This window comes from Gopherus evgoodei, chromosome 6, assembly GCF_007399415.2.
Source record: "Gopherus evgoodei ecotype Sinaloan lineage chromosome 6, rGopEvg1_v1.p, whole genome shotgun sequence".
Lineage (NCBI taxonomy): Eukaryota > Metazoa > Chordata > Testudines > Testudinidae > Gopherus > Gopherus evgoodei.
In genome coordinates, this window is record NC_044327.1 from 3,134,217 (window position 1) to 3,422,574 (window position 288,358).

General features: G+C 43.7%; 1 protein-coding gene and 1 pseudogene across 9 annotated transcripts; one reads left to right on the top strand and one right to left on the bottom strand.

Moving 5' to 3' along the window:
• Positions 1-97,456: 97,456 nt before the first annotated feature.
• Positions 97,457-208,315, bottom strand: ZNF462 (zinc finger protein 462). Of its 9 annotated transcripts, XM_030567571.1 has the most exons (14): positions 193,085-193,159; positions 179,593-179,747; positions 158,788-159,039; positions 152,855-158,331; positions 151,034-151,198; positions 149,135-149,406; positions 146,087-146,205; positions 141,708-141,899; positions 121,759-122,026; positions 119,701-119,837; positions 113,453-113,676; positions 107,674-107,806; positions 101,528-101,642; positions 97,457-99,890 (listed from the first exon to the last, which is right to left on the bottom strand). In XM_030567571.1, exons 2-14 carry the CDS (start codon positions 179,615-179,617, stop codon positions 99,689-99,691), a joined length of 7,581 nt encoding a protein of 2,526 aa, XP_030423431.1. In that variant the 5' UTR covers positions 179,618-179,747; positions 193,085-193,159; the 3' UTR covers positions 97,457-99,688. The 9 variants fall into 9 exon arrangements, with proteins under 9 accessions (XP_030423431.1, XP_030423437.1, XP_030423434.1 ...); XM_030567577.1 differs by lacking the exons at positions 179,593-179,747; positions 193,085-193,159 and adding an exon at positions 207,874-208,315; XM_030567574.1 differs by lacking the exons at positions 179,593-179,747; positions 193,085-193,159 and adding an exon at positions 206,652-207,431.
• On the top strand, positions 187,450-190,885 carry LOC115653861 (annotated as a pseudogene).
• Positions 208,316-288,358: the final 80,043 nt, after the last annotated feature.

Genomic DNA, 288,358 nt, shown 5'->3' on the forward strand with positions numbered 1-288,358 from the left:
CATTCTTAAGTATTCTGCTGGGTCCAGGGCTGGAGCATCCATGAAGTCAGTGCAGTCCCTTGTCCAGCGACCAGCAGATCTGACTCCAAGTGCAGGCTGCGGGATTGAACTTGACACCCTTTCAAAGGATGGCACAGCAGCTGCATGCCTCCTACCCTTAAGGGGGCCGTGTTCACAATACTTCACGATGCTCCTATTGGCACACTCCCTACACCACTGCTGAAGTGTTCTCCTGCGGATTGTGGCTTAGAACAACCTGAAGGTTCCAGCAGCTTCATACACTTACCCTAAACATGCAGGTTTCCTTTCTTGGTGTCTTCTTCCTCAGTTACATTTTCCTTCCTCCAGTTTTGATTAAGTTGTGCATGTTTCCTTTAGTTGTTTTCTCAGTGAGAGTTATTGCATTAAAGGGGGTTCGCACATCACTGATGGTAAACTGATTCTACTTAGAGCAAGCATCCCCCTGCAACGCTTCTTTTCTCTGACTCATCATGATTGAACTCATCTGAAATGGTCACTGACGCCTCTGGCTAATGGCTCCGATGCCCTCAGTAGATCAGTGATTGAACAGTTGAGCATGTCAAATTGATGATGGTTTGAATGAGTCAAGCTGTAACCACAGTTTCTTTGAGCTTCCACTGAGACTGAGTAAACAGGTTGATTCTAAGATTTTCAGACCAAGAGACAGCAAGAGTCTGTTTATATTCCAGCAGGTGTCTAGGCAAGTTGTAAATGAAATGAACTCTGCTGATGACATTTTGATTCAGCAAGCGAGTTACCAGTCTTCAGTCTCTGTGCATGCTGTGCAGTTTGGAGATGGCAGAAGAGGAATGAATGAAATGGCCCACCAAATTCTGTATGACCACAATCATATTCCACATGGAGGGTTATTCTGCTTAGGCCTGGTTCAAAATCTGTTGATATCACCATATGCATCTGTGACGAAGTGGGAATGTTCTTCATGTGTTCTTTGAATACTGAGTGGGGAGTATTGACCTGGGAAGGTTGCAGGGGAGTTTTGCTGGGACTGGCTGCATTGGAGATGGGACACTTTCCTTGAGGGAGGATACCTGAGCACGTAACATGAGAACCCAGGAGGGGGATTGGAGGCCAGGAGACACCTTGTGCCCAGGAAACTGGACAAAGGCGGGGAGGAGCAGGGGGGAAGCTGAGTGAGATGGCTGGAGGGAGTTTCAGTTTGGAGCTGGCTGGGAAAAGGGAAGGTAGCCCAGATGAGGCTCCGGCCTCCCAACGGGGCTCTGGCCTCCCTGGCCTCCCAAGATGGACCTGACTGAGGGAGTCCTGTTTTGGACTGTGTTCCTGTCGCCTAAATAAACCTGTTTTACTGGCTGGCTGAGAGTCATGGTGAATCTCAGGAAGCCGGGGTGCAGGGCCTTGTCTCCCCCACACTCCGTGACAACATCCTTTTCTTGAAAAAATACTACACCATTCTACAGTGGCAGCCCAAAACACTGCAGTGCTACAGCTGTTAAGGTGCAGGGCCTGTTTCTTCTCTCATCCCATATTTGCTCTTTTTTGGCAATCTGCTTGTAGTGGCTTAGAGTGGTTCCTCCCTGTCCGCCTCGTTGCACCACCTAGTTGCTGATACCATGCTAATCCCCTGTCAATTGGCTAACTGTCAGCAAAGAGTCTAGGGCCCTTGGGACAGGGCAAGGCAATTGGCAGTCTTTACCCCAGCTTCCTGACTGGGGTAGACAGCAAACACAATCGGGCTCAAGCCCCCAGGTTGAGCTGGGCAGTGTATAGCCCAGCTTTCTGGCTGGAGCAGTCAGCAAACAAACACAGGCCATCCAGCCTAAGGTGAGGCTGGCAGCAGGGGGATCTGAACCAACCTTACTCCACTGGGCCCCAGCCCAGGACGCTAACAGTGACGAGTGTCCCATCATGCAACAGTGGGGATCCTACTGCAACACACTGACTGTGGTTTCAGCAGCACAACCGGACTAATGTCTGGTTTCCCGGGGCTACTTTCTACCCTCCCCTGTTTGTAGGGCTCTGTTGCTCATGGGTCCTCAATCTCCTCAGGGTACTCGGCAGCCGACAGTCCCAGCAGCTCCTCAGGGTAGTCGTCTAGCAGCAGTCCCAGCAGCTCCTCAGGGTAGTCATCTAGTTGCAGTCGCAGCAGCTCCTCGGGGTAGTCGTCTAGCGGCAGTCCCAGCAGCTCCTCGGGGTACTCAGCAGTCGACTGTCCCAGCAGCTCCTCGGGGTAGTCGTCTAGTGGCAGTCGCAGCTCCTCGGGGGGTAGTCGTCTAGCGGCAGTCCCAGCAGCTCCTCAGGGGGTAGTCGTCTAGCGGCAGTCCCAGCAGCTCCTCGGGGTACTCGGCAGTCGACTGTCCCAGCAGCTCCTCAGGGTAGTCGTCTAGCGGCAGTCCCAGCAGCTCCTCGGGGTACTCGGCAGTCGACTGTCCCAGCAGCTCCTCGGGGTAGTCATCTAGTGGCAGTCGCAGCAGCTCCTCGGGGTAGTCGTCTAGCGGCAGTCCCAGCAGCTCCTCGGGGTAGTCGTCTAGCGGCAGTCCCAGCAGCTCCTCGGGGTAGTCGTCTAGCGGCAGTCCCAGCAGCTCCTCGGGGTAGTCGTCTAGCGGCAGTCCCAGCAGCTCCTCGGGGTATTCAGTTGATGGCAGCCTCAGCATATTCCCTCCCTTAGGAGCCTCCTCCAGGGGCAGGAATTGGCACAGCTCGGTCCCTGGCCCAGGGCTCAGCAGCAAGGCAGAGTTGTCCGACTCCTTCCCTGGCTCTGGCTCAACTGAGCTGGGGCCCTGCCTCTTACACTTCCTGTTCCACCCCTCCACTTCCAGCATGAGAGGCAGGGCTGGCCTGGCTCCGCTCACCAGCGGGCAGGAAGTGGTTCCTTCTTGTCAGCTTCAGAGGGAGGCCACTCCACCTCACTGCACTGCCATTTTAACAAACGTGGTCAGAATGCACTAAAGTAGTGGTTTCAGTGTGTTTGCTGCTGAAAGTCTCACAATGCAGCATAACTGTTCCTGTGAACTCCTTGGACCAAACTCTGCTTTCAGTTCCACAGCTGCAACTCTGGAAAGTTGCACCTATCTAGCTGAGAACAAAATTTGGCCCCATATCTATCCAAGATGCCCCAGAATAGACTGTGTGGCATTGCTTTGCAATCACAGATCTATGGTAAATGAGTAGCATTTCATGGATTTTATCAGAATTATCACTTGCAGCAAAAATATATCATAAATCTCAGGGATTACACCAGTGGTCACCAACCAGTGGGTCGAAATCGACTAATTGATTCTGGAGCCTCTGACAGTCGATTGCCATCTCCAGCCATTAAAAGTCCAGCGGCACAGTGGGGTAAGGCAGGCTCCTTGCCTGCCCTGGCCCCACACCACTCCTGGAAGCGGCCAGCATGCCACGGAGGCCCCAGGGGATAGGGGCGCAGGGGTCTCCATGCATTGCTCCTACCTGCAAGCACCGCTCCCACAGCTCCCATTGGCCGGGAACAGGGAACTGCAGCCAATGGGAGCTGCAGGGGCAGTGCCTGCAGAGAGGGGCAGTGCGCGGAACGATGTGCTCCCCCAAGGCCAGCAGGGCTGTGACGGCCACTTCCAGGAGCGCCGTGGGGCCAGGGCAGGCAGAGAGCCTGCCTTAGCCCTGCTGTGCCATTGCCTGGGAGATGCCTGAGGTAAGTGCAGCCTAGTGGGACCCCAAATCCCCTCCTGTACCCCAACCCCCAGCCCTGAGCCCCTTCCTGAAGCCAGCACCCCCTACACCCTCCTGCACCCCCAAACCATCCTGAACCCCAAGCCCCTGCCCCAGCCCTGAGCCCCCTCCCAGAGCTAGCATCTGGTACCCCCCTCCAGTATCCCAACCAATTGCCCCAGCCCTGAGTCCCCTCCTGGGGCCAGCACCCCATACCCCCTCCTGCACCCTGAATCTTCTCCCACACCTCAACCCCCTGCCCCAGCCCTGAGCCCCCTCCTGGAGCCAGCACCCCATACCCCCTCCTGTACCCGAACACTGCCCCAGCCTGGAGCCCCCTCCTGCACCCAAATTCCCACCCAGAGCTTGCACCCCTCACTCCCACCCCCTGCATCATACTTAGCCCAGAGCTCCCTCCCACACTCCAAAACCCTTAGCCCCAGCCCAGAGCCCATACCCCCTCCAAACCCCAACTCCTGCCCCAGCCCGGTGAAAGTGAGTGAGCGTGGGGGAGAGTGAGTGATGGAGGGAGGAGGGATGGAGGGAGCATAGGCAGCAGGTTTGTATAATTTTTGGTGGTGCCCAAAATGGCGGTGCACCCCTGCTCCTGCCCTGTAAGCCGATATAAAATGAAGCTACAATCTCTCAGTGCCACAAGATTACAAGGGTCAATTAAAAGTGGAAAGTCAGAAGCAGCACTTGGCTGCTTCTATATACAGTATTATATTTTGTTGCACCTGTTGTGACGAAGTGGGAATGTTCTTAATATTTTCTCTGAATACTGTGTGGGTGCCTCAGTTTCCCCTGCAAGGTGCCAGCTGAAGGTGTTGGGGACAAAGAGATCAGGTGGCCTCCTTGTCCGGAAGAGACACAAAGGCCAGAGGAGGGAGTGTCAGTTTGGAGATGTCTGGGGAAATGGGGAGAGGCCAAGAAATTGAGTCTGGGCTCCCCATCCTCCAAGATGGACCTGACTGAGGGGTCCTGTTGTCTGTACCTACAAGCTCTGTTTTAGACTGTGTTCCTGTCATCTAATAAACCTTCTGTTTTACCGGCTGGCTGAGAGTCACGTCTGACTGCAGAGTTGGGGTGCAGGGACCTCTGGTTGCCCCAGGACCTGCCTGGGCAGACTCGCTGCGGAAAGCGCACGGTGTGGAAGGGCATGCTGAGTGCTCCGAGGTCAGACCCAGGAAGGCGTAAGCTTCTTGCCCTGGAGACAGTCTGCTCAGAGAGAGGAGGCTCCCCCAGAATCCTGACTGGCTTTGTGTGGAGTAGTTCCAGAACATCCCAGCATCCTCTTCCACACCATGCGCTTCCCGGAAGTCCACACAGGCACTGACACTCCATCCTCTGACCTTTGTCTCTTTTCTAGGCATTAGGAGGCCATCTGATCTCTTTGTTCTCCAACACTTTCAGTTGGCACCTTGCAGGAGAGCAGCTCAGGCCATCAGTTGCCCGGAGATAGGGTTTTGGTCATTCTATGTGCAGACAGCATCACACTGGCCCTCTGGGGCTCTACAACAATCACACCCCCTTATCTCACCATCTAGATCCTTGAGAAATGCATAGGGGAAACTGAGGCACTCATACAGTATTCAGAGAAAACATTAAGAACGTTCCCATTTGTAACACCTGTATACAACTAGTTATATACTTTAAAGGGTGTAAAATAATCAAGTATTGTGCTAAACACAATGATACTCCAAACTGACCACCATATTTAAATTGTGCGTTTTTCCCTTCAGGTGAGGGGTCTGGAGTGGGGCTGGGGATGAGAGGTTCACAATGCAGGAGGGTGCTCAGGGTTGGGGTGCTGGGAGCACAGGCTCTGGGCTGGGGCAGGGCCGGGGATAAGGAACTTGGGGTGCAGACAGGCTGCCCCAGGGCTAGGGCCAGAGAGGACTCCTCCCCACCACCCCCCACTGGCAGCAGGAAGCTCCAGGGGATGGACCCCTCCTCTCCCCCCCCGGTCACTGCATATGCTCCTAGGGCCCCTCTCAGATCCAGAAAGCCCACTCGCCTCCTCTATGGTGGGTACGGGGGGAGTTGCCATCACGTGTGGCCTGCCCTGCTGCTGCCCCTCACCATAGCCTCACTGGGGATGGGGCTGCCCCTTGCCCAGCATGGGGCAGGAGTGGGGACTGCAGGGTGGTGGCTGAGGGTGGGGGGCAGGGGGGTGTCACAAAATTCACACAAGCCCCAGCTGCTCAGGTCTAGGAAGTCCCCTTCCCACATCTCCCCTATGGTTGGTGGGTGCTGGGGGGCGGGGGACGGGACTGCCATCACGTGGCTTCCTTCCTCCCCTGCTGCAACCTGCTGCCCTTCACTCTAGCCTCACTGGGGATGGGAGATGAGGCTGCCCCTTGCCCAGCATGGGGCAGGAGTGGGGGCTGCGGGGGAGGGGGTGGATCACAGGGTCAGACCTCACCGAAGCCCCAGCAGTTGCTCAGGTGAGTGAGGTCCACTCCAGAGGTCCATCTCCTGGCCGGAAGTCCCCTTGGCGTCTCCTCCAGGTGGGTGTCGGGGATGGGAGAGAGGGCTCCCAAGCATGTGTGTGCCTCTTCCCCCCCACCCACTCCCTCTGAGGTGCTCCCACAATCTGCCAGCCGCTGCTCTCTATAGCCTTAGGCAGAAGCAGCGTCAGGCAGCCGGCAGCACAAGCAAGGGAGAGGCACGGGCTGTTTTCTTTCAGGTAGGGAAGCCCCGAGGCGGGGGCGGGGGGGCAGGGCGGGGCTGGGCCCGCTCCAGGCAGGGCCAGGGGAGAAACCCAGCTCCAAATGTTGCTGGAGCAAAGCCCCCAGCCTTGAATATTCCTGGTGCTCAGGCACCACGAGCCCATATAATCTGCCGCCCCTGGGAGAGAGAGGGGCAGGGCCGTGGGGAAGGCGGCTGGGTTGCACTTAAATTCAAAAAGTGATCTTGTGTGTATAAAAAGGTGGAGACCCCTGGATTACACTGTGAGCAAAGCACTTCTGAACACCTGACCACGAGTGCAAATCAGGGAGTTAGAAGCTCTAGCACTCTGATTCACACCTGCAGTTCAACTGAAGGGCACAAACTGCAACGGCACAAAGGGAGGCCAGGTTGATGGGCCAAACCCAAAGACTTATTATTATTTGTATTAAATTAGAACCTAGAGGCCCCATTAAATATGGGCCCAATTGTGCCAGGCACTGTACAAGCACACAGTGAGAGAAGGACTGCCCTGAAGCACTGACAACCTAAACAGACAATAGATGAGAGTGGAAACAGAGACACCGAGAGGTGAAGTGACTTGCCTGAAGTTTCACAGTAGGTCAGAGGTAGAGACAGGAACAGAACTGGATCTCCTACCCACTAGACAGTGCTTCCTCCAGTCAGACTCCTCTTTGAATTCCAGAGGAGCTCAGACATACATCATTCGGTCTGAGCGTACCCATATGATTTTCATTCCAGTTCAGATCCAATACTGGACATGACCTAGTTTCTGGTTTTGGTTTGGCTGCTGCTGCTGCAACCTTGTGAAAAGAGCTGTTGAAGGGAGTGAAAATCTGCTCTTGCAATGTTTTGATCAGAATTTGGAAGCTGTACTTTTCACATTTCATGTATTTTAAACACGTTCTTATTTCGGGCCCCGTGGCGGCCTGTCCTACTTGTCTGCACTAGGGATTTCGAAGGTATAAAGCTCATCCCTTCCTCGCGTACATGGGCTGCCTGGATCATGGGGTACAGTGCAGAGAGAGCGCAATCTCTTCAGGAACTGCATTGCATCCAGTGCACATGGGTGGAGCTGTGCCTCCACTGTTCCCAGTGCTCTGGGAACCTCAGTGGAGCCAGCTTGGAGGAGGAAGCACCTGCATCAAGGATAAGACAAACACTGGTCACTGGGGAACCAGCATGAGACTGTGACTCTGGGGATGTCCACTCTGCAATAAAAGACCCACAGTAGTGAGTCTCAGAGCCCAGGTCAGTTGACTTGGGCTCGCAGGGCTGGAGGTGTGGGGGTAAAAAATCTGTGTAGCCATTCCCCATAGGGCAGGACCCCGGACTCTGAAACTCAGCAAGGGGGGAGGGGCTGAAAGCCCAGCCTCCAGCCTGAGCCCAGACAGCCACACTGCTAGTTTTAGCCCCACAGTCCAAGTCAATTGACCAGGCTCTGAGAGTTGGTGCTGCAGGTTTTTCTTTACAGTGCAGACGTACCTTCTGAGTCAGGGTCTGCTTTCAGGCCTGTTTCTTTGGCAGCACAGCTACATGCTTCCCCTTACTCTGTGCTACTGGCAAAGCCACGGCTTGGTCCCTTCTCCATTTACTTTTCCTCCGACTGGCGTGTTGTACAAGTTAATGTCAATTACATTTCATTTTGATGTGCCATCACAGCCTGTGTCATAAACAGATTGTTAAGGGTTAATGTCTCTTCTACCTGTAAAGGGTTACAAGCAGCGAACAGGACACCTGACCAGAAGACCAATCAGAAGACAAGATACTTTTAAATTTGGGTGGAGGGAAGCTTTTGTGTGTGTTCTTTGTCCGTTGTGTGTTCTTCTCTCGGAGGGTCTGAGAGAGACCAGACATTACTACAGGCTCTCTAAGTTTCTTTTCTAATAGTAAGTAAAAACCAGGTGGTTTAGGTTTTTTGATTGTTTTACTCTATTTGCAGTTGTGGATCTGGCTGGTTAACTTTTATATGTGTAGTTGCTGGGAATATTTTGATTTGTATTGGTACTGGGGGAAAAGTCTCCTTCTGGTGTCTGTAAGCTATAGGACCCTGTAATATTTACATCTTGAAGTTACAGAGATAATTCTTTACTTTTTCCTTTCTTTTATTAAAAGGTTTCTTTTTAGAGAACCTGATTGATTTTTTTTCTTGTCTCCCTAGTTTTATTCCAGGGGATTTGAATAACTCACCAGGACGGGTGGGGGAGACGGGAGGGGGAGAGATAGAATCTCTCTCTGTTTTCCTTGAATCTGTTTTCCTCTTTGTGGAAGGGAAGGGAGATGCTTCTCTGTATGGTGATTTAGAGGTTGGATCAGTATCTCTCAGGATAGCCCAGGGAGGGAAATTCTGGGAGGGGGAAAGGTGGGGGAATGGTTTTTTTCTCCTGGTTTTAAGAACCCAAGGGATCTGGGTTCTTGGGGTCCCCAGGGAAGGTTGGGGAGGTCAGAGTGCCTCAAAACACTATATTTTTGGGTGGTGGCAGTGCTATCAGATCTAAGCTGGTAATTAAGCTTAGAGGATTCAGGTGCTAGTATCTCATTTTCTGAACTCTAAGGTTCAGATCTAAGTTACTGTCAATTACATTTCATTTTGATGTGCCATCACAGCCTGTTACAAAAGCAAGCCAACTCCTTACGGATAGAAATTCTAATTTACTCTTTCACTTGCTAGCACCAGTCACTTATGCAGATAGAACAGCACTCAGACCACTTCTCCCTACAGGAAGTTCAATAAACACTTCCCCTCTGCATTTGAAATTGTTCCCATAATTGCCTTCTCTGCCTGCTTCCTCCTTTGCTTTTATTCCATTCCCGCATTAAAGCTTACATTATACTTGAAAAATAAAAGGAAGACTTGAAAACTATGCCCTTTCCTAATAAATGATTTGCACCAAGATAATTGGCTAATCTCTCCATTATTAATCATTTAGGGCTACATTTTGACTTCAGGCACAGCCTTGAGCAAGGAATGGTGCATAAACCACACCTCCCCAAGAGACATGCTTCTGAGTCACACGTCCTCCCCTGCTTTCTCTTGCTCCTCATTTAGGCTCAGATCCTCAAAGGTATTAGACTCCTAACTTCCATTGAGATCTATGGTTAGGTGCCTAAATACCTTTGAGGATCTGGGCCTTACTGATCTATACCGTAGGAAATTCCTACCTCCGAAGCACTGGCCTACAAGTAGAAAGATTGGAGTCCAGGTTCCACTCAGTCTACCCCAGCCATTCTCAAACTGTGGGTTGTGACCCATTTTAATGGGGTCGCTAGGGCTGATGTTAGACTTGCCTGGACCTGGGTGGGACTGAAGCTGAAGTCCAAGTCCCCCACTGCCCAGGGCAGTGGGGCTCAGGCTTCAACTTCAGCCCTGGACAGTGGGCTTAGGTTACAGCTCCCTCCCCCGGGGATGAAGCCCTTGGGGTTTGGCTTTGGCCTCCCTGCCCAGGGCAATGGGGCTCAGGCTTCAGGCCCCCCTCCTGGAGTCGTATAGTAATTCTTGTTGTCAGAAGGAGGTCACAGTGCAATGAACTTTGAGAACTCTGATCTACCCCACCCACCCATCTCTTCCAGCAGCATCTTCCTACTTCCGAGGACCTGATGCAGTCTGCAGAGGGCTGTAAAGGGGGTTCTTATTCCCCGGCGCGGGCACACAACCCTAGTCATGAGCCAGCCCTAGGATTATGCAACCTGTTCCTTTTTCAAGTGACGACTGGTTCCCCTCTTCTCCCATCCACCTTCCTCCTTCCTCCTCAGTTTGCCTTATTTCCCTTTCCAGTGCAGGACACCCATTACATTGAGCCCAGGCAGGAGAGGAAGAGCTGCCTCTACAACAGCTGGGGCAGTGGGACAAACAGTGACAGGCAGCAACACTCAGGGCAATACTCATCAGGGAGCCTTCTCTTCCGACACCATGATTTTCAGCAGGGGGAAAATGCATTCTTCGGCACTGTCATGATGGCTGAACAGATCTGTGTCTTGATGCAATGTAATTGCCATTCATTCATTGCATGTGCTGGGCACCATCCAACCTTCATTAGAAAGGTTTTCCTCCACTGGAAATGCTCCAAGGAACATCAGACAATGCATGGTCTTGACCCTCTGTTGGAGAACATTGTACTGAATCTAAAGTCTGATGCAATTCCTAATGGGACAGATAAGGAGCTGCATCCATTTACACCAGTCTAGGGTCTGTCCCCACATCTCCACTTGTAGTCTGGTCTTTCAGCTACCACACCAACAGAGTCTAAATGATTCCTCTGAGCCACCTTAACAGGCACAAGGCTCATTCTGGCAGCTTGGGAGTCTGGGACAATTGCCATAGTTGAGTAGTGGGATAACTCCATGCTGGAAATAGCTACACTTGGAAGAGACTGCTTTTCTGTGAGCCAGCACACTGCCTATGTATGACCAGATCTAGTAACTGCTGGGAGAGCCATCTGCCAAGTAGATCCAAACACAGGGAAATGATTCAGCTTGTCTCATGAACTGGATCTTGTGATCTATCATGGGACCATATTCCTCATAACCACTTCATAGACCTTGGTGAGGGGTTGGCGCAACAGATCTTAACTTAACTGTACCTAGTTACATCCTTGCATCCTTATTTCCATCCCTCACCCCCCCCCCATCCCTTATTTCCTTTTTTATTAAACTGCATCTTTCTTGCTTCAGTAGAACTGCTCTGGCTTTCCATCGGTGCAGCAGATGTCAGACTCTGGCCTGCAGTGGGGAGTCTCCTTGCCAAAATATGTGTGCCTGATTTTCTTCTCACACAGGTGTAACTCCATCAGTGGAGCTACTCCTGATTTACACTGGTGTGAGTGAAAAATGGGGGCCAGGGTTTCAGTGGGGCAGCATGGTCTAGTGGCTGGGGCACTGTACTAGGGTTGGAAGATCTGGGTATTCTTCCCAGGTATGCCTCTGACCTGCTGTGTGACCTTGGGTGACTCACTTCACCTCTGTGTCTCCTTATCTGGTTTTAGACTGTAAGCTCTTCAGGGCAGGTGCTATCTCTAGCTATGTGTTTGTACAGCACCTAGCACAAAGGGGCACTGATTTTAAGCCTTTTGATGCTAGTGTAATACAAATACTAGTCATAATTTGGAGGTGCAAATATACAAATGGGATTTGGCTACAGTGTACAAGTTTGCTTCTGGACTTTCCATCCTTGCTATCATGATGCAAGTGTCGCTAGCTTGTCAGACTAGATCTTCATCCTCCTTCTGTACAAAACAGAACTGTTTGCTTCTGTCTCCTCACCTGCCCCAGCAGAACTGGGCACCGTTTATTGGCAAATGATTTTCCACTGGGCAGCCATTACTTACATTTAGAAACAGGATTAAAAGTAGCTTGGTATGTTACTGCAGGGCTGTGTTATCTTACTAACGATTTGACTACAAAAAAATCCTACTCAAGCCTACTTTTTTTAAAGCACACTCATTTTTATCACTCTCTGGTTTAGAGGGAAAAAAGAACATGAAAGTGATTTGGTTTGACTCTTTCTCTGCAATGTTTGTGAAAGCAGCCAAGATTCATTTGTGGTTTTGACAGGAGTATGTATTGACTAAAGGTCTTCAGTGTTGTAAGCTCATATTACTTAAGGAGGCAAATGGAGATCTGTCTATCTGCTATATTTACATGCAGCTGTTAGTGGTATCTTTAGGATTATATTCCTCATCTCAAATGAAGCAGTGACCACAACTGAGCTGACTAAGGGTTTTCATACTTGTTTAACACAGATGATATAAAGACTAGTGAGATAAATTCTTTGTTTCAGAGAGAAAAATGTGTAAAGCCAGAAGGAACCATTGTCATCATCCAATCTAATCTCCTGTAAAGCAGAGGGCACAGGATTTAGAATAATAGAATCATAGGACTGGAAGGAACCTCAAGAGGTCATCTAGTCCAGCCCCCTACACTCATGGCCACACTAAGTATTATCTAGACCAGGGATCAGCAGTGCTGTGCCAAGTCTTCATTTATTCACTCTGATTTAAGGTTTCACGCGCCAGTAATACATTTTAACGTTTTTAGAAGGTCTCTTTCTATAAGTCTATAACTAAACTATTGTTGTATGTATGGTAAATAAGATTTTTAAAATGTTTCAGAAGCTTATTTAAAATTAAATTGAAATGTGGAGCTCCCCAGACCGGTGGCCAGGACCTGGGCAGTGTGAGTGCCACTGAAAATCAGCTCGTGTGCTGCCTTTGGCACACTTGCCATAGGTTGCCTACCCCTGATCTAGGCCATCTCTGACAGGGGTTTGTCTAACCTGCTCTTAAAAACTCCAGTGATGGAGATTCCACAACCTCCCTGGGCAACTTGTTCCAGTGCTTAACCACCCTGACAGTTAGGAAGTTTTTCCTGTTGTCCAACCTCAACTTCCCTTGCTGCAATTTAAGCCCACTGCTTCTTGTCCTATCCTCAAAGGTTAAGAAGAACAATTTTTCTCCCTTCTCCTTGTAACAAACTTTTATACACTTGAAAACTGTTATAATGTACCCTCTCTGTCTTCTCTTTTCCAGACTAAACAAACACAATTTTTCAATCTTCCCTCACAGATCATGTTTTCTAGACCTTTCATCATTTTTGTTGCTCTTCTCTGGACTCCCTCCAATCTGTTCACATTTTTCTCGAAATGTGGTGCCCAGAACTGGACACAATACTCCAGTTGAGGCCTAACCAGCGCGGAGTACAGCAGAAGAATTACTTCTCATGTCTTGCTTACAACACTCCTGCTAATACATCCCAGAATGATGTTCGCTTTTTTTTTTTTTTTTTGCAACAGCATTACACTGTTGATTCATATTTAGCTCGTGGTCCACTATGACCCCCAGATCCCATTCTGCAGTACTCTTTCCTAGGCAGTCATTTCCCATTTTGTATGTGTGCAACTGATTGTTCCTTCCTAAGTGGAGTACTTTCCATTTGTCTTGATTGAATTTCATCCTGTTTACTTCAGACCATTTCTCCAGTTTGTCCAGATCATTTTGAATTTTTATCCTATCCTCCAAAGCACTTGCAACCCTTCCCACCTTGGTATTATCTGAAAACTTTATAAGTGTACTCTCTATGCCATTATCTAAATCACTGATGAAGATATTGAACAGGACTGGACTGCCCTGAATTAATTCTTGATTTGAACAAAAGCAGATTTTTTTTAGAAAAACATTGAATCTTGATTTTAAAATTGCTAGTGATGGAGAATCCACTATGCTTCTTGGTAAGTTGTTCCAATGGCTAATTACCCTCACTGATAAAGATGCAAACCTTATTTCTAGTCTGGATTTATCTGGCTTCAACTTTTGCCCACTGGATTTTGTTATATATTTTTGTAAAAAGCGACAGAGTCCCGTGGCACCTTTAGGACTAACAGACATATTGGAGCATGAGCTTTCGTGGGTGAATACCCACTTCGTCAGATGCATGCAATGGAAACATCCAGAGGCAGGTATAAATATGCAGGCAAGAATCAGTCTAGAGATAACGAGGTTAGTTAAATCATGGAGGAAAAGGCCCTCTTCTAGCAGTTGAGGTATGAACATCAAGGGAGGTGTTACATACTTATGTTTGCTAGCCTGGGGTGGAGAGTACGCAATCAAAGTTATACTTACTTACAAAGTTATACTTACTTATAGACTACGATACAGTCACCCTGTAACCTTCTCTTTATGAAGCGCAGCAGATTGTATTCAGAAAGGCAGATTGCTGAACAGATGTACTCCATTCAAATTTCATTTGTGACAAGACCGATCATAGTGGTATAACAGGGGTTAGAGGAAGTTAAGGGCTCCTCGGTCTTCAGTTCAGTTTCTATCTCCACCACAGACTTTCAGTGTGATTTTGAATACAGGAACAATAGAACTAGGGGTGCTAACACCTCCTTGTTTGAGCTAATAATAGCAACCAAATGCATGGCTTCCATCCTGTACAGGGTTTTAGCATCCCACTATAAAAATTGTTCCAGCACTCTGCTTGGGCAAGTCATATAAGTGCATGGTGCCTCAGTTCCCCATCTGCAAAATGGGAATAATAATTCTTCCTTCTTCCACCCTTTGTTTTGTTTATCTAGCCTGTACCTCTTAGGGTTTTACTACACACATGTACCATGCCTAGCAAAATGGGGCCCTGGTCTTGGTGGAGACTGCAGATGTGTCTGTAGTATGAACACTAATAACTCTTTTGCATTATTCACTGAAATCTGGTTCTAAATCTCCTGGCCTGATGACAGTGGGGGAGTCCTTCCCCATCACATCTGCTGCTTGTACACTGCATCACGATACTTCAATTCCATTAGGAGAAGACGTGCCATATTATTACAAGCTGTCAAAGCAGTAGCTTTGAAGTCAGTTTGAATAAGAGGCCTCAACACAGCATCAAAGTAGGTAGTGAGAACTTAAAGAGAAAATTTGTTAAAAAGAGAATAAAAGATGGGGTTTTTAGGTTGTCATTTTTTTCCACAAGGAGAAACCTATTCTGTTAGCTATCACATTTTCCACTGTGTCTGGCTGTATATAATAAGGGCAAAACCTTCCCTTCAATTAAACAAACTAGGTTAGTGAATAATAGATATAGAAAAATACAGGAACAATACCTTTTAGATGAATTTGGCACTCCAATGCAGTAGACTGTTGCACCAATATAGCTGCTTTTGTTCTTTGTAAATAGAATTGGAGCAGCTAGTTTTTGTCTTCCTTTCTTTGTGGTGCATATTTTTGTCTGTGTTTAAAAAAAAGAAAAGAAAAAATAAAGGCACTGGTCAGGCACATGACTCGGATTTCTCTGTTGTGGTATCACTTTGCACTGAAGTAACTAATGTTTTGCTTTGGGGGGTAGGGGAAGAATCACTCTAAAGCAACTCAGGCACCCAAAATACTTGGGAAAATACTGCATGAGAAGAATGTATTCTGAATGTGCTTTGCAGGTTGATACTGAAACATGGGTAAGAATGTCTTTCTAAGTTTGTCCACACTAAAGGTTGGTCCACACTACGGAGGGGAAATCGATCTTAGATACGCAACTTCAGCTACATGAATAACGTAGCTGAAGTCGAATATCTAAGATCGGGTTACTCACCCGTCCACACCGCGCGGGATCGATGTTCGCGGCTCTGTCGATTCCGGAACTCCGTTGGGGTTGATGGAGTTCCAGAATCGATATAAACGCGCTCGGGGATCGATATATCGCGTCTAGATGAGACGCGATATATCGATCCCCGAACAATCGATTTTAACCCGCCGATACTGGACATAACTTAAGATTCAGATGCAGAGGTTTCCTGAGGTGCAGGACCTTGTCTGGGTTAGGATAGAACTAGACAATATGTTCTAATGCGGTTGGAAACTCTGTGTTGAACACATGCTAAGGCTAGAGAAAGCCTAGGTTTTAACTCCACCGGTTTAGCAGGAATTAAAATTCATGCAGACAAGCCTTTTGTCTCCAGAACACCTCGATGTGTTCAGGTGCGATGGTCCAGAGCACCCCCTTGGCCATTCTGGTTCTACAGCAATCTGTGGTTTTACATGGCCCAGCTCTGCAGCCAGTTCGCTATTCAGTCCATTCCCCTTCCGAGTAAACAGAAAAGTACAAAAATAGGAAACTTGAACTAATGAGCCTCAAGCCCATCTCCTGACACTTATCTGGAACCTTTGGGAGAGGAAGGGAAGCGTAGGCCTGCCCTCTCCTCTGGGTTCCCTGTTTTAGGCAAATAAGGACTGTTTCTTCAATCTGTCTGCCGCTTCCCTGAATTGCTCCTACCTCCACCAGGTCTCTGGACTCTGCTACCTCTGTCTGGATCTGAGAGTCCTCAGTGCTTCTCCTTAGCTAGCTAGGAAGGAGTTTTCTCATAGACTGATCCCAGTCCTTCTCTGCAGTAGCTGGGCTGTATTGTAACCCAGCCCTCTGAGTCTCTCCCCTTTGGAGCAGTCAGTACCTCCCTCCTTCAAGCAGGATCTTCCCCTCAACCCTGCTCCTGGACCTAAGGTTTGTGTCTCTGGCCTCTTGCTTTGGAATAATACACTACATGGCATTTGCCAGCTCCCATCAGCTGAACACCCTCTCAAACTAACTTTCCAATCTAGAGAGCTCAGAAGTCCAGTCTTCACCTATCAGCATCTACACTTACTGTGAGGGAGGTGGCAGCTTTCATGCTGGCTCCTTTCTTCAATTCATCCCCTGATTGATTGGGGAAGAGGGGAGCCTTGCCCTGCCCACTCTGCCAGGCTCCTGGTCCCAGGCCTTACTTATTTCCCATCCTTATTTATTTCTGGTGATGCTTCCTGTCTATTCCTACCCCTCCTTTGTTTCTTGTATCTCTGTACAGGACCTTTCAAAATTTCTAAAGGGCCAGGCCAGGTGGCAAGGTAGGCTGGCTAATAGGAACTACTGCCCTTAAGGGCAGGCCATCACATCACAGTCCACTCTTGCAATTTCATGAGTCGCATGATATTTAGTGTTTTCTTTAAAGCCCTAGCTCCTGGAGCCATGTGACTATTTGAGAATTTCAGCATGAACCTTAAAGGCTCAAAAGCAGAAGGCAAATAAAAAAGAATCCCAAAGTTCATATATTTTTCAAACAAAACATGATTTTTAAGACAGCCACATGATTTTTGAACACTTGGGATTGGCAATACTGATACGCTGCTTTGTCTACACTGGATTTTTCAAATGTGTTAGTTAACACATGCTAACAGCAAACCTTCATGTATTAGGGCTTGGCTACACTGGAGAGTTGCAGCGCTGGTGGTGGGTTTACAGTGCTGCAACTTAGTAACTGTCCACACCTGCAAGGCACATCCAGCGCTGCAACTCCCTGGCTGCAGCGCTGGCTGTACACCTGGTCTGCTTGGGGTATAACGATTGCAGCACTGGTGCTGCAGCGCTGCTCGTCAAGTGTGGCCACCAAAAGCGCTGTTATTGGCCTCCAGGGTATTCGGAGGTATCCCAGAATACCTGTTCAGCCACTCTGCTCATCAGTTCACACTCTACTGCCCTGGCCTCAGGTGACCCACCCTTTAAATGCCCTGGGAATTTTAAAAATCCCCTTCCTGTTTGCTCAGCCAGGTGTGGAGTGCAATCAATCAGTGACCATGCCTCCACACCCCAAACGAGCCCCAGCATGGAGCAATGGCAAGTTGATGGACCTCATCAGTGTTTTTGGTGAGGAAGCTGTGCAGTCACAGCTGCACTCCAGCCATAGGAATTACGATACCTATGGGCAGATATCAAAGGCCGTGCTGGAAAGGGGCCATGACCGGGACGCGGTGCGGTGCAGGGTTAAAGTAAAGGAGCTGCACAGTGCCTATTGCAAAGCCCATGAGGGAAACCGCCACTCAGGTGCTGCCCCCATGACCTGCCGTTTTTACAAGGAGCTGGATGCGATACTTAGGGGTGACTCCACTGCCAATCCGAAGACCACGATGGACAGTTCAGAGCAGGGAGAGGAGAAGGAGGTGTGGGGGGGAGGAAACCGAGAGTAAGGGTACTGGGGTGGGGGGCGACACCCTGGAGTCCCAGGAGGCATGCAGCCAGGAGCTCTTCTCAAGCCAGGAGGAAGCTAGCCAGTCGCAGCAGCTGGAACTTGTTGGTGAAGAAGAAGTGGAGGAGCGGGTTCCCGGTAAGCAGCTTTTATTTTCAGGGTGGAAATGTTTCAGGAGAGGAGGGGGGGTTATGGCTGCCTGCATGCATGCCTAGATGTGGAATAGCCCATTGATGTGGTCTATCATGTCACGGTAATCGGCCTCGGTAATCTCTTCAGAAGTTTCTGCCAGAGCGTGTGCAATGCGCTTGCACAAGTTTATCGGGAGAGCCACTGTGGTCCTTGTCCCAGTCAGGCTAATGCATCCACGCCGCTGTGCTGCGAGGAGTGGGGGGACCATTGCTGCACATAGGCAAGCTGCATAGGGACCAGGACGTAATCTGCATTGCTGTAGAAGACCCTCCCGCTCTTCCCAGGCGACCCGCAGCAGTGAGATATCTTCCAGGATTAACTCCTGTGGGAAATGTAGGGAGACTGTTCAGTGCAGGTCCCCCCCGCAGCTCTCTGCTTTCCCCAATGCACAGAAACCCTAGTGCAGCCCTGAACCAATCAGTTCCCCTTCCCAGGTGAGCCGCGGCAGCAAGATAGCTTCCAGGATTAATTAACTCCTGCACTCATTCCCCCTTACTCACCATGTCTTCGCTGCTGTGACCTCTCTGTGCTGTGTTTGGTATGTGGAAAGTATGCTACAGTGAGACTCTGTGATTATACACAATGCTGCCTCTCTATTAAATGTTTCAATTTTTGTCTTTTTTCTAATGACAGTGTCCTTGACTAGTACTACTAATCGACTGGCCCTATCAGAGACTGCTGCAAAGCTACAAAACCTGAGGAGAAAGCCAAGAAAAAGCAAAGAAGATTTGGTGAAAGCAGTTATGAATCAGTCTGCCAGAGAGAGTAAGAGGCTGCAGGACTGGAGAGAAAAAATGCAGCAGTGGAGGGAAGGAGAAAGCAGGAGAAAGGCAGTGGCTAAGAAGAAAAGCACGAAGCAGCTGATAAGCCTCCTGGCGCGCCAAACGGACTGTATGCAGTCACTCATAGCCATGCAGGCAGAGCACTACCGTGCTGCCCCCACCCCACGTCCCAAAGCTCTCTCCCTTGTGCCCCAATGTCAGCTCAAAACCCCCTTCTCCAGCATCCAGGTTCTTACCACCACCAGCTGCCCCCAACACCTGTACGTTCACCTACCAGCCCTGAGAACTACAACCCTTACCCTCTGCACTCAACCCCCATCACCATGCAGCATTTTCATCCTGAAGTGCAGCAGTCATTGCACAGCACTCCAGGTAGGACATATTCAAACCTCTGACTGTACAGTTCACCACCCTTTTACTTACTTTCTTTTCAATAAATGATTTCTTGGCTTTTAAAACAGTTTTTATTATTGCAGAAAGTGAAAGATACCGTACCCCAAGGAAAAACAGGCACTGCAAATCATTGTAACCACTGCACTTCACTCCCGTGCAGGGCACCAAACATTACTGTTGGCTTTCAGCCTCAAATTCCTCCCTCAAGGCATCCCTAATTTTTGTAGCCCTGTGCTGGGCCTCTCTAGTAGCCCTGCTCTCTGGCTGTGCAAATTCAGCCTCCAGGCGTTGAACCTCAGAGGTCCATTCCTGACTGAATGTTTCACCCTTCTCTTCACAAATATTATGGAGGGTACAGCACGCGGATATAACCGTGGGGATGCTGCTTTCTCCCAAGTCTAGCTTCCCATACAGAGATCACCAGCGCCCCTTTAAACAGCCAAAAGCACACTCCACAGTCATTCGGCACCGGCTCAGCCTGTAGTTGAACCGGTCCTTGCTCCTGTCAAGCTTTCCTGTATATGGTTTCATGAGCCAAGGCATTAACGGGTAAGTGGGGTCTCCAAGGATCACAATGGGCATTTCAACGTCCCCTACTGTGATCTTCCGGTCTGGGAAAAAAGTCCCGGCCTGCAGCTTCCTGAACAGGCCACTGTTCCGAAAGATGCATGCATCATGCACCTTTCCAGGCCAGCCTATATAAATGTCAATGAAATGCCCACGGTGATCCACAAGCGCTCGGAGAACCATAGAGAAATACCCCTTCCAATTAATGTACTCGGATGCCAGGTGGGGTGGTGCCAGAATAGGAATATGCTTCCCATCTATCGACCCTCCACAGTTAGGGAAACCCATTTCTGCAAAGCCATCCAGAATGTCCTGCACGTTCCTCAGAGTCACGGTTCTTCTTAGCAGGATGCAATTAATGGCCCTGCAAACTTGCATCAACACGATTCCAACGGTGGACTTTCCCACTCCAAACTGGTTCCCGACCGATCGGTAGCTCTCTGGACTTGCCAGCTTCCAGACTGCAATAGCTACCCGCTTCTCCACTGGCAGGGTAGCTCTCAATCTTGTGTCCTTGCGCTGCAGGGTAGGGGTGAGCTCCTCACACAGTCCCATGAAAGTGGCTTTTCTCATCTGAAAGTTCTGCAGCCACTGCTCGTCATCCCAGATTTCCATGACGATGTGATCCCACCACTCAGTGCTTGTTTCCCGAGCCCAAAAGCAGCGTTCCACAGTGCTGAGCATTTCCGTTACTGCCACAAGCAATTTAGTGTCACAAGTGTCAGGCGACTCGATAGCATCGTCGGACTCCTCACTGTCACTTTGGAGCTGAAGGAATAGCTCAACTGCCAAATGTGATGTGCTGACGACACTCATCAGCAAAGTTCTCAGCAGCTCTGGCTCCATTTCCTACAGAAATCGCGCTGCACAGAGACTCACAATGGCGCCAAACTGCTGGGATGTGAAGCGATGCACCACGGGGCTTTGGGACAGGAAGAGGAATGACCCGCTCTCTTCCGTCCCCTTCCCACAACCCACGACGCCAAAATGGGACGAGGTGCTCTGTGGGATAGCTGCCCACAATGCACCACTCCCAACAGCGCTGCAAATGCTGCAATTGTGGCCACACTGCAGCGCTGGTAGCTGTCAGTGTGGCCACACTGCAGCCCTGTCCCTACACAGCTGTACGAACACAGCTGTAACTCCCAGCACTGTACAGCTGTAAGTGTAGCCATGGCCTAAACCTAGATGGGACCAAAGTACTAGAACTCTGGCTCTGTGGAGCAGCTGCTATTAGTAGGTGAAGACTGCGGATGGTTAGTTCGAAGGACACAGCAATGCAGAGCTCTGAATGACAATCAGAGCACAATAGCTAGGAGTAGACTGGGCTGAGGGCTGTTAGGTAAATGTAAAACTAATAATCAAGGAACTGATTTGTTTAATACAGACAAAACAATTTTCCATTGGAAAATGCCATTTCAACAAAACTATAAAATCATATAGATTTAAATGAAATTTGAATGTTAAAATACCGGAAAAAACACTGCAACATTTGGGAACCAAAAGTGTTGTGTTTTTTTAACCAGTTTCAAAATTTAATTTATTATAAATTAAGAAAAAAATTAAAATAAAAAGGGCCAAATTTAAAATGAAACATTTCACTTGGCTCAGAATTTTTTTTGACTTTTCATCTTTATTCAGGTTGAAGTTTTTTTTTTAATCTCAAATCTTTTTGTAGGATGGAAAATCTCAATCTAAATGGAGAAAATAATACTGTCTTTCCCAATTCTCTAGTTAATGCTTGCGGATCCTTTCTTAAGACTCATGCCTGCAGGCCCTGCAAGGAGTGAGACAATAGTAATAATTATTGTTTGCATATCAACCATTTAAAAAAGTTAACCTTACTTATGCCACCAAGATGTGCACATGCCTATGCTAAGTATTTTATCTTACTGCTGTTACCCTCATCCTTCCTCACTCTGTCCCCTTCCTGTTGTTTGCTCCTCTCAACTTAGCACATTATATCTACCGTTAGATAGTGAACTCTTTCGTGTGGGGACTGTCTTTCTTTTTTTTTTCCTGAAAAGTGGCTAGCACACTCTTAGGGCATGTCTACACTTATCAGGGACTGATGCTGCGGCGATCGATGCATCAGGGGTTGATTTAGTGGGTCTAGTGAAGACCCACTAAATGGACTGCAGATCACTCTCCTGTCAACATCGGTACTCCACCGAACAAGAAGAGTAAGGGAAGTTGATGGGAGAGTATCTCTCGTAGACCCAGCAAGGTGTAGACACTATAGTAAATCTACCTAAGCTATGTTATTCACATAGCTGGAGTTGAATAACTTACATCTACTTACCCCAGTAGTGGAGACAAGGCCTTAGACTGCACAAAAATAACAAATCATAATAACTAATTGAAAAATCACTCAAGGATTAAAAGCTATCACATAGTGCTAAGTACTACATATGTTAGCACCTCACATTCTCATGTATTTCCCCTCACAAAACCCCTGTGCTGCATTTATAGCTATTATTCCCATTTTACAGCTGGGCACAGAGAGGCTAAGTGACTTACCCAAGGTCACACAGGAAGTCTGTGGCAGAGCAGAGACTTGAACTCAGGTCACCCAAGGCTAGTGCACAAACCACTAGGCTATCCTTCCTCTTTATTTTCAAATTGGGCCTGATTCTTTTTTACTGTCAGGCCCCTTTTCATTGCTACTATTAATCAAACTACTAATGAAGCCCTCACTCAACAGCAATGCTAGAGATAGTCAACATTTGTTTGATTAGAAGTTTTTTGGGAAAATATAGGTTTTCATCCAAAACTAAATTTTTCACAAACAATTTTTTTTGATGAAAATACATGCAGTTCCATTAAACCTGAAAACTGAAAGGCTGTCAATCAGTTTTTAAATTCAAAACTTTTTGGCTTTCAGTTGCCAAACCTGAAAGTTTTAAGTCTAAGCCTGATAATTTTCAGGTTTCAGTTCCCCAAAATTGAAAAAGTTTGGGTTTTGTGTTTTCAGTTTTTCTATGAAAACCTGCAATTTTTTTGTGGGGGGTTAGGAGAGGGAGGGGTCTGTCTTTTTGATATATATGTTTCTAGTGTCACCATATAGTGTGTATAGGCACTGATATCTGATAACAACCTCTTAAGCACTCTGACAATATAAATAAGTAATAATTATAATATAATGGTCTAGTTATCATTGGTCTTAAAAATGCGACTGAGTTCAGCAAAATGTATGCACATTAAAGATAATACACACATACTATGGAGTACAAAATGCTGCATGTGATTGCAGTCAGACACCTTAATGAGGTTAAAATAGTTGATCAGTTTCAAAGCAGAAGGATGGATAGAGTTACATGGTGGATTAAACAGGTAATCAGAAGTGAGAATAGAAAAGCAGCATTTTGGGTAAATTGCCCCTCCCTGTCCTAAGAACTCTTTTGTTGTTCCAGTGGAAATCATGCATGCAGAGCAAAACATGGAGAGTACTATCAGTGTCTGTACGGAATGGCTGTTCATCTGAGAACACTTCTGGATTCAATTTTACATGAATATAAATGAGAGCAGAATTTTGTCAAAAAATGTAGTCTCAGTGGATCCCCAAAGTGTTCTGTAGGTGGCAGCAGCTGCCTCCAGAAAGAGAGTGACTCAGATAGAGGTCTAGCAACTCCAACCCTTCCTTCACCAGCAGTTTTGCAGGACTCTTTTTCTTAATATGGAAATATACCTCTCTTATAGAGCTGGAAGGGACCTTAAAAGGTCATCCAGCCTAGTCCCCTGCCTTCACAGCAGGACCAAGTACTGTCCCTGACAGATTTTTGCCCCAGATCCCTAAACGGCCCTTTCAAGGATTAAACTCACCACTCTGGGTTTAGCAGATCAATGCTCAAACCACTGAGCTATCCCTCCCCCAGGATCAAAGGTGAAAACCTCTTCTGATTTGAAGGCAAGGAACTGATATCTTGTCCTTAATGTCAGAATAAAGAAAGCTGTCCAAGCAGCAATTAAAAGCCCCCAAACCTGTAAAAGGGAGACTGAGTGAGATAAGAAAATAAAATCAGGGTTTTCTTCTTTGGTGTGAATTTCAGACAGACAGACAGAGACAGATATGTATGGAATCTGCAGCAAAGGAGAGTGCTCCACAGTTTCACAAAAGCAATAACAACATATTCCAGTGTGTGTGATTGTACTTAGAGGCACAAAAGGGGTGTGATAATTTCAGAACATCCACATACTCTTCTATGTGTTGTTGTGTTGTGTACTTAAATACACACGCACACACAATGCCTATTCTTTGCCACAGTGCAGACTACAGGTGAGGGGAGAGGGAAGTGTGAATTACAGAGGGCACCAAAGTGTCCCGAGATTCCGTTAATGTGAGCTAGATACTGAGATTATGTTAATGTGAACTAGCAACCTTTTACTTCATGCCAGCAGCGTCCACGTGGGACAGTTAGCTTGCAACACTTTGGTGTGCTCTGCAATTTACACACCCCCAGTCCTCACTGTGGTACAATGCAAACAAGCCCTTAGTGTGAAATTCTGTCCCTGGTGAAGTCGAGGAGTTTTGCCATTGTTTTCAATGGGGCCAAGGTTTCAGCTTAGGCACAAGTCTTATTTATAGTAAGGCCTCTGCACATTGCCAAAGGGATATAAAGAGCTGTTAATGTAAATGAGAACCAGGCCCATTGGTATTTAGGTCAATGGAGCTACACCGGTTTACACCAGCTGAAGATCTGCTTCTTTATATATATGCATGAGCACACTAGTCAGTGTTCCCAACTCCTGTGAGTTTATTGCAAGTCTCACAACGTTCAGTTGTCTTTCTTAAAGCCCCAGCTCCTGGAAGCGTGTGATTGTGAGAATTTCATCTTTCATTTAAAAATGTAAGCTTTTAGCTCTCCTGGTTACAGAGAAAAGCTTGAAAATGTGAATCCAGAAGACAAATAAAAACCTACCATCTAGTATTTTTATATATATCATTATTCTCAAACCAATCTCATGATTTTGCGGGGTCCTGGCTCCTGGCTTTTGAACAGCTGGAGGTGCCAATGCTGGCATTAAATAAGTCAGGATTTAATAGAATGAAACAAATAGATTGAATAGAATGAAATGAAAACGATGTAATAGAAATGAAATGATGGTTGCTGCAGTACTTTCAGTGTACATGAGAATGCAGAGCTCTGCTTTTCTTTTACCTATGGGGCTCCATCAAAACAGGCTTCTTCAAAGCTATTTTTGTTCTTGCTCACCTGATCAGAGATGCAGTCTTGCATTTCAATGTAGACCTTACATTGTCAGCTGCACTCAATCGGAAGCGAAAGGCCTGCATTTTAATATGGACCAGCTGAATGTTAACTGTATTACTCTGATCTATCCAAGGGAAAAGTAAGCTTCTTCTCATTCGTGTTTCTAAAAAGACTCCGTATGAATGAAACATTAGAAGGGTCCCAGCCATAGTTTGTGCACATTGTATTCAATGGAGCTGAAGCAACTGAAGGCAGCTGAGAATCAGGCCCAGTATATTTCAAAACTGAAAGAAAGTAGGGAGGGTACTTGCTCCAATGGACACGTCCAGCACTGCTTTTTACTCTCCAGCAGAAGTTGGCAGTTACTCATTAAGTGCCTGCTCCTGAGTAATGGGTTTGGGGAAGGCAACATGATAATGTCAGGTATAGTATTTTTTCCCCCTTCCTGTATTTCCGCTTACCTTTCTGTTATGGTACAGACCAAGAGCTTAGTCTGCGCAGGACTTTGATATAAATCAACCATATATCTCTGATAGAAGAGTGACACAAAACTTCTAAAGGAAAATGTTTGCTAGACATATGGCTACATCTGAACACAGAACAGTTTATTTATAATCTTGGAGAAAATTGTGACTGTTGTACTCTTTTGAACACCACAGTTACAGGGGAATCTTTCCCTGCGCACCAGTGCTGGTTACTATAAAGTCAAAAGCAAAATAAATTATGTGCACAAACTTACATACACTTCCCAAGGGCCCTTCTCTGGGCAAATTTACCCTTCTCAGTCTCTGTGGAATGGTTGCCATACCTTCCATTGGATGTGCCCACTCCTTGAAGTCTGGGAATCAAGTGACAGCCCCACAGTCGCCTTCAAACTCCCTTTGAGTCTGCAATTTGCCCAGCCGACAGCAGTTCTAGTCTTCTTCCTCACAGGATCTCCTGCACCCCAGCCGGGGACCCTAACCATTGGATGGTAACGTCACTCTTGCTCTGTCTCTGTGGCCTAATCATTCTTTATTGATGTATCCAGAGTGGAACAGCATCAGTGGCAGAGACTGAGCGAGCCCCTGATGTCAGAATATCCCATAGTGCCCAGTGGTGAGACCACGACCCTGTTCAAACCCTTTCTCCTCCACTGGCCAAGGAGGGAAATGAACCTGGTTCTCCCCAATCCCAGGTGAGTGCGTCAACTGCTGGGCTAAAAGTTATAATGTGGGTACTACCAGAGGTATTGACTTTGGGATTTCCCCAGAGGGGCTGGACCCCCATTCTGCCCCAGGTCTGCCCCCACTCCTTCCCTCTCTTCCTGTCCCCTCGCCCCACCTCTCTCCCTTGTTCTGTCCCCTCCCCCAGCTCTGTGGTGGTGGAGCTCTTCACTCGTGCAGACCTTATTGCTGGGTTGTGCTGCACCATTCTCATACTTACCTGCATCACTTGGACCCAGTTCTTGCCCAGGCATCTCTTCTATTGATGTTCATGGGAGCTATGCTTGGATAAGAGCCATGGGTATAGGTTAGGATTATGTATATATTAAAGTTCAGTGCAAGCTGATACTGTATCTTTGTGTTTTCAAATACACTCTTGCTTGTTGCTATTCCTCTGTTTCAGGTATTGTATTACCGATTACTATTTGATCCTTAATAAAAAAAAATTAGTAATCAGAATTGAAAACACAATATTAGCCAAAATGTTTTCAAAGACAAACAGCGCATGGGTTCCACCCTTAACAACATGGGTGGAGGGAGAGTCCTTCACTTTGGGTGACGGAAATAAAGAAGAAGGGTTTGACCTCTTCTGCTGCTCTGACCTAGCTATCCTCTTATAGGTGTTCTGCATATCAGATTTTCCTCCACTGTTATTTCTACTGTTACCATAGTCATAGCAACAGTCCTGATTAACTCAGTAGCCTATTAGCAAAACAAGATCAACCATAATCAGAGCAGCATTGAGCATCTCTCCTCTGCATTTTCACAAATGGCATAATCACATTTCATTTCTTCCCTCTGGCATACTTGGGAGATAATTGCTATCATGTAGCTAACCTTTGCTGATTTTTCTGGGTGGAAATGCCAGTGGTTTAAAAACACAGCTAATCACTGCATGGTGTCATTAGCATTTGGGGGGGAGGGGAGGAATTAACCAGGTGTCTATCAGGACTTCAAAAAGTTTGGAGTCTGAGGGAGCAAATTTAGAAGTAGTGCTATCGAGGGCAGGCATCATCTCATACTCTGTGCTTGTTCAGCACAATGAGACCCTGATCGCAGTTTGGGCCTCTGTCCCCAAATGTAATACAAATAATAAGTCAACCCCAAGAGCATTAGGCGAGGATCTGTGACTATTCCTGGAGCACATTCAAAACAGGATCAAAGATGTACCAATCTTCATATATTAAAGGGACTAAATTCTTCCCCGTGGTGTAATGACCTCAGAATTACACCAGGGAATGTGGACTGCAGAGAGTTGCTAAACAAGAGATTCATACTGCTCCTTCCAGCCATTGGCCCATTAAACCTCAGTCTATATCATGGGGCTGACAGACTGCCAGAAATGTTCCAACCCCTCATAGTTTTTGGTGCTAATGAAGCTGCCAAAATGAAGATGGCCCAATTCAGCATGCAGTCGGTGTGTTGTAAACTCACGACACACAGGAGCTCTTTGGGTGGGTTGATCACTTAGGGTCACATTCTCAAACTTCACCCCAACCATTTTTATGCCCAGATGGAAGAAAAAGAATATTTGCCCATTTGTTGCCTCCCTGATTTGACTCACAATTATTAGGGATAATACTGTGTAGGGGGATGAGGAAACTTTGTGAGTCTTTTCCCTTCATTTTTAAAATTCCCCACAGACTTTAGTGAATCCTTCCAAATGGACATTTTCCAGACTGCTAGCTGAGTGAACGCTTGGGAAAGGAATATGTGACTATATTATAGCTATAGTCCTCAAAGGGTTAAACTTGTCCAGATGCATGTGCTTGGCAGGCTGCTTTTCTAGAAGCAAACTGTCTCACCAAGGAGCTTTTCCCAAGCTTTTACAGCCCCCTCTTCATTCCCCCCCAAAAAAGAGACTGGACAGGGAGGGTGGGAAAAATGATGAGGCTGCTAGGCTATTACTGAGGCGCCAGATGCATCTTTCCAGATCGGTAATGTAACGCCGCCCATACATTATAGACAGGAATTGGTGAATTCAGCACTGCCATCCCCCAAGCATTCAAAAATCAGGACTCAAGGCCTCTGAAAAAAATCACAAGGCTGGCTTAAAATTCATGAGATTTTAATTTGTTTCCTGCTTTCTGAAGCCCTGATTCTCAGAAGAATTTAGGCACCTAATTTCCAGAGTATCAAAGATATTTTGGTGAGAGTTTAGTGTGCCCTTGTAGCGCTTTTTCAAGCTTTTCTCTTCAACCAATGAGAGCTAGAAACTAAATAACTAAAATAACATATGGGTTCCAGTGTGGGATGGTAGTTTAAAAAAAGGGGTATGTGGTTGGAAGGGGTTTTCTTTCTGTATTGAAGCAGGTTCTCTCAGACTATTTGGGTGGCCTATTCCATGATGCGATCTACTTCTCTGTTGGAGTGTCCTTGTTTGGTGAAGGAGGTTTTGAGTGTGTTAATGTGTGTGTATATTTCAGACCATCAGCTGTCTAACCACAGACAGTGATCAAACCGGCAGACAAAGGGAGCACCATCATAGTCCTCAACTGTGAGGACTACATGAACGAGGCCAACTGACAACTCCCTGACACCACCTACTATACAGAACTCAAAGAAGACCCTGCACCACAATTTACCAGTGAACTAAGGATATCATCAAATCTTTCCCTGGGCAACTCCAACAGAAACTCCACAAACTTATCCCCCACAAACCCATCCCAGGGACTTTCTACCTGCTTCCCAAGATACACAGACAAGGGAACCCAGGCAGACCCATCATATCTGGCCACTGCACTCTTATTGAAGGAATATTGTGACTCATAGAACCACCCTCAAACCACTCACTACACAAAAGACCAGCTTCCTCCAGGATACAACCGACTTCCTCCACAACATTAACAACCTCCGTTAGAACATCCTTGCCACCATGGATTTCACTTCCTATACACCAACACCCCTCACAATGACAGCATAGCTGCCTGAGTCAAATATTTACAAGACAATGGACAACTCTCAGATACCCACTCCAATCATCATCCAACTCATCCATTTCATCTTCTCCCATAACAATTTTACATTAAAAAACCAACACTTTGTCTAAACCATGGGAACAGCAATGGGTACTAGGATGGCTCCCCAATACGCCAACCTCTTCATGGGCCACCTTGAAGATGAAGTTCTGGACAAATGCACCATGAAAACAATGATGTACCTGAGATACATCAGTGATATTTTCATCCTCTGGACAGATCACTCCTATATAGATTTCCACCACAACTTCAGCCACCACCACTCATCTATTAAACTCTCCCTGGAACACTCCCACAACAGCATCAACTTCCTAGACACCCAATCAGCTTCAACAATGGAACCTCTCAAACAATTATATGCAAGAAACCAAGGGATCACCACACTTACCTTCCTAGATCCAGAAACCACCCCAAACACGTAAAGACAGCTCTTACCTACAGCCAGGCACTCAGATACCACAGAATATGCCATGATGACAAAGTCCAGGTGCAACACTCTGTACCTTGGGGGAACACTGCACCCCCATGTTCATCCTTATAATATGACTGTGTGGTATCCAATGCAAAGTTTGTCACTTCGGGTGTCTTCAGAAGGCTCATGATGCATTGAGCATTGTTGTAGTAATGTTATAGGTTGTAATTTCATGTATATAGTTATGAGTCTGAAAATGTGTCCTCATTAGGGTGACCAGATGTCCCGATTTTATAGGGACAATCCCGATTTTTGGGTCTTTTTCTTATATAGGCTCCTATTAACCCCCAACTCCTGTCCCGATTTTTCACACTTGCTGTCTGGTCACCCTAGTCCTCATGGCTTAAAAGAAGCCCAGGCAAAACTCTCCAGGAGCAGAGGAGCAGTTCACACCTCATCAGGACATGTATGGGACAAACTCAGCCCACCTTCACGGGAACAAAGGACGCTGGCCTAGGTAGCAACAAAGGATCTGTTGGACTCTCCAGTGAGTCACCCCCTTTCCTTTGGGCAGTTTGGGACTGCAATGAGGTAATGCTCACCTGACTCTGAAGGTGGGGGGCAAATCCAAGAGGGAAGAAAGAACATGATAAAAGGCAGAGACATTTGCCATGCTCTTCCACCTCCATCTACAAACACAACCACCAAGCCACTGAGGCGTTGATCAAAGATGAGAGCCTGGCTAAAGGGCAACCAGCCAGCCTGTGGTGAGAAGCATCGAAGTTTGTAAGGGCATGGAAAGCGTTAAGATCAGCTTAGAATGTGTTTTCCTTTTATTTCATTTGACCAGTTCTGACTTGCTGTGCTTTGACTTATAATCACTTAATATCTATCTTTTGTAGCTAATAAATTTGTTTGTTTATTCTACCTAAAGCAGTGCATTTGGTCTGAAGTGTGTCAAAGACCCCCATTAGGATAACAAGCCTGCTACATATACATTTCTTTGTTAAATTGACGAACTCATATAAGCTTGCAGCATCCAGCAGGCATAACGGGACACTGCAAGCCGGAGGTTCCTAGAGTTGTGTCTGGGACCGGAGGTATTGGCTAGTGTCATTCAGTTGTACAATCCAAGCAGCAGCTGGCCAAAAGTGCTCACTCACATAGCTGGAAGCAGCTTACATGCTAGAGGCTGTGCATGACCAGCCCAGGAATGGGGTTCTCACAGAGGAGCAGGGTCAGGTTGGATCCCAGAGTTGAGGATTGGAGTGACCTAGCAGATCACCGGTCCAGATAACACCAGGGAAATGCCATACAAGGATACACCCTGACCACATTCACAAAACCACTTTCACCAAACAAGGACACTCCACTAGAGAAATAGATAGGATCATGGAATGGGCCACCCTTAGAAAGCCTGCTTCAATACAGAAAGAAAACCCCCTTCAGCTGCACACCCCTCATTGCCACCTACCATCCCACACTGGAACCGATATGGGGTATCATCAGAGAACTAAAATCCATACTTGACGGGGACCCCATCCTGAAAGAAATTTTTCCTGAACCCCCTCTTCTGGCCTGCAAACAACCCCCCAGCCTCTCCAAATTCACCATCAGAAGCAGCTCCCCACCGAGCAGGACACATCAACTCAAAGCAGCACCAGAGCCTGCCAGAACAACAGATGCAAAACCTGCAGACATAATTCCACCACTACAATGATCAACACCCCACAACACACCTTTCAAGATCCATGGGTCCTACACATGCCTATCACAACAGATGGTTTACCTCATCCAGTGCACTAAATGCCCCAATAGCACCTAGGTCAGTGAAACCAGACAATCACTTTGCTCTTGGATGACCTTACACAGGAAAATGATAAAAGACACCCTAACACCTGTGAGTGAACACTTCTCACAAAGCTATCACTCAATAGCTTATATTTAGCTGTACCTTTCCCAGACCTGAGGAAGAGCTCTGTGTAAGCTGAACAGCTCATCTCTCTCTCACCAACAGAAGTTGGTCCAGTAAAAAATATTTTCTCACCCATCTTGTCTCTCTAATATCCTGGGATCAAAATGGTTATACCAACACGGCATTAGCATTGGTGTAAGGCTGCCTGGCCAAACTGCATATGCTCTAAAAATCAAGAGGATTACTTGGCATACCCTGAATGCTACTCCATATTCATAGAATATCAGGGATGGGAGGGACCTCAGGAGGTCATCTAGGCCAACTCTCTGCCACAAAGGCTGCCCTCATCTTGAATAGTACCTTTGGGCACTACTGCAATACAAATATTTAATAAAATAATAACAACAACAATAACAGTAAACTATTTGCGTGGCTTGTGTGTTTCTTTTGTATTTGTATTTGTAGTGATGAATAGACCTCTAGTGGTAACAGTAAATATATACTTTCATTTATAAATAACTTACTTGGTTAGGGAAAATGACGTAAATAGTAGTTTTTAAAAAGTAAAGGTAAGAAACAATCTGGATAATTAAATACTAAACCACTAATTTGTAAAGAATGTCATAGCTCTTAACCATATTAGTTGTCCATGTTGGTCTTTGCTGTCAGTACTAAAATTAATAATAGTGTTAAGTGACTATTTTAAAAACTGTGAAAAGATGGTCATTGCTATCAATCGCTGTAGTTGTAATTGGTGTGTTTTCTGATTCAGATTTTCTGTACAACTGAGTTTTGAGTAACTTCTGTAGTCTAAGTTGAACTTCAAACCATGCTTGTCTTTGATATATCAGAGATAGATAGCCAAAATGCAATGGGAGATCAGTTCTGATTCAAGCCACACTTAGAACCTCATCTGTGTACTGTCTTCAGGAACCAGTAGGCAACCCAGGATTCAACATGCTTTTACACAGCTGAAGGAATGGATCATTGCCCCTTTCTCAAATCTGGTAGCTGGAAATTGGCAAAAGATTAAGACCAAGATAAACTTTTACTTTCCACTAGCTCACTCAGGTCATCCCAGGGACCTGCTCACCAGTGTAAGGGGCTCACAGTCTGGCCCTTAGGACTTGCAAATCTATAGCACCCCAGCGTGCAGCACTGTAAGGTCCCATCCAGACAGTACTCCAGCACAGTGGAGTTCTGCACCATGTGTTGACACACTGTTGTTTGATGTGGCAGTATGCCCACGTGTATTATGGAACTTTTCATGCACGGTAGCATGGCAGCCTGGTGCACTGTAGACTCACACCCTGGCTTGCAATGCAGTAAGGTCCCATGTAGACAAGTCCTGTGTTAGTTTAATTGAATCATCCTTAGAAAACATGATGGGGCTGATCTCTTTTACTGCACTGGTGGTTTAAGGCTCCTTTACACTGACTTTAAGGCCCTTTCATGCTGCCAGAGCAGGGTAAAGGGGCCTTAGTGTAAGTGAGACTCAGGCCACACAGGTTTAGCTCATAGGCAAACTCAGGCCACGTCTAAATCACAGACGTCTGCTGGCACAGCTGTGCTTGCCAGGGGTGTGATTTATGACTCACAGAAGTCCCTCATGCAGATGCAGTTTCACTGGCCAAATTCAGTGCTTTTACCAGTATAGCTTGTTTTGTTCAGAAGAATACATGGAATGAGCTATACCTGCAAAAGGATAACTTTGCCAGCATAGCTGCATTCACACAAGGAGCACTTTGTCTGTATACTATACAGCTATTCAAGCACTCCTAGATAGACCTGGCCTCTAACAGTGCTGGGAACCCAAAGAGCAGTTAAAGCCATTCTCAAAAACTCAGACCCCATGAGGGTCACCTGTCCCTAGCAGTCTGTTGGACGTCTAGAGTCTGTCCAATGGACTATTTTGTCACAAAGCCTTTGAATGTCAGGGCTTTATATTTATATGCATGACTTCTCCATCCACAGAAACAGAAGAAGGCCATCAACCCCAATATGCTTGCACTTTTCTGACTGATGTTTCTTGCTTCAGCTAACCCCTCAACTTCCTTCCTAGTCCAGAAACAAATCTAGATCGCTCTCAAACTCACTGGTGACCTTTGGTGACTTATTTAGGCCTAGCATCCATTTCCTAGGATTTTCTCACAAATTTATAGGGTTTTTTACGTGCCAGCACAGCATAAAGGGGGCCTTGGGATAAATGAGAAGCTGGCCCATAAGAGTCTTTATTGGCTTATTAGACTGGACCATGTGGTGTTCTTTACTCCTGTTAGATCAAGTTTTACAGAAAACTCACCAATCTAGCTATCTTAGGTACGTATCTGATCCCTCTTACCACCGTATCTGAGAACCTTGCAATCTTCTACATAGCTATTCCTGTGAGGAAAGGAGGTATTATTATCCCCATTTTACAGATCAGGACTGAGACACAGAGAGGCTAAATGACTTGCCCAAGGTCACACAGGAAGTCTGTGGTGCAGTAGGTAATTGAACCTAGGTGGCTAGAGGCTAAGACTAATGTCCTAACTAGTAGATAATCTTTCCTCTCTACCAACCAACAATGCAGAAGTTGAACTGATTTAGTGGGCTGCAGTATAAATGCCATTTTGCTCTAGTTTCTTAAGGGACAAGTGCAAGCGTCTTCAGTTATTCAGCCCACCAAAAGGACACTCAGTAGAATGCTTAACTGATTGCACATTCTCAATCTGCCAGTTTATGCCTATGCATCTTGCTTTCAAATGACTGGAACTTTGGCACTGGTACATCTATCCACTCTGGGTAGCTGGATCCTTCTGGCATACTACTCAGTGCTGAAATAGGGAAAGTATCCATTTCTCTTGGTGTTCTGGCTGCAGACTCAAAGCCCACAGTTTCGGTTGATGCTGTCAGGGTTATCTTTGGAACAAGAAGAAAGCTAGAGATTCCTCCCACCTCCTCTTTTCAGATGAGAATAAACCCAGATGGGTTAACTTTAACCTGAGCCCTTAACCTTTCCTTGTAATGTTGTGGAAGCTGCTATCTTTGTTGCCCTATCCCACACCCTCTCCCAGGTTTGCTGTTTCTGGTGGCACAGTTATCAGTACAATGAAAGTCAAAAAATATTTTATAAAATAAGAGTGCCACCTCTTTGGGCTTGCATTCCTTTAGCCTGGGATTTCCTCTTCCTGCACCCTATTCTGGCCCCTTTTCACGACTCATGCCACACCAAGAGGGTGGAAACTGGCTGTGGCTACCCAGCGAAGAATTTCTCTGAGGTGGGGAGCTCTCAAGGGGCATAGAACTGGCTTCTATGCCACCAGTCTCTGCCCCTTCAGTATAGGGCGGTGCCAGATGAAAGAGAGGCTGTGTCCACAGTAGGGTGGACTATCACTACACTCTGCCAATTCTCAGCTGATGTATAGTAGGGACTATAATCATCTGGCATAATTTAGAGCATGCCCTAGGCTGCTCAAACTTATGTCAGGGCTGGATGACTTAGTTTCAGAATGAGAGGCCCTTACCTTTCTCATCAGTCAAGCTCTCAATGCAGGAGAGAATCAGGCCTATATTATCTTATTTACCTGCTGTGCTAATGAGCATGTCTATCTTTTTCTCACAGTAACTTCCATAATCAATAATCTGTCAAGGATGGTCTAACAGCGGTTCTCAACCTTTCCAGACAACTGTACCCATTTCAGGAATCTGATTTGTCTTGCATACCCCCAAGTTTCACCTCACTTAAAAACTACTTGCTTACCAAATCAGACATAAAAATACAGAAGTGTCCCAGCACACTGCTATGGAAAAATGGCTGACTCTCATTTTTATCCCATCATTATAAAGCGATCAATTGGAATGTAAATATTGTACTTGCATTTCAGTGTGATTCTTGAGCCTGCTTTTCACTTGTGAGCCCGAGGCGACAGGGCTGAAGCCCGTAACTTAGCTTTGCGGGGCCCACTGTGTCATGGGGCCCTGGGAGTTGCCCTCTTTGACACCCCTTAATGTCAGCCTGCACTTGCAATCCCCTAACCTGTCCTGTGACCCCCTTCCAGGGGCTACAGTCCCCAGATTGAGAAACGCTGAGCTAGATGAGTTGAGTTACTCTGGAAGACCTCTGCCCACCCCAGCTTGAGAATCACTGCTCTAGATAATACTGCAGGGGACTGGACCTCTCGAGGTCCCTTCCCATCCTACCCTCCACTTGTGGCACTTCTTGGCTCTTTGAGCTCAGATTAATTTTTTTAGACCTATGTAGAAAGCGTTAGCCGTCTAGTGGCTAGTGATGACTTAACCTGTCCAATCCTTTTGAATGCAGTTGCTTGGTCCTTGTTTATGGTCTCCAGATATACTCTATTGTCCAAACTCTGTAATCTTGAAGAAACGCTCGGTCTCCCTTCCCTGCCGACTGTATATGGTTATCTGCTAGTGGATTACTGGAAATAATAGTATATTCAGGCTTCCCTCGAGATAACGTTCACTCTTTGGCCTCAAGGGAGCCATATTATGTGCATGATTGTGCTAGCCAAAGAACTGCGACACTCTGAACGTTGCTGCTTGTGGGATCTGGTTTGCTAACTGCGTCATTATCCTCAGCGGTATTAGAGTAGCTCATAGAGGCCCCAGTTGAGAACTGAGCTAGGCACTGTACAGACACATAGTGCAAGACAGATCTTCTCTGGAAGAGTTTGCCATCTAAGCAGGGAGACGGGCAAAGGAAGGGGAGGGGGAATTTAAGCTGAGAGCGACTGACTTGCACAAGGTCACACAGGGAGTCATAGCTGGAAATTGAACCTAGTCGCCTGCATGTACAGGGCCTTAATTCTAAACCCACTCTTCTTCTTACCAAGATTATTAATAAAATACCAGATCAGTCCAATGAAACAAGAACAGGAATTTTCTTGTGTCAATCAGGGCCGGCTTCAGGGGTTTTGCCGCCCCAAGCAGCCAAAAAAACAAAAAAAAGCCGTGATCGCGATCTGCGGCAATTCAGCGGGAGGTCCTTCGCTCTGAGCGGGAGTGAGGGACTCTCCGCCAAATTGCTGCTGAATACCTGAAAGTGCCGCCCCGCTTTTGGAGTGGCTGTCCCAAGCACCTGCTTGATAAGCTGGTGCCTGGAGCTGGCCCTGATGTCAATGCATTTCTCCAGATAGATATTTTATAGCTATTTTTTATTTTTATTTCTGGAATAGGGCCTTAGCAAAATATAACTTCAGTGCATAAAATTAAAGACACTAATTCTGAGCTCACTTACATTCATGTGAATCAGGAATACTAAAGTTGTTGAAATCAAGGGAGTTACACTGTGCGAGGGCCAACTCCGATTGGTAATTAATAGGTTTGTGATAAATAAACGGGGGTGGGGGGAGATAGCTTCCTTTGATGGACACCCAGCCAGCCAGTTATCTGTAAAATCCCTCTTGGTAGCTGTTCTTTACTTGCTTTACCTGTAAAGGGTTAAAAAGTCCCCCAGGTAAAGAAAAAAAAGTGGGCACCTGACCAAAAGAGCCAATGGGAAGGTAGAACTTTTTAAAATTGGGAAAGAAACTTTTCCTTTGTCTGTTGTTCTCTGGGCTGGAGGGACAGAGAAGCCATGCTATAAGCAGCTAAGCTTGGTCTGATCATAAATCATCAGATCATGCCTAGAACTACGTATCTGAACTCCAAATGTGTAAGTAGATCAGAATGTTTAGCTAGATGTGATCAGGGTTATTTCTTTTATTTCTTATTGGCTTGTGGATTGAACAAAAGCCTACGTTCCAGATGTATTTTCTTTCTTTGTGTTTTTAATAAAATTTACCTTTTTTAAGAACAGGATTGGATTTTTGGTGTCCTAAGAGGGTTGTGCATATTGTTTGATGAGCTCTTAGCCACAGCTAATTTCCTTTCTTTCTTTCTCATCTCTTCCCCGGAGGGGTGGAGGGTGAAAGGACTTGAGGGTACCCCACAGGGAGGAATTCCCAAGTACTTCTTCCTGGGCCCAGGGTTTTTTTTTGCATTTGGGTGGTGGCAGCATTTACCAAGCCAAGGTCAGAGAATAGCTGTAATCTTGGGAGTTTAAAAAAAGCCCGGAGTGGCCAGTATTAATTTTTAAAATCCTTGCGGTCCCCACTTCTGCACTCGAAGTAACAGAGTGGGGATTCAGCCTTGACAGTGTTGAAGTATTGAAATCTTTTGATCTTCGGAAAAGATATCTATTGGGAAATGCCAATTTCAATGAAACTGACATTTTTTGTGAAATCATATTGATTTCAACAACATTGCATTTAGAGAGAAAAAAATCAATTTTTTAAAAAAATGTCAGAATGTCCCATTTTGACATTTTGAGAATAAAGTTTCAATTTTTCATTTTGAAATAACTTTTTATTTTGAACATTTTAATGTTTCTTAAGACAAAAAGAAAGGGTCAAAATCAAATGAAACTTTTACATTTCTCCAAACATTTTCAATTGACCCGCAAATGATTTTTTTTTTTTTACAAAACATTTCAAATTTTTGGTTTTCATCTGGATTTGGGACAAATTTTGTTTTCCAAAATCTCAATTTTTTTTGCAGAATGGAAAATACCTTTTTCGGACCAATTCTACTAGTAGTATGCCCACCCTAGAAATAGTTATTCTACAGCAGTCAAACCGCAGTGGCAGGAAGGTTTGGGTAAGCTTACACTGTCGGCCTTGCTTTACACATGAGGTTTTCTTTGACTAGGTCGAACGACATGTTAACGATGTATGCTCCCTTCTGGCCTTAAAGATCTATGACCGTATTAGCTAACACATTCTAAAACTAAAGCGTAGACTTTAACACATGCTAGTGAAGTTCAGTGCTAGGCTCCACTCAGGTTTTAACTCAACCAGCTTAGTATGTGCTGCTAACATACAATGGGTGAGATTTTCAAATTTGCCTATGTGATTTACAAGCACCAGTCTCATTGGAAGTCAATGGGCATTAGGTGTCTAACCTGCTTGGACACTTTTGTAAATCCCACTAGGAGCCAGATCCCCAAAGGTATTTAGGTGCCTACCTCCCATTGATTTCAGTGTGTAAAACACCTTTGATGTCAATAGGAGTTAGGTCCTTACATACCTTTGAGGATCTGGGCTCTGGAGGACCTATTCACAACTGGATAGGTGCCTAAATATCTTGTAAATCTGGCCCTCTGTGCCTCAATTCCCTAGGTGTAAAGAGGGGATAACAATCATTCCTTTCTCCTACCTTTCGTCGGTTTTGGATGTCTAGCTATCTATATACCATGGCATAAGGTAAGATCTTTGGGTCAGGGACTGTCTCTCACTATAAGGTGTTTGTACAGCACCTGGCATAATGGGGCCCCAATCTGAGTTAAGGCCTCAAGATGCTGCAGTAATACTAATAAAAATAAAGAGACCAGCATAATCTTGGAAGAAAATGCCCCTTTTGACATCTATTTGCCGATACAAGATAGCAGCAGCCTGCTATGTTAATAAGCAATTGAATACAATGTTTATGCCGTATTAATAATTTAAAAATCACCAATGGGAATCTGGCCTTGCATAAGCGAAGGCATGTGTGCCAATTAATATAGTAGTGAGGGATCATCTTGGCCACAAGATATAATTTGAAGAGAAATTTATCCAGAAAGCATTTGAATTATTAATAAGGGGAGGTGGAAGGAGGAATAAAGCACCCATCCTTTCAAACAGCACAAATTAGAACATCAAAGAAGATTAGGATTGGAGGGGACCTCAGGAGGTTATCTAGTCCAATCCCCTGCTCCAAGCAGGACCAACCCTAACTAAATCATCCCTAACTAAATCAGGGCTTTATCAAGCCAGGCCTTAAAACCTCCAAGAATGGAGATTCCACCACCTCCCTAGGGAACCCATTCCAGTGCTTCACCACCCTCCTAGTGAAATAGTGTTTCCTGATAGCCAACCTAGACCTTCCCCACTGCAACTTGAGACCATTACTCCTTGTTCTGTCATCTGCTACCACTGAGAACAGCCAAACTCCATCCTCTTTTGAACCCCCCTTCAGGTAGTTGAAGGCTGCTATCAAATCCCCCCTCACTCTTCTCTTCTCCAGACTAAATAACCCCAGTTTCCTCAGCCTCTTGTCATGCCATATGCCCCAGTCTCCTAATCATTTTTGTTTCCCTCCGATGGACTATCTCCAATTTGTCCGCATCCTTTCTGTAGTGGGGGGACCAAAATTGGACAAAAACGTATCCTCACCAGTGCCAAATAGAGGAGAATAAACACTTCCCTTGATCTGCTGGCAATGCTCCTACTAATGCAGCCCAATATGCCATTAGGCTTCTTGGCAACAAGGGCACACTGCTGACTCATATCCAGCTTCTTGTCCACTGTAATCCCTAGGTCTGCAGAACTGCAGCTTAGCTAGTTGGTTCCCGGCCTGTAGCAGTGCACTTGTCCTTGTTGAACCTCATCAGATTTCTTTTGGCCCAATCCTCCAACTTGTCTAGGTCACTCTGGACCCTATCCCTACCCTCTAGCATATCTACCTCTCCCGCCATCTTAGTGTCATCTGCAAACCTGCTGAGGGTGCAATCCATCCCATCATCCAGATCATTAATGAAGATGTTGAACAAAACCATCTCCAGGACTGTCCCCTGGGGCACTCCGCTTGATACCGGCTGCCAGCTAGATATGGAGCCATTGATCACTAGCCGTTGAGCCCGACGTTCTAGTCAGCTTTCTATCCACCTTATAGTCCATTCATCCAATCCATACTTCTTTAACTTGCTGGAAAGAATACTGTGGGAGATCATATCAAAAGCTTTGCTAAAGTCAAGGTATATCATGTTACATTCTGATTGACTGAACAATTTAATGTGTATTTTTAATTGAGTTTTATCACAGAGAGAAAATGAGCTAATCATACACTTTCCAACCTCATTTTCACCGTTATATGGCCAGATGATGTCACCACCAAACTGATCATCAAACAATCCTCCATTTGTCACCTGAAGTGCTGCAGTCACATGGCAGGTCTTTATACCATTCTGCTCGGCACTGGTGAAGTCTCAGCTGGAGTACAGTGTCCAGTTCTGGGTTCCACACGTTAGGAAAGACATGGATGAATTGGAGAGATTCCAAGAAAAATGATGGTTTAGAAAACCTGACTGATGAGGAAAGGTTAAAAAAAATGGGCACATTTAGCCTTGAGAAAAGAAGATTGAGATGAGACATGATAACAGTCCTCAGATATGTTGAGGGCTGTTATAAAGAGGACAGTGATCAATTGTTCTCCGTGTACACCAAAGGTCGGACAAGAAGCAATGGACCTAATCTGCAGCAAGGGAGATTTAGGTTAGATATTATGAAAAACTTTCTAACTATAAGGATAGTGAAGCTCTGGAATAGGCTTCCAAGGGAGGTTGTGGAATACCCGTCACTGGAGTTTTTTAAGCACATGATGGGCACACTTAGTGCTGCCTCAGTACCAGGGGCCGGACTAGATGAGCTCTTGAGGTCCATTCCAGCCCTGCATTTCCATGATAGACTCAGTTTCTCCTTCTGTAAAATGGAGATAATAGCCCTTCCCTACCTCACAGGGATTTTTAAAGATAAATGCATCAAGGATTGTGAGATGCACAGAAACTAACTAATGGCGAAGTGTAAGAGTCCTAGTTAGATAGTCTTATAGTGCAAAGATATTTCAACCAATTTGCTCAAGGACTGAAAATATCCTGGTAGTCTGGAATGGCGGATTACAGGTGACTGCAGTATTGATGCTTTGGGATGGATTTGGGCTGTGACAACTCTAGAGATGGTACCAGCCTGCACAACAACAATGGTGCTGAAGCTTCCTGTCCCTGACTCAGACTAGCATCCCCACTTGGGATAGTACTTAAACACATGGTGAACTTCAGTGGAACATTAGTGATTTTTCCTGTCATTCTGAAGATGTATTTTCTTCAGTCGGGTACCCAAAATATTGCAACAATGTTCATTTTATAGGAAGCTACTTCTGGCTCTGTATAAGGTTCCCTGAAATTTCAGCCTAATAACTAAGCATTTGTTGAGAAAGAACAGACAAGTGCACAGCAACTGAGCAAATTTAAACCTTGTTAAATTCACAATATGTGGGCGAAAGTAATTCAAAATTAACAGGGATTTTTTCCAGATACAGATTATTCTTTAGAAAGGAATCTATACCTAGAGAAGCTGAAATTTCCAAAGCCACTTAAGGCAAAACTTCCTTAGGCAGCTTTGCACAGCTGGGCTAGAATTTTTACATTCCTGGGCCAAATCCTTAGCTCATTCTCAGCTGATAAGGCTGCTCTAAACCAGAGGTTCTCAAGCTGGGAAGCACGGCCCTTGCGGGGGGAGGGGAGTGCAGAATGTATTCGTGGGGAGCATGAGAAACTTTAGGAGAGAAAAATCTTACTGTGCACATTGAGAGCTGCAGAGTGATGACTGCTGGCTGAATGCCCAGCTTTGAAGGCAGTGCTGCCACCAGCATCAGTGAAGTAAGGGTAGGAATGCCATACCATGCCAACCTTAGTTCTGCGCTGCTGCTGGCAGCGGCGCTGCTTTCAGAGCTGAGTGTCCAACCAGCAGCCTCTGCTCTCTGCTCTGCCTTCACAGCTGGGAGGCCAAAGAGTGGCAGCAGCTGGCCAGGTGCCCAAAGGGGAGGAGCATAAACTAATATAAACACAAAGAAAGGGCGCAGTCAAATAAGATTGAGAACCACTGCTCTAAACCATCTGTCTTCTTCCTCCATCCTGGGCCTAATCAGAGGCTTAAATATCCATCATGTGATTTAAATGCTTGATCCAATGTCCATTGACATCAAAGGAAGTTTTACCATTGACTTCAGGGAGTATTGGGTCAAGTCTTAGAACAGCCTAAGGACTGCTCTAAATTACACTCTGACCCTGCCCTTAGGAGGTTTTGAGCTGCATCTTCCTGCCCACACACTGTGGGGGAGTGGGTAGCAAAGAGCTAGCTATACTGGCCTAATGTCACCAGTGGAATTCACTTACCCAAGGTCAATTCCTGGCTGCATCTTTAGTGCAAGTTCCAGCCACTTTGTGCTGCCCTAGTGCCAGGGCCGATGAAGCCCATCGGGTGACCTAGGGCATTAACATTTGTGGGGCAGTGACCACGGCGGCCGGATCTTCGGCTGCCTCAGCCCTCAGCAGTATTTCGGGGGCAGGACCTTCCACCTCCTAGGGGACCAAAAAAGCTGGTGGCACTCCTGCTTAGTGCCAAAGATCTGCCCCCGAGTGTTTCCCAGCAGTGACTATTCACTTCAATGGGAGCACGCTCAGGCTCAAATAAAAAATGACTCTTAAACAAATGCCACCCACCTGCCTCAATGGGTGGTGAACTTGCCGGAGCCAGCTGTGAAGGGGGACAGTCCCAGCAGCTATGGAGGCAGATACTTGCTGAGGGACACCAGTTGTTCCTCCCTTACTGGGGAGTCTCTGGCACCTGTTGGGGGCAGAGATATTGACTGGCTAGTATTCCTCAGTTCCCAGGATTCAACCTGGCATAGGGTCCATGTGGAGCCTCTTTCAGCACCATTCCAGCAGCCCCACTTGCCCACTTGAATTACAAATAGGAACATGGCCTGACAGATAGTGCCAGTCTAGCCAACTGCCCATCTGGGGGGCAGGGAGGAATTTTTTCTCCCAGGGGCAAATTAGCAGAGCACCAGGGAGTTTTCTGCCTTCCTCCCAGCACCTTCAAGGCACACTCAGTTAAGTAGACATGTGCTTAGTACCTAACTGAGGTATTTGGTGGAGTTGCTAATTTGTTGCATCTGTTTCCAGTGTGATTAAACAGATAATAGGAAGAGTTCCTAGAGGTAAAAGACCTGAGATCTTGGTGATATGTTTTGGGTTCATAGAATAGAGTCAGTTCTTGTGATCCTTGCGAGCCAGTCCCCATCCTTCTGTACTCTTTGTTCCCCTCATGGGGAGAAGGGTGCCAAGACCCTGAGAGAGCTGAGTCCCATGGGGCAGGCTGAGGACACTCTGTCGTTAGATGTTCGGCTGCCTGTGCGCATTGTCCCTGTGTGCTGCCCCAGCTCTGCGCAGACAGAAAGCACAGCAGACTGCAAGCAAACCACCCAATGACCACAAGATCCATTGAGGTACGAAGACACCAGGCCAAGTTTATTGTAGATATAGCCCAGTACTAGCACTTGGCAGACTCTACGAGGATACTAAGACATGTACACCCATGACAATGGACACAGCTCAGTGTATGGCAGAATTTTCCATTCCCCTGTTGACTGGACAAAGATACTTCCTCTGAGATACATCTTTATACCCTGATACAAACATGTTACATACTGCCTCTGACATAGTTAGTTACTGTCCCCTGACGTGGCTACTTATCACCTATCACCTTGTACATGTTGGTTGGATTAAAACATCTCTATCACATAACGTCATCAAGACCTTATCTTGTAAGAGGGGTCAGCGTGTTCCTGTTACCCTTGGGGAATGTTTTTGTACCATCCTTGATATCGGGATGTTCTGGTACCATTTGATATCAAAGTGTTTGCGTGAGTGCTCTGTGCTTAGCACTTCTTAGGAATGTGTATTTCTGCAATAACAGCCCTGTTCTTACCAGAGTCTGTGAGCAGGGCCTGCCCCATACCAGGCCTCTGAAACAAGGACTTATGTCTCAGGCTCTCTTCCCACTGCAGACCTTACTCCAAGTTATAGGTTATATGATAAGGAGCCCTGTTGCACTGGAACCATTTAAATGCCTGGTATAGAAGAGTTTGAGTAAGCGGGCAGGTAGCACTCCCTCCCCTTTGCTAAATTTTAATAAAAGTTGTGGCCTAACTCTTAATTCCACATGTGTCTCTCCTCATTGCATTGCTGTGTCCACATGAGCATGGACTATATATTCATTATTTGCTTGATTCTGTAGATCTGCAGTTTTCTAGGGGATAATTATTATGACATCAGAAGGGACTTGTCTCTTCGTAAAATGCAGTATGTAGATCATACAGTCAACAGCCAAAAAGCTCGTGATCAATGGAACTAAAAGATCAAAGGCAAGCATATTTATCATTACTTATATAGTATGTTCTACCATTACAGCCAGGTATAATGTAGGATTATTGCTTACAACAAAATCTAAACTTGGATAAACTAGTTCAAGGTCTGAAAAAGTTGGTAGGTTTCTTATACAAGAAAGCATCAGTGAAAAGAATCGGTAATAAATAGGTGCTTTGGGCATTATCATCTTTTCTCTTTTTATTCGAGCCCTTCAACCTCTAGTTGTTGCAATAAGAAGGAATCCAGGAATCAAAGGAATTCAGAAGAGCAGCAGGGAGCATAAAGCACTGTGTCATGCAGATGAAATACTTATTAAAGGATAATCCTGAGCAGTCTAGGCAATCTTTGGTGAACAGTACAGGAAATTTTGGACCACTATCAAGCTAAACAAAATCAAGTTAAGTGCTGTCACTTTTACAGCTTTGGTTCTGTATGATGCCAGATGAGTTGCAATTCCCTAGCTCTAAGAGAATGACATTCCTGGTTATGTTGCTCAATAAGGGAGTGATTCCCATTGACTTCAGGTTCTACATCAGCCTTGAACCCAAACCTAAGCATGTGTATATGAACCTGATCTAGCTCTGAACTCAGCTGCTTTGTCTCTCTGCTAGAAAAATGTATGAATTAGCCATAAATTATCCACGTCTAAAATTGCCATTATACCATTCACTGTGTGCATTAAAAATGAGATGTCTTTGCTTTTAGGAATAATATCCTTCTGCCAATCATATAATCCATATCCCACTGAATAATTATCCTGGTGTAATAAAAGTCTCTCTGCAATAATTTTCAGATAAGGATTATTATATAACTGTTTTTTTAAATTCACCTACCTTTAGCTCTTCCCTCCCTTCCTCCTCCCCCACCCCGCCCCCACCCATTTTGTTGCCTGGGGTTAATGAATCTAACTCACCTTTTGTTCATGTTTTTTGTGTGTGGACTTCACATAATTGCAAACAGTGCAACCAAAACCAGGAAAGCAAGGTTTTATTTAAGAACATAAGAACGGCCGTACTGGGTCAGACCAAAGGTCCATCCAGCCCAGTATCCTGTCTACTAACAGTGGCCAATGCCAGGTGGCCCAGAGGGAGTGAACCTAACAGGCAATGATCAAGTGATCTCTCTCCTGCCATCCATCTCCATCCTCTGACAAATAGAGGCTAGGGACACCATTCCTTACCCATCCTGGCTAATAGCCATTAATGGACTTAACCTCCATGAATTTATCCAGTTCTCTTTTAAATGCTGTTATAGTCCTAGCCTTCACAACCTCCTCAGGCAAGGAGTTCCACAAGTTGACTGTGCGCTGTGTGAAGAAGAATTTCCTTTTATTTGTTTTAAACCTGCTGCCTATTAATTTCATTTGGTGACCCCTAGTTCTTGTAGTATGGGAATAAGTAAATAACTTTTCCTTATCTACTTTTTCCACATCACTCATTATTTTATATACCTCTATCATATGCCCCCTTAGTCTCTTTTCCAAGCTGAAAAGTCCTAGCCTCTTTAATCACTCCTTATATGGGACCTGTTCCAAACCCCTAATCATTTTAGTTGCCCTTCTCTGAACTTTTTCTAGTGCCAGTATATCTTTTTTGCGATGAGGACACCACATCTGTACACAGTATTCAAAATGTGGGCATACCATCGATCTATTTAAGAGCAATAATATATTCTCTGTCTTATTCTCTATTCTTTTTTTAATGATTCCTAACATCCTGTTTGCTTTTTTGACTGCCTCTGTGCACTGCGTGGACATCTTCAGAGAACTATCCACGATGATGCCAAGATCTTTTTCCTGATTTGTAGTAGTTAAATTAGTCCCCATCATATTGTATGTATAGTTGGGGTTATTTTTTCCAATGTGCATTACTTTACATTTATCCACATTAAATTTCATTTGCCATTTTGTTGCCCAATCACTTAGTTTTGTGAGATCTTTTTGAAGTTCTTCACAATCTGCTTTGGTCTTAACTATCTTGAGCAGTTGAGTATCATCTGCAAACTTTGCCACCTCACTCTTTACCCCTTTCTCCAGATCATTTATGAATAAGTTGAATAGGATTGGTTCTAGGACTGACCCTTGGGGAACACCACTAATTACTCCTCTCCATTCTGAGCAGGGCTGGCTCTAGCAATTTCTCCGCCCCAAGCACGGCGGCACGCTGCTGGGGGTGCTCTGCCGCTTGCCGGTCCTGCGGCTTAGGTGGACCTCCTGCAGGCGTCTCTGTGGAGGGTCCGCTGGTCCCACGGCTCCAGTGGACCTCCCGCAGGCATGCCTATGGATGCTCCACCGGAGCCGCGGGATCAGTGGACCCTCTGCAGGGACACCTGCGGGAGGTCCACTGGAGCTGTCTGCCACCCTCCCAGCAACCAGCAGAGCACCCCCCGCGGCATGCCGCCCCAAGCACGCGCTTGGCGAGCTGTGGCCTGGAGCCGGCCCTGATTCTGAGAATTTACCATTAATTCCTACCCTTGTTTCCTGTCTTTTAACTAGTTCTCAATCCATGAAAGGACCTTCCCTCTTATCCCATGACAGCTTAATTTACGTAAGAGCCTTTGGTGAGGGACCTTGTCAAAGGCTTTCTGGAAATCTAAGTACACTATGTCCACTGGATCCCCCTTGTCCACATGTTTGTTGACCAGTTCAAAAAATTCTAATAGATTAGTAAGACACGATTTCCCTTTACAGAAACCATATTGACTTTTGCCCAACAATTTATGTTCTTCTAGGTGTCTGACAATTTTATTCTTTACTACTGTTTCGACTAATTTGCCCGGTACCGACGTTAGACTTACCAGTCTGTAATTGCCGGGATCACCTCTAGAGCCCTTTTTAAATATTGGCGTGACATTAGCTATCTTCCTGTCATTGGGTACTGAAGCTGTTTTAAAGGACAGGTTACAAACCCTAGTTAATAGTTCCGCTATTTCACATTTGAGTTCTTTCAGAACTCTTGGTGAATGCCATCTGGTCCCAGCGATTTGTTAATGTTAAGTTTATCAATTAATTCCAAAACCTCCTCTAGTGACACTTCAGTCTGTGACAGTTCCTCAGATTTGTCACCTACAAAACATTTAAACTAAACTAAATACTGGAAATGTAAGCTACAAATTGTGGCTGGGAATTGGCAGGACAGAAAATTACTGGCAATGGAATAGAAATAAAGGAGCTCTAATATGTAGGCTGTGAAACTGTCCTAAAGTCTGTGTCCTCATGTGAAATGGGCCTTTGGACAGAGGTTTGCACAGTGTTGCATTTCTAAAGACACGGACCTAAATTTTCAAAAGCGTCTAGTAGATAAGATTGGCAGAAGAGGGGATTTTTGCCTCCCTGGTTTTTGTTTTGTAATTCAAAATTTTGTCAAATTTTGAAATTTTCAAAATTAAAAACAAACAAACAAACAAAAACGCCTGGCTCACAGATTGTGGAAAAACAGTGAAAAATTCCACAAATTTTCCAAAAAGCATTTATATTCAACACTGATTTGAAATTTAAACCAAGCAATGGTAAAATTTTCAAAAGCAACTTCAGCATGTAAGAGCCCAGGGCCTTGCCTACATTTGCTCCAACATGTAGGGTACACATAGCTATATGTGGCAGTGAAAGGCAGTTTGCCTCCACAGTCACTGAGGTGGAAACTTTCGCACAGGGAAGGCAGTAGGGAAAGACTCCAGCAGCAGGGAGGCAGCAGGACTTAGCAATGTGAACATGGGAGGCATTGCTTGGGCATGTGGAGAGCAGTGGAGAGTATATACCCTCGGGTTCAGGTGAGTTTCTCACCGACCCATCTGTGGGCCAGTGCCAGTCTCTGAAATCTCCCTGACACAGTTAGGAAGGTAGCAAGCCAGTCCAGGGTATCAGAACGGTTGAGAAACACTGGTGTAGGGCACTATACTCCCCTATGCATTGCCTCTCTGCCTACACTGCCATTTATACCCGCGCTAGCTGGGCATGCAGTGTCTGCACACCACCACCAGTGTAGACAGACCCCAAAGCTCAATGGAATTTAGGAGCCCAAGTTCTTGAGTCACTTTGAAAATACGATTAAAGCTAAGTCACTCAAGTGTTTTTGAAAATGCTACCTCTAGTATCTAGGGATTCTGGGTATCCGGCTTGCCCAGCTCCCACTCTGCCCTCCTCTTCGTTCCCTCCCACCACTCAGTGCCATCTGTCCCAGCATCTCCCTGCAGGGCACAGTCGCTGCAGCTGGTAAAGCCATGCCAAGGGACCAGCCTCTCACCAGAGTCCTCCTGCTCACTTGGCCCCCCTTGCTACATCTTATCACCTGCCTATCTGGCTGACCCTCCCTTCTTTCTCACCTGCCTATCCCACTCCTCTGCACGATATCTCTCACTCTCCTTCTCAGGAAAACTTTCAATTACCCTCACCACCACAAACACGCATATGCTCCAACATCACCCTTGATTTGAGTAATGTCAGGAGCACAGGGTTTAACATATTGCTTAGGTAGGATTTTCTCTTCCACTGCAGACTTTTTATGCTACTGCACCAGGGAGAAACAAGTTGAAATATTCCATTAAAAAATATATTATTTTGAGTCCATTAAAACATTTTGTTTCAATAAAATCAAAATGTTTATTTCAATTTTGACATTTTTAATTACTGTAATGTAATTTTTTGTATATTTTTATTTTAAAATTAGGGTTTAATAATTACTTTCAAAGTATAAAAGAAATTTTGTTTTTGAAAAATGTAATTTCAAAATGAAAATTCTAAATACTCCCAACCTTATTGAACCATTCTGTTTCCATTTTTAAAAAATGAAATGTCATTAAAATCAACAATTTGGGAACATGTCAATTTCAGTGAATCAGTATTTTCTAACGAAAAACTGTCCTGTTGGAAATTTTCCAAGCAGCTCTGAGAATCAGTGAAATAATATCAGAATTGGTGAGGAATTAATCAACACCAATTACTCTTAAACCAAAACCAATGTCCACACATGGGAGCGGGGCAGGGGGAATGAAAAGGGGGGTGAGGGAGCACCAATTTAACTAAACCACTTTGTAAAATGATTAAATCAGAACAATTTTCTCATGTAGACTAGATCTTAGATAATCCTTCGCCCATGCCACCTCCCACCCCACACCCTGTTGTCTATGCTGGACAGGGAGCTGTTTCTATCCCTTGAGCACCCTGGAGTCCTGGAGCCACAAAGATGCCATAAAACCACCTTTGCTTCTACCCTGGGCTGAAAGTTTTGTACACGTATATTCCTCAAGGAGCCAAAGTAGTAACTCTCATTGCTATTCTTTTTTTTTGCCCACTGAACAATCCTCACTTCCCTGCCCTCCTATTGCTTTCAGTCTCAAAATGTCTGTCCCCTACTCCCGGCTGTCATGGTGTGGGCCTGATAGTTCTGATGACCCTGCACAGTGGTGAAAAAACTTGCCTCTCAGCTCCTGGGAAAGCGGCCTGAGAACTACTTGGTGGTTTGAAAGCTGATGGATAGTATCCCTATGCTGGATCATTTCCTGTGTGCCCAGAGTTAGATACAAGATCACATTCGCTAATTTAGATAAGAATGGACTTCCAAAGTGGGAAGCAAGATAAGTGGATCCAGAAAGGAGCAAAGGCAGAAAAGAGGGAAGAATATAAGTCAGTCTGAAGGGGAACAATACCATGAAAGATCAAATTTAGAAAAGAAAAAATGCAGTGGTCGGGAACCCACTGCAGTATGAGGTTTGCCTCACAAACGTCATTAGCTTTCATGTACCTCAAACAAACAAACAAAAAGGATTGGAGAGAAGAATTAAATTGTTGGATGAGGGGACGGAAGATTGAGGCCTGATGCAAAACCTATTGTAGTTAATGGAAAGAATACCAGTGAGTTCAGCCAGCTGTGACGCAAGCCCCTAAAAACACTATCTGGGGTAATTAGATGTTAGGAACATTTATCATCAGTTCTTAGGAATATCATGGCTCAGAACCTCAGCAACCGGCAAGGAACAGAGAGCACAGCTCAGGATGGGGCATGAAAGGTGCTCTCCTGGCGCCAGGCCAGCTCTATGACGGTGGACGTAATTTAGGATTACAGCTAGTTGGAATTTTTACAACAACAACAAAAAAAGTTTTTTTGTTTTTTTTTTACCAAAATGAACAGTTTCTACTTAGATTAGAAATTAACATGGTATGCTGCAAACGACTGGTGAATCAACCCATCCGGTCAGGCGTGATAATTCTGAAAGAGTGATGAAGGAGGAGACCCTAAGGGAGGAGCTAATAACGCATAAGCCAAACCTGAGCATAAAAGGTTGCACACAGGAGGAAGGGGTGGTGGAGGCACTCTGGAAAATGAAAAAGGAGAAAACACTTGGCCTAGATGAAGTACCAGTGGATGCACTGCCTTGCCATCATTACAAAGAGAAGGCATCAAGTATTTTACAAGTCTAGTCAATGATATTCTTAAGAAAGAGAAAATGCCAGATGAATGGCATGAAATCTTTGCGATGCCTATTTTTAAACATAAAGGAGATATTAACTTTGTGCTAATTAATGCCCCAACTAAGCCTATGTCACATGCTATGAAAGTGTGGGAGAAGATTATTGAAAAGTATTGGCATGGAACAGTTGACATTTGGAAGGGTTGGAATGGATTTATGCAGGAGAGGCGTACAATTGATGCCATATTTGCAGTGCAAATTCTCTGAAGAAGTTCAGAGACAAGAGACGGCAACTGGACATGATCTCCGTCATCTTGGAGAAGGTGTACAATTATGTACCAAGAGAATTAGTTTGGTGATGTTTGTGACAGAGAAGCGAACTGGACAGATAAAATGGAGTGATGAGGTAGTCAAAACCAAATGGGACTACAGCAGAGAATTTCCAGAAAACGTTGGCCTGCATTGGTGTCAGGGTTAAGCTCTTTGTTTGTGGTTACCTTGAATGTGGTAAGTGAGAATATTCAAAGGGAGCTGCCTTGGAATATGCTGTTCACTGATGACTTCTGATACATGTGGAAGATTGTGAGCCCCTGCAAATCAACTCTGAACAGCAGCAGCAGAGCTTTGAGTAGGCTGGCCTTAGAATGAACATTGCTAAAACGTAGGCTATGATAACTGAGGGAGGATATTACAGGCAGAGAGCTTAAAAGAGAGACAGAATGTAAATCAATAGGATCGATGATTGCTGACAATGGTGCCCTCCCGAATGATGCTGGCATTTTACCAAATTTACTTGGTGCAAATGGTAGGAGCTGACCCCAATTCTCTGATAAAAAGATACCAATAAAAGTTACAAGGCACAGTGTATAAAACTGTAATTTGAGCCATCCTAATGTATGGAACAGACACTTGGCCAGCAACAAGAAATCAGACTCTCCACCGTGGAATGAAGATACTGTGTTTGTCAACTATTTGGACACTTTAGCTAGGCAATAAACAGAGGTTGTGAGGTACCTAATGCAGGTTGCCCCAACTGAAGACAAGCTGAGGAGATTAGACTTCGTTGGTATGGACATGTCTGGTGGACATCTGAGAGTTATATTGGTAGGATGGCTCTTGCAATGATCATGGATGGAAGATGAACAAAGGGGAGGCCAAAGACTTGGTATATGGCCTGGATATCAGCAGAACTTGGAGAGCAGTTTGCACAACGGCCAGACCTACAGTCATGAGTTTTGGCAGAAGGCTATTGAAGTTGCTGACCCTGAACAAGGAAGTGGAAAGAAAGAGAGAAAGAAAAAAAGAAAATTTGTTTTGGTCAAAATTTTCTGTGTCCTTTTTCACTGAAAAACTGGTAACCAAAACTCAAACATTGATCAGTAAAATGTTTGGGTTTTGGTTAAAAAAAACAAAAACTTTTGGTTTGGGTTTTCATTAAAAAAATAAAGAAAATTGAAGGAAATCTTGAAAAAAAAAAAAGCAGAAAAATTTCAAATTTTCCCATGATGATAATTGACAATTTTCAGAAAGAGCTACATAAACCACAATTTGTTAAGATGCCCAGATCAATAAAAGTCATAATTAGAGCTGGACAAAAGTTTTTGACTAAAAATTTTTGGCAAAAAATACAGATTCAGCAATACCAGAATATTTTGCAAATTCATGTTGATTTCACTGACCTGATGTTATTTTTTTCAACTTTTCATTTCACCAAACATTTGGAGAATTTTTGGTTTGGGTCCTTTAAAAAAAAAAAAACTTTTTAAAATTGCAAGTGACCTGAAACTTCCATGCTCTGGTGGTGATACTTCTTAAGTAGGAATTCAAAAGCTTTCCTGTTCCTCCTGCCATGGTTTAACAGTATCAATGTATTTATTTGCACTGTGGTAATGCCTACATGCCTGAGTCATGGCTCAGAACCCCCATGTGCTAAGTGCTGGACAAATATAGAAGTTCATTGACTAGACCCAGCCGACGAGCTCCTGGTTTGTGATTACGTAGCTGATTAGCATTAACGCACTCCTTGCAATTCTGGCTCTTTTGTACCTCAGTCAGATTTCCCTGCAAGTCTCGTTTTATTCTAAACTTACACAAGCCAACGCTGGTTAATCCCTCTTCAAATATCATAGTCCCAAAATATCTGGAATCATTTTAAACTTTGATCTCCGTAACATCCAGCAAACCAGAACTGCACAGCATTTTCTAAACGTGATCTTACTTGCTGGATAGTAGCATCATTTATATGCTCCTCACTTTTAGAATTACATCTCAAGACTGTGTTTGCTTTTCAACTGCTGCCAAATATTGTCCAGATGGTCTTAATGTCACACCACTATAGGCCTTTTATTTTCTGGACTATACTAAGCTTCCTTGTAGGCTATCATCTCTAGGATTATTTCTGGTCCCTTACCTCATTTCCTATTCCTTCTGCTGCATTAGTCATTTGTCAGCCCAGGAAACCTCGTCTATTTACCCACCTCATTTCAGAATGGAAGAGAGCAGAAGAGAATTAAATTTTCCTACAGCACCTTTCATACCCAGGCTATCCCAAAGTGTTCTACCAAGTAATTAGATACATACTGCCAACTGCGGTCACTGTGCGGGCAAACAGAGCAGCCATTATGTGCTCAACAATACTGAATGCACCTCTTACAACATGCTTTACAGAGAGGAAGAATTTTAGCCAGGACACTGGGGTTATCACACGCTGCCCGATTTGATAAGGCCTCTATAACTTGCATCTGGACAACACCCAGGATTAGTAGAAAGGACCCTGACTTCCTGTCTCATCTGAAGGAACTCATTCCTAACAATGCAGCCATTCCCTAGTACTGCTCTGCAGCATCAGGGTTAAGTATGGGCCCAAGTTTGCTTTAACTCACACCAGCTGGCTGCGGTAGCCGAGGGATCTTACGGCATTTGAGTATCAGCAGAGGGAGGGGCAGAGTGCACTGGGTACATAGGGTGGGAGAGAGCTGGTGTAGAAGCTGACTATGCTGCTTTATGCCAGCTGAGAGTGCCCCTATACCAGGGGAGTCTCTGTTGGTCACCTAGGACCAGATATTGCCACTTTGATCTGCCTGAGAGGCCCAAGGTGGCCACAAGAAGGCGGGAGGGGGGAATCGAGTCCTTGTCTTAGTCCCCCAGCTGAAACTAGGGAAGATAATAATCAGCTCACCATGCATTCGATGACTGCAGAATTCACCTCTTGACAACTACTTGTGCTCTAAGCACTCACCTGTCATTTGCAAACATAGATTTCTGACCTTACGGCAGCCAGGCAACTGCAAACCTGTGAACTGAATACAAGCTGACTAAATGTTGCTTCCTGAATACACAGAAAGCCCAAAAGAATTGCTCTCAGCTGTGTGACCTGCCTCCTTCATCTCAGTTAAGGCATTGTGGAATTTGCCATTTTATTGCATTTTGTTTTCTATCCCCCTGCCCTGCTGGGACCTTTCTGCAGCTGACTCTTGCTCAGCTGTCTTTGGAAAGGGACTTAGTTGGGTTATATTGCATGGTTCCCTGGCCTGTTCTAAGGCCAGGCAGCAGGGTGGCTGTGAGCTGAGGCTGGAGTCCAGTTAATAGCCAGCGAATGCAGGGAAGCTGAAGTTTTTTTGCTGCAGGATGGCCACCTTAAGGTCTGCTATAGTGTGGCCAGGGAGGTTGAAGTGCTCTCCTACAGGTTTTTGTATATACCACACTATAGCAGATCTTAAGGTGGCCATCCTGCAGCAAAAAAACTTCAGGACCAGACTTCAAAGAGAAACTGCTGAGCTTCAGTTCATCTGCAAATTTGACACCATCAGCTCAGGATTGAACAAAGACTGTGAATGGCTAGCCAACTACAGAACCAGTTTCTCCTCTCTTGGTTTTCACCCTCAGCTGCTAAAATAGGCCTCATCCTCCCTGATTGAACTGACCTCGTTATCTCTAGCTTGCTTGCTAGCATATATATACCTGCCCCTGGAAATTTCCACTACATGTATCTGAGGAAGTGGGTACTCACCCTCGAAAGCTCATGCTCCAAAACGTCTGTTAGTCTATAAGGTGCCACAGGATTCTTTGCTGCTTTTACAGATCCAGACTAACACGGCTACTCCTCTGATACTTGAATGTATTTTGAGTCATAGCTGTGTTTGCATGGTAGTGGAGTAGATAGGGAAGAAGGGAATTTCACGGTGACAGAATAAATTCATGTTGCCATGGAATGTAGAGTGTTTGCCACAGAATTTCGCCAAGGAGGACACAGGACCTTGATAAAGATAATACTTCTCTCCTGACCTTTGCCTGCCCTTTTACTTACACTCCAAGCTCTTTAGATCAGGGACTGTCTGTCATTATGTGTTTGTACAGGGCCTAGCACGCTGTGGCCCTGAATTCAGCTGGGGCTTCAAGCACTTCTGTAACATAAATTAAAATAACACTAACAAATCCAGTTCCCTCTCTGACAAGTGATTTACAGCACAACACAAGCAATTCAGTGAACTGAGCAGCCATGCTTTTCCTATGGATCCAACCTGCATTTTTCTGTTTGCAATTGCTGAAACTGCATGTGCAATGAGTATTTGTATGCATAACCAGGTATGCTAACCCAAGTGAACATACAACTGCCTGATTTAAAACAGTCAGCTGTGATTAATGCACTTGCAAAGTAGTCACACACCCAGACACAGATGTTGAGTTTTAAACGCATGAAAATCATATTTGATTTTTTTCCCAATCTTGTTGCTTATCAATGTTCTTGTAAAAGATCTGTCATTTCCTAGAGCCTCCATAGTTCCTTTTCCCATCCTCAGTGAACTCACTCAGCAAAGTTTTCCTGTCTTTTACTACTTCCTTCCAAGTTCTGAGATACAATTTTCCAACCCTGGTACTTTCATAACTTCCCGTAGTTTTTGCATTGCCTTAGCTGCTCAGATGCAACAATAAATCCTTTCAAACTTCTGCTCCCCTCCCCCCTCCATCCCCAGGAAAATGCAGGTCATTCTCTAGGATGCTTCCATCAGCTTCTTTCATGACTACTGTGGCAAAGATATAATTTAAGTTTTGGAGAATAGCAACCTCATCTGCAGCCAGCTTTCCACTCCTGTCCTTCACAAGTGGAATCAGAAGGCTCATTCACTGACCAATGGCAAACAAAGGTTTTGAGTTGATTGGCTATCCTTGACGTCATCTAAACAGTGAATGAATTGAACAGGTGGCTGATACGTCTTGCTTGTTTAAGTAGGTGTTCTCAGCACAGTTGTTGATGAATGTCAAAGCTTTTAACTCCTTGTCACCCAGATCTGGGTTACTCCCCAAATAATCATCATTCACCTGAACAGGGCCACCGAGAGGATTCAGGGGGCCTGAGGTCTTCGGCAGCGGGGGCCCCCTACTTGAGCGGTAATTCAGCGGCTGGGGGATCTTTCCGCTCCAGGACCCACCGCCAAAGTGCCCCGAAGACCCGCAGCGGGGGCTCCCTGCCGCTGAATTACTGCTGAAGACCTGGCACTTTGGCGGCGGGTCCCGTTTCGGCTGTAATTTGACAGAAGGACCGGGGCAGAAGGACCCCCCCACTGCCGAAGACCCAGAGCAGAAGAAGCTCCGGAGGCCCAGGCCCCGTGAGAGTTTTCTGGGGCCCTCGGAGCAAGTGAATGACCCTGCTCCAGGGCCCCCGAAAAACTCTCGTGGGGTCCCCTGTGGGGCCTGGGCACTCCCCGCCACCCCCGGGCAGCCCTGCACCTGAAGCACCTGGCACATAAAATTATGTGCAGGTTTGAAGATCAGCATCTGAATTTATTACTGTCATTTTCTGGGGTGCAATCCAGACCAGTGAGTGGGGTTGTGCCACCACCTGCCCTGTAACCCCGGGTGCCATAAATGCCCAGCTGCTGTGGTTCTCGCCCTGAGTGTCTGTGTCCTATGTGTTGCTGGATCAGCAACTCTGACTTCAGCAACCTGTCTAAAGCACAACAGCCCCACCCTTAACGGGGGTAAATACACCCTTCCCTTTAAGCATAGTACTGAGTTGGTTTATAGTAAAAATAAAACAGGTTTATTAACTAAAGGACATAGGTTAAGTGATGCCAGGTAAAAGAAACAAAAGCGGAGATGGTTACAAGCAAGTAAAAGTAAAAACATGCATCTAAAAGTCTTATTTTAATCTAGCAAGGTACAGGCTTTGTTCAAGATGTTTTCTCTCTTATTTCAGCCGGGCTGACTTTCCCTCAGTCAGGATCTTCCCCAGAAGTACAAGATGCTGGCTTCCCTTGTCATCCTAGGTGAAACATCTTTGCCTAAGCAGGTTTTTCACCTATATTCAGTTCCTAGAGACTTCAAACCCTCCTTGGCTGAAGGACCCATCTTTCTCAGCCTCCAAAAGTTCTGGCCCCTTGTGTCTGCCTAGTGATGAATAACTTAGAGGTTCTCTACTCCTCCCTTTATAGTCCAGTAAACCTTTGAAAAACATCTCTCTCAGTCCATTGACCTTGCTTCAAGAGGCAGGAACGCTTCCTAGGGGGTGCCATCTCCATCCCCGGTCAAGACTGTTAAGTGGTCATCTTTCCCTACTTGCTCTCCTTATGATTTTGTGTACCTTGCATTTAAATACTTCTTCATTTTCTCCGCCTGATAACAACACTGATCAGACAAGAAAATACACAGAGACCTGAAGAAAAACTTGGTGTAAGCTTGAAAGTTTGTCTCTCTCACCAATTAAAGATATTACTTCACCAATCTTGTCTCTCTAATATCCTGGGACCAGCATGGCTACACCAACACTGCATAAAGCAAATGCACAGTCCACAGTGATCTTGACATGCTGACTCCCAAACTAGCTTGTGACCTTTGATGGTTCTGTTTACTGCATGTGTAAATTGTAATCCCACTTGTCACTGGTCAACCCTACTTCAGATGTGTTCAAGACCTGGCCAGACCAGGGTTCTACTTCGTTCAAATACAGATTTTAAAACATATCAGAGACCATCCATACCTCCACATACTGTGTGAATACATAAATTTCCCAATGATATTAATCTCCAGTGTCATTAGTTTTTCCAATGACATATTGCATGAAACCTTTCAGATACAGATCATGACACCAATGAGTAGGGGTACATTAGGGTCAAGCCAGCTGAAACCCAATGCTAGATACCAAGGAGCTCCCTGCCCTTGCGATGCTGTTAGGGTCCCAAATTACCACCCAATAATTCCAGAGCATTGTAGCAAGGTGAGATAAAAGGAGAGATAAATAGCTTTGTTTTCAGGTCAGAGCAATAAAAACAGTGTGAAGTGATGTTCTAGGTCTCTGGCCCTAAATACATTATTATATTAAATATCTATTAGGCTATAGTCTGAGCTGGTGTGAACTGGTGTGTCACCATAGAGGTCAATGGAGCTGCACTGATTAATATCAGCAGAGGATATGACTCATTCTCTTAGTTAACTCAGAGCCTGATTCCGTTCTCCCACCTCTTGATCTGTTAAGCAGGCCCTTACTCTATAAGAAGCCTCAGGAAGGGTACATGTGGATTTGGTTGGTTCTTGTGGATCACCATCAGAATTGTTCACTGAGCTCTCATCACCAACACTTGTACAAATCCACTAAAGGTTGATGGAGTTGTACAGGTGACGGGGTGGGCATCATCTCAAGACATGGTGGTGCATAGGTGTAACTGCAAATCAGATTTGGCCTTTATTTCTGCTGCTAATGAATGAGAAGGAATGAACCAGCTTGGTCTCAGATCTGGGGCTGAGTTCCTGGAGCTGACAGATGGGCAGTGGGTGGGGAGAAAGCTTCGTACTTGTAAAATGGTCAAATTTGATCAAACACTAGCTGAGAAACTATAAACATGCAGCTTCACGATGCCCTTTCTCAGGCACTCCTCAGAGCCATACTTTAAAGGACAAGACCATGCATCAGTAGGACACATTGTTTTGTCCAGAGTATTATTGTAGTGCATGTTTCTTGCTGGAATACTATCCAGGATTCAGAACACAGTGCGAGTGCTGCCTTTGTCCAACAGCATGTTGAATACCTTGGTATCAAGTATTACGCAATCTCAAAAGGCAACACTCAAACACAGTCAGGATTTGCGGCCTACAGTATGACAGTCCTACTTCCCATGCAAGCACTCAGCAGTATTACACAAGCGTCAGCTAAGCAGAATTTGGTGCAATTTTGCTTGTGCAACTGTGTATGAGATTGGATCCTAAAACAACTCCTGTCTTACATTTTCAAATACTTGGAGCCATGGCTCATATAATATCTCAAATGTATGTGATACTTACAGAATTCACTTCTCCACAATGATGTTAGAGACACTCAGAGCTAGATCCAACTAGTTATATACATCATGTTCTGATCACCTTACAAGACACTGAAAAGATTGGAGGCATGAGTCGTTTTGCTACTGGACCAATGATTGAAATTTCTAAGTGTTTAAGAGGCAGAATGTCAGGGTTGAAAATCTGCCTATCTGGCCTTGCAGATCTGCATGGCCATTTATTCTACAAAGCAATAAAGGGTATCCTGAGTCTTTGGGCCAGACCTTCAGTTGATGTAAATTGATGTAGATCCATCAAAGCCAATGGTGCTATGGTGATTTATGCCAGCTGAGGATTTGACCCTTAGCTTCCTGGGGAAGTTCCAAGGGCTTGAAAACGCTTTGGACGCTCATTCCAAGCCATCATGAGGATCATCCTCTATTTGTGGGAGATACTGGGAGGTGAAAGGGACCTTCACCCACCATCAGTCCTCTAAACAAGTCAGTAGGATCCCTTCACACAAACCTGTTCCTTCCGGACCCCAGGATTCCAAAACAATAGATTGTTGTTGTTTTCCTTTGAAACTTTTTCCTGTTTGTGTTGTTTTTTTTCCAGCATTAAAAGTGTGAACATATTGACTGTCATATTTTAGAGATGAGACTTCTCGATGTTTCAGACAAGTGACCATGTCTCTGACAAACTGAAACACTAGCAGAAGCAGGAAGTTGCAGGAGGAAATGCAGAGCAGGAAGTGGTTTCCAACAAATGGTATCTGATCTCAACAAAGCTCTCACGCAGCAAACCACAGAACACACCCCAGCCCCACCAGGTGTCACTGGTCTGTAGGGAACGCAATGCCTCCAACTGTGGCTCCAAGAGAGAGACAGATGGACAAGCTGGTGCACACTATGGGCAAGGATGCACCCTCAAATTTGCTCAGACTCTTGAGATGCCCATGATGAGTGTCAGGAAGCTGCAGTGCCTGAATATTTGAGGCGCCTGTGCTCCAAGGGTATGTAACCTCTGGGTGTCCTCCTCAAAAACTGGCATGTAAGAAATTGAGCTTAGCAAGGTCTTGCCAAAATACTGATGTGATCTTCTCTGCCTTTGCTTTTTCTGCAGTCCTTAGAGCATCTCTTTCAATTGCCTTTTACCTGGCTCCAGCTGTGGTAACAGGATCTTGTCAACTGGCTGCCTGCCATGTTTCCAAGACCTGGAGAAAGCTGTCAAAAAACGGCAGTCTCCCACGCCTTCCAGCTAAATTCTCCTGATCTCAGTGGAGATGGAATTCAGCCCCAAAGCTCTCTTCATCTGATATTCCACGGAGGCGAGAGAGGATTACCTCAATCCAGCCTTTTACATTGGTCTTTATTAGCATGCAAGGTCCCCCCCCCCGCATTAGCTTTATAGTAATTTGAGAATGTGGACTCCTACCTCCAGGTGTCGATTTCACTTTAATTAAAATTCCAGGTCTGCGAGGTGTCAGATGTCCTGTTCAGAGAGAAAAGGGGATTTGCAATGAAAATGTGCACCACCAAGAGTTCAAAATAAGAGCAACACTAGCTCTGAAAAAGGAGAGAAGTTCATTACCACAGCACAGGTTAGTGCTGTACCTTAATCAAAGCTAATTAAACCTTAAAGAGCTCCCTAATTTGAAGGGAAGTTTATTTTGTGCAGCAATCTGGGGATGTCTGAGGTTTGCAGAGGGGATGAGGGGGTGGAGGTTGGATTAGATTGTCAGCTTCTTGGGCCACAGATGGTCTTTTAATTCAGGGGGCTGCTGAGCCATGGCTAGGGCTCCTAGGTACTATGGGAATATAAATAAATAGTAATAAATATAAACAATCAATCAGTGCCAAGGTGTACAAATGACTCCCCTCCTCTCCTCTTGAGCATGGGGACTTGATTGCGACACTCCGATTCCCAGACTGCTCCTGGGGCCATGTAATGCCATGCTGCCCCGGCTCAGGGTTTGACGCAAAGCCTCCATCGAACCCCCAGTGGATACACATTAATGTCCTTGAGAAAGAAATACCCCACATACAGCCAAAGCCGTACGCACTCCATACCCACAATACCTTGGGCCACACAAAGGAAAGAAAATGAGTGCTTTGAGTGGGTTATGGTGCACAGTTATGCTAAGCAGCCTCTAACCGGCTCCAACAGGAATACAGATCTATTTATTAGGGCTGTCAAGCAATTAAAAAAATTAATTTTGATTAATTGCATGATTAAAAAAATTAAATTTTTTGGATGTTTTCTACATTTTCAAATATATTGACTTCAGTTACAACATAGACTACAAAGTGTACACTTCTCACTTTATATTTATTTTGTATTACAAATATTTCCACTAGAAAAATACTATTTCTTTTGTTTTTTTAAAATTCTCCCATTATAAGTACTGTAGTGCAATCTCTTTATCATGAAAGTTGAACTTACAAATGTAGAATTGTGTACAAAAAACCTGCATTGAAAATAAAACAATGTAAAACTTTAAAGCCTACAAGTCCACTCAGTCCTACTTCTTGTTCAGCCAATTGCTCAGACAAATAAGTTTGTTTACATTTGCAGGAGATAATGCTGCCTGCTTCTTGTTTACAATGTCACCTAAAAGTGAGAATAGGCATTTGCATGGCACTGGTATAGCCGGCATCACAAGATATTACGTGCCAGATGCACTAACGATTCATATGTCTCTTGATGCTTCAACCACCATTCCAGGGGACATGTGTCCATGCTGCTAACAGCTTCTGCTTGTTAATGATTCAAAACAGTGCAGAGCAACGCATGTTCATTTTCATCATCTGAGTCAGATGCCACCAGCAGAAGGTTGATTTTCTTTTTTGGTGGTTCGGGTTCTGTTGTTTCTGCATCAGAGTGTTGCTCTTTTAAGACATCTGAAAGCATGCTTCATGTGTCTTCCCTCTCAGATTTTGGAAGGCACTTCAGATTCTTAAACTTTGGGTCGAGTGCTGTATCTATCCTTAGAAATCTTGCATTAGTACCATCTTTGTGTTTTGTCAAATCTGCAGTGAAAGTGTTCTTAAAATGAACATGTGCTGGGTCATCATCTGAGACTACTATGACGGTAAAACAGAGCAGGGGACGTACAATTCTCCCCCAAAGAGTTCAGTCACAAATTTAATTAATGCATTATTTTTTTAACGAGCATCTGGAATGGGGACCGATGCATGAAGGGGCATGCGAATGTGTAGCATATCAGGCATGTAAATACCTTGCAATGCCAGCTACAAAAGTGCCATGCGAACACCTGTTCTCACTTTCAGGTGACATTGTAAATAGGAAGTGGGCAGCATTATCACCTGTAAATGTAAACAAACTTGTTTGTCTTAGCAGTTGGCTGAACAAGAAGTAGGACTGAGTGGACTCAGAGGCTCTAAAGTTTTACATTGTTTTGTTTTTGAATTCAGTTATGTAACAAAAAAAATCTACATTTATACGTTGCAATTTCATGATAAAGAGATTACATTACATACTTGTGAGGTGAATTGAAAAATTTTATTTCTTTTGTTTATCATTTTTACAGTGCAAATATTTGTAATAAAAAATAAATATAAAGTGAGCACTGTACACTTTGTATTCTGTGTTGTAACTGAAGTCAATATATTTGAAAATGTAGAAAAACATCAAAAAAAATTAATAAATTTCTATTGTTCAACAGTGCAATTAAAACTGCAATTAATCACGATTAATTTTTTTTAGTTAGGCACATGAGTTAACTGTGATTAATCAACAGTCCTACTATTTATTGCTGTTTCTTTCCATGATTACTTTAGGTTTCAACTAGCAAGAAGTTAGAGGGCTATTAATACAATACTGTGACTATTCCTTTAATGTTTCGTTTTATTCTTTCCTGTGTGTCCACTGTAATATTGGCCCATGTTAAGTTTTGAATCAAGGGCCAGAATATCCCCTCAGTTACAGCCACACTGGTCTGTTGACATCACCGAGGTAGCACAGGCTTATCTGTGGATAGAATTAGGGCTGGATGAATGGACAATAAGGTGGATAGTGGCTCCACATCTAGTTGCAGCCAGTGTCAAGCGGAATGCCCCAATATCTACATTAATGATCTGGAGGATGGCGTGGACTGCACCCTCAGCAGGTTTGCAGATGACACTAAACTGGGAGGAGTTGAAAATATGCTGGATGGTAGGGATAGGATACAGAGGGACCTAGACAAATTAGAAGATTGGGCCAAAGGAAATCTGATGAGGTTCAACAAGGACAAGTGCAGAGCCCTGCACTTAGGATGGAAGAATCCCACGCACTGCTACAGACTAGGGACCGAGTGGCTAAGCAGCAGTTCTGCAGAAAGGGACCTAGGGGTTACAATGGACGAGAAGCTGGATATGAGTCGACAGCGTGCTCTTGTTGCTAAGAAGGCTAATGGCATTTTGGGCTGTATAAGTAGGGGCATTGGCAACAGATCAAGGGACGTGATCATTCCCCTCTATTTGACATTGGTGAGGCCTCATCTGGAGTACTGTGTCCAGTTTTGGGCCCCCCACTACAAGAAGGATGTGGAAAATTTGGAAAGAGTCTAGCCGAGGGCAACAAAAATTATTAGGGGGCTGGAGCACATGACTTAGGAGGAGAAGCTGAGGGAACTGGGATTGTTTACTCTGCAGAAGAGAAGAATGAGGGGGGATTTGATATCTGCTTTCAACCAACTAAAATAGGATGGATCTACACTGGTCTCAGTGGTACCAGATGACAGAACAAGGAGTAACAGTCTCAAGTTGCAGTGGAAGCGGTCTAGGTTGGATATTACAAAAAACTTTTTCACTAGGAGCGTGGTGAAGCACTGGAATGGGTTACCTAGGGAGGTGGTGGAATCTCCTTCCGTAGAGGTTTTTAAGGTCAGGCTTAACAAAGCCCAGGCTGGGATGATTTAGTTGGGGATTGGTCCTGCTTTGAGCAGGGAGTTGGACTAGATGACCTCCTGAGGTCCCTTCCAACCCTGATATTCTATGATTCTATTCTATGATTCTGTGATTCTAGATATTAGGAACTGTCTAACTAGAAAGGTAGTTAAGGCCTAGAACAGACTTTCAAGGGAGTTTGTGGAATCCCCATCACTGGAGGTTTTTAAGAACAGATTGGAGAAACCCCTGTCAGGGATGGTCTAGGGGTTTACTTAATCCTGCCTCAGTGCAGTGGGCTGGACTGGATGATTTCTCGAAGTCACTTCCAGTCCTACATTTCTATTATCTCAAAACCTTGCCTCACATCTTAAATCTAGTGCGTAAGACACCTTCACCAGCACTCCATTTACCATATATGTGTCACCTTCCAAACATCAGCCAGAGCTGAGCAAAAAAATTATTTGCCCAATTTTACCATTTTATATTAATTAATAGTTGCAAACATTTGCAACTTTCTCAAGTATATTCACTATTTGGAATTATTCACCAAATACTTTGAACCAAGAATTCTTTGCCTGTAGCTTATTGGTACAGCAGTTCTTTGCAAGCATTCCATATTTGAAATTCAAAATTTGACACCCCTTAGTAATAGGGTACATTCTGTTCCTTGACTGGAGGGGCGTCACTCTTTGCACCAAGTTTCTGTTGCAAATGTGGGTATTTGCAATATTCATAACTTGTTTTCTGTGAATAGCATGTAACACTTTCTTAAACTGTATTATTTTAGCATGCATTCCTAGAGAAGGGAAGTGAACACGCTTGAATTCTCTCTTATACTTTTATACCGCAACCCATCACCATAGTGCAAACTTCCAGAAAGAGCCCCAGAGAACGTAAGTAATGTGCACAACACACATTCTCAGAAATCTGCCAAGGGCAGGCCTTGAATTAACCATACACATATGATCCTCAGGTTCAATATCCACAACATATTGAGTTACTCAGTTATTCTGTCAGTAAACCAGAATTCAAACAAATATTTGCAGATTTCCGCCCCCACCATATTCTCAGCTGTAGTGACAACATTCATGTGAAATATTGTCATTTCATGTTAATTTTATTGTAGCAATGACCAGAAATCAAACGTCTTATAGGACTTAGTTTTACAATCTCTTCATAAAAGATCAATGGAAGCCTATGTTAAAAAATGTTTTGAAAGTAATACAAAACAAAGGATCAGATTTTCAGTTGCTTTTGATTGACATGAAAAGAAAAACAATAGCCCTATTCCATTTACATCAGATGGGTATCTAGTCTCAACTTATAGGACTGATTTTCAGCTCTGTTCCACCAGTATTTTGTTAATAAAACTCTATCATATTAATTAAATCAATGTAAAAGTGATGTAACTGAGGTAGATGGCGTGGATCTATTCTACTGTCAGAATATGGTCAATATAATAAAGCTTTCAAGTTGAGCTGTGAAGAAATCAGCATTTCTATTTCACTGGAAACTCCATGGTTTTGAAATCCACTTTCATTCCAAATCAGAACAAAACGGAGAAATTCAGAATTTTCCACAAAATGAAAAAATTCCAAAATATTTTGGTTTGGGTCAATAGAAACATCTTGTTTAGATAAAATCAGAACTTTTATTTAGAATAAAAGATGAAATCAAAAATAAAATAAAAGTTGAAACACAAAAAAAGTTATTTTGAAATGAAAATATTGAAATGATTAATTTTGATTTTACTTAAATTAATCATTTGATTTTTTAGTGAAACTGACACCCCTGCAGAACTTTTAAATTTTGTTGAATCAACATTTTCAACAGAAAAATAGTCCATTGGAAAATTTTCAGCCAATAATACTTTTGGAGACAGTGCCAATACAAGTAATACCACCTCAGTGTGATGGGGTGGGACCCACCATGCCAGCGCCTCCTACTGGTTGTCTTGCAGATCAGATCCACAGGTCAATACGCTGAGTCCTGATGGTCTCTCACCTGCTGTCATCTCTGTTCCTGGACCCGTGTTTCTCCAAGGACCGTGGTGTCCTCTTCAGGGCTTGCTCCCCTCTTCCCGGTAACAGTATCGCAGTCCAACAGTCAAGCCATTTCCTCAGTGAAGAGAGGGAGTGAGGGTGGGACCTGGGCCGACCCACTGCTCCAGGTCCAGGCCCAGGGACCCTGTAGGTGGCAGCCACATGCTGCGTCCCTCCAACCTCTCAATCGATTTCTCAGGGCCACGTCCCCACAGCCTCAGTACTTTCTTCTCCCTGGCCTCAGGGCCTCAGTATGCCAGCCTTGGCAGTCAGCCAGGAGCTTGCTCTCACTCCCCTGATCCTGCCCAGCGCTGCTCTGTCCAGCGTTCTTCCTCCTGCAAGGCACCCAGTCCTCCCTCCTCAAGCTCCAAGGAGCAACTCAACCTGCTCTGTCCTGCAGATCTTCTTATATGGGCTTGCCTGGCCCTGATTGACTGCTCCTCGCAGCCACTCTCCTTTTGGCTGCTTGTTGCACAGCCTCCCTGGGGCTCCATTAACTCCTTACAGACCAGTGTGGGGCGGACACCCCATCACACTCAGCAACATTAAAACAAAGTTTAGTTTGAGGTATAAACTTATACGATTTTCAGATCAAGTTGTCTCACTTATTATATACCATAGGGCAAAATCTTTATTTCGCTTGTAATTTTTGTTAAGTGAATGAACATCATTACAAATTATTACAATGTTTACTTTGGCCAAATTAATTGCGTCTTGCTATTTGCTCTACCTCCCATATGGCATACTGGGTAATGTTAATTACTTGCAAGTGTCAATTTTAGAGATTTTAATAGCAACCAAAATAAATTCTCAGGATTTAACAACAATAGTACCTACAACCACCACCTCACCCTCCAAAAAAACCCAAAAACTTTGTTTTCAAATGGTCACTTTCAGGTAACCTGAAAATTTATGGCATAATTTTTGCAAAATTTAAAAGCTAAAAGATCATTTCCACTATGAAACAAGGATTTGGATGGCTCCTTTAGACAGACTTTACTGTATTTAGTGCATCATGTGATGAGAGGCTACTAGTGAAGAACTACCCAAAGTAGTGATGTGCCATTTGGTCCAGTATTGTTAGTCCATGGAAAATGGCTCTTTACCAGATGGTCCATCTCCCCCATCTTAGCACCTCATCCCATTAATGAATTTACCTTCAAACCCCAGAGGGAAGGAGGTTGATTGAACCTCAATTTATAGGTGAGGAACCAAAGCACAGCCAAAATAAGTGACTTACACAAAGGCAGACAGGAACCATGTAGCAGAACCAGGCATCCAACATCATTCTGCTTAACCTTAATGCAGTACCGAAACCACAAGGCCACCTGTCCTCGCAGTTACAGGCTGTTAGCTCTGCTGTGTTGGCACCAATGAGGGACAAGCACAAACGCCAAAGGGAAAACATGCCCTGAAGACATAAATAGGTACCAATGTTTGAGCTGCACTGGTGGCATCAGAGATATTCGTCTTTTGGGGAAAATCTAGACAGTTTGATGCTGTGTGACCAGGGCCACCCGTGGGTGGGGGGGCAAGTGGGGCAATTTGCCCCGGGCCCCGCAGGGGCCCCCACAAGAGTTTTTCGGGGCCCCTGGAGAGGGGTCCTTCACTTGCTCTAGGGGCCCTGGAAAACTCTAGAGGGGCGTGGGCCCCCAGAGCTTCTTCAGCTCCGGGTCTTAGGTGGCGGGGGTCCTTCAGCCCTACTGCCAAAGTGGGACCTGCCACTGAAGTGCTGGGTCTTCAGCAGTAATTTGGTGGCGGGGGGGCCGCCGCTGTGGGTCTTTGGGGAACTTTGGTGGTGGGTTCTGGAGCAGAAGGACCCCCCACTGCCGAATTACTGCCTGAATCCTCTGGGCGGCCCTGTGTGAGACACATCCATTAAAATTATATTTTTTAAAAGACGGTTACTCACCTTTGTAACTGTTGTTCTTCGAGATGTGTTGCTCATATCCATTCCAGTTAGGTGTACGCGCCGCGCGTGCACATTCGTCGGAAAACTTTTACCCTAGCAACTCAGTGGGCCGGCAGGGCGCCCCCTAGAGTGGCGCCACCATGGCGCTCCATATATACTCCTGCCGGCCCACCCGCTCCTCAGTTCCTTCTTGCCGGCTACTCCGACAGTGGGGAAGGAGGGCGGGTGCGGAATGGATATGAGCAACACATCTCGAAGAACAACAGTTACAAAGGTGAGTAACCGTCTTTTCTTCTTCGAGTGATTGCTCATATCCATTCCAGTTAGGTGAATCCCAAGCCTTACAAAGGCGGTGGGGTCGGAGTGAAATGTGGCAGAATAAAACTGCCGAGCCAGAGGCTACAGCCTCTCTTGAACCAGGGCATACTGCGAAGCAAAGGTAAGGACCAAGGACCAATGGAGCTTCGCGACCGGTATCGTGGGTAGAAACACGAGCCAGCAAGGCGGCAGATGAAGCCTGAGCCCTGGTAGAATGCACGGTGATGTGGCTTGGGGAAATATGAGCCAAATCATAACAAGTGGGGATGTCCGCCATCACCCAAGATGAGATCCTCTGAGAGGAAAACAAGCAAGCCCTCCCTTTGGCCCGCTACCGGGGCAGAGCTGGGGCACCTTAGGAAATGATTCTGTCAGCACAACATAATGCGAGCACTCCACAGATGTCCAAGGAGTGCAACGGTTATGCCCATTGCGTTGAGCTGTGGGTAACATGAAAGGCCAAAACACCTTAGGGAGGAAAGCCGGGTGTGGTCATAACTGCACCTTGTCTTTGTGGAACCTTCGTAAGAGCTCTGATCTCAGAGACCCGTCTGGCCAAGACTAGGTTGAGGCCCCAGGGCGGGGCTGGGCGGCGCACCCGAGGGTGCAAGCGCTCCAAGCCCTTGAGGGACCTCGAACCCATAGTGGGACACTGAACGTCCATCTTAGCCTGCTGGAAGGTAGGGATGGCTGCTGAGAGTATCCTCAGCGATGATACCGCCAGATCCTGCCGCTGAAGGCCAGAGGCAGGCCAAATAGAGGGGATCGAGACCTCAGCAGGAGCAAGATCGAGCGTACTGCAGCTGTAAAGGAAACGCTTCCACCTGGCTCGGTACGTTGACCAGGCGGAAGGCTGCCTGTCACCCCGACTCAGGTACGTGAGGCGAAGAGGCTGCAGGTCCAAGTGACGAAGCCTGTCATTGCCCTGAGTGATGAGGTCTGGGCTGACAGGCCGAGCAACGTGGTATGCCAGTGGGTAACGAACCAGTGGGAACAGCGGGAAGGCATAATGCAGTTGGCCGTTCCACGGCATCAGGAATGCGTCCAAGATCGATTCCGAGGAGAGACCTTGGAAGGAGCAGAACACCTGGCATTTCCTGCACTCGCGGTGAGCGAACAGGTCTGTGTGAGGAACCATTTCCACTTCCGGAAAGCGGGACGCCTCACATGGGGCAGAGTGATGACTCGTAAGACAGGAAAGACCTGCTGAGTCAAAGAGATAAGACGTTCCGAACGCCTGGGAGAAAGGACGTCGCCAGCTCCATCGAGTGGGCCATGCAAAAGACCCGGAAATGGATGGCCTCCTGACAAAAAAAAAAAGGGGGAAGGACTATGTCCCCCCTGAATGCTTATGAAGCACCTGGCCATTGTGTTGGCTGTAAACACCGAGATACAACGGCCTCGCAGCTGCCGCTGGAACCCCTGGCATGCCAGGCGGACTACTCTCATTTTTGGGGCATTAATGAGGAATGCCAGCTCCCTAGAAGACCGAAGGCCTTAAGCTCGGAGGTGACCATGAGCACTCGAGCAGAGAGATGATGCGTCCGCCGTCAGGGGCAGTGAGGGCTGGGGCGGATGAAACCGCATCCTGTCCACACCAAGGAGGGAGTTAGCCACCACTCTAGGGAGCCTAAGGCGTTCGAGGGAACGGTGACTACCATGACCATTGGCTCCCTGTCCAAGCGGTACGCCGAGGTGGGCCGGACTTGGAGAGGACGGAGGCGGAGCTTGGCGCTTTTGGTTACAAACTTGCGGGCAACCATGGACCCAGGAGACTGAGACAAGAACGAGCTGAGGTCGTTGGGAAAGCCTTCAGACCTCAGATGATTGATGCCATCGCCTAAAACCGCAGTTGCGATAAGCAGGCTCCGGCTAGGTAGGAGACCAAGATAGCCCCTAGGAAGCCCAACCTCTGCGTGGGAACCAGAGCGGATTGCTCTATAGTAATCATCAGGCCTTGATCTGAATAAGACCGTGACGATGCCCACGGGCTGAGTGGTTTGTGTGTCAGAGTCTCCTCGGATAAGCGAATCGTCCCAATACGGAAAAACGCATATCCGACATAGCTACGGTAGGCGGCGACTATGGCCGTAAACCGGGAGTATTCACCGCTGGCTATAAAGCGGAGGCATCTCCCATGTGGAGGGAAGATGGCATTGCGAAAGTACGCGTCCTTCCTATCCAGGGCGGCATAGTAGCCCCCCAGAGGCAAGGATGGAATAATGGTTCCCAGGGATACCATGCAGAACTTCAACCTTATCCCAAACCGGTTGAGTCCATGCAGGACCAGGGAGGTCTGAGACCTGTGGTCGAGTGGGGGACTAGGGCATAACGGGAGTAAAACCCCTAGCCCCTTTCGTCCGCTGAAGGGGGACAGGGCTGGAGCAATTTAAAGGTGGTACCTATGCTCCATCGTGCGCAGGACCCAGCGATCTAAAAGTAACTGGGGCCATGCCAGGAGAAAGCGGGATCAGGATCCCGTCCTGCGACTGGTACACCGCCTTCCGGCGAACCTTGGAAGGTCCGTCTTTGGTCCCAGTGGTAATTGCGAGGGACCTTGACTTTGGCTTTTTAGGGGGCCTGACGTTTGTCTGCGACCACCTTGGCCTTGCCGTTTTCCAGAGTTCTGCCTCTGGCTAGGCACAGAGTATGGCGGCTGGGGCCATAAAGGCCTGCGTTTGGTCGCAGGCGTATACATGCTGAGACGCATTAGGACCCTATTGTCCAGCAGGCTTCGCAGTCTGGGGCTGTCTCTGCCGCGAAGATGCCTTTACCAACAAAGGGTAAATTCTTTCCCCCGTCCTCCAAGACGGCAGCGAACTCTAGGTGGGAGGTTCGAGGGAGAAACTCCTCCACCCAGGTGCTATAATTATCGCAGCTAAGCAAGGCTTGTTGCTTTGCTACCCAGAGGTGCAGGGCCCCTGCAGAGTACACCTTGCATTCGCCAAGGCTCTTTCTGCTTCGGGGCTGGCGCCCGCTGGCCATGATATCAGGATCGTGGTCCTGAGCATAAGATCCGCGCATATGGGGTGACACGGATGCGTGTCCGGACGGCCATGGAGGTACTAAAAGAGGGCACGGGCCGAGTCTCTGACTCACTCGGACCTTGCCCAACTCGGCACCGGGGACCGGCGTCAGGAGGCGTATCGGTACCTGAAACGAGATCCAGACCCGCAACCAGAACGGTGTCGGGAGGTGGACCGAGATCTCGAGGCTCGGAGAAGAGCTACAGGAGTCAAGGTCCCTGCCCCGGTGCCAGATGTCGGAACGGTGCCGATAGCGGGTCGGCGAACGGGATACCGACCGGTGCAGTGAGTGTGACCAGTACCGAGGAAAACAGTACCGGAACTGCCAGTGGTGTCCGGCGTGCCGACAGGACTTGGAGCGTCTGCGGGACCGTGATCATGGACGGTGCCGCTCTGCTGTACTGACAGGGGACAGTCCCTTGAAGAGACTGTATTACCCGTACCGGCGGTGCCCAGGTCAGGCAGCACTGACTCCGTCATGGCACTGAGAGCCCTCGCCGTTGGTAACATCTCCGGCGCGCAGGGAACAGCAGGCTCAACCACAGTGCGTACTGGGGAGCTGTCAGGCACCGGATTCGACGGCCCTCGTGGGGCCGGGATCCATGGTACCGAGGTCATCAGAGCTTCGGTAGGTGCCGGTGCCGGGAGAACCGAGTTAGATAAGCCGTCTGGCTGGGGTGCCGTCAGCACTGAAGCAGCGGGAGTAATACGCTCAACCACGGCGCGTGCCGGGGAGCCGTCGGGCACCGGATTCGATAGCCCTTGTGGGACTGGAATCGACGGTGCCGATGGAAGCAGCCGGAACAGGAGCTCAACCACGGCGCGTGCCTGGGAGCCGTCAGGCACCGGATTCTATGGCCCTTGCGGGACCGGGATCGACGGTGCCGACGTCATCGGTGCCGCAGCAGGTGTCGGTGCCGGGCGATCCGACTTAGACTATCCCTCTGGCCGCGGTGCCGTTGGCACGGAAGCAGCCGGAGGATTAGCTCGACCACGGCGCGTGCCGGGGAGCCGTCCGGCACCGGATACTACGGCCCTTGCGGGACCGGGATCGACGGTGCCGACGTCATCGGTGCCGCAGCAGGTGTCGGTGCCGGGCGATCCGACGTAGACGAGCTCTCTGGCTGCGGTGCCGTTGGCACGGAAGCAGCCGGAGCAATACGCTCAACCACGGCGCGTGCCGGGGAGCCGTCAGGCACCGGATTCTACGGCCCGTGTGGGACCGGGATCGACGGTGCCGACGCCATCGGTGCCGCAGCAGGTGTCGGTGCCGGGCGATCCGACGGAGACGAGCCCTCTGGCTGCGGTGCCGTTGGCACGGAAGCAGCCGGAGCAATACGCTCAACCACGGCGCGTGCCGGGGAGCCGTCAGGCACCGGATTCTACGGCCCGTGTGGGACCGGGATCGACGGTGCCGACGCCATCGGTGCCGCAGCAGGTGTCGGTGCCGGGCGATCCGACGTAGACGAGCCCTCTGGCTGCGGTGCCGCTGGCACGGAAGCAGCAGGAGCAATACGCTCAACCACGGCGCGTGCCGGGGAGCCGTCAGGCACCGGATTCCACGGCCCTTGTGGGACCGGGATCGACGGTGACGACGTCATCGGTGCCGTAGCAGGCGTCAGCGCCGGGCGATCCGACTAGACGAGCTCTCTGGCTGCGGTGCCGCTGGCACGGAAGCAGCAGGAGCAAGACGCTCAACCACGGCGTGTGCCGGGGAGCCGTCAGGCACCGGATTCTACGGCCCTTATGGGACCGGGATCAACGGTGACGACGTCATCGGTGCCGTAGTAGGTGTCAGCGCCGGGCGATCCGACTAGACGAGCTCTCTGGCTGCGGTGCCGCTGGCACGGAAGCAGCAGGAGCAATACGCTCAACCACGGCGCGTGCCGGGGAGCCGTCAGGCACCGGATTCTACGGCCCTCGTGGGACCGGGATCGACGGTGCCGACGTCGTCGGTGCCGGGCGAGCCATCTTAGACGAGCTGTCTAGCTGTGGTGCAGCTGGCACAGAAGCAGCAGGAGCAGTAAGCTCTACCACGGCGCGAGCCGGGGAGCTGCCAGGCACCGGATTCCCTGGTCCTGGGGGACTGGAATCGACGGAGCCGAAGTCATCGGTGCCTCTGCAGGCCGGATAACGCAACTGAGGCGAGCTCTCTGGCTGCGATGCAGGTGGCACGGAAGTAGCGGGAGCAGGGGGCTCAACCACGGCGCGTGCCGGGGAGCCGCCAGGCACCAGCAGGAATCGTAGACTCTCTCGACCTCGGAAGAAGGGAACGGTGCCGAGTCGACATCGGTGCCGGCGACGGTCGGTGCCGAAAGGCCTTGGTGGTACTGGCGGGGTCCGGTGCCGAGGAGGCGCTTCTGCCCGCCGCTTGAACATCGCTCCGCGCCCAAGGTGGAGGGGCAAGTGAAAGTCCCGCACCTTTTTGTTCTCGGCTTAAAAGCCTTGCAAATGGGGCACTTATCTGTCAAGTGTGATTCTCTGAGGCACTTCAAACAGGAGTCATGTAGATCTCTCTTCGGCCGCGGCTTCTGGCAAGCCGGGCCCCTTTTGAAAACCCGGTGAGCCATGCATGGCTCCGGCACTGGGCTCATGGAAGGGGCTACTTCCTGAACCCCGCTAACTAAACTAACCATGTTAGCAAAGAAAACACGTATAACCATACAAATATATATATAAAAGTGTTATAACTGCATAATTATATACGAGAAAACGAGTAGCTAGGGAAGTGGAGGTCAGCTAAGCCGCGCTCCACTGTTCCAACGACCGACACGGGCGGTAAGAAGGAACTGAGGAGCGGGTGGGCCGGCAGGAGTATATATGGAGCGCCATGGTGGCGCCACTCTAGGGGGCGCCCTGCCGGCCCACTGAGTTGCTAGGGTAAAAGTTTTCCGACGAATGTGCACGCGCGGCGCGTACACCTAACTGGAATGGATATGAGCAATCACTCGAAGAAGAACCAAAGTTCTTAGGGGTCTGACCCAGATTTATGAGGTTTTGTTTTTTAATAAAATGAAGCTATTCATAGTTTGGTCTCATGGGCTCTGCTATGAATCACGAACGCCTGTTCAACAGGGGAATGAAACTGGCAGAATCCCACCTGCCCCATCTGAAGTGGATTATGTAAAACCCCAGTCATCGTTCTGTCAAAAATAATAAATCTATCCTGATAATACAGAGAACAAGCTAATACATTAACCTGCTCTCAACTCTTTAAAATTAGCTCCAGAAAAGTGTCTGTTGGCTTTTTCACACTGTGAGCAAGTTACATGCCTGGCTTATCCATCGTGCCCCATAAAAGGGAGACAATACAGGGAGAACAGGCTTTCTTTTTACTTCTGCGAGATGAGGGTGCTTATTGCTCGTTCGTAAAGGCCTATTGATCCCTTCGGTGCCTGTGCTAGTAGTATGGCTAGACATGATGGTGCAGCAGCAATTTTAGTAAGTAGAGGGCTCGATGGAGGAACATCCTTGCGTCCCACACAACCCACCTTTGCAGTCAGTAAGAACTTCTCTCCCCAGCCTCAGGCCAAAGCCCACTAAAGTCAATAAGAGTCTTTCCATGGACTTCAGTGGGCTTTGGATCAACCACCTAAGTCTGGGGACCAGATTCTTAGCAGGTGTTATGCAACTCCACTGAATTTTGAGAATCTGGCCCTGTAAGTAGAATCCACTTTCTATAGTACTTCAGTTGTTCCAGGTGGCTTCCTAAGTGCAAACTGGATTGGCCCAATTTCTGCTGAAATTTTCAAAACTGCCTACAGGATTTAGATGCCCAAATCCCATTCAACTTAATGTGTCCATGTCTCCGAGGCAGCCCTGAAAATGAAACGGTGGTTCTTCACGATGTGATGTAGACATGTATTCCATGGAGGTGTGTGCATGTCCAGCACATCAGAGATGGAGACTTTTTCCTAGCAGTACACAGAGGGGCTGTGCATGTGCCTTGTGACTGTGGCATCTCCCCTAGCTATGTAAGGCAGCGCTGGCCCGTCCTTGAAGATTTCAGCTATGCTGTGTCTGTTTGATAGGATGAAGTATACCAGCTTGTAGTAATTTAATTAGTTACTATTTCTAAAGTGTTTTGAACATGAAAAGCATTTGTGTTAGTGGCTCTTTGTGCATCCCTGCCTGTGCTAAGAGATTTCTAGCTCCCTTGTCTCCTGCATCCCCCACCAAGCCAGTGTTTTATATAAACCTGGAGTGTAAATGCTACACTGACATCTGTAAGACAATGTGTCAAATACATATCATTTAAATATTTATTTCATGTGAAGTTAGAACATTTTGCACTTTCCTCCACAACTCTTTCAAAAGCAGTTCCTTTCTCCTCTCTGGAAGAGTGCCCATTGTTCATTTGATGCTAAAGATAGGTCTTCCCTGTTTTCTTTTAAGGCAACAATTGAGAGGGAAAAAAGTTGAGCTTTATTATGCTGCCTTGTCACAAGGATACAAAAGGAATGATGTGAAACAAAAATTTCTTTCTCTTCAGTGTGCTTTATCTCTCCGGCATACAGTTTTCAAGCCATATTCTTCCTTCACTTACGCCTTGTGTACTGGTGGATTTCAGATATTGCTGTCACTTAAATGGCAGACATTATGCATCCTTCAGTATCAGTTACTTAGGAAGCAGTAATCTGTTTTCTATTGCCCCCCAAATTCTCTATATTTCTCAACAGATGGGGATGAGCGTGGTTTATAGCATATGCCTGTTTATCTATCATACCTACCTGTCTGGCCCCTATTACTATATTATCTGAGCATCTCACATAGAATCATAGATGATTAGGGTTGGAAAAGACCTCAGGAGCTCATCTAGTCCAACCCCCTGCTCAGAGCAGGACCAATCCCCAACTAAATCATCCCAGCCAGGGCTTTGTCAAGTCAGACCTTAAAAACCTCTAAGGAAGGAGATTCCACCGCCTCCCCTAGGTAACCCATTCCAGGGCTTCACCACCCTCCTAGTGAAAAAGTTTTTCCTAATATCCAACCTAAACCTCCCCCACTGCAACTTGAGACCATTGTTCTTTGTTCTGTCATCTGGTACCACTGAGAACAGTCTAGATCCATCCTCTTTGGAACCTCCATTCAGGTAGTTGCAAGCAGCTATCAAATCCCCCCCTCACTCTTCTCTTCTGCAGACTAAATAACCCCAGTTCCTTCAGCCTTTCCTTGTAAGTCATGTGTCCCAACCCCCAATCATTTTCGTTGCCCTCCGATGGACTGCCTCCAATTTGTCCACATCCTTTCTGGGGAGGGGAGGGCCAAAACTGGACACAGTACTCTGGGTGTGGCCTCACCAGTGCTGAATAGAGGGGAATAATCACTTCCCTTGATCTGCTGGCAATGATCCTACTAATGCAGCCCAATATGCCATTGACCTTCTCGGCAACAAGGGCACATTGCTGACTCATATCCAGCTTCTCATCCACTGTAATCCCCAGGTTCTTTTCTGAAGAACTGCTGCTTAGCCAGTCAGTCCCCAGCCTGCAGCGGTGCATAGGATTCTTTCATCCTAAGTGCAGGACTCTGCACTTTTCCTTGTTGATCCTCACCATATTTCTTTTGGCCCAGTCCTCCAATTTGTCTAGGTCACTGTGGATCCTATCCCTACCCTCCAGCATATCTACCACTCCCCCCCAGCTTAGAGTCATCTGCGAATTTGCTGAGGGTGCAATCCCTCCCATCATTAAGGTCATTAATAACAATGTTGAATAAAACCGGCCGCAAGACTGACCCCTGGGGCACTCCGCTTGATACCGGCTGCCAACTAGACATGGAGCCATTGATCACTGCCCACTGAGCCCCACAATCTAGCCAGCTTTCTAGCACCTTATAGTCCATTCATCCAGCCCATACTACTTTAACTTGCTGGCAAGAATACTGTGGGAGACCATATCAAAAGCTTTGCTAAAGTCAAGGAAGAAAACATGCACTGCTTTCCCCTCATCTGCAGAGCCTGTTATCTCATCATAGAAGGCAATCAGGTTGGTCAGGCATGACTTTAATGTATTTATCCTTACAACACCCTGTGAGGCAGAGCCATGCTATTATCCCCATTTTACAGATGGGGAACTTAGGTACTGAGAGACAAAGGGAGGTCCATGCCGCTATCGGAGCTGTGATTGCATCTTACATAGACACATCTGCCTAGCTTTAATCTACTAGCATGGCTAAAAGTAGCAGTGAAGACAAGGCAGTGCAGACCATGGCCTGGGTTGAGAGCACTAGTACACATGTGCCGTTGCATCTTCACTGCTATTTTTTTTAGCCATGCTAGCTAAATTCAAGCTAACATGGGTTTACCTATCTGAGCTGCAATCACAACTCTGATTGCAATGCAGACATCTAAGAGACTGCCCCAAAGCCCTGTCAACTACCTGAAGGGGGACTCTAAAGAGGATGTATCTAGACTGTTCTCAGTGGCACCAGATGACAGAACAAGGAGTAATGGTCTCAAGTTGCGGTGGGGGAGGTTTAGGTTGGATATTAGAAAAAAATGTTTTCACTAGGACAGTGGTGAAGCACTGGAATGGGTTACCGAGGGAGGTGGTGGTATCTCCTTCCTTACAGGTTTTTAAGGCCTGGCTTGACAAAGCCCTGGCTGGGATAATTTAGTTGGGGCTGATCCTGCTTTGAGCAGGGGGCTGGACTAGATACCTCCTGAGGTCCCTTCCAACCCTGATATTCTATGATAATCACACAGGAAGTCTGTGACAGAGCAAGGACTTGAACACAGGTCTTGCAAGTAGTAGGTTAATGTCCTTAACCACTAGGCCATCCTCCAGGGAGACTCAGCAGATGTGAGTGTGTGTACCCTGAAAAGGAGAATAAAGGGATAGAAGCTAACCAAATGCCTTTTCTGTGTGAGTACACAATATAAACCTGAAGATACACAGACATCTGTGGCCAGTGGGAACCCTAGAAAACAATTTAGACACACACCCTGCATTGATGTTTGGTAAATTGGAATCCCAGCAAAAAACATGGCCTCTTCCACCAAGCTAGAGTCAGTGTGGGCTAAAATGTCGAATATGGCACCAATCTCAATAACCTGATGACAAGTTTGGTATGAAAGGCCAGATCAAAGTCCATTGAAGTCAGTGGAAAGACTCCCATTCACTTCAATGAGCATTGCATCAGACAGTCCATCCCTACTCAGCAAAGCACTTAAATATGTGCTTAACAGGAAGCACAAGGTCTATGCATCTGACGAAGTGGGTATTCACCCATGAAAGCTTATGCTCCAATACGTCTGTTAGTCTATAAGGTGCCACAGGACTCTTTGTCACTTTTTACAGATCTAGACTAACACGGCTACCCCTCTGATACTTGACACAAGATCAAAGTGGTTCCATTGACAGTCGTGCTCTGTGTGTTTAAAGTTAGGCATGTACTTAAATGTGCAGAAGCAGCAAAGAATCCTGTGGCACCTTATAGACTAACAGACGTTTTGGAGCATGAGCTTTCGTGGGTGAATACCCACTTCCTCAGATGCATGTAATGGAAATATCCAGGGGCAGGTATATATATGTGTGCTAGCAAGCAAGCTAGAGATAACGAGGTCAGTTCAATCAGGGAGGATGAGGCCCTGTTCTAGCAGTTGAGGTGTGAAAACCAAGAGAGGAGAAACTGGTTCTGTAATTGGCAAGCCATTCACAGTCTTTGTTCAATCCTGAGCTGATGGTGTCAAATTTGCAGATGAACTGAAGCTCAGCAGTTTCTCTTTGAAGTCTGGTCCTGAAGTTTTTTTGCTGCAGGATGGCCACCTTAAGGTCTGCTATAGTGTGGCCAGGGAGGTTGAAGTGCTCTCCTACAGGTTTTTGTATATTGCCATTCCTAATGTCTGATTTGTGTCCATTTATCCTTTTCCGTAGAGACTGTCCAGTTTGGCCGATGTACATAGCAGAGGGGCATTGCTGGCATATGATGGCGTATATTACATTGGTAGATGTGCAGGTGAATGAACCAGTGATGGTGTGGCTGATCTGGTTAGGTCACCTGCACATCTACCAATGTAATATACGCCATCATATGCCAGCAATGCCCCTCTGCTATGTACATCGGCCAAACTGGACAGTCTCTACGGAAAAGGATAAATGGACACAAATCAGACATTAGGAATGGCAATATACAAAAACCTGTAGGAGAGCACTTCAACCTCCCTGGCCACATTATAGCAGACCTTAAGGTGGCCATCCTGCAGCAAAAAAACTTCAGGACCAGACTTCAAAGAGAAACTGCTGAGCTTCAGTTCATCTGCAAATTTGACACCATCAGCTCAGGATTGAACAAAGACTGTGAATGGCTTGCCAATTACAGAACCAGTTTCTCCTCTCTTGGTTTTCACACCTCAACTGCTAGAACAGGGCCTCATCCTCCCTGATTGAACTGACCTCGTTATCTCTAGCTTGCTTGCTAGCACACATATATATACCTGCCCCTGGATATTTCCATTACATGCATCTGAGGAAGTGGGTATTCACCCACGAAAGCTCATGCTCCAAAACGTCTGTTAGTCTATAAGGTGCCACAGGATTCTTTGCTGCTTTTACAGATCCAGACTAACACGGCTACCCTCTGATACTTAAATGTGCAGTTGGACTGAGGCCAAAAATGATGGATTTTTGTTTTCAATGGGAACTGTATCAAAAATGAAGCATTTTTAATACATGATCTGATGCAGTTCCTTTTAGGTCACTAGGTGGAATGCATCTGAATTGTGAAGTAATTATAAAGTAGAAATTTCTAGTTAGGAGGGCAAAAATAAGGCTCAGACTTTGCAAAAAACTTAAACACATGCTTAATTTTATGCACATGAATAAAATTAAGAACATACATAAGTGTTTGGAGGATCAGCACCTAAGTCCATATTAAACACATTTCAGTAAACAATTAGAATGAACCTACCTCCATTTTGTTATTACAGCAAATCAGACTCCACAGCAAATATAACTATATTCTACATCCAAGCATTTCAGTTGGTCAGGGAAAGGAAATAGGTAATAAATAGACTCAGCTTTTCATTGCTATAGGAGTCTTGGAATTTGAGTATCCAAAGAAAAGTGTTTGATTGAAAACTCATATCGTATTCCTCCTTTTCCTGAAGTGAAATGTTCTAGGCCTTCTCCATCTTCCTTCTTCTCAGCTGCTTCTGTTTTAGTGCAAGGCCCTGGTCTTGCAAACACTCTCTGCATGCAGCTAGTCCCACTGCAGGATTGCTTAAGCCTTTAACCTTTCACCCCATGTCAGGTTCCCATTTTTCCCCTGTGCAAATTAGTCTTGTGCCCACAGCTCAAAAGCATTGGCAGCAACCTCTCAGTGTCCTCTAGATTAACAAAGCAGAGATTTCCCACAGCTGGTTAGGTGGGAAAGGAAAGCCAACACATATTTTCTATTGTTATCCTTATCGCTCGGAACTTTTACCAGAGATTGTGGTTGAGTCTGAATACTGGATAGAAAGGAGAAGGTTTACATTGCCTCAGCTGTTTTCTGAAACTATCATTTACATTACAGTGGGGCATAGAAGTGCAGTCAAGAGTGGGACCCCATCATGCTAGATGCTGCAGGTCAGCCACAGAACCCAGGTCTCCTGCTGCCCAGCCCAGTGCTCTATCCACTAGGTCCCATGGCCTCTTCCTTAGTCCCTTCCAGTTTGTTTTCTAATGATACATCCCAATAATCTCTTTGCTCAACTAGCTACGGCCAGGCATGCTACGGTATCATGTGTTGCTAATAAGAAGAGCCTCCCTATGTGCTGAGGTAGAGTCCCAGTGGCCAACCGCTCTGCACACAATCTGCGGGGAAAAGGTATGCCGTACTCCAGGAGAATCCCAGAGCTGAAAACGATTTGCTTTCCTATACCTCTGTGGAATACTGCCAGGAAATTGCTAACACAGTAAATTGTCTCAAATATGCACTTACTAAAGCCTTTAAAGCGCAATTACTGTATGTTAAATGAACACCAATCAACTGTAAAAAGAGCAGTTACGTGGGTTTAATAGGTATATAAAGGAGAAAATCTCACCATCCTGCAATTAATTCTAAATCACATAAAAAGTGTAACTTGTACACTTATTGCTTATTAATCCATAAAACCATGTACGACATGTTAAAACATTTCATTAGCATTTAAATAGCAGGCGGAAAGTTAAACATCAAATTATTGCCAAAATACTTGTTGATCTCTTTAATCAGCATGTTAACGGACCTCTAGCATGAGGTGCAAAGGTCCTCACAGCCAACAGGTGCCCTGTATTACTGGTTAATGTGAGTCCTGTCCCAGATGCTTTTCATCAGAGATTATAACAGTATATTGTTCAATGTAACTCTCTCTCAAGAAGCACTGCAGTCACAACAGTGGAAATGTCCCAGCCAGGCATCGGGGGAGGGGGGCAGGGCTTAATGTGGGCCAGAAAGGACAAAACCACACATAGGCTAGATCCTCATCTGATGCAAACTGGTGCAGTGCCCTTGAAGTCAGCGCTGGTTTGCACTAGCTGAGGATCTGGACCATGAAGATTTGGCAATGGGAAGTGCCAGTGTGGAGAAGTTAGTCAACTTCCCAGAGGCTGGGACTGGCCAAGGGGTTGGAGCACTCGGAATTACCCTGCTCAGATCATTCCCTCTGAACATCTGGAACTGGCCACCATTGGAAGGGAGGATACTGAGCTAGCTAGACCACTCATGACCTAGTATGGCCGTTCTTATGTTCTTAATACGTTATTACCAGACTGGATAGAAAATGCACCCAGATGTTGGACAGGGCATTGGTTAACTTCAATTCAATGGCAAGCTGACTAGTGAAGATAATGTAGAAAGAAAAGTCTTGGCATCATTGAACCTATAAAGCAAATATTTTGTTTCCTTACCAAAAGTTTAGAGAGAAATGAGACACAAGACTTAAAGAAAAAAATTCAGATCAGAGAAACAATGTTTTTACCCCTAGGCCTGCACCGGTTTTGCAACTATCTGGGATAATATGAATATTTTTGTTTTGATAAAGGGAGAAAGGCTTGTCTAGTGGTTAAATCACTCAGCTGGGAGGTGGCGTATCTAGGTTTATTTCCCTGCTCTGCCACTGACTTCTTACATGAGCTTGGATAAGTCACTAAATCTCCCCTTTTCCTCAATTGCCCATCATGCAGTGGGGATAAGAAACCTTCCTCTCTTCTACACGTGGGCTTGTCTGTGTGCAGTCTGTGTGGCCTTTAGATTGTAAGCTCTTTGCACGTGGGGGGGGGTTCTATTACTATGTGTATGTACAGAACCCAGCACAATGCGGACCCAATCTCAAGGTGCTAAGGTAATACAAATAAAATATTAACCATTTCCTCACCTTTGGACCTGATTTATAAACTTTTCATGATCAAAATGTGATGAAAAGGATAAAATGACGTACTTACTAGCTTTTGCTGAAATCGTAGCTGAAGAATCCCCCAAAGGGGTAGATATTAAAAGGGGAGGATTGACATCACCAAGGCAGTTACCAGGGTCTTCCATTTACATTAAGGCCCTTAGAGAGCGGGCAGGGGGTAGATAATATTTATAAGCATTTGGAAGCTGCTTTACACTGCCAGAGTGGTGTAAATGAGGATCAAATGCTAAGAATTTTGACTCAGAATCTTCCTCTCCAACAAGGAGGGGCCAACCTCTGGCTCCAGAGCCACACGCAGCGCTTCAGAAGTTACTATGCAGATCCTTGTACAGGCACCAATTCTGAGGCTGGAGCTACAGGCGCCAACTTTCCAATGTGCCGGGGGGCACCGGGGGGTGCTCACTGCTCAACCCTGGCTGTGCCCCAGACCCTGCCCCTACTCCACCCCTTCCCGCTTCCTCCCCTGAGCCTGTCGTGCCCTCTCTCCTTCTTTCCCCTCCCCCTGCCTCCTGCAAGCCGTGAAACAGGTGATCGGGGGCTGCGGGGAGGGAGAGGGAAGGTGCTGATCGGCAGGGCTGGGAGGAGTGGGAGGCGCTGGGAGCAGAGGAGGGGAGCTGATGGGGGGCTGCTGATGTATTACTGTGGCTCTTTGGTAATGTACACTGGTAAATTCTGGCTCCCTCTCATGCTCAGATTGGCCACCCCTGCTCTACAAGATCTTCAGGAAAACACAGAACATGAATATTACAGAGTTCAGTAAGATTTTCTAAGGCTTGTGGGAAGTTAGTCTATAGTGCCATTTCTTCTGGCATAGCTGTTTTCTCTAAAAACCAGAGCCTGTCCTTGGATGCAAACTGTGCTAGCTAAAACTGTGCCTGAAACCGGTTACTGAGCATCACTGAAGCAAGCAAGATTCTTCACCATTTGTAGACAGCTAAAGATGTCTGGAAAGCTTTCTAAGGATGAAAGCAGTTCAACAACGGAACAGCTGCATTGAGAGGTCATTGTGAGGCACCATCAATTTAAATGTTCAATTCAGAGATGGATTCGAGCCACAAAGTTTTGTTCAAGATTAAAACTTTTCCAAAATTCAGAGATGTTCAGCACTGAGGTTTTGGTTTAACGTGCAACAGGTCCACTGGTCCATGTTCAGATCCAGACTTCTCCAGAATGTACAGAGTGTCTGGATCTGGGGTTTCTGGTTCAGACTATTTCCATTTCAAAGACATCAGGGCACTCAGACTGGAATACCACGGGGAATCAGTTACACTAGTTGAAATGGGTTGGATATGATGGCTCTTCTGCTGCGATTGCTAAGATTGCCTAGAATTCTTCTTCGAGTGATTGCTCATGTGTATTCCACAATAGGTGTGCGTGCTTGCCATGTGCACCGGTGGCGGAAGCGTTTCCTCTAGCAGTACTCATAGGGGGGGAGCACCTCTAGCAACTCCTGGAGCAGTGCCTCCATAGCGCGGTATAAGGGCAGCTGCATGCTCCCCCAACCCTCAGTTCCTTCTTGCCACCAGTGAAACTGCTTCAGAACTGCTGTGCTCCAGCGTGTCTGCAGCTTTCCTCTAGAACTCTTGTTCGTTCAGTGTAGTAGGTGAAGAAGTTAGATTAGTTTAGTTTAATGCTCCCGGGGCGGGTCATGCCCTGTGCTTTAAGTCGTGCGACACTTGTAGGCGGCCAATGCCAGTGAGTGATCCGCACACTGACTGTTTACGCTGTCTTGGGGAAACCCCTCTCAGTGATCACTGCAAGATTTGCAGGTCTTTCAAGCCTCGGACCAAGAGAGAAAGGAACATTCGTCTCCAGGTTATTCTGATAGAGTCAGCATTGACCCCCAACTCTGGTGCGCTGCTCCGAGTTGGCACTGGGTACCGCGATGTCAGTGCACAGCAACCCTTTGGTGCTATCTACCAGTTGACACCACTCTCCATCCGCGGGGCACACCAAGAAGGCTAAGAAGAGGCCTTCTCCAAAGCGGCACCAGAGCAAGACTGGGGGCGAGGCTAGACCCACGTTGGCCAGTCCTTGGTCCCCACTGGCCTCCAGGCCTCCAACTCAGGTTGAGCGGAGTAGCCTGGCTCATTCAGAGCAGGCTTCACCAGATGTCTGGATGCCCTCCACGCCAGAGGCCTTGGAAGCAGCCCGGGACGTTATGTCCCTGCCGGTACCAGGGGCACCACCAATGCTGGCTTCCCAGTCCAGAGGCAAGCCACCCCTGGGATCTCAGTAGTCGCCCCCCGCTCAGTAGCATTCACGGTCAAAGGAATTTTTCAGACGCCATTCACCGCTCAGTGGCTGCCCTGTGCATAGTCCACACCGGTCACCATCGACCACCTGCCAGTTGTCTGACTGGGTTCTGACTGACAGGGGCTCCAGGCACCACTCCGCCTTGAGAAGCAGGCCCCGTCAAGACCAAGACAGACAGCACCGAAAGTCCTTGTCTCTGAGGGGCTACCGGAGCCAGTTGCGGCACAGACGTCGACGCTGTTCCCATTTGTTGTTTTGCTCCAGACCAAGATCCCACCATGGCACCACTCCCTCAGCCCAGGGCGTCAATTACCAGCACCTCGCCATTGTGGATCTGCACGCCGGAGCCAATCGTGGAGCAGCTGCTACCAGAGGTACCGTTCCTCATGTTGGGATCACGGTCTCATGGTTGGCACCATTCCCGACACCATCGCTCCTCCCAGTCCAAGGACAGTGATGGATAGTATGTCAGCCCGGCCTCCCTTTGTAACCGTCAATCAATGGGACAGGCCAGTCAGGCCAAACAGCCTGCTCTGCCGGTGCCACAGCAGGTGCAGTGGCACTGGGCTCCTTGGCCAGCACTGTGGTACCAATGGACCCCATGGACCCTGACGCAGCCCCCCATGAGGGCTCGCTCGGTGGCCGGAGCTTCAGAATGGCCGTCGGCCTCTTTCCCAGCCTCTTAGGAAGGAGTCTGTGAGATGTGCATCTTCAGTTCTATGCCCAGAGGGTGACCAGGTGGTGGAACCCCCAGTACCAGTGGGTACACAGAGCACTGCATCTGCACTCTCCCCCTCCCCTGATGAGGCGATTACAGCCCCTCCTTCCCTGTCTCCCTCTGTCCCACAGGAGGACTCTGAAGCCCACCAGGATCTATTGAAAAGGGTGGCATCAAGCCTCAACCTTCAGGCTGAGGAGGTGGGACCAGGCAGGGTGGCCCTTCCGCTCCATGAAGGGGATGCAAAAATTTCAAATGCTGTATGACAAACCCTGGCTTCCTTGCCCCCATCTCTAAGAGGGCTGAACAGAAGTACTTTTTGCCTGCCAAGGGGCATGAATACCTATACACCTATCCTGCCCCCAACTCCCTGGTGGTTGAGTCGGTCAGCCACAGGAAGTGGTAGGGCCAACCGCCCCTACTCTGAAAAATAAAGACTCAAGGAGGCTGGACTTATTTGGGAGAAATGTTTATTTGTCCTGGAGTTTCCAGTTAAGGGGGGCAAACCATCAGGCTCTCCTGAGCTGGTATGAGTTCAATTTGGGGGCTCTTTACCCAAATTCGAGGAGTGATCACCTCCCTACAATGGTGGTCCTCCCCAGGGAACATGCTCCATGGGGTCCTGTTCAGGGGCAGGTCCCCGTTGGTGGAGCTGGTATCCAACACTTCGAACAGGGTGAGGAGACCATGTGGAGGACCTCCACGCGCCAAGCCTACTTGGCAAAGTGATCTTGATTTTCCTGATGGGCAGACAAGCGGGCGTTTCCTCTGTGGCTGCCCCGATCCAGCTCATTTTAAACTATCTCCTTCACCTTAGAGCCTGGGCCTGGCGCCCTCGTCGGTCAAGGTGCACTTGGCAGCCATATTGGCCTTCCACCCGCCAGTGCAGGGGCACACGGTGTTCTCCCATGCTCTGACTGGCTGATTCCTTAAGGGATTGGATTGCCTCTTCCCGTATGTTAGGCCCCCCAGTCCTGCAATGGGACCTGAATTTGGTGTTGGCCTGGTTGATGGGTCCCCGCGTTGAGCCATTAGCTACGTGCTCCTGGTCGCACCTCTTGTGGAAGGTAGCCTTCTTGGTGGCAATCATGTTGGCTAGGCAGGTCTCAGAACTCAGGGCCCTGACCTCCAAGCCCCCACATGGAGTTCCATAAGGATAAGGTCCGTCTCTGCCCACATCCTTCTTTCCTCCCAGAAGGTGGTCTCCACCTACCGCATGGGTCAGGACATTTTCCTGCCAGTCCTCTGCCCCAAGCCCCAGGCGTCCAGTGAGGAGTGCTGCCTCCACATGCTGGATGTGAGACAGGCTCTGGCCTTTTACTTGGAGCAGACTAAACCATTCAGGAAGTATTCACAGCTGTTCATCGCCTCAGCCAAACACATGAGAGGTCGGCCAATCTCCACTCAGCGGCTCTCCAAATGGATCACTTCGTGTACCTGTACCTGTTACGACCTGGCAGGAATCCCTCCACCACCAATTGTAAAGGCACTCAACTAGGGCGCAGGCCTCATCGGCTGCCTTTTTAGCCCATGTCCCCATCCAGGACATTTGTAGGCCTGCCACATGGTCTTCAGTTCCCACATTCACCTCGCACTATGCAATTGTCTCCCAGACCAGGGAGCACGCCGGGTTTGGCAGGGCTGCGCTCCATCCCGACAGTTGGGAACTCTTGCCCACCTCCAAAAGATACAGCTTGGAATCACCTTCTGTGGAATGCACATGAGCAATCACTTGAAGAAGAAAAGACAGTTACCTTTTCCATAACTGGTGTTCTTCAAGACATGTTGCTCATGCCCTTCTCCCCCTCTGTTGGAGTTGTCTGACAAGAATGAACTGAGGGTGGGGGGAGCGTGCAGCGCCCCTTATACTGTGCCATGGAGGTGCCACACCAGGGGTCACTGGGGCGCTCCCCGCCATGGGTACTGCTCGAGGAAAAACGTCCAGCACCAGTGCACGTGGCGAGCACGCACACCTATTGTGGAATAGACATGAGCAACACATCTCGAAGAACACGTTACGGAAAAGGTGACTGATTTTTCTGAGCAGGAGACTAGGATGGAGAACGGATTGTTTTTAAGCAGCCATTGAGCAGACAGTCTGATCTGGTGAAGAAAGCACTGGACTGAACTGGGAATCAGGACTGCATTCTACCACTGCTTCACAGGGCCTTGGGCAAGTCAACCACCTCAAGCCTCATTTTTCCCATCTGAAAAAGGTAATAATACTTACCTCACTTTGTAAAGTGGTTTGATATCAGCAGATTAAAAGCATTGTATCAGAGCTAAGAATCACTATCATTTACAGGAAACCACAGTGACCTACAATAATGTTTAAAAAATGAACATGGCCCATGACCCAGTGTGTTTGGTTATTTCATGAGGCTAGCACCAAGAAAGAAAACACTCCCACAAATGTATGTTCAATAGCAATGACCTCAGACATCTGGAAAATGTAAACATCCTGGCTGGATCCCAATACGTTAGTTATCATGCTAACAAGACAAACCACCTGCATATGCACAAGACCATACCATGAAATGCATTTCCTTGTTATTTGCAGAGAGCACAGCAAATTCAATCCGTAAACTCGAGCTAAGTGAGAAATCACCTGGATGCTGACTCACTGGTATGGCATCCCTACTATTTCACTTATCATCTTGCTAATACCCTGATTGGAACTGAACTCTTTAACATTTAATACAATCATTTTAATTGGAGAAACTTCGAGGCTCATTTTGCCTGGCATCCTTTGCATGAGAATCAAAATCACCATCTCTTTTCCAGAACAAATTAAACTGCCTGGTCACAGAGCATTTGCCATTGCTGATGATGCCAGACATAATCCTGTTACTCCTCCACGTCTATGCATGTCATAGCAGTGTTTCCCTCCCAAGAGCCACACTAGTGAGTGAGTAATTTTCTTATCCTTTGGGACACGTTCAAGCACCAAACTGATAACATTGGCTGAGCATCAATGATCTCCATGGCAGGAGGCAGCGGGATTCCTGCTCTCTGGACTGCGAGACAGGGCTGGAGTCACCGAGTGGTTACTCTGGCCTGTCTGGGAGCAAGAGGAAGATCTAGAAGTTTCTATAGCTCCAGCCAGGTTGCTAGGCACTGGCTTATCTCTGTGCCCCCAAATAGTCCCACTGATTTCAGTAAATTGGCCTGTGTTCCTTGCACTACTCCTCTCTTCTGTGTGAAGACAATGGCGATTTTCCAGCTCTCACTATATATGCCAGCCCATACTTACCATGGTCCCAAACCACCACTACTTCACTATGAGCACCCACAGTTATTTTGCTCTGCAGTAGCACCAACGGGTGCAGGACCTGAGCATGAGCAGAGTAACAATCCAAAGCTCCAAGCAGGCAAAGGGGGGGAAGAAGGCAAGTGATGCTCATTTCAGATATGGGGACCTGAGGTATAGAGGCCCAGATCCTCAAAGATATTTCAGCACCTAACCCCCAGTAATTCTGATTAAGTGACTAAATACCTTTGAGGTTCTGGGCCACAGAGACTAAGGGCCAGATTTTTAAAAATATTTAGCCACCTAAGGATGCAGATAAGCACCTATTAGGATTATCAAAAGCAGCTTGGTGCCTAAACCCCGTTGAAATCAGTCAGAAGCAGGTATCCAGGCACTTTGGAAAAATCCTGGGAAGTGCTGACTGCACTGTAGGTGCCTAAATCCCTTTGAAAATCTGGCCCTAAGCAACTGTCCAAAGTCACACACAGTGCCTTGCAGAGCCAGAATTGAACCCCACTCTCCTGAGTCTCAGGGTAATGGCTTGATCCTGAGCCCATCCTTCCTTTTCAGATGACTGGGCTTTGCAAGTTGTAATGGGTGAGCCCCCTATGCAAAGTCCTCCCCCCCACACAGAACCACACCCAGCTGTGCAGCCCCCCCCCCCCCCCCACAATAGCTGCTGAGTAAGTGGTAGGATTTATCTTCTATTGAGTTGGGGTATTTTTTTTAAATGACGAACCTCACATATTTACCCTGCTGTCAGTGCCATTGATATGACAGGCTTTTGCAGAATCTGACTTGCAAATGGAAAGGATACTCTCAAAATTATCATCTGCACCTATAAATGGGCACACTTCATTTTGCAAATGTGAATTTGTGAAGTGTGGTAGTGCAGAGCAGTTATTTCTGTATTTCCCCTTTCCATGAGCCCTCTAGTCCTTGCTCTCCTGCAGAATCTCTCTCTGCACAGCCCAGGGATGACATCAACTTGATATAAATTAGGTGGGAGCACAGTGTTTTCCTGTCAGTTTTCCAGTTCAATGACACAGAAATAAATCTGAGTTACAGCACAAATTCCTCTAGAAAGAAGTCCTAATTGCTAAGCACATATGTTAAACGGCTTAAGAAACAACGGAAATGTAATCCGTTGATAAGAATGTGATTATACTTTTGCTGATATGGGGAAATTAATGGAATAGTCTCTGATATGCACATCTGAGCAACTCTTTACCTCTACTTCAGGGTGTAGGAATAGAGATCTGTTGATTCATAACTATGGGAGCAGGCCCACAGGAAGACAAATTTTAATCTCATTCACCTAAAATTTTCCTTGGCTGCAGCTGGGTCAAAGCAGCACAGACCCTGGTTTATCCCGGATCTCTGGAGCAGAGAGGCAGGACCAGTGACCAGTCAGAAAGAAGAATCTTTCTTCCTCCAGGGAATCTTTTTCACTTGCCAGGTTGATTTGCTCTGCTCTGTAATAAATCCAATTACTCCATCTTCCTACCTTGGTGGAAAACGCACCTCCCCCTATCCAGCCAGGAATCAAATTCCTCTTAGGTCGGTGTCTGCGCAATCTTGACTCAGTCGCAGAAAACAAATTTGTAGGTAAATGGGCCTGGGTCTGCTATGCACAGACTCTAGACGTGAAATCCTGGCCCCACTGGCAAAACTCCCATTGACTTCAGTGGGCCGGGATTTTATCACCAGTTAAGAGCAGTAGACTAGAAGGCACCTAAGGAGGGACACAAAGATGTGGCCTACTGGAGAGGCCTCAGGGTATGGGTGAGAGAAACAGTAAAGGGGGACTTTTTCCCTCAGCTCCTGAGAGACACTTCCTCACAGACAGGGTTACAACCGACAGCTGCACATTTAGACCTACACTTTCTGAAACGACTAGTGCTTTTGGCTGCTCAATTTGGGACACTTTCAGGAGGCTGATTTTCCAAGGGCTGATGCTCGGCCCCTTCTGCTCAAAACTCTCCATGGACATTTTAGAAAAGGGAGTGCCCAGGGTGCCCGATGGTCACTGCCATCCCTGGCTTGGCCAGCCAAGAGGTCTCAGCACTGGGGAGTGCCAGAATCTTGTCCCCTGCAGGGCAGGTGATCCTGCCTGTCTGTTCCAGAGGGCCATGGCAGGCCCCCTCACATTCACTTTTGGGGTATTCTCAACATTTCCACTAACTGCTTTTTGTGCTGCAAACATTTATTTGGGAAGAGATGTGAGCTGCCAGCTGCAGGAAGACACCCTTGAAGTTGTAGCAGGGTGTATCTCCAAAGCGCTCAGAGACGGCCCCTCTTTGCACATGTAGTGGCCTTTTCAGGCTATATATTTACTACTGTGAAACTCAATCCCTCCTAATTTTGCATGAGACTTAAAAATAACAGGTACCTGGTTTCTAACATCTCAGATATCTCTAGAGATTCTAGAGAGCGTTAAAGCAGAAGGAAACACTCCCAAAGTGATATACCAAGGACCCAAATATTTTATGGACCTTCTCTTCTAGTGATTTACAGTCCTCAGCTAGAAACAATGAGCCAACTTGCCACCAGTGCAAGTCTGCAGTGCTATTCAGTGGGTTTGTTCTGGAATTACTCCAGCGTAACAGAGCACAGTTTGGTCCAGTAACTCAACCTGGTTTCTTTCAGCTGCAGAGAAAAGTAAAAATTTCAGTCTACCATTTTCACTCCAGCAACACTGATTTCTGAGGCATGCCTGGTAAACAAGGTTCTTGGTTAGATACCAGTGGGAGGGCAAGAGCTCAGCAGCAGACACATTTCGCTCCCATTTGGAAGGCAGTCCTGTGGTTGGCTAGGCTAAACTCAGCTCTTCATTAACAGAAGTGAACACTCAGTGGAGAATCTGTGAATCAAGAGGAGGCGTACTGGCTTTTATACCAACTATTCAAAAATCCAAATAACTGGAGAAGCAGAGGTGATAAAGTGTCTCCTTTTTCATTCCAACAGCTGACTTTCTCTTCTCCTGAGCACCCCAACTGAAAAGAAATTACTCTGAGTTCTCCATGGACTGTTATGTACCTTCGTATTATCCCAGACCCAATATATGGACAGTTGTGATGGGGTGTCCACCCCCAAAAGGCCTAAATGGGTAAATTAGACCAATTAACCTTGGGATGCACCTGGAAGGAACCCAGGGAATGCCAGGGCCTAATTGCTGCTATGGTCCAGCTAGGGGAGGAGCTGGATGGGATCTATGAAGAAAGGAAGTTGACAGGCTGCAGGAAGGAAACCTGCAGTCATACACCCTGTGACCAGAGTCCCAGGGGAGCCAACCAAGGTCACTCAGTTAGGGTGAACTGCAAAGAATGGGGCAGACAATCCCCAAAGCTTAGATTTACCAAACCAGCACAAAACAGCTTCTATAGTAACCCAGCCTCAGGCCTCCACCCAGACACTCACGTCAAATATGTGGATTACTGAAAATCTTATTCCTCATATAAAAAAAGTTATGTCAATCCCAAAGAATCTGACACATTACCTCCTCGATTAATGAATTTTTCAGATCTTACCCAAATACATATACACAGCAATTCTTAATAACTAAAGTTGATTAAAAAAGAAAAGAGAGAATATTGATTAAAAGATCAATATACATAGACATGAGTACCATCCTTGAGATTAGATTCATAGTAGAGATGCTGAGCTTTGTAGTTGCAAAGAGTTCTTTTAGAATTGGTTCATAGGTTATAGTCCAATGTTCATATTCAGGGTCATTCCAAATTAGGACTGGAGATCTCAATCTTGGGCTACACGAAGCATCAAGCAGATCTGAGATAAAAAGGATCGGGACCCAAGGCATCTTTATACAGTTCGGAGACCTTAGGTGAACATCAGGCAATCACAGATACTTTGAAGTAGACCTATTTCCTAAGCATCACCGGTAATTAGCTCCATGGATTTACATAAGGGAATTTATCTATTAAGCAGTTTATCACAAACTTTAAAGAGACATATAGACAATGACATTATTGAACCCAAGATTCATCTAAATGTTAATACTCCCTTTTAATCTCTGAATCAATAGCTATAGTGATAGACAGGGACTGCCAGTTTACATGGCTAACATTTAACAAGATATAAGAACACCCATACAATTAGTATCACCTCTAATTTCTAACAGTATAGGTTTGCATTTCAAAGTTCTAGCCTATCTACCATGGAATGGCCCTAATTACCATTCACATACTTTTCTACCATCTCTCTAAAGATTGGCTTTGGGTTATTTAGCCTGCAAGCTGCTTAACCCTTTCTAGTTATGTGTCACACTTTGTATAAGATTCATTGCAATTATATAATAGTGGCAGCAACAATGATTTGCATGGTCATACTCTAATCAGAAAACATCACACACCCGTTTACAAGGGGCAAGAGCAGGAAGCTGTAAGGACAGGATAGGAAGCAATCCAGGGAAGGAGCAGTGAGGGCTGGGGGAGTAAAAGCCCAGAGCTGCTGTGCTGAGGGTCCTTGGCTTGGAACCCAGTGTAGAGGATGGGCCCAGGCTCCCCTACCAACTACTGCTGGAATGACACACTAGGGAGAGCCCAGTTGGGGACAGCTGGAAGCAGTCTAGAAGCAGACTTCTATCTTCTGGGGTATCATCGAACCTTAATCTGACTTAGCCGGAGGTCTGAGCCATAAAGAGGAAAGCCAGGCACATGAAAGGCCACAGTGAATGAGTGAGTGGAACGATGGACTAAGAAATCACAGGGAGGGGCATCAGAGAAAGTGGAAGAGATAATTTCCCAGATGGGCCACGAGAAGGCGCTGCAGAGGAGTGAGCTGAGAAGATCTCTATCACAGCACTTATGTTTTATGAACACTACAGGAAAGACACAATGCAACTAAGTTATAGGAGGATTTTTCCTTTTAGGGGAACAAAATAGCAAAATATTTCGAAAAGGCAAAAAAAGACGAGAACGATATTTTTCTGTCAAGTTTTATCATTGAGGCCAAGAATTTGGGGAGATTTGACTAGGCAAGAATAATCTGAATAGTTAATGGTAAGAAAAGACGTGTGTATTGCAAGGAATCAGAAACCTCATGCTTCAGGGCTTCAGTCAAACTATTATGGAGTAGGATGATACTTTCATGGGGGACAGGTTATCCCACATGTGCCCACTGCAGGGTTTCTTGCATCTGGCGACTGGTGCTTGCCTCTCTTGGGACAAAATGATACCTGGGCTAGATGGACTATGAGTCTGATCCAGCCTGGCAATTCCCATGTACTTCAGGAGCAAAAGAGTTCTAAAATGAAAAATAAATGTCATAATCAATGACGCTATGAAAAACTCCCTTGCATCCTGTTATTTTTTTATCCAAATTTTACATAACTTGGGCCTGGATTCCTCTGTCTATAACAAGTGCGAACACCAGCTAAGCAAAAACAAACAACGTTAGCAAAACTTCAAATTTCAATTGATTTGAGGCAAGTTGTTGAAACATATATGGCGTGGGGGAGGGGAGAGAAGATTGTGTGGTTCACGACAAACCTAATCAAGAGGTTTTGTCCAAGATGAAATCAAGTGATTCAGTTCACTATCCTCTACAATCCTGTCACAACAAATTCATTCTCATTGAAGCTAATTTGCAGATTTAAAACTATTCAGTGCTACCCATCTGTTAATGAAGCAAATAAACCTGCAGAGAAAATGTTCATGTTTAAAATTTGTTCAGATTATACGAAGAGAACGTCATGAGGCTGGATGTGCATTCTGTGTTGGCAAGAATACATCTGAATGGAGGCATGCTTCAAAGAAGTCATTGGACTTAATGCAAGGGTAACTGGGTGATAGTCTGTAATATACAGGATGTCAGGCTAGATGATCTCATGGTCCCTTATAAATCTATGAATTAGCTGGCATGGCCTCACAGTAATTCACACTCTGCTCGAGCCGTGCCAGATTCTGATTTTTGTATTTCAGTCTCTTATGCTTTGTTTCCACAAGGAAAGTAACAATCTCATATCTCCATCTCAGAAGCACAAACTAATCAAGAGTGAGATGTGCCCTGAACCACCATCTAAATCCAAAACCCAGGTTAATTCAAATAAGTGTACTTCCTTCCTTTCCTCCCAGGACAGCTACCTTGGATTCTTCTGCTAAATCCCACTTCCACTTTTCAGAAGATCCGCCTGCTTGAGTGTAGTTTGGGAAGAGAAAGGTGAAAAAGCATCAAAAGATCAACCTTAAGAGCAGTGATACTCAGAGCTCAGTGGTTCAGGAGCCAAATTAGTGATCAACATTCCCCAGAGCCAGTCCTGTGAATTCATTGTTTCATTTATTACAGTACTATATATTCACATTTAAACAGTATAACGGGGAAATAAAATTCTCACAGCAAAATGACTGACCAAGTATTATTACTTTATCAACTACAAATGGTTAATAACATAGTAAAAGCCTCCTGATGATTAATAGCTTAGATTAGTTAATAATTAAATCACTCAGTGTTTTAATATCGTGCTGCAAAGAGCCGCAGGAGACACACCAAAGAGCGACATGCAACTCACGCGCCTAGCTCTGAGTATCTGCCCTAGAGCATTGTGGCCTGTTGACCAGAGCACCATGCAAGCTAACAAACACCCAACGTGTAATGATGCTTGTTACAATGGGCGTAGCCAGCAATAACCGTGACACAAAAACTTATGAGTTTGCAGAGAACCAGGATTTTATTAATGCTTTGTCTCTCATTGGGCCAGGGACTTTCCCTTGACACAACAGGCCTTACCTGAACCTCCTGAAGTTCCTTATTCTGACATGCCCTCCCTCAGCCACTGTCAGTTAGCTTGATGCACACAACTGGCAGAGAGAATAGCTCTTCCTCTTTCTCACCAGAAAGTGAAATGGCATCAGCCCACAAGTGTTCAGTAAAAGTATTTCTGTGGCTGGGCCAACAGAGTTCAGTTTGTATTTAAATCTCCCCAAATGACCACGTAGTATTCCTACCAGTTGTGGGATCCAGATGTTCAGTTTTCCATGCCCAGGCTGAATGACGTGCTCCTGTGGCTTTGGTTTTCCTTAGATAAGGTTGCATAAATGAGACAGTGAGTGAGGGAGCCTAAATGTATTGGGCCAGGTGACCATCTCCCTTCACATTGGTGTACATGTAACTCACTAGGATTTACAACGGTACAAGTCCAGTGAAAGCAGCGCATGGAGGGGATGCGGATTGTAATTGTTAGCACAAAAAGAACAAAATCAAAGCAGTCAATTGGCGGTAAGTTAACATAAAGGCACAAATGCTTACACAGATCTCCTGAGAAGGCAGAAAGGGAACTAGTCCTTGAGAACACAGCATGAGCGAACAGAAGACCAGCACAAAACACATGAGTTCTCAGAGGCTGACTGCTCTCCAGAAAACCACTGAATTGCCCCCAAGTTAAGAAAGATGGACCTTGAATGTTCTGTCTGTACTTCGTTTCCTAAACTGCGCTTTAATTCAATGCAGGCACTTGACCCAGTTGAACTCGGAGACACACTGCTCCCCAGTGCAAACACAGAACTCAGAGCAGAAGCTCAAGGGGTCAGATTTTTCTCTCATTTCCAGCAGTATGAATCGGGGGTCATGCCACTGAAGTCAATGGAGTTCACTATTGAAACTTACTGGGAGCTTTATACCAGTGTAATACAAGACTAGAATTTGTCCCACAGTCTCTTACTACATTAGCAATGTAAATGCTGTTAGTACTAAACAATTACTTTTACAAAATCAGGTTAGCTCTGGGATGGAATAGATAAGAGTTTACAGAATATTGTAAATCAATAATATATATAAATAAAGTGATGAGAGGTTTCCAAAAAGCAACTAGAAAGACAGTAACAGAAACCCTTAGACATACTGTTTTGTTTTCTGTAGTTCAAGGGAATATGTATTTCAGCCCCCAAATTATTTTGATCTTGGTAGTATAAATGCCTAAAGAGAAAGGTACATATAATGAGATTTGACCATCACTTTTGGTGCTATTTACCACGCAGGCAATCAGCCCAATTCTGCTCCCAATGAATCAAAGGAACTTCTGGCATTATAGAAGGAGCAAGATAAGCCTGAAAAATGAACACTTGCCATGTATTTCCAATGCATTGAAATATCTGTGGTTGCCGAGGAAAAGATTCCGTATCGGTTCTCTGTCACAAACACAAAGTCCTTTCTAGATTCTCAGCAGCAATACAAGAGTAAAAATGCCAGCCACAGTTTGCTGAAATCATATTTGCCCAAGGTAAAGTGCAAAATCAATTAAGCATCAGAGAGATCCTTAGATGTGGAAAGGGACAAATACTACAGTAATGGGGGCCATTAAAAGTACTTACGATAGAACTATACACACACACACACTTTTAAAAAGTCTTTATTCATTTTCATTGCCTTAAAAAGAAAAACCAGAAACCCCCCAAACCCATCAGTGCAACAATCCTCCGCCTCCCCCATCAGTAAGCAGTAATTTAAAATCAGGAAATACTGAGTACTGGAGGCGATGGGTTAGCATTTTGCTATTTATTTCCGTCTGTCAAACTCTGAAAAAGTCCTCTGTATAAATTAAACAATGAAAAAAAATGTTATTTTCAATTCTATGTCATCATTACAGTTAACAGAATTCATAATAATGCATCTAAAATGTGGTGTCCACAATAGATCAGGTATACATTGGGGGGGGGGGGGAGAGAAAGAAATATATGACATTCTAGGCTTGTTAAAAGGATAATGGTCCCATATTTTTATTAACAGGTTAGTAAAACAAAATCCAATGGATTATAATATTTACATGTTATTTGAAAAATAAAGTAGTGATAAAAGCATGTCACAATCATTTATTTCATTTTTTTTTCTTTTTTGTTTTTGGTAACCATTACAAACACCCAATCCAGGTATGGAACTGTTTAAATACATTTGAAATGAGGCCAATTAAAAAACAAATACAGACACAAAATGTGTATTTATACTTGTCCCTCTGCTATGTTTTCCACATGATGCTCCCTCCCACCTCCAAAGAAACCCCCAGAAGGTGAATCCTTAAAAGCAAAACCACCATGCTTTTCAAGTAGCACTTATTCCACAATGCAACATTTTTGCCATCAATTTTATGTGAAGCTCTGTGGGATGCCGTCTTCTAACCAGCTTCCTGTTTTTTCCCCTCCCTCCCAATACATCCCACCAAAAACAAAAAAACAAACAAAGAGACACATGCATTTCTAAAACTAGGTTTCAGTCAAGTACTTTCTACTTTTTGGAAAGAAACTCTTTTTTGTTCACGGTCAGAACATACCATGGGCCTGGATTCTGCACTCCTTACTCAGGCTAAACTCCCATAGACTTCAGTGGGTGTTTCACCAACGGGGAAAAAGAATGCAGGATCCTTCCCCGTGGGTGAAGATTCCTATTTATTCTATGCTGCTCCCCTCATGCTAAGGAGGAGGGAAAAATAGCAACTCCCGTCTTGACTCGAGTTAGATTCAAGCTCCACGTAGTATGTAACTATTTCACCTCCCCTTGCAAAAACATGTGTTATCAGAGACCCCTCCCACCTCCCCACTGCACAAAAACAAAAAACCACACACCACAAACAAAAAGGCAGCCAATATTAATGAAAAGTTACTGGCATGAGACTGATCAATGTTAATTTGACAAGCAACAGAACGGTTATGAGGACCTAAGTGGCTGGTCCGCAAGCTGCATAGCTGTGCCGTAAGTTTGGTTCTTTAGTTTCAATTTTTAAAAAAAGTTAAACTTCTTTGTTATTTCCATATGTTTAAAAAAAAATTTGTTCGCAAGAACAAGTCTCCTTCCCCCCCCCCCATTGAAAAAGAAATCATTTTACATGAGAAACTGAATTGTGCTGTATTTGTAACACCTCAGGCAGATAGAAAACAAACATGTGGCAAACAAAACCGCACAATCAGTCACATGAATCTATCAAACCCTAAAATTATAGTTGAATACTAACGAACAGCTTACCTGGAATAAAGGATGACAATTCACAAACAGTTATCTAGGAATTAAAGTCTCTCTCTCTTTTTTTTTTGTATTTTTTTTTACTAAAATAATTAAAAAATCACAGTATTTTAAGAAATAAAACCCACACTGGGATTTTAAGCACAATTTGTTTTCCTTTCTTTAAAACTTCTTTTTTTTCTTCCTCCATTCACCATCTCAGCCAACAGTCTCTACATTTAACCACAACGACAACAGGTAGTACTGACAAATGCAGAGATTTCCCTTGGTTAATTTTGAGGTACTAAGAAACAGGTGACTGTTTTATGCAAAGCAGTTTTTTTTTTTTAATCCTTTCTTTTCTTTTCTAAAGCAGTTGCATTCAGTCTGGAAAAGTGTAATGTATTAAAACTAGAAAAACGCACTGAAATTTGTGCGTCAGAAAGTTGTCCCCCCTTCTTCGACGCTAACGATGCTTCCGTTCTCAAAATCCAAGTCTCCATTGCAAAGCACATTGTGTAATGTAGGAACCTGGGAAGTTGCTTCGTTAGTCCAAGATGAATGTAACTTCCCATTGTCAAAATCCAGAAGAAAAGATGCAGTGATGTAATGGAGCCACTTATTCCATCATTTAAATAACTTTAATATACACACACTCACACAGGTACCAGTGCTTTGAAAATAGATCATTCAGTCCTAAAAGCAGCTTTGTTTCATCCTTCAGCCCACCCCCCACCCCTTTCATCACTGTTCAAGTAGGTTAATTAAAATCACACCAAATGCTTATTCGTTTTTGGCCTCTGTGTTCTCTTGGAGAGATTTATCGGCAGCCACACCAAGGACTGCAGTTTCATTCTTGTGGGAAAAGTCCACCATTTCCTCACTGCTTTCCTTTTCTTCTGCTGAGGGTACCTTGACATTTTCCTCCGTGTTCTCCTTTGGCTGCTCATCCTCACTGATCCCTCGCTTACTTTCATTCAGGGCCCTGGAAATTCGAGCAACAGAAAGTGGAGAAATTTACGATCAGACCCACTGAAAACAAAGCCCTCCTTTACTTACTGCAGCAGGGAAAAACAACTCACTTCTCCTCTAACGACATTCAGAGAGAATACAACTAGTCAAACCTCCAACATCTAATGTGATATGTACGCTTGCAACAGGACAAGTGACAGAATGAAACACAAATTTCTGTGTATTCACGGAGTTCAACATTTGGTACTTATTCATTATGGGCTGCTGAACATAAGGGGCACGAACAATTCCAAACTTGATGTTTGACCTTTTCATCAGAGGTCACTGAAAGGTCATCTCCCTTCCCCTTTTTCCTTGTACTCATTATTTGTATTAGAATTGGTCCCTAAGTGTGCTAGGTATGTGAGTGTGAAGACAGTCCTTCCCTGAAGATTGAACAATCTAAAAAGGCTAATGGCTTTTCAACCATTGAAGTGCCTTATGAGCTGCAGTCTTTAAACTCGGTACACTCATCATTACGGTTATAATGCCCCACTGCGCTAGGTGCTGTCAAACACAGGGTAAGCACTTTAGGGCAGACACTCTGACTATCTAAATAGACAAGATAAAGGGTAAGAAAACTGAAGTTTGTTATCCCCAAAAGTAGGGTTACCATACGTCTAGGCAGATTTTTCAAATAACAGGCAAAAGGATTTTTACAGAGCAGTCACTGCAGCTCAGAAATAGCCCCAACTGGTCCATTTCCCTGCAGCCACAGCTGCTGGATCCCATCCACCCCAGGCCCTCAACCCTGGAGCAAGGGGTCCCTCAAGGAGGCGCTGACTGATGGCTGTCACTGCATCCTGGGCTTGCACCAGCCACCCTGCCTCCATGACAGGGAGCGACACTGCCTCTCACCTCCTGTGAGTATCCCTGCGAGCATCCCTCAAATACCCTACTAGTACACACACCCCAAGTATCCCTTCCAGCACCCCCAGATACCCCGGTACACACACACACAATGCTGGCCTATGAGCTTGAAAATGGCAACAGTCGTATCCAGCTTCATTAGGTCAATGAAGTGATGTTCAGATCAGGCTGACTTTTAGCATTGGATTCTGAGGTCTGGTTTAAGGCCAATCTGGTCCCATGATTCAAGTTTGGATTAGATGGCTCTGTATTCCTGGAGCTGTTCACATACAATTCTGAACCAAATGGATTAAGTTTCTGAAGATGCGCTGTGCTTGAGAGACTTCTGCCATCTTGGGCCACATCGCGAAGAGAGGTTCCTTCCAGTCTGGAATCTGATCCAGGCCTGGAGTCACAAGGAAACACACTCACTTCTGGGGTTTGAATCCAGCCACCCCAACCCCCCAATCAAGAGAGTTAGACTGAGGTTTGGTTCTGACCCATTTTGAGTACCACAGCCACCTTGGAATTATGGGTTCACTAGATACGTAAATGTTAAGCCCAGAAGGGACCATTATGATCGTCTAGTTCAACCTTCATATATCACAGACCACAGAATTTCACACAATGACTCCTATGGTGACTTGTTAGAATTATCTGTTCACCTCTCTGTGTTTGCCTTTACTAGGCTTGGGGTGGGGAAGAACAAAAATCTACTGTTGCCTTCAGCTGTGCTGAAAAGTAGTCTGTAAACAAACTTACATGCCATGTCTCAGCACGTGCCGTTCCCACTCAGAGCCCTCTGTAAATGACCTCCCACAAAACTCACATGGAAAACGCTTCTCAGGAGCGCCACTGTCAGAGAACATCATGGAATCTGGGAAAGAGTAAAAGAAATGTCATTCAGAGTCAACAATGTTATGGCCAGAATGGACAATTATGATAAGCTAATGCGGTCTCCTCCACTATCCTTCTGAAAGGGGGTGTGTGTGTGTGGAGGGGAATCTTTTCGAAAAATCTGGATCAAACTCTCAGCACACACTTCGCAGCTCAAGATTCCTGCTCCCCATCTTCAAAACATCTCTGCAAACTGATGTGATGAAGTTTGCCACTCACAGGTACATCCCCTTTCTCCATATTTCAGTGGCTAGAGAACATGTGTACCTCCCTCAGAGTTCAAAATCAATGTTATGAGGGAAGCTTAATGTAGAAACAGCTTGTAAGAAAGCAAATAAATACAAGTCTAAATACATTTTCAGTCACAAAGCAAATTTTGGGCTATGTAGTCTCATTACAGTAGGCATCTGAACCCCATGTACGAGTCCCTCATGCCCATGTATATCTCATGTGTAAAGCAGTACCTGATACAATTCTAACTCACGAGAGCTTATGCCCAGATAAATTTGTTAGTCTCTAAGATGCCACAAGGACTCCTCAGTTTTTTTGCTGATACAGACTAACACGACTACCCCTGAAACCTGTTAACTGGATAGGTGTTTCCTCCCATCCTAGTCTTTTACACAAAATGCCACTGCCCTGATCTGCAGAAGCAACAAACACCTACAACTTCACCTGAAGTCGGGGAGGCTGCAGATACTCAGCACTTCTGAAACCAAGCCCTTCATGAATGGAGCCATCTTTAACAAAAGATGAAACCTTCACTCACAAATTAAGATCACCACACAAGCCATTAAAAATAATTGCATGGACTATCTCGGTTCATTCTTTTCACTGGAAATGAGACAGCACCATCTGCTCAGAGCATTAATTCCTTAGCAGGGATTATCTTGAGCAAGAAATCAACAGAATGCCTTTCTGACTCCTCCCCAACTACATAATGAAAGAAAAGGGATTTTGCTTCATTCCGTTTTAATCTCTGCTTGTCTGGTTTCTTCACTTTAAAATTGAGTCCATTTAAATTCAAGCTATGACTCAAAATTACCCACACACTCTCACTCCTATTCTCTGTGTGCGTGTTTTGTACAGATGTGTGTTGCAGCGAGTTTGTAACCTTCATTAGTTGTTTACATTATAGAGGGAATGTTCCTTTACTCAGCTTTTATCCTTTTCCCCTTGAAGGAGAACTGGCTTCAGATTTCACAGGATGCAGCACTTCATTATATGACTAAGTTCCTTGGGGCCAGATCCTCAGCTGATGTGAATCAGCATGGAGTCAATGGTACCAGGCCAGTTTACACCAGCTGAAGCTCTGGCCCCTAAGCTTGGTCATACACACTTAAGTGTGTGGGGTAAATTTATAAACACCACTATCAAACCTCATCTCTGCACCAGGATTAGTCTACCACCAACTGAGGGTAAGAAGTTTTGGAGGCAATAGCTGCTCTTCTGTGCAAGAATGTACCTAGAGTACAGTAGTCAATGGGAAATTTATTCTGGGTCTGTGCAGAGGAGGTGCAGACAAATGCATTTTGTTCAAATGCACGAGGGGGGATTTAGACTTGTAATTTCCATTAACATTAATGAGCGTTAGCCTAGGAACTCCTCAATCCTTTCCGAACAGATCATGTTCTCCTCTTCCCACTCCCCATGACTTTCTGGTCAGTTTGGCTTTAAGGTCTCTGAATGTGGATGGCTCCCTGAATTACAAATCAAGCTGAAAGCAGCAAGATCACCTCAGATCTACCAAGCTGGGTATATGCCATGGTCCCAAAGGAAAAAGGATGTTTTGTACACACGAGACACCTGACTGCCTTTGACGGCGTGTTATTTTGTGGGCATACACTGCTTCTTTGCTACTGCATGAATCATTTCATGATCTGAGTTCTAAGATTAAAGGACAGAAGTTCACAGGGGCAGACTGTGCGTCTAGGACACTGCTTGTAGCAAGGGGCGTACAGTCACTGCTCTGTCCCAGAAGCATCCCAGGAAAGGAACACCAGCCCTCCTCTCTCCCTCCCATTGCTTCGAGGGGGAGGGGTTAATTTTCTGCTTTCCTAAGCCAAGTTATTCTTTTCCCCCTGCCCCGCACACAACAGCTTATCTGTGCTGAGATGTTGCACTTGGGCTCCATTCATTCCTTGCCACCCTTCACCCATCTTCTCCAGGGAGCAATATGTGGTTGAACAGCTTTGCTTATTCCTGCCTGCGTGGTTTCTGTGGTTCCAGTAGTCCACATAAGGATGTGACAGGGATTCTTACTCCCCCATGCTGACTTGTAGGCCAAGTCACTACCTAGCCCATGGCGAGTCACTGACCTCACTGGGGCTGTGGTGTATTGAAAACTGGGATAAAACAACAGACTGTCACTTCAAATTTTAGCAGATTTTCCTGGTCCTCCTTGCAGGCTAGGGGGGCTTTATAGGGAAGCATGAGATTTGGGCCTAAAGCAGTCAGTCTACAGACAGCCAGGCTACAGTAATGGTATTGGCAGGTAGTGATCAATCTATTGGGGATTGATTTATCGCATCTAGTGTAGACGCGATAAAATCGATCCCCAATCGCTCCGCCATCGACTCTGGAACTCCACCACGGCAAGAGGCAGAAGCGGTCGACTCGCCACCCTCCTCACGGCCAGGTATATCGACCTAAGATACGCCGACTTCAGCTACGCTATTGGCGTGGCTGAAGTTGTGTATCTTAGGTCGACTCCTCCCCAGTGTAGGCCTAGCCTAAGATGGTGAGAGTTGTACCTCTTTATTTTAGGGAGCAGCCTGTTTTCTCTCTCTCTGTTTTTGAGTTCTTATGTGTAACTGTCCTGAATTCTAAGAAATAAAAGTAGTGTTATAAGACAAACTTCCAGCAAGAACACTTACGGTTTTTTCTAACTTCTTTCTGTGTGTGTTTTGAACATAATAGGGAGCAAAATTTCATCCATGATACTTATAGTTGAAAGAGGCCTCTTATCTAAAGTCCAGTCCCTGGCACAAGATGTAGAGTAAAAATTTCAAAAATGCCCTAGTGACATAGGAGACTAAGTCTCATTGAAAGTCAATGGAACTTGGACTTTTAAAGTGCCTAATGTTATTTTGAAAATGGGACAAAGGCACTTTTGAAAATTTTACCCACAATGTCTCTAACAGATGATGTATGTACCATGTCAGGTATTACATGGATACTACTGCAGCTGATACTAGCTAAAAGGGAGAGAAGAGAGGTCATTTCCTACAGAGGAATGAGTGGAGAATGGGAGGTAAATAAAATCCTCAAAAAAGTATGATTTTTGGACCCATTGTTTGATCAAACATGGATTATTTTTCGCCACTCACAGATGCAGAGACCCAGCTGCACGTGAAAAAAATATACGTAAACTGCTGAAATGCTCCAATGGTATAACCACTGTCTTTGGGAAATGTAGATATTTCTACTGTCCCTGATGATTAAAACCCCAATCCAGAAAGTTCAAATCTTGTATTTGCATAACAAAAAACATCCAGAGATTTAAGTATCCTGACAACAAGTTAAAATAAATGTTCTACTGTGCTGGTCTACATAAGAAGTTAATAGGTCTGCTGAAGCTGCAAGTCACGGTCCTCTAGCTAAAGCAGTATAGGCTGATACTTTCAGCACTGCAGCTCCTAGGTTCAAAACCCACTGTTGAGCTGACAGGACTAATTATATTGACACTAACTTACACTTTTACCTGGGATGCTGCACCTTTACAGATGCCATACTTCTGAGTATTTGTGAAAAAGACATCCCTTCTGCTGATTTTTTTAATTTCTCTAGGGCCACCAACAAAGTTCTCATGGAAATTTTTTTTGATAAGAGCTATGTAGTTTCTTATCCAACACTCCTCCCCCTCATTCAGGGCCATCCGTAGGGAGGTGCGGGGTCCAGGCCTGAAGTAATGTCACTTCTGGGACCAACCGCACTGGAAGTGGGTAGGGGAGGTGGTGCCTCCACAAACAGCCGGCCTGGCATGCCCACACTCTGCCCCCCAGGGCCCCGCTTCGGCATCGCCGCTGGACCACGCCGACTGCCTTCTTGGGGATGGGGAGGCTGCGGCAGCACCGTGCGCTTGCTCTCCCTCGGGTGGAAGGGGCGGGGCTGGGGTAGTCTCCTCTGACCAGCAGTTCACTCGCTGCCCATGAGGGGCCAGCTAATTGCGCTAGCCCATGGGTCCCCCTCAAGCGTGGGGCCCAGAGCAGTTGCCCGATTTGCTGTCCCCTAGGGATGGCTCTGCCCCCACTGAAAAAAAGCTCTGGATGAGTTATAGCTGAGCACAAGAAACTGTTAAGAAGCAATGTCCTAACTACTGATTGTGCCATGACACTGAAATAGCTAACACGTTGAGATTTCAGTGGAATGAAAGACATAACCTAAACCCAAATTCTGTTTTATACACTGCCTGTGAGACAACAGCAATACGTTTAAAAAACTTCAAGGAGATGGGTATTTTCCCTTCTGAAATTGTTTTTGAATGCAATTTTGAATTCTTTTTAAGTTCACAAAAAAAAGTTTACAACATTCCTTTAGCTGGATGTGTAGAGAAACTGGTAACCTGCCAGTCAGTAGCATGATGGGACGTGGGAGCTGGACGGCACAGGAAACTGGTAATGGGATTCGCCTTTGAGTGTCATTAGTTCAAAATGAACCCTGGCTAGCGGTGGCCACCGTACTATGTCTGGTTGATAGAATTTCGCAGTATAGGGTAGGTTCTGAGAATACAGAGAGTACTTCAGTTCCTGGGGCTATCGGTCTGGAAATTACATAAGCACTAAATCAACTTAGCAATATTAAAGGAAAAAGCCCAGTATTATGGATAGAAGATTTCTCTTTCCTATTCCTTCCCTACTAATTTTACCAGGATCAGCAGCTGCAGAAAAGAATAATGCCATTCTCCTTCTGATAAGCACTTTATGAACAGAGTGTGCTACTAAGTAAAACACACTAGGACTGCACAGAAGAGCTGGCCAGAAAATGGAAAATCACTTCCCAAGAAAAATTTCATATTTTTGAAAACAATAGTTGTCCCAAACCAGGATGAAGCATCAAAACAGTGAGAATTTTCAGAGGAAGGGTTGAGAACAATTCCGTTTTGGGAGAACTGATATGGATTTTTCTACCTGCCTGCCAAGAAGGCTCTTGCGAATTTCATTTGTGGAACTGATAAGAGCCTTCTAACTTGCTTGTCCAAGAGGCAGAGACCTGGGACATTTGTCTTCTCCTCCAGCCCAAGGAGCTGGAAAAGCAGGGAGTTGGGGTACTCAAGACTCCAGACTCCAAGCTGGGGCAGAGAGAGAAGAGGCTGAGTGTGTACGGCCTTGGCACCCCTTCTGGGAAAGGTTTTGTCAATTTCACTGGCAGAAAATATGAAAAATCTCAGTTTCAGGTTGCCTAGCTCTAACTGCGCAGTCCTTGTAATCTGAAATTGACAGATGATTCGGGCCCTGATTCAGCCACGCACTTAACCAAGTGCCCAGCTTTAAGCAAATGAATTGTCTGATTGCAACTAATGGGAGTACTCACATCCTAAAGGTTAGACGCATCCTTAAGTATGTTGCTTAACAGGTAATGTGCTTCCAAGATGGAGCACTTTGTTATTCTTGCTTCACAGCTGCCAGCCAGCCTGAACCTAAAAAGGGGAGTCACGCATAAAGGAGGGGGAGGACGAAAAGCTAAAGAAGAGTAAAACAACAGAACCACGATGGCCCAAAACACATTTCTCCACTAACTCTGATATCACACAGGATTAACCCGGAACAGCAAGGTTGCATATGGGTTACCGACAAACAGATTTGATAGCCCTCTGGACTACCATGCCACAAAACAATGTACTGACAGGTACAAAAGACCGCAGTTGCCTAGATGTGATCTGCTTTTTCTCAACATGCATCCTGTCCATGGTTCCTGAAAAATCTGTTGTTGAGTCAATGGCTCCTCTTGTTCTATGGGGCTGTCAGAGACATTCCTATGCCCAACCTGGGAGAAAAGGAAGCAACATTGACCTCTCTCTTCAGTCTTGGGGCTCATCTCCTCTTCCTTTTCCTCCTCATCGCTGCTGGAGCTCTCGGTTTTCCCTTTCATTTGTTCCAGCTGATCCAAGTTAACCCGCCCAACCAGCTCAAAATTACGACTCACCTTAAAAGAAACAATATAAATATTAATTAATATTCATGTCTATTAAAAAAAACCCCACATCTCTATTTGCAGAGTAATGACCGATGAGTAAAATTTGCCAGAGGCCATTTTTACCACCACTCTGTTAAGTTCATACCCATTCCCTTGAAACACAATTAGACACTCCTCTAATTGTTTCACTTATGTTTCTTTATACAGCATTTCTCCATGCTTCACCTTGCAACCCTCTTGTCAGCTGAGGAATCTCCCTTGTTTTTCTCCTATGTGCAGGTTTTCAACTTTATTAATAATAATAATAATACAGGCACCACTATTAACCCCTAAGCATTCTATAGTCATCATCATTGCAGGGGATTACTAATCTTATGTGGTATATTAATATAGCACCACGCTAGTGCAGCGGAATCGTTTGGGAATGATTCATTCAGTTTAATGCATGGAGAGATGGGTCCTTGAACTATACATGTCTGCTGTACGAGTGAGCACATTTTCACTCATTAATAACAGATTAATTTTCATTACAAAGGGTTGCTAAGTGCTTCACAAACTGATTTACAAACTGTAAAGGGAACATTTCACCCAGCAGTCAAGTTCAGCTAACTCTTAGGTGAAATGCGCCAGCTATTTAACAGCTCACAGCAATACTACATAACAGCTTAGGATGGGAAGTGAAGAACGCATGTATCTGACTGAAACAGTGGACAAAGGTTTACAACAGAGGCGCAGAATACAATTACCCAAGATGAAATGCGACCAGGACACTGGGGTTAATAGTTTTTCTGTGAACAGTGCCCTGGGATTTTTAATGACCACTAGTGATCATGACTTTGGATTCAGATTGATCTGAAATGACAGCACCTCCAGTCGCACCAGCATTATGCCAAGGCTCTGATCCAGCACTGACACATTTCCTGCAGCACCTTGGATGAAGTAACAGCTTGACATGACTGTTTTCTGGGAGGAGATTTGGAATGAATTTAAAGCGCAAGCCACTTGACATCTGAGAAACTTTTACGAAGTGAAGCGCTTTCCCATAGGGAAATGACAACAATCACAATAGCATGACAGTAGCACCTGCAACTAATAAAAGTTTTTTTTCTCCTGCTGATAATAGTCCACCTTAATCAATTAGTCTCGTTAGAGTTGGTATGGCAACACCCATTTTTTCATGTTCTCTGTTTATATATACACATCTTCCTACTGTATTTTCCACTCCATGCATCCGATGAAGTGGGTTTTAGCCCACAAAAGCTTATGCCCAAATCAATGTATTAGTTTCTAAGGTGCCACAAGTACTCCTGTTCTTTTTACCTACAACTAAGGAGCAATGCTAAATACAAGTACTGTGCACAAAATAGTCTGAAATAACTAATTTTTAAAAAGTGTGAGAGAGCATGAACAAGGTAACTGCTGTGTTAGTTAGGCTAAGACAAGAATATGCCTCTGGAAAGAGCCAGGACAGGGGTAAAATCTTCTCATAATGAAGCATTCCATCAAAAGGCATGAGGAATAGTGAATTCTGGCCCAGCACCCAGGCTGTGGTCAGTGGGGGAAATGGGAGAGCTAAAAATTGTCTTTTGCAGACGAGTAGAAAGATTCTAAAGCAGCAGTACAGAGAAAAGGAGAACATAAGAACATAAGAATGGCTGTATCGGGTCAGACCAAGGTCTGTTTAGCCCAGTATCTGTCTACCGACAGTAGCCAATGCCAGGTGCCCCAGAGGGAGTGAACCTAACAGGCAACGATCAAGTGATCTCTCTCCTGCCATCCATCTCCATCCTCTGATGAACAGAGGCTAGGGACACCATTCTTTACCCTTCCTGGCTAATAGCCATTTATGGACTTAGCCACCATGAATTTATCCAGATCCCTTTTAAACATTGTTATAGTCCCAGCCTTCACAACCTCCTCATGTAAGGAGTTCCACAAGTTGACTGTGCGCTGTGTGAAGAAGAATGTCCTTTTATTTGTTTTAAACCTGCTACCTATTAATTTCATTTGGTGACCCCTAGTTCTTGTATTATGGGAATAAGTAAACAACTTTTCCTTATCCACTTTCTCCACATTACTCATGATTTTATATATCTTTATCATACCCCTCCCTTAGTCTCCTCTTTTCCAAGCTGAAGAGGTCTAGCCTCTTTAATCTTTCCTCATATGGGACCCTCTCCAAACCCCTAATCATTTTAGCTGCCCTTTTCTGAACCTTTTCTAGTGCTAGAATATCTTTTTTGAGGTGAGGAGACCACATCTGTACACAGTATTCAAGATGTGGGCATACCATGGATTTATATAAGGGCAATAATATATTCTCAGTCTTATTCTCTATCCCCTTTTTAATGATTCCTAACATCCTGTTTGCTTTTTGACCGCCGCTGCACGCTGCATGGACATCTTCAGAGAACTATCCACGATGATGCCAAGATCTTTTTCCTGATTTGTAGTAGTTAAATTAGCCCCCATCCTATTGTATGTATAGTTGGGGTTATTTTTTCCAATGTCCATTACTTTACATTTATCCACATTAAATTTCATTTGCAATTTTGTTGCCCAATCACTTAGTTTTGTGAGATCTTTTTGAAGTTCTTCACAATCTGCTTTGGTCTTATCTTGAGTAGTTTAGTATTATCTGCAAACTTGGCTACCTCACTGTTTACTCCTTTCTCCAGATCATTTATGAATAAATTGAATAGAATTGGTCCTAGGAATGACCCTTGGGGAACACCACTAGTTACCCCTCTCCATTCTGAGAATTTACCATTAATTCCTACCTTTTGTTCCCTGTCTTTTAACCAGTTCTCAATCCATGAAAGGACCTTCCCTCTTATCCCATGACAGCTTAATTTACATAAGAGCCTTTAATGAGGGACCTTGTCAAAGGCTTTCTGGAAATCTAAGTACACTATGTCCACTGGATCCCCCTTGTCCACATGGTTGTTGACCCCTCCAAAGAACTCTAATAGATCAGTAAGATACAATTTCCCTTTACAGAAACCATGTTGACTATTGCTCAACAGTTTATGTTTTTCTATGTGTCTGAAAATTTTATTCTTAACTATTGTTTCGACTAATTTGCCTGGTACTGACGTCAGACTTACCAGTCTGTAATTGCCGGGATCACCTCTAGAGCCCTTTTTAAATATTGGCGTTACATTAGCTAACTTCCAATCATTGGGTACCGAAGCCAATTTAAAGGACAGGTTACAAACCTTAGTTAATAGTTCCGCAACTTCACATTTGAGTTCTTTCAGAACTCTTGGGTGTATGACATCTTGTCCCGGTGACTTGTTAATGTTGATTTTATCAATTAATTCCAAAACCTCCTCTAGTGACACTTCAATCTGTGACAGTTCCTCAGATTTGTCACCTACAAAAGCCGGCTCAGGTTTGGAAATCTCCCTAACATCCTCAGCCATGAAGACTGAAGCAAAGAATCCATTTAGTTTCTCCACAACGACTTTATCGTCTTTAAGCTCCTTTTGTATCTCGACTGCCAAGGGGCCCCACTGGTTGTTTAGCAGGCTTCCTGCTTCCGATGCACTTAAAAAACATTTTGTTATTACCTTTGGAGTTTTTGGCTAGTCGTTCTTCAAACTCCTCTTTGGCTTTTCTTATTACACTCTTGCACTTAAGCTGGCAGTGTTTGTGCTCCATTCTATTTGCCTCACTAGGATTTGACTTCCACTTTTTAAAGGAAGTCTTTTTATCTCTCACTGCTTCTTTTACATGGTTATTAAGCCACGGTGGTTCTTTTTTAGTTCTTTTACCGTGTTTCTTAATTTAGGGTATACATTGAAGTCGGACCTCTATTATGGTGTCTTTAAAAAGGGCCCAAGCAACTTGCAGGGATTTCACTTTAGTCACTGTACCTTTTAACTTTTGTTTAACTAACCCCCTCATTTTTGCATAGTTCCCTCTTTTGAAATTAAATGCCACAGTGTTGGGCTGTTGAGGTGCTCTTCCCCCCACAGGGATGTTGAATGCTATTGTATTATGGTCACTATTTTCCAAGCGGTCCTGCTATAGTTACCTCTTGGACCAGCTCCTGAGCTCTACTCAGGATTAAATGTAGATTTGCCTCTCCCCTTGTGGGTTCCCATACCAGCTGCTCCATGAAGCAGTCATTTAAAGTACCGAGAAATTTTATCTCTGCATTTCGTCCTGAAGTGAAATGTTCCCAGTCAATATGGGGATAATTGAAATCCCCCACTATTATTGGCTTCTTAATTTTGATAGCCTCTCTAATTTCCCTTAGCATTTCATCATCACTATTACTGTCCTGGTCAGGTGGTCGATAATAGATCCCTAATGTTATATTTTTATAAGAGCATGAAATTGCTATCCATAGCGATTCTATTGAACATGTGGATTCGCTTAAGATTTTTACTTCATTTGAATCTACATTTTCTTTCACATATAGTGCCACTCCTCCCCCTGCACGACCTGTTCTGTCCTTCCGATATATTTTGCACTCCGGAATGATTGTGTCCCATTGATTGCTCTCAGTCCACCAGGTTTCTGCGATGCCTATTATATCAATATCCTCCTTTATCACAAGGCACTCTAGTTCACCCATCTTATTATTTAGACTTCTAGCATTTGTGTACAAGCACTTTAAAAACTTGTCCCTGTTTATTTGTCTGCCCTTTTCTGATGTGCCAGATTCTTTTTTATGTGACTGTTTATCATTTGATCCGGCCCTTACATTATCCTCTTCCGTCCTCTGTTCCTGACTATCAGAGAAGCATGCCAATTGTTAATAAGCTGACATACGGAAAGTAAACACGCTGCAGTTCACAGAGCTAGTTTTTAAAATGCTGTGGAATAACTTTTAGGTCAAAACAGATTCTGCTGACACTTTTGACGCTCATTGTCAATAACATTTTTGGTTTGTTTAGCAAAAGTACTGGGAGTAAATTTCCAGCATGAGGACTTAGCTGCTTAGCCCCTGTTAACAGGAGTTAAATGATTATCTCCCTATAAACTCTGACAAAAAATATGTATTCCTAAAATTCTGAGCTGAAGCAATGCAAAGCCTCTATCCTGGAGAGGATCATCCCTCACAAGAACATCTTGAGTTAGAATTATAGGGTCTGATCCAAAACCAACTGATATTACTGAACATATACTTAACGACTTCAATGGTTCGGGGTCACACACACAGTCAGGTAATTCTAAAAATTAATATGGCCAAAACACCCTTAACTTAGCATGATGTATACATGATGTATTTTTTATTTATCTTTTCCTTAAGTGTAAACCAAAATGTATTACACGGTTATTAAAATATGTACTATGTGCCATGTTGTTGATGTTATTTATTGCCAGAGCAATTTCAACTTTTGAAATCTCCCAACTTTTATGGGACTGGATCATACTGCCTTAACTGTTGCTTCATAACTATTAAAAAAAGGTAAATTCTCCACCTACACATTCAGGTATCTGAATGGCTCAGGAGGGGCATTCAAAATTCAGGAAAAAGCCCAGCAAACAAACAAGATTTTGGAAAATAGGAATTTCACAAAAAAATTATTCCATACTGGGGTCATTTCCAAATCTTGAATCACTTACCTTCACTAAAAGTCAAGTCAACTAACCACTTGCAATGTGTACAGAGTCCCAAAGAAAATCCTGCTAAGAACTTACTTTATGCTCATCTCGAAGATGAGCGTCCAGCTCCTCCGTGTGTTTGGTCTCATAGTAGCACAGTTGGCATTTGTAAGGTTTCAGTTCATTGTGCTTCTCTATGTGCTGCTGTAAGCTTTCATCACTGGAGCAGGTGAAGGTACACTTATCACAGCGGAAAACTACTCCCTGCAAGTATTTTGACAGTTTGGATCGGCAGACTTCAATGGGAACAACTCGCTCTTCTGTTGAGATAAATGTGATGAGAAGAGCATTTTCATTTTTAAAAAGTCAGCACTGTATCAACAGCTTTCCCCCTCTTTCCCCCCCAAGAAACAAGATTTGCTATGTACGTATACAATCCATTTACCAGCAAATAGTTTGAAACATTTTCTTGAGGGTGGGATAAGATGGCAGGGGAGCTAAACTGGACAGACCAAAGAAATGCAGCTACATTCCCTCCACAAAGGTAGGGTCAATCCTCTTCAAGACGGTGAATGCAGAGGTCATCCTCAAAACTATCACTAATTAGGTGGGAGAAAAGGAAGGAAGAGAGGAAGCGGTGTAGCCAGGAGTCAGGGCTGCAGAGTCTGGGAATTGGTGGGTAGGATACAGTTGACTGGATGGTGAGTCTTTCTGATGATGGCTGAGCTCAGCATAGCAAGGGGAGGTTTAGACTGGATATCAGGAAAAACTTTTTCACTAGGCAGGTGATGAAGCACTGGAATGGGTTACCTAGGGAGGTGGTGGAATCTCTTTCCTTAGAGGTTTTTAAGGTCAGGCCTGACAAAGCCCTGGCTGGGGTGATTTAGTTGGGGATTAGCCCTGCTTTGAGCAGAGGGTTGGACTAGATGACCTCCTGAGGTCCCTTCCAACCCTGATATTCTATGATTCTGTAAGAGCCTTTAAATATTACTGTAGTACTCTAGTCACAGACCAGGACTCCACTGTGATAAATGCTGTACAGATTAGCTTTTAAATACTGTGACTGTAAGACTAGGGATTAACGCCCATTTTCATTTCCCACCCATGTGCTCAATTCTACCAATTCAGTTTTTCATGCCAACCTGCACAATGTGTTAATTTCAGGTTTCAGTTTAAATATATAGTGAAAAATTATTCTACTGAATTATATTATTACTCACACACAGACAGGTGTATATATTGTATGTAACACACAATCACACTCATATAACAGCGTGACCAACAAGAAGTTTTCCATGTTTCCACTGAGCTAGAATCCTGCAATTTGGTTCCTTCATCCACTATGGGCCACTGAGTATTGTGCGCACACCAGGGCAAATCCCCCATTCAATAGGTGTTCATTACTTAACTGACCTTTTGAACTAGGGCACAGGAATTTAAGACTGTTATTCCTTAAGGACTGCAGGTTAAGAGGCAGTTCAATGTTTCTAACATAGCAAATCACTAATAATTTATTTTAAAGAAGTAGGCCCGATTCTCAGCTGATATAAACTGGTGCAGCTCCTTGAATTTCAACGGAGCTCTGCCATACAAGAGGTAGATCCGGACTAATGTATCAGTTTCTTTGTTAAGTGGAAACGTGGGGTCTCTTGCCTCTCATTGGAGAAACTAAAGTAATCCTGGTTTCTAGTAATTTATTGTACTCACAGAATTCCTAGACATCCCCTCCCTCCCTCAAACACACACACACATACAGGAATGATATGCATATAATAAATGCATTTATCATGCATCTCTGACTATTTCATATGCACCCTTTGCCAATTAATCTATTTTTCAAATATTTAAATATTCCCAACACCTCAGCTCCTTCAATCATCGGTTTATTAAACCAATAAATAAATAAAAATACTAAATAAATAAATAAATAAAATTCAAAATATTTCCTTCTCCTCACACCACTCCAAAAAGTGGAATTTCCCCCAAAGCTATTTGTGCTAAAGGTTCAGAACAAGTAAAATTTGCTCCTGTACTGGTGACAGTTGTTCCCTCTGTACAAATGTCAACTCATGGCTCTTCTAGGGAAGAAAAAACCCAGTGGTGGTGGTGGAGAGGCTACAAGAGAACAGGATTTAAAGTTGTGACATCTGGGGACACAGGAAAGCTATTTTAGAAGGCTCTCTCTGAGTTCTGTGCATTTGGACTTGTGGAACCAAGGCATCTGGCTTTAAAGCTGCTTTCAGCACTGGAAAAATATCAGAGCCTTTCATCATATGCTGAATAGGAAAGCACATCAGAGAATGGCCCGTAAAATGTAACTGCATCGTCTGGACTAAATTAAAGGCTAATGGCTGATCTGGGCACAGATCTGGAGTTCCCCAGTTCCAGTTACAGAACTTCCAAGGGCTCTCCAAATCGGACTGCCATGAAGCCCAAGAGTGACTCAAAAGTCTCCTCCCCACTGTATGCCTGCAATGCAGGCTCTTGTCCTATAAATTCCCTCCCCCTTCAGACTAGGAAAGGGCACAGAATCACCGCTCCTCTGTGCCCATAAAAGGGAAGTTAAACCACACTGATGATGTGTAACTGATTGAGCTGAGTAGGTGACACATGGCAGAAGGCTCTCAGAGGCAGACTAACAACATCCTGCGCCCATAACTTTTAATGGGAAACATACTCCTTGCTTAAAGTTCTCTAACAAACCATTCCATGCTCTAGCTGATAATGGCTTGAACCCAATGAATGGTCAACTTTGATCACCACCCATTAACTGTGGTTAAAGAGAGGGTGATGTGCTATCAAGTGTCAGCCACATCCTGTGAAATCAGGGACCTCTCATTCTGATTGGGGCCTCTGGATATCATCTCAACAGAAACAGTATTTACAGTGTGTTTTCATCCCTCAGTGCCACGTGACAAAGACCCGAACGTCATAGTGAGAACTGGCCGGTACAAGGTTGGACACTTGTAACTAGCTATCCGAGGGAGAAAGGGCACCAATCAACATAATGGATCAGATCCTCAGCTGGTGTAAATTAGCAAAGCTCCACTGTTTTTATGCACAGCACCCATTACTCACCCTCATGCCCCTGCAAAATTAGTGCCTGGACAGACAGCCTGACACCAAGGCCTTCTTTCCATCTCCGGAATGGCTTCAGAACAGACTGCAGCAGGGAAGCCACCCCATGCCTCACTTCTGTCCAGCTCTTACGATGCAAAGGTATTTCAGTGCCCATGTACATTAACCCCTCGACTGCTCTACCGAGGCCGCCATAATTAGTGTCATACATGATCTGGTCCCATGTTCATCAGGAAGAAGGGCTTGGATGGATGGTTCGGGTATTGACCTGGCTGTCCTATAGAGTTTGAGTGCTATGTGTATGAAAGAACCGCTCTTCGTAGGCCCTTAAAAGCGGACATCATCTAACTCTTCCCAGGCCCAATTCTCACTGACACTAAGGCCTCTTTACGCTGCCTGAATGGTGTAATAGGGCCTTTTTGTAGGATTCACTGCAACAATGTACATAAAGACTATTTACAATGAAGCTTTGCCTAAGGAGATGGTGGCCTGGAGAGGGTAGAAGAACTTAATTAAGTTTGGATGCTTTTTTTCCTTTTTTGGAAGGGTCTTTCAGTAGTGTTCAGTTCATTTATTTGGTCTGTGTCTTCAGGTTTTTATTTTGTATGTCTAGAGATCTACAACAGGAGCACTGGATAAATTGGATAAAATTAAAAGACAAACATATGTCTCTTTTCACAGGGCCAGATTAGAACTGAGATGAAAGATGCTCTATCTTATAGAGCCTGTTGGAAAATAGAAACAGAAGTGCAGCTCGGCAAGGAGCGTAAATGTGCTAAAGCGCACACACGGTCCCATCTAGCAAATGGTCTGGTCTCGATTATTTGCAGCCACTAGTAACTCTTAGGGGACTGTTCTGGCACCTGGGCAGAGAGATGCTTCACAGTTGCCACTCAGGCAGCTCTGTTCTACCTGAAGACTCACCAAGACAGGGGTTCACGGCTGCTCTGTGTGGCTGCAGCATTGCAACGTCGCTGCAGTGGTGCAAAGGAACTGACCCACAGTTTCACAGAATAGTTAATTGCCTGCTACCTTGGGGTGTTGTGAGGATCAGCTCGTTAATGTCTGCACAGTGCTTTGAACATGTAAAGTGCTAACAAAGATTTTTGAACATTTGCAGTTTTCCTCAAAAATCTTGCATTAGTGCAAGTTTTCCAACCAGGTCTAGGGCACTGCAACTCATTCTCTTATCTACGCTTGTTAATTCACACTTTAAAAGTTGTGCCTAATCACACAGTCCAGATACAAACACAAGACAGAGAACAACCTCACTAGGGCGCCTATGTGTGGTAACACAAGTAATGACAACAACAACTCACACAAATTATAAAACAACTCGCACAAACTATACCTAATGAACCATTCTGAGCCAATCAATAGCTCGACGATAAACACATTCCTCACTGATGCCTCTAACAGCCCAAATACACCTAACCCACCTCCTCAAAAGCCATAGAAGACAGATCCTGCAGATCAACAGACCTGGGCTGTCTAGTGCATAACACCTTTGGAGGATGAGCTCAGCACCGAGAGCCACTGCCTCCCTGAGCTGGCTCTATCACAGGGGTGGGCAAACTTTTTGGCCTGACAGCCACATCGGGGTTGCACAACTGTATGGAGGGCTGGGTAGGGAAGGCTGTGCCTCCCCAAACAGCTCAGCCCACGCACCTTGACTGCCCCCCTCAAAACCCCCAACCCATCCAACCTCCCTGCTCCTTGTCCCCAGACCACCCCCTTCCGGGATGATTGCCCCCTATCCAATCCCTCTGCTCCCTGTCCCAACTGCCCCAACCTCTATCCACACACCCGCCCTGTGCTCCTCGTCCCCTGACCACCCCCTCCCAAGATCTCCCACCCCAACTGCCCCCCAGGATCCTACCCCCTTATCCACCCTCCCCACTCCCTGTTGCCTAACTGCCCTCCCAACCCATATCCACACACACACCTCGACAAGCCTCCCCGCGCCCTCTCAGGATTCCCACTTCCAACCCTCCCTGTTCCCCATCCCCTGATCATCTCCCCGACTGTCCCCCCAGAACCTCCACCCCATCCAACCACCCTCTCCTCCCTGACTGCTCTCCAGGACCCCCCCGCTCCCCGCCCCTTTACCAGCAGCAGGAGCTCGCAGCCGTGAAACCTGGCCAGAACCAGCTGCACTCCCCACACTGCCCAGTGGGAGCGGTGGGCCAGAGCACGGGGTCAGCATAGCTGTGGGGGAGGGGGAACAGCGAGGGAGGTGCCGGGGACTAGGCTTTCCAGCAGGGAGCTGAGGGACCAGGCAGGATGGTCCCACGGGCCATAGTTTGCTCATGTCTGCTCTATCACATGCTTTTTAATCTTTCCAGATGCCCCTTCAATACAGTCTTTCCAACAGCCGGAAGTACTTATCAACTCAATCTACTTCATTGTTTGGAGCCTTTCTAAACCTCAAGCAGCCCAGAATATAGAGAAGTGCATGGTGTGACAGGGCTGCTACACGAGAAGAATCTCCTCCAGGAAAAGATGGCATTTGAAACCCATATTTGCTCAGCATCAGTGTCGTACTGCGAGATTCTGCTTGACCCGCGAGTAGGCAGGGTGCCATCTCAACCCATGGGTTTGGATTTAGGCAGCCAACAGACCATCTATAAGCATCAAATGTGATAACTTCCAGCAGGAATCCCAGCCCAGAGTGTCCAAACAGCTGTCTCTTCTGAACTTTCAAGCCTCTGGTTAATAGAGTAGCATAATCTCTAAATCAGCTCTTAATTGTTTTTAAAAGTTTTGGCCATTTTTGCTCCTAAGAATAGTTGATGCAGGTGTGGTGAAGAGATATTTTAAGTCCTAATGGGATCTTCTAGGGTGTCCAGGGTAGAGGACTGTGCAGATGGAATAGCTCCATCATTTAGCAATGTACACAGAACAGAGATTTTTAGATAATGGGCTCATTAGAAATACATATATATGGTGAACACGTTTCTGGGTCAGCAGGGTGCTATCCTCCCCCCCAGAGTGATAGGAGAAGCATAACACACGCTAACCAGATGTCAAATGATTGTAAACATTTCTGGTGGAAATTCTAAACAGCAATTTCAAATCTGCCCTCTATTCACTTTGGTCTAATTCTTTGTACTTCATAGAAAAGAAAAAAAATGCATCACTAAAAATATGTGCAAAGGCTTCTGGGCTACTCAACACTTTAATGCTCACTTCATTTCATGGGCCTGAAATAAACAGGTATTCAAGGTTTTCTTTGTCAGACACAAATACTACAAGGGATGTCTTACCTCTGTGCAGGACTATGTGGTCAATCATGTTACGTTTGTATTTGGTGTGGTACAGGCAAAGAGGACAGCGAAGGTCTTTGGGTCCTTCCTCAGGAACTGCTGAATGCCCGGCTTCCACATGCATAGTAAAAGCAGATCTATAAAGTAAGGAAAAGCAGAAGAGATAAAATTCAGTATTTCATAGGTCTACACACTTCAAGTATCACAGCTCTATCACTGAAATGTTAAAGTGCTACAGATGGACTTACTCCTGTCTGTGTAAAGCCACATGATACTTCAGCAGGATTCCTCATACGAGTAACACATGTGCGTATGTATTTGCAGGATTTACTCTTACATAGCCATCACGTACTCTGACAAAATATTCTATTACAGTGGTTGCACTGATCACGGGGCTACAGTTAATGCAGCGAAAAAATTTCCATTCCATATGCTCAAAAGAGGTCTTTGGGCTGAAAACTTCCATGCCTGGGCTCTGCCAGAGGCAAAAACATGTTTGGAAAATTTGAGCAAAATTCCTTGAACTGTTCTGGCATCACAAGCCTAAAGATAAATGTCACTCTGACAGCAGAAACATTCTCGCCACCTTTCTTTTGTGGGCTTAACTCAAAACCAGCTGAAACACTATGCTCCAGATTTGCTATATAAATAGACTTTAGTTAGCAATAAGTGCTTTGCAGCATGTTATACTACTAGCTGCCCATGTAGAAGACAGATACACTGCACACTCATACCTAAGAAGTTAACTATGTCCTATGCGGCTACAAGGCCAGCTGTGGAGGAGGGGTTAGTAAACTTGAGTGGTTCAATAATTTTGGATTAAGAAGTGGTGGAGCCTGTAAATGCAGCAAGCTGCTTAACTCTTCACTAAGGAATTTACAGTCCCTGTTGGCTTGATATAAGGACCTTTGGACTATAAGGTGGATAGAAAGCTGGCTAGATCACTGGGCTCAGTGGGTAGTGATCAATGGCTCATGTCTAGTTGGCAGCTGGTATCAAGCAGAGTGCCCTAGGGCCAGTCCTGGGGCCAGTTTTGTTCGATATCTTCATTAATGATCTGGAGGATGGCGCGGACTGCACCTTCAACAACTTTGCAGATGACACTAAACAGGGAGGAGTGGTAAATAAGCTAGAGGGTAGGGACAGGATACAGAGGGACCTAGACAAATTAGAGGATTGGGCCAAAAGAAACCTGATGAGGTTCAACAAGGACAAGTGCAGAGTTCTGCACTTAGGACAGAAGAATCCCATGCACTGCTACAGACTGTGGACCGACTGGCTAGAAAGACTGCATTAAGGAACGCAAACCTCCATGTCACAAGAGTCAACATATTTAATTATATGTTGATTTAAAGCAGTATTGTTTTGTCCAGTGTTATTGGTTGGAGAAAGGAGTAATAATAATAATAATAATAAATGATGAACAACAGCCTAAAACCCTGGAACTGGAAATACATGGAAATAACTGAGTTTTTATTTTGGGGTGTTTAACCGATTTCATGAAATATTCAAATATACCGTCACACACTTTTGGGTATGTGTTTCACTTCTGCCATCTGAACTAGATGGAGAAAAAGGGAGGAGGAGATTATAAAGTTATATGATAAAGACTCCTTTAGACAATCAGTGGGAACTCTACTACTTCACTACAATATCTGCCTTTCTCACATCTCATGCTGGCTTCTAATGCCCTTCAAAAACACACACAGGAGTTTTCGGATGGGACATAAACCCTCATGCTTCAAGGCATAAACCAACTTCTAACCACAGATGATCAGGAAGAATCATTCTCTGTGGACACACTATTCTGTAACAACTTACTGCAGGGATTTCTTGCACCTTCCCTCTTCAGCAGGTAGTAGTGAATGCTGTCAGAGACAGGAAATTGGATTAGATTAACCCTGGTGTGATCTGGAAAGGCAGGTCTCATGTATTTCTCCCTAATCAACCATTGTTATGTTTCTCTCCAGCTCCAGTCAACCATCTTAGGAACCAGAGTGCTCATTTTTTTAAAGTGTTAGAAGTGATTTCAGTTTATCTGTTTCGTACCATACTTACTTAAAGCCTGTATAAAAGGAACAATCTTTGCACTTGAAGAGCTTCTTCCCTCCATGTTTGTCACGGTAGTGACGCCGAATGCTCTGAATGTAACCCGAGGAGAATTCACAAAATTCACAGTTAAGGATGGCTTCAGTTTTCTGTTCGGCTCCTGCAGCAGCCCCAGAAAGTGGGATGGGGCTAATATTGTTGTTGTTCCTGGCCAGAGCTGCTGACTGATAGTGGTTCAGCTGTTGCTGAACGTCAGGAGGTTCTGAATATGAAGAATCTGGGGAGAAAGTGAAGGGGAAGTTATATCAGTTGGTCAGAGAATCTGAGGTTTTAAGGACCTGATCCAAGTCCTGTTTACTTTGATTGGAGTTAGATCAAGCCCTAAATCATGAAAATCTTAAACATTTCTTTCGGAAGTGGTGTGGAGGGAAGAATGGTAATTGTTCATCTCTATAATCTCAAATCTAGTTTATATTTTACAATTAAAGGCAGTTGATTGAAATCATTATTTTTAATTATCAAGTGAGAGGCTTCAAAATGGGGCAGTACAAAAAGGAGACTAGTGTCAAGAAATCTGTAAACTGTGAAATAGAGGCAGGTTAATATACTGTGAGCATTCATCTATATTTGATGTCAAGTATCAGAGGGGTAGCCGTGTTAGTCTGGATCTGTAAAAGCAGCAAAGAGTCCTGTGGTAATATCCCACTACATGCATCCGACGAAGTGGGTATTCACCCACGAAAGCTCATGCTCCAATACGTCTGTTAGTCTATAAGGTGCCACAGGATTCTTTGCTGCTTTGATATTTGATGCAAATATTAAATTAAGTTTCCATCAACGCAGGAGGTGGTTTGTACAGTTTGTAGTCCCTCTTGGGACTATGGATAATGGAAAATCTAAAGCAGATTTTCAGCTGGTGTGAACTGGTGCATTCCCATTGAGTTATGCTAATTTACACCAGCTGAGGATCTAGCCCCGATGTTTAAGAGTAACCTATTTTTTTAAAAGCATTTACACTCATTTCCTCTAAAATTAATGGAATAAATGGAGAAATCTCTTAGCAAAGCTAGCTAAAACAAAGTGTTTCAGTATGGAGCATTCACTATAATATCTAACTAGTCACATCCTAAAATTTGAAATGATTTTAATTTTAAAATATAAAAATCAGATATATTCTCCAGTGGCTAATGTTTAAAAGTGAGACAATATTAAAAAGGGCATTTCATCCTAAATCCCACTAAAGAGATTTCCCCATCAGGTGTCTTTGAAAGATATTTTTGAAGTTTGGCTACAGTGACAAAACCATCGACATCATACAGACAAGTCTCAAGGAGTCCAAGAGAATTTTAAATGCCATTAAAATATCATGACAGAGAAATGAGATTGGTGGGGCATGGGGGAGAAGGAGAAGAGGACAGAAAAATCTCAGAACACAAACTGAAAACCAGTATTCCTTCCTCTCAACATAAAAAAAAAAGGTCTTGAACCTTTCCCAATACACTGTTTTGAATGTGGAGGTTTGGAATTCAGCAGCTTTGTCCTATATAACCGACAGCTGCCCATGAATGGCACGAATGAAGGCAGATGAATACAGCACAGATGAATTTCAGCGTAACTTTCCTGAAAAGAAAACAAAAGGCTCTTTTCTTAAGCTTTTCAAAAAAAAGAAAAGAAAAGAAAGAAAGAAAGAAAGAAAGAAAGAAAGAAAGAAAGAAAGAAGAGGGACTACAAACTGTACAAACCACCTCCTGCGTTGATGGAAACTTAATTTTCCAAAGTATAATTCCCTGAGGCAGGATATGTAGGAATTCTCCAACACCCCTACTCAATGGAACTTAATACCATCCATTCTAACCAATTAGTAAAGACAAACAAAAGGCAAACAGCACAGCATAGCACTCACTGTGGGGACTTCTCCCCACCTGTCTTCAAAAGAGTACAACACTCGCTTGCTTTCTCCCTGCCAAAAAGGGGAATATACAGGCTTTAGAAATGATCAACAAAACAAGGCAAAAAACAAAACAGGGAGAAGAGTTAAATAATGTCTCACGCCTCCCTTGGTTTATCACCAGGTGTAGAGTGAGGACAAAGGACTAGACATAAAAGATCCTGGTAAAATGCATTAAGTGCTCTCCTACGTTCTTCTATCCAAGTCTCATGAACCCAGACCTGATCAGAAAGCTGCATTTAGCATCTGTGCATTCATTCTTTCTGTAGCAAGTTTGTTTACCATTTCATTAGTGGTTTACAGTGTCCCACCCCTCCAAATCTTAAGGTTTGTTTTCCTTTTGTTCGAAACAGTCCCCTATTCCCTCCACGTTAGCACAGGCCTAGCAAGCTCAGAGCTGAAGCAGCCTTCTCTAAAAGCCATTATTCCCTTAGAGGGAGAGCTGGCAATGTGCTCCTCTGCATTGTTTTTGGCCAGTAAATCATAAGAGTTCATCGTATACTTTCTTTCAAAGGGGGAATGCGACTAACGTCTGGGTTATTTGACCCAACCGTTCTAACGTCCCAGCTAGACATAGCCTCCCATACAAGGACCTGGTATCCTAATAATTTTGATGTCACAGCAGGCAGTTGTGTGCGCGCCATTCAGGCCTCCTGTAAATCACTGAACAAAACCTTGTTGATCCATTACTTAGCAACAAGGAGACTGACAATTTCCATCACATCTTCAGCATTCTGGGCCAGACCCTAAGCAGAAATAAACAGGTGCATCTTCATCCACTCCAATGGAACTGGGCGTATTTATAGCAGCTGAGAATCTGGCCCTCATTTTCACCCATCAATGTTTTGAATATTATCCACTGGTAAAAATGTGGCTAATCTTTTAACTAGAAGTGGGTTTTTTGGAAGATCCATTATACTTTATTTTATTTCACATATTTTCCTTCTCCCTAGATCTGCCGCATATTACTCCAGCTGTCTCATTTAAAAAACAAACAAACAAAAGAAAGATAGGAAGCCTTAAACTCTGGTATTTACATATTTATGTGGAATCTGCTCTGTGAAACCTGCAGAAGTAAAGAGGCACTCTTATAAACCAACAGGGGGAAAAAGGTGAACCAAAGATCAACTTTCCTATCATGGGAAATACTAGAAAGGAACATAATGTGCATTTACATTTGAATTTTCTTCATTCAACTTGGATTTGTGTTCATTTCTTTTCTATTTCTGGTTTACAGCTCTTCTGATGAAAATATTCTACACTTGATCAGCACTTCAATATTTATAGAAAATAAGTTATCCACACACCGCTGGAGTTTGTGATTATATGCTCATGTTTAAACGTTAACATTTATGCCTACAGCTCTGCATGGATATTTCACTCCTCTTCCTTTGCCAGTATGCTTTAATTCTCTCAGATTCCTTAAGCAGTGCAAGATTTAGCTCCCCCTGCAGGAAAACAACTAGGATTAACGTGTATATGTGGCTTCTGTTGATTTCTGAAAAGCAGTTTGCCAGACTATGTAATATTCTAGTTCAAAGGTGGAATATTTACAGACACGATTCTAGTAAGAACGCTTAGGGCCCAGTCCAAAAGGCCACTGAATGGAACGGAGTCTTTCCATTGACTTCAATGAGCTCTAGACCACTGGTTTTCAACCTTTTCATTTGTGTACCCCTACAAAATGCTGAATGGAGGTGCAGACCCCCTTTGGAAATCTTAGACATAGTCTGGGGTCCATGGACCTCAGGTTGAAACGACTGTTCTATGGTAATGACAACCTTTTGTAAACCCCTTAGAGACAGTCTGGACACCCCCACGGGTCCATGGACCACATGTTGAAGACCACTGCTCTGGACTAAGCCCTTAGTACCTGATCTAAAGCCCACTGAAGTTAATGGAAAGCCTCATAATTGACTTCAGTGGGCTCTGGATCAAGCCTTTAGTGCATAGTACAGCAAGCACTGTCTGTAGGTAAAAGCCAAGTTAGGGGTGAAAAAAAGGTGGTGTAGTGCAATAATGACTGGGTAGGTTCTTTATTCAGAGCAAAAGAATGGTAATTCAGTGCAAAGGAGAAGGGGTAGTATAGCCCCAACTCAGCAAAACATTGATGTGTGTGAGTAATAAAGTCCATCCCTGGTCAGCAATGTATTTAAGCACTTGTTTTGTTTAACTCCCATGGAATTGGGGGGAATCTAGAAGCACCCGGAGTTACATTTGGGGGCAAGGATTGTCTCTCTCTAGATGTCTGTACAGCACCTAGCACAACAGGGTCCCAACATGATTGAGGCCTCCAAGCACTACCACAATATTAATGTTAAATAATAATGAGGCAAGAGAAAAAGACCTGGATATAAGGAAAATAGGCAGGTGGTTCTATTAACTAATGACTAGGGCCCTACCAAATTCACGGCCATGAAAAACGCATCACAGGCCGTGAAATCTGGTCTTGCGTGTGCTTTTACCCTATACTATACAGATTTCATGGGGGAGACCACCGTTTCTCAAATTGGGGGTCCAAATAGGAGGTTTTTGGGGGAGGGAGAGGTCACAAAGGTATTTGGGGTGGGGGGTTGCAGAATTGGTGGGCAGACGGAGAGCAGCAGCTGTTGGCCAGGTGCCCAGCTCTGAAGGCAGGGCCCTGCCAGCCACAGCACAGAAGCAAGGGTGGTTTACCATGCAATACATACCAGTTTACCATGCAATACATACCATGCCATCCTTACTTCTTTGTCGCTGCCTTCACAGCTGGGCAGCCAGAGAGCAGCGGCTGCTGACTGAGGGCCCAGCACTGCAGACAGCAGCGTAGAAGGGTGGCAATGCCATACCAGGCCATCCTTACTGCTGCAATGCTGCTGGTGGCAGTTCAGAGCTGGGCTCCCATCCAGCAGCTGCTCTCCAGGTGCTCAGCTTTGAAGGCAGCGCTGTCGGCAGCTGCGCAGAAGTAAGGGTAGCAGTACCGCGACCCCCATTTCTTCACAATTCCTATTTGGGTCAGGACCCCTATAATTTCAACACTGTGAAATTTCAGATTTAAATAGCTGAAATCATGAAACTGACTTTTAAAAAATCTTTGGCCATGAAATTGACCAAAATGGACCGTGAATTTAGTAGGACCCCACTAATGATGCAAATTACACGCCAGCCTTTTGTTGCATCCAGAGGAGAAGTTGGGTTGGACGAACTCCCAAAAGGCATTTGCAATCTCAGCCCAGAGTAGACAGAGGGTCTTGCAATCCAGGTTTGAAGAAAATAAAGAAAAAGGATACCTCAAGTTTGCATTAAAGCCCAGCAAGAAAAAGAAAGCCATTCAGCAGCCAGGGAGCAGTTAGAAAGTGATATTAAATACAGAAAGCCAAGAGAGAGGCCCTAGAAGATTCATAAAAGGAAAAACAACCAGGAACGAGGGCTGAACATGTAATAAGAAAAACTAGCACATTTTTAAAAAACAATTCCAAAACATGAGAATGGCTAACATGACAAAGAAAACATGGGACACTTCTGTACACACATCTCAGAACCTGCACCAAAATGGGACTGGCAAGCAATAAATCAACCAGGGCAAAATAGTCAAATATTCAAACAAACACCAAAGAGATTTGCTTTTAACAATGATTTTTACACAAAGGATATACAAGACATACTATCCCACTTCAAAAGTTTGAGATAAAATATAGAATGTTCAGACATAAAAGAAGAGCAGCAGTAGCCACCTCAATTAAGGAAGAATTGGAGAAACTGAGACAACAAACCTTGTCTCATAGGAAGAACAATGGGTACAACTGTGACTTGAAATGTAACCTGTAAGATTTTCCAATAGGCCAACTGCATAGACAGCGCCATAAGACTAGCAGATAACTCAGCTCCTGCCTATATTATAAGAGGGGGTATTCAAAAGTGCTCTCCATTGACCTAATTCTGTTCTCAGTGAAATCAATGGAAGGGAGCAGTTAGGTCAGCACAGATTGCTTCTGAAAATCCCATCTATAAGTAAACAATGTGCTCGTAATACATGGTGAAGTGATCATCTGAGCTGGTTATATGCAGCACAAGTTGGAGGGTGGGATGGAGAAGAGTTGCTGTGAGGATATTCAACACAGCCATGTGTTAATTATATTTGTGCGTCGATGCCTACCACGTTTCCTAACCATTGGAGGATAAAATTTTCAAAAGCACCTAAGTCACTTTGGAGCTTAAATCTCATTGGCTTTAAGTGGAACTTAGGCACTTTCAAAAAGCTGACTCAAAGTGTCCGGAGTATATGTAATCAGATCATTTCAGCAACACTTTGGCCAGTGCATACTGGATGCCCTATTAAAGAGGCCTATGAAAGGAAGGAGTAAGATTGTCCATTCTAGTTAGGAGATCCTAGCAACACAGAAAAACAATAGTGTTGTGACTGGTTACTACTTTTTACATTGGAAAGAGCAACACATGGTTGGCTCATGGTACCATACGTGGTGTGTACAGCCATATACAATGGCATTAACTGTTTACAGAGTTTGTTAAAAATTATGGTATCAGGAGTCTATGGGGAAACACCTGGACTTCCATAACTCAAGAGAATGAGAAAACTCCTTTGTATTAACATAACATATTAACAATAAATATAATATGTAAGGTACAACAGGATTTCTTTATTCCAAAAGAAATTAAGCAAATGTGAAATAAGCAAGTGGAAGAGATGCAATAGAGAAAACAACAGGTTCATACATATACTATGGAATTGTGGAAAAACTAGAGAAATACTAGGAAAAAATATAAAAAAGTGCAGTAAATACTAGATAAGAATGAAAATTCCCACGTTTCCATAGCCAGTTTTGGGCAAATTAATATGTGTGCGCCAACATGCATAAAAATGTTTTTTTTATTTAATAAAAGGAAAAAATAGAATATTTTTGAGGAAGGAAAAATAAATTTAATTTTTCATCCCAGGATATTATTATTTACTTGAAAATCCAAGAAAATCAAGTTGAAATATCATCCAGAAGTCTAACATACAAAATCTGTCAATCGACACAAACACATCAGAGCAAACACCAGTTCAGGCTAAGAGATACAAATGCAAAATGTTTAAGTATCAGGCACAGAGAAGCAGTAGGAAGATCACACAATTAAACTAAAAATAAAATACAAATGAGTGCCCCAGTCTTTCAGACACTGAAGTCAGTGGGCTACACGTCTAACATTAAACATTAAAAATATGTTTCAATGCTTCCAGAATCTGAGCTCAAGATGGAGAATAGAATATTGCATAAGAGATGCAATAGACTGAGTACATGAGGAAGAAGACTACTCCAGCCTCTAAGTGATAGCAAGAGATAGATTAATGACCAAAGAGAGAAGGATAAAAATAAAGACATTATTTCCTTGTAAAATTCATACCAGAACAGAAACTACAAAGTCACTGATCATCTTCTTGTGGGGGGTTGAGGAATGAAATAAAATAAGAAATCGGCAGTTGGAGAAGCTCTTATACAGCTCCAGAGTTTTGAACAAAGGACGTGTTGGGACACTTCAACATGTATTTAAAAGTCTCTTTGGGCAAAAATGGGATGATGGACTAGATCAAGAAGCAAATGGGATACCATGGAAAGATCCAAGACAATACAGAACAGGAACAGCAACTTCAGCATTGGGGACATATTGGAGAGCCTATAACGAGGAAACCCTAGAATGTTATTCACAAAGGGAAGACTGCAATAAGGAACAGTCAGATTTTTTTTAAGGAAGAAAAAATACAAGCAAATGGTTTCTTCTCTAAGGAAGAAACCAAGTTAAGATGCGATAGCAGACACTGAGCAAGTACAAGTACGTTAAGATGGGATTTTGAAAAGAGTCTTTGTAATTTCAAAATATGAATCCCACTGAAACTCAAGCAGACTCCAAGTATCAGCTTAGGCAGCGGCGAGAGGATATTCTACTCATGTAGCAGCAACAGCATGAGAAGTGGGAAGGTGAGGAAGCGGAGTTCCACAGGGATCACTAAGATGACACACGTTTGTTCACCTGATGCCACACATCACTGACCTGAAGCAGGAATATGTGGGAGAGTGAAACACTCTGAAGATGGAACATAGTGGGGGAGGAAGAGGGTGAGAAGACTGAGGATTCAGCACAGACTTGAAGCATGGCTGCTTGTGGAAAATACTGAGAGTGCAAGGAAATGTGACGGGACCAGGTTTTTTGGGCTTACTTCTCATTTACACAAAGGGGCCCCTTTACACTGATAGAACAACAGTGAAGTGGTCCTGGTGTAAATGACAATCAGGCCCTCAACATTTAGGCACTGCCAAGAAATAACCAGGAGAAAGATCTGAGGGGATGAAACCAAAAACCTGCCACAAACTGCTTTATGCAGCAGAGAAAAACAACTGACATTTGAGGATGCGTTTAAAAATAAATAAATAACTAAATAAAAGGGAAAGCTGAACATGCACTGGAGGAAGTTACTCCAGCACTGTGTATCAAGACCACATTTGGAACGGTTTGATCTGTTTAGGACATTTTTTTAACATTAGATGTAGAGAAGGTACAACAGAGGGCAACCAGCAAGATACACAGACTGTAGGATCTTAGTTGTTCAAATAAAAAGGCTGGAGAGACTATATCCATGCTCCATTGTAACTTTTAATCTCCTTCTTTCTTTTGAGTTATAGACACACACGTAATTCTGAACACAACAAAGAGGGGACAGATGTTGCACAATTCCTTGTGCTAGTGTCAAAATCACTTAGAAAGGACATGCACTTAATCTAAGGAGAGGAAAAATAACAAAAGAAATTTAGAAGGTGAAACTCAGAAGGTAAAATTATTTAACACAGCGAGGGACCCATACTGCTCCCCATTGAAGTCTATGGGGGTTCTCCAATTGATTTTTCACTAGGCACAGGATCAGGTATACAGTAGTAATAATATACTATATAAACAATTACAAGGAAAAGCAATGGGAACTATATACATTTCAGAAGAGAGAAAAGTAATTGGAGGAAGAAGATGTACCATATTATTTTTATCTGCAGGGAGGGGACCAACCAAAGAGCTTCCTGTCCCCTCCTATTCTAAAGTTTCCTTTACTGCCAGGAATTTCTATTAACATTGGCACTCAAGGCCTCTATTTATCCACAGAGTAGGTAAAACATGGCCAGCAGCACTATCTGCATCCCTATGCTGCTCTACGAAAGTGCTGCTTTGGAATGATCAATTCTAGGTAGGAAAGGACACTGCTCTCTGTGTACCCATTCAGTTTAGGGCCATTAATTCTGTTTCTTCTTTATCCCCCGTCTCTCCCAAGCTGCTTTCTTGGTTTTATTTTTAGCTTATTATCCTTCAACTTTACTTCAAAAAATAGTTTATTACTATTTTATGCCAAGCACATTTCCATTCTTTAAAACTCAGGTTATTCCAATCGTTTTTCTGCAACATGCTCCCTACTTCATATTTGTCAGGCCAGAGAGGAATTCTAGCATAGAATGGGTTTTCTTCATTGTGATTTTCCTCATTATATAGGACTGATGCATGCTGAATAACTTTACATATTTGAATTACCAGCTTGAGAGTGTGGCATCTCTGTTTAGTCAGAGACTGATGTTTAAAGTATGAGCACTGCAGTAGGCTGGGAGTATGCTGCCACCTGGATGTACTAGCTTAACAGTTCAATACATAGGTCAGGTTTCAACCATGTGTTTACACAGTTTGTTATTCAAGTGATAAAAATTCCAGTCTAAACATGTGGGAGGACTTAGAAATAAACAAAAATTTTTTGTATTTCAAATGTCAGATCTCAATACACACACTATCTTCAAAGATTTTAAAATAAAAGTTGTCCATTTAGTTCTAATCTCTTGACCAATTGCATTCATGGTGCAGCTCCAGTGTGGCAAATGAAATTATACAAGGGATGAATTGTGACACTTAGGACTAGATGGAGAAAGCAAAGCAGAGAGGTTAGACACTAGGTAGATCTAGTGAGATATAGATTTAACCATTCAACAACTGGGCGTGATCAATAATAGTTAGTTTCTTAATTTATGTAAATTTCCATCTACCATTCATTCCTCATTCCAAGTGTAAAGGGCTGAGTGTGTCTTATGAACTTGTAATCATCTCAGACTTATTTTAGTCTGCTTTGCAATTCCCTTCTTGTTTAATAAACATGATCATTCAGGGGAGGGATAGCTCAGTGGTTTGAGCATTAGCCTGCTTAAACCCAGGGCTGTGAGTTCAATCCTTGAGGGAGCCATTTAGGGCAAAAACCTGTCTGGGGATTAGTCCTGCTTTGAGCCAGGGGTTGGACTACGTGAGGTCCCTTCCAACCCTGATATTCTAGATCACCAAACACAAAGTATTTAAATGTTTCTTCATTATTCTGGATCTGTGTGCATGTTTATGTGTGTGTATCTATATATATATACAAACTGCAGTAACTGAACTGCATTTCTACGTTTAAGCCCTGTGCTTCAAGGCTTAACATAGTGTCTAACTATTGGGTATTAGAAAGAAACTTCCCCCAAGAGCAGGTTATAAATAAATGGAGATATCCTATCTCCTAGAACTGGAAGGGACTTTGAAAGGTCATTGAGTCCACCCCCTGCCTTCACTAGCAGGACCAAGCACTGATTTTTGGCCCAGATCCCTAAGTGGCCCCCTCAAGGATTGAACTCACAATTCTGAGTTTAGCAGGTCAACACTTAAACCACTGAGCTATCCCTCCCTTATTCCTTAACTGCTCGTTACATGGTTTCTTGCACCTTCCTCTGGATTAGATAGCCACCCAGTCCAATCCAGTCTGGCAACTCCTGTTTCCATGACTAAACTTGCTCTGGAGAATATCAAGATTAATAGTGGACACCGGGGCAAGGTGTGAAGGATCATGGGTCTTGAATTTAGGCCCACAAGTCCCCAAGCAGCACCTAGACCATGACTGCCACCCGAAAGCTCTCCAGAACCAGCATGGGAGGGGACTGGTAGAACTCTGCCCACAAAGCTCCTGATTGGAGCCAATGTCCAGCTCCACCAACTGGCCTAGTGTCCAGCCACACTGATTGGCCTGATGTCCAGCCCCTCCAATTGGCCTGGGTGCAATTCTAAAACTAGAAAGAGGAACAGGAAGTTGTCTGAGCAATCTTAATCAAGCCACTTTGGTGAATATTTTCAAACACGAGTGCCACACTTTGGTGCTAAAATCTCACTGACACTTGAAGAATCAAGCTACATATTCAGATGCCTAATTAAGTATGTAGGTGCCAAAACTTTAGGCACCCAGGTGCAAAAATGTTGATATGAACCTCTGTGCATCTATGTCCTCACACATCAAATGGACATAAAGCTGACGGTCCTTTACAAAGCTCTTTGAGATCTTTTGATGAAAGGTGCTAGAGCAGTGCAAAGCAGCAGTAATGAAGGGCCTTAACTAAGGTGGCCAGGTGTCTGCTTTTCGACTGGACTTTCCAGTCAAAAAGGGGACCTGACAGTGTCTGGTCAGATCTACTGACCAGACACCAAAAGTCTGGTTAATGCAGGCAGAGAAGGCGTGGATGCACCCGGTCATAACCCATGCCAGCCCCTACTCAGCCAGGCCGCCGCCCACTTGCATCGGGCAGCTACAGCTCCATGCCCCAGCTCCACAGTTGAGTCCCTCTCAACCTGAGCGAAGGGGGAGAGAAACAGGGGAAGGAGGATTGGGCCAAAAGAAACCTGATGAGGTTCAACAAGGACAAGTGCAGAGTTCTGCACTTAGGACAGAAGAAACCCATGCACTGCTACAGATTAGGGTCCGAATGGCTAGGAAGCAGTTTTGCAGAAAAGGACCTAGGGGTTACAGTGGACGAGAAGCTGGATGTGAGTCAACAGTGTACCCTTGTTGCCAAGAAGGCTAACGGTATTTTGGGCTGTATAAGTAGGGGCATTGCCAACAGATCGAGGGATGTGATCATTCCCCTCTATTTGACATTGGTGAGGCCTCATCTGGAGTACTGTGTCCAGTTTTGGGCCCCCCACTACAAGAAGGATGTAGAAAAATTGGAAAGAGTCCAGCAGAGGGCAACAAAAATGAGTAGGGGGCTGGAACACATGACTTATGAAGAGAGGCTGAGGGAATTGGGATTGTTCAGTCTGCAAAAGAGAAGAGTGAGGGGGGATTTGATAGCTGCTTTCAACTACCTGAAAGGGAGTTCCAAAGAGGATGGATCTAGACTGTTCTCAGTGGTAGCAGATGACAGAATGAGGAGTAATGGTCTCAAGTTGCAGAGGGGGAGGTTTAGGTTGGATATTAGGAAAAACCTTTTCACTAGGAGGGGGTGAAGCACTGGAATGGGTTACCTAGGGAGATGGTGGAATCTCCTTCCTTAGAGGTTTTTAAGATGAGGTTTGACAAAGCCCTGGCTGGGATGATTTAATTGGGGTTGGTCCTGCTTTGAGCGGGGGGTTGGACTAGAAGACCTCCTGAGGTCCCTTCCAACCCTGATATTCTATGATTCTAAGAAGAGGGGAAAAGCAGTGAGCAACTGGGGATGGAGAGGGAAGAGGCACAAATGGGGTTGGGGGCTTGGGAGAAGAGGTGGGGCCTCGGAAGGGAAGAGACGGGGCCTCAGGAGGTTCTGGCACTCCTGCTGAAGTGTCCGGTTTTTAAATATTACAAAGTTGGCACCCTAGTCTGAACACAGGGAGATGACATACTGGAGCCACTCCCTCCCGTGCGACCTCAGGCAATCAAATAGAAACAAAGTTTTGCACTAATCGGAATTCTAGCACTGGCATCACTTGTGGGCCATCATCAAACACAGGAAGGACTGAGAGAGTGTGGCAGCTCCTCAGAGCAAATGCTCATTAACTTCAATGGTAGCAAAGTTAGACTAATGTCAAATGATTTTGAAAACTGCACCTTTGCTATTTTCAGGCTGGTTTGTTTGGTTTTTTTAAGTAATAGTAGAAGTCAAGTGTTTTATTTTTAAGCAATCACTGTCATTCTCCATACATTTTGACTACTTTTTTCCCTTCAGCTTGTCTCTCTCTCTCTCTCTCTCTCTGAAAGGTGATTAAGATGTGTCGCTCCTGTGTACTTTACAAATATGTATAATACTGTCAAAATGCACTTGCTGGCTTAAAGTGAACCACAGAGCATTAGTTTAAAAATAATTAAAAAAACAAAACAAACAAACCAAAAAACCCTCAACCAATGTTACTGGGGAAATAGCAGCAAAGAATCCTGTGGCACCTTATAGACTAACAGACGTTTTGGAGCATGAGCTTTCGTGGGCGAATACCCACTTCCTATTGGGGAAATAGCTTCCGATGACCACCTCAGGCTTGCAAATACAATTTTACATGTCACCACTCTGAAAAAAAAATCATTTAAGTCTCCAGGCTAACTTCCTTTCAGAATCATAATGCAATACATCAGCCACACATTTTTTCATTCCAGTTTTGGGTTGGGTATACAAAATAAGAATGCATAAAGGAGTTTTACACTGCAGAGGTCTGTCCATCTTAATCAAGCCACTAAACCATTATCTTCTGTGGTTTCTGACTTTGTGGAAAACATTTGATGTAAGACCAGAGCTTTGCAAGAAACCATTAAGAAAAGAAATATTTTTATTTATTTCAGCCTTCAAAGTTTTTGCTTTGTTGTTTTAAGTCTATCTGGACATCTTTAAGTTGTAATAACGCAAAGACAAAAAGAAAAGAAAAATCATAAGCAATTCTCCATTTTAGGAGTTTCTCTACTCTAAACAAATGCGAAGTGTTTTGTTTTAAAAAGGATACATTTTAGGAGAGTAGTAATCAAACCCAAAGTGGTTGTTTAGATGAAAAAAAGTCCAACACTAAACCAGCAAAACTAAGGACTTGAGCAAAGAATTATGCATATGCTTAACTTCATGCACTGTAAGTACTTTCCTAGCGTTCAATATGCCCACTGCGTGTCTGTAAAGTTAAGGACATGCTTAAGTCCTTTCTTTAACTGGGACCTAAGTTAGCAATAACTGAGTCTTTTACTGTGCAAGGGCAGTAACTGTTCTGACTTGCACTTTCATTGAAATCAGCACAAATATACACAAAATAACCCTAAGAGTTCAGTACCAAATGTGCAGATATACCTATCAAATGTGACTGTGCATGTGCACATGGAGACATCTACTTGTTTTAATAGCATGTTCATCACACCATGTTATCTGATCACCAAAGACATTCTGTGCAGTTGCACATCCAACTCGCCTTGCAATTTAAGCAATTATGCCTTAAGCTTTGTTTGAACTTGCACTTTTGTCCTCACTGGTTCTGTGCCTTCCCAATCAAACGGAAGCCAAATAAAGGACTGCCAACTTCAAAGGGTTTCTTTCAAAAACCGTGAGGCCCATGCAGCAAAAAGGATACTTCCATGTTCCCACAGCAACAATATTCCTATGAAACGTACTCTGATATCAGTCTTCTGAAACTTAACAACGTAATAGACTACAAGTATGGAATCCTTATATAAAAAAAGACTGTGTGACATCCAAAAAACACTAGCTGCCACTAGCAAGACAAACAAATAAAATTAGAGAAATAACTGAAGTGAAAATTAAACAACTGGCCTTAGAAGTGATAGATTTAGAGACCTCTGGATAGGAGGCTATTAAAACACTTTGAAGGAGGACAACACTGCACCTAAGACAAAAGGTGAGCTAGAAACTAAGGCCTACACAAAAAATCAAGGGGCAGCTGAAGTCTCTGAGTATGCTGAAGGATCTGCCCGGACAAGTTGTAGTTGTTTTTTGTGGGAAAAGTGGATCACTAGCTATGTGCAACTCAATGGATCTGTTCCTGTCTTGCTGGTCTTCTGAGAACCCCTCTCCTCACCCAGGCTTCTTGTGTTGTTCTGCTGCCACATCAGCTCCCTCTAATAAATATTTGGAAGGCCGTTTGAGCCCAAGGGGATTTCAGCCGTCAAAGAGCATGAGATAGGTATTTTTCCTGACTATGCAGCATCACTTCTGAAAAGGGGATGGGAAGGGGAAAAAAAAATGGATTTGCACCTTTCAGACAACAGCTTAAAAGAGGGGACTCAGTTGAGCAGTTCTGTGCCCAGCCAGGCTCCAGCGAATCAAGACAGACACGTCTTTATATTTCAGTCTCCAGATGAGGCAATGACCTTTATCAAAGGGAAAATAACAAAGTTCAAGAAGAGCTTGAATACATGGGACTGGGTGCTTTGGACAATGATGGAGCTCAGATACTGCTACTTAGTGAATTTAATTATCATTACATCTGCTTTTTATTTTTGACACTGAGGTGTCGGGTCTGTTTTGAGTTGCTGCTAAAAAAAAAAAAAAAAAGTGAACACACTGATGCATACCATAAGGTGAAACTCAAAAAAGCTTCTGTTTTGAACATTACTCACTCTGTATGTGTTCTGTAATGTGTGCCTGTATTTATGATGGGCAAATATTTTTCTTGGCATGCATGGAGGGAAGGGGATGGCCACTGAGTCGCAGGAGCATGCATAAAGTGCATTGTATTGCTTCCAAAGGGTATCTCCAGTTTCTGCCAACCTTACTTACATAGAGTAGTATCTTTCTCTGCAGTCCCATGAAAACCCAATCAGGCTATTCAAAAAAATAAGTATCACTCAAAGTGAGCATGGGTGAGCAACCATGATGACTTTGCTTTTAAGTACAACGTGCATGAAATAATAATAAAAATGCCAACCCATTTATTAAGCTGTTGGGTATTTTTTTTAAATATTTTAAATGTTATAGGACCCACTCAAGTATTTCTCTGTCTCTCTCCTTTTTAAAATGAAGTAACATTGCCTTCAACTTCCAAAGATATTTGTTTAGGACTGAAACTTGCATGGAAGACACAGCCCGATTTACAGGTCTCAGAAGCTTCCCTTGGGGAGAATGAAGGCATCTAGGATTTTGACACTCAGTCCTGCAAACACTTAAGCCCCAGCCTCGTGTAACTACTTACAGGCAAACTGAAAGATTTATGCTTCCTCCCATCTGTAAAAGGGATGGAGCAGGGTATAGTACTGCCTTGGAAAGTCCAATCAGGCTTTCCCTAGTTTTGCTGGAGGATCTCAGCGCATGTGTAGTAAGATCTCTCACCCTGAAAGAAGGGGTAATTAATCTATAACTCAGGCCCTGCCTACAGTAAGGAAATTTGCACTTGTTATAGGTACACCAGTGTAACTTCTGCATATTACTGGATTAAGCTGCACAGATGTAAAGCCCCACTTTGCACCAGAGTGGTGCGTCTACATGACGAGTTTGTGCAGCTGTAACAAACTAGTATGGGTTACTAGAGACAGAGCCAAAGATGTCCTTTCTCCAAACTGCTCCTTAGACTTGGAAGTGAAAGAAAGGTTCGAAGAAACCCACCAAACACAAAAAAAAACGGTTTGACAAAACACAAAAACAAAAAACAAAAACTTTCAAATGCTTAGTTTCGAGTCTCCTTATTCTTGTGATGTCATGATTTTACAAGCATGCCAGTCACTATCCGCTCCTCAAGGCAAGACAGGTGCTGACTTTCTAATTCAAAACAACCAGAAGGAAAGGTGTAAAGCAGCGTAGCTCCACTGACGCTCAGTAGCGTCACAGCTGTGGATTTGGCCCTTTATCTGGATTATTATTGTTTAAAACAGCAACATAATACAGTGATTACACTACACACAAGACTGCACTTTAATGTACAATATTTTCACGGCCTTTCATTTTTGTTTGTTGAAAGAATTTGGTGCTTCCTGTCCAATTTTTTTTTTAAATATTAACATTAGACAGACATGCCTAGTCAGGTCAATGTGTGTATTCAGAGATGTCACTGATATGTTGGGGGTAGTGTAAAGATGCTCACTAACGTGGTAAAACCCTGTTAAATTGAGAGCTCTGATGGTCATTCTGCTGTATAATGTTTCTCTAGACAAAAGCTCAGCATTGCAATGAGTATTGTTTGGTCTCTGATATTTACATGGCAAGCTGTTAAAACTTCCTAATAAATAAATAGTTTGGGGGGTGGGGGAATTCTGTGCTTACAGAATGTACCGATTCCTATTTAAGGAGCCCCTGATATCATGGTGACAGTCACCTTCTACACCAGAAACACTGTGCACATGTAGAAGTCCCCCTTCCACAACCCAGGTATGGTACAAATAGGATCAGCTTCCCATGTCGTCTCATTAATAAGACTCAATCCTGACCTGCAAGGCCTACAGCTCTAGGAATTGAGAGGGCAGTTATGGCTCTATGCCTGTTTAGGTCTTAGCCTCACCACCAACACAGTTCATCTGTTCATTTCACCACAGACCTCCAAACCACTGTTCACTGCTGACCTGGACCAGTTTATACCATCACTGGAACTTCTTTTTACTGATGACACAGCCAACAAGGACCGGATCACCGAGAGTGACCTAGAAGTCTACTCTCACTCAAACTTCCCAGCTCCAGGACATACACTGTAAAGCTGTGCTCATTGCTCCCAAGAAAAAGCTAAAATAAATGAGTCATACAGATTTAAATTCCTTCCTGCCTTGGAATGCATGGACCAGCTTAAATGTGTTTCTTTGGACCTTTAAGAGTGGTGTTTTGGGAAACAGCTTCTGCCTGAACTGGAAGCAAAATTTCTACTGGGCGCTCGTCACAGAACCATTTTATTCCAGCAAGGCTGTGTCAAATGTGCATTTCGCTATTTTGGTTGTGCATCCCTCCTACCCCTCCCCTTCTTTAATTTACTCTTTCAGGCTCCACATTTTCCATTCCCACGTCTCTTTCAAGCCATTCTGCTCTAGTTCTGTTCCATTCATTTCAATGCATGTGCTGAGTAACTGGGCCTGATTTATATGCTTTCAATTGTTCTTTCTTGCCATATAGCTACTGATTCATGAAACAAGTCCAAATTCGTTTGATACAGTATCCATGTTTGCGATGTACCCTCACTCTGATCCAATTTTGAGTCATCAGCAAATTAACTAGATTATAGCCAGCCCAGGGGAAGGTTATTTATATATGTTAGAACAGTGGAGGTCCAACTACTGTGTATTGTGCGAACCGCACTTAATACTTCCCCCAGTGGGGCATAATAGCGTCTTTCACATGGACTGCCTGCTTTCCATTATTCTGACCAATCATTTATCTATTCCACGTCTCACCTGCAGCTTACAGGTCTGAGTTACATGGAACTCTATTCAGCCACTTCTAAAAATCCAAAACGAACCATATCAAAAGCATAGTGATCATTAATTTGGTCTGTAACCAACTCTGCAATGTCAGGAAAATTACTTAAAGCATGTTATTCCTTTCCCAAGCGATGCTGAGAATGTTCATATGATTATTACTTCACCCGTGCTCTTCTAATTGGCTGCTGGTGGCTTTTATTATTTTCAAAGCCATTTAACTATTAACGTAGTTTAAAGGCAATCAAGCTATTTGGGACAAATTGTGTCTTGGTCTCTGGTCACAATACAAATCTGGACTGTTTAACAGAGACGTCCTATGATAATGACTGAGTTTCAGCATACCTTAAAATTTTTAAACCAGAACCCTTTAACTAAGATGTACTCCTCTTTAAAAATAAAAATACTACAATACTGAAAACATAACAGGCTACACAGGATAATTTTAATTCATGCCTTGCTCCTGTAATCATGACTTGGAGCTCTGAGTGTGAGCAACAGAAAGCAAATGCATCATCCTTCCAAAGCCCATAACATTGTCTCTATGCATCTCTTAATATGTTCATCATTAGCAGAACCTTGCTAATTCACATTAAAGATTGGTAGAGCCATTGATAATGACTGAGTTTTGAAATCTGAAGAGTCAGAGAAATACCTTTTAAAAACACAATAATGCACACCAGAGATACTTTACTCACTGGACTAGTCAGTATTAGCAAAAATGATATCAGTAGCAGCTCGGTCAGTATTCCCTGCCCAGTTCCAGACACCATCCTGTGACAAGAAGGGATCTGAACAGGGCTGGTCAAAACTGTCACTGAAAAGGTGTTTTTGAAAAAAGAAAAACAGCCTTTTTGGAACATGTTTGTGCTGTTCACATCTTTACAAGTTTTCTTTGAAAAATTTAGTTTCTATTTTAGTCTTTTGGGGTTTCTGCCTCTGGGTTTAGTCCTCTTTCATTCTTCCCCATTCCCCCTTAGAAATGAAACTCTTGGTTTCAACAAAACAAACCCAAATAGTCAGACCATTCTCTGGAATATTCAGAACAATATTACATTCCTTCCTTTCTAACTCTTCCATGGAAAATCTGATCTGAGGAAATCCCAGACAACCTTTGAAGATCACCAGAGAGCCTGGACTTCTGCCCAGCTCCTTGTGCATCTTTTTTCCTTGTCAATATGGCTCACTTGGGAACCACAGTAGTTTCTTGCCCAAGTACCAACTCGCTTGCCAGTCTGTGGAGCTTGACCTGCAGCTGCATTATTTCCCTGTAAGCTTGCTAGGGTCTGTGTCATATATAGCATCCATACTTCAATTCTGCATCTGCTCTATTCAACCACACTGACCAAAATTCAAAGAGCCCTGAGCAGCATGCTGCTTTTACAATGGGCTTAAGGGAGGCAGGAGGGTGGGAAAAAATGTCTCTTCTACTTCACTCACCATCTTTACCCACCATCCTGATACAGCCAATATTTTGGACTTCTTTTCTACACACCCTGTAGCTTTTAAGGGGAGATTTTCAGAGGCACAGATAGGGAGTTAGATATCCTGTCCCCACTGATTCTCAGTGGGAGTTGAGAATCTAATTGTGGCTTTAAAGATCTCCCCCATAAAACTTTGCTAAGAAGTGAAGACACCCTGACATACCCTGAGTATCCGTTACAGGCTGGATAAGTTAGAGGAGCATGAATTAGTGAGGTTCTTCTGTAGATCACATATTTCAAATAAATTTATTCTTAGTTTAGAAGCAACTTCAGATTTTCCTTTACCAAGTGACCATAGAAACTGCCTTTGGGGCAGGCGGTGGGTGGGTAAACAGCACTTTAGACAGTTAGGTTCTTGCTCTGAGGCACCTCTTACCATTAGAGTCCTCCACTTCTTCAGCAGGAGTGTGGTTCTTGGAGGCGTGTTGGGCGAGTGAGGCTACAAGGCTGACAATGCGGGGTCTTGGTAGTGTCAGTGCTTTCCCATGCACTTTCAAGGAGTGCTCTTTCAGCTGGCTGATTGTCATGGTGGAAAATGAGCAGGAGGAGCATTTGTAGGCATGTTCACCTGGGTGAGCGAAATACAGGCAAGTCATCAGCTCACAAAAGAAATAATGGGGCCCCATCCTTCTCCTACTGAACTCAATGGCAAAACTCCCATTGACTCATCTGGTGCAAGACTGGTTCCAAAGAAAACCAGCTATTCAGTTTTCCTGTTGGAACAGTCAGTACTGGAGTCTATGGATAGTGACACCTGCCATATGACAAAGATATTGCCCTTTTGAAACCCTGGCCCCCTTGGCACATGACTAGAGGCCAGCAAATAAAGGCCAGCCTCTCATCAGCACTCCCGTGCATCACAACTTTGTTGCATGGTGTTGGAAGAAAAAACAATCTTTGGCGAAATGGAGCTGATTCAGCTTCAGGGATTCAAAGATAGTAGGAAGAGGTGGGTACAGGACTTTCAGATTTTCTTGGAAGCAAGAGGCCTTTCACAGTAATTGGAGAGGGTGGAATCCTCCATACTGCTACATGTAGCAGGTCCAGAAGCATTACTGAAGGAACATGTAGGGCATTACAAGATGCTAGCCAAAATCCTTCAAAATCTTCAAGAATACAGCGATCCAGGCAATTTGGATAAGGTACATTTTCCTTACATGAAACCGGCTGCCAGGCAAGATCATTGGTCATCACGTAACAAAGCTAAGTCACATGAATTATTTGTGGTATAAGTGATAACCAGATCAAGGTAAGGTTATTACAAGAAATGGACATGACAATACTAGGAAAAGTGGATATTTGCAAGGCTAACAAAAACTGTGTTATGGAAAGCATTAAGAAGAAATGAAAGAACAGAAGTGCTTGTAATTCTAAATACATTCCAAGCCATAAAGACGGAATACAAGGATAAACAAATTGCAGAGACCAGATTTGTTTGCAGTAAGTGCAGAAGCAATTGGAACACAAAGCAAAGTAGTCCAACACAAGGGTTGTGGTGTTACATATGCAAGTATGGCTCTTATCTGGAAGGGAGAACAAAGTACCACACCGAGTAAGCATGGGTTACAAACAAACCAGAAAAAAACAAAACAAAAATAAGTGTAAAATATTTATGAATATTAGCTGGAGGACAAAGCTTTGATAATGAAGATGCAGAACCAATTCTTTTGAGTTGGGGATCTCTTCATAAATTTAGAAAATAAGATTTGTGAACAGATTGGGTTTGTGACATGGAAATAAACAAAAAAAGAGAATCTGAAAATATATACTGGAGCTCAGTTCAACATAATCCCAGTAAGCATACATGGAAAGGTGGTGACCACCCAGTGCTAAAATTAAACAATAACAACAACAACTAAGCTTCTTTAGTGTAAGACACAAGTAAGGCCACCTGGCAAGCCCACACTGGTGTATCTGGAGAAGGACAGACCACTCAGAGTACGAAGTAGTGGAACAAGAATGCTGATTAATAAAAGGTGTAAAGCACATTTACAGACAATATGGAAATGCAATTCTTCCAGAATATGATTGGTTACTTAGTGAGACAGGATGCATTAAGGATATAATGTATCCCATGGACATAGATACCAGCATGCTGTCCAAAATACAGTGAGCAAGAAGGATGAGCTTCATGATATGGTAAAATTAGATGTTATTGAATGAATACAGGCACCGACTGACTTTATTAACATTAAAGACATCATAATGAACTCAAACAAGTTAAGTACCGTTATGGATCAGAAGATTTGAATAAGGTTTCAAACATAAGCACTACTCTATGAGAACAGCTGAGGTGGTTGTATCTACGACTTCAAAATGCAAGAATACTTTCAGTTTTGGATGCAAGGCAAGACTTTTGGTAGGTCTGACAATAGAAAAACTACAAAGATCTATCTTCAACTCCCCATTTTGCAGATATATATATTTAAATGATATCCCTTTGGGACTGTCTCAGATCCTGAGATGTACCAAAGCATCATGATCCAGATTATTTAGAATGTGGATTGGGTGGAAGTAATGGTTTAACAATCTGCTGATCTGGGGTGAAGACAACACCACAATGACAGGCACCACATAACATTCCATAACATGCCAAAAGAAAGAACATTACATTGAACAGGAACAAATACCAGATAGGAGTGAATGTAAAGTACGTACTCTGTGACAAACAGAGTTTGACTAGAGCCAGAAAGATGGAGGCAACTAACTGTACAAATGGAAAGACCCAGAATAAGGAGCAGGCTAACGTATCTAAGCAAATTCACTTCTAAATTTGTTCAGATTAGCACAGGTCTGATCACGGAGAGAAAAAGCTTTGGGAATTAAAAAAAGAAAAGTTGTCATGGAAGCGCTGAAACTGGAATATTTTGTGATTAGGAAGAGTCTAAGATCTAGGTTGATTCAAACGCACATGGGTTGGGGGGTAGCCTTCCCAGAAGGTGATTACTTATGTTTCCAGAGGACTGAACAAACACGACAGAGCTATGTTTAGATTGAAAAAAAAATGCTAGCAATTATTCGGTTTCATGAATGTCTATTTGGTAGACACTGATTGAGGCAGAAACAGATCATGAAACTTTGGAAACTTTATTACACAACCATTACACAAAGCAGCACCTACACTCCAGAAAGTGACCACGAAATTCCAAAAGTACCTGCATAATGTGAGATACAGGCCCTGTAGGGAGTTTCTCAGAGCAGACATGGTTTCAAGATCACCTATATATAGCAAAATCAAGAATCTACAGAAAAAGGAGTTTGGAGGAAATATGGCTCACTTGCAAATTTTTAAACAAAATTTTGACAAGCTCAAACAAGAAATACAAAATAGCCCAACCGTACAACAGCTTGAGAGATTGATTCTAAATGGACGGTCAACAAAAAGCACCCAGGCACCCCTACACATGAAAACTTATTGGGACTATACAAACTGAAGTAGCTGCTTAAAATGGGATTCTGTACAAATGACACCATCCCGTAATACCACACAGCGTGAGGTCAGAAACGTTAAACTAATTCACAGTGCCTAGCCGTATACTGAGAGATGTAAGAACAGGGCCTGACATGAATGCTGTCGTTGAAGATAAGGTACACAAGTGTGAAATCTGTAATCAATACAGGAAACAGAATGCAGAGCAGCAGCAAAACTATAGGCGACTCCTGACTGCCCTTCATCCCAGGTTAATTTTGATCTATTTGAATTTAACAGGAAAGATTAACTTCTTGTTAGTGGACTACAACCAACTGTATTTTATTAATTGTGCCACTGCAGAACAGGCAGAAGGAACGGCTATGAGACCAAGATGTGACCATGCGATCCGCAATCCCTGGAGGTTCAGAGATGTAGTTACTGACAGATGTCTAACACGGTTGCGTTTTAGTAATAAGCTAGATTACTGTGTGGTGGTTTGTTTTGGTTGACAGTCTACTTATCTGCATTTCATTTGATTTGCCCTTTTTTTTTTTTTTTTTTTTAATTAAAAGGAAGCTGTAATAGTAGCCAAAGGAGTAAGTAGATATTGACCCCAGTCCTGTGAGAACCTTTTTAATGCAGAAATATGTCACATGGCTGAGGCCAGGAAATCAAGATCAGTCTCTGAATGATCTTGTGTCTCCTTTAGATCTTTGTATACCTTTAGACAGTCATCGGTGTAATATTTTGCTGTGATCGTTTTCCTCCCCTGTATCACTTTCCCAATTCTCAATTATCACAAGTGTGTTGGTTGAGTGTTCATTCTATACAATAGGTCAAAAGTCTATAAAATACTTCACGCCTCAACTTGTGTAAGTCAGCATAAGCTCCATTTCCATGAATGGAGCTATGCCAGTCTAAACCAGCTGAGGATCTGGCTCCAAGTTCAGTTTGCACATTGAAGCCAACACATGACAGTCCAAAATGCAAATCCCAGTTCATTTCAGGAGTCATTTAAAATATAAACAGATCAGAACAGCAGATCATCAACATGTGAGTATCAGATCTGTCTGGCTACCATTACTAGAAGCTGAATGACTGAGCACACTTTTAGAAACAAAAGTGTGGGATTTTCAGTCATGCTCGGTGTTGGCCTAATTCTGCTCCCTCTGAAGTCAATGTTAAGACTCTCACTAAATTCAATGGGAGCAGAGAATTTAATGCTGAACCACCTTTGAAAATCCCACCCAAAATGGAAAGTTTTACTGGTAACAGTGGCACTGACCAACAAAGAGTAAGACATTTGTTATAGCTGCTGCATTATAAAATTGACACAGACTTACCAGCATGAGCTTTGAGTATATGAGTTTTCAGACGGCTATTATAGGAGGACTTGAATGGGCAGAGTTTGCAACGGAATGGTTTATGGTGTCCGTGGTGAGTCTGCATATGGCGATCCAAACTTGGCAAGGGAGAGGCAGAAAAAGGAAACACAAAATATTAAATAACTTCAGCTATATTTCATACACCAGGCTGAAAACCTAATGGGCCAGATTCTGCTACCCTTCTTCATGCTGGGTACCACCTTAATCTAACAAGGCAACTTGCAAAGCAAGGTAGTATCTAGCGTGAGGAAGGGTGGGAGAACTGAGCCCAATGTTATACAGAATGCAAGCCACTTAAAACAGCATAACTGGGGAAAATCTGGTGTTAATCAATCTTATCCAGAGTTTAACAGGATAGGTGAAAAGTTTGCCCCATTTCCCCCTCCAATCAGCAAGTTTTGAAATTTTTCAACCTGCTCTACTGAGGAAGCCTTCTTCTGGCAAAGAGAATAGAAACTGGCTAGTCTGTTCTGGAGAAGATGCCAGCAGGCTGTGCAGGAGCCAACTCAGGAACAAAAAAAAGATGGTTTTAGAGAGAGATTTGGGAGACAGTGCATGGACCCCAAGAAGAAAGGATGGGTAGCAGGGAACATCTATGCTAGGATCTTCTTTGTGAGAAGTCAAAGCAAGAGATGGGGGCAAGAAACCCTTTCAGATTCCAGACTCTTTCTAATCAATCTTTTTATCACAGCTCAACCTATAACTACATTTGATTTAGAAGAATGAAGCACTAGGTGAACATCTTAACCTTTGAATCAGAACCCTGCAGTTTGGAAGCTTCTCTAAACCAGCTGATCTTCCTGAGTCCACAAATCCCAAGAAAGCAAGCGACAACATTAGGCTAGGCTAGACATATCCCAACAACAGCCTCTTCTCCTGGTATGTTAAAACTTTTGACTCTTGTCCTAGTTTCAGCCTGCATGTGTAAGAGGTGCATGGCAACAGAATTATAGAATGGGGAAAATAGTCTTTAGCCTCAGAAGTGCTTTCGTTTTATTTTCAAATGTGCTTGTATTTCACTTCAACAGGCAAATTCATACTAAACAGCAAATCTTCACACACCATGCAGGGGTTCCTGCTGCATTTTTCGTCCTGTACTGCCACAAAAAGAGCCTGATCTATGACAATTCCTGCCCACCGGTGCACAAGCTGCACTCTTAGTCCATTCAAATTAACACTGGATAGTAACAAAATGTACAGTGTGTCTTTATTTACAGGAGCACTTCATAGCAAAATAATTTTATTGTAAATTCAATAAGGAGATATAATTACTGCCATTCCAGTGAAATTAACAAATCTGCTCAATGAATAAAATATGCTGAGCATCCGTTTGTGTCAATACTTCATATAACAAAACCCCATCTTAAATACCTGACAAGGAAATAAACTGGCTTAACAATTAAAAGAGATTGCCCATCCAAAGACGTAGAATATATATACTAGTGCATACAGGACCACATACAATTAAACTCAAAACATTGGTCCAACCTCCGAGATTCTTTTCCAATCAGTTTTTCTTTAGGGTTTTTTTTTTTTTTTTAGACTTGCACTACGGATTTTCTCTCTCCCAATTACCTATTTTACCCAAGTTAAAGAGATGACGTAGATTGTCACACAATATCTGATTGCACCTATTTCTATGGTAACCACAAATTCACTGAACTCCATCTTGATCCTCCCTATTTAATCCCAGCACCTTCTTCACGCAGAGCCAGTATAACACTTGCCAGCGAAGAGTGCAGGCAACCTCAGTGTTAGAGCTGTGTTGCATTGTGTGTGGCGGGGGTGGGGGGATTATTTTAGAACAGAGAGCAGTGGTTCTCACTACACTTTTAAAGTGGCACAATCTGTATTCCACCAATGCAGTTCTGTCAGGGCCTGCCAGTTCAGTATGGGAATGCCTCTGCCCAGAGCCAGCCCCCTGTGCCCAATACACACTCCCTGGGGGATGCCCTGTCCTTTTACTCGCCGAGCCTGTAAAACATTATGGTTATAACCTGGCTTGGGGTGCTGGTGGAAGTGTCACCTGTCTAGAACACAAGATTTGTTTTCTGTATCCTGCTCTCTCCCTAGGTATGGATTTGGTTGCAGAGCAGACACACTTAAGCCTGACTTATGATGCTGTGGATGATGCCACGAATGTTTAAGAAAGAACAGAGCATGGATTTTCCCTCCTTCGTTGGATGAGTAGGTGTCTCCTTGGAGGATAGATGAAGCATGCATGTGTTCTCAAGCCAGTCCATAGGGGTTTGGTGAGGGGGAGGGGGAATTCTACAAAATACATTTCTTTGTGGCAGACCTTCAAGAAGTAAGTTTAAAAAGCCAATTAAGAAGCTGCCTCTCTCCCCAGTCTAAGAAAACCTTTACCACATACTTTGTGAGAAGTTTGCTTATTTCTGCTAACACCTAATTTGTTGCATCAGAAAATGGAGTATGTTGTGGAACTCACTCAGAGAAGAGCCCTATACTCTCGTGGATAATGTTTTCATAGAACAATTTACATACCACAATAAGTTCAGCTTTTGAGAACTGCTCAGTATTAAAGAGACTACATCTCTCGAAATCAATCCAACAAAACTCCACCACCAAAAAAAAAAAAAAAAAAAAAGGACACTGGTATCTGAAAACTATTGCTTCAGGTAACACCTAGGTTCCTTATTTATGAATATTTCCCTCTTTTCTTTCCTGTTTATTTCATGAATTTGACACCACTGTGAAGGGTCAATTTCATTGTTTCCTCTGTGTAGGAAGTTTGCCGCTTTTGTTTGTGTGTGTTCTTCCCCCACAGAAAAAAGGAGACTGAAAATTTTTTTTTAAAAATATGAAAAGAATCAGAGATACTGGTAAGGGGACTTAGAAGAATGTGAATACCTGAAAACTAGCAAAAAGAGGGGAAAAGCAGTTAAACGGTAAAAGTGTCCAGATTTCAAGTGTACAGTGCCCCCTTTAATGTCAGCACACATGAAAGCAGTATCACTGGTCTGTACTTCTATTGCAAAAACTTACTTGTGCCTGAACGCAGAGACAAACGAGCAATACTGGCAGCTGTACTTGTCTTCACGGGTAAACATGGCCAGAGCCAAATGACTTCTCTCATGAGATCGCAGACCCTGCATAGACATCAAAACCCGGTCACACTGGCTGCAGTGGTAGCCCCCAGGCCTGGTTTCATCTTCCAAGGATGCTCCAGATTCAGCTTCAGTAAATTCCACCATGCCATGGTCTTTTGCTCCCTCAAAACCCTCCAAAGTTGTGTTTGAAGAATCTTCCGCCTCCTGCTAAAAAACACATACCCCCCCAAAGCCATCAATTCTCTCTCCCTTCTGCCTTGGGTCTTCCCCGTGTGTTAACTTTACCTTAAGATTCCCTTTTCAGAATCTCTCCTGGAATCCCACTACATCCATGTTCTAAAGATATCCCTGCACCGTTCCCATGTCATCAATGGCTTTCTTCAGGAAAAGGTCCCATACTCTCAAATCTATTCTAAAAAAAGACTAACTCTCACAACTGGCCCTAAGTAATATTGTCAATGTCAGCATAAAAGCCATGGAAATGGAGTAGAAACTGAGCTAACAACCATCTAAGCCCTGGAGGTGGAGTCCCCAAAACAGCTTAAAGACACATAGGAGGGTGGTATGTAGGAAACTTGCATTGTCCTGGCCTCTGGACTAACCCAGACCTTCCCTTCCAAGGACTGTTGAGCAAACACTTTCCACCAGCACTAAATTCACAAGAGAAAAACAACAGGCACTCTAAGAAAACACTACTCCTCTTCAAAAACCGTTACCTGTTTCTTGTTCCCCTCCCTTATTATTATTCATCATGGCACATATTTTGTTGTGATCAACAGCTTAAAATTGGTAGAGAGTGTGGCACCACATTTATTTGACCTTGGTTTTCAGCTTTCTTACTCAACTACTTAAGTAATTTCCTTTTGCTCAAAAAGATGGCAGTGATCCTGTAGGCTACTCTTGGAAAGGATAGTTGGGTAGGAGAAAAGGAACAATCTCTTTTGTAGCATCACGTAAGCAAATGGGGAGGACAGTGAAAGGACAACAAAATAATAAAAGCCCTTTTAGATAGAGCACTTCAGACCTTTCTGGATTTAGTTGCCCTATAGTAGTATGCAGCAGGGGTTATGAAACAGGGGATTGTGGGGCCAGCTCTGCTACTCAACCCACTCTGAATTCTCACTGCAGCAAAAGGAATGTGTTCACAGATCCTGATGCATGACTGCATGCACACACCCCAGTTGATATCCTGAAGAACATGCTGTGAGGAAGTAACCTCTAGTCCTCCCCTGCACAACAAATTTCCTAGAAGCAAAAGTCCATTTGCACATGAAGAACAAAGTGCATTTACAATCAGCCTCTTTAGTTGGGCCAATGGCTCAGATAAATGACTAGTTAGCCATCTGAATGGCTGTTTATGGATACAAATACCCAGTTTGCTTGTCATTGTAACTATGCATGCAAGCATGTAACACACAATTTCATGTACATTTGTGTGTACACACTTCAGGTTTCCTCTTCTGAAAATTTTGCCTTCAGAGGCAAAGACAGTAGAAAAGTAGCCCAGAATAGCTGGACAAGAGCATCCTGCTCAGAGGCCTACGCTTTCTACCACGGACAAGGCAAATTCCTTTATGCAAGATAAAGGGGATATACTCAGTGGCAAAAAATAGTCTTCATGTCCCAAATCAAAGGTAGAAGAAAGTTGTAACTAACATCTGAAAAATTTAGCATTAAAATAATCCAGAGACAACAAAGAAGACTGTCCATTCGATTTGGTTGATGACTAGGAAAATCAGTACCTAATCAAAATTGAATTTAATGAGAGAGTCTGCACATTTTTGATCAGGCCTTAATCTCAAACAAACACATAGCCAGTTCTTATAATTCTCACCTTTACGGTAGCTGTCACAGAAGAGACATTCCCATACTGAACATGCTTGCGAAGGTGATTACAGATGGCTCGAAGGGTGGGATGAACTTCCACGCAAAATTTACATTTGTATCCAACAACTTTCCTCTCCTTAAATTTTGATACATCTTCCAAGTGACCGAATGTCTGTTGGAACACATCAGTATAATCAACATATACATTGTAATTTGCTTCCAGAACTAACTTAACCAAAAGAGTGAGAGAGATTACAAATGTACCCTGCAACAGCATGGATTTTAAAATAAAAAACAATTAGGCAAGCCATTTTTGTTTTTCCAAATAGAAAAGAAAAAGCCCACTCCCTTGGTACTTTAAGAACAGAGGTACAGATTTTGCAAAGCCGCCTAAACGACTTAGCCTTGTTGCCAAGAAGGCTAACGGCATTTTGGGCTGTATAAGTAGGGGCATTGCCAGCAGATGGAGGGATGTGATCATTCCCCTCTAGTCGACATTGGTGAGGCCTCATCTGGAGTACTGTGTCCAGTTTTGGACCCCAAACTACAAGAAGGATGTTGGAAAATTGGAAAGTGTCCAGCGGAGGGCAACAAAAATGATTAGGAGGCTCGGCACATGACTTATGAGGAGAGGCTGAGGGAACTGGGACTATTTAGTCTGCAGAAGAGAAGAGTGAGGGGGGATTTGATAGCAGCCTTCAGCTACCTGAAGGGGGGTTCCAAAGAGGATGGATCTAGACTGTTCTCAACGGTAGCAGATGACAGAACAAGAAGTAATGGTCTCAAGTTGCAGTGGGGGAGGTTTAGGTTGGATATTAGGAAAAACTTTTTCACTAGGAGGGTGGTGAAGCACTGGAATGGGTTACCTAGGGAGGTGGTGGAATCTCCATCCTTAGAGGTTTTTAAGGTCAGGCTTGACAAAGCCCTGGCTGGGATGATTTAGTTGGGGATTGGTCCTGCTTTGAGCAGGAGGTTGGACTAGATACCTCCTGAGGTCCCATCCGACCTTGATATTGTATGATTGTATGATACATACACATCCATTAACATAGATGGATAATATGTGTTTAAATCCCTTAGGCTGCTTTGCAAAATCTCCTCTTGAGTTTTCAATAACCCCTCGTTAATGCCTTTAAAATATGCAGGTAAAACATTTGCATAGTATGAACTCTGAATTTCTGCCTAGTGACAGAGTATTATTAATTTTTAATTACAAGGACAAGTTATGCCACTGAGTGACTTCGATATAAACTATGAATCACTCCTTCGCAATGGTAAATAGTTACTTCAGATTTACACCAGTGAACAGAACAACATTTGGTCCAAAGTTCATATGGGGTCTGATCCAAAGCCTGAAGTCACTAGATAGACGCTCATTGATATTAATAGGCTTTGGTTGAGGCTCCTTGTCAGCTATATTACCCCCATCATGCTGACATCGAGCCTTATTGAGCAAGCTATTCCTGACAAGGAAATTGGTGTTATTACAAGGGATGATGACTGGAGGGGGCGGGGGGGATTGGAAAAGAGACAGAGGCCAGGGGCCTTCTAATAGAAAGTCACATTATTAAGTGCCAGATAAGGAGGCTACTCACAAGAAGAGAGGAGGAAACAGAAATCCCCTAGGAAGCTCTAGAAAGGGATACAGAAGTGGGCGGGGGGGGGGGAATGTAATCGAGCTAGAACATTTCATTGATTTACAGAACTCATCGGCACACTAAGTCACTTGCTTGCCTGTAGCTGTTTGGCTGCCAAAGAGCATGCATGTGTACACTAATAATAAGCTGCCTGGGAGGGGGGTGTTGAGAGAACACACACACTCTCTTACCCTCTCTTGTTTGAAATCTGCAAAAGCACCATCTGCATATTTCTGCTTGCTCAAAAGCTGTTTCCTCCTCTCTTGACGTTTGGCACGCTTCTGGAATTCCTCATTGTGACTGTTTAAGTGTGAGGTCAGTTCTGCCGTGCTATGCAGTTTACTATCACAGTGCTTGCACTGGTAGGCAGAGCTCTGAGAGCGGGTGCCACATCCCAGTATGGTAAAGTCTCTCTTCAAATCCTTGCTGTGGTGGTCAGTATAATGCATACACAGCAGTTCGGCCGTGCTGAAGGATAGTTTGAAACATTTTATGCACCTGAAAGGCAGCCACTCAATTTCCTGAGCCTCATTCTCCACCTCAGCCTTTTCAAAATCATTTCTCTCCTCTCCTAGAGTCTGCTTTTCATGCTCGTCAGCATACACAGCTGTAAAGTAGCCCCCCAGCTTGCTCGCATGCTGCTTCTTAGGGAAAACGCCAGGGTGACGCTTCATGTAGTGGGACACGATGCCTTTTTTGCTAAAGGACTGGAAGGAACAAAGTGAGCACTTTTTCTTTTCCACTGCCCTCCTCAACTCCTCACTCAATTGAGGAGAGGTGTCTTTGGGAGGCGACGGAATGATCACTTTGCTGGGCTTGTCACTTACCGTCCTGGAGGCTGCCAGGCAATGAGTGTAATAAGCGTCAATGTCATGCCGTTTCTGGTAGTGTGCTGCAAGCCCTTTGCGGATGGGGTTTGTGTAGGAACACAAAGCGCATTTGAAGAGGTTGTTTTTGCCTTCGGGCTGCGCCCGGACATTGTTGTGTTTGATGCGGTAGTGCCTGGCTATCCCCTTCCGGGTGGAGCAGAAATATTTGCACAGCTGGCAGCGGAACACCGTGTGAGACACAAGATGAGAGCTGGAGAAATGAGAAGCTGGCACAGTAACTTCTCCGATGTCCTCAGCAGCAATTTCCGGAGAAGCCTTTATTTCGGGGGTACCCCCCGGCTCCATGGACACAGACACCTTCGACGGTGACTGCGCAAACACATCAAATTCAGGTTGGTTGTGGTATTTTTCATAATGAATTTTAAGCTTTTCCAAAGTGCCATGGGTATAAGGGCATAATTTGCATCTGTAAGCACCATACCCTTGCTTGAAAATCCTACTCGTTTCTTCCACATCATTCTGGGCCATGTCATTAGACTGCTCCACGTCATGCACAAAATCCTCAGCGGTGACCTTTATTGACGGATGCCGTTTCTGGTAGTGTGTAAGGACACCATGGATCCGCGTATTAATGTATGGGCAATGCCTGCATTTGTACACGGCTCCTGGGTTAATGTCTATGTCCTGTGCGAAATCTGCAGCTTTAACTTTCATGCCAGGATGTTTTTTGCCATAATGCGTCAGGAGCCCGTGCAAGTTATTGTATTCAGACTGGCACACCGTGCACTGATATGGCGTGGAGGATATTGCAGGGTTTGCAGAGGCCAGCTGGATATTTTTTTCCTGGGGAAGGCTGGAATCTTCTGCACAATCGACATCCTGTTCCATCTGTGATGTGGTTATCTGGTCTTCAGAATTAACTCTAGTCCCGACTTCATCGGACTGGGTCCCAGCTTTCTCAGCAGCATCTTTCTCCTTGATGATATCCAGCAACACAGATTCATCCCCATTCATGGCCCAAGGATGAAAAGCCTGATAGTGATTTGTAATATCCCAAATGGAAGATGCTTCAAAAATGCAGTCTCTGCATTTATAGGTTTTTGCCTCTGATGGCATCACTAGGGCTGGAGGGGAAGGATCTGGACCTGCCCAGAGTTTAGTGGCCATGTATGTATAATCAACATAATGCTCAGGATGTCTCCTTTGGTAATGCACGAGCAAACCGCTAGGCTCTGTATGTGAATAAATACACCATTCACAGTGATAACCAGCTTCTATTAAGCCATCCAAAAATGCCCATCGTAAAATGGATGTAACTGTGGCCTTCAGACTTGGATGGTCTTTCTTAATATGCTTCCTCAGTGCATAAAAATAAGGTGATGTGTAGGAACACTGACGGCATTTGAGAGCTCTTAGTTTAGCCTTGTCCCGCTCTGCATTGGAAGCGGGCGCAGGCATGCTGCTGGACAATTTTTTCTGGCCACGATCGCAAAGGCTCCTAATTGTGGCCGTGTGCTGTCTGATCACATCTGCATTGGCTTTGAAGTCACGATGCTTCTTTTGATAATGAATGAGCACGCCTTTAACGGTCCGATTTCCATAATCACAATGCTGACAGAAGAACATTTCATTCTCAAGGGGAGCCACAGAGCTCTCAGAGCTGCCCCTGTTCAGCTGCATAGACGCTGGTGGCCTCTGAATGCCAGGTGGCATTTCACCACCCCTCATCATTGCTGCTGTGGGGGGCGTCTGTCTAATGTATTTCGCAGTGACCTTTATTTCTGGATGCCTTTTCTGATAGTGGACGAGCACGCCTACCACTGAGCGGTTGCTATATGAACAGTGCTTGCAGTAGTAGAGTTCAGTGGTGAGGTCTGGTGGTGGTGGAGGGGGAGGTGGTGGCTGCGAAGCCATGTTGGACAGTTTTGGGGAGATGGGAGTTCCCAGCTCAAAGGACAGTTGAGCCAAGGCAGAACCCCTTTCGACAGACACCACCCGCATGGTCTTCTGAATCCTGAAATATGAAGCCTTTTCTTCAGGGTGTTTTTTCTGATAATGCACCAGAACAGAATGCATGTTAGGGCTCGCAAACGAACACACATCACAGTCATACACCACAACGCTATTAACTGAAGGCTCTTTCTGATTTTCACATTCTGGACTAAAACTCTTTGAAGCATTTTTGTTAAATGTAGCAGGCATGCCAGCCCCGCGGGCCACTGGGGTGGAAGTTGCCATGGTCTTCGGAGCAGAATTCAAGATCTCTCTCAGTGTTTGCGACTCTGCATTTAACCCTTCTTGCTGCTCAACTACATAGCTTGAAAATATCATTGCATTGTTAATTTTAACAGTTGGGTGCATTCTTTGGTAGTGTGGCATCAAGCTTCTAACATTCGGGCTAGTGTAAGAGCAAAAGCGGCAGCGGTAGATCAGATCAGAATGATCAAAGTTGAGTACATTCATAGCTTCAGGATGATGCTCACCATAATGCTGTTGCAGGTCTTCAAAGTTGGTATAGTCAATGTAACATTCAAGGCATCTGTACACAGCACTGTGATCGTTAGGGTCTAAGATATACCTAAAGCTGAACTTAATGTAAGGGTGCATCCGTTGGTAGTGGGTGCTAACACTCCTGGCAGATTTGTTACTAAAGTCACAGTGTTTGCAATAATAAAGCCGTCCGGAATCATTAAACTCTGCATTTTCACTGTTTTGATCAGATCCATACATACTCGACTGGCTGCCCAAAAGAGATGCATTAGGCCCTTGATGATCCTTCATGTTGACAGAAGAGCAGTAATAATCTTCCTCATCTTCAGATAAAGTTAGCTCAATTTCTGCCCCATTGGTGGAATTATAATCATGCGGCATGTTCCTGAAATTAGTCTCCTTCTGAGAATCATTAGTATCTCTTCCCCACATTTGCTGGGGTGCATAGGAACTAGACACCTCCATCAATGGCTCTGTTTGTTCTTCTTCCTTGTCCAATTCTACTTCTATCTCCACTTCATTGTCTTCCTCCTCCTCTTCGTCATCCTCTACATTAATCACTGCATCTTCTTGCTGCTTGTTTTGGTTGATTTTGCTCTGTAAGTTGCTAGCTATTTCATCAATTCTAGTTCGCTTCTTCACGGGTGATAGATCTAGGGGAAAGTCATTTGTCAGTTTTCGAGAGGCCTTAGCTACAAAGTTATTTTTAGATGATAACCCAAGAATTGAGGTCTGGCTTTTCTTCACAGTGCTGGAGGCAACATGGGCATCCACCTCACCCTCTTGTGGAGCATTGGATGACGGTCCCTCATATTTTGGCAAGTTATCACAAAAAGAATGCTTGTGTTGTTGATGAACTCGGAGACCTTTCAAAGTAGTTGTGGAGTAGTTGCACAGCGTGCATTTATAAGGGTGCTGCGAGTGGGGTTGAGGGGACTGCTGCTGTTGCTGCTGCACAGATTCCATCATTCCGCCTGACTTCCTGCCATTTATATTTCCACTCTCATAAGACATTGTGCTTTCGTTCAGAGAGGAGGCTATGCTTTCACTCTGGGAATTCACAGCATCCCAATCTGATGTTGTACCTGTATGACACTGTTTATGAGCTCCAAGTTTTAATGAACTCTTACAAGTGAAAGGACATTCATCGCACTTGTATACAGCCGTCTTCCCAGACAAGTGGATGTTCTCAATATGGCGGGAGATGCTTCGGCGGTGCATAGTGAGGAAAGGGCAAAAAGGACACTGGAACCTGTTCATGTATCTTCTAAAGGGTATCCCCTTTGTTTCCAATAATTTGTTACCATCAGATCCCATCAGCTGCTCTGCAGACATTCCTGAGGTCTGGTGATCCATGGAGTTCAAGCCGTTCTCACTGTCTATTTCATTTAGCTCTTCATCAGAGCTAGAGTCATTTAGCATACTATTAGTTTCCAGGTCAGCAGAAGAATTTGTCATGTCAGCTATTCCATAGCGGGATCTGTCAGACAAATTAACCATACCAGAGTTATGAGGTGACTTAGGCTTCATTTGAGGATAAGACACAGAAGAAAACTTTGAAGATGTAGAAGAATTGGGTCTGATAAGGGAGTTACTCATAGAACCTCTGAAGTTTGAGATATTGGCATTCGGCATCTCACGTCCTGTAGCATTCATAGAGATATAGTTGGAGTTTGGGGCGGAGTTTGGTGCACTCTTGTTCTGCACATCAGGCAACCCGGTTCCATCCTGTTGCTGTCTCAGGCTTGACAGTATTTTTACCATGCTGCGATGCTTCTTCATCATGTGGTCACACCAGCGTTCCCTTCGAGGAGTCTGATAGCTACACCATTCGCAGCAAAAATTGCCCCTGGACTTTGTTAAAGGCTTGACCATGGATTCTAAGATGCTACGCTCTACTACTTCAGCAGGTAGCTCCTTGCAGGATTCCTGTACTGGCACGGATGCAGATGCAGATTCAGATATGGCAGCTGCAGTGGCAGGGGGAGTTGAACTCTCCTTTAGATTATTTTTGTGATACATTTTCTGGTGCTTAATAATCCTTGCACGCCTTGGTGATTTATAGGTGCAGAACTGGCAAGAGAAAACTTTGCCAAACCCTTCATGCATCATGATGTTGTAATTTAAGGATCCAGCAGCAGGCGGCCCCACCGAGCTCCCTCCAGCTTGTGTGCCATGCACTTTTCGGGTATGTTCTATGAGAAGGTTTTTGGATCTGAAGTAACGCACACAGAATTTGCACTGGAAAAACTTGTTTGTTGGTTTGGGATTTGGGGCCATGTGCTGGCTATAAAAACTCTGGCTATGGCTATAATAACTTCCAGTCCCCATCTGAGCTGCATTTTGCCCTAAAAGAAAGAAAAAAAAACCAAGAAATAAATACATACAATTTCTTCCCCACCTACCACTCAACGATATAATTCAATATTCAACAAAAATCACATCCCATTGGGTACATCAGTATTCAAATGCATGCAATGCATTAGACTATCTTATCTATGCTTCTCTACTGCACATATTGCAAAACTCAGATATGTGGGACATAACGTGGAATATGTATTACTTCTAAAATAACTTTTTTTTTTAAATAAACACACTGGTTTCAGAAGTTCACACAAAAAAAACTTCTAAAATTCTTGAAGATAAAAAAACAGATAACTCCTCATTTCAGTGGTTACATAGAAAACAGTAATCAGAACTGATATGGCAGTAATTAGACAATGCTCACTTTGCTGTCATTATAAGAAAATTAATGAAAATTACAAAGTAAAGACAGGCAACAAGAAAGAGGGGTTTATGTTTACCTGCAATTTCATCTGCAATTGTAAATTCATCCTTTATAGAAGAAAATTCGACCTCTGTCTGGTTGCTAGCATTCATGGAGCCAGACCTTGGCTGGCTAGGACTTTCCTCAGAAACATCTGTTGGCTGCAAAAATGCAGTGTGAACATCTTGAATGTGAGCTTTAAGGTCTTCATAGGATGGAGCTCGAAAATCGCAGCCATCGCACTGCAGCACCTCCATGGTCCTGGATAATACTTTTACATCAGGAAATTCTGAAAGTAAAGGAATGGGGGAGAAGCACTTGTCACAGAAACACCATTCAGTGAACTGTGACTAATAAGTAAAGCCAAGCTTGTCAGCAAGTAACCTCCAGAAATGCTAATATTACAGAAGCAGGAACTCAACTTTTACTCAATATGTTGAAAGGCATCAAGGAAATTCAAATTAACAGAAAGTCCTACCTAAATGGCTCACAAGTTGCTGAGCTGGGCTCTACAAATATTCAAGCCTTATGACCAATGGATGTTGATTCAGTAGACCATGCCTTCTTGCCTTTTCCCTTACTCAGGTTCTTCCTCTATGGGCTTATTGCTACATTGACGCTCTGCCTCAAATAAAGACTTGGGAAGCACATGTGATTTGAGAAGCTCCATTACTTCCAGCCATTCATGCACTGACGTTTGCTATTAGAAAACAGCATTTGTGCCTCTTTTTGACCAGCACTGACCTTCCTGCAGGTTCAACAACTACTGACTACTTCACTGCTAAAGATTAAAAAGCCTCCACTGGAAACTTGCATTTTCAATTAGTTTAAACATCTAGTCAGTTTTGACGTTGATGGAAAAAAGACACATTATGGCAATGAGAGATCTGGATACGTTGACTTTTGACAGATTATTGCACAACCCCTAAACAATTCCACCAAACACAGATGATAGCAATATTCTTGGCTGAAATTCCCATAACTATGCCCAGAGTTATATCCTGTCTCTGGGATCAGGATTTTGATGGGATGGTGGATGGTAGAGGAAGGGATTTCTGCTTTCATTTAATAAAAACACTGCAACAGCACAATGGAAATAAGAATAAAAAAAGATCACTCCTCAAAGTTTCATGGCTTCCTAGGATTCTTCCACAAACCCTAATTTGATATACAACATGACACACTGATCTTGGTAAAGTCAAGTACTGTAGTTCGGTACATGACCAGTTAACCCAGTGAGACATAATTCTGGAGGAGAATTTGTCTCTGTGCTCAAAATTTATGGACTGCTGTAGAAGAAAGACAGGAAAAAAAGCCAGAGGCAGAGGTCCTCCTACCTCATATGTTTCTTGGGCACAGTAGCAACTTATTATCTTAATGAATGAATGATTTCTTTACGTTTTCCACATGCTCCACTGGGCTACATTAACCTAGGACTTCCAGAGGTCTGATAGAGGGAAAGGCAGCTAAAATATTTTATGATGAAAATTCCATTCATTTATTGTAGAATATAAAATTACTTCTACAGCAAGATCAAAGTCCAATAATATTATGTCAATGCAATAAATGAAGGCATTGCATCAGGATTTTACATACAAGAATGTTCCTCCTGATAGCCTGCTAAAATAAACTTCTCTCAAGTCAAATTCTTGACAGACTGAGTACACAGACACTCCAGATGTTTACCTACACTACTATGCACACTGCATTTTATCCTTTTTCTCCTTAGTCCCCCATAAAGAAAAGGAACACTGCACCAGCTTCTTTCCAGCTAGCAAAGACACAATAATCAGGATACTCCAGTTTTTTTTGTGCAAGTACCAGACCAAATTGTGTGGAAGAGGTTGCTATCTCTGCTCTGGATCAAATTACAGCAGTGAGTGAAGCCCCACCCCACGTCTCCTTTAGCACAGTCCATTAGACCTGAAAACAATTTTTTTTCCATGGAGCAGACGACTCCTGCATTTAGAGCACTTCACAGAAAAGCAGATCATCCAGTTTTCACTGCCCATCCCCCAAAGCTTAGTCCTTTCATCTCAGCCAAACAAGCCACAGCTCTGCTGAATGTGTTTATCACACTTTCAAGAGATATGAGCTCCTGCGTCACTGAAGCTTTAAGACTCACTAAGCTGCCCTAGTCCTCTGAGCTTTAGGAGCAGCCATTTTAGCTCAGACAACTCATGCACTCAGAAGCTCTCAGCCTCTAGCTTGTGCACAACATGGCCTCACTTATCTGAGCTTCATCTGAAGAGCACACGATTTAAAAATTTTTTTTTTGCTAGGTTCATGCTAGAAAAAGCATCATCATAAGAACACTACTTGCCTTCTTATGATTTGCCTTTTTCAACAGAGAATTAGCTGTTTCCATGCACTGTCAGAAACAGCACCTTTTGTCCCTAACTGATCATTTGCAAAGATCTCTGAAGGTTCTTTTATCCCATGAATGATAAATGTGTTAATTAGTTCCAGCACAAAAGTATTACTGAAGCAAGACACTTGTCCAAACTGTCCTGCAGACTGAAGCAGCACACAGCATGCCCTCTTAAACAGGGGGAGGGGTATGGGGGGAAGGAACCCTCCAGAATGCCTCAGCCTCTTGAGAGTCGTTCTTCTATGCACAGAAGATATACCATCTGACTCTGCTTGCTAGATTCCAAAGTCTAATGACCTTTGTTAATCACCAGCCAGCCTGTCTGCTTCAGCAAACTCTGCCAACAGACACACCCTTCAACACAAAGGCTGTAGCTATTCCTTTTAAAAGAGGTTCTCTGAAAGCTCCATTGTGTGGAAGAGAGGAAAAACAAAAACCTCTTTCCTTAAAACTTCAGTCACTTTAGAAAGAACATAACAAAAATCTTGCTACTGTGTGTCTTTTGGGAACTTTTAGACCGATTTACAAAAAAAAAACCTGAAGGAAGAAAAATTGAGCTTCTGAACAAGATAAATGCAACGGCTTCAGCGGTGCAGTTAGAGCATCTATATTATATAAAGTTACCATTCTTTAATATTCTGGCACTTTCTGAAGTTATTCTCAAGGATGCTAGCTGTTGTCTAGACAAACTCAAACCAGCAGTCTTCTTGTTCTGCTACAAAGCAAATAAAAGGTTATGAGATTAGTAAAAGCTATAGATTTTTTTACAAAATGACGGAAAAGCCTTTCTAATGGGTTCTAGCTTTAATGTTACTAGGGCCTCTCCCACAAAAGCAGCACTGAGTCATAGGAGAGGTTAATCTCACAGAAGATGAAAGGAACAAACATCCTCAGGTACAGCTGAATGGCCTTCAATCTGATGTTTTCACCAAGGCATGTACTGAAATCACAATGAAACTTACTTTGTGAGGCAGTTTGCCTTACTATGTGCACATTTATCTTTAAAATTCAAGCACTGTGTGAAGAAAAAAACCCAGAAACTTGTAGTTTGGGCTAAACTATCCAAAGAAACTGAAATGTGATGCATTCCTTATTTTTTTTCTTGTCTGCAAGGGATATGGAACCAAGGGAGACCCACCTATCAGAAAGCAAAAAAGAGCACATTTTCAGTGCACGTTGATCGTCTGTCAAGACATGCACCAAGTAAAGGAGACAAAGCAAGATTTGCACAATTGTCCATCATGAGGCAGCAAAGGCAACACTTTCTGTAGGTTCATGTACCAACACTGCCTTCAACATTCCGATTTTTTAGTAAACACACACTCTGTTGGGTTTTTTTTCAGATATTGTGACAGCAAGATTTATTTATTTTTGTTACCAAATCAGCAAAATCAAAAGCAGAACAGGAAGCTTCTAAACTACCAAAGCAAAGTTTTAAACAAACAAACAAACCAAAAACAAAAAGCCCCCAAATAACAAACCATTCAAGGAATCCATATATCAAGCAAGACCTCTAAAATATTCCAACCCATGCCTTGTGACCATGCTAACTACGATATCATAGCTTCTAAAATACCCATATTAATGTCAGGCTACTCCCCTCAGGCAACTAGGGAAAAACTGAAATTAAATACACCACTAAGTTTGTCTAAATTTGTTTGGTCTACATAGAGTGCAAACTTTTCTTAAATTATATGGCTGTTTCATATGAAAAAAGAGTCACTCTGATTTTCCAACTGGAAAAAAAACATGAGCAAACAGATTTCCAAGTTTTTGTAGTTTTAAAGCTTCAGGTTGAAGTCTCCCATTCTCTCTACCTTTCTTCTCCTAGATCTTAGCAACAACTGAACTTCGGTACAAATAGTTTTGAGGGACTTTAAGTGTGTGGTTTTGGTGCTTCAAAAAACAAAATAATTATGAAGCCTAAAGTATTGTGACCTCAAAACAGAGCGTCTAGGGTTGACTACCCATCTGTTCTGTTTTGAGATGGAGTCAACAGTGCTTCCACAAGTTAAGAATACCTACATGAACAACCACAACTGAAAAGGTCATGCCGAGCACACACAGAACATCCATCCAGCTCAATTTTAGTATCACCACATTTGAAAATGAGTACTCCAATTTTCTGAGTTTTCCAACATTCGGAAGATCAGAAGCTTCTTTAGACCTAGCAAACAGAAGGCAAACACAGTTTTCATTTTGTTCACTTTAAATTTTATTTATTGCCAAGGTGAAGTTGATACAGAGTCACCCTAGGGTTACACAGTTTATTACAGACGCACTTCTGCTAAACCTGATACAACTTGACAACATTTCCTTGGAGACTCATTTTACTTGGCCAAAACAGATCGGCATGAACAAAGGGTTTTAGTAGAGATTGGATTCATGCATTTGAGCAAACTTCTCCTCTGACAAAGTGTAGGAGGCCTCAGCATTGGTCTTTTTTTTTCCTTTTGGTCTGTTGGAGCTTAACCTCCCAGAAATAAACTATGAAACACTACAGCAATGTGATTCACCAGCACCTAATTATAGACATTACAAAATCTTCAAGAAATAGAACTTGAAATCTCACGAGTAACACCATAGGGTATACGTTTTTTCCTGACACAGAAATCAACATTTTAAAAGATGCCAATATTTTACAGCTGCAGAACTGTCTCCTACTATAGATTAGATTACTAGTGAAATGCTTTATTTAGCCCATGCATGTGTGGCTTCTGATCTTCTTTTCTTAAGTTGATTTTTTTAAAACACTATCTATATTTAACCATTCAAGACACGAAGATTAAATGACCCATTGAATAAAACTATGGGACTTTATAGCAATGGAAAAGCTGACGTCTGAGAAATGTAAGCCTGAAGGGTGCTATAAAAAGGGTGTGTCTTATCATTTATATTCTTCACAGAATAGAAACAATGAGGAAATGAGAAACCAAATTTGTGACCTCAGTTATATCCATGCAATCTCACTTGAGTCAGTGGTGTCTTTCAAAGACAACCTAAAGTGGTTTCTTTAGCAGCAACTTCAATCCTCTCAGGAGCTTTGTCGGAATTTTTTTTCTTCCATTTTGTATTAGGAATGAAAAATAAAATCTATTTTCTTCCCTTATCTTTTTCATTTCTGTAGGGTTTGATGGTATTACATAGGTTGCAGTAGGTCACTTCATTAGATAATTCAGGATTCCAGTTTGGATACAGTGTAGACTCAAAGGTTAAAGTCTGCCTTTAGCACATGGGTATAGACTATACAGTCAAACTCCCTGTATGTTAACCCAATGGTTAAGTCTTCTGCATTACGTTTTGAAAACAAAATGTATAAAAAATAGCTGCATCCATCAGTCAAACTCAATTCAAGTTGACTGTGTATGATGGTCATACATGCAGCATCACCACATTTTGGCCATTAAGCACTTATCCAGCTTCCTATGTGATCTCAATTTACCCATATTGAAAAGGCATAACATAAGATAGCATGAGTAATCAAGAAACTCAGAGAGATACAGAAGTGTCACAAAACAAAGGTTTCATGAAAAGAAACTACTGTGATCAGAGATGTGCTATACTCCAGGAACAATAAATAATAAAACCACAATTTGAATAGCAGCAATAAGAAACCTCAACACCTCTGCTAGTGTCTGGATATACATTTTAGCCAATATTTTAAATGTGGCATGAGCTTCAAGCCAGGTTTCACAAAATGAAGTCTACCTAGTATATGCTGAAATTCTGGTTGACTGCATTGTTATAAAAACCAGGCACTATGAAGCTCCACAACACAGCTAAATTCTATTCTGGTCAATTGAGTTGCATCTTCTTTCATGTCAGTGGAGTTGCACCCACTTATACCCATGCTTAATTTGGCACTTTACAGTGTGTGAGTCCATGTCACATGCAAATCATTTATAACATTAGGTCAGTGCAATGCCAACGAGAGTTTTCAAGCTACTAGACAGCTTGTAAAACCTTCTATCCTTAAAAGGAAAAAAATCCTATGTGAGAACTGTATTTTGATGAGACAGAGGGAAACTTCACAACAACAGTGTTGGGAGTTGGGACATAAAGTACTTAGACCTTTCAGTGAGCAAGAACTTAAATTCTCAGAAAAGGGTGTTTTCTTCTTGAGACCTTGGCACTCACACATACAGAAACCACTACTGCAAACAGGTCAGAGCAATAGATAAAGTGTTACTGGCTCAACTTGTTCTCCAAGGCTATGTCTTCACTGCAAGAAGAATGGGTTTCAACTGCAGCACTTGTTAACTATCCCAGTTTAAAACCCTAGTGGAGACAATCCACTGTTGTTTCTAGTGCAGGGTACCCAGGCAAGGTCCACAACATGCCTACACCTACAGTTCACTTTGCCTAGCTATCTTGCAGTCAAAATAAACAGTGCCTTGTCACCACTTGGGTTTTACAGTGGGACAGCTAACGCATCTCTTAGTTATCCGGTGGTCAACACACTTTAATTTGGCATTGAAGACAAAGCCCAAAATGATCTAAAATAATTATGAACCAAAGTGTTACTTGGAAAGAAACCAGGGGGGAGCATGAGTGGGTAGGGGTGTGTTTAGACATAGGTTACTTGAATTCCATGAGAATACAAGATGATTTTACTAGTTCGAACTGCCCTAATACCAGCAGTTTTCATGATAATAATTCAATGGATTTTTTGCCTAGGATTCCAAACGTATGAATGAGAAGAATGACTTCTCCCTTAAAAACGGCTGAAGTTGCTGTCTGAATTCCTGGAGGATATTTCAAAATTGTAAAATTAAAGGCAGAATGCAGATATGCTGCCACATCTTAATTAAAACAAAAATAAAAACAAATTGAGGGAGTTTATTAAAAGCTGCTACAAAGTTTGGTTCTGGATACATCTCTCGGCTTACTGAAGTCCAGTTGCCAGAAACCAAGGGAAAACTCAGGCTTTGGGCAACCAGACTTGATCATAACAAGATCAGACACAGAAACATTGTTTACAAGTCTCCCAAAATTAGATGTTTAGGCTTGTTTGACCCCCCAAAAGTTGCAATCTCAGTCATCGCTGCCATGTAATTCAAAGGATAAAAGAAGACCCTCAGAAGAATGCCTAGGGGAAGACAGTTACTCTTACAATACCAAAAAGGGTCTGGCGACAGGGGTGCTGGAACAATTTACATAGTAGGGGTGCTGAAAGCCATTGAACCAAACTGTAAATCCTTCACACGATGGAAACCACTTGAAGCCAGGAGGTGCGGCAGCACCCCCAACACCCCTAGTTCCAGCACCTATGTCTGGAAAGGTGAATGAGAAGAATATGATCCTCCAGAAAGATGTGGATATAATGCACTTTTTCTTCCCTAAAACTTTAGGTAGTTCCTTACCTGTGTTATTGGATAACTGTAGCTGGGGAGAGGGGAGTGGGGGTTGGAGAAGACTCTCTCTCTAGGTAAAAGGAAATTCCCTGGAATCAATATGCGGGGGGATAGTTCAGTGGTTTGAGCATTAGCCTACTAAAGCCAGGGTTGTGAGTTCAATTCTTGAGGGGACCACTTAGGGATCTGGGGCAAAATCAGTACTTGGTCCTGCTAGTGAAGGCAGGGGTCTGGACTTCATGACCTTTCAAGGTCCCTTCCAGTTCTAGGAGATTGGTATATCTCTAATTATTATTTTATTATTATACTTCCTTGAGCATATATTGCAAGAAGATCCAACAACTGCTTTACTCAGAAGGGGAAAAGGTAATTTCCTAGCAGGTTCCTTTAGTTCTCCTATACAAGCCCAGACAGGAGGTTTGCTTCCTCTTCCCAGCAGGTGAATAAATAAATGTACTGAATCCTCTTCCTGGAGAAAACCCTCCAGGGAAATAACTCTATTAAGCAGGTCTGAGATTCTAGTAAGTGCCTTTCAGAGGAAGATGCTATTAGACAAAACCATTTTCCAAAGGAAACATTAAGCTAATACATTTTGTAAAAGCCCAAGAGGAACAGGACAATGGAGAAAATCTAGAGGGCAAATGAGGCCAGTTGTCCTATTCACATGCTCAATGCTCAATGAAAACTGACTACCTCAGTGGCACCTCACTGACTTCTCAACAACAGACATTCTCTTGCAAGAGGCTGGTTCATTGGCCCTCCTTTAAACACTCTGATATCAGAGCCAAACAACTAAACTGACCTGGCTTTTTGCACCAGCCTCCTGAGTGTACTTCTCACGCTGTAGAAAACAACTGAAAGATCTTTATTAATAGCAAGTTGGAGGATCACCATAAATGCCAGTTTGCACCATGCAAACTGTTACAAGAGCACACACTCTGTGTATATATAGTTAATACATAAGGTGCCTGGAGACAGTGCTCAGGAACACAGCAGCATAAAGCTGGGTTTTGTAGAACCAATAAAACTACTTGTGCCCTGCAAATAGTTTCCTCGAACAGCTCATTACACAATGGATTCCAAGACTCTTCAGCGTGGCAGAACCTCATTAAAGTTGGCTGTCTTGCCAAGAAAGTCAACAGTGAACCCAAGTCAGGACTACCAGGTTAAATAATCAGATTCCCTCTGTGGTGAACTGGCTATAGCTGGCAGGATAATGCTCTCTGCAAAACAGTCCAAAGAATCAGGAAGGGCAGAAACATCACACAGCAGAACTGTACACTCATCTCCGGTTACTCTTCTGCTCCTAGTGATCCCTACAATAGACAGACACAGATACTTCCTAACCCAGCCATCTGACCATTTGTCTCAGTCACAGTTATAAAGGTCTGACTGCTTAGGATGCATGATTGACAAGCTATGTTTGTGCATTAGGAAAGTCTGAGTTTAGTATCCAAGAAGCTCGATTTACTCAGGCCATATGCTGTATGTAGACTTTACTCTTCAAACTGATGACACAGCTAGGCCCAGGTCATGTATTTGCGAGATAAATAAAGATCCCTGAAATACTACATTATTTTATGGGCCCAGGGATCTGAAACTTTGTGATGGCCATAAAACAGGAGGTTCCATTTCCCCAAGGTCAGCCAGCATACTGATTCCAGGCCAAAAAGCAGTGCTCAGATCTGGTCCTGATGCTTACAAAAATCCTCAAGAAGGAAGAACAAAGAATAATGAAAAGATATGCCTCTCAAAGGCTAGACAAACAGGAGTTCTGCTGGAGAAGTGTTCCATCTGCCACCTTGAGATCTAGACCCAGTGCTATACTGCATCAGTGCTACCAGAGGATTTCTAAACTGTGGCCTGAACACCTAAATAAATTCCTGGGGTTGTTTCTAACAAGTGCTATGCAATGCCCAGTTGGGTACGAGTACTAGGCTCCTAGCTGGATGAAGTTCAAAGCATGGGCTGAAACCCAGAACTACACATGAATCAGTTCCATGGAGAGCATCAAGGCTTCATTCTACGGACTCCTTTCTTCATGAGCATGACCTGAACTAAGTGTCTTCCCCATGAACTCAACTAAGTGAGGCCTCTAGAGTGGAGGGTGTGGTTTTCTTAATCAGCATTCCAAAAGCTCTAGATGCCTGTAAAGATTTATCATCTTATTACTCCTATTTCAAAAGAGCTGACCTGTCTAGAAGCCTTCCAAGGAGAATGAGAAAGGGTAGTTACTAGCAAGGTTGTAACCTGTAACTTTCCAAATTGCAAGTGATAAAACCAAAGCATTGCCAACCACCAGCCATGTTCCAAGGCACCAATAAGTCCAATTAAATTGGAACATGGTTGACAAAGACAAGTAAGGGGCAGCCTATATGCTGTGTAGTGTTATCTCACTAAGATTCAGAGCCCACGTCATACGTATAAGGCCTAGGAGTGCTGTCAGTGGCTGACGTTTCCTTAGGGAACAGAACATCTCTAAAGATGTCTATTTTGTTTAGGCTTCAAGTCCTCAGGTAGAAACAGCAATTTCTCTACTCTTCACCACAAACTTAGGAAGTATTCCTCTCACTGCTACTTTAATGCATTGCTTATTTCCTGGTATCCTAAAGTCTCCTGAAATGCCATATGCCTTGGAAAAAGAGTGGAATCTTCTGCCAACTGGTCAACAAGTTTTCTCAGGTCGATGCAACATACTGCTGACTAGTTTATAATGAAACACAGGACACAATATCAGTTGCCCATTGAGTTCTGGCAAAATACCAGCAAAAATCTCTTCCTCATAGCCTCAGGCAGGATCAGAGAAAACAGTTCAGCCAATTTACTTCCCAGTGCACTTCAAAAGAGTATTTGACAAACTGCCATTAGCACTTACCTGGACCAGTATTAACACTGGGTTACACAAAAGCCCTCTCAAGACCACTTTTGCTGCATCTAGCTGGAGGGCCGTTCCTTTGTCTCTTTGGGGATGGAGGTTATCAACAGCCATCAAGTCTTACTCTTGACTCTACTCACCACCAATGCCATTGACTAGATTGAACAAGCATGAACAGGAACCCCTGCTGGTGTCCAAGAGAAAGCTCTGCCTCTTGAGGAAAGGCTTTGTGAAAAGCAACAGGTCCATCTCATGACCCCAGTATCATGAGGTGGATGCCAATTATAATTGGAACATTCTACCAACTCTAAAGACAACATCTTTGTGGCCCCTACGCTCTGCCTACTAGAAGTTTCAACTCTTCAAGAGAAGAAAATCTGCATTAGAATGAAAGGGGCTGCTTTCACCTATTGGAGATTGGAAAAATTAAGTTCTGATGACATCAGACCCTCATACTCCGTGAGAATCTTGCTGGCTCATTCAGCTCGGTTTTTTCCTTCTGTTTCCACTTGCTGAAGGGAGTGAATCAGCACCAGCTTCTGCAAGCTGGTATAGGAAGACTATGCGTAAAGTGTTTTTAAAAGGGCAATAAGTTTTAGTTCGACGTTTGCAATTTGTAGAACACACAGGCACCATATGTTCTCTAGACAAAACCAAACAAAACTCTGTTCTGTACTTTAAAAAAATTAAAATTAAAAAATTTTAAAATTAAAAATTACAGCATACTAGCTAATTGGCTGAGGTTAATGGAACATCTCCAGCCAGCAAATCTTTTGACTAGAGAGGCATTGGACACATTAAAGTAAGTAAAAGCAGCACTGCCTTGCCCTGCCCTATAAAAAGGGTGTCTTCAGCAAAAGAAGTGTGAATTCCATTACATAGGTGATTGTTCAGAACAGTCTCCAGAACAAATCATCTCCATCAACTTCTCATCTGTCAAACCACTACACTCCAATAGAGGCTACCTGTCCTCCTCCCTTAACTACTCCAAGCACAATCAAGTTAAGAAGAGAAACATTTTTAAACTGAGTTATATCAAAAAAGGTAAGACGCCAGAGCTCTAATGGAGGAGTTCTGTCCCAGTTATTCCTTTCTGCCTTAAATAAGCTCTTTGAGGGTCAGTCACTGAGATCCAATTTCTTTTTCTTTCTTCAAAGAACTATCCAAAAAAGAAATGGGCCATAAAAAGGAAAAAATAACTAGGACTTTCTTTGTAAATGAGGCCCATAGCTAAGGGAGGTAATAAGAGATTATTACTGACGGCATCCTTACAAAAAGACAGAATCACTAACAGTTTGTAGATCCTACAGAAGTACAGTAGGAGTAGAAACCCAGGATACAAAAACAGGAAAAATAAAGAGACTGTAAATGAATTAGAATATTAATTTTTTGGACCTAAAATTAAGCGAAGAGAATCAATTTCAAGATTAAAGCTGACTCACTATCATCTTAAATTTTTTCCAACTGTGAGAATATAGTGGGTTAATTTTGTTTGTATGATCAGGATGCTGGATAGAAGCTGGTAAAACATTATAAAGCTAGTGGTCAGATACCCAAACCATACTCCATTAACAATAAATATGCAAATTAGTTAAAATATAAAAATTAAATCTATATCTATTTCTAGATATACATTTTATTTATCTCACTTGCAGTGAAACTTCTTGCTCTCAGGATTTTAACACAACTGAAAGAAAGATCCCAATAAAATAACAATACTCTGGATTCCTTGTTCTTACATTTTTCACCCATAGGTGATCTTTCTACATTACAAGTGAATTAGACAAACAGATGCTAATAATTTACAAATGGCTCATTAATTCTATTTAGCCATCTTGGACCATCATCAATTTCAGACTTTGCCCACATCTCCTATTCACAATAGATAGGCATGTCTTCTCTAGGGGGCTGGGAAGAAAAAGGAAGAAAATAAGTCTATAGGACTGCCCATCTGAGAGATGCCCTGTAGATATTTCAGTTGTCTTCATTTTAGGTGTTCCGGTTAATCTTCATATTATACATAAATATAAATTAAAATTGAGGTTGTTTATTTTGAAGGAAAAAGAAAATCTGTCCTATGAGAATGCTTTCTTTAAGGCAAGGTGAACACAGGAACAGATTTTCACTTTTCCTCCCCTAACAAAAGAAAATGCATTGATGGGTCTCAGAGGATTCTTTGGAAAGCTCTCATGAATGTGCTTAATCAACAATGGGAACTTATCCAAAAGAAAAAAAAATGCCCAGATGATATATGTCCCAAGACATTCAGATCAATCCAAGAAAAGTGCTGCCTTCCACTACTCTACGGGGTGCGGTGGGGGAAAACGCTAGATTTGCATTTGCATTTTATTTTCACATGTAATTATTAAAAGTGATGAAGACAAGTCTGATAAGAGCCACGTAGCAAAGTGCCAAGAGAATAGAAGCAACATTTTCTTAGGCTTTGGCCTGAAAGTCTGACTCGTTACACCATTATAAGTTTAAAAATGCAAATAAGAAATAGACCACCACAGAACAGACCTTCCCAGCTGTCATTCTGCAGACCACCAGTGGCCCATGAACACTCATCCTTGGTCCATGGCCCTGGTCACAAGGTGCTGGTTATCCTTCTCGTTTTCAGCTGCTGTAATATTAATTCTCCATGTGAAACAACAGCTGCAGTGCTATTAGCTGCCTGGGGGTAACATTCTTCAACAATGGAAGAGGAAAAAAAGCACTCATAGCTGCCAAAAGTATTAGCAAGCTCCTTCAGCAAGACAGAAATAAGACAAATTCTCTGCAGGATGTGCATGTGTAACACCCATTTAGTATTACCAAGATGGCCACTCCTCTCATTCTCAGTCCTTCCCTCTCAGCATGGTCTCATACAACTTACAATCCCTGCAGCAGTCCTGGGTAGTTTATCTTGGCACACTCTTCCAATCTATTCTTCAGTCTTCAGGTCTTCGGTCTTCAGGGCACACCAGATGCAGACAGGATAGATAGATACAAACGGATAAGGAAAGTCTCACACAGTGATCAGAGTACTCAGATGGCAAAGATGGCACTTTCAATTCTTCATTTAACAAAGCCAAACCAAAGGCCCATGACCCTCTAGAGCACCCAACAGAAGTTTCAAGCCCAGTGAGATACATACAGTACATAATACATCATGGAACCATTCAGGGTACCTGAAACCTTCAGGAGAGATGCTCTGAAAACAAAGAGGAGAATCCTTGGGTCAGGCAGTTAAACAAGAGAGAATGTTCCGCGATGGTAAACAGGATGCGCTGTAGAAATTACACTACTGTATTCCAACACAAAAAGGGCATGACTTAGATTGGTTTTATTGATGGTTATGCAACTTGTTGGAAAATAAAATAATGTTCCACCCATGGGAAAACAAATCCCCAAACTTTCCTCCTCACCACTTTCCTGAGAGCTCCACTTGGCAGACTGAATAGCACTTCACAGCACTGAAACCCTCCACCTCCACTGGCCACAGATAAGGAGATGGCAATGGTTTGTAATGCACATATTGTTGTGACATTATGCTGTAGAATATGCATTATGCATAGGCTCTCTCAGGATTTAAGATGGGGTTGCATTTCTAAAAAAATCATGTTAAGAACTGAGGAATAAAGAATTAAAAAGGTACATGTGCCAGAGCTTCAACTGGTGGAAGTCAGCCTCACTCCACTGGACTAATGATTGATTATTTACAGCAGCTAAGGCTCTGGGTGCATGCTTACAAGTACAAGGGAAAATGGAGCAATGGTTGATCCCATATAGGAAATGACAACAGACCTCTCTGTGTTATTATCAAGGGCATCCATTTCAAATAAGATCTTAACTGATTGCACTGCCAGTCAGACACAATGTTCAGTAACACCACTTTCTATTCAGGCCTGCCAATTCGCTGGTCTTTCATTGCAAAGATGGTTATGTGAACTGTATGAGACCCAGATGTAAATACCAATCTGTTTTGTGGGACCTCTTTGTTTACATGCCAACCTAGCCCTTAACACTATACCAAAGGTAAAGCATAATCAAAAGTGAAACTCTAAAATATTTAGAGTCCACTCTAGACATAGGCTAATACTTGAGAAATCATTGGTGAATATTTGTGTGAATAAAAACCACAAATATGCTTAGACATATTTGCATCTCTTTTCATTCATTTCCTGAAAGCATTCATACACGTGTGGGGGGGTTGGGTTTGTCTGCAAGAATGTGGAAAGTGAAAGTTTCATATTCATGTGAATTCACTGACTCAGTGGTTCATACCGGAAGTGTTCACGTGGACATGTTGAAATCTCATTTATAAAGCTTCCAACCAAGGAGCAGAAACAATACTCTGGGACTAGTCATATACCACGTACAAGTCATTGAAGATCGAGTCATGCAGTCCATGTTAATAGTTCACAACTAGCTCACAGGTTGAAATATTTGCCTACATTTTGGAATAGTGAACATAACCACAAAAATCCTATCCTGAGGATACAACAGGAATGGAAAGAGAGCGTTGAATTTATCAAATAATGTCTGCACAGCTACAAATATTCCCCTACCCTGTTGCTAATTATTTGTACTACAGTAGCCTACAGGCCTCAGAGATTGAGGCCCCACTGTGGTAGGACCTATCCAAAAAACACAAAGTAAGAGATAGTCCACGCCATGAAGATGTTGCACTCTAAACAGACAGAGACAGAGGGACAGAGATGGGGAAGTGACTTGCCCAAGATTAGAGAACAGGTCAGTGGCAGGCCCAGCAACAGAATCCTGGTTTCCAGACTCTACTCCAGGTCCCTGTGCATTAGACCATGATGCCTGTGTATCAACATCTCCAACATCCTTGGGTTTCCCCCCAACCCATCCTTCAAAAATGTGTGGGAACAAATCCAAAAATTAGTTTTTTCCAAATGCTGGTGGCTGCACCTGCCATTCACTGCTGTGGCAAAAACAAAAAGCAAGGCCCTTAGGTTTTGTGGGTTCAAAAAGATTCAAATTGCATCAAGAGAGAGAACCGTGTCTCTTGAAAGCATAGGCTAGAATATTTTTAAGAAAAGCTTCCATTTTTGAAGCACTCCTACCACTTTCTTTGGACACTGGGATTTTCTCACAGCTACCTTTAGTTCTCAGATATCATTAAAGGCTTATGGTCCAAGGATTGACCAGGAGAACAATTGCTCTCACAATACAGGCAAAGCAACTGAGCTCTTGTAGCTCATAATGCCATGCCACAAGCGTAGGTGCCACTGAGATTGCATCGTGCAAAAAGGTAGCTATCCCACAAATCTTTTTCTGAAAACTTGAATTGAGGCCTGCAAGAAGTCATGGAATTCAAACTGGGACTCTGCAGTCTGCTCACTATGAATCCAAATTCTATGCACAGACACAGATCTGGAATAATCCAAACTTCCCAACATCCTCCCCTTTCGCACACACACCCCTCTTCTTATCAAATACATTACTGGTGTAGCACTTCTCTGAAGGGATAACAATGGATAGGGTTGATCCTGAGACCCCAGAGACATTCCCTGAATTGCTGACAAAGGAAAATTAACGTAGCACGGTATATGTATGTTGCTGGGAGCTGCAGATTTGAGATTTTTCCTTGAGAGGAGACATCAAATGGCTACACTTCTTTGGGTTTTTAGTCAACAACAGATCAAGACACCAACAGCAGCTACTGCAGTCTGAGAGGGACAAGCTAAAAGGTTAGGTGTTCCAATTTATATTTACTGTGAAGTGGCAAGGCAAACAGGGAGATTACATCTTCACTGGCCAAGTGACATGGGGTACACCCAGAAGAGGACCATATCCCATTCACTAAACCCCTAGCTAGTAGTAAATTCTGTGTGGCTGTTGTCATTCCTGAAGGAACCATCATACTGCCAGTGGGTAGCAGGCCTAGCTCCTTTCTCACCGAGCCAAGTCAACTGACTGGCTCTTGGACTGCCCAAGTCAGAGTGGGGAAGATGTCAGGTTTCTTCATGGGGCAGGCTCCCCACTCTTTGCCAGTTCCATTCATAGTGAATTGCTAGGTAGTGTTTGGCAGTAGCAGACTGAGAGCAGCTTTAGGGGGGAAAGCCTGCAGGAAGAATGGAGACCATCACAGAACTGGCAACTTCATAGAATCATAACAATTAGGCTGTATGACATATTGTGTCTCTTCCATCTCTTCCCCTGCCTTCCTCCTAAAGACAGAATTGTGCCCTGGAGTTTTTTAGCACTATTTTGAGACTAGTTTTAAAGATGTTACCATTTCCATTAGAAACCTATTCCCACGACACAACATATCCCAGTGTTAGGGAGATTGTTCTAGTTTTTAGTCTCATCGATTCCAAAGCCAGAAGAGATTGTGATCATCTGGCCTTTATAACACAAAGAAATTCCCAAAAATAATTCTAGAGTAGATCTTTTTGAAAAACATCCCATCTTGATTTAAAAATTGTGAGTGATGGAGAATCCACCACAATCCTAGATAAATTGTTCCAATTACTTTCACAGTTAAAAGTGTATGCCTTATTCTGAGTCTGTATTTCTCTAGTTTCAACTTCCAGCCATTGGATCGTGTTATTCCTTTCCCTGCTAGATTGAAGAGCCCATAATTAAATATTTGTTCCCCATATAGATACTTAGAATGTAATCAAGTCACCCCTTAACCTTCTCTTTGTTAAGCTAAACAGACTGAGCTCCTTGAGTCTATTACTGTAAGGCACGTTTTCTAATCCTTTAATCACTCTTGTGGCTCTTCTCCAAACCCTCTTCAGTTTATCAACATCCTTCTTGTATTGTGGAAGCCAGAACTGGATACAGTATTTCAGCAGCAGTCGGATCACTACCAAAGACAGAGGTAAAATAACCTCTCTACCTGTACTTGAGATTCCCGTGTTTAAGCATCCAAGGATTGCATTAGCTCTTTTGGCCACAGCATCACACTGGGAGCTCAGTTCAGCTGAATATCCACCACAATCCTTTTTAGAGTCACTGTTCCCATAACAGAGTCCCCTATCCTGTAAATATGGCCTATATTCTTTGTTCCTATACACATTTACATGTAGCAATATAATAATCTGTCCTCTTCATTATTTATAACTTCCCTAATTTGTGTCATCTACAAACTTTATGGGTGATTTTGGTATTTTCTTCCAGGTCACTGATATAAAAATTAAATAGCTTCAGGCCAAGAAGCTAGATATCTGTGGGACCCCAGTAGAAACACACCATTCAGTTATGATTCTCCATTCACAGATACATTGAGACCTATCTGTTAGCCAGCTTTCTATCCATTTACTCTATCTCATGTTAATTTTATATCATTCTAGGTTTTTTTAATCAAAATGCCATGAAGTACCAAGTCAATCATCATACAAAAGTGTTTTACATCAACACTATTACCATTATCAACCAAACTTGTGATCGTATATATAAAAAAAGAGATACCAAGTTTGACAGGATCTGTTTTCCATAAACCCATGTTGATTGGCATTAAATTATATTACCCTCCTTTAATTCTTGATTAATCAAGTCCCATATCAGTTGCTCTATTATTTTGCCCACGATCAATGTCAGACTGAGAGACCTGTAACTACTCTTTTTAAATATTTACACAACATTAGCTTTCTTCCAGTTTTCTGGAACTTCCCCAGTGTTCCAAGACTTATTGAAAAATCAAAATTAATGGGCCAGTGAGCTCCTCTTTTCAAACTCTTGGATACGAGTTATCTGGACTTGCTGATTTAAAAATGTCTAACTTCCATGGTTGCTATTTAATGTCCTCCTGAGATACCAGTCAAATGGAAGAAAGAAAAATAGTGGTGTTATGATATGATGAGACATCTGCTTTTTTTCCCCAAATACAGATCAGAAATGTTTATTGAACACTTCTGCATTATTATTAATAATTTTACAATTTCAATCTAGTAATGGACCAATACCATTGTCAAGAATCTCTTTGTTCCTAACGTACTTAAAAACTCCTTCTCCTTGTCCTTAACTCTGCTGGCCATAGATTTTTCTCCTTGTGTCCCTTTGCTTCCCTACATTTCCTAGCTTCTAATTTATATTCATTACTAATAACTTTCCCTTTCTTGTGTTTGTTATATATTATTTTTATAGCAGCCTTCACTTCCCCTCTAAACCTGGTTAGGTTTTTTTAACTAAAACGGTCTTCTTCCTTGACAGTGGCTTTTGGGGCATCTGATAAAGTAAATAATTCTCTATAATCATTCTCCTATTTCTGATTAAATTCTTCCTCCTAGCTGATTTGGCTCATAATTGTTTTCAGCTTTGTGAAATTGGCCCTTTTAAAGCATCGACTGTATATATAATTACTGTTCTGGACTTTATTCTGTTTGCACATTATAAATGTGATGAAGTCATGATCACTTGTACCTAAGCTACCATTAATTTTTAGTTCTGTGATAAGTTCATCTTTATCTATCAAGATGAGATGTTATATAGAATTCCCCTTTGCTGGTGGCTATACTTTCTGAATTAGGAAATTGTCATCTCTCACTCTTAGAAATTCCAATGGTGTTTTAGTGCTGACAACATGAGACCTCCAGCGTATTTCACTCAAATTGAAATCTCCCATCATCATGCAGCTTTCTTCCCTGCACATTATGGATAGGTGCATACAGTCATCTTGTTCCCTAGTGTGATTTGGTGTTTGTAACAGTCACCAACTAATACCTCATCTTGTGCTTCAACTGTTAAGACATTGATCCATAGGCATTCAAAATCATTTTCTTCTGAGTTATCAGTGCCTCAGAAATAGGTAAAGTCATTTTTGACAGTGCGCAACTCCCCCTCCCCTTTTGCCTACTCGATCTTTCAGAAATAATTTATAACCATTGATTTTAACATTCCAACAGGCTTTACTACTACCAACTAGATTGAATTTATGCTCTTAAAATGAGCAATTCCAATTCCCCTTCTTTGTTACCTAGGTTCCTAGCATTGGTGTACATAGGCAATTACATTATTTCTTCTCTTCGTGACCTTTGGTTCCTTGATTAATTTTGTTTAACATCTTGATTCTGTTCTAAATCTTCCCTCTTCTTACCCTCCCCATCTGTTATTAGTTTAACAAGTTTAGATTTCCCTGATTTAGAGTTGCCCTAAGGGGAGATCTGTCCTCTTCTCTGAAGGTGCTCTCACCTCCTAGATCTGTGGAAAGGGTAAACGTTGGCCACCTCCTACCAGCAAGGCCTCCTAACTCCATAGGTATGTGAGGCAGCCATAGAGTAGTAAGATGGCTTCTTGATTTCTTCTACTTCTTCCTCTGAACATGGTTAGTGCGCTGGCCCCGCTATAATCAGGACCAGGTCAAAGCCAACGTCGAAGCCTCTTCTGTTTTTTCCTTTTAATTGTTTGACTTTACTTTTGCAAAGGAGCATGTTTTGAAAAGTAGCTGCTCCATTGAGACCTATCACCCAGTAACACAAAGGGGTGGGAGGGGAAGAGAGTAATGTGTTTGGAGGAGGAGTGTGTATGGAGGGAGGAAGGAAAGCCAGACAGACAACATCAATGAACTCAGTCTAGCAAACAATTGTCACTGCTGTCTCTCAGTTCCCTTGAAGAGGAGGAGCATTGGCATCTGAAGGCACAGAAGTATTAAATTACTTCCTCTTTCTTTTTAAGGAACAAGACTCCCTTTTGGTTCTCATTGTCCTTTCCTCTGTATTTAGTAACTGACCTAGCTTTGGTTAATCAAGATTGTGTATGTGTGTGCATATATGTCTGGATCCTCAGAAAGGAAGCCTGGTATTTATTTTTAAACTTTGGATCCAGTCACATAGTCCACATTGAAGGGCTTCATTCCTGAAGGTTGGATACTCCTCTGCTATCAGGTTTCCAAAAATAAAAAAAAAAGCCACATGCAAGCCACCAAGCACAACAGGAGCAAAGTCCTCTCCTATGCTTTGAGGCTTTTCCTCCCCTGTGCCTCACTCATAAAACAAAGAGATCACAGCAAGATAGTTTTGACTAATTCATGTATCACCCTCACCCCATTTCTCTATTTTATTAACTGCAGAATTTTGTGCAAGTCTTGGAATGTCGCATGTTATACCTTTATTTCTGCAGGGTGCGGCTTAAAAACTTCAATGGAGCTCTGCCCATTTATACCAGCTAAGGAACTGACCTTAAGTGACTAGATCCTTTATGGCACAGTGGTGGTGGTTGCTGGGGGAGGGGAGGGGTGTGTGAAAGGAGAGGCGCAAATCGGAAATAAAATTTAAAAAAGTTTCTTACCTGACTGTATTTGTCTAGTATCCATCTCCACGGAGCCTGCAATGGGTCTTCAGGTCTTCGTAATCCAAATCTTGGTGCCACACCCCTCCTGAAGAGCCTTGTCCCACAGCTGACAACTTAACTAACTTTATCTCGTATCTTACACATCTAGACACCTGCAGTGCAAGATCACCAAATTATTTTTTTTAACTTAGGTTTCTGTTTAGCACACAGACTCAATTGAGTTGTATCTGCAGACCTAAATAGTAGAAGATGGGAAAGTAAACATTCAGGTAAGAGACAAGAGTTTTCTCTTCTCAGTCGCGACCAGATCTGAAAGTAGGATTTTCACAGAAGTGCTAAAAGCACAGCCAAGTGGAAGACAGAAAGTTTGTCAGCCTACCTTTGATTTTAACTTTTCTTAACGAAAGACATTCACTGCTCAGGATATTACTCGTGGCTTAGATTTGCTCATTCCAAAACAAAAACAAAAAGGCAGCTCAGGCATTTTTCCTCTCCTTCTTTCCCCCTTTGAATTCTGACTCAGCCAGTTAGACTGCTGCAGCACTGCACTTTGGTTCCCAAAGATGAATTCCAAAGCTGAAATTACAATAGAAGTTCTATCAACTGGAGAACCGCCACTCATCTACTCTTGCTGCACAAGTAATGACTGTAAGAAAGGAGATGGACGCATAAAGCACGGCCTCACTAGATGATTAAAAAATGTCTTATGGAATCAGGTTGATGCATCATTCTTCCATTGGGAGATTTGATTGAGCAACAGTTACAAAGAAACTGAAGATGTGAAGACAAAGCTGATACTAGTAGTCTTTAATTCATAACGAAGGACAGGGACTGAAACTTTAGGTAACTGAAGCCTAAATCTACTATGGAGATCATCCATGAGACAACAAGGGATGACGAACAGACATTTGGAACATATTTAAACTGAGGTCTATAAACAAACTGAACAAGTCCCTCATGGCTGCTTGAAATGCTCTCGCTACAGAAGGTTTCCAAGACTTTAATAGCCAATTTCCAGGAGCAATCATGGTGCTGAACTCTATTCTAGGCTAGTTTTTATGCCGCAGCCACCATAGAGATAACTGAAGCATCAGACTCTCCAGTTTCACATTGAAAAAATCAAATCTGCAAAAGTCCAGGTAACTAAGCAGGTTCCTGGTGAAGAAGATTCTTGAAGAAACTAAGTTTCTGGATTGGGGAGATGGCTAGGATTCTCCTGTCACATTTTCATGGTGATTAGGAGAAACGGGGCAAAGCACACATGAATATCCGTTCCTGTGGAGGAGAAGACATCTAGAACGGGGTGGGCAAACTTCTTGGCCTGAGGGCCACATCGGGGTTCCAAAACTGTATGGAGGACTGGGTAGGGAAGGCTATGCCTCCCCAAACAGTCTGGCCCCCACCCCCTATCTGCCCCCTCCCACTTCCCATCCCGACTGCCCCCCCTCAGAACTCCCCACCCATCCAACCTCCCTACACACACTCCTTGTCCCCTGACCACCTCCTCCCAGGACCCTCTGCCCCCCATGACCCCACCTCCTATCCAACCCCCCTTGCTCCCTGTCTCCTGACTGCCCCAACCCCTACCCACACCCCCGCCCCCTGACACGCCCCCCGGGACTCCCACATCTATCCAACCCCCCATTCCCTGTCCCCTTACCCCGCCCAAACCTCCTCCCCATCCAACCGCCCCCTGCTCCTTAACTGACCCCTGTGACCCCCTGCCCCCTATCCAACCCCCCAGCTCCCTGTCTCCTTACTATGCCGCTCAGAGCAGCATGTCTGGAAGCCACACTGCTCAGCCGGAGTCAGCCACACCATCGTGCTGCCCGGCAGGAGCTCGCTGCCCTTGTGGCACGGTGAGCTGAGGCTGTGGGGGAGGCAGGACAGCAGGAGAAGGGCTGGGGGCTAGCCTCCCCGGCCGGCAGCTCAAGGTATGGGCAGGACGGTCCCGCGGGCCATAGTCTGCCCACCTCTGATCTAGAATCATAGAAATGTAGGATTGGAAGAGATCTCAAGAGATCTATTCCCACCCACCACTCTGAGACAGGATTAAGTACACTGAGACCATCCTGACAGGTATTTGTCTAACAGGTTCTTAAAAACCTCCAACAACAGAGATTCCACAACCTCCCTAGATAACCTGTTCCAGTGCTTAGTCAGCCTTGATGTTTTGCTTGCCTCCTGTGTAGGCTGCTCTGGTAGGCAAGCACCGCCTCTCCAGTGAGAGAGGATTCTGGTGGCTGTGTAATCCAGATCTGTCTCCTTTGTTCCTACTAAGCAGTGAACCTGTGCCCACTGCTATCCAGTTGTCACTTGATGAGGAATGCAGAGAGATTCCTGGGAATCTGCTAAATGAATGAGCCACTGTATCATCTACTTTGACCCTCTGCAGTACAGGAACAAACTCAGAGAGTGCTCCAAAAAAATTAGTGGGTGCTTAGCACCCAGCGGCAGCCAAGCTCCCCTACCCCCCCAGGGCCTCCCGCCCACTGCAGATCAGCTGTTCCATGGCATGCAGGAGGCACTGGGAAGGAGGGGGAGGAGAAGGAACAGGGCACGCTTAGGGTAGCAGGCGGAACTGGGTGGGAAGAGTCTGGGAAGAGATGGGACAGGGGTCGGGTCTGGGGGAAAGGGTTGGAGTGAGGTCAGGACCTGGGGTGGAGCAGGGGTTGAGCACCCCTGGGGAAAGTTAGAATCTGGTGCCTGTGCCCTGCAGGACACAGGCTGTAGACTTTCAATCAGCTATTCCTACATTGAGATGAAGGATTCATGTCGGATGTAGAACTTATTTTAGAAAAAGACATGGGCACCTTAAAAAAAAATCAAGTCTCAAAGTGATGAAGAATGTACTACACAGACCCTTTAGACCTTGATTCTGGAAAGCACTTAAGCATGTGCTAAATTGCTTTCCTGAGCCAGTGCTTTAGGAAATGGTTTGTTATCCTCACTGTTAAAAATGTGCGCCTTAATTCTAATTCTAAGTCTTCCAGTTTCAGCTTCCAGCCATAGGATTTTGTTATGTCTTTGTTTAGATTACACAGTGTTGACCCCTGAACTGAATACACCATTTCAGTAGTTGAGGTAGTATTATTTTCCACTGAATATTTCCCTGTTCATACATCCAAAGATTATGGTAGCCCTTTTAGCCACAGCCTCACACTCAGCATTCATATTTAGTTGGTTATCTACCTGTGCATTATTTTCAGTGCCACTGCTTCCCAGGATGCAGTCCCCCCTACTTGTAAGTATGGCGTACATCACAGGTAGTCAACAGGTGGACCGGGGGCCAAATCCAGACTGCCAGATGCTTTTGAACAGACTCCACAATCTTTTGATTTACGTATTATCATAATTAGTTTATTATTATTATTATTATTTTCTCTAGAGTCTGGACCTTGATTATACCTTGATAAAAAATAATTGATACTCCTGGCCTACATTCATACACAAGAATAATGGGGGGAAAGGAAGCTCTATGGAGCTCTATAGAGGATGTAAAGAGGTAGGGCAGAGTCATTTCTTGAATGAGTCATGGAATATTTACAAATCTTATTTCTATTTCCGATATAGACTGGATGAAGATAGAACTGTTACAGGGACTAGAGACAACCTAAAGAAGACACCAGGGTCATCACTCTGAGGATGGTACTGGGATGATAGTTCCTATGTCTAGATACATTTCTCTTTTTTAAAAAATCTGAAGTATTGGCAGGGAGGAGAGAAGAAAAGAGGAGAAATCTCTGTAAACATTTTGTAAAGGTAACCCTTTTAGAATGCTTTTGTTTGAGGTGGCATTCAAAGGAGATATTTCATATTCTCCTTAGGATTAAAGGCCGTTAGGCTACCACACTCACATTATCTGGTTGATCTATTGAAAGGAATTCAGTGCTTATTTCTGCCCTGCAAACTCAGAAAGATGCTTCCTGGCTCCAGAAGAACAAAATGGCTGGTTAGCTCAAGGTATCATCTGTACTTTCAGTACAAGGAATTCTTTCCCTCTCCTTTCCTTCTCCTAATGAAACAGCAAGAAGAAGAAAGCAGGCTGTTCCACTTGGATAAACCTTTGAGTATGTCATCTGAGGAATTCACCCAACAACTTAGTCCCAGTGAAAAGTGAATAATATAAAGATGGTGCATGTGACAGGCATTAGGCTCTTCTGATTTCCCCTCTCTCTCCTCAGGGTAGCCGTATGCTGCATATTGTCTTAATTGACCATAACTTTGCCATAGTCTTTCAAGGATACAAGGCAAAGCCCTCTCTGATTTATAGGCCTCTTATGCACCATTTGGCAATCGACACTGTGGATGCCTTCTTTCCTTTGACTGAGAGGATGAATCAGAGCTCAAAACGCCATTGTTCTTGTGCAACACAGATATTTTATGGCTCTCCAGCTGTCTAGGCTATGCCATTGTTTATCTTTTTCATGAATACGATCTGGACAAAATGCAAGGAATGCAACAACTTCCTGGTATTTATGGAATATGGCATTTATTTTGGTATAACAGCTATGTCTTTTCTTGGTATGCCTTTTTCTGTGTGAAGATTCTGTATTATGACTCCACAGAAAAGAACCATTAGTTCTGATATTCTTCTGTCTGGAGAGCTTCTATTTCAAAAAGTGCTACTTCAATTGTTAGGAAATACAACTCGTGCTGGCTCAAAAACATGGTTTTGTGAGTGATTTAAAAACATTGGGGTGACTTCTGTACTTGCTGAGGTGTCAATAGGAAGGTCACTAAGTTCTCTTGAAGATTCAATTGACTGTGGCTGCACTTAGCACAAGACCGATATTTGTCTTTTCAGTGCTTTTGCCTCCAGGTTTAAATCCTGGCTGTTTTGGAGAAAATTCTTGAGTTTGTGAGATTTGGGCTGATCTGGAAGAATTATTCTTGCCCCCACACCAATATTTGAAAATTAGCCAAATGGATGTGTTTATTTTCTTCTGTTGCCAGAGCCATGATCTAGGGCAGTAGGCATCTTTGCTGGCTCCTGAAGGTTTGCCTGGCATCTTTTGGCTGCACTTCCAACAGGGGAAGATAGGGAGGCCACAGAGTCTGCAGAACATTCTGCTGGGAATCAAGATCCAGAACTGGAGGAAGGTAGCTGAAGCTGAACCCTCCCAGTATTTGCTTGTGCCGATGAGTTGAGACTTTAGTGCAGGTTTTAAAGCAGGTGAAACAAGCAGGCAACATACTTACATTCTTAGATCTAAGGCTTTGGAACTTTTGTTTGGTGCCTTTACCATGGTGCAGGATGGAGGACAGACCCTGCAGCAGTGCCTCTGAAGGAGAGAGGCCTTGAGAAAAAGGATAAGATCCCCTGGGGAAATGCTCCTGCAGGTCCCCAAGGTCAGAGAAGCCTGGTTTAAAAGTCCAGTTTAGAAATTTGGGTAAAGAATGTCTTTAATTTTTGTTTGAAGGATTCTTGCTCCCTGTTTCAAAGCTGGCAAGCTCTTCAGGAGGGACAGAGCTTAGACCCAAGTACATGACTGATGAGTCTGATTCTGCCTCATCGAGCCACAATGGTCTGTGGAGTTGGATCCAATGGAAAATGGTTCTCCCCATGGAAGAATAATCTTAAGCATCTCAAATCTGAGAAGCCATGCTCAAAAACTTTTATAATGCTAAAGGCAACAATCCTTCCAGATGAGGCAACACACAAAAGTCTAAACAACTCTAGGGCTGCCAGAGCTTACTACGTAGTCCTCCTAATTTTTCAGCAGAAACCCACTTGAGGCTGGGAATCAATCATTGTGGTGTTGGAATGTGCAGCATCCCTGAATTATATACAAACTCCCACTTTAACATTCATCTTTTAATTTTTTTTTCATTATTATTATTTCTAAAGGATGGATTTGAGCATAAATGACATCATACCCCTAAAACTCAGCCAGGCTTTAAACCAAGGCCAGCTCTGCTGGGACAACCAAAGTAGACATTCATAGCCACTCTTCTAATCAGCAACCTAAGGACTTGTCTATAGGGGAGAGAACTGACTTATGTAGCTATTCTGCAATAACTGCTTCAGAATAGCTGCCCATGTAGACACACTATTCTGGAATAAAAATAGGCTTGGAAGAGTTAGATTTTTATCTGTAAATGCCAGTAAAAGTCAATTTCACCTTACACATACAAACGGACGAAAAAATATTTCCATGGATGATGACAGAAATGTACAGATAGGTAAAATAAGAAACATGCTGCTTGAGAACTTAAAGAGTTTGATTTAAGGATATTTACTTTGCATATTTTGACGTGACATTGATTTGAAGGGTTATAAAGCTGTAGATTTTTTAATCTTAATGGCTGTGGTCATTAAATTATTTTCTGATTCCCCCCCACCACTCCTGAAACTGTGAAAATTTAAAAATCAGTAAAAAAAAATGCTTAAAAATAAACAAACATCGATATTATCCATTGAAATTATACAAAATATAGAAACTGAATTCTACCATGCCTAAATAAAAGTTACCTTATTCTGTGAGTGGTGTAATTATTCTGTAATAAGAGTCACTTTTAGTCTGAAATAGCATGTCCACATGAGGGAGTTATTCCAGAATCAATAAATTATAGTGGAATACCTATGTCGGTCAATTTTCCCCATGTAAGCAAGCCCTTAACCACTTATCAGTAACACATCATGATCAGTGGATTTCCTCACTCATAACACTTTCTGCCCAACCTTTCAAGACAGGTTTAGTTCTTTCCACCTACTTCTCAAAATGCCAATTAGATGTTGTCCTAGACAAGCATTAATACACAGAGACACAAGGACATATTCAATACTACTGGTCCACTGCCACAATTCCCCATTACAATACAGTTACGTGTGTCAAGAGAGAGAGGTTCCACAACTTCGTAACTACTGCTTGCTTGCTCTCTCCCCCACTCCATCTCCTTACTCTCTATTTCCTCATTTAACCTGACAGAGGGGAGAGGAGGATGGGAAATTCCTTTTAGAAGGTGACCTTGTTAACCATTCTGCACCTTAAAGACAATGGTAAAGAGAAGTCAGATTGTTTCTCCCTGCATTTCCTCAGGAAGAAGATGTTTCAGACCTCTCAAGTCTTGCAGCAGTGGCATCTTCCTTTGTTTTGATCAAGTTGCACTAACAGCCATATTGGTGCCAGTCTACACAACAGACGGTGACCAATACCATTAAAACAAAACAGCTCCCCATCCCTGATGGCTTCCCATTAGAGGTCAGCCTATTCTCCAATTGCACAGCCACTATCCTCTAACAATGCCCTTCAATGCTATGGACTAGTAAAGAACAAAAGGAAATTGCATAAGGATCTCTTTTCCTCAGCCACTGCTAATATGAATAGTCAAGCAGTGGGTGTGGTCAGCAGCTTAATTCTCCAACTACTGACACCAGAAACGTAACTCACCAGATCTACTGAATCTCCTATGAGCTTTCAAAGGGCAACAAAAAATGGTTGTAATTTCTATTTTCTCTCCACCAACATGCTGCATGCTACACATGCAGCAACTGCTCCCACGCACCTGCATCCTCATTATGGAAAGAGTCTTCACTTCAACGAGAAAGCAAGATCTGTAGGTTCTTCAGAACCTCACTTGGCTGCAGACTAAAAATTCTGCTTGATGACTGAACCCCATGGTTTCTTGTATATTTACTTATCTTTAAATTATGTGCTCTAGTATAGCTGATTCCAGGTAAATGTCTTAACTCTCAGATTCTGGCTTCTAGCCAGACTTTAAAACAACAGATTAACTATCCTATGGTTTGCAATGAAAAAAATATCCCACCACAGGAAAAATCACTTGCTTTTAACCAAACCTAATCTAATTTTTCCTTGCAGCTATAAATTCAATCAAAGTGCTTCAGTCCATAACTTTAGCCTCACACATATGCACATGCACATGAGAATTACTGATGCAAACCTTTTGTACAAAGATGATTCTGAAAAAATATATATATGAAACATTACAAATGGGCTTGATTAATACTCCACAGTTTGCAATCAGAATCAGTAAACAGTTCCTGGAGAATACATTGCCATTTTTAGTAACCACAGTATCCCCCAAAATATACTAGCAGTAACATGATTACTGTTTCATAACGGCTTTGACTTTCCTGCTATTATCCCAGTCTTGCTTTAGCACATACTTTGTATCAGAATCCATTCCAGGAAGCATATGGCAATAGAACTAGGTCAACCATTAACCAAATAACAGGAAGCTGCTCTGTAGAGCACACCCTTCAAAAGCTTGCTTAATGAGCTAGCTCTTCAGAATGTGTCCTTCAGTAAGGCTGAAGCTAACAGTTCCAGGGGATTTCTTTAAAGCTGCAAGGTCACCCAAGTTTGAAAGCTTCTGGTCATGCCCGATTTAGAATGGTTGAACTCATTTTTAAGTACAAAAGCATCCAGTTCAGAAACAGAGATGATGGACTCCCCCACATCTGAGCATTTTAGACTGGCTCAGAGAACAGTAGAGAACAGGCTCCAACAGTTCCTGCAGTTTGTGGATAAACACCATCCATCCCTCATTACTCTACATTCCCATGATTTCATCTTTGAAAACATGCATCTCTCAGTGTAGAATAGAATACCATGGGGAAGGTGTGTTACCATCTCTTCTTATTCCATACTTCTCCTTCATAGGCACACAAGTTATCTCCCAGATAAGCAACCCCTGAATCATTGCGGCATTTCCAAATATAAATTTTGTTCAGGGTTTGTGATCAGTGTTTTTGACTAAGTTCTTCACGGTTTGATTTTTTTCAGTGATCTGTATCTATCTCAATGGCATGATACAAAAGTTAGTGATCTGTCAAATATTCAATTTTTTGAAAATAGGGAGGAGGGAAAGGAGAGGAAACCACCAGCGGAAGTGCTGGGAGGCAAGATGGCGGCGGGCACGGGAGCTGTGCACCGGGCCGGGACCCTGAAGCGGCAGAACAAGCTGCACAAGGGGAGGAAGCAGCGTGGAACTGCCCAGCGCCGGGCAGCAGGCCGCGTCCCCGTCAAGAACCTGAGCCGCCGCCGGCGGAACCTGACTAAGCCGGACCGAAGGCACCAGGCCTGCAGCTCTGCAGGCAGCACAAGGAGGCGGTGCTGGCAGAAAAGCAAAACCTGGGCAGCAAAGATGGGCCTCCTCACCTGGTGGTGGTGGTCCCACTGCACACTGTGGTGGTCACCCACGATGCCTTGAGGTTGCTTCAGAGTGACGAATCTGCCCTGGTGCATAAGAATGAGAGAGCAGAGGGTTTTGTGCTGCTCTGCCCCCAACTTAAACAGTGATGGCGCATTGTGACAGGACCCATGGGGAATCTTCATGCTGTGTTAGACCTGGCAAAAGCAGCCGATATCCTGCTGTTTGTACTGGATCCGCTCGATGGCTGGGACAGCACTAGAGATTACTGCCTCTCTTGCCTCTTTGCACAGGGGCTCCCCAGCTAGGCCCTTGCTGTCCATGGAGTCGCTGACCTCCCACAGAAGAAACAGAAAGATGCTAAGAAGAAATTGGGCAAAGCCATTGAGAAACACTTCCCAGAGGCCAAACTCTTCCCCCTGAACACTGAGCAAGAGTCTTTGTTGTTGCTGAGGCATCTTGCTTCCCAGAAGCAGCGGCACCTTGCTTTCCGTGACAGACGGGCGTATCTGCTTGCCCAAGAGGCTGAGTTTATGCCCAGCTACAATAGTGACTTGGTGGGGATCCTGAAGGTATCTGGCTTCGTTCGGGGATGGACCCTCAATGTAAAGAGCCTGGTGCATATCATGGGACATGGAGATTCCAGATGAGTCATGTTGATGCCCCTCCAGACCCCTTCTCTTTAAACCCCCGAGTGGCTAAAGGCCAGCAGAGGAAGGGCCAGGACATGGAAATACAGGATGATTCTGTAAACGGTGCTGTTGAGATGGAGGAAGTCATTAAGGTCCTGATGAAGGCAGATCCTAGAAGACAGGAGTCTTTGCAATCAGAGGTGATTCCTGATCCCATGGAGGGGGAACAGACCTGGCCCACTGAGGAGGAACTGAAAGAGGCAGAAGAATCCCCGAAGGAAAGGAGGAAGGTGGTGAAGGTCCCCAAGGGAACATCCAACTACCAGGCTGCGTGGATTGTGGATGATGGAGAGGATGGCAGTGAGGAGAAGGAGAACATGGAAGATGAAGATTTGATGGCAGAGTCTTCCCAGGTTGGGGAAGGCAGTGAGGAGGAGGAGGTGCTCGTAGAGGAGGAGTGTGAGACCATGACTGTAGCAGAGTCTGCTCGGGACAACCTACATGACGAGAAGCTGGATTAGGATGAGGAGAAGATGTTGGTGAAGTACAAGCAGGAGAGATTGGATCAAATGTTCCCAGATGAGGTGGACACCCCCCGCAACTTGCCTGCCAGAGTCCGGTTCCAGAAGCATAGGCGCTCAAGAGTTTCCGGACTTCTCCTTGGGATCCCAAAGAGAATCTCCCCAGGGATTATGCCAGGATCTTCCAGTTCCAGGACTTCCCCCGAACCAGGACGCATGTCTTCCGGCAGACAGAGAAAGAGGAAACTGAAGGGGCCGCGGTTGGCTGGTACATTACACTTCACATCTGTAGTGTTCCTATCTCAGTGATGGAGAGTTTCAGAGAGGGGCTGCCTCTGGTCCTATTCTCACTGCTTCCCCATGAGCAAAAGATGTCTGTGCTGAACTCTGTAGTGAGGCGGCACCTGGGCAACAATGAGACAGTGAAAGCCAAGGAGGAGTTGATCTTCCACTGTGGGTTCAGGCGCTTCCGCGCCTCCCCTCTGTACTCGCAGCACAGCTCAGCTGATAAGCACAAGTTGGAGCGTTTGCTGCGGCCTGATGCAGCCCTGGTGGTGACTGTTTATGCTCCCATCACTTCCCCTCCCTGCCTCGGTGCTACTGTTTAAACAAAGGAGTAATGGAATGCACGACCTCATCGCCACAGGCTTTCTGCTCTCAGTGGATCCAGACAGAATCATCATCAAGCGGCTGGTGCTCAGTGGTCACCCTCTCAAGATCTTCAGCAAGACAGCTGTAGTGCGATACATGTTCTTTAACAGAGAGGATGTGCTGTGGTTTAAGCCGGTGCAGCTGAGGACCAAGTGGGGCCACAGAGGACACATCACAGAGCTGCTAGGGACTCATGGTCACATGAAGTGTCATTTTGATGGGCAGCTGAAATCCCAGGACACGGTGCTGCTGATTCTGTACAAGCACGTCTTCCCTAAATGGACTTATGACCCGCATGTGCCGGAGCCGGTACCGTGGGTGAGAAACGAACAGTAGCTCCCTGTGCAGGAGGTGGAGATGGAATAACCCTCTAGGCCTAGCGTGTCTGCTGTGGTTCGCACCTCCTGCACCCCACATGGGTGCTTCGCTGTTCCAAGCCTCGTGAGAAGTAGGGAGAACTGCCCTGGACTTGTTAGTGTGGTGCCTTTCCTGGGGTTTGTGTCCAGCATTCATGCTGGCTGCAGCAGCAGTAGATCTGGCTCAGAACTGCCTATGCCCTGGCCTCCAATGTCAGTTTATTTTAATGGTAAATATATCTTCACCGCAAAAAAAAAATAAAAAAAAAATCATCACTGTTGGCATCTTCAACCTGTATTCTACTCAACACAATCTTACCAGCCAGTCACTTCCAGAATGCCTAGAGTTCAAGATTTTTATAGAACTATGTATAACACAGTGATTCCAGTCTTCCAGTTTTGTGGTCCTGCTCTTCTGTTTTACGTGTGCTATCCTACTAGAATACTGTGTGCCATACTACATGCAACACAGAGGCCAACAAAGAGAGGCTGTTTTATCAGAAACCTACAGTTATTATTACAAGAGCCATGGAACAGAAATTCAGAAGATGACATGGGATGAGTTTAAATTTTGATGACTAATAGGTAGCTATATATACGCACTCAGCCCAGCTAGAGTACGAGATGAGCTGAGGAGTCCAATCTCCTCATGGAAATAAAAAGATCATTTACCAAGTTTCTATGTACTAGTATATAACCCGTAAATAATTTTGTACATGGTAGTTACTGAAGCTTCTCAGATAAATGCTGAGATAATATAGCTGCTGGATTGCCATAAACCACAAACAAGTATTATACTTTGAGAGCTTTAGATGAAGTCACTACCAAGCCATGTGAGTGTAATCAAAGCATAATGTGGAACGTATGAGGACATTAATGTTAGTCTTGTGATATCTTCAGAATAATGCATACTGACTCTTTTTATGCTACGTTCCTTATTTTCTTTTGGGTAATATTTTTATGTAACTGCACAATGTCTTCTTTCTAAAGTCACTACATTACAAATCTTCACTTTGATCTCCCACATCACCACCACAGGCATTAGAAACCACAGGGAGAAGAGATCTCCCAGGAAGGTATGTTGTCATTATGTATAGATCACAATTCCTACAGGAAATCGCAGAGTCATTCATCAAGACATCCTTTGCCTAGCGTTACCTGTTTTGATGCCAGAAACAAAAAAGGATATCTATTAAGAACATTCACTTAGATGACTGCTCCACAACACTGTGCCATGAAGACTCACTACGATCTCCAAAATCCTTAAGAAGCTCTCTAGCATCCTGCCTACTCAGTACTTAATAGGTCAGGCCTATTCCTCTGGTGTCATGTACCGTGGATTTCACTGGTCTTCCGGACAACAATTGTAATTCCTAGTCATCAGCTAGAGCAAATGATGATAACACAGAAAACAGCCAGTATGTGTGATCATATGTCCCTGCAGATTGCTTTACATCTTAAGCCAGAGCTCCTTGCTGAAACAGGCTAACTCAATGGAAGACTGCCAACTTTGCTATGGGTAAGATATTATTTTAGAACTTATTTATAATCAGCCATTCTCACAGTGAACCACATTTTTTGTTTTAAAAAAGTCAAATAAGATTTCTTTAGAGCATTTCTACAACACAAAAGTTTAAAGGAAAATATCCCAAGCAAAAATCTGGGAACAACATGAAACATTATTTCTTATTTATGATGGCAAAAACACACCTGATTGTGAGTTCATCCAAAGTGTGCTAGGAAGTTGTCAAATAATACTGAAAACACAAGACAACCAGCCAATGGAAAACAAAGCTTTGTAGAGTGAGAATTATAAAAGAAATGATGAAGGAACCATATCTTCTATTATTAAAGTAAGTTCTCTTGGCTCAGATATATCCTTGAACTGGCTAGTACAGAAATAACTGCTGCAACCTAGGATTATTTTACATAACTAAGAAGTTCTGCATTGGGAAATGCCATTCCAGTTCCAGATAAATTGTTCAGTGTCATTTTTAGTTGAGCTTTAAAAACAACCACAAATATATACTGTAAGCACAAGTCCTAGACTTGCAGTACTTCAACCAAAAATCTTCTGAATGGAGCCAGTGGAATGAGCAGAAGGATGAAGGGGTGAAGTTATTAGAGCACAGAACAAACAGTCTTCCTAGACAGATCTCATTTTATGTACATCTCCTCCCATTCCCAAAATGCCACTGGAAAAACATACCTGTGGGTTGATTACTTCTGTCATCAGCTCTCAGGAACGTCTGAAACTAGTCATACCTTGCAGGGCTACCACAAAACAGCATCCAAGACAAGTATTCATTCAAGTTAGGCTTTAATAGTATTCCTTCAAAATCCCACTGAACAGACAACTGAAATTGAGAGGGCTCTGGTTATGAAGTACAGCTCTACCATGCCCATTACTGAGTAAGCTCTGGTATATTCCATGCTGTGACTACAGGAAGGTATCTCCGTTTTAAAAAAAGAAAGAAAGACATTTCCTATTCAGCTGACAGAAGAATCCACAACACTGCAAGCCACTAGGTTTTTGCAGTCTGAGTCAAAAGAGTGCCTGGCAAGTTCATTTATGAAGTCTCCTCCTGCAGATTTATTCACTCCAGTGATTGTATTTGGCTTTTAAAATCTGGTAGCATGGTTAATTTGCCTCTGGCTTTTACAAAAAGGGAAAAAGAAATCTTAAATTGTAGGACTTCCCTGTTAAGAGGGAAAGCAAAGACAATTGTGACAGTTTTCTATGGTTACTTAGCAATTATATAATTGCAAAGTCTATGCAGTATCACTTGCAATATTCTGTACACTTCTTCACTTCACAGCTGCAGTACAATGTTCTCAAATGATTGCTGCTTTTGAACAAACTGTCTCTGCACTAAAGACAAAAGGATCTACAATGAAACTTCATCTGAAGCTCAAGACTCACATGACTAAACCATTCTCATTCTCCAGATTTGTTCAACCCCCCCTTTTTTACCCATCATACATGCTTTTGGAGTATACTTCAGTTGTTTAAAAAGACAGGTTCAAAAAAAGAAAGAAATGAAATCCTGCTGGGCTGAAGTTTTCAGATGACAAAGCACAAGGTAATCATGTAATACTGAAATGAAAGCAACATAAAAGGAGAAGATGCAGAGGGAAAAATCTATTTAGGCTTCCTGCACTGGCATGAAATGGCTGCTTTCCTTCTTACTGCCAGCTCCAATGCTTCATGTTGACATTACACATCCTGTACTGTAGATCCACCCCCATGCTGCTGCTTGCCCAACAGAATTATCTCCTGCGTCACAGCAGTGGTAACAGGAGTGCTGGCTCTGCAGATCTGAAAGCACCATTTCAATGCTTAATACATGCAGCAACTGGACACATTACCAGATATTCTTGGTTGGTTTGTGCCACTCTCAGCAATGCATTACTCGGCCTAACTTCTGTTAAGCAGATGGTCTGTTCTTCCCTTGGGATCAAACCATTAAACTTTATTTTATTAAATTCTATCAAAACGCAGGGACAGTTTACAGCAGAATGTCTGGTTCATCTCCAACAGGGTTGCTAAGATAAAAATAACTGGAAATACTGCTTCACACCAACAGGGAACAAGATCTTTTGGAGTAAATATTTAAATGTTCTGCCAGATTAAGTACCATAGCAGTATAACCACATGGATAGCAACTTATATTATGTACATACACACACCTCTAATTACAAAGGGTCTTGGTAGCATTTTCCCTGATCAATTTTCATTGACAACTACATTAGCATCTATCATAATCACTTATCATTCAAACCCAGCTCTTTATAAAGTAACTTGTCAAAATCCCCAGCTTCCAGAAACGCCATTATAAATACAGATGATATGAAGTATCTGAACACCATCTATTGAGCGTACACTCAACAGAACAAAGGGAAAGTTCTTTTAAGCTTCATCCTTATATGAAATCACACCTCAGGGATATGCAGGCACTAAATGAAATCCAATTTAAGTATTTCTTAGACAAATGCCAAATTGCACTCCCCCACGCCCAAACCAAAATACAAAGTGTGGGAATTCAAAACAGGAGGGGAGTTTGAATAGAAGTGAAAGAATTATCTATTGCATTAGCATTTGTTAGACAGTGTAAATGAACTCCATCAGAATCCCCACCTGCAAGCACCAATGAACACCTTACGTATTTAGGTGGGAGCTGTTGAAAATTAAGTGCATTTCACATTTAAGATGTCATTTTCAAGTGCATCAGTGCAAACCCCAAGAGTCACACTCTATGGAACTAAGGGTCTGGTCCGCCACACATTTACTCTCATGAGTAATCATACTGAAATTCAATCAAATCACTGGGACAGCTCACATGAATAAGGGCTACACACAAATAAGCTTTTGCAAGATAAGTCTTCATCTTCTGCTGTTTTCCATCATGCTGTAGTCCAGAACATGGAAAGGTAGCAAAGGGATCTGACCAATTAAAAAGCCATCTGGATACGAAGCTTCCTCTGATTTTGAGGGTAAACTTGTGGGCTATAGAACAGCAAGCATCGCTGTCAACAGGCTGCTTATTTCACCTGTAAAGAAGACTAGAAGTTCTCACTATATTTAAATGGCAAGTGTAAGAATATCCAGGGTAGCAATTTAGCTCCATCTACCTTTACAATTTCCCAGCTAGAAGAAAGTAAATGTTCTCGATTTTTTATGTCCCAGTTAAGATACTACCTCATCATAATCATATGACTGAACTCCATTGCCATGGCACACTAAACTTCAGTATATGGTAATGAACCCTCCAGAAAGTCATTCCATAATCTGAAACATCATCTACCCTTCAAACACACTAAAAATAGCTTACTCACCCCTTGAGGTCTCAACAGCCCATCTGATATTACAGTACAGTATTAGCAAAACTAAGTAGACATGAACTCTCAAAATAAACATCTCCACAGAGAAGATCAGAACACAGGTAAGCAGACCCTAAGTTACTGTACATCACTGAAGCTACATGAATAAACCTATGGAGAGACATTTAGCCCTGGAAAACAGGGAAGGACAGCCAAGTGTTTAAACGGTGCAAGTAAAAAGCAGAAAAAGTTTCATGTTCATTTGCATATAAGATTTGGTTTGCTCATTTCAAGTCAATCAATGTACCACCCTGCCACTGCAACTTTTGATTCAAGGCTTTAGGTTGGATTGCATTTTCTGGTTGTGAAACCAGAATTAAACTATTAACAGTTTTAACGTGATTCCTTGTGACCTCCTGATAGCTTAGCACATTGAAAGCCTTATATTCCTCCTTATTGAGAGCTATGGAGTACACTTGGGAAGGGGGAGTGGAAAGGAAGGTGTATGGTATGCTAACAGTTGTGTTATTGCTCTGTAATCTGATACATTAATTTAAAAAATATTTTCAGGTGTACTTATTTATTCATATAGTTGGGAGACCCCAGTATATTGACTCATTCCTCCCAACAGTTTCAGCAAGTAATGATATTTTGTCCTTGAATGAATGATCTAACAGTTCTTACTTGATAATAGAACCTCTGATGGCAGAGTCCACACACTCCCCAGAAGGAACTTTTTCTTTATCTAATGGAAAGTGTCCAGTAAACTAATTGCTTAGCTAGTCAGCTATAACCTCCAAAGAGGCATGCTTCTTATTTTTCCTATCCTACAACCACTGGGCCAAGAGGCCAGAAGAGGCATTGTATATGTTGATTCACTTAATGCTGTAAGTGATATTTACCTCCTGATAAAGTCATAGTCTCTCCACATAACTACTATCATACACAACACTGTTTCACACAATATGCTTCGTCATAGACAAGGGAACTTGACCTCTCTGTGACCTGACAAAGCTGAAAGCTGATATACTTTCTCCCCCATTCCCTCCCCCCAACAGAAGATAAAAAGGTCAATAGACAAAAAGGAATTGATACAAGTAGACTTGATATTACATGAATTTAACTTTCAGATGCACTTCTGACCAGGAACTGAAGCACTTCCTTGCTTCATTGTAAGCTCTAGCCTTTGGAACTGTACTAAGAGGATAGCAACCATTTAGCAGTCAGGAGCTAATTAATTAGATTGAGAACTCTCTGGATACTCTTGTAATATTTAACACTCGCTAATTTCCTTAAACTGAATGGAGGACTGTCCAAAATACCTGAACGGGTCCTACTACACATGTGGGTTTCAGAATCTACCAATAGTGATACCTCTATATCCTGTAGCCAGAGCAAATTACCAAAACAAAGACAAGCAAGAGAAAAACTGAAATGCAAAGACGAGAACTTTCTGTTCACCAGAACAAGACAGTATCAGTATTTCTGCCTTTTTCCTCCCAATTCTCTGTCATTTCACCCCCTCTCCGCTTTTCACAAAACAAAATAAACACAGAGGACTCAACTGATTCTAGTAGAACAGCAGACTACTTACACATACCCCTTTGTTGCTGCTCCCTCCTGAGCTGCTCAGCCCTACCAAGCCACTTCCAAATAAAGAGTTACATAGACACAGTGTATATATTTTTAGTCTCCTCTTCCATACAAACCCTAGCTAGCAATACACATCTGAAAACAGATGATCAGTCAGCACAACTAAAGGTTCACTGGATGAGTACTTGAGTGGTAGCCCCGTGGTGCTAAATGATAAATAATGAAACTTGTGGACTTCTATAGCACTTTCCATCCCAGGGTCTCAGAGAGCTTAACAAGCAATGGTCCAGATTCTGCTCCTCTTGCACACAATGAATAATTCCTTACTCTGAAGGGGATGCTAACTACCGTATTTCTATTTCAACATGAGTAAAAGTGGCAGAATCTGGCCCAGTGAGTTTAGCCTCTCAATATCAATTCTGACATGGATAAGTGTTATTTATCCCTGGTTTTTAGAGTGATTAGGGACAACATTTCCTGAAACAACCACTAATACTGGATTCCTCAGTTCCACCAGAGATCACTTCAACCCAATTTTCAGGAGCATTGAGCAACCACAACCCCAGCTGAAGCTGATGAGAGTTAGGAGCGTTAGAACCTCTGAAGAAACCAGGCCCAAAAGGTCTCAAGTTAGGCACTTAACCAAAAAAAAAAAATAGTCTGGCTACTTTTGATATTTTGGTCACAAACGATTTGTCCAGCTTCACAGAGTAAGCGTCTGGCAGACCTGGGAACAAAAACTCATGTTTGACTTATAGCTCTGTGTCTTAACCATCATTCCTCCTTACGATCTCAGACGTTTATAAGAACATAAGAATGGCCATACAGGGTCAGACAATGGTCCATCCAGCCCAGTATTCTGTCTTCAAACACTGGCCAATACACAGATGCTTCAAAGGGAATGAACAGAACAGGCAATCACCAAGTGATCCATCCCGTGTCATCCAGTCCCAGGACCTGTCAGTCAGAGACCTAGGGACACCCAGAGCATGCAGTCGCATCCCCAAACATCTTGGCTAGTAGCCACTGATGGACCTATCCTCCATGAACTTATCTGGGTTTTTTTTTGAACCCTGGTATAGTTTTGGCCTTCATAACATTGCATGGCAGAGTTCCACTGGTTGACTGTGCGTTGTGTGAAAAAGTACTTCCTTGGGTTTGCTTTAAACCTACTGGCTATTAATTCCATTAGCTGATCTCTGGGGTTTCTGCGTTATGTGACGAGATCAATAACACTTCCTTATTCACTTTCTCCAACCCAGTCATGATTTTTATAGACCTCTATCATATCCCCCCTTAGTTGTCTCTTTTCTGCGCTGAACGGTCCCAGTTTTTATAAACTCTCCTCATATGGAAGCTGCTCCATACCCTTAATCATTTTTGTTGCCTCTCTCTACACTTTTTCCAATTCTAACATATCTTTTTTGAAATGGGGCAAACAGAACCGCATACAGTATTCAAGATGTGGGCACAACATGGATTTATATAGTGGTATTATGATATTTTCTATTATCTATCCCTTTCCTAACGGTTCCTAACATTGTTTGTTTTTTTGACTGCTGCTGCACATTGGGCAGATGTTTTCTGAGAACTATCCACGACTCCAAAATCTCTTTCTTGAGTGTAACAGATAATTTAGATCCTATCACTTTGTATGTATAGTTGAGATTATGTTTTCCAATGTGCATTACTTTCCATACATCAACACTGAATTTCACCTGCCATTTTGTCACCCTGCCACCCAATTTAGTGAGATCCCTTTGTAACACTTTACAGTCAGCTTTGGACTTAACTGTATTGAGTAATTTTATATCATCTGCAAACTTTAACACATCACTGTTTACCCCTTTTCCCAAGTCATTTATGAATATGTTGAACAGCACTGGTCCCAGTACAGACCTTGGGGGACCCTGCTATTAACTCTCTCCACTGTGAAAACTGAATACTGATAAAGGAAACTCTTTGTTTCCTGTCTTTTAACCAGTTACTGATCCATGGGAGCACCTTCCCTCTTATCCCAGGATTGCCTACTTTGCTTAAGAGCCTTTGGTTAGGAACCTTGTCAAAGGCTCTCTCAAAGTCCAAGTACACTTCATCCACCCTTGTTCACCCTTTGTTGATGCCCCTCAAAGAACTCTAACAGATTGGTGAGGCATGATTTCCCTTTAGAAAAGGGACTCTTGTTGACTCTCTTTCCCAATATATTGTATTCATCTATGTATCTGATAATTCTATTCTTTAGTATAGTTTCAACGAGTTTGCCTGGTACTGAAGTTAGGTTTACTGGCCCATAATTGCCAAGATCACCTCGGGAGCCTTTTTTTAAAATTGGAGTTACATTAGCTATCCCTCAGTCATCTGGTACAGAAGGTAATTTAAGGGATAAGTTACATACCACCATTAGTAGTTCTGCAATTTCATATTTGAGTTCCTTCAGAACCGTTGGTGAATACCTGGTCCTCAGGACTTACTACTGTTTAATTTATCAGTTTGTTCCAAAACCTCCTCCTTTGACACCTTAATCTGGCACAGTTCCTCAGCAGTGAGGATTGATGCAAAGAATTCATTTAGCTTCTCTGGAATGGCCTTGTCTTCTGTGAGTGCTCCTTTAACACCTTGATCATCAATGATCCCATTGATTATTTGATTCCTGTTTCTGATCCACTTTAAAAAAAACAACAGAGATTGGACTGTCCACTTCATATACTGGTTAGCAGAAACCTTCAGGGAATTAATCAACTTCATGAGTTATTCTAGAACTTTTGTTTAGCCTAAGTTAGGAAATGCGGAATTCTTGGAGCTGTCAATTTAAAATAACAACAGGAGGAAGGAGGCAGAAAGGGAAAAAATTGTTTTCTTTTAGTTTCATCACCAGACAGCTGAACTCTGACATTCAGACTGCAGTGAGCCCTTTATTAATGATCCCTTTCCCAGCTAAACACTAAATTAAAGTCTTCAATAGATAACTAACTTTCAAGTAGTTAAAAGGTAAATATACCATGCTCTACAAGTAAAATGGCACTGCCCTCTTGACCTGAATCTCCAAGCACAAGAACTCTTGCATCTTGTATTTTGTTTACCTTTTTAAGCAATAATTCAAAAAATTTCATTTGCAACAAGAGTACAGGATTTTGTTTTCTTCTCCCTTCCCCAGACCCCCCACCTCCAATACATACTTACTTCTACCTTAGCCAATAATCAGAGACATTTTGGCAATATGTGGAAGCCTTTTATGGGCCTCCTACAACAAACCGTCATGGTTTGAATCCATTAGCATTGCAATCAATGTCCACTTTGTTGTATTCCAGCAGTTTTGGCCCATGTAATCTCCATCCAGAATGTTCAGGAAGGTAATTCATCTGATGACCAGTGATGTCATCCCAAAATAACACAGTTTGACCCGAAAAGATGCAAGGGGAGGGGAGTTTGCTCATTCAGCTGGTGCAGTGAAGCCTTTACTGTCCAGTAGATCATAGAAAGATACACCCTCTCTCTCTCTCTCTCTCTCTATATATATATATTAGAAAATTCCATTTTTAGTATGTTTCAGTAAAGTCTTCTCCCTCATTATCACAAGCACAGATTTCTCTGTCTTCCTATATCATTCTGCCTCTTAACATCTGCTTTGTTTTGTCTCACAAATCATTTTAATGCCTCTCTACCCCACGCAATTGCTCTATTACCAGCAAGTTTCCACTACACATAATTACGGCATGCCTTAGCCTACTTTTCTGTTGGCTGCACAGCCCTGCCTATTTTCTACTAGTGCTGGTGCTACTGTTTGCTTTTCCTGACACTCTAATCCTTGCATCCTTTGAAAGCCTTATTTCCTCTACCTTGACAGCAGCTAGGATTCTAATTCTCAGGTCCCTTCCAAAGCTTTTCATTAGCAATAGCAATGCAATGGTTTAAATATCCTATTCCTTAATCTTCAGATCAGGATCGAAGATGTGCTTGTAAGATCTCTTGCAAACATGACATATTATGCTGCTACCCATTCCTTTTCTTAACAATTGGTAAAATTATTAAACTGCAAACATATAGCATTAATCAGAGAAGGGAAAAGGCAGATCCACAATATATGGGGTGAAGGTTAATTGTTCCCCACACCCACAAGATCCTGGGAGAGTCCCAAAGACATCAGCACAAACCTAACAATTCAGTTTTATCTTCTTCCCAATTAAAAATATAAGCATCATCCACGGTGAAAACTGGATTCTTAAATTGACAAGCCTACTGATGCAGGTCAATCAAGTATTCCAAAGCTATTTGGCTTTCACTACATTAGCCTTGAAATGGTCATTACCCAGTTAAGTTTTCCATAAGTCCTTTCTAATCACTGATGACACTGTTGCTGTGACTACAGCTCTTTGCCCAGACTGTATCATCAAGCTTTTATTCTTAGAAGGAATGTATGTGACTCCCCATCTGGGAGCAATAGCTATGTGCCTCGAGATCTCTTGCCGCTATTCTCTTTTAGCACAAAATAGTCCCAACAGCTCAGCTTCCTTGAGGGAATTTCCCAGCCCACCCTTATCACAAAATACTAAGCCTTTACAACACCAGCCTCACCCAGTTACATCATGAACCCCCTTCAGGGGCCAACTGTGCATGTTCATCTTCCACGGTTTCACCAACTGCATGCATATTGTCCAAAAACATTGGGGTTTTCAGCACAAGGAGAAATGGGGAGGTCAGAAGACATAGCTTTTCGTTGCTCTATCTGGGACTGACATTCAATTAATTGGAAAAAAGAGAGCGGGTTATGTCTAGAGAATAAATACCAAGTGGTCCTGACCTTCCACCATGGGGGGGAAGTTCTTTCCAAATATAGCTTAAGAAAAGTTTCTTCAATTAGCAATTAGTCAAGAATGGTTTGAGAATATTGCAGTAATAAGACAGTGCCTCAAGCTGAACAAAGCAATGCTACCAATGAAAGTATTCTTGCTGAAGACAGAATACAGTAAAAATAAAAACCACAAATGAGCCTGCGTACTTGCAAGTATCTGGAAAATGAAGATCCACTTTTGCCGTATCTCAAAGCTTCTCTAATGCTGTGTTGGTACTGCAACACAAAGCTTCACAGAACTCTAAGACAACAATGGCAAAATGTTAAATCTTGTGGTCTTGTTTCGAAAATTAAAAGAAGAAAAAGAAAAAATAACCTCATTTGACTTTTCCCCCCAGTGTTTTCAACCTCCCAAAAATAAGCTGAGTAGACAAAAGAATGCTTCCAAAACACAAGGCATAAAGGAAGTCTGAATTCTTATAAATCAAGTCCCCTCATTTGGAAGCTTCTACTAAACCCTTTTCACTACAACCAACAAGATAATTAACATAAGTCAAGCTATCTCCCTTCCTCCCCCTTTTTCTTCTTTCAGCACTGGCATACAAACCATGCTATTTTAACTTCTTTCCTGTTCTCCCAGTTCTTCTGGAACATTTTATTTTCAACAGTCAACTCGTTTGGAGAAGTGCCATGCTGAAGTTCAACCGTTTACAATGTTAACTGTGTCTCTGCCAGCAACTGAAGACTTGCATCACACCACCTTCTTCAGACCCTCTTAGATTAAAGAATTTGTCTTCCTTGGTCTTAAACATTTTAGAACATTTAAGCAGCACATTTTATAATAAAGTGGGCTCCCCTCTTCACTCCCCCCCAACATTCTTTAGCTAACACTTTCAAGGCTTGGTCTCCAAATCCCATGGGCTCATATTACATTTACTATTATCCAAAAGATTTCCATAAGAATAATTTCCTGTCACCAACGGGATAGTTCAATATGCCACTGTGATTGGAGAAACCCTGATGTTTAGACTAATGGGAACAGATATCTTTTTGGAAGCCCCCAACTAGAAGTTCAGAACAAATCCACTCTCTTCATTATTAATGAAAATTATAGAATTCTGTCACTGGTGGAAGACTCGGAACAGTTTATAAAATATATTCTCTCAGTCCAAGAGAAGCTACTGGAACCTTCCAGATAAATATTGCTATAAGGGTTCCTCCCCAGTGTGACAGAACTATAGCACAAAGCTCAGTAAAACAAATTAAATTAAAAATGACACAAAAACTTGACGTGCTCTACAAACTTTTCTTCCCTACAACTAATCCAGCTCCCCAAATTACTCTTTGCAACATTTTAGCTTAACTAAGTGTTGTTATGCTTGGTTAGTATACAACTAGGAGTATATTTTTCTTCCCTGAGTTTGGTCAATTATAGATTTATAATAGGACAAAGCTGGTTAAGGAATAGTACATAATTATTTACCAATTTTACAGATTATGTCCTTCTTCCACAGTTTAAAACCTACAAAGCAGTGTGCTTTAGCTTAATTTGAGAAATTACCTGCAACAACATGCACAGATAGTATTAGAGCAGAATAAAATAATCTTAATTCTTATTGTAAACCTCCATGTTCTTATAGAAAGTCTACTCAACCATCATAAGAGTAGCTTTTTGCTCACTACTCTGTCTCTGAGAGTTCAGCATTTCAAGAAGTATCTTTGTTTTTTGGAATAACCTTCCTCAAACTGTAGCTTGACCTATAATAAGATTTTAGTACTTCCTATTTCCTTTCTAGTGCTAAAATTAAACTGTCCATTCCTTAGGGCCCAGCATAACATCTGCCAGATGTCTAAGTATCTATGTGGAGCATTTTCTCCTAATACTTATCAGCCATCCTCACAATCAGTTAATGGCTTCCAAATACTAGTCTTCCTTTAAGTCACAAACCAATGCAATAACATGATTAAATCTCTCTTTAGCTTTATTGAGTTACAACAAAAAATCCCCCCTAAAAAAAATCTTACACTTATGCTTGTGATTGTTCTAGTTTCCATATCAACCAACCAATTTTGCACTCACATCAGATTGTTCACATTCTGAACTCATTATATATACATATTAATACTATTTTTTCTGGATAGTGAAACAGCATCTCTTCTCTTTATCAACTTGAAATATTCAATAGTGCTTTTTTTACATTCCATGTTCTTCAACAGCATAGCTCATGGTGAGATGTGCTTTTATTAGGTTTATAATTAATCATTGTTTAAACCAAGGAACCAAGCATCAAAGTCAAGAGAACAACCATGAGGTAACCCTATTTAGAAAATAAGACATTCTTTCCAAAGTTACTTTAAGGTTTACCATCTTTTCAATACTTATCAAGTCCATTTACTGTGATGTGAATTTCAGTTCCTGCTTGGAAATATCTAAGGTAAGTATCTTCACTAGAAGGAACATTCTTGTGAGAATAAGGCCATGTCCCTCCAAACATGAAGAATGTTGTATGGATTTTTACATTCACAGTAACTAATTTAGGATTTTCTACATTGCCATCACTATGACATGTATAGTCAGCCCTCCCTTAAAGTACTTCACCTTAAATCTCATACCTATTGCAAGATAACACTTTTCATGTTCTATAGCAATGGTTCTCAAATTGGGGGTTGGGACCCGCAGGGGTTGCAAGGTTATTACATGGAGGAGTCATGAGCTGTCAGCCTCCACCCCAAACCCCACTTTGCCTCCAGGATTTATAATGGTATTAAATATATTTTAAGTGTTTTTAATGTATATGGGGGGTTGCTTGCTATATGAAAGGGGTCACCAGTACAAAAGTTTGAGAACTACTGTTCTATAGCAATGAACTTAAGCTCAGAACAAACCCTTTGGTTTCTCTCATTTTAGAAATTCACTGCTTTTTTGGCTATGGAATGTATATATCTAAAAACAGTTTCACAGTTATAGGGATGGGAAAAGGACAATGAGAACCAGAATCAAACTTGTGGAATTAAATGAGGGCCTTTTCATTTACTTCAATGGTCATTGACTCAGGCCCATACCACTGATCGGACGGTAAATGAATTTTCCTTGTTTTGTATTCAGTTTCAGTGTAACCTTAAACACATCTGAAATTAGTGTTCCAAAGTTCATCCTACAAAAGTGATGTTTCAAAGAAAGACAGATGTTTGCACCCTTTCAGAAACTGAGCCAGACACACTGGCAACCAGAACTCTGGACCGACACCACCTAAAATGTTACACGTAGAACATATTGAACATATACTACCATTAAAAAAATTGGAAGGCATCAAGAAAATGTTTTTAAAACCTCCTAGCAGCTAGAATCACCAAGTTCTACTCCAACAACTACCATCTCCAAGTATTTCAACTTTTGTGTGTATTTTATCCTACGACCACCATATTGCTTTCTTGAGCTCTTCCAAATATTCTGAACACAGTACAAAGCACATTACTCACACCTCTCTACTGACCCATGCTTTCAAACTGTATAGTGTAGCTCCTTTAAATGCTGCAGTGTTTTAGGATTCTGGTTTGCACTTTTGAAGAACTGCATAAACTCTGCAACCAATCTGCAAAGGTTGGTGGGAAAAGGATGATGGGACACTTGCCAACCTTTTTTTAAGGCTATCCTAAACTATTCCATATAAAAAGGTGAAAAGAAATAAGCTTTGAAGAAATATGCCATCATATTTTTTTTTAAGATCTTAGGTTTCCATAATGACATTAAAAATAAACCAGAACACCAATGTTGCTAGACCATTTCAGAAATAAGCATTTTTAAGACACTGAAAACATGAACGTTGTTGGATGTTCTTAAGTCAGACAACATGAAGAAAAAGAGAAACCTCAATGAGAAACCATATCTTTTATGATACCTTAAGAACCTTCACCTTCCTAGCCTGCCCCCAGGCACCTCTAAAAGCTTTGTGACATTGTAAACATGTAACCAAATTAGTTGGCAAAAATGTTTCATTTTAATGTATAATGTATCCTAAAGAAGGAATGTTGGTGAGCCTCAGAAGTGAAAATGCTGAATACAAGGCTACCAACATTCCCTTAGCACCTTAATGACTGACATTTCATGGTGTTCTGCAGAAGAACCTAATCAGACTCAAGTGACAGACACTTACCTCCAAATACTCAAGAAAAATTAGGTCTTTGGCCAACTGAATCAACATCTCAAATCCCATGAAGTTCAACCAGAAAAAAAGTCTAAAAGGTTGACTTCAACATGAAAATTGGAGAGAAAAAACCTCAGGATGTGTTTCTCTGTGTGGATGAGAGCCTAAGAAATTTCTTCCATTTCCTTATAGAATGAAGTCACAGAGAAGAACCATCAAAATGTTGCACACTGAAAAACTGAAGAACCCTTAAGGGAAAAAATAAACTATGATTAAGCCAGCCATTGCCAGCAAAGCTTCAAAAAATGGAGAGACATCCATAATGAGCACTTCCCATCTCAGCTTTGTCTACTGGGAGCCTGCTCTCTCTCTCTCTCTCTCTCTCCCCTCCATTTTCTGGTGGAGCTACAGAACATGACATGGCTTACCTGACTCAGATCACAGCTCTCTGCCAAACTAGTCACTTCCTCTTAGACATGCAAGCCGTTTCATGAGACAGACACACACGAAAAGCAGCAGCAGAAAGCCCCCAAACTTGAAGGTCTTTCCAGTGGCTGACATTAAAACAAATGAAACTTTGTTTTGTTTTGTTTAAAAAGGAGGAGAGGAGGGAGGGAGCCTATCATATCTCATCTATAGGGAGCTTCAGGAGGATCTCACTCTTTGTAGGGTAGAAAGTACAATGCTAAGAGGAAAAGAAAGGTTACTCCAGGAGACATAAAAAGCTTGGAGACTGTGTCTGCGGGGGGGGGGGGGGGGGAGCTTTGTGTTGTGGAGTCTGGACTGGAACCAAAGCAGACAGCTTGCAAATGGAGGACAGGGAGATAAAGGAAGGGAAAGGGAGAGGAGGGAAAGCTGCTGGGGGGGAGGCTCTTTCTTCCCTGTGTGACTGGAAGACAGAGACACCCGGGGAACTGAGCAAGAAGTGAGGCTCTTTCCTCCTCCTTTCTCTCTCTCCCTCAGAGGAGAGCAGGAGCGTGTGTAATGGCTTCTCCTCTCCAGCTAACGCTGTCCTCCTCCAAGCAACCCCCTTCAGAAACCACCAGCCCCCCCGGAGACCCCCACATCCCAACTTCAGGAGTGGCGGAGGGAAGGGGAGGCGAGGAGGCAAATACCTGGGCGAGGGACCAGCGTTGCACCAGGGGAGGAGGAAGAGGAGAGAAGGAAGGAGAGAAAGAAAAAGAAAGAGGTCACCCGATTGCTTGGGTCGTGCCAGCACGGAGCTTTTCTCTCCTCTGTGTCTCTCCCGTCTCTGATCCAAGTCCACACACCCAGGCACCATCCAGTCCTAACACACACACACATCCATCCATGCCCCCAGCTCTGCTGATCTCTCACTTATCGCCCCATATCCCCCCCCCCTTAATGCAACAACAACAACAAAAAATTAATTAACCGCCTTCCTCCTCCCACCACCACCAGCACCTCCTCCTCCTTCTCCTCCTCCATGCAAGAGACTTCTCTCTCTCGCTCCCTCTCTCTTTCAAACAAAACACCCCCCTTTTTCTTCTCCTCCTCGCCTTCCTCCCTGGGCCGAATGAATGGATTTCAGAGGAAGAAGGGGTGGTGGAAAGAAAGAAAAATACGGGCGAGAGAGAGATGATCTCCCCAAAGCCAAACCGGAGATGGATTTTAATTGCAAGAACTTACAGTAGCGTCCCGAAGCTGCTGCTGCTGCTGCTTTCTTCTTCTCCTCCTCCTCTGTGTCTAGCTCTTCTTCTTGTGTTTGTTGTGGAAGTTGTTATGTGAGTCTCATGTGCTCCTTGCCAGGTCTCAGCAATGGAGGATCGCCATCTTTCCCTGCTTTTCCCCCCTCTCCTTCACTGGCTTGCTGCTGCAGCTGCAGATGACCTGAGATATCCGTCTCTCTCTCCCTCTCTCTCTCACCCTCTGTGTCTCTCTCTGAATAATGAGCAACCAGAGGGAGAGAGAGAAAGAAGACAATCTCCTCTCCTACCACACAAAACGCAAGAGCACCAGGGGGTGCACGAAGCCTTTCTAACAACAACAACGAAGTGGAAGGGAAGAGGAGGAAAAAAAAGAGAAGGAGAAAGAGAGAGGAGGAAAAGGCAAGAAGAGGGGGAAAGGGAGGGAGGAGAGAGGAAAAGAAAGAGATGGAGGAGGAGGAGAAGATGATGCTGATAGAGGAGGTGGTGAAGATGGAGGAGCCTAAGAGGAGGGAAGGTGGTTACAAAGTTAAGGTTTGGGACATGGAGTCACTCAGAGGCCAGCGCGAGGACGTGGAGGGGGGAGAAGCGATCTAAAGAGCTTCCCATTCCAAGCTGTTGCCTTCACACCGCCTCCTGCACAGAAGCGCTCATTAGCCCTGGCGGTGCTGAGACAGCCCGCTCGCATGGATCTCGCCTGCTGGGTCATAGCTTTCTACCAGCCCTGGCAAAAACCGGTTCCTGCATGCAGATGTGCCCCTAAGCTGATTCCCTCAGACACATCCATCTAGAGGCTAATCTTCCCCTAGCAGGGTAAAGAACATAATGGAGCTGGAGGTTGCAAAGTATAAAACCAGATTCACCACGTGGTTGGTTTTTAATCCCCCTTCCAGCCTGCATTTGATGTGGAGGAAAGAGACTCGAATTGTCCATTGCTGGCACGTATTTTGAAGTCTTCTCCCGGAAATAAAGACTCTGCCATTGCTAGTTTTTCATTACTCATAAGCATGTAGGAAAAAGAGAGCTTGTAATACCGAGCACCAACATTACTTTCTAGATCTGTGAAATGTTTTGACTGGGAAATTCCCCTACTTAAAATAACTTTTACACCTTCCAACCCAAGTTCTCTGCACGTCTGTAGCTGAACATTTTAAACCCTGGAAAGTAACAATCAAGGTTCATAATGATCAGGTGTCATGATGTTGAAGGCAGGAAAGCAAAGATGAAGTTGTTATACCCTGAATTTTTGTTTAGTGTCATTTTCCAAAAATCGTTCGGAGCCACCTCTTCTGCAAATGATTCCCACTCCCCCCCACCCCCCGCGCCACCCCTTCTTTCCATTCCAAATCAAAACCCTCTCCGGCTGCAATCTAGGGCTGGAAAGGGTACAGTCTCGAAAAATCAGTACATTGTAGTGATGCCAAAGCAAACTAAGTGCAAGGACATGACTATTCATCACCGGCATTTCTCTAGTTCTCAAGCTGTGTGGTGCTTTATATGCCTAGGAGAGGAAGTAGAACTTTAATTACAGGTTCTTTTGATCGGGCTTTAGTTTGGGCGAACAGGAAGAGCCCTTTTGTGGTTTGAGGGCGGGACGGAGAGGATCTTAGAGGTGCCAGGGTTTTACTAGAGCTATGGCGGTGGTTTATTACAGCTCTGTTCTCTTTAACATCCCAACTCAACAGCTAAGGAACAAGGAGAAATGGAGACAAGGGCTAATCAGATCATGCCCTGTAACCATCAGACATGGAAACAATGTAGCGTCTCCCATGAGCTCATTCATCCCTCTCAGCTAAAGCAAAAGGCAGAGTCCTCCCGCTTAAACCACCAAAGGAGACTCCCCCCCGAGCGCTGCAGCGGGGGAGGAGAATGGCTGGGCAGGCGGCGCACGGGGGGACTCAGCGGCTCTCCGACAAGCTCACACTGACTGGTGGTCTCACGCAGACCCCTCCTGAGAAGCTGAGAGAGGAACATTAGGGAAGGGAGGGACCGGCTTTCCGGCTGCCAGGAGGTGCATGTGTTCTGGCAGCAATCAGCCCTCGGCTTGGCGAGAGCGCCCGGCCGGCCGGGACTCTTACAGGATCTTTGCCGCCCCTTCGGCGGCGGAGCGGATCATTTACCTCTGTCTTTAAGGTGAGGGAGAGAAGAGAAAAGACCCGAACCCCTGGCGCCTCTGTCAGGCTACACGCCACGGAAATAACAAGCGCACAGCGGCTCGACATCAAGCCTGGGACAAAAACCTCCAGTGAGATCGTTTCTCGATTGCTGCTTTTCACTGGGGGCCCCCAAAATCTCAGTCCTTGACCTTGTCTGGCCTCTCGCTCCTAGACTCCAGTTCCATCGGCAGGGCAGAGAGCTGCCGCCCTTTCCTTTCCCCACCAAGAGCACGAGGCTTGCCTATAAGACACAGGGAAGATGCAGCTGTTTCCCCCTCAGATGTCTCAGGGGACTGAAAAGCGGAAGCGTTCGCTAAAATATCCCCTCTCAGATAAATGAATGAGCCTCCCATCGGTTGCCCTTAAGACAGGAGATGACACGTGTACTAATAAAAGTCAAGTTTTGCAGAAGGTTTCTTGAGGTGGGAGTTTTGGCAGGGATATAAAACCTTCCTGCCACAAGGCACAAACTAATCCCTGGCTAATGGGGGTTAGGAAGACACTGTCCCTGTGGACAGGTTAATCCATAACTTTCTTCTGCAGAGTTTCTTCCATCTTTCTTTGAAGCAACTGGTGCTGGCCACTCTGGGAGAGAGGCTCCTGGACTAGATGGACCCCCTGGTCTGATTCTGTATGACAATTCCTATGTTCCTGAAAACAATGAATCATGAAAAATAGAAATCTGGCGGAATTTTATTAAAATCTGTAGGTACTGCCATGGCCCCAAACTTTTAGATATCTACAGATATCTGTGTTTCTATTATTTGTTCTGCTTAGCCTTATTACACAAATACTGACTTTTCAAGTGAGCTCTCTCCACTGCTGCTGGATAGGAAATGTACACAATTCCACAAACTGCAGTCAGGAGACCCAAGATTTTAGCTAATGAGGCAGCCATTTACCTATAGAAGGAAAATAGCAAGTTCATCAACTAGCCAAATACAGTCAATGAAAGTGTGTCTGACTGTCAAAACTTACAGCCCTCTTCTTAGGAATGTAAAAGGGATGAAGTGTCAAGATGTGACAGGTGGGTCCATCCACCCGAGATGACCATATAAACGGACTGTCTCAGGTATGGTGATCAGCAATAAAAAGGTTAACTGTGTTGACACGTAAGTGATCCTAATTAGCCTCTCAAATTATCAGCCCATTAAGAGGAAGGAGGAAAGTTTGCACTTCTCTTGGTGCTGGCATTTTGGTCTCTGATGACTCACCAAGACAATGCTTTTGTTTACATTCTGAAGGTTACCTTCACAACCAGAGGGCCTAGAAGCATAATTTTTAAAAATGAAAGCCCTGAATCTGTAGGAAACCAGCAAAATCTATTACAAGAACCTAAATCCACTGTAGATGTGCATCTTCTGGCCCTGTCATATTTTTCTTGTCCCATCATTCCACATAGGAGCTCAGACCTAGTTCAGTTTTTTTTTAATGGAAATCTTGTTTCACCAGAATGGTTACTGTCTAAAACTACAGCATTACTCTTGTTCCTCTTGAAGCCAATGGAAGTTTTTCTGTGGACTATGATGGGAATTGGTTCAGGTCAATTAAAATAATAAATTTTTCATTTTTGGTATAAAGGAATAATCATGAAGACCTGCCCAAGGTAGGTGGCTGAGAAGCACAACACCAGAGGAAAGTCAAGGTACCGTACATTGTTCTTCTAGTTTTCAACCACTCATGCACGTTGATGGGTTCTAAATTAACCATAACGGCTCATGAGAACCAGTAAACAACAAACATGCAAATAAGTTGTATGAGGATATTAAGAAAAGGGTTAAGGATGAGATTGGAACTACACATATATAAATCAATAATACACCATCACCTTCAATCCTATGTTTATTTCTGGTTACCCCATCTCAACATTATTGGAGCAGAAATGGGAGAAGTCAAGGAAAGGACAAAAAAAGTATTTAGAATCTTGCAAAAACTTTTATAATGAAAAGAGCTTAAAATGTTTAGGACTATTACATTTGGAGGCGTTGAGTAATGAATAGTGACTGTCAATCAAGTGCTTCCATTTTCTTCTCTCATAATAGGAAGGAAAGGAGCATTCAGTTAGAAGACAACACACATAAAACTGAGAAATGGACATTTTAAAACCTAGCACATAGTCAATCTGTGGAACTCACTGCCACAAGATAGCATCAATGCAAAGACTTTGGTTGAATTTTAGAAAGGATTAGACATATACAAGAATGTCAGTAGTTTCATTAATAGGATAAAATAAACATTCGTGCTTTGGGACACAGAACTCCCAAGGCCTTTTATGGCATAGGTGTCTATATGAGATGTTTTATGTTTTCCTCTGAAATATCTGGTGCTGGCAACTATTGTAGACAGGATAGATTGGGATTATTCGTCTATTTACATAAGGTAATACACATGTAAAACTACAGTAATATACCAATATGACCCACTCATCTTGCTATACACTAGAAGCAAAACAAGTATTAGGATGTTCCATAAGTCTGCTTGGTACTGCAAGCCCAGGAACTTCATAGAAGAGACAAATCTACAGATGAAAGACCATCTGGGAGCACAGAGACATTCCAAAAACCTTCTAAACAAGTAACAGGAGGGAACTGAGTGGAACACAGAGAAGGAATATTGGCACTATCTCTGAATCCATAGTAATGTATCCCAGTCAAGAAAGTGTAATGACATTTTAGAACTAGAAATATATTTCCCTTGACCAAGGAGGAGTTACTATCAGTATTATCACCTGTAATCCTACCTGTGCTGCGATGAAGAGAAGAAATACACACCCCTTTTTACGTTATAACTGACAGAAAAAGGCTTCAGTTGCTAGAAGGGCCTCATGTTCTGATATCAGTGTAATTCTGCTGATTTCATAGATTCATAGATTTTAAGGCCAGAAGGAACCATGCTGATCATCTAGTCAGACCACCTGTATAACACAGGCCACAGGAATTCACAGAATAATTTTTGCATCAAGCCCAACATTTCACTGTTAAAAGAATGTGCTTAGTTATGCCAGTCCTCTGCTGAAGAGTTAAATCATTCGGTTGCTCAGGGCTCACACTGCCCCTGTGTGGCTGTAGCACTTTGTCAAGATGGGAGAACGTCTCCTGTTGGTGTAGGCACTCCACCTCCCTGAGAGGCAGTAGCTATGATGACTGGAGAAGCTCTCCTGTTGGCATAGTGCTGTCTACACCGGGTTTATGTCAGTATAATTGTGTCGCTCACAGGCGTGGCTTTTCCATGTAATTATAGAGACATAAATTGTTAGTGTAGACCAAGTCTTGGTTGGACATCCATGAAGTTATTCCTTTCTGAATCTGATGTAACAAGTAGTTCTGAAATTTGTTCCCCTAATTAGTACTCTTTACCTGTAGAGCAGATGATGCCCCTTTTCACAAATCAGGTAAGAATAAATTTGATAGGAGTGCCAGGAAACTTCTATTTAGACTTTTCACCTTAAGAGTCCTTTTATCCTAAACCACAGAGGCTTCCAATGCCTTAATCTGATGTCTACACTACAGGAACTATAGCTATGGTGCTGTCATAATCCTGTAGTGTATATGCAGCCTACAGTGATGGAAAGTGTTTTTCGTTTGCTGCAGGAATGCCACCTCCTTGACTAATGGTAGCTAGGGTGATGGAAACATTCTTCCATAGACCTAGATGCTTCTACACCAAGAGTTAGGTCAGCATAGTTACAGTGCCCGGGGGCATAAAATATTTCACACCCCTGGTTGTCATAGCTATGTTGACCTGGTTAGTGCAGACAAGGCCTGGCAAACTAACTTCTCATTTTTTCTACTGAGGACCTGACTAACATTCCCTTTCTCCTGAATATCACATTCTGCAGGTATTAAGAGAGTTTCACTCTCATCTCTGAGAAGATTAGAATATACTGTTCTTTTACCCAGGCAAAGAACTTACTTTTTTAATCTCCAGAGATGTCATTATTGTGAAGAACTTGGAAGACTGGTTGGAAAGAAGCAGAGAGACTCCTCCCACCTCTGTGAGGAACAGGGACACCTACTCACCGAATTTTCTTTGTTTAACATCTTCAACTAAAAACTTGTCTATATAAGCCAGAATTCCTGCTCCCAAAAGAGCTACAAAAGTTTTTGAGAAACCTTAGTTCTTTTAACATTGTTTTTGGAAGATATCAGATATAATTGCTGCAAGTATGCTGAATAATTATAAGATTAATGAAGGGTTATTATTTACAGAGGTACCCTAGCATGTGCTAGATACTTTACAGACATCTAGAATGATACGCTTTTTGGGGCATGGGGAATGTTGTAAGGGAAACTTGTTGGGAGGGAATAGTATTGGATTGGCATTTGATGTCAGCTCACTATATGATGAATATACAGATCACTAGTGCAGGCCAGAAAGTAGGGTTTTCCTCCCTGTGCAGTAAATTTTCAGTTTTTCAACAAAATCACAGTTTTACTTGAAAATCAGACACTTTCTGTGAAAATGTTAATTTAGTCAAAAACCCAATTTTCCATCAAACCCCAGTTTTGATAGAAAAATTTTGACCCGGCCACTCATTTTGACTCAGTTCAGAAAAGTTCCCTATCTTGTGCCTAGTTTGTGTATACTATGGAACCGATCCAGGAGCATCTTATTTAGTGAAACAAAGGCACAGAGCTTGCTCATTCACTGGTTGAGTTTTAGGCAGCCACTGTGTTATCTCCAGCCATGTTCCTAGAGTTGACATTTGTGACAGACATGACAATATCCTGCAGTCTGCAGGACAAATCTTATTGAGTGAAGTTAAACTTGTATATATTGCCATGGGGAAGGGGAACGATAGGCCATCAAGGAGCTAAGAGCAGTGGGAGGTAGTTAGACACATTCACTCAGGTTGTAACAGCTCCAGAGAGCTATTACCTTCCGAGGAGACTCACCTATACTGCTTCAAACTGGATTCTCCAGGAAGAGGAGCAACAGACAAAGAAAGGGTTTTTGGTTAAATAGCCTGAGTTAAAACTGACTTTGTGTCTCCTTTGTAAGCCAGCAAACAGACAGGACCTGTGGTCCAAGAGCACGGGGGCAATCCTTAGGAAAGGGTTGACAGGTCTGTGGCCTATTGAGGTCTCCGAAGATTTGGAAGCTAGTTCAGAGCTGAAGCAGTGATGAACTCATTACCACAGGAAACCCCCCTGTGTGGGGTTTGAAGGAATAATCACCAACCAGAGCCCTTCCTGGAGTGAGGTTTAGTGGGAACTGGACTGGGACCTAACTGAAAGTCAGGTTCTTTCTTGATAAGGCAGTAATCACCAGTTGCCCCAGATCTTTAAATAAGTAATTTCCCATAAGGTACTCTTGCTTCCTTGTGTTCTCTTTTAATGACCAACTTGATTTTTTTTTAAAGAGAGTTGGAAAGGTGAATATCGAAACAACAGTGACCATGAGCCTTTAATTAAAGCTTGCAAGCATTTTGTACATATCCCACAGAATATCTTTAATCTAAGGATTTCAAAGTAATTATTATGCAATTCAGTCTTTCAAACCCTGCTAGATTTACTCACATTTCAGTAAAATGTACCTTCTGAAGGGTTTTAGGTAGTGTCAGAAAGACTGAAATTGTGAAAGCAGCAAAGAATCCTGTGGCACCTTATAGACTAACAGACGTTTTGGAGCATGAGCTTTCGTGGGTGAATACCCACTTCATCAGATGCATGTAGTGGAAATTTTCAGGGGCAGGTATATATATGCAGGCAAGCTAGAAATAATGAGGTTAGTTCAATCACGGAGGATGAGGCCCTGTTCTAGCAGTTGAGGTGTGAAAACCGAGGGAAGAGAAACTGGTTTTGTAGTTGGCAAGCCATTCACAGTCTTTGTTTAATCCTGAGCTGATGGTGTCAAATTTGCAGATGAACTGAAGCTCAGCAGTTTCTCTCTGAAGTCTGGTCCTGAAGTTTTTTTTGCTGCAGGATGGCCACCTTAAGGTCTGCTATAGTGTGGCCAGGGAGGTTGAAGTGTTCTCCTACAGGTTTTTGTATATTGCCATTCCTAATATCTGATTTGTGTCCGTTTATGCTTTTCCATAGCGACTGTCCAGTTTGGCCGATGTACGTAGCAGAGGGGCATGGCTGGCATATGATGGCATATATTACATTGGTGGACGTGCAGGTGAATGAACCGGTGATGGTATGGCTGATCTGGTTAGGTCCTGTGATGGTGTCACTGGTGTAGATATGTGGGCAGAGTTGGCATCCAGGTTTGTTGCATGGATTGGTTCCTGAGCTAGAGTTCCTATGGTGTGGTGTGCAGTTACTGGTGAGAATATGTTTCAGGTTGGCAGGTTGCCTGTGGGCAAGGACTGGCCTGCCACCCAAGGCCTGTGAAAGTGTGGGATCGTTGTCCAGGATGGGTTGTAGATCCCTGATGATGCGTTGGAGAGGTTTTAGCTGGGAACTGTATGTGATGGCCAGTGGAGTCCTGTTGGTTTCTTTCTTGGGTTTGTCTTGCAGTAGGAGGCTTCTGGGTACACGTCTGGCTCTGTTGATCTGTTTCCTTATTTCCTCATGCGGGTATTGTAGTTTTGAGAATGCTTGGTGGAGATTTTGTAGGTGTTGGTCTCTGTCTGAGGGATTAGAGCAGATGTGATTGTACCTCAGTGCTTGGCTGTAGACAATGGATCGTGTGATGTGCCCGGGATGGAAACTGGAGGCATGAAGGTAGGCATAGCGGTTGGTAGGTTTTCGGTATAGGGTGGTGTTAATGTGACCATGACTTATTTGCACCGTAGTGTCCAGGAAGTGGACCTCCCGTGTAGATTGGTCCAGGCTGAGGTTGATGGTGGGGTGGAAGCTGTTGAAATTGTGGTGGAATTTTTCCAGAGTCTCCTTCCCATGGGTCCAGATGATGAAGATGTCATCAATGTAGCGTAGGTAGAGAAGGGGCATGAGTGTACGAGAGTTGAGGAAGCATTGTTCCAGGTCGGCCATAACAATATTGGCATATTGTGGGGCCATGCGGGTGCCCATAGCTGTGCCACTGATCTGGAGATCTATGTTGTCATCAAATTTGAAATAGTTGTGTGTGAGGATAAAGGCACAGAGCTCAGCAACCAGTTGTGCTGTGGCATCATCAGGGATACTGTTCCTGACAGCTTGTGTTCCATCTGTGTGTGGGATGTTCATGCAGAGAGCCTCTACGTCCATGGTGGCTAGGATGGTGTTTTCTGGAAGGTCACCAATGCATTGTAGTTTCCTCAGGAAATCAGTGGTGTCACGGAGATAGCTGGGAGTGCTGGTGGCATAGGGTCTGAGTAGAGAGTCCACATATCCAGACAGTCCTTCAGTGAGAGTGCCAACACCCAAGATGACGGGGCGTCCAGGATTTCCGGGTTTGTGGATCTTGGGTAGTAGATAGAATAAACCTGGTCAGGGCTCTAAGGGTATGTTGATTTGTTCCGGTGTTAGTGTAGGGAGTGTCCTGAGTAGATGTTGCAGTTTATTAGTGTATTCCTCAGTGGGATCTGAGGGAAGTGGCCTGTACAATTTGGTGTTGGAGAGTTGTCTGGCGGCCTCCTTTTGGTAGTCAGACCTGTTCATGATGACAACAGCACCTCCTTTATCCGCCTCTTTGATGATAATGTCAGGGTGGTTTCTGAGGCTGTGGATGGCATTGCGTTCTGCACAACTTAGGTTACGAGGCAAGCGATGCTGTTTTTCCACAATTTCTGCCTGTGCACGTCGGCGGAAGCATTCAATGTATAGGTCCAGACTGTCGTTTTGACCCTCAGGAGGAGTCCATGTGGAGTTCTTCTTCTTGTGCTGTTGGTGGGAGGGGACCTGTGTATCAGTGCGCTGTTCAGTGTTGTCCTGAAAGTATTCTTTGAGTCGGAGATGGCGAAAGTAGGCTTCCAGATCACCGCAGAACTGTATCATGTTGGTGAGGGTGGCAGGGCAGAAAGAGAGTCCCCAAGATAGGACAGACTTTTTTTCTGGGCTGTGTGTAGTTGGATAGATTGACGATATTGCTGGGTGGGTTGGGGGTACCACGGTTGTGGCCCTATGAGGCAGGTAGGAGTTTAGACAGCTTACAGTCCTTTTTCCTTTGTAGAGAGGTGAAGTGAGTAATGTAGATCTCCTGTCTTATTTTAGTGAAGTCCGTTTGTATGGAAGTTTGGTTATTAATGAGAGTCTCCAGGTTGGAGAGCTCTTTTTTGATGTCTTCCTGTTTGCTGTATAGGATGCTGATCAGGTGGTTCCTCAGTTTCTTTGATAGAGTATGGCATAATCTCTCACTGTGGTCTGTGTAGTATGTAGATAGCAGTGGATTTTTTACCTTTAGTCCATTTGGTATGATGTCCATTCGTTTGCATTTGGAAAGGAAGATGATATCTGTCTGTATTTGTGCAAGTTTCTTCATGAGGTTGATGGATTTCCACTCCATATGGCTAAATGCAGTGCCTTGCATGGTGTCAAGTATCAGAGGGGTAGCCGTGTTAGTCTGGATCTGTAAAAGCAGCAAAGAATCCTGTGGCACCTTATAGACTAACAGACGTTTTGGAGCATGAGCTTTCGTGGGTGAATACCCACTTCGTCAGATGCATATAGTGGAAATTGTGGTCACTCTTTAAAACATCTGACCTTCCGGACCATGACATCAGCTGTCAATTTCTTGCTGAACATTCCATTATCTTAGCAATATATCTCGACATTATATTACACTTACTAGCAGGAGGACTCAGAGAGAGTTTGATTTTGCCATTTGGTATGGATAAATATTGAGTGATTTGTGAAATAATTCAGTTTCTGAAATGGTTGGATTTTATAGTGCAGTCTATATTGTCTGGCCATATTTAGTAGTCAATATCCCAATGACATTTATCCTGAAATTAACAAGGCAGTTTTTACTAGGAATTCTATAAGTCGCATGTAATTCAATACAGTGTTATCTTTGCTTGCCTTTCCATGCAGAACATAGGAAAAGCAATGCACAGTGTTCTCTCTCTCTCTCTCAGTTTCTGATCTGGATGCTGCATGTGCACCTCCCTCAAACAATCAGAGATCTGACTCTTCGATATTTCCCTTTTTCTTTTAATGTATGTGACCATATGCCATTCAAATCTCCCATTTTATTCTGTTAATGTTATTCTACCTTATAATATACAGCCTCAAATAGATTTGAGATCCACTCCCTATCTAATATTGCTGTCATTACAGCTTCTAGAGAAGCTAGGGTTTAAAGCTATTATTAAAATGAGCAAGATCCACTTTGGCTTTGCACCTGATAATATTGAATAAACTGTAGGGATATATAGGGTTTAAGAATATTTTTATTCTTACATATGTGGTTACAATTTTAATCCAAATTTCAGTTGTTTTGGGGCAACTCCAATAGATGTGCTCTGTCTCCTCTCTTCTTTGAAACATTTTCAGCATAGATTATCACGCATTCCCTAACTCTCTGCAGCTGTACTGGGAACCAGGACATTTTATTACCTATTTTTGAACTGCTTCAGCGTATGGGGCACATTTCCTAGTAGTCATGTTATTTCTTCCCTAGCTTTTGATCTAGTCCTTAGTGCAACTCAGCTCCAGTTCATTTCCCCTTGTAAGCGTAAAGATGCCCACATGAGAAAGCTGCACATTCCAAAGGGGTGTGTGAGACGAGTCTTGTTTTTCTAACAATAAGGCTTGCTCATGGCTCACAAGTTCAGCCTCCAAGACTTTTTGGTAGGGGTGGGACATTTATTTATTTATTGTAGGGTTTTGTTTTGTTTGTTTACCTGAATACATTTATAAACATTGCTTAAGGCAATTCTCTCTCAGCCCTATTTTAGCCCTAGTTGTAAAAAGTCTCAAATTTATTACCACGAGTCCAAGATCTCTCGCATCCATGTTTTTATCCATTTACCTGTATTAATGATTGCATCCCTATTACATTAGTATGTACTTCCGGTGTAAATTTTTCCATTCTAATTCACCACATTATCAGCCACAACCTCAGCGTGGTGTAAATTGGCTAGTTCCATTGACTTCAAGGGATACGCCACCATTTTAAACCAGATGGCCTGCTCATTATTCTAATGGAGTTAATGAGTCTTTACCAGCTATTTCAGATAGAAGGCTTTTATTTCTCTTTTTGCTTGTAGACATTTATGCATTGAAGTTACACATACCTCCTTCACTGAAGTTTCCTTTACTCTATTTTTAAAGTCAATTAAAGTTCTTTTTCTCTTACCTAGTCTGCTCTTTTCTTAGCGTATTCAATTGTCTAAAGCCATTCTTGTTTTCTTACTTTTTAAATGATAGCCTACTACTGAGTTTCTCTCCACGTTGTTATTTTCATCTACCACATTTCAAAGCTGCTTTCTTCTATAGTATCCTATTCCTACCATCTCTATACTGTGCACAAAGCAGAAACTGTGTTTCAAGTTCTATTCTTTACAGTTACCCATAGTTTGCAGTGTTGTTGTATCTCTCAAGATAAACTGTCCTACAGAAGTGGAACAAAAAGGTACCATTCATAATGTTAGCACCATCGCTACATTGTTAATCGTGAAATGTGGGCCAGCTAATAGCGAGACAGTCCCACAACTACATATGGTACAGTATATTTAAAAGGAGAGGAGCTACCATCTAGTATTGAAGGACTACTTCACAATTTACAGCAGATATATTCTAAAACCGAGGCTTTCTGTAATAAAGTTTCCACAGAAGAGGCTCAATAGTTTTTGGCAACATCATCTCAATATTGTTTCAAAATGCTTAATAGGACCCATTGACACAAGAAGCTTGGGAATGGTGGCCAATCCCTTCACAACGTGTTTACTGGAGAGGTGGCAGCTCAGGGTCAAATTCTGCCTTTAAATATGTATGCAAAACTATCAGCCATCTTCAGGAAGACTTTAAGGATATTAGAATGGACAGAAAATCAGCCCTTAATGAGCCAGCATTTGCAATAAAGCCCATCCTGCTGCTACTTTCCATTGCAGATCGTGACTTTACTATTCAGACCTTTTATTGGATTCACATTGGCTTCTGTGAAGATACACTAAGGCTGAATTTAGAGCAACATATCTATCCTTTTCTTTTTAGTTTGGTACATATACCTAATTTAAGTACCTTAGCTTCCAGGTGCTCCAACTTTCAAGGCTGCTACTATATACTTTAATTAAACCTCCTCTTCTTTTCCGAAGAAGTATCGGAATGAGTTTTCATGACACACAATGTGCTTCCACAGGAACATATTGTAAATACTCTGATACGTCACAAAAAGGTATTTTACTCTAAGGTCTCAACCAGCCTATACAGAAGTGTTTGCTATTGAAACCTGCAGCAGGCACTGCAGTAATATGAGATTAGATATGGAACCTGCTCTAAGAATGGAGAGATGAGATAAGACTGTCTTGGAGCCTTTTGATAGGGGAGTGGTCTACACTACACCACCACGGGTGTGTAGTGAAAGGGGACAGAATGCAAACACACAATGGTGCCACCTGTCACCAGCTCTAAGAGAGGCTGGCACTACAGTGTGAACACTCTGACTGCATTAAAATTTGTTGGAGTTTTAGACAATGTGGTCTCACCTCATTCCTCAGATTCCCCTGATGTTACAATATTTTGGATTAAAATGAGGGGAGGGTTCCATCGCTGCCGCCCTCACTCACTAAGGAGAACAGTATTGTGAAGAGGAGGAGATCCCCACTCCAGTGCTGTTTTGGCAGTCATGGCTAAGTCCACAGTTTTAAGAACAACTTGTCTAGAACCAGAGTCTGAAAGCCTCATTTTCTCAAGCACAGAAGACAAAAGTTGCCTCTGAAAAGGGTACAGGAGTAACTGCTGTTTGACCTTATCCCTGACCTTAGAGGGGCTTAAAATAATGTGTACTAAAGAGTACATGGTTCACGTCACAGGCGTTTGGCATGCAACCTAACCATTTTTGGTTTTTCCACTTTGAGTTAAAGGAATGCTACAGCACATGTTCTGAGTAGTATGTCCATGTTTATAGAAACTAGAGCCACACCCAAGGCAGAGTCCCCCTTCTCTGCCCTTCTCTCCTCACCAGATTTGCCAGGATTTTGTCTCCTTCAGCTACAGAGACAATGGGGACAACAGGGCTATTTACGAGAGCTGGGCAGAGAAAGTGAATTCTGTTTCATGGAGTATTTCATTGTATCACAGTTTTGTTCTGATTTGGACCCTGGAAGTCCTGGTATCTTGGGCTGCCAAGGATCTGTGAGCCAGGACTCCCAGGGCTTTCTGGCTCTTTGTCAGCCTGCCAGGCGGGCTGCCGAGGAACTGGAGCCAGGGAACCCTGCAAACCTGGCCTGCTAAGGAGCTCATAACCTGAAAGCTCAGACTCCCCAACAGTCCACCAGGTGGGCTGTTGAGAAGCTCAGACAGCAAGCTGGCAGGAAACACATCAGAACTATGCCACAGTTCCCTCAGAACTTTGCCAAAAGAGAAATGTCTCTGCAAATCAGCAAATTCGACACAAAAAATGTTCCATTGGAATTTTTTCTACCAGTTCTACTGTTTACTTTACTCTCTGACTTGTCACCAAGCCTTCTCATCACAACTTGCAGTGTGAACAATGCTCACTGTTCTCTTACATCTATCAGGATGGATTCAGGCTTGATATGGGCACAAGTCTTTCCTCCTTAGATCCTAAAGGATCCATCTTTATTCGAACAGGGTGACCATTTCCCTTAAGAGCCCCTGTTTCTTTTCTTCTCCTACACCATATCACCCTGCTCCTCGTCATTGGCCTTTATGATTGCAAAGAAACACTTTATTCACATTTTCAAGGGTAAACTGATACAGGATTCCCTTTAGCTATGTCTGTACTACAAGGGCTACAGTGGCAGTGCTGAAGCTACACTGCAGTAGTACTCTAGTGTAGACACTTGCTACAGTGATGGAAGGGTGTAGTTAATCCACCTCCACAAGAGGCAGTATCTATGTCATCAGGAGAAGCTCTCCCACTGCCATAGCACTATCTACAATGGGGGGTCAGTATAACTATGTTGCTCTCGGGTGTGGATTTCTCACACCCCTTGGTGACATAGTGATACTGATATAGGTCTGTAGTGTAGACCAGACCTAGGCTGATCTAAAGTTTTAAGTGTAGGGCAGACTCTGAGAGGCGTGAACAGCCCCATTCATCTCAATGGGGTGTTAAGTTGTCATCTTTAGGCTTCAGTCTCAAGTGTCAGCATTACAGATGGTTCTACAAGTGGGAACATTTGTAAAGTGTCTGGAAAATATGTCCCCTTTTTTGCATCAACATTTCAGAAATTGAACATTTTCAAGGTGCTCCAATCAGCATTTTAAACTATTTCTCTTTTGTGGATTTCCACAGAAATATCCAGCTAGTTGCTTTATTCCATAATTCCAAAATGTCTCCCATACTTCTCCAGGTGAGAAAGGTTCCAGCTACTAAAATCCCCTGATAACTTTCATGATGCAGTTAGGTGTCATCCTTACAAAAACTTGTGGGGTCTGCATAAATTTAATTTTATATCCATAGAAATACCACAGGGACTTGTGTACTGAGTGTATTAATTATCTTCATATATAATTCATTGGAAGCCTCAATATTTTAAATGTAAATCAAGTTGTCACATAATTTTGAGTGTGGGCCACAGTAATCCAAGAATCTTGCTGCAGAAGTTAGGCCTGGTGTGCGGGTGAGTACACGGGACCTCAGCCATGTGCATAGAACACTAAACTTCTCAACTGGTCTTGTTCTTATACTAGCATACTTACAGGGACTATTGGGTGGGTGGGGTCCTCAGCTGGTGTACATCAGCCTTACTCCACTGAACATGAAGATTTGTAGTAACTGAAAACCAGCCCACAAAGTTTTAGTGTTTTGGAAATTTACATAATCATTCCCTTATTACTGAAATCAAGCAATCATTCTGATTTCCTTGGGAGTAACAAAGTAGAGAGAGGCACAAACCTGAACAACAAATCATAAATACCACTGATATAACAGGTGGAATTCTGCTTCAGTGTCTGAAATATTCACATTTCCTAGCTCAAACTCTTTCCATCTGTCAGAAGTTGTTTTGCTGTTTCTTTTCCAAGAATCAAACCCTTCTGCTGCTCAGTTCTTCAGCTGAGCTTCCACAGTTCTACCCTAACTAAAAGCTTTAGCCAACCTCACATCTCCTATCTGGGAGAGATTCCATTGCTTCACTACGGGCTGGTCTACACAGGGATACTGATAATCATTAATTCTGCTATAGTCAGTTTTTCTGTGTAGACAAGGCCTTAGGCAAGTCGCCTTGTCTGATCCGTGCTCCCAAGTGGACAAACCTTTCGATCAGGACACATGGTAAGTCTTATTCCTCTTCTAGTTCAAGAGGAATCCCTGTTCTTTCCATTCTGTGCACGGCATTTGGCCATTTCAGCTTCAGAACCCTTCTGATTTCCAGACACTCAGTCAGCCAAGACTATTGCCCAGCCAAGCCACATGGGGCTACCACCACTCTCCACTGTGTGCAAGGCTCTCCTAAATTCTTCTACCTTCTTCTGACCCTGGATATCCAACCCTGCCCAAAACTGAACAATCCAAATAATGGATGGCTTCAGGCCACAATACAAAGAATCATATGATGCAAAGAAGTTGATGCAGTTAGATGACTCTGGAATTTTACCTAATGGAAACAAGAGATTCAATGACTATACTTTATAGCTTGAACAATCAAGAGAATAGACTCTGAATTCATCATCTTCTAAATGATCTTTAATGCCATCAGTCAAAGATGACACCCACCACAGTTTTCTTAGCCCGCTCTCTTTGGGTTGCTACCAGTGTTATCAATGCCGGAATCATGCCGGAATCTTTTTTGATATCATGACTTTTTTTGTTTGTTTGTTTGCCAAGAAACCATACACTTCATTTTGGATTCTATTCTATTTTATTTCTACTTCTCTTTTTTTACTTTAGGCTAATTTTAAACGTGACATCAAATTACCAAGAAAAGCACCTAAGTTGCCTGGAGAGTCCTGGAGTCTCCAGGAATTAAAGATTAATCTTTAATTAAATATTATGTCATGATGAAAACTCCAGGAATATGTCCAACCAAAATTGGGGATCATAAAAGCATTAGAATACATAACAGGTTTTTTTTTACTATTTGGTGGGAGGGATAGCTTAGTGGTTTGAGTATTGGCCTGTTAAACCCAAGGTTGTGAGTTCAATCCTTGACGGGGCTATTTAGGGATCTAGGGCAAAAATCTATCTGGGGATTGGGCCTGCTTCAAGTAGGGGGTTGGACTAGATGACCTCCTGTGGTTCCTGATAATCATAGAATGTCAAGGTTGAAAGGGACCAATCCCCAGATTTTCACCCCAGTTCCCCAAATGGTTCTAATTTATACTGACACACATGTTTTGAAAACACCTAAAGTCAAGTATGTCTGTGGTAGGGGGCTTAGAGGGCCAGGTGGCCTAGTGGTTACAGCACCTGTTTTCCATCCCCTTGCCTCTCAATCGGAGCATTAGAAGTACCTGTTCCTGGTGTAAGCCAGGGATCTTACAATTTTCACATACATCTGGGTCTATGGGAGTGTCATAGGGGGACCCAGGCCCTCCTTTTCCTCTGAGTCCCAGAAATTGACATTTTTATTTCCCATGCCTGCATGGTGGGACACCAGGAAACTACATGGCTGCAGTGAGAGGTACCACTGCATGATGCGTGGGGTGTGGTCTTTTGTGGAGTTCAGCCATCAGAGTGGTGCATGGTCAGTTACTAGGTAGAAGGTCTGCCCCTGCAAGTGATGTCACATGGCATCAACAGCCCATTTTACTGCCAGGGCCCCTCTCTCAATGAGTGCATATGCCAGCTCCAAGGGAAACAACTTTCTACTGAGAAAGAGAATGGGATACTCATCTCCTCCAAATTCTTGAGACAGTGCTGTTCTGAGCCCAATGTCAGATGTGTCAGCTTCACAAAATCTAAGTGGAACAGCACCAGTTCCTGACTCAGCTTGTTTTTCAATGCTTTGAATGCCTTCTCACAGCTTTTCATCTAGCAGATTTTCTTGGATACTAAACTCTTTACCAAGTCCATCAAAGAGGCAGTAATGGTAGTGAAGTTTGGGATGAATTGCCAATAGTTCCATGGCAATCCCAAGAAATGGCAAAGTTGCTTCTTGTTGGAGAGGATGGGGCATTCCACTAGGGCTTGGACTCTGCCAACGAGGTGTTGTAACTGCCTTGTGACATCTTGTGGAGGAGATCCAGAACTCCCTAGAGCTGCCTCCCAGACAATGACTTGAATGGGAAGAAGCCGGTAGATGCTTGGGGAACCTTGTGTGGATGGCTTACAGAAGAGATGGGAGCAGGCAGTCCTAGTGTCAGGGATTAGTGACTAGAAATTTCCTCAACATTCTTCAATGTCTTGTTGAACCACTCCACTAATCCATCAGTTTGAGGGTAGTGTGCCAATATTTTAAAGACTTGACCCACGGCAGTTGCACAGCTCCTTCATTAATTGTGAGATGAAGTTGGTTCCTTGACCTGTTATCATCTATTTGGGGATCCCCACCTGGGACAATACCTTCAGGATCTCATCGTTAACTATGGCCCCCGTAGCGGATCAGAGTGGGATGACTTAGTGGTACCTGCTGGCATAATTCAGGTCTTTGTACACAGCCATGGACTTTTCTAACAGGCCCACTAGGTACACACATATCCTTTCAAAGGGAACAGATATGATGGGACAGTGGTAGCAGTGGGACCTTTTTCTGATTTTTTCCACTGGCACTCAGCTTTTCATCTGAATCATGCAAAGTCTCCCATCTCTGAGTGGATGCTTGGCCATGAGAACCGCATAATCGCTGTTTTGAGTGTCTTTTCTTTCCCAAGTGGTCCCCCACATGATATCACATGGACCTTTAGAATTTCGTCCACACAAGAAGCTGCATCCTCACCTCCCACAGCTTGGGGTCCTTCATGGCCCAATATGCCCTTTCCTCAACCAGCATAAAATGGGGCCATTATTTCAAGAGCTAAGGGTCTAATATCGTGCAATCCATATGAAAGTTCTTTTCATAATCCAATCCAAGGTTGGATTGTTCTTTTGTTCTTTACAAAGTCTGGCTTGCTAGACAGCAAGTCCCTGTTGAAGGGTGGTGGTGGGACCTTATTTCTCTGGTTAAGCCCCATTGTGTGGTCATTCACCTGTGAGGATGGTCCTTCCCCTAATTCCTCGAATCCTATTGAGGCACTCCCCTAGTGGTGCTCTTCCTCAGTCCCTGCGGTCTTCTGTGGCTTTCCAGGGTCTTCTGGTCTTGACTCTGCCTCCAGTAGTGATGCACCGCCCCATCTTTGGACAACCTCTTCAAAAAACCTCTAGTGAGACCCCAGGATGACTGGATAGATCAGGTCTTTGGCCTCTTTGGCCGGTACCATCATGGTATGGGTTTGGCTGTCTCTTGTTGGGTAGGGCCATATGTTTCTGTGGATATACTGTAGGTAGATTATCCCTCTTTGCTTCCCTCTGAGCCCCATCAGCCTTCTCTGATCAGGGTGCAGCTGCAGCCAGAGTCCATCAGTCCCTTCATGGTTACTCCATCCACTTATAAAGGGACTAACATTTTCCCTGGTCCCCTTTTCTGAACCTGGCTATCTGCAGTCCATGCTTGTACATAACTATAATCCGTCAATGGGCAGTGTCACCAGAAATGGCATTTTTGCCCTCAAGTGAGGCAAACCCCATTTCGCAAGGAACCCATCAGCTGGACTTGGGGTTCAGTAACATGTGGGCCTTGGAGTCACACTGGGCTGGCCTTTGATGTTAAAGCTTTAGACCTGAGGGACATCAGATAGTTGTATTTGCAAACTGCTGTTGACTATCAGATCCTTCCAAGCTGAGCGTGTTATAGTACAGCAATGGCTTCTGCAACAGCTTCAGAATGGTGCCTCACCTCCCATTCACACTCCCCTACAGGGATGATCTGCATGAACTGCTCTATAATGACTTCTCTCCTACCTGAAACCCTGTGCAACCCTTTGGCTGGAGCCATAACCAGCAAGGTTCTTTCAGACTGGGCGACAGCCCAGGGCTGAGGTCCAAGTGAGAAGTTCCCATGGTGGAATTGCTGCAGGTAGGTTTTAGGAGAGATCTTAGGGCATAATCCTGGGCAGCCATTGTGTCAAGGCCTCACTTCATGGACTAGGCCAGACCCATCAGGTAGCGGGTCAATAGGGTGGCCCTGGTTTCCACAGGCCATTGAGCAATGGTAATGATTCTCTCAGACATGATGAGGAACACCTCTGGGTCATCCAAAGGCTCATCTTTGTCAGCTTCACCAAGATGGATAATATGGGGTCCTGAGACTCACTGCTGCCCCAGACAACTGTAGGAATGTCATCCTCTGTTCCTGCTGCTGTGCCATGATTTCTTTAATCAGCTGGTGCTACTGGGTGGTGAGCTGCTGGACCAACTGATTCTGTTGCTGCTGCTGCTGTTGGGCTACCTGCTTTTGCTAGTTTTCCAGGACCCACCTCAGCAACTTCTCGAGATCCATTTCTGACCTTTTTTTGCCCTCCTCTCTCTCTTCTCTTCTCTAGCCTACTCTCAGGCCTGGGATGCTATAGCGCTTGCATTCTCCACCTGATGAGATACAGGGCTCCGAGAGCCAGGTAGCCTAGTGGTTAGAACTCACAACTTCTGTCCCCTTGCCTCTCAATCAGGGCAGTAGAGGTAGCTCTTCCTGACTGAAGCTGGGGATCTTCAAAGCTTTCCACACATGTGGGTGTATGTCCTTAGGAGCGTGCGGCAGGGGGTCCCTGGCATTCCTTTTCCACAGGTCCTACCCAGGGCTCTGTGGAAGACTGGCAGGGTCCTTCCTGCAGTGAGTCTAAGTTGCTTTACTGGGCTAATTCCTACCTATAGGTCCCGTCAGTTTGGGGCATGGCCCCCATAGTCCAAATAGTCAATCACTTCATAACAAAGGAGTTGAAAAGACCAGGGCCATGCCAGATCTGTGACTCCTCAAAGGGTGTTAAGGTTAGGGAAGGCACTGTCAGCGTCCTTAGCTGCTCTGAGGTCCCTTCTCAGCCTCACTCTTCTGCCTGGCTTCTGGGAGAAGGATTCCTCTCGCCTGCAGCCCATATACCACGCCTTGTTTGGCCTTCTGAGTTCCTTTTAACCTGCTTCACCAGTCAGAGCATGCTCAGAAGGCCTAAATGTGTGTGTGTGTGTATATATATATATATACACACACACACACACCTCTACCCCACTATAACGCTGTCCTCGGGAGCCAAGAAATCTTACTGCGTTATAGGTGAAACCGCGTTATACTGAACTTGCTTTGCTCTCTTGGAATGCACAGCCTTGCGCACCCGGAGTGCTGCTTTACCGCATTATATCCGAATTCATGTTATATCGGGTTGTGTTATATCGGGGTAGAGGTGTGTGTATATATCCCATATTGACTTTTATCTGCTTCAGGCCCAGTGTGGGGTTTGTGTACCCCATTACAATGCCTTACACCTGTATATTTTATTGGGTTAAAATACATCCAAAAGAATATGTTCTGCATTAGTGCCCCCAACTAAAAACGTTACATTTATTGGCAATTGTAGTGGTTTGGACCTATATTGCCCTTATTTATTTTAAATAAGTGGACAGGTTGTTATAGATATCTAATATCTTCTGCTTAATAGAAGGTTTTCTACTCTCCAGGTAAAATGTGCCCCTATGCACCGAGCCTATGGAAACACTTTAAGCCCTCATCTCAGCTAGGGCAAATCAGCATACCTCCCTGGAAATCAATGTAGGTGTGCCATTTTGCAGCAGCTGAAGTGAGGTCTTAAATAATGCCTATATTTGGGCTAGCCCTTTGTTCAGGGGTGAATTTCACCCTCTGATTTCCCCTTTTAGTGCCCATTTTGTCTTGCAAGTGGATTAGCTCAATTTTCCATTGCTTACAAAAAAAATCTTTCTAACTTGCCTAATTAAAATTTACCAGCTCATTCCTGCGCTGCTTTCATTTCTAGAGTATTTCTGGGAACATAAATCAGTGACTCTTTCTTCTCTTCCATAAAGCCATTAGAGAATAAGTCAAGATGGCTTTCCACTGACCCTCTCATGCACGTTGGGTACAATTGGCTCTTTGCCGAGTTGGAGAAATATTTGGTAATTTCAGCCATGTGATGAAACCCAGCCAACCTTGTTGAAATGTTAAAAATACACCATGAAAAGCTGCAGAGAAACTTTGGTAATACTTTATATTAAACTTCCATTTATAAATGATTAGTGATTAATGAATGCCGGAAATGGGAATTTCTGTTCTGTGTGACATTCCAACCTTTTGAAATTTTTCATTCTGAATCAAATTGAAGTGAAAATTTCTCCAAGAATGGAAATGCCAAAACATTTCATTGTGGTGTAGTAAAAACATTAGTCCAGTGGTTCTCAAACTGTAGGTCGGGATCCCAAAGTGGGTTGTGACCCCATTTTAAAGGAGTTGCCAGGGCTGGTGTTAGACTTGCTGGGCCTCGGGGCTGAAGCCAAAGCCTAAGACCCACAACACAGTGCTGAAGCTGAAGCCTGAGGGTGGCGGGGCTCAGGTTACAGGTCTCTCACCTGGGGCTGCAGCCCTTGAGCTTCAGCTTTGCTTCCCACCGCTGCCGGCAGCAGCGGGGTTCAGGCCTTGGTCACCCCTCCTGGGGTCGTGAAGTAATTTTTGTTGTCAGAAGGGGATCACAATGCAATGAAGTTTGAGACCTTCTGCATTAGTATAATGAAATCATACAATATTTTAATATAAATCAAAACCAAATAAAAATGATAGGCAAAACAATCTTTTTACTTTAATGTAATGTTTTGACATTATGAAAACAGAACAAGAAGGTGTAAATGTTTTGTTTAAACATTTTTCCAGCAAATATTTAGTCACTCAGTATCCCCACAAACTATTTTAATTTAAATGAAGTTGCATTTCCAATGTAAAACTGTTTAGTTAAGTTATTTGTCCAGCTTTAGGTATAAGCCCTGAATCAGACATGAGTGATGAGTTATGGAGGGCTATCCCAACTATTGACCTGTTGGAATCTACAACAGCCTGTTATCCATTTATTAACCATCTATTATTCATTTATAAATGAAAATTCTTACTGGCAAACAGTTTACAAAAAAGTCATCCATCTTAAATGAAATATTTGAATATGTGAAAAAGTTTCACGGGGATTTCTCTATTTTCATGGAAGTCTTGTGAATTTAAAGCAGAGGAAATGTCAAGTATTTTAAAACACAGCTCTAGTCACAATAAGTTGGGAATTCTTAATATAGCAGTTCCTTAAAAATAGGGTCCTTCAATAGCTTATGAATTTTAGAAAATGATAGCCACATCATGTGAAATATACCTAAGTATTTAAAGATAACTCTTTTCACTGATCATGGTAGATTTGATGTAAGCAGAGTCTGAATGAGCTCTCTCCTGACATCTAGTGGTGAGCTCTGTAAAAGACTTCAGGGGCTGATCTCATTTGTATGGGCACACTCACCTTGACTAGGTGCTCAGCATGATGGGATTGCTTGCCCAAATGATCGCTTATGGCTGGTGTTGGATCCCCAGTCTCCTTGTTATTGGGGCAGGAGTAATAAAGCGTTGCTATCCTTGTTGTGTGAACCAAGGGCAGCAGAACTATACCCGGCATATCCCAATGAAGGGACTCACCCTCAACTGAATGACACTCATTAGGCAGGGTACATGGGTTCCAAAGCCCAATGAATTGAGATAGAGTGGAGAGAGGTACTTGTATGTGGTGGTGTGGGTCCTATTTAAGGGTCCCAAGCAACATTTGACCCTTCCTCTCTCCATAGTATAATAAAAGGGCTAGTTTAGACTCATTTGAAAGTCTTGTTATATGCTGCAGAGCTGAAGTCACTGATACCTAGGTCTAACTATTAGACCTATTTTGGGACAGTGTCTCTATTGCAAGAGACTGTCCAATGTGCACTAGCAGTGAGGCTCCCCCATTAACAGCTGAAATCACTGAGAGTTGTGTTAAATTCAGGGCCCTGAAGACATCTTGGCAAGTGGGCGGCTGGTAGAGAGGACCACAGTAGAGCCCTGCAGAGAGGTGCAGCAATTGGCTGTTGGGGTGACAAGCGAGTGCCCGAGCAGCAGAGCATGTAAGGTGCCTCCTTACCCCCCCTTCCACACAGAGTGGGAGGTGAACTCTGCTGATGAACCTCTGAACTCTGGGGCTGTACTGGCCGAGGACAGCAACTGAGAGTGAGGTGCAGAGAAGGGACAATCATGTTAAAGGGACTTTTGGGTTTCTGGACTTAAGAACCTGCGGGGAAAAGGACTCAGTTCAACTTATTTGGGTGTGGGTCTTTTGCTCATGGTTTATGTTTATGAACTCTAGTTGTGGTGTTTTCCCAAATTAATGCTGAGTTACTTCCCTCCGTTTATTAAAAGTTTTTGCTACACTCAGACTCTGTGCTTGTGAGAGGGGAAGTATTGCCTCTTACAGGCACTCAGGGGGTGGTGTGTAATTGTCCCAGGTCACTGGGGGGGGGGGGGGGCTTGAGCTGGTTTTGTGTTGTATTATTGAAAAGGAACCCCTAAATACTGAACTCGGCTCTTGTTGCTGCTGGCTCCACCTGGCAGAAGGGTCACATTGATATAAGTATTTGTGTTGTATTACAACAATCACTGTAAGATAAAATGAATTCACTCCGTAGAATAAGCCTGAGAAGATAGGTAGGCCATTCAGAAACAGCAGGCAAAAATTCATTGAACAAAGTTTCTCAAGGAAGTATCATCAAACCTGGTTTACTTACCAATAAATCCAGAATGCCACATCAGGGGATGTACAAAAAGCAGACAAAGAAAAACCCAAAGTAACCACTGTAGTTAAATGGTGCACTAGGAAAGTTAAAATTCTCCAAGGCAAAATTTAGCCTTCCAACATCCTGCTAGCATGAGGAAAGATATGAGTAGTGGGAAAGCTGGTTTCTGGTCTCAGTTTAAGGCACATGTAGGTGTGGTCAGTTAAGATAAATTAGAAGTTAATCATGTAGTCTGCAAATTATTGCACTGGCTCCTGCAGCTTCAAATGCTCACACTTTTAGCACCAGAAGCAATGAGCAGCACAAAGTGGAGCAGGAGCTGAGCTGTTAATGCAGGATCTGCACCAAGGCCTCGAGCCAACCAAGTATTTAAGCAGATTCTTAACCTTAAGCATGTGAGCGGTCCCATGGACTTCACACCCACCCACAAAAAAGGCAGCCCATGTTGAAGGGCTTTGCTGAACTGGGGCCAGAATGTGCAGTGCTTAGCCAGACTGAGACCCCCATGTTGAGAAAAAAATCAAGTTCCACCTCAGACTGATAATTTTGAGAGACAGAGTAACAGTGCTTCCTCATTAGCACTACAAAAAATATTTTTCCCTCTCTTGATATTCACCCCTTCTAGTCAACTGTTGGGAATGGGCCACATCCACCCTGATTGAATTGGCCTCGTTACCACTGACCGCACCCCCTTGGTAAGGCAACTCCTACCTTTTCATGTGCTGTATATTTATACCTGCTACTGTATTTTTCACTCCGTGCATCTGATGAAGTGGGTTTTTGCCCATGAAAGCTTATTCCCAAATAAATGTGCTAGTCTCTAAGGTGCCACGAGGACTCCTCGTTGTTTTTGCTAATACAGACCAACACGGCTACCCTTCTGAAACCAGTGCTTCCTTGTGGCTCTCCCACCATGTATCTATTGCTCCTGTGGAAGGTCAAGGCCTTGCATTGTTCAGACTCAAATAAGGGAAGTGCCTGAGCAGCAATGCACCCTTTTAAAGTACGAACCAACTGGCCCATCTCCCTACCAAATGTTTTCAGATATTGATGGGCTGATTGGGAGATGGTGTTGATAATTTTTGCAGTGCCATTGATGTGTCCCATCTGCTTTTGATTCCTCATTTATTAATCTGGCTCATTTGTAAAAGAAGACTGATTGCAGCTCAGAAATAAACAGGTATAGCTTGACCTGGATTTCCTCATTCATTTTTGAGTTGTGCAACTGAAACCAATGCAGCATGCCAGATATTGTGGCTTGCAGGGTACTATTGTCTGGTTTGCTCACAGATGTTCTGTGTTGCTGGGGGAAGGGTTGGGGCCCAGCTCAAAGACTTCCTGTAATAGAATTTATATTTAAAGAGGTGCATTATGCGTTCTGGGGCAGCACCATTGTAATTTCATTCCTGTTGTATAGAATCGCTCACATACTATTCTCTAAATACTGTATTTCATGAATAATGATATTATTTGGCACGCCCATTGAAATGAATGGGAGTCTTTCCATTGACTACATTAGGATTTGGATCAGACCCTAAAGGCCCAATTCTGCTACTCTTACTTGTATTAAGTGGTACCTTATTTTGCGGGTAGTCCCACTGGCATTGTTTTCAGCACCCACCATTTATTTTTCAGCAATGCTACTGACATGTGGGCATCTGTCTTTTCTACCCAGTTTCCCCCACATTTGGCACCGTATCTCTGCAGTGGTGGAGGGAGGGCATGAACATCCTGCCTTGTTCCAGTGAGAAGGAGCTGTATTTCAGTTAGACTCAGTATTTTGGACAACTGAGGAGCTTTTTTGTGACCAACCTCTACAAGGCCTCTTGTAATTCCACCCGCATCATAACCTTGCCTACTGCACTGCATACTTTACCAGGTCATCCAACCATAGGTGCTGGAACTAGGGGTGGCTGGAAGTGGTTTCCATTATATAGAGGGTTTAGAGTTTGGTTCAGTGGCTCTCAGCACCCAGGGGTGGCTCCAGGCACCAGCACGCCAAGCGCATGCTTCGGACGGCAAGCCACGGGGGCCACTCTGCCAGTCGCCACGCGAGTGGCAGGCAGGCTGCCTTCGGCGGCATGCCTGTGGAGGGTCCACTGGTCCCGCAGCTTCGGTGGACCTCCTGCAGGCTGCCACCGAATTCATGGGACCGGGGACCTCCCACAGGCAAGCCACCGAAAGCAGCCTGCCTGCTGTGCTTGGGGCGGCAAAATGCCTAAAGCTGCCCCTGTCAGCACTCCCACTATAAAAACTCTTCCAGCACCCCTGCACTCAACGATCATTTATTCAAGGCAAGAGAGTCATGCAGAGTTCTGTGACCTTCCTGTTGCATCCACCCACTGTGATTATTCCTGCATTTTGTAGCCCCTCCCTCTAATCCTTTTCAAAATTTTAGCTCCTATATCCCCACCTCCAAATTGATCCTAGGACTGACCTTATCTTCCTCATATGCCTGTACTTATGCCTTTTTGAAAAGGGATCCCTCAATCTCTGGATCAGGGTTTCTCAAACAGGGGTGGCCACTTGTGCAGGGAAAGCCCCTGGCGGGCTGTGCCAGTGTGTTTACCTTCCCTGTCCGCAGATCCGGCTGATTGTGGCTCCCACTGGCCATGGCCATCGCTCCAGGCGATCGGCCAGACCTGCGGATGGGGCAGGTAAATACACTGCCTGGCCCACCAGGGGCTTTCCCTACACAAGCGGCAACCCCTGTTTGAGAAACCCTGCTCTGGATCATCACGAAAGAATGTTCAAGGGTCTCTTTTTCCTATGATCGCCACTGTTTTTCATGATAGAGAATTTACTACACTCCTCTGGCACAAAGAAACTTTCTACAATAAGAATAAAGTTCATCTGGGCAGGAGACAGAGCTTTCTTAGGGGCTGGCCCAAGGCTGTGGAATAGATTCCTACAGGACCATCATGAACCTCAACAACTTCTGCTCTAACTGCAAGGCACATTTCTTTGACCTTGCAGTCTCTAACATAAACATATAGCAACATGTGTGTGTGTATATACAGATAGATAGATGTAGGCATAAAAGATATAGAAATAAAAATTCCAGAAGAAAACACTGCAAACACTTCTCCCCCTGGGGAGAAGATGAAGGAACAAACATGCAACACATATTAGTCATGTTGCTTAATGCACTACCGGAAAGTACACAGATACTACAGTGATGAGCATGGTGCAGAAACATATATAGAAAAGATTAGAACTTCAGCCAGTCAATGAACTGATTTTGGCTGGGATTGCTAAAGTCCATTTGATAATGTTAAAATTTTGGCAAGCTCAAGTCTCCTCTATCTATGTTCAATAAAGTATTGATAGCTCTGTTGAAATGAAGAGATCACCTGTTCTATTTTGGCAAAATAGTTTTCAGGAATAGGTATTAGTAACACTTGGGACAGTGAATATCATCTCAACAGTATTAACTCACCCCTTGAGGCCCATAGACTCCTGCATATTTAGATCTTCTATTATGCAGTAAGTAGCTTGATCCCAGGTTGGTTTTGCCTATGTTGTGGAGGCCTGTACTTTGACTGATTCCTATAAAAATCTTAGTTTTCCATTTCAAATTCCATTGAGTGAAAATAATTGATGTGGGAATGGGTGAAAATTCTAATTTGTCCAATTAAAGGACAATAAGCTGATAAGATACCTTTCTCTGATATATTTTGGACTGAAATTTTAGATCTTTCATGAGAAGCAATATGCCACACATACTTCATGGATTTACTGTCCTGTAAGTCCTTTACTACTTGAGGCTGGAGCAGTTGATCTAAAAGGACCATTATAGCCAATCACCTGTGGTTCTATGAATACATCTCTAACCGATATAACGTAACCTGATATGACACGAATTTGGATATAACGTGGTAAAGCAGTATTGAACATCTAATAATTAAATATCTTTAGGGCAAATTTAAGGGTTTCTCACATGCTGGATGAAACGAGAAGCCGAGACAGCTGTTTTTGTTGTGGGATATACAGACATATATATATACATTTATATTTGCATTTATACAGCCAGATCCTCAGCTAGTATAAAAAGATGCAGCTCCAATAACTAGAGTGGAACTATATCCATTTACATGAGATGAGGTTATGGCACCTTATACCACATGGTTCCAGAAACTTCTGTATGCTGATGATGGTATTTGTAGGTCCTTCCTACACTCATATTCACATGGACGCTCTTTGACTTCAGTCTAATTCATGATGTACTTCTCATTCTCAGATTCTCTTCCTCAATTATATTTCTTTATCAAGTCAGACTACTAGGGCTGCTAGAAATGCTTCCATCAAAACACAAACAAATGAAAAGTCTCATGGAAAGTGTCTACTTTCCTCTAAAATTCCCCAACTGAATTTTTTGGTTTTTGAACAAAAAGTTGAAATTGTCCACTGAAAATTTCAATGAAAACAAAACAAAACACTAATTCTCAATGAAAATTTCCATGAAGAAAAAAAGCTTTTTCCTCATCAGCTCTAATAGCTATGGCAAATTTTTATAAGTAGTATCCCAAGATACTAGAACCTGATGTTTCATTAGTAGCCATTCCATGGCACGCTACAGAATTATTCCACTGCCTTGTCTCTCACTCCACAAGCTGGTAGTAGTGAGAAATGCTGCAGACTAGGTGCCGTCCCTGCATCGATGGAGAATCTTTACAGGAATCCCTCCAGTTAATTGAGAGGCAGCATTAAAAGACTCCATAAGGAAGTCCATCCAGTGCAAATGGATGGTAGCAGAAAGGGGCTGCAAGAATAGAAAGTGGGAATTGGAGGGAAAGGATGCCCCAAGAATGCACCAAGCATTCTCAAAACTACAATACCCGCACGAGGAAATAAGGAAACAGATCAACAGAGCCAGATGTGTACCAAGAAGCCTCCTACTGCAAGACAAACCCAAGAAAGAAACCAACAGGACTCCACTGGCCATCACATACAGTCCCCAACTAAAACCCCTCCAACGCATCATCAGGGATCTACAACCCATCCTGGACAATGATCCCACACTTTCGCAAGTCTTGGGTGGCAGGCCAGTCCTTGCCCACAGACAACGTGCCAACCTGAAGCATATTCTCACCAGTAACTGCACACCGCACCAGAGTAACTCTAGCTCAGGAACCAATCCATGCAACAAACCTGGATGCCAACTCTGCCCACATATCTACACCAGCAACACCATCACAGGACCTAACCAGATCAGCCACACCATCACCGGTTCATTCACCTGCATGTCCACCAATGTAATGTATGCCATCATATGCCAGCAATGCCCCTCTGTTATGTACATTGGCCAAACTGGACAGTCTCTATGGCAAAGGATAACTGGACACAAATCAGATATTAGGAATGGCAATATACAAAAACCTGTAGGAGAACACTTCAACCTCCCTGGCCACACTATAGCAGATGTTAAGGTGGCCATCCTGCAGCAAAAAAACTTCAGGACCAGACTTCAAAGAGAAACTGCTGAGCTTCAGTTCATCTGCAAATTTGACACCATCAGCTCAGGATTAAACAAAGACTGTGAATGGCTTTCCAACTACAAAACCAGTTTCTCCTCTCTTGGTTTTCACACCTCAACTGCAAGAACAGGGCCTCATCCTCCCTGATTGAACTAAGTTTGTTATCTCTAGCTTGCTTCTTGCTTGCATATATATACCTGCTCCTGGAAATTTCCACTACATGCATCTGAGGAAGTGGGTATTCACCCGCGAAAGCCCATGCTCCAAAATATCTGTTAGTCTATAAGGTGCCACAGGACTCTTTGCTGCTTTTACAGATCCAGACTAACATGGCTACCCCTCTGATAGTTGACACCAAAGGGTATGTCTCCACTGCAAAAAAATAAAAGCAAAACCATGGCAGCAAGTCTCAGAGTCCAGGTCAACTGGCTCAGGCTCACAAGGCTCATGCTTTGGAGCTAAAAAAGTAGTATAGACATTAGTGCTTGGGCTGGAGCTCATGCTCAGAAACCCAGCAAGAGGATGACTCTCAGAGCCACAGCAGGAATGTCTACTCCACTCTTTTTAGCTCCCTAGCATGATCAGCTGACTTGGGCTCTGAGACTCACCACCACAGGGTTTCTTTTGCAGGGTAGTTGATGTAGTGGGGCGGCTTTCCCACTCCTGGGAACAGGGGTTAGAAGCAGCCAAGCTAAGCTGATTGGGGAAGCAGCCACAGCTGTGGCCAGCTCAATTAGGGCCCAGCTGGCCCTGATAAGAGGGCTGGGGGCCAGGATCTGGAGAAGTCTCATTTTAGCTTTGGAGTGGGAAGGGCTGGCTGCCTGAGAGGAAGGTGCCTGAACTGGAGCAGTGCTGGGGAATAGGGCAAGGGTGCTGAGAAGCTCCAGCCTCATAAAACCTCAGGCTGAGGCCTTGTTAAGGCCTAAACAAGTACTGGGACTGCAGAGGTGCAGCCCGGGGACAGGCAGAGGCAGTTGGTCCAACTCCCTTGCCAGTGATGAGTGGCCAGTACAGACTGCAGTCTGCCCCGGGGAAAGGGGGTTAAATGATGACTGGCAGTTTTCATAAACAGATAGCTAAGGGTTAATGTCTCTTTCACCTGGAAAGGGGTAACAAACAACACCTGACCAGAGGACCAATCAGGAAACAAGACTTTTTCAAATCTGGGTGGAGGGAAGTTTTGGGTGTGAGTCCTTTGTTCTTGGTCTGTTCTTTTTCTGGGCTCTGAGAGTAACCACAGGAATCTCCAGGCTTTCTAATCTTCTGTTTCCAAGTGGTAAATACAAGGATAGGAAGACAATAGGTTTATATTGTTTTTTTGTATTTACATGTGTGTAGTTGCTGGAATGTGTTAAATTGTATTCTTTTTGGATAAGGCTGTTTATTCATTTTTTCCTTTAAGCAATTGACCCTGTATATTGTCACCTTGATACAGAGACCATTTTATGTCCTTTTTCTTTCTTTTTATATAAAGCTTTCTTTTTAAGACCTGTTTGAGTGTTTTTCACTGGTTAAGGCTAAGAAACGAAGGGAGTGGGAAAATCTCTTTGTGTTAGATTTACTAAGCCTGACTTTGCATACCCTCTGGGTGAGGAGGGAGAGAGATTAGATCTCTCGGTACTTGTGTTTCAAGGATTTGAAGCAGGGAGTATCCTAGGGTCCCCAGGGCGGGGAAATCTGGGAGGAGGTAAAGAGGGGGAAGGGAAATAGGTTATTTCCCTTTGTGGTGAGACTCAGGGCATCTGAGTCTTGGGGGTTCCCCAGGGAAGGTTTTGGGGAGACCAGAGTGAGCCAGACACTGGAATTTTTCTGGCTGGTGGCAGCGATATCAGATCCAAGCTGGTAATTAAGTTTGGAGGTTTCATGCTAGCTTCTCATGTTCTGAACTCTAAGGTTCAGATCTGAGTAGGACAGTTATGAGGCAAGGTGGGCTTAGAGGGAGGGGAGACTCAGAAAGTGGGTACTGCTGGGGCAGAACCCTGAGGTAAAGGGGCACCGGGGTCCAGGAGGGACATGGGGCCTGAGGCAGGAGAGACACCAGCCAGCAGAGGGCGCTCTGGAGCTGGAGTTGAGCAATTCCCAAGACGACCACCAGGAGGCACTGCACAGGTGAGTCTTCACTTTGATACCCTCAAGGTTTCTGGGTACCTGTGAGACTGAGTAGCTGTGTTAATAAAGAAAAATAGAGGTGAGATTAAGGTGAAGTCAGTGGGAGCAGAGTGAAACCAATGATAAATTCATCTGATATTCCATGCTAAGAATCCACTAAACATCTGAGGTGAAATTCTGGCCTCTTTTGAAGTTAATGGCAAAACTTCCATTAACTTCACCGTGGCCGGCATTTCATCCAGATGCTTGACTGGCCATTTGATGTAAATGGCTTTACTTTTCTTCCTTAAACATAATTTGCCAAAAGTTAGTTCAATGCATCCTTTTGTTCTTGGTTAGCCCTGGTTTCCTGGGTATGACTTACCTGGTGATGAACAGGGACCAGCTGCCGAATTGCCGCCGAAGAGCCCAACGTGCCGCCTCTTCCTCTTGGCCGCCCCAAGCACCTGCTTGCTCACCTGGAGGCTGGAGCCGGCCCTGATTAGAAAGCACTCCAGTTGCTAAGCTAACCAAAGCCACAATACAAGTCTCAGGATGAGAAGACATGGAGGCTGCAGTGCTAAAGTTGTGGCTTAGCACATGGTTAAAAAAAATAGTACTTCTGATGCTCCAGGAATAGAGCTAACAAGGTTATGAAGGCAAGTGACTACGACTTTTCAAGCTTAGGGATTAAGGTTTTAGGTTAAGCAGTGCTTCTGGATAGAAAGGGGGAAGGATTAAAAATCAGAAGGATGAAGATCCACTGTTTCTGTTATGATTGATAGGTACATTGCAAAAAGGTTGTTAAATATTTTGCAGTTGGAACATCTGGATGAATGGACGTGACTGACACTGTTCAAGACTATAAAGCAGAGAGCATGTCCTCATATATTAAAGACTGGATAAGCATTGAGAAGTTTTTCAGATGACACTGGGCTAATCTGTTTGCAGCAGGGATGCAAATGATCTTATGGTATTTTTTTTTCAAGGCAATAAACTGGTATAATCCATAGATCTGAATCTGCAGAACAAAATTAAATCTCTTTCTCTTTCTGCTTCTCATTCGCTCATACATGGTCAGAGTCTTCTCTTTGGAAATGCACCCTGAATGCTGAACAAAAAAGGAATTAAAAAAGAAATCTGTTATTACTTATGCCTCCAAATTTATCAATGGCCAAAAAGTAGACAATACACACATCTCTGTGGTGAGAGTGATTAGGAATTGTTCTTTGTTCTATCACATACACAAGCTAAACGTCTCCTTTTCATTTTAACCCTGGTTTGAAGCAACTGGAAATTTTAACAGAAATTGATTTTTATTTTTGCTTGAACTCTGAAAGCACCAGAAGTTCTTTATAGTTAATATGTATTCTTAATACACAAAAGCTGTTAAGAAACTTAAGGGAGGGAAATAAAAAGACTTACTATCGACTCAAATACTTACAAACCTAAAAATCAATATTTACTTGCAGATGGCTAGAAAAAAAATGAAAATGAAAATTTCCATGACTGAATACAGTGCATAGTCTAGGACTTTTGGAAAAAATAAAATATAGTGATGGACTAATTATAGTCAGTTTAATGTATATCGCATCTGACTGATCAAATAGCAATCCTCACTGATGTCCCAATTCAGTAAAGCACTCAAACATTTGTTTAATTTTAACCACATTCTTAAGGCCCATATGTCCTTAAAATTAATCATATGCTGGAATGCTTTGATGAATCAGGGCCTTAAAACCAGTTTCACCAGTGCTCAAAGTAGGGTATAATCCTATTGCTCTTCCTCATATTAGCTCCTATGACTTCAGTAAGACTACTCACAGGATCAAGGGCTGCAGGACTGGCCCCAAGGTAGGAAAATTTACGTTTAATCCTGAAATTTGGAGCAGAGAGCAGGAAGGAATACAACTGCACAATCAGACCCACAAATTAATTACCCTTTTTCCTTCTCTCTGGATCAGACTCATTCCTGTACAGAAGGCCACACAAGGCCCAGGCACTACCAATGGCCTTGACCCTGCAAAGACTTATGCACCTGCTTAGCTTTATTCACTGTTGACTTCCATGGGGGAACTCACAGTGTGTAAAGTTCAGCATGTGCTTGAGTCTGTGGAGGATTGGGACCTCCCTGAGCTGGCCTGTGTGCAGGATCGCGTCTCACCCTCTGTCTTCAGCCTTTATTTCCTTTCATCTTGGGAATCCTTGCTGGGTTTTTTGCATCATTTTTCTGAGTGCAAATGAAAAAAAGAGACTATATTTTCTCTTCAGTCAGAAGATATGACTGCTTAGTAAAAGCAGCCGAGGTTTTTCTAAGCGACTCAGTTACTTTGAGCATGGAGCTATAGCAGAACAGTGTTGGTCACCTCCAGGATTGATTTGATCAGTAGTATAAAGTAAAGTTTAACTACGTGGGGGAGATTAAAGGGAGATGGAAGTATTTTGAACAGGGATTGCATAGCAACCTGATTCTCCTCTCATTTAAACCACATTTTACATCAATGAAGCTTCAATAGAGTTATCTGCATTTATACCAGTGTAAGTGAGGGGGGGGGGGAACAACAACCCTATTGTCTGTATTTGTTTCTACAATGAGAACGAGGGGGACCCACCATTCCAGAGATGAAGGCTGACTGCGTGCTTAAAGCCCAAGACTGAGAGTCCAGGAGCTCAAGCCCCACCTCTGCCATAGCCTTCCCTTCAGAGAAGTTGCTTTGTCTCTTTATGCCCCTTTTCTCCAGCAGTAAGATACAGATATTAATACTTCCTTTGTTTCATGTATAACGCCCCCCCCCCATGTTCCATAAAATGGTCCATTTTTGCTAAAAGAACATTAGCTCCCTCCCACCCCCCCAGTAACAGGCCCATCCACCACTGTGGCCCCATGTTCCTCTCCTCATGGCAGTTGGTGAGGCTAGCAAAGCACATGAACTTTTTTAGCATTCCCACTGTCTGGCCTCAGCCAGCAAGCCTATATGATTTGAGCAGATGTTTCTGCTTCTAGGAACTAGTCATTTCCTCTCCTCCAGGAGCACATGCCAGCACAGTCAATATCTGGAAACCTGCTGCTTCACAGTAAGTCCAGAGTCTAAACTGGCACTTTACTAGAAAATGGCAATAAAGCAGTTTGAATTGCTTTTCATCCTCCATGCTCTTAATGGCTTTCAGGTTCATATGAGACCAATCAATTAATCTTCTTTCAGACCTATAGGAATGGGATGTTTCCTACCCTTTCAATTCGAGACAAGCCCATAACAGAGATTTTCTAGCATTACCAATCTACTTATTAAGACTTACGTCAAGTAGTGTAGTCTAACAGAGCCTCTAACTGGGGTTGGGCTCACACATTTGCAATCCTGTAGCACACTAGTCATATGCTAATTAACCACCAAATCACAAAATGCAAATCATAATTATTGTTTCAGGTTAGCAATTTTCCCTGACCTGTTTGGACACTTGCTGTTTTGAAGAGGTAAGAAGAGAGAGATGATCATTTACCTGAAGAGTACACTGACTTTTCTTTACAACCTGTGTTCCCAGTCCCTTTTGTTCTCTTTGTAAGATGCAGGAACATTCACTTTTGCTTTAATCATGCTGGACAGATTCTGCCACCCTCATTCACACACTGAAATTAGTAATCATGGAGTAAGTCCCTGATCCTCCAAGCCAGTTAGTCACCTAACTCTCATGGAAAAACCTAAAAACTTTGAGAAAATGGGAATAAGATAATATCCCTGAGGAATAAGGGTGGCAAGGTCTTGCCCAAAGAATTTAACATATTATGGCCCTGATCCTGTAAGGATTATGGCCCCACTGCTCACAGTGCATTAAATTAACCATACCCATAAAGCTTTCCAGAATGGAGGCCTTACCCTCTCACTATCTTGTGAATCTGTTTCAGAGAGTTTAAACATGAAACTTCAGTGCAAAGCCGCAAAAAACAAACTCTTTCATATCATCTTCTTGGGTTTTTGTTTGTTTGTTTGCAGTCTTTCAATATTTTTTTTCTTTTTTCTTTAATTTTTACTTTGGGACCAGAGAATAACTGGTTAATAAATGCTAGACCCCCATTGAAATCAATAGAAAACTCGCATGGATTTCAGTGGTGCAAGATCAACCCCTAAAATCAATCATTGCTCATAACAACATTTGAAAGTTATAAATCAAAGCAACCTGGCTAATTGTCTTGGCATTCAATCCCGTGAACCCAAAATGGGAATGCAGCATTGGGCCTGGTGTGATTACAGTCAGACCCATCTATGGATAGATGATATTTTGCTGAAATCATGATGATGCTCAGGATACTTCCCTAGCCCAGAATGTACTCGTTCAGATTGTTATCTGAAATTGTTTAAAGCCATCAGACATAGTTTGTTTAGAGTTCTTCTAGTCATAACTTTTCAGTGGGTTGTTAAGAAGCTTGGCATTGGCAGCTTTGAAATGATGGTTTGGAAATTGGAATAATTTACTTCCTAGGATTAAGACAGTTTTGACATTCCAGTGAGTAAGTATGCAGCAAAGACACTGTTGCATAAATCCCCAGTCCGAGATGATCCAAGCCATTAACATACATTGATCCACCTGCAATTTCTCAGATAGTTGCAGCAATCATATTCATATTTGAAGGAATTTTTACATCAGCACTGAGCTGGCCAAAATTCTGGACTATTTCAAAGCATTTTCATTATTGTTCTGCAGAGCTGACTTAAAGCACTTGCCCAAGGCAAGTGCTGTGGAGAAAAATCACTGGGTAAAGAAGAAGATCATGGTGATCTCTTAAAAAAGAAAATAAAAAAAGGCAGTGGATGCTCCTGGACAATGGTTAAATCAGCAGCACTGAAGACAGAGAATTTTCTAGCAATTGAATAACTGATGTAGGCTAGGAAGCATTTGCTTTAGATACTCTCCACCCTCCTTTACTCCTGTAACTCTAACCAGTCAGCAAATCAACACAGAAGACATTCAGACAAGCTCAGTGGTACTGGATTCAGTCCAAGTCTCCCTGCCAGATTCCTAGCACACCTGTTAAACAGATTCCTTTCACCCAGCTTTCAGCTAACATTGCAGCTGTAGCTGGTGATTCTTTTGGCATGCTGCATTCTTATAGCTGTTAACTATGTAGGCCATCCATCAAACTTCTTCCGGGTTGGTCAACGATGCTGACAACATGTCAAAGAAAAGAAAACAGTACGATAATACTGAGGCTTTGGATATAAAACAAGCGACTGATCTATGATCTACTATACAGAGAACACCATTTTTTAACCTTACCACCTGCCTTCAGATTGGCAGATATAGAGCTTCCTAGAGTGTTGAAAGGAGCAGCCCTTGGACTATTTCAAAGATCATGCTTTGGGGCTCCTGTGGCAGGCAGTACAGTCTGCACTGCACCCCCTCCAGTAGCTCCTTCTTTAGCCACCCCACTTTGTGCTGTGTTCATGTCAGACCACCCAGGCTGGATGGCAGAACTCCAAGGTATGCATAAATGCTGCAGATAGAGGTGCTGGTTGATTCAGTTAAGTGTGATTCTTCTCTCCAGGATGCTTAACATTTTGCAAAGGGGCAGCATGACGTTTGCTCTCAGAACATCTGATTTGATATCCTCTTGTCAGTGCTGTTTAGTGAATATTGCTTTCAGAGCAGATGAGGAGAGAAAGGTGGAGTGATAGGAGCTAGGATTCAAAGGGAAACTACAGGCTGCCTGCCCTGGTAAACACTATGCTCCAGAAGCACCTCAGTGGCCTTGACAGTTGAATTCAGAGGCCTGAAATGGGAGCTGGTCTGAGGCTCTCATGAATTTCTTACAAAGAGAGGAGGGAGAAGGAGCTGGAGGGCAACAGCCAGGAGCCATCGGATGGTGAAAGGACACTACAGATTTGGTTGTCCTTATAATCAGTTATATCATTTTAAAAGGCACTCCCCAAGTCTCATTTTGTAAATGTCAGTAGAAAGGAGACAGGTAAAGAGACACTATACACCTTCACTTTTATGTTTTACCTACATATCAAAAAGGGCAGAGATTCCCTTCTACTTTTTGATGATAATATCCCAGATATGCACCATTGGGATTTGATCCTTGGGTGTGACATCACCAAGAAGGCTCAACTAGCCAATCAGAACATGGTTTTGGATGCTTGCTGTCCACAGCCATACTCGAACTACCAATAAAGTCCATGCTGGAGTACCACTGGATGGAGAACACTCACAGGAGGCATTAGTGAGTTAACAGGAGTAAGATGGAGCTTTATTGTCTTTTAACTTCTGACCCAAGACCAGAGCTCTTTGAAGCCTCAAAGGGAACAAGAAAGAAAAGCAGGGCCCAAATGAGCAAAAGGATTTTGAGTATAAGAATGGGAGAATTTATCCCATCTTTTTACACACCTATATGTGCTAGTGTTTGTGTGGGGGAAACTGTGTACTTTTCTTCAAGTAAATAAAATGACTATTAAAATCAAAGTTAGTCTGTTTTTATAAATCTGGAGATAACGCCACATTAATTATCACATATGTGAATTCACACCTTCTAGCGCATAAGATTTGCAGCTGCCTGATTAAAATCATCCATATTTGATGAAGATTTGGCATCTGTACCAATGAAGGTTTCATTCATTGTATAATATCTTTAGATTTCCCTACTCTAAGGCTTGATTCAAATCCCAGTTAGGTCAATAGGAGTTGGATCAGGCCATAAATTACTCAGGGCTGGTCTACACTAGGGGAGGGGATCAATCTAAGATACGGAACTTCAGCTACGTGAATAACATAGCTGAAGTTGAAGTATCTTAGATCGAATTACCTACCGTCCTCACAGCGCGGGATCGACATCCGCAGCTCCCCCTGTCGACTCCGCTACCGCTGCTCGCTCCGGTGGAGTTCCGGAGTTGACAGGAGCGAGTTTGAGGATTGATATATTGCGTCTAGATGAGACGCGATATATCGATCCCCAAGAAATCGATTGCTACCTGCTGATACGGCGGGCAGTGAAGACCTAGCCTCAGTTCAAACTCTACTTTCTTGCATTAAAAAGATCCTTATTATTCCTCTAGTTGTGTTTCACAGTGGCTAATTTCTCTTTGTTGAAGTTAGAGATGGGAAAAGGATTGCTAGTATAAGTTTCAGTGTTACTAAATGGAGGATTGATTTAGTTAGCAAAGTCATGAGTAAGATGTTCACTCTTAGCATTGCTCAAGGGCAGAATTAATTTATTTTTACAACAGTCCTTTTTTAGACACATACGTTGGTGACAGACATAATTTATTCATGGTTCTGGAGCTTTGCATACCATGTCACTCTGGCCTGCAACAACTGGAAGTAGTTATATTCCTAGGAACAAGTGGAGACCAAAAGTGATAACGCACAGTGACATGCAGGAACATGCTTATGTTTGTAGAAGATAACATGTATCATTTCCGGGAATTGTGCAGTACAGTTAAAAATTCTCTTTTTCCTGGATGACTAATCCTCTTTCCAAACTGTGGATGGGGCTGACCTTATAAGAAGACTTTCACAGTAAGGGTAAATGTGAACTTCCTATCACCTACACATATGTACATTCATGTTGATGTCCATAGTGTTCCATGCTACCTTTTCCTAATGATTACAGGTATTTGTATTTCAGCTTTTCTCACCATCTTCTACATGATCTTTGAGTACTTCACTGGGACATATCCAGTTCCCGTGGAGCATAATCCATAGTCAAGCCTGCATATACTCGCTATCATGCTCAATGTGTGTCAACATCATCATCGTTGTTCCCATAGCAACAGATTGCAATGTTATATTACTCAAGGTATATAACATGATGTCAGGCAAAAGGAAACCCTAGACTGGGAGATAAAAAGCATTGTCTTCATGATATTAGTGAGCAAAACAGTTCCTGGCAAAGTAAATTGCTTGTTGCATAAGTGTTCCCTTCTCTTCTGAGTATGAAAGCCCTTCTCCAGAGTTCTGTCCCTTGCCTCATCTTTTCAGCTGCCACAGAAGGATGTGCCATCATGAATCTTGCCCCAGACTATCACCTAGGTTAAAATATGGCTATATATGGTTGTGTGTACTTGAGTTTAGAGTGTTAGATTCCTAGAGTGTAGTTTCTGGAATCCTGTGGTATCTTGCCCTGTTTCTATAAGATTAGAAGAGATGTTTTGTAGAGCAAAAAGGTCAAATTCATGCAATTTGTGAGAGTTAACCTCTCTGTTCAGCTGATGAAATGCCATAAATTATGTCCCTTATTTTGATGATAGATAGATCTGTCTATCTAATCCAACCAAACAAACAAACAAAAAGAAAGCTTTAAGGCTGAGGGCTGCGATTGGTGATTTGTGTTCATATCACCTTTCAGGAACATTAACAATAAAAAACAAAATTAGCTAGAAAGTTAGGACATTTAGAATTAAGGATGCTGTTCTTATACAAAGGCCGTTAAAGTCAATGGGATTCTTTCCCTTGACTTCAGTGGGCTTTGAATGAGCCTCTTAGACAATCGATACCATCTTGAACCTTCTGCAGTGAAGACAAATAAGGCACAGTCCCACAGTTGCTGATTGGGATTTTCATCATTCCAATACATAAAGCAGTCATGAGTAAATGCAAGTAGAGTGTTTATAATGTCACAACAGACAGGAGCTGTGATAAACTTACCAGACAATGTAATCCTCTGACAAATCAGTTTCTGTATGCAAATCCAAAATAGCAGGTTTGCATTCCATCAGTGTGAACACAGGGGAAATAATTTTTCAAAGACAATACTCACTCTGTTGCTATTTCAAGAATGAAAGTAAAGAAGCATTAATTAATGTATTAGCAAATTTTATTCCCTTAAAATACAGTCTTCACTAAAACTAATCACAGAGGGAGAGATGTTCAATGGAGTAAGGGAAAGTTAGACACCAAACTCCCCTTTGTGCCTTTAAATATCTCATCCAAAAGCATCTGTTAATTTCATTTACAAGGCCATTTTTCCAGTGCAAAATGTTTGCACTCATAAATGTGTGGCAAAGTCAAACATCCAGAAAGCAATGTACTATGGTATCATTTCACCTCTCTGTGCATTTTAAAAAAAAAGACAGATGTCCAGCAGCCATATGGTAGAATTCGAAAGCGTGGAACACCACAATGACCTGATCCAGAGTCCACAGAAGTCAAATGGAAGATTCCCATTAATTTCAATGAACTTTCAATGATGTCCATAGAGTGGCATTGCAAAACCTCAGTATGTGACCATCCTATCCTTCTGAGTTTCTAATTTCAGAAACAAAAATGCTGATGATTTTTCAAAATTGTTTAGGTGAAGAAAGTGGCACATGCCAAATTTTAAATCAGCCTGCATTCTTTTAAAAACAAAAGGGAACGGCCTAATTCAGAGGTCTGGAAACAATTGCTCAGGATGCTTTATTAATGCTAAAATGATGAAGAAAGCTTTTTTTTATAAAAACATTTCTTGTTATTGTCTTCAAGGTCTGCAGAAATGCAGCTTCAAAATGTAAGATAAGAGTTCTGGAAGCTAAAGTTCAGGCAAGCAGGAATTGCTGGGACATCTACTTATTCATTATGAGCATTGCAGACATGCCTAGAGGCCCTTATTGAGACTGGAGCTGGGCTCTGTACACATACACTGAGCGACTCTTCATCCCTACACTTTCAAACATTCTAAGTAGACAAGAGAGAAAATAAATGGGTGGGACTGGAAATAAGGTACAGAGAAGTGAGAACAAGGTTACACAGAAGCAGAACCTTGAATAGCACTCGTCTCCAGTTACAAACTAGTGCCCTTTTCACTGGTCTATATTACCTCTCACATTGCTTCTAATATGTCAGTATAGATATTAGTTTCACAAGAGCTCTTGCCTTCATTAACATGTTTAGTATTTTGAATTTACCTAGAGGAATGATTATGATAACATAAGATCTTGCAGGAGTCAGGGGTTTTTTTCCTTCCAAAATGCAGACCAGAACATGTCTACAATAAAATAATTCCACCTCACAAAGTGACATAGGGTCCAGGAACAAATTAGAATGTCCCCATTAGCAATCTTATGCAAAGTTGTTTGATCTATAGACCTTTACACAACCTGGTATTATTTATAGAATACATTACTAATACAAATTGTCTTATGTGAGAATGAAACATCTTTTGGGCAGCTCTCCATTCTCCAAGTGCTTCATAAGAGAATTTGGAAAGCCTCCCATTCAAACTGGGATCATCTCAGAAAGAAGCATAGTAATAAGCTATCACTGTAACTGGAATTATTAAAACCGGCAGTTAGGATTGTTTCAACTCTCACGTAGTAAGGATCAAAGAGAATTAGTGTCTTGTGTCAAAGCTTAGACATGCTGAACAATTAAACCTACACAGTAGATGAAGGAGGATACCTTGAGCTGAGACGGAAAATGCGTGTAGGACCTTGGGTCCCATTTGCTGTCCTAGCCTTTGTAATAATTTGAGAAACATCTTCAGTCAGCAACATCCATAAGAATAGTTGCTGTCATTACTGTACATTTAATGGACATGTGCATAACCGGTAACTACAGAGAGAACTGAGTTCATTAGTGCCAAATCAGAGTTCTTCACTTCACTCGCAGTTCACCCATGTGTGCAAATTCTCTTCTGGAGCTGACTCCAAACAGGAGATGGAAATATATGCTTCTGATGCTAACAAACAAAACCCTGGTAGCTGAAGGATGGCCAGAAGGTGAGAAGAAATTATTTTTCTCGCTGGATATGTTCTAACACGATTCTCACATTGCAGAAGTATATGCTAAGAGTAGTTGCCTTGGAGAGCAGCACTGAGCCTAAATTATAAAAATCTAGACAGATTTTTAATGATTATACTTGTCATTTTCCTGGAATTAAGCAAAGGGAGAGTGTAAAAATAGAACTTTATTTTCTTGCCCAAATCAAACCTTTTTAATATCTTTCATCTCAGGGGTTCTCATTTCAGCTCAATCTTTTTTTCTTGCAGTCCTCTTTGCAATTTGCACTTGCTGAGCCTTATTCTCTTCTAGATAACACTAATCTATGCAACCTGGAAAATTTGTTTTCCATAGAGAAGGCCGCACTGCCCTGTGCATTCCATGCACTACCATTACCCACAAAGAGAAGAGATCTTTGCACGTGCACAAGAGAGCATTTTCCATTACAGTCTGCTTTCACCATTTCCAACTGCTGGTGATACCAGACCAAATTTGCTGACTCAGGGCCTGACCCAAAGCCCTCTGAAGTCAATGGACAGATACCTGTTGATTGCAGCGGCCTTTGGGACAAGTCTCTGAAGGAATAAAGAATGGAAGACACTGCATGAGCCTGATCTGTGTAACCCTTTTGCCAGGTGGAGCTGGCAGTAACAAGGGCCGGGTTCAATATTTAGGGATTCCTCCCAGCAATACAAAACCGAATCAGCTCAAGCCCCGACCCAATAATCTGGGAAAATTTAACACTATCCCTGGACGCCTCTAAGAGGCAATACTTCCCCACACACAGGCCCTAAATCTGTGTATAACAAAAGAGACCTGTTATTAAAAGGGAAAAGGAGCCAAGCATTAATTTTGGAAAAAACACCATAGCCACATTCAAAAGCATGTGACCATAAGCAAACCTGACCTAACAGCATGTTTGGGCAGTGTCTTCTGCCTCAGTTTCCCACCTGGCAGTGGAAAAGTCTGATGAACAAATGTTCCTTTAACACATCACTCCCCTCGCCCTCCACGGCACCCCACTCCCTGTTGGCCATTCTTGGTTAGCAAAGACCCAGAGTTCAGAGGAGCATTCACAGGGCTCACGTCCCACCTTTGGGTTGGAGGGGGGACACTGAGCAATGCCTCTGCTGCTGCCACCTCTGCAACTGGCTCACTATGGCTACTGTACCTCTGCTGCCACAGGGTGCCACTTCTCTGCCACTGCTGTCTCTCTGCTGGCATCACGTTCCGAGGTTCCACCGCTTAACCTAACTCTCAACGATTTCAACAGCTAGCAGGGAGCCTTGCTGTTAGTGTGGTTTCTGCATTGCCTTTCAGTGTTCCCACACAAGGTCTAAGGCTTTGCCCCTAGGCTTGCTCAGCAGTGAAAACAGCTCTAGGACTCTTAATTGAGTCAAATCAGCTCTGCCATTAAACACTGGAGAGGCACAGCTCAAATAGTGTCTAAGACTCTCTAGACAGAGTTCGCACACTAGATAGGAACACCTTTCTCTGCCCACGTTCCTCTTCGTTGGGATTTGGCATCCCTACCCCCTGCCTAGCAAGATCGATACAGTTTAGGGAAACGCCGACAATCAGGGCATGCTAAACACAGTTCTGCTGCCCTTTACTTGTACAATAAGGATACCATTTCATTACCCGGAATTTGAATACTAGAATTGCAACCCCAAGCCAGCCAAAATTGATCATTTTGGCAAAGCAACTCCATCATGCTGTGCACTTAGGCAGAGTGGGCATGTCTATGTGAACACGGTCTGCTCCTGAAGTTTTTTCTCTCAGTGACAAGATATACCAATTGATATATACCATCATGTGCCAGCAATGCCCTTCTGCCATGCACATTGACCAAACCGGACAGTCTCAACGCAAAAGAATAAATGGACACAAATCTGACATCAAGAATTATAACATTCAAAAACCAGCAGGAGAACACCTCAGTGTTCCTGGACACTCAATAACAGACTTAAGTCATTTCTTCAACAAAAAAACTTCAAAACCACACTCCAACGAGAAACTGCAGAACTGGAATTAATTTTCAAACTGGACACCATCAAATTAGGCCTGAATAAAGACTGGGAGTGGCTGGGTCATTACAAAAACTAATGTACCCCCTGCTTATACTCACACCGTCTTGTCAACTGTTTGAAATGGGCCATCTTGATTACATTGAACTCATTAGCACTACAAAAGTGATTTTCCTCCCTTCTTGTCAACTGTTGAGAATAGCCCACTTCCACTTTAATTGAATTGGCTCATTAGCACTGACCCCCTCCACACACACTTGGTAAGGCAACTCTCATCTTTTCATGTGCCGTGTATTTATACCTCTCTGCTGTATTTTCCACTCCATGCATCTGATAAAGTGAGCTGTAGCTCACAAAAGCTTATGCCCAAATAAATTTGTTAGTCATGAAGGTGCCACAAGAACTCCTTGTTTTTTTCCCCAATGTGTCACTAGATGCAGGGGACAGCTCATTCAGATGCTGCTTACATCTGGTTTCAGTTGTAATAATTACTGATAAGTAGTTGAATGGACACTAGAGACTCAGTTTAGTTTACCAATATCAATTTTTTATCTGGTTGAACTGATTGTTCAAAGACAAGTGCCAACAATCTTTGGGCCACATTCTGTTTCTACGTACTTCAGTGGAGGTTTCATGAATGGCTCAAGGGCCAAATAATTTCCTCTGTTAGCTAATAATCAAATATGTGTATTCTTCTGAAAGCAGATTTTTCACAAACACCCAGATAAAATTCTTGAATGATCTTGAAAAGATTCAATCAGCTTTCTGTTTGCAGTGTGGATTTTCCAGTATGCTTTGCACACCAACTGGAAAATATTTTGGAAAACCCTTTGTTATTTTCATAGTGAAATAAATATTAGGGCTTGAGAGCCTATTCCAGACTGAGATAACCAGGTTACATGGAGAGTTCAGTGCCTTGGAATTAACTATTAAATTTAATCAATGTCACATCAATGCGCTACACCTCAATTCTTCCCCTCATCCCTCCTCTTGTAAAAATAGCCCTTTGGATAAACTTTAAGGTCAAAAATATTAGAGTAAATAAATCAAAGACAATACAGTATGGTTTTCAAAAGTGCTCACTCCTGGTCAAATAACATTTTCCTCAAAGTCAGTGGTAAAACACCAATTGACTTCAATGGAAGCAGAGTTAAGCCAACACATGGCACTTATTAAGCCCCCACTTCTACTGCACAACAGGACAGAATTTTTAAAAAGACTAACACAGAATAGTTAGATGTCCAAATCCCATGGAAATTTAATGGGAGTGGGGTGCCTAGCTCTTTTGGGCTGCTCTGAAAATCCTACTCCAAACATTATACATCAGCTCTCACAACAGAAGCCAAGATGGCTCCAAATAATGGTTCAGCTATTTCATTACATCTGGGGTGGGAGGTGGGGGGCTGTTTGAGTTGAGATTTGCTGATGTTAGCCAACGCAATGCAGTATTTTGTAAATACTATGTTTGCATTTTCAGTCTTCACGCTGTGGCACAAGAGCATCTGTCTAACACTGAAAAGTATCTAAGGAGTCTGTCATGCTTCAGCAGCAGATGGAATTTGTTAAGTTTTAAATGTTCTACCCCAGTTCTAGGAACTTCTGAAATCTAGAAAAACAAAATGTGAGAAGTGGATTATAGACAAAATGCCAAAGACTTGAAGGATTCATCTGGTTAATCCCACACAGATCAAATGCTCATTGTCATGGTTGTCTCCTGAGGCAAAGTCAAGGCACTGGATATCTGTTTCCTCCATCTTCTAGCCACCTTTTCCTCCACTAGCCACTCCTACACTGAGAGCTAAGACTAGGGTGACCAGATGTCCTGATTTTATAGGGACAGGCCTGATTTTTGGGTCTTTTTCTTATATAGGCTCCTATTATCCTCCACCCCCTGTCCTGAATTTTCACATTTGCTGTCTGGTCATGCTAGCAAAGACAGTATCATCTAGTGAGATCTAGTGGTGGTTTAGCATGCAGTTGATAGATCATCTCTAGCAGTCACCTGCTTATGGAGCACTGCTGATCCTGCTTTCAGTCCAGCAATATTTGCAGCAGCAACAGAAATTATCTCTGTCACGACTGTCTTTCAGATCAGAATGCCTGCAACCTTTCTCATTGTGGTTTGAGTCAGTTTGGAGAATCAAACTCTTTGCCCATTACATTTCTTGCCTCTTTAAAGCTAGCATTGGCTACCTCCATAGGCTGAGCTAAGCAAGTTTTTAGAGAGAGAGAGAAAGAGAGAGAAAAGATGACTGAAGGATTCTATCATTTTGATAACACATTGGTTTTCCTTTAGAGCAAGTCCTTCTTCATCACCTAGACACAAAGGGAAAGGACCCAGTACAGACTCACAATATTGTTTGTGTCAAGTAAAATCTCAGGACCTGCTTCAAATATGTGTTCCTTCTGTTCTAATGATCTATTATGGTGACAGCAGTCAATGGTTGAATTTTTATACTATGCAGGATATGGGTTTGCTCACAGTGTTAATCAGGCTGTAGACTCTTTCATTAATGATTCCCTATGGCAAAGACTTCCAGTTTGTTGGTATTATTTACAAGAGAGTAAATTATTACATATTAATTATTAACATGTAGCATCATGTGTCATAGAAGTATGCTTGATCTTAACAGTGATGTATTGTTCAGCTAGGGCCTAAGCCAAAGCCCATGGAAGGCCATAGAAACCCTCCAATTGACTGCAATGGGCATTAAATGCTTAGTTAAAGTATAAAATAAGAATCGGTAATTGACAACTCGCTGTACTGGGTTCACATTTTAGATGCATTTTTTTTTCCTGAGCTATTTCCGCTTAACTTTTCTTAAAGTGAACACAAGAACAGCTACTACAGTGGGATACTCATTCTATACACACATTTATAAAGAAATAACGTCAATAGGGTTATTACTGACTACTGTGGACTTCAGTTTGAGCAGGAGCAGGCTTTCAGTATTCCACATTTAGACCATGGAGTTAGTGCTATGTGAAAGGAGTGGCTGGCATGTCTCTTTAGGGTGACAGGAAGTAACTGCAACCACATACATTTGGATAAGTACATCGTGGCCCAAGGCTTATGGCAACATTCTGTGTTCACATGTATCAATTTTCTATAAAAACTATTTGGAAACTAATTCTGTGGGCCTAGCTCTCTTACAAATAAGAGGCAGGGTAGTCTAATAGACAGGGGAGCTGGACCAGGCCTCAGACAGCCTTGGCTCTGTCACTCACCAAGTGTGTTCTTGAATCTCTAGGCCTCTGTTTTCACTTTACACCTTCCGTCTGTCTTGTCTATTTAGACTATAAGCTCTTTGGAACAGGAATATCTCTTACAGTGTGATTGTAAAGTGCAATCAAGATTGGGTGAACATTATGGAGCATATTTTGATTATTTTGGTTCCGTGGCAAACTGAAAAATTTCTCCCCCTCTCCCCCTCAATTGTTTCAGCTTCACCTGAAACAGAAATTTTTCAGTTTTCTCACCAAAAACAGAAAAACATTTGTTTCAGACTGAACAAAATGTTTCATTCACCCAAAATTATTTTTTTTCTCCATTTAGTTTTTGAGTGGTTCCCCAGCTTTTTTGGAGTGTGTGAAAATTTTTAATGAATTTAGCTAATTTTTGAGACAAAAGGTTTCAGAAGGAAAATTCAGAACATTTAGAAAATGTGGAAACATTTAGAATATTTAGTTTTGGGCATTTTTTTGGCCAAAACTATTTGTCGAATTTGACCCAAATTCGTGAATGCCCTTGGTTGACCTGAAACTGCATCTTTCAGCAAATAAACTACTCGTCTGAAAAAGTTTCTCCATCTCTACTTGTCTGTGTGCCTGCAGGTCATGACACCATTCCAGTTAAAAGGAAACTTATGAGGATTAAGTTTTTTAATGATTAGTTAGTAGGTGCCAGCCCTCAGGGTAAAAGACACCCATACCCTAATTTTTAACCCATTATGACTTTTGGAGATCAACTTGTGACATCGTAAAGAGGTCTGATTTTCAGAAAGTGCAGAGTATCCACCCTCTGAAAAATCAGGGCCATTTAATGTGTTTCAGGTAGGGCACCCGCACTCAATTATCAGTGTTGGAAATGTAGGCCCCATTGCCACACTGCTTCCTTCTCAACAGGGTGAGAGGCAAGGAAAGAGTTGTTATCCTTCTGTGGCTGGGGAAAAATAAAACCAGTTCCCAACTTATCAAGGCAAGTAAACACACCACTAAGCCTTGGTCCTGTCTGGCCCCTAGAGCTTAGAGCAGGGGTGGGCAAACTTTTTGGCTTGAGGGCCACATCTGGTATGGAGATTGAATGGTGGGATGCTTACCACATTGGGGGTTGAGGTGTGGGAGGGGTGAGGTCTACAGCTGGAGATGTGGGTTCTGGGGCTGGGCCAAGGATGAGGGGTTTGGGCTGCAGGAGGGAGCTGAGGGCTGGGGGTGGAGCAGCAGGGTTCAGAGTGTGGAAGAGAGCTCTGGGCTGGGGCAAGGGGCGGGAGTTCAGGGAGGGTGAGGGCTCTGGCTTGGAGTGTGGGCTCTGAGGTGGGGCCAGGGATGAGGGGTTTGGGATGCAGGAGGGTGTTCCAAGCTGGGACCAAGGGGTTCAGAGGGGAGGAGGGGGATCAGGGCTGGATCAGGGGGTTGGGGTGCAGGAAGAGGTCAGGGTGCAGGCTCCAGGTGGCGCTTACCTCAAGCAGCTCCCAGAAGCAGTGGCATGTCCCCCTCTGGCTCCTACATGGAGGCACAGCCAATCGACTCTGCATATTTCCCCGTCCGCAGGTGCTGCTCCCGCAGCTCCCATTGGCTGTGGTTCCCAGCCAATGGGATCTGAAGAGCTAGCACTTGGGGTGGGTGCAGTGTGCAGAGACCCCTGGCTGACCCTATGGCTAGGAGCCGGAGGGGGGACCTGCTTCCGGGAGCCGAGTGGAGCCACGGCATGCGTGGAGCAGGGCAAGTCTCCAATCTTGCTCCCTGGTGAGAACTCAAGAGCCAGACTGAAAGGTCTGATGGGCTGGACATGGCCTGCGGGCCATAGTTTTCCCACTCCTGGCTTAGAGACTACAATGCCACATATCTTCTCTACTCGGGGTGGGAGGAAAATCAACTGCCCACTAGGGCAGGTGGCATCGCTTCTCCTCCAAGCAGCTCTCTTGTCTACATGGCTGCAATAATTAAGGTGATGGAGATCAGTGGGGTGCTTAGGACTTCTCAGCATTAGGCCCTTAATGAGCCATGCCTGAAGGTCCTTCCCTTCAGGCCTGGTAGCTCAGGTGGCCTTTAAAGGTGGGTCTAGTTCTTTTCCCAGTGGCTCTCAGCTTCTTCTGGTGTATGGCTTCTGAATTAGCTGAACCTCTCATGCAGTACATCAGTACATCAGATATGGCCTTTCTAAGGAACAGCAGCAACAGATGTTGTGGGACTATATTGGATCAATGGCTCATTTCTTGGCAGATAGACAACTTAGCTTTGCATGCCCCAGTCTCTCTAGATCAGCTCTCACAATCCCTCAGAACAACAAAAGATCCTTCTTTACAATGGGATACATTGTGGTCATGTGCCATTTACCTCATGTCTTTGCCATGTCTTTGGAGTTCAACAGGAAACAGCATGTCATCCAATTATGGACTGCCCTCTTTATCCTCTTTAAGGTTGGATGAATGTGCTTGACATCTCTGGATGCTGCTGCCATGATAAAGTGGCTACATCATTTACCCAGCGTCTAATTTATTGTTTGTGCCATCAGAAGCCACACAGCAGGTAAAGACCACATTAGAATCATAGGACTAGAAGGTATCTCAAGAACTCATCTAGTCCAGGCCCCTGCACTCATGGCAGGACTAAGTATTATCTAGCCCAGACAGGAGGACACGTCCTTTCTGCTCCCAGTGCTTATGTAAGCAGAGTCAGGATAAGCTCTACCCTGACATCTGGTGAAAAGAATTTCAGAGAGTATATTTGAATAGGCACACCTCCCCTATCCCAGACTGCTGAGCTGTGGGACTGCTTGGTGACAAATGACTCACCCTCAGTTGGGTGGTACTTGCTAGACAAGGGACATGGGTTCCAAAACCCAGTGAATTGAGAGAGGCTGGGGACAGGTATCTGTGCCTAGTGGTGCAGGCTCCTTGTAGAGCCAGAAGCACCAGTTCTACCCCCTTCTCTCTCCATTGTGGCATGTCAGAGTTCATTTTTTTTATTCCCTCAAGAATCTAAATACAGGTTACTGAGCTGAACTCACTTTGGGCTAATGGTGCCCTAGCACTGGGGCTCCCCCACTAAGAGCTGAAATCACTAAAGAGCTGAAATTACTGAGCACTGTGCTAACTAGTGGGGGAGCCTGAAGCTATGCTGCAGAACAGAGCAGCTGGTGGAGTGGAGCAGTTGTGGGGACGGCTGGTGGCAGCGGAGCGGCTGGCAGAGCGGAGTAGCTGTGGGACGGGTGGAGCAGCCCACAGAGCAAGCGGAGCCGAGCAGTTTGCAGAGAGAACTGGAGCAGCTCATGGAGCAGAGCAGCTGGTGGAGCAGAGCAGTTTCTGAGGATGGCTGGAGGAGCAGCGTGGAGCGGCTGGTAAAGCGGAGCAGTTCATGGAGAAGGCGGAAGCAGAACCCATGGAGAGGCAGGGCAGTTGGCCCCGAACCACGTAAAGTGCCCCTTTCTACCCAGGCTGGGGGGAGGGACCTCTACAGATAAACTCTTGAACTCTGGGGTGGCATTGACCAGAGACTTTTGGGTTGTTGGACTTTGGGGTGATTGGACTTAAAACCCTAAGGGGAAAAAGGACAGTGCCAAACGTACTTGGAGGTGGGTTTTTGTTTATGGTTTGTGTTATAACCCTGTTTGTGGTGTTTCTCCAATGGGATGCCGCATTGATTCCTTCCTTTATTAAAAAGATTTTGCTACACTCAGACTCTGTGCTTGCGAGAGGGGAAGTATTGCCTCCTAGAGGCGCTCGGGGGGTGTGGTATGTGAGTGTCCCAGGTCACTGGGTGGGGGCTCGAGCCGGTTATGTATTGTGTTACTGAAACGGAACCCCTGGATACTGAACCCGGCCCTTGTTGCTGCCAACTCAGAGGGGCAGAAGGGTTACACTTACCTGTAAAATTTGCTGAGATGCAAGTAATTACAGAGGCTGAGTTTTGACTGACATGCTATTTCATTTAAATGACGCAGACAGCAGAATAAAAAATCTTGAAAGTGCAAGAAGCATAGAAAGTTGGTCCTGGCCCTTATAATAGATTTTTAAAAATATATAAACATCAGTTCTAAAATCTGCTGCCTGTGTAACCCACACACCTCCGGGGTGTAGTGTTCTGCCCCATCAAGTGGCACCGAGAGAGCAAGATTAGTGAGGCTGCTTTACAGCTCCTGCAGTAGAAGCTCAGGCCCTCACTCCTGAGGTCCCAGGTTCAATGCTGGGGACTGTGAGTGTTAGACCTATTCTTCCAGGCTTTATGATGGCCTCCTCATATTAACTCTCCTGCCTCCATTATTGTATTCAGTGAGTCACAGATCTATACTGGCAAGAACACCTGCCTAATAATTAATGGAAATCATATACAACTTTATCAGTCATTCTGGATTTTGAGTTGCAAGGTTTCCAGTTACAGCATCAACCTCTCTTCCAGGGCCAGCTGTGCCTTTATATTGTGCTTTATATTTATATTATTTGCCAGAAGTGCAAAACAGAATATCGGCATCTGCTTCAAGGAATTCAAAATGAAAAATAGGGCTCTCAGTTCATCTATCTGTGTCATTTGAGGACAAGCAAACAAACCTCTAGAAAAGTATGAAATGTACACTTGTGAATGTACTTTGGAAAAAAAAAGAATGCAGTTCTTCACAAATGAGTCCCTTGTGACACAAAGTCAGCTTCTTTTCTTTGTTTTTGCATCTAATATTGCTTAGATGCTTACAATATTACCCTTGTATTGTTGCTTCCTGGCAAAGGACACTAGACTAAGATATTTTCAATCAGCAGTATCATTATGCCTTTATGTAAATTGTCGTAAGTTTTAAAATATAACCCCTCCCACTCTCACCTCACCCAAGTCTGTTTTCCAGTTTCAATCATCTTCATCCTCTTTGAAGGATTCTTCCTCACTGCTTCACTACAAACAATATCAAGTAGGCCAGTGATTCCCTTCTGATTACACCTGGTAATCCACCCTGGTCCTGCTCATTCCCCCCTCTCCGACTCAGACATACATCTGAAATAACCTTGATTTCTGAGAGTTTAGATATACTGTACACTTCATCGTGATTATGTGGAAAAGACCACAAGACACCTGGGAACAAAGGGGTCCAATACCACTTTGGTCCTGCAGATAGGCTGTCATCAGAACTTCTGGTGGTGCCAGGAAGACTAAATTTTAGTGCCCTGTATACAACCAAACCCTGAAATGGAGCCATCAGCATACTTGAAAGTGGTTTTTCTTCCATTGTTTTTTATAATGGTCTGATTTGTCTTTGTGCAGATTTTCATACATTTGTAAGGACGGAAAGGACTATTACAACCATCTAGTGTGATCTCCTGTGCAACACAGGCCGAAGAACCTCACCCAGTAATATCTGAATCAAACCCATACCCTCAATTTGAACTATAGCAAATCTTTTGGAAAGACACCCACTCTTGATATAAAGACTTCAAATGATGGAGAATCCACCACATTCTAGGTAAGTTCTTCTAGTGGTTGTGGTTAATCACTCTTGCTGTATTTCTTGTCTGAATTTGTCTAGTTTCAAATTCCAAACATTGCATCTTATTACACCTTTTCTGATAGATTAAGGAGCCATCTACTATCAGAAATCACTTCCCTATGCAGGTACCCATAGACCATGATCAAGTCATCCCTTAAGGCATTTTTTCCAGACCTCAAATCATTCTTGTAAGTCTTTCTGAACTCTTTCCAGTTTTTCAATACCATTTTTGAATTGTTGACCCCAGACTGGATACAATATTCCACTAATGGTCTCATTATGCCATGTAACAGAGATAATACCACTTCCCTACTCCTACTTGATATTCCCCTGCTTGTACATCCAAGGATCAACATTGGCTATGCAAAAACGAGAGAGAAAATATTGCAGGGCAACCAATAAAAGAGTATTTTAAAAATTGAAATATTTTTGTGATAATGGGCCAAATTTGGGTAATAAAAAAATTCAGCTGAAAAATTGTGACCAACTCTACAAATCATAGATTTAGTGCATGGTAAATTTATGTAAAAATGAAGACTATCCCTCCATTTTAGGTGGTGCTGTCACACATTCTCCTGAAGTGAAATTTGCAGGAGAGAGAAAACTTGTGACAATTCAGCCTTAGTCTCTTCTCAAGGGGGCAGTTTGGAGATAGGATGGGCACTATGGACTCCAGATCTACCAGAGAATGTGGATCTATAGGGAAATCCTGATGCCTCCTGTTCCTCAATACAGAATAGCCATTTCAAGAAAGCACATAAGCACAAGTTAAATCCTATGGATGTCAATGAAATTAAAGCGCATGCTTAGACTTAGTAAACACATGTTTAAGTGCTTTGCTGAATCAGGGTCCAAATGCCAGCCATTCTACAGACTTGCTACACCCCCATCTTGGTTTGCTAAGGGCTGGCCTACACTAACGCTGGAAGTCAATCTAAGTTACACTGCTTCAGTTATGTAAATTATGTAACTGAAGTCAACGTAATGTAGGTTGACTTACAGCAGTGTCTACACTGCGCTATGTCGACAGGAGATGCTCTCCCTTTGACTTAGTGTGTCTTTACTAGACCCACTAAATCAACACCGCTGCATCAATTGCAGCAGTGCTGATTTAGCTGGTAGTGTAGACATGGCCTAAGGGTCTGTCTACACTGCAAAGAAAGACCGAACCTCCTCGCAGCCTCAGAAGGCACCCCTCCTTCTTCTCTAATCTTCCCAGGGATAAGCATAAGCCCCTTTTCAGCAGGGGCCCAAGCCTGTGTCTCCTAATCCATCAGCCGACTCTTCCTGGTTTTTAATGAGGCTGGTGATATCCTCCCTTGCCCACTTCGGTGCTCTCTCCTCATGGCTGGTTCCTGCTTAGAGAGAGGGATGATATCTGGTAATTGAATGCTGTAAGCCAGGAAAAATTAGTTGCTCAAGCCAAGGGCTGAAGGGAGATTTCTGGAAGTGTGAAGGCAGAGCAGGATGATGCTTCACTCCTTTCTAATGCCCAAACACAGTAGCAGCACCGACTCCCCCCAGCAGTCAGAAACCCCTCTCTTCCCCATCATATGCCCACCCGCAATGATCACAGGAACACCGGTAAAGCGGCCAACCTTAAACTATTGCTCACTGGAGGCTTTGGCAGTTTGCTGTGAGCTAAAGCCTTTCAGGTCTTTGAACACAGTGAGGGGAAAATTCAGCTTCAGCAATTCATACAAAACAAAACACTGCCTAGGTTATGACTGGGAGGAGCACAATTACACACCTGGCAGAGGTGGACAAGGGAAGCCTTCGAAATGGCCAGGTCTTTTGCTGGGAAGGGCCCAATCCTCTCCCACTGAAGTTTCTGGCAAAATTCCTGTCAGCTTCCACAGGAGCAGGAGCAAACTCCAAACATTTTAGTAACCAACAAGGCCAGCTGAAAGTCAATTTTCTGGTACTGAAAGAAGCATCCCCTAAGCACGCAGTGTGAACTTCAATGGGTACACTTCTCCTCCTCGCATTCCTCTCTGTCTATTTCCTTGAGCAATGCAGCCACCCACAACACACGAGGGATGTGGCTGGCAATCCAGTGGCAGCCACTGACGAGACTAGAGTGTATTTGTTTTGCTTGCTTCCCATGAAATATTATTGATCTAAGTGTGCAGTCAAAGAGCTGGAAAGGTCAACTGAGAAATATAAAAAAGCTAATACAGGAAGAGTGAGGCCGTTCAAATCTGTATTTCTCAACCATTATCAGGAGGCTCACCAGGCTATATGTAATGATACTCGTCAATATTGCCCTGAGGCAGTATGGCTCTGTTATAACCTTATTCCCAGATTCTGGACCTTAGCGTCCAAAATATGGGGGTTAGCATGAAAACCTCCAAGCTTAGTTACCAGCTTGGACCTGGTACTGCTGCCACCACCCAAAAAATTAGAGTGTTTTGGGGCACTCTGGTCCCACTGAAAAACCTTCCCTGGGGACCCAAGACCCAAATCCCTTGAGTCTCACAACAAAGGGAAATAATCCTTTTTCCCTTCCCCCCTCCAGATGCTCCTGGAGAGATACCCAGACACAAGCTCTGTGAAACTATGCAGAGTGATTCCCCCTCTCCGTTCCCAATCCTGGAACACAAGCACTTTCCTCTTCACCCAGAGGAAATGCCAAATCAGGCTAGCACTCCAACACACAGCTCTCCCCTTGATTTCTTCCTCCCACCAATTCCCTGGTGAGTACAGACTTAATTTCCCTGAAGTAAAGAAAAACTCCAACAGGTCTTAAAAGAAAACTTTATATAGAAAAGAAAGAAAAAATACAAATGTTCTCTCTGTATTAAAATGATACAACACAGGGTCAATTGCTTAAAAGAATATTGAATAAACAGCCTTATTCAAAAAGAATACAAATCAACGCATTCCAGCACTTATATTCATGCAAATACCAAAGAAAAGAAACCATAGAACTTACTATCTGATCTCTTTGTCCTTACACTTAGAAACAGAAGACTAGAAAGTAGAAAGTACTTCTCCAAAGCTCAGAGAAGCAGGCAGGCAGACAAAAGACTCAGAGACACACTTCCCTCCACCCAAGGTTGAAAAAATCCGGTTTCCTGATTGGTTCTCTGGTCAGGTGTTTCAGGTGAAAGAGACATTAACCCTTAGCTATCTGTTTATGACACGCCCCCCAAATTGCAGACAGTGGGGAAGCTCACTGGCGGCAATTTCCTTCTAGAACTTGAAAATAAACAGATTAATACAACACATGCACCTTTACATATACTACTAAGTATATAACTAACAGACTTTTACATTTTAAGAACACTTTTTAACTACTGGATTCTGGGAAACTCTCACGGGAGAGTGCATCAGCAACTTTGTTAGAAGCTCCTGTGATGTGTTGAATTTCAAAATCAAAATCTTGGAGAGCTAAACTCCAACGAAGAAGTTTTTTGTTGTTCCCCTTGGCAGTATGAAGCCACTTTAGTGCAGCATGGTCAGTTTGTAGTTGGAACCGCCGTCCCCAAACATATGGGCGTAGCTTTTCCAGGGCGTACACAATGGCATAGCATTCCTTTTCACTGACTGACCAGTGACTTTCCCTCTCAGACAGTTTCTTGCTGAGAAACACGACAGGATGGAAGTTGTGATCTGTTGCTTCCTGCATGAGCACTGCTCCTATACCACGCTCAGATGCATCTGTGGTTACTAGGAATGGCTTGTTAAAGTCCGGGGCCCTGAGCACAGGGTCAGACATGAGCATCGCCTTAAGCTGGGTAAAGGCCTCTTGACACTCATTAGTCCACTTAACGGCATTTGGCTGGGTCTTTTTGGTTAGGTCGGTTAATGGGGCAGCGATTTGGCTGTAGTGTGGTACAAATCGCCTGTAGTATCCGGCCAAGCCTAAGAAGGATTGGACCTGTTTCTTTGACCTTGGGACAGGCCACTTTTGGATAGCATCCACCTTGGCCTGTAGGGGGTTTATGGTTCCTCGACCCACCTGGTGCCCCAGGTAAGTTACTCTGTTTTGGCCTATTTGACACTTTTTGGCCTTAACAGTTAGTCCTGCCTGCCTGATGCGCTCAAAGACCTTTTCCAGGTGGAGTAGGTGTTCGGGCCAGGAGTCTGAAAAAATGGCCACATCATCGAGGTAGGCAACTGCGAATTCTCCCAGTCCAGCTAGTAGACCGTCTACCAGCCTCTGGAAGGTGGCGGGTGCATTTCGAAGGCCGAAAGGAAGGACATTGAATTCATACACCCCCGCATGGGTGACGAATGCTGACCTCTCCTTGGCAGGTTCATCTAGCGGTACTTGCCAGTACCCCTTGGTTAAGTCTATTGTAGAGATGAACTGGGCACGTCCCAACTTTTCCAATAGCTCATCGGTACGTGGCATTGGATAGTTGTCCGGACGAGTTACAGCATTTAGCTTACGGTAGTCCACGCAAAAGCGTATTTCCCCATCTGGTTTGGGTACCAGAACCACTGGAGATGCCCATGCACTGGTAGATGGGCGGATTATACCCATCTGTAGCATGTTTTGGATCTCCCGTTCTATAGCAGCTTGGGCATGAGGAGACACCCGGTAGGGTGGGGTTCTGATTGGGTGAGCATTACCTGTATCAATGGAGTGGTATGCCCGTTCAGTCCGTCCTGGGGTGGCTGAGAACAATGGGGCGAAGCTAGTGCACAGCTCCTTGATTTGTTGCCGCTGCAGACGTTCCAGGGTGGTTGAGAGGTTCACCTCTTCCACGCCACCGTCTTTTTTCCCGTCGTAGTAGACACCGTCTGGCCACTCAGCATCATCTCCCTGGACTGTAAACTGACAAACCTGTAAGTCTCTGGAATAGAAAGGCTTGAGAGAATTAACATGGTACACTTTAGGCTTTAGTGAGGAATTGGGAAATGCTATGAGGTAGTTTACAGCTCCCAGGCGCTCTTGGACCGTGAATGGCCCTTCCCATGATGCTTCCATCTTATGGGCCTGTTGCGCCTTTAAGACCATAACCTGGTCTCCTACCTTGAAGGAACGTTCTCTGGCATGTCTGTCATACCAGGCCTTTTGCTCTTCTTGAGCATCCTTTAGGTTCTCTCTAGCAAGGGCTAAAGAGTGTCGGAGGGTGCTTTGTAGGTTGCTTACAAAGTCCAGAATGTTAGTTCCTGGAGAAGGCGTAAACCCCTCCCATTGCTGCTTCACCAACTGTAATGGCCCCTTAACCTCGTGACCATACACAAGTTCAAATGGTGAAAACCCTAAACTGGGATGTGGTACAGCCCTGTAGGCAAACAGCAACTGCTGCAACACTAGGTCCCAATTATTGGAGAATTCGTTGATGAATTTTCTTATCATGGCCCCCAAAGTTCCATTGAACCTTTCCACCAGGCCATTGGTTTGATGGTGGTACGGGGTGGCAACCAAGTGATTCACCCCATGAGTTTCCCACAGTTTTTCCATGGTCCCTGCCAGGAAATTAGACCCTGAATCTGTAAGGATGTCAGAGGGCCAACCTACCCTGGCAAAGATGTCTGTTAGGGCCAGGCACACAGTGTTAGCCCTGGTGTTGCCTAGAGCTACTGCTTCTGGCCATCGGGTAGCAAAGTCCACTAAAGTCAGTACGTACTGCTTTCCTCTGGGCGTCTTTTTGGGAAAGGGCCCAGAATATCCACAGCTACTCGCTGAAATGGGACCTCAATTATGGGGAGTGGCTGGAGAGGGGCCTTGACCTGGTCTTGAGGCTTACCCACTCTTTGGCATACCTCACAAGACCGGACATACTTGGCAACATCCTTGCCCATCCCCTCCCAGTGGAAGGACTTTCCCAACCGGTCCTTGGTTCTGTTCACCCCAGCATGGCCACTGGGATGATCATGGGCTAAGCTTAAGAGCTTCTCCCGGTACTTAGTTGGAACCACCAACTGTTTTTGCGGCTGCCATTCTTCCCGGTGTCCACCAGAAAGAATTTCCTTGTATAAAAGTCCTTGGTCTATAACAAACCGGGATCGATTAGAAGAGCTGAGAGGCGGTGGGGTGCTCCGTGCCGCCGCCCACGCTTTCTGAAGGCTGTCATCTGCTTCCTGCTCAGCCTGGAACTGTTCCCTTGAGGCTGGGGTCACCAGTTCTTCCTCAGACTGTGGACTTGGGCTTGGTCCCTCTGGAAGCGATGTAGGTGATGGGGTTGTTTCCGTTGCTGGTGAACCGCTCTCCGCTGGTGCACCTGAGGGTATTTCAGGCTCTGGCTGAGCCTTTTGGGTATGGCTGTCGTGTGCTTCTGCCAGTTCTGGCTCGCTGGCGCCCTCTGGCGTTGAGTTTGAAGATGTGGTTGCACTTGCTGGTGCTGGTTGCTGTTCCAGTTCCGGGCCTGGGACTGGAGATGCTGTGGCTGTTTCAGTGGTAGGCATGGAATCCGGGTCCACTACCTCTGTCTGGGTCTCTGGTAACACAGACGGGGCCTCTGTGGACGGCTCAGGAACAGGAAGGGGTCTGGAAGCTTGCCTGGTTTGGCTACGGGTAACCATTCCCACTCTCTTGGCCCGCTTCACTTGGTTGGCCAAGTCTTCCCCCAGTAGCATGGGGATAGGATAATTGTCATAGACTGCAAAAGTCCACATTCCTGACCAGCCTTTGTACTGGACAGGCAGTTCAGCTGTAGGCAAGTCTACAGCTTGTGACATGAAGGGGTAAATGGTAACTTTGGCCTTTGGGTTGATGAATTTGGGGTCAACGAAGGATTGGTGGATAGCTGACACTTGTGCCCCCGTGTCTCTCCACGCAGTAACCTTCTTTCCGCCCACTCTCAAATTTTCCCTTCGCTCCAAGGGTATTTGCGAGGCATCTGGGCCTGGGGATCTTTGGGGTGATGGTGGTGTAATGAATTGCACTCGCATGGTGTTCTTGGGACAGTTGGCCTTGATATGTCCCAGTTCATTACACTTAAAGCATCTTCCATCTGATGGGTCACTGGGCCGAGGTGAGTTACTGGAGACTGGTGAGGTTGAAGAGTAGGGTATCTGTGGCTTTACTTGGGTGGTATGGAGGGTCTTTGGCTGTCCTCGGTTGTAGGGTTTATGGTCTGTGTGCCCCCTGGGGTAATCGTTCCCCTTGACAGTAGCTTTTTTGCTTTCTGCCAGTTCCATCCATTTGGCTCCAATCTCCCCCGCCTCAGCGATAGTTTTGGGATTTCTATCTTGTATGTACCGTGTGATATCTTCAGGAACACCATCCAAGAACTGCTCCATTTGTATGAGGAGGTTCACTTCTTCCAAGGTTTGAATGTTGTTTCCTGTTAACCAGGCCTCATAGTTTTTTGCAATGTAGTAGGCGTGTTTGGGAAATGACACCTCTGGTTTCCATTTTTGGGTTCTGAAGCGCCGACGGGCATGATCTGGGGTTATCCCCATCCTGTATCTGGCCTTGGTTTGAAAAAGTTTATAGTCATTCATTTGCGGCTTGGGCATTTCAGCTGCCACCTCTGCTAAAGGTCCACTGAGGTGTGGCCTTAATTCTACCATGTACTGGTCTTCGGGGATGCTGTACCCAAGACAGGCTCTTTCAAAATTTTCCAAGAAGGCCTCGGTGTCATCACCTGCCTTGTAGGTGGGGAATTTCCTGTGCTGGGGAGCAATAATTGGCGCCGGGTTGTTAGGGTTGGCTGGCACATGCAGCCCAGCTTTTGCCATCTCCAGTTCATGTTTTCTCTGTTTTTCCTTCTCTTCATTCTCTTTTTGTTGTTTTTCCATTTCTTTTTGGTGCTTTTCCATTTCTTTTTGGTGCTTTTCCATTTCTCGGCGGTGGGCCACCTCTTCTTCTTCTTGCTTCCTTCTGTGGGCCACCTCTTCTTCTTCTAGTTTTCTTTTGTGTGCTGCCTCTTGGGCTGCCTGTTCTCTTTGGAAGGCTGCCAGTTTGAGGCTTTCTTCCTTTTCTTTCATCTCCATCTGTCGCCTGTGTTCAGCGTCTTTGATTTGTTCTTCGGCGTCAATCTTTGCCTTAGAAGTCATGGTTCCTGTTTTCTTGTGTTGGGGTGCCCTCCGGTGTTTATTTTCTGAACTGCAGGCTCTCTGTTGCCTCCTGAAGTCTGCCTAGCAACAGTGCTTTTTTCCTTTTCTCTCTAGCTAATGTTCAATGAAGGGAAACCAGAAAAACCACCTTATTTGCATGCATATAAGTGCTGGTACTTGCCTGCTAATGGGAGGGCTATTGCATGACAAAAGACCCTTAACAGTCTTCTCGCTTAATATGCAAACCACAACTGCTAGAGAGAGCAGAAAAAAAAAATTCTCTCTGGTTCCCTTTTAAAACCAAACTGTTTCTCTCTGCTAAAAAGCCCTTAGCAGAGAAAAGAAAAATATAATATTCCTACTGGCTTCTGGATTCTGTCTATATCCCGCCGCTGCCACCATGTTATAACCTTATTCCCAGATTCTGGACCTTAGCGTCCAAAATATGGGGGTTAGCATGAAAACCTCCAAGCTTAGTTACCAGCTTGGACCTGGTACTGCTGCCACCACCCAAAAAATTAGAGTGTTTTGGGGCACTCTGGTCCCACTGAAAAACCTTCCCTGGGGACCCAAGACCCAAATCCCTTGAGTCTCACAACAAAGGGAAATAATCCTTTTTCCCTTCCCCCCTCCAGATGCTCCTGGAGAGATACCCAGACACAAGCTCTGTGAAACTATGCAGAGTGATTCCCCCTCTCCGTTCCCAATCCTGGAACACAAGCACTTTCCTCTTCACCCAGAGGAAATGCCAAATCAGGCTAGCACTCCAACACACAGCTCTCCCCTTGATTTCTTCCTCCCACCAATTCCCTGGTGAGTACAGACTTAATTTCCCTGAAGTAAAGAAAAACTCCAACAGGTCTTAAAAGAAAACTTTATATAGAAAAGAAAGAAAAAATACAAATGTTCTCTCTGTATTAAAATGATACAACACAGGGTCAATTGCTTAAAAGAATATTGAATAAACAGCCTTATTCAAAAAGAATACAAATCAACGCATTCCAGCACTTATATTCATGCAAATACCAAAGAAAAGAAACCATAGAACTTACTATCTGATCTCTTTGTCCTTACACTTAGAAACAGAAGACTAGAAAGTAGAAAGTACTTCTCCAAAGCTCAGAGAAGCAGGCAGGCAGACAAAAGACTCAGAGACACACTTCCCTCCACCCAAGGTTGAAAAAATCCGGTTTCCTGATTGGTTCTCTGGTCAGGTGTTTCAGGTGAAAGAGACATTAACCCTTAGCTATCTGTTTATGACAGGCTCCTTGGCAGGTTCTGTGTACAAGTTTTGCTGGCCTGGCTAGAGATGCAGCTGGATCCAGCTCAAGGCTTGTCTGCTGAAAGCTGGGCTAGGCTTCCTTATTTTTCCATATGCTCTTCTCCTTTGACTCGCCTTTGATCATGAGGAATCTGGCACTGCTTTCTGCTGGATAACAACTTCTTCAAAAGCCACCCACTGCAGAGACCAACAGACCTGGGAAATAAAAGAAGCAGCGATGGCTGCCTGAGGAAAGATTAAGTTGTTGGGATGGAAGATTTCAAGGTTCGCAAATGAGCACTAAGCCAATGCATCAACAAAGCACCTAAGCTCCTGGATAGTCTCGCTGAAGTCAATGAGACTACTCCCATGCTTAAAGTCACACGCTTCCTTAAAAGGATTGCTGAATCAGGGCCTATTTTCCTTTATTCAGCCCAGCTCACAAGTATTTTCTTTATTTGCCTTCTGTCTCCTATTTTTTTCTTCCATCAGTCATAACTTTATGCCATTGGTTCGCCCAATCTACCTACTGTAACCTTTTCAAGTACCTGTTTGCTGTGGTAAAACTATGAAAAATATATTCAGTATACTTCTGTTTATCCAAAACCTTATCATCCAAACCTCTCCTTTACCTGAATCCCTTCCTTGTTCCCCACCATGAGATACATGGCAAACATGCCCTTTGCTTCACATATCTCATGCTGGGGGACAAGGAAAGGATTCAGATATTGTAGAGGTTCAGATCATAGAGCAGAGACCCCTGGCCAGGACTGGGAGGAGGATGACAAGCCCCCAGCCACGGAGGAGGCCACCCTGCTGCTAAATAGTTCCTGTGGCTGTGCAAGGAGCCCATTGCATTCTCATGAGAGTGAGCGACCAGGGCCATGAGCCTGCAGAAGGCTCCCTGCATGGCCATGACACACAAGCCTTGTGGGTGCAAGGTGCAGTGAAGGCTGAGGTTCTGGTAAGACAGCTGAATCCTGGTCCTGAATCCCCATGCACTTGTGCCTGCTGGGGTTGGAACTCATCAGCTCTGTGGCAGTGCAGGGAGCCCTCTGCCCCTCTGCTGTCATGGGAGTCAGTGAGTGGAGGAAAGCAGAAAGTGGCGAGGAGGAGAAGTCCCTGGCTGAGAGAGCAGGCCAACCCACTGCTGAATGGCTGAACAACTCCTGCTCTCTCAGTTATCTGAACTCCTGATTATCTGCCTAAAATCTATGTTCCCCAGGCTATTTGGATGATCAGGAGTATCTTGTATTTTAAATGATAGTGGAAATATTTTAAGGGTGTGAGCATCAGTGCTGACCTAGAGCAACCACATGTTGTGATCCAGTCATAACTACTCAAAAAAAGCCACTAGCAGAACTCTAAGCACATCACTGTATCACAGAGAACATCGCTATGGAAATCATTGCTCTGGGTGCAGTTAGTGATTGTTTCCCATATTAACACACATCACTCCATGGAATTTGAAGTTCTGTCACTTAGGTTAATAAAATTAGTCTTTACCCCCTGGAATTTAGATCTATGTTTATCTGTGTGTGACCCTAACATCCCCTCAAAGCCAACTGGCAAGGGAGTGACAAGAGTATCCTGATCCCGGTGCGGACATTCTGGTTCACCAAAGAATATCAGATGAGGTCTTGAACAAAAGCCAGCTAGTTGTGAATATACTGTAGTTGTGAAATGAATGTACAGCTACTGTGTAAGAAGCTATGTATGTACACTGAAAATGTGTTCCTGAAGTCAGGATCAAGGCAGAGCTGAAAAAGAGGTTTCTGTTAGACACAAGTTGTTTATTCCATGTCTCTGGTGTGTAAGTTCAACATTGTAAGTTAACACAATGGGGAGTCAGTTCCATATGCAGTCAATGGGAGGGATGTGAAATCCACAGCAGGCAGAAACACCAGAGACCAGGGTTATCCTGACTCGAGGGACAGACAATGAATTGTGGGGGATATAAGGAGGCAGCAAAGATGACACCCCTTTATTCTGCACCTAGGAAGTAATTAGGCAGTGATTACATTCATGATTACAACCTGTCCTGACTGAAAGCCTGCAAAGGACATTTGGGTGAGATAAATGTCTTTCCACAGGTTAGCCTGTTATGTTGTTTAGTCTCTAAATTGTGTTATGATTTTGTTTAATATGTACCCCTGTTGTTCCCATTATTCTTTCTCACGATCTCTTGAATTTTGGATCTTTGATAATAAACTTATTGTTGTTTTCACTATAAATATTATCAGATTTCAGCTGTGTGTATGTGTTCTCTCTGTGTGCTGCCCTAGCTCTGCGCAGAGAGCCGGCACAGCAGACCTCGAGCGAACTGCCCAATGACCACAAGACGCCAAGCCTGGTTTATTGTCAGTGAAGCATTGTACTAGCTTCTGGCAGATTCTACGAGGATACTAAGACATGTATGCCCATGACAATGGACGCAGCTCAGTGAATGGCAGGACTTTCCATTGCCTCCTCGGCTGGCCAAAGACACTTTCTCCGAGACTCCCTTTTATACATTAATACAAACAAGTAATGTACTGCCCCTCTGACATAGTTAGTTGACACCCTCTGACATAACCAGTTGCCACCCATCACCTTGTACATCTCAATTCATCACAATGGTATTCTGACATCATTAGGATGGGTCAGGGATTTCCTGTTATCTTTAGGGAATATGTTGGTATCGACATGTTCTGGTACCACCCTTCTGGAATGTGTTTGTGCAAGTGCTCTGTGCCTATCACCTGTTAGAAATGTGTGTTTCTGCAATATCAGCTCTGTTCTTGCCAGATTCTGTGAGCTTGCAAGCAGACAGAACCTGACTTCTGCTCACTTTCCTTCTTCGCTTTATATCAGCAAAGCTTGACCATTACTTTAGTTCAGGCCTTAGGCCTCACACCAGGCCTCTATTACAAGGCCTTATGTTTGAGGCTTTCTTTCTACTACAAATAGTCTCAGTGCTATTTTACAAGGCCCTGAGGTACGAACACATGGTAAGAAACAGTCCTTGGTTCAAAAGAGTTTATAGTCTAAATAGACAAAACAGAAGAGAAGTGAGAGGGGAAATAGAGGCACAGAGCAATGAAATGTTTTGACCAAAGTCATACAACAGGTCTGTGGAAGAAGTAGGAATAGAACATGGGTCTCCAATCCAGCACCCTATTCCCTGGGCCATGATGCCTCTCATATATATGTATGTGTGTCTATGTATTTATTTTGAGAGAGAGGAAGTTATTTATTCACTGGAATTTTTATTTGCTACTTTTTCACGCTCTCCCTGTATTTGTTTTTCACTCTGCCCATTCGCAGCTCCATTGCTTATCTTGTTTATTCACCAGCTTTTTTTCTTTTTGCTGCCTCTCTGGTCCTTTGTTTCATAGTCTTTCCTAAACACAGCACATATCAAAATTATTCAGCAAGAAACCCATGCTGCTTAAGTGGGTCAAAATTAAACAAAATGAGTTTGCCCAGCACTGCCTATTACTGTCAAATAACATTCTTGAATAGCCTAAGAAAGCACTAATGGCATTTGTGTGGCTATGGATGATATAATATCCCTCACTGAATAAGAGAAGAAAGAGGGGAAAAAAAAAGAAAATGTCATTTTTTTAGAATCTCATCACATTTAGGCCAAAATTCATCCCTTCATTCCAAGCTACTGATCCTTTATCCTCATTGCAGAGTTCCATAGCTTATTCTGCACTTATTTATGTCTGTTCATCCACCTTGAATCACACCGAGTAGAAACCTTACTCTTTGTCTGAAAGCACTAACAAAAGAGGCATTCCATAGATGTTTGAATGAGGTCTCCCTTTGACCATTATACTGGGCTGAATGACCCCAGGGCTCAGTTCTTCAGCATGCTCAGTGTCTTGTAGGATTAAATCCATGAAGCATTAAAGGCAAAAAAGTTGTTAACTAATTCTTCACTTAGGATCCTATCCTGCAAAGTGTGGTGGTCCCATCAACTACTATTGACTTCAATCAGAACGGCGGGTACATGGCCCTCTCTGGGTTCAGGATTTTACACTATGAGGATAAGGTCCATATCCTGTGGAGTTACCTTGCTGTACATCAGGTGAGGATCTTGTCCATATCATCAAAGTATACTTCGGTCAAAGGCTGGTAGAGGTGAGGCAGTTGATTCCTCAGTTCTATTTTCAATAGCAATTTGAGCAGGATAATCTGTGGAAAGAGAATCCACCTCAATTTCTGATAAATCACGTACTCAACACGGCACACCAAGTCATCGCTTCGTTCTCTGCACCAGCTGGAATGTTATTTTCCTCCACAGATTTACACTTTTAACTCAGCTGCATATGTGGAGCTTTCTACTGGCGGCCATGATTCCATTTCTTACAAACTCTGCCTTTGTGTAAGTGTATCATGCCTGTGATGGGCCGCGCTACATGAAGGGAACAGCAGAGGCTAGGGCTTTGAAGCATCATTTTTGTTTATACTTCACTACAAAGAAGATTGCAGCTTTTTGCAAAATAGGGAGGAAAAAACAGCAACTGTAGAAGGCAAATATGAAATGTTGCAATATAAGATTATAGGAATGTGGGCATCCTATAGGATGTGAGCTGTTATAAAAATGCCAGCTTAGCATATCCTAGAGCCACAGTGTTGCTCTAAGCATAGGCCTGCCATTCAGAAAGCCTGGGTTCTAGTCCCATCTCCAGGGGTGACCTTGGCTATGTCTCTCTTTACCTTTTATCTGTCTAGTCTACACAGGATGTAGAGAAGACTTAAAAAAAGGGATGAATTTTTTGTAACAGTTGTTACGAAAGATGTGTCCCTGTTTTCTTCAAAAAATGTCAAAATACAAAGTTTTCCAGGCAGCTCTATTTGTAAACTCTTCCGGGCGGGGACTGTCTCTTACTGTGTCATTATCTGGAGCCATAAAATAGGAGGAGGTAGTCAACATTATTACCAGCCATGACCACACAGTTTATGGTCTAAAATTATTAAATGTACAGCAGAGTTACTCAATATAAGATGGATATTTTTATAACAAGTTAGAGCTTTTACACAGTCCAATGATTACTCAACTAATCAATGTCTAATCATCTGCCTTTTCCATTTCCATCCTTTTCAGGGACCAATCTACTCCTTGCATTGGTTTCCAGTATCAGCAGTCACCTATGGTCTGCATTCATATTCACTCAATCCAACTACCTTATTAGATACATATGAGCAGAGTTGGCTCTAGCCATTTCGCCGCCCCAAGCACGGTGGCACGCTGCGGGGGGTGCTCTGCCACTCGCCCATCCCACGGCTCCTGTGGATCTCGCGCAGACATGGCTGCGGAGGGTCCGCTGGTCCTGCGGCTCTAGTGGATCTCCCACAGACGTGGCTGCGGAGGGTCCACTGGTCCCGTGGCTCCAATGGACCTCCCACAGGCGTGCCTGCGGATGCTCCACAGGAGCTGCGGGACCAGCGGACCCTCCGCAGCCACGCCTGCTGGAGGTCCACCGGAGCCGCCTGCCGCCTTCCCAGTGACCAGCAGAGTGCCCCCCGCGGCATGCTGCCCCAAGCACGCGCTTGGCATGCTGGGGCCTGGAGCCGGCCCTGCATATGAGCAAATAAAAGTGAGATTATCATTTTCACATCTTGCCCCAGATGGAAAATAAAGGTGGCTGCAAGGCTGTTAAAGGATCACTCAAGATTATCTCCTACAATATACTGCAGTGGTAACATATTCATCCTTTTGCTTTATACTTTCATCTTGTGTGTACAGATAATCTTGTAAGAGATATGAAAATGTAGCCAATACAATATTTACAGTGCCTGCATTCCTGCTTAGCCCTAGGACTTTCAAGAAAATGAGATCTGACATTTCATGATACATGTATTAATTTTAACTTGGAAAAGACAAAATGTTTTCAAACAAATAGGTAAATAAATACAAAATAGGCTTATGAATATTTTTTTAGTTTGATGGAAAGTTATATCATTCTGCGGAAGCCATGTTCTCCTTCCAGAGGTTTCACTGGCAATTGTTTGATGCATTATATTGTTCAGAGGAAAATATTTAGAGAAAATCAAAGCTAATAAGCTGTAATCCCAGGTGCTGTCTTTGCAGTGGTCAAAGCTTCTGCTGACAGAGATTTCATCATTCATTAGCCCTTGCTGAGGATTTCTGCATTGATTACTTTTATATATACATTATTATGAGTCGCTGTCACGGAATGTGGGGGAGTCAGAGCCCTGCACCCCCTACTTCCTGTAATTCACCGTGACTCTCAGCCAGACAGTAAAACAGAAGGTATATTAGACGACAGGAACACAGTCCCAAGCAGGGCTTATAGGTACAACCAGGACCCCACTGCCAGCTCCCTATAGGGGGCAAGGATCTTAGACCCCAGACTTGGGGTTCCCTGCCTTTTCCCAGCCAGCCCAAAACTGAAACCAAAAACTCCTCCAGCAGGCTCCCTTCCCCCTCCTACTCAACCCCTCCCCCTTTGTCCAGTTTCCCGGGCAAAGGTGTCGACTCGCCCCACCCCCTCTTGGCTCAGGTTCCAGGCTCAGGTACAGTCCCTCACCTAAAGTCACCCCTTGCTCTCCCATCTCCCATGCAGACAGCCCCAGTAAAACTAAATGACATTCCCAGGTCAATCCGCCCCGCTCCCTACTGCGTCACAGGCGCTACTTATGAAAAACCTGACAAGACTATTCCATTTTACCCCCATTCCAGGAAAACAGGCCAATTCTCAGCTGCCATACTTTGAAGAATTTCCTGTTTGGCAGTTTAGAAACTTCCAAGAGCAGGGAGTAGAAGCCAGAAGGAGCTATGTTGTCATTGGCCTCAACAAACCAACACCGCCGCCCAGGAAAAAATAAAAACAAACAACCAAAACAAAAGAAAACCAACAACAATGGATCATATTTTAAATATGAGCTTCTGTTTTACACATCCCGCAGCTAGACAGTGTTTTTGGAAAGAATCCATAGCAGCCCACTTTTCCCCCGCCATCTGTCAACAGTAGCATTGCTTACTTCAAGAGCTTAGAGGCAATGCATGAAGCCTAGCAAGAGTTAAACAATCAGTTTTAAGAATTAAGAGAGTGGGGAAATTCTAAGGGTGATCAGTCTTGGGGCTGGTCTACACTGGGGGGGAGTCGATCTAAGATACGCAACTTCAGCAACGCTATTAGCGTATTTTAGTTCGACTTACCTGGCTGTTCTCGCAGCGGCAAGTCAATTGCCGTGGCTATCCCATCAACTCCTCTTACTCCTCCTGCCAAGGTGGAGTATGGGCGTCGATTCGGGGATCGATTTATCCCGTCTAGGAGAGACACAATAAATCAATCCCCGATAGATTGATTACTACCCGCCAATCTGGCAGGTAGTGTAGACATGGTCTTGAATGTTGTAAGAAAGGGAGGCAATAGCATGTTAAATTGGAAAGGGATCATCAGGCCTTTAGACAAACTCCCTGGCTTTTATCAGTTTGTGGTGCAACCCTGACATTATTTAAAAGTGGATTTGGATGTGTTTAGTTTATAGATGGACCAAAGAGTTTCTGGAGATAGATTAGATTTAGGCTAGGGTTCAGGATTTAGATGCTAGGACAAATCGGGACTGGAACTGGGTTCAGATTTTACAACACTGAAATCTTGCAAACTGTTCTCTGGTGATTTTGGTCTTTAGTGCTGGAAGTTCCACAAGATCACCTGATCTTGTGAGTTTTATGTTTTGGAACTCTCATAGGGCCTGATTAAGGAGTCTTTATCTATCTTGGTGAGCATTTACTCACACAAGTACAGTAACTCCTTACTTAATGTTGTAGTAAAGTTCCTGAAAAATGTGACTTTAAGCAAAACGATGTTAAGTGAATCCAATTTCCCCATAAGAATTAATGTAAATGCAGGGGTTAGGTTCCAGGGAAATTTTTTTCACCAGACAAAAGACTATATTATATATATATACACACACACAGAGTGTAAGTTTTAAACAAACAATTTAATACGGGTACACAGTGATGATGATTGTGAAGCTTGGTTGAGGTGTAGGAGTCAGAAGGTGGGATATTTCCCAAGGAATGCCTTACTGCTAAATGATGAACTAGCACTCGGCTGAGCCCTCAAGGGTTAACCCTTTCACTCTACAAAGCAGCAGAAATGGAGGGAGGGGAGACAGCATCACAGAGACAGAGAGACACACCATGTGTGTGAGAGATGCGCATTTCTCCTTTAAGTACACTGCCTTGTTAATTAGATCAGCTTGCTGAGACTGCAGCTGCTGCACAGGGAACTTAGGGGAGTGGGGACCTGACGGGGGGCTGCTGGTCCACCCTGGTTCCAAGCCCCCCACCAGCTAGCAGCAACAGGCTGGACTTTCTGCAAGCAGTGGACGAAACAGGTGGCTGCCAAATGACATTAGAAGGGAGCATTGCACAACTTTAAACGAGCACGTTCCCTAATTGATCAGCAACGTAACAACAAAACAGTGTTAACCAGGATGACTTTAAGTGAGGAGTTACTGGAGTCCTTTGACTACAATGGGGCTACTCACATGAATAAAGGTGAGTAAAGTCTCCACAATCTGGCCCGTAATCAACCTTTCTCTTGTGATTTATTGAGTCAAAACCTAGGCCATGCTGGTGCAGTCATGAGATTTTAGTGCTCTCCAAACCAGACTTGGGATATTAAATTCTTCCGCCTTCCTGGCTTCAAAGATATAGGTGCAAATTCAGATTGTGGGATTTCAATCTGAATTTGTATCTCTCAGGTGAACTTATAATTTTGATTGATAAAATGTGGTTTCATTAATTGAGAATTAATAACTATATTGGCCTTATTTCCATAGCATCAGAGACACAGCTGCTCAGCACCTCGGAAAAATCAGATTTGTTACTATTCCTTGTGTATTGCCAATGTGCTTGGAATGTCATCCAGCCTGGCTATCTGTCCCTACATGGCTGGGGTCCTGACTGGGTTGGAGACCAGCTCAGTCCATGAGCTGTTGCAGAAGTTGAGTTCAGCTGGGACACTTGAGCAGATCCATCCTAGATTTAAAAATTGCGGGGGGGGGGGGGGGCAAAAGGGGTAGTATACAGTTTGCTTGCTCTTGTAATATTGGTGGCACAATATTTGGAATTTTTATTGAAAAGATGTGTGTAAAAAAGAACCCAACATTCTAGGTCTTTTAAAAAAAATCTCATGATTTTTAAGCCAAGCTCGTGATTGTAGGGGCCCGATTCATGATTTTTGAACACTAGGGATTGGTGATATGTCTAGCATCAGGGCATTCTCAGTGCAGAGCTTCTGAAGTTGGGACTCTCTTTCTCCCTCTGGGTCAACAGCCAGAATCTGTTGATCTTAGAGCACAATGCAGAGGACATTTCTGTTCTCAAATGTGTGTGTGTGTGTGTGTGTGTGTAGAATGCGCTTTTTCTTTTTGTTATTTGAAAAAGAAGCAAATTGTATGTTTTTATTCCATTTGGTATGCAACTTTGCTAGAGCTGCAAGGCTGTGAATAAGAGCAGAATTTGGCTCTGTATATTGCATGTAGCCAATACGTCTTTTAAGTGGTATATAATGTGAGCACTGGAATGGATCGGCACCTGTGGACATATTACAGACTTTGATGTGGTGCCATATTTAGGATCTGTGCCAGTAACAGTCCTAATAAAATGTACAGATAAAATTTACTGAACATTTGCCACAAGTTTTTAAACCACAATATTTTTCTTATATTTTTGGTTTTATTTTCGAAATAACCAAAAGAGCATTTTCATTTTTAGATCAAAGTTATAAAACCTCAAGAAATCTGAAACTTATAAAACAAAATGGAAAGTTTATATTTAGATAATTAAAAATACCAAACTATTCTTTTTAATTGGGATATTAAAAAATCACTCCCAGTCACATATCTTGTAAACTAAGTTTTATTGAACAGTGCTTTTTTACATAGCTCAGTTAAAATAACTTTTGAAAAGAATGGTTTTTATAACTGAAATACTGAGAAACTCCTGAATGTTTGAACTGGGCAGCAACCAAGGCCTGATAGATAAATTCACCTTTGCAAACAATAATGATTATTTGTTACCATAATATAAATGCTTACACCATCATAAACTATAAAAGCCATCATGACAGATTAGGAAAACACAGAAAAGGATAATTCACCTTTGAATCCCAACAGCCAAAGTTGTCCCAAATATCTCCGATTTCTTGCCTCTAGGCATATACATCTATCTTTCCGGAGCAAATACTGCCTCTTGATACCAATTTCTCAAGCATTGTCAGAGCATAGATGATGAGCATAGTTCTTCTGGTAACAAACAATGAACTGTGTATCAGAATTGCTGCAAGTTGGGAAATTAAATAGATGCTGCTGAATAAACGTGCCATTGCATAAGCTCTCCATTCACTTCAGAACAAAGTCCAAAGTCCTGGTGCTTAAGTCCTCTCAAGTCAGAGGTGAATTTGATCTTTTGAGTCCAATTCTCACATTTACCCAGGTATAAGTTAGGAGTAGCTCAGTTGAAGTCAATGGAGTTATATCAGTGAAAACCAGTGAAAGTGAGAGAGGAATCAAACCCAAAATCTCTAGGCTATCTGTGGAGATACACGGAGCCTGGTTATCCTATCCCACTGGTTTTTCACAAGCGCAACTCCGCTGACTCCAACTGCCTCAAACTTCAATGGATTTACACCAGAACCAGGGCCAGAATATTCAAAGCCAGAACGTCCCACTAGTTTCCCTCAATATTTTCAAATATAAGACCTTCTGGCTGTAGCCAGTGGATAGTATTGTTTCCTCTGAACTTTGATGAAGGCAGGAGAGCACAGAACAAGGCTGAATCGATGGGTGTCTTTAGCTGTTCAGCAAGGGGATTTCCTAAGGAAGTACAGCCTCTTAGATGGAACCAAGTTGGATTGTCTCACACTGTACATTTGCATTGTGCTTTAAAACTTAAAAATATAAGTCCCATGATCTGGCATCTTCCTTTCCCATGTCCCTTCCCCTGCACTTCTCCTCCCCCACAACCTCCACAAGTTTCCCTTCCCCTGACATATGTTGAGCAGAACAGCTGAGCTCTCAGAGATCTGAAATATGGCAGATGATCATTTCGGTGTAAAGTACACAACAGAGACACAACAAGATTCACTGAGGAGGGGGGGATTGTGGGCATATGTCACATTTCTAAATTGCACACTGCTTAAGAGATGGCAGAATGAAACCCTGAATGGTTGTTCTATGAAGTACACTGGTCAGAGTAGTCATGAAACAAATTTTTTTTTTAAAAAGTCTTGTCACCAGAATGAATGTTTGGTATAGGACCACATCACACAGAACACCATTAAATCCTGTAAAGCCACACAAGACGCCAATGGAGCTATGTCAATGTGCATTAAGTGAGGTTTTTGCCCACATGTCTTTGATTGTTACATACTGCTGTAGTATTTCCATGTAATCACAAGTTACCCTGCCGAGGGTTGCTTAGAACAGCCATAAATGGTGGATTTATCCAGATCAATAGAGAGTTTCTACATATTGATTAATATCCTGGGTATAAAATCATCAGCACTTACCTGGAGAGGAGAAGCAGTAACTGAATGAAAAGGTCAAATATTCTGATTTAATATGGGGGGGGGGGTCAGTGAATCTGAAAGAAATAGGCTCAAATTACCTGAAAGTGCACACAAACTATTGTTGTAATTTGCAAAAATGGAAGACACAGAAGTAGGTCATTCCTTCAAGTGAGTCTTCAAGTTTTCCTTATGCAATGCAGTGAGCTCATATTAACACAATCGTAAATGAACTGAAACTTAACCAATTGGGGCACAAAAGGAGGTACAGAGTTCCCCTCCAATTGCATGTTAGATGTGTAATTTAGGAGGAGATGTTACTAGACATGACTCTCCCTGTCTAATTTGCTCAAGAGTAATTAGCATTCTGGTCACTGGGATATGTAGCCATACACATTAAGAATATGAAGGAAGGTAGAGGAAGAAATGGAGCAATGCAGAGAAATTGAAAGGTCCAGTCAAATAGGCTAATTGCCTAAATGAAAAATGTTCAGTTCCCCTATGTAACTTGCATCAGATAGTCCAAGACTCTTGGAGGCTAAGTAGCATTATGGTTCAGTCTTTACATAGGGGCAGATTCTACTGTCTTTACTCTACAAATAGTCTATTGTGTGAAATCATGACCCTATTGAAATCAGTAGCTCCAGAATGTAACCTGTTGGAAAAATTGAAACTTCCATAGAGTTAGATACTACTTCAGCTGAATAGGGCTATCAGAATCTGGCCCATAAGGAATAGGGTGAATAGTGAATAGACAATTGCACAAATATGTTTTCTTCGGTATCAGAGTCCTGTCTCCCAAGGAGGAGAAGCACTAAAAGATCTTTTGCTGGTTCTACTTTAGTGCAGTATCACTAGTGGCCATCTGCTGATCTCATTTGCAGCCTTTTACACAGTCTTCAAGTCTGTTACAGAACGTCTGCAGGGCACCTACCACACTGGGGTCTTGATCTTGGTTGGTGCCTCTAGGTGCTACTGCAATATAAATATACAATAAAATAATACAAGGATAAACCAAACTGCCTCTGGAGAGAGTCAGCGAAGGCAGCAAATGCTGGGGAAGAATTGCAAATAACTTGATTCAGGTCCCAAAACACAGACAGCACCAAGTTGTTGATCAGCACGGTTTAAATGTGTTTTCCTGGGAACCTTGCTCTGAATCACAGGCCCAAATGCTCCTGCACTAATCAATGTTTGATATTCTGATGAAAGGTTGAGCCTATGAGACTTCTAGAGCTGATTTGCTGCAACAGCAGGGAATGGAATATGGCTCTCAGTAAGTGTACCAATCTGAAGGAGGTGACTGTATCCTGACGACTCCTGTGGATGGATTACATTGCTACATATATCTGGGGACCTTCGGCACATTTTAGATTGCTCCCACTGAACTCAATGGGCAAGTTCTGATCTCAGTTACACATCCACAGCAACAGCAGTGAAGCCAATGGCATTCATTGGATTTACACAAGTGTATCTGAGGCCAGAAACTATTATGCCAGCAACTTCAACCAAAGGAGGATCAGAAGCTTTATTGAATAATAATGAACTTGGCCTAAACATCCATGTTTTCCCCCTACATGTGGATTGCCCTTCCTAAACTGGTGTGGGAGGCCACTACTTTCTTCTGGTTTGAATCTGTCCTGCAGACTCCCTCTGGACACAGGAAATTAGCCAGCGGGTCAGCTGAGGTTAGGTTGAAAAAGAAATGGAACTAGCATAACATGGACCATTCATCATCCATGGACACTGTGCTTGTATAACTACCTCCTCTTAATTCCCGCATCTATTGTCAGATGTTTGTCTCTTTTAATGTGCTGGTTTTTTCCTGGGCCTAGGGAGCGGACGGGGACTGTATCTGACTGTGTGTCTGAACGTTTTGGGTGCTTTCATAATATAAAAATAAATTAAAAAAGGGAAAGCATTTTCAAGGCACAAAGGGCAATTATGTGCCAAACTCTCAATAGGAGGTAGATGGTTCATTGTCCTTTGTGCCTTGGAAAATTTCCTCCTAATAATAACAACCTGATTTTAATATTCCACTGGTGTTTCTGAGGCACAAGCAGAGGCAGCATGAGATGACCACATGAGGCTCACAGGAGCTGAAAGGAGTCAATAGAATCCCATAGCCTGTACAGAATTTAGAGCCTGCTTCTGATTTCACTTAAACCAGTTTTCCACCAATGTATTACCATTAGCTTCTATTCATTTATTCCTGATTTACACCAGTATGAATGAGAGGAGAATCAGGCCTTATGCTTTTCCCTGGAAATTACAGAGTCTGACAAAGGCTAGCCAAGGAGAGACCAGAAGAAAGAACTTGGTTGGGGGGCTGGTGTAAATCAAAGAAAATTGGATTGTTAAATGTATAAAGAGACTGATGTGTGCTTGGAGGAGTGGCAGGAAAGAAAGCCAGTCACACAACCACCCTTGAACTGGAGGAGGCTGTACACTGCTCTGCTGCTGTTACTGCTTTAGCAAAGGGGTGCAAGGCGTCTTTCCCCGCAAGAATGCCTCCTGAGAGTGAAGAAAACAAGCGAGTGTCAGCACCAGCTGGCAGCTTGAAAAAACAGCCAAACAATTAAACAGCCCCATCGGGAACACTGAATGTCTGCCTTGGCTTCCTCATCATCACTAGTCAAGGTACTGTCAAAAGGCCAATAAAAGGTGCTGTAAAGAGAAGACAAAACTCAAGCACTCAGAGCAGCAGTGGGTCTGGCAGTAGGACCACAGTTTTCAGAGTTGGGTTCCTAAAGCTAGGTACCTACATTTGTATTTAGGCATTTAACTAAAGGCCTTGCTTTGCAGACGTGCTAACACAATAGAATCAACAGGAACCCTATCATTTATTTAAGTCGTATGAGAATCAGGCCCTTCATTTTTAAATATTTTTCACCTGAATGAGTCTCAGAGACATGCGAAAGTGGATCTCTGCACCCATTCGAGACTTCCTGCAAGAAATCTCTTTGCAATGGCAGATGCACAGACCTGGGACCTGTTCAATGTCAGTTTAGTGTCCACATTACTATGTTTTCCGAGTATCTTCAAGGCTCTGGGTCATATCCTCAGCTCATGTAAATTGACATCCTTCCATTGAAGCCAATAAAGCTATGCCAATTTACATAAATTGAAATTTTGGCCCTCTGAGCTTGAGAAGGCAACACCAAGAAAGGGACATGCTTCAGGAACACGCTGCTGGATACTTAAACTCATCACAGAAGAGGTTCCTACTTTGCTTCTCACTAGAGTTCCCATTTCTCAAATATGGATCTTTAACACAGGTTAAATCATGAATTTATGGAGTTTTCACTGGTGATTTTTTAAGCTTCTTTCCTAATGGAGTGGAGGAGTAATAATGTCGGACTGGGTAAATGGCTCAAATGAGAATCCAAATGCACCAGAGCAGGTTGTGCAAAAGTGAGCAGAAGCAAACCAGAATGCTGAGTCTGGGTTCAGAAGCCTAAGCTCACAGCATAGGTGGAGACAGGAGAGGGCTAACCAAGAAGAGTCCCTGGCCAGGAGCCAAGACCCAGAGTTGAGGGAGAAGAAGAGGTGGAGCGGGGTGGGCTGGGACCGGGTCGCTTGCTGCTGCCAGTGCCAGGCCCCCCACTAACCTCCCAGACCACCCTGGACCCTGCATCGCCCTGAAGCGCAGGGCCCCCCAAAGCACAGGGCCTGGGGTGGTTGCCCCGGTCTGTCCTATGAATGGGACAGCTCTGAAAATATAAGCCCAAACATTGACGGAGCTGGGCCCACTTCCTGAATATTGGTTGAGCACGGGCACCACGGACCCATATAACTCGCCGCCTATGCACACATGACCAAAGTTAAGAGGATTCAATAAATGTATGAAAGAAACAACAGGCTGAATCTGAAATACAAGTGGAGCATTTAGGAAACGACGTTTTAGCAAACCTATCAAAGCTGCTGGGTATTTGAACAAGAAAAGAAGAGCTTATTGACTGCATGGTTTGAGTAGGAAAAGATACAAAAACCAAGAACAAGGTAGGCTGTGAGAAAACTGCCATTTAGGGCACACAAAGTACTAGTTTTAGTAGTTGTACAGCACCCTGGCACTACTGTGAGAGTTGCCTCTGAAAAACCTAAGGTAGAGTTAAATTTTAAATGACCAGATCAGTATGTGGACACTGACTTGCTAAGGTTTGAGAAGACCCACAGAAGCAGATGGTTTTTGTTATCTCTAAAGCAAAAATCTTAGAGGACAGATTTCTCTGAGCAATAACGGCAAGGAAGGAAATTGTATTTGAGGGCCAGAAGAACCTATTCTTTCCAGTTTTAGGCACAGTGATTAACATCAAAAGGAAACAATGGATACCCACTAAACAGGTGTTTCCTATATACTTAAATGCTCCCCTCCTGTCCGTTTGGGATGTTACGAAGTTCTCATCTATTGTTTGGGCAATTCCAAGCACTATATTTATTCCTACCATGTCAAAGACTGTGTTCTGGGCCCCAAAGCCCAGAGCACATGAAGAACTTTGTGTCCTGTGGGACACTGGAGACATCTTGCTCCAGATTTCTCAGAGGATGAAAGGCCAGTGGAAATATGGGCCTTGCTGCATTTCCCTAGTCAGAGCATGGCAAAGAGGAGCAAAGCTGAGGAAATTGGCTGATGTTATTGCAGAGCCATTGGCCATTATCTTTGAAAATTCGTGGTGATCGGGGGAGGTCCCGGACAATTGGAAAAAGGCTAATGAAATGCCCATCTTTAAAAAAGGGAGGAAGGAGAACCTGGGGAACTACAGATAAGTCAGCTTCACCTCAGTCCCTGGAAAAATCATGAAGCAGGTCCTCAAGGAAACCATTTTGAAGCAGTTGGAGAAGAGGAAAGTGATCAGGAACAGACAACATGGATTCACCAAAGGCAAGTCATGCTTGACCAACCTGATTGCCTTCCATGATGAGATAACTGGGTCTGTGGATATGGAAGAATCCCATGCATCGCTACAGGCTGGGGACTGACTGGTTAAGTGGCAGTTCTGCAGAAAAGGACCTGGGGATTACAGAGGACGAGAAGATGGATATGAGTCAACAGTGTGCCCTTGTTGCCAAGAACGCTAACGGCATATTGGGCTGCATTAGTAAGAGCATTGCCAGCAAATCGAGGGAAGTGATTATTCCCCTCTATTCAGCACTGGTGAGGCCACTTCTGGAGTACTGTGTCCAGTTTTGAGCCCCCCACTACAGAAAGAATATGCGCAAATTGGAGACAGTCCAGTGGAGGACAACGAAAATGATCAGGGGGCTGGGGACCATGACTTCTGAGGAGAGGCTGAGGGAACTGGGGTTATTTAGTCTGCAGAAGAGAAGAGTGACAGGGGATTTGATAGCTGCCTTCAACTACCTGAAGGGGGTTTCCAAAGAGGCTCTTCCCAGTGGTAGCAGGTGACAGAACAAGGAGCAATGGTCTCAAGTTGCAGTGTGGGAGGTGTAGGTTGGATATTAGGAAACACTATTTCACTAGAAGGGTGGTGAAGAGCTGGAATGGGTCCCCTAGGGAGGTGGTGGAATCTCCCTCCTTTAGAGGTTTTTAAGGCCTGGCTTGACAAGGCCCTGGCTGGGATGATTTAGTTAGGGTTGGTCCTGCTTTGAGCAGGGGGTCGGACTAGATACCTTCTGAGGTCTCTTCCACCCTAATCTTCTATGATTCTATGAACACTAGCTGTAGCAGCCATTGCAGAAATGTCCTTTTCTAAGTAAAAATATTTCTCAGTCCACTATACCAATAACACTGCAGGGGATATGCTGACTGGATGATCCATTACCCAGGATGACGTGACTTTTGGCAAAA

Excerpts from the sequence above, each read along its gene's own strand:
- ZNF462 (XM_030567571.1), bottom strand. The coding sequence starts at position 179,617 with ATGGATACTAGACAAATACAGTCAG. Across the intron at positions 149,407-151,033 it reads CTGTGACAGCTACCGTAAAG|CAGGAGGCGGAAGATTCTTC; the intron begins GTGAGAATTATA and ends TGTGTTTTTTAG. Across the intron at positions 141,900-146,086 it reads TATACTCAAAGCTCATGCTG|GTGAACATGCCTACAAATGC; the intron begins GTAAGTCTGTGT and ends TCGCTCACCCAG.